Genomic DNA, 285,463 nt, shown 5'->3' with positions numbered 1-285,463 from the left:
AGACCAAGTTTCAGTGTTAGGACATCTGTTCCCTGAAGATGCTGCGTAACAAGAGAATAAGGTAGGAAGTCTGAGTAGGGAGTAAGGTCAGAACAGGAGGAGGGTCTAAGAGTGTCTCCTACCCAGATTCTGTACTGAACATACAAGTAGAACCATGATTAATTAGCCAATGCCAGAGCTCTATACGAGTCAGACTATTCTGATTGCTGCTTTCCCTCTGGTGTCCATTATGGTGGCTATGCCCACCTTGCCTTTGATGGTTGAGTGCTGCCACTTGACCCTTGCCACCTCAGGACCCAATTATTTCCATTGTATTTAAATTTCATAGTTGAGTGACTGTGATTCCCACCATTAGACCTGACATACAGAGAAGGGAAATTACAGGGCTCTTCAAAAATGCAGGTGCTGCCCTCACAAATCTATTTCACAAGTCATAGTTTACAGGTATATCTTCTGGACCCTCTCAGCTGGGATGAGTAGGTATCAAATAACTAATCCACTCCACCATCCCAATCTCCCTAAGCCTTTGGATCCCTTCCTCTACATTAAACCACGGGAGATCAGGCATTTCCAGCTCACTCACAGGGGGCCATCTTTTAACCCATATTTCAGCAAACCAAGCAAATATATTATTAAAACCTTCTTTAACTTCCTGAGCTGCAACATTAAATGCAGAGTCCCTACTTCGTTGGCCTAAATCAATAAATTCAGCCTGATCCAACTCTATGTTCCTTCCACCATTATACTGTACCCTTAATATCCATTCCCATGCCTGTTCTCCAGATTGCTGTTTATGTAAATTAGAGAACTCAAACAGTTGTTTTTGAGTGTAGCACACCTCCTCATGGATCACACTCTCAACTTCACCGCTAGGGGCCACCAGGACTTCAGTCTAAAGTCTAGAAGCAAACAGAGGTGTTGGGGGCAGCTTCTGAGGAGAATCAACATTATCTTGCCTGGCAACTGCCTCAGGGGAGGCCATCACTGTTTCCTCAGGCAGCACAGGGTTTATCTCCTCAGACAAAGGTGGAAAGGCTGATGGCAGCATGGGTCCAGGAGGGGATGTTGCCACTACTGGGGATGAGGAGGCTGTTCCTTCTGGAAAGAAAGGTTCATCAGAGTTTACAAACTCTGTGTTCCCAACTTCATCAGGGTCCTCCCATACATCCCCATTCCAAGTTGTAGGGTCCCATTCTTTTCCAGTCAATATCCTCACTTTAACAGTAGACACCTGGTGAGGCTGTGCATGCATCTTTTGTTGCAGGTCAGCCACTCACAGGATAAGAGCTTGTGTCTGTTTTTCCACAATTTTAGCACTTTCTCTACAGGAAATAAGATTCTCATTCAGGGCAATTTTAGTCGATTTAAGACTCAGTATCGGCTTCTGAAGCTGGGAGACAGAATCCCTTAGCTCATCATTTTCTTTCATCACTTTTTCCACTGAACTTAGGAGTAACCAACCAGCCTCATTATGTTCTTTGGTCCTCCACAAATGGTCAAAGATACTATGTACAGAATCACTAATCCCCTTGCCTCTCACAAATGGTGAATCAGGAGTGTCAAATGCATTTATTTTGCATAACTCTCTAAACAGTTTCCGCCAAGGACTGTCAGTGTTCTCCATAGTATTAGAAGTAGAGTCTTTGGCATTTTGGGGTCTAATCATATTAGGCATCCAACTCCAGAAACCTAAAACAAACAAAGAACTCCATCCTTAATATTCTGTTCCTCTAGAACCACTTCTAGAGTGCAATCACTTGCACCGGAGAGGCGGTGGTTGCAGTACCAAAATCTGTATTAGTAAGTGTTCTCTAGAGGGATAGAACTAACAGGGTGTGTGTGTGTATGATTTTATTAACTTACACAATCACAATGTCCCACAACAGGCTGTCTGCAAGCTGAGGAGCAAGGAGAGCCAGCCCAAGTCCCAAAACTGAAGAACTTGGAGTCTGATGTTTGAGGGCAGGAAGCATCCAGCTCAGGAGAAAGATGTAGGCTGGGAGGCTAGGCTTGTCTCTCCTTTTCATTTTCTGCCTGCTTTATATTTGCTCGAAGCTGATTAGATTTTGCCCACAAGATTAGGGGTGTATCTGCCTTCCCCAGCCCTCTGACTCAAATGTTAATCTCTTTTGGCAACACCTACACAGACACATACAGGATTAATACTTTTGTACCCTTCAATCCAATCAAGTTGACACTCAATATTAACCATCAAAATCTCTTTTAGGACTTTGTAGGAACTTAAATCTGGTAACAACTTTGTACCTGAGTGCCTGAAGAGCAGTATGGGAAGCACTTGCATTTAAACACATTCTTCAAAAGTGGCATATTTTCAATGATTTTTAAAAAGATAGTAACTTGATAGTTGCCAAAACTATGGCTAAAAAGGCCACAGAGGGCCGGGCGCTGTGGCTCACGCCTGTAATCCCAGCACTTTGGGAGATGAGGTGGGTGGATCGTCTGAGGTCAGGGGTTCAAAACAAGCCTGGCCAATATGGTGAAACCCAGTCTCTACTAAAAATACAAAAATTAGCCAGGTGTGGTGGCATGCGCCTGTAATCCCACCTACTGGGAGGCTGAGGCAGGAGAATCGCTTGCACTGGGGAGGCGGTGGTTGCAGTGAGCCGAGATCATGCCACTGCACTTCAGCCTGGGGGAGACTCCATCTCAAAAAAAAAAAAAAACCGCAGAGAAAGCAGTGTGAAACACTTAACACCAGCCAACATTCTGTTATAAGTCAACTAGAAACATAGCCTAGAAAATTGAGGCTGAAATGGAATTTATTGGAAGCGTTTTGGGTAACCAGAAATACAGGGAGGCTGGAGGAAGCTAGGACGATGGAGCCAGCTTCAAGGGTCCGGAGAGAGAGCCACTGCCACCACTTCCGGAATGGTTGCTATGCTGGCCCTACCGGATTCAGGATCCGGCAGAGGCGGGGCAGGGGTGGGGGTGGGGGAGAAGGCGGGGCTTGTGCCGGTCTCGCTCCACGCCTCTCTCTGGTGGTTAACCAGGGCTTTAGGAACCGAGCAGCACGGAAGGAGGCTTGGAGGCCGGCTAGGGGAGGCCTTTGCTTATGTCTGACGTCACCATCCATTCTGGTAGAGGTGAGGACGCCAACAGTCGCGGAGAAACACCCTTCTCGTTCCTTTCAGCTTGCGCGCACCATGGCGGCCCCGGCCCAGCAGCCTACTCAGCCTGGCGGCGAGAAGAGAAAGGCAAGCTCAGTATGTGCTGGCCAAGCGAACTCCGCCGCGACTCTGGTGGGCCTCGGCAGCTGGAGCACGGGCTACAGGGCATCCTCATCATCTGCAGAATGAATGAGTGCAAGTGCGTGGAGGCCTACAGCCTGCTCAGCGACTAAGACGACAACATGTAGGGGCCAGAAAAGGTACCGGTCTTGGGTGGGCGGGCGGCGGGCAGACCTTGGGGTAGGGGCGGAGGGAAGGCTGGAGGGCCGGCTGCGGGCGAAGGCTTACGCGCCTTGTGTCTCTGGCCTGAAGCTTGTAGGGGCGCGGCCTCGCCTGCGTTTCCACACCTACCCCTGGCGCTCGCAGACTCCGGGGGGATCGGTTTTGTGCTTGAAGTACTTTAACATTTTCTTTCCATCATTAATCACAGTAGCTCCCACTTACTTTTTAAATTTAATTTCATTTATTTTATTTCATTTTATTTTATTTATTTTATTTTTGAGACAGAGTCTCGCTCTGTTGCCCAGGCCGGAGGATATCATAGCTCAGGGCAACCTTGACTTCCCGGGCTCAAGCGATCCTCCTCCCTCACCCTCCATAGTAGCTGGGACCACAGGTGTGCGCCACCACTCTTGCCTGATTTTTGTATTTTTGTAGATAGGTGGTCTCACTATGTTGCCCAGGCTGGTCTCAAATCCTAGACTCAGGCGATCCTCCCGCTTCTGCCTCCCAAAGTGCTGGCATTACAGGCGTGAGCCGCTCTCCCGGCCTAGCTCCTGCTTCTTGATTGTTCATTGAGTGCCAGGCGGTGTGCTGAAGCTCCTTTAGAAACACACTTCTCACGACAGCTTTGTGAAGTTGCCAGTAATAATGTGTTTGCCTGCAGCAATAATATCTCTGAAATAATACGTTTAGTACTAATGCTAGTTATTGCACTTAAGATACATTTTAGGCCGGACACAGTGGCTCACACCTGTAATCCCAGCGCTTTGGGAGGCCGAGGCGGGTGGATCATTTGAGGTCAGGCGTTCAAGACCAACCTGGCCAACATGGTGAAACCCCGTCCCTACCAAAAATACAAAAATTAGCTGGCTAGTTTATAGGCGCGCACCTGTAATCCCAGCTATTAGGGAGGCTGAGGCAGGAGAATCACTTGAGCCTGGCGGGGCGGAGATTGCAGTGAGCCGAGATTGCATCATTGCACTCCAGCCTGGGCCACAAGAGCGAGACTCTGTCTCAAAGAAAAAAGAAAGTAAAAACTTGTTTACCAATAACACCTAAAGTCTCATTGTTATTAAGACTTTAATTGGGCCGGTCTCAATGGAAATCAGATTATTGGCTTATCTGACCACTACACACATGCACAGTGAGGGACTAAATGAAGAAGGGTAATACAGAGGGAATTTGAATTCAAGGCTTATCCTTTACTAGCTCGGGAACTCGAACATGGGCACATTACTTGATGCTGCTGAGCTTGATAAAAAAGAATACTTTTAAGATTGGCTAGAGAGTTCCTTATATACATAAAGTGCATAGTGGTATAAAGTTTCTGTAAATGTGTATAATTATTACTGTGCCTGATGGGGAATCCCACTGGGCACGGGGGGACAGAAAACTGAGCAACAGGTACATGTCCTGTCTACACTGATACTTTGAGCAAATTCTGTTGTTTTGTTTTGTTTTGTTTTTGGAAACATGTTGGGAGCAAGCCCCCAAAAATCCGGCCATAAACTGGCCCCAAAACTGGCCATAAATAAAATCTCTGCAGCACTGTAACATGTCCATAATGGCCCTAACGCCCAAGCTGGAAGGTTGTGGGTTTACGGGAATGAGGGCAAGGACCTGGTCCACCAAGGGTGGAAAACCACTTAAAGGCATTCTTAAGCCACAACAAAAGCATGAGCGATCTGTGTCTTAAGGGCATGTTCCTGTTGCAATTAATTCAGCCCATCCCTTCGTTTCCCATAAGGGATACTTTTAGTTAATATCTATAGAAACAATGCTAATGACTGGTTTGCTGTTAATAAATATGTGGGTAAATCTCTGTTCAGGGCTCCCCACTTCACACCTCTATATTTCTGTGTGTGAGTCTTTAATTCCTCTAGCGCCGCTGGGTTAGGGTCTCCCCAGCCGAGCTGGTCTTGGCAGAAATGGTCTTGCTCTGTCATCCAAGCTGGGGGCTGGAGTGCAGTGGCTTGATTTTGCAACCTTCACCTCCTGGGCTGAAGCCGTCCTTCTGCCTCAGCCCCCGAGTAGCTGCAACTACAGCGTGTGCCACCACACGCTCAGCTAATTCTTTGTAGAGACAGGTTCTCAGGCCATGTTGCACAGGATGGTCTCAAATTCCTAGGCTCAAGAGATCCGCCCACCTCTGCCTCCCAAAGTACTGGGATTACAGGCCTGAGCCACCATGCCTGGCCAAAATTATTGAACAATATATTTCTGTGCCTTGTTCCTAAGTAGAACAAGAGTAAGAGTTTTTAATTCCACAAGTATTTGGTCTAATCTCACTAAAAGGACAGTGTCGTGTCAGGCACAGAGATATCTGGTGAAGGCGTTACTCTTAGTTAGAAAAATGAGTAGGTAGATTCATTTAAAATGTATTATGAGAATTTCTTCTTCTGTCAACTTATGTCATTGCCAGTAAATATTCATTTTAGAGTTCAAGCTTTTTTTTTGCGGGGGGGACGCAGTCTCACTCTGTGGCCCAGTCTGGAGTGCTGTGACGTGATCTCAGCTCACTGCAACCTCCGCCTCCTGGGTTCAAGCAATTCTCCTGCCTCAGCCTCCCAGGTAGCTGGGATTACAGGCGCCTGCCCTCACACCTGGCTAATTTTGTGAGAAAGTGGTGCATCATATTCCCCAGGATATGTACAAAACCAAGAAGAAGAAGACTTCAGTTATTCTATGAATGTTAACCCATCTCAGGCACTTTATTAGAAGATATGAAAACATGTGCAGAAACATGGCTGGAACCCTGGTTTAAAGCTCCAAACAAAGGGACATTTCAGATTGTGTACAAATCTCAAAATAACAGTCACATGAATAGAGAAGATGTTATCAAAGAATTGGCAGGTATGGTTTTCCGTAGGCGTTTAGTGATTTTCCATAGACGTTCAATGGTAAACACTTGTTCTTGGGTTTTTTTTGTTTTTTTTTTTTTTGAGACAGAGTCTCGCTCTGTCCCCCAGGCTGGAGTGCAGTGGCGCGATTTCGACTCACTGCAAGCTCCACCTCCCGGGTTCACGCCATTCTCCTGCCTCAGCCTCCCGAGTAGCTGGTTCTACAGGCGCCCACCACCACACCTGGCTAATTTTTTTTTTGCATTTTTAGTGGAGACGGGGTTTCACTGTGTTAGCCAGGATGGTCTCGATCTCCTGACCTCATGATCTGCTTGCCTTGGCCTCCCAAAGTGCTGGGATTACAGGTGTGAGCCACCACACCTGGCCACTTGTTCTTGTTTTTAAGGACTTTTTCTTTTTAAACATTTAAGGCTTACATTTTTGAGTGTAGGACAAATATATTAAAATGTTCTTAAAATAATATTAAATCTAACTGATTTCAATTTGTTGGATATGAGATTTGCTGGTAGTTGGATAAAATCTTTAACTGAGAATTGAATTTTCTTTGGAGAAAAGTACTTTATTAAATGTCTTAGGGTTTCATTTGTATTTATTTATTGCAAGGGTTCAGAGTATTTGAAGTCCACTTAGAAGAATGGATTAGTATATATCTTGTTTTAATGAGAAACAGGGATGAAAGATTTTTTGTATCTATCAAACTTAATGGTATCCTCCTCAGCTACATGGTTTTCTGTTCTTATTACAGGAATAGCGGGCACCCTTAACTCAGAAAATAAAGTACATCTCACCAATCCACAGTACACAGTGGTAGTAGAAATCATCAAAGCTGTGTGTTGCCCGAGTGTTCTGAAAGATTACATGTTTGGAAAATACAATCTCCAGGAGGTGGTGAAGAGCCCTAAGGATCCATCAAAATTTAACCCAAAGCAGGGAAATGGGAAAGAAGCTAAATCAGAATCTGTTGACAAATCAGATCAAAAGAACCCAGCAGAAGGAAAAAACAACCAGCAGGTCATACCAGAGAATAACGAGGAGCTGGGGCAGACAAAACCGATGTCTGATCCACAGCTGGTAAATGAGGGCGGAGCCAAACCTGAACTTGCAAGTCAAGTCACAGAAGGACCCAAATCAAATGGAAATGACCTCTCCTAGGAAGTCATTTGGTGTTGGAGGTGGGTTTCTCAACTGGGGTTCTACAAGATGTTGCTGGGGTTCCACCTAAAATTGTGACTAAAAATACTGGTTTTTATTTGTGTGCTGCATAATGCTGTTCTCACAGTAGCGAACAATGATTTTGTAGCCTATTAACAGTTGTGTGAGGGATCTTTCCGCCCCATATGGTAGTATGTATAGTCAGACCCATATGCTACTTTTGCACAGAGAGGAGGATGGGAGGAGGGGGACGTTGGCCTCTCCTAGGCTCCTCTTCTGCGGTGCCAGCTGACTTCTGGGAGTAAACTGACTGTGAAGTAGAAAATCAGAGGGAAATTTTCATTCTAAGGAAGGAGTTTTTACATGCCACAGCTCAGCTTTCCTCCTGCCACTTTGTTGTAAACATTGCAAAAATGTGGATCATGTAAGTTAGAAGTGAATTGTTTAGTGAAGTTTGTGAACTATTGTGATTTTCTTGTTTGGTTATGTCTGTTTTTATATTTTATTAACATTTGTGTGTAACAAGCTGACAGTCCATTGCTACAATTTTGGAAGGCAAGATGTGAGAAAGAAGAGGCCTGTTTTAGGTGTTTTAGGCATAGAGCTACAGACATTTCTGATAAGGTTGGTGATGAAGAATTTCAGTCTTCTGAGGATACTTCAGTATACGAGTGCAACAAGGGACACAAAGAAATTCTCTTTATTATGTCTTTATAAAGAAAGCTACTTCTCAAGCGTTCTATATGGACGTGGTCCAAGCTGTCCTATCCCATTGTGCATTTTCTGTGGCATGAATCTTACAAAACTGCAGTTGTAACTATAAATCACAGCCACTTGACCAGAAAGAGTATTTATTATTTTAAATGGCTTTTGGAACATCAAAACAGTAAGGCTTTTGTTCAAAAATCACATTCAGTCAAAAGGTTTAGGAAGCAAATTATTTTGTAGCAGAACTTAGAAAAGAAAAATTTGCATGGTTGGTGAGAATCTAATAATAAAATTAAAATGCTGGGGCATGATGTAGTACAAAATTGAAAAGACTTTATTCTCAATAAGTTGAATTACTGAAGATATCTCATATGATGCTAAAAAGGTTTTGTGTCATTAACTGAAAAGCAGCAGCTTCTCTATCCAGGTTGATGAGTCAACGGGTTTCACTAGTATTTGTCATGTTGTAGCATTTGTAAGATTTATAAATGATGAAATTCAAAGAAAACTTTCTCTATTGCTAGGAGCCTCCCGAGACAAAGGCCAATCTATAATGTTGTGTCATCCTATCTTATAACCAGAGTCTGTCATCGGTACTCCTGGTGCCCCGTTGGTGATTGTCTCCATGATAAGTTTGCCTCATTAACAATGACAAAAAAATCCTGACGTTGACGTTATAACACTGCTTTCTTCACAGAGATGCTGTTATCAAAAACTTGGAGATACAGCGAAGTTCTGAATAATACTTACCTGTATCAACGACCCATTTATTTAAAAATATTTTTTTAAAAACCCAAAACAAAAACCTGGACAAACAGCACACAAATCTGCACCATACACATCCAGTGGCTTTATTAGAGGAAGAGCTCTGTACAGGATATTTGAGTTCAAAGGTGAATTGCCAGAGTACTTACAAGAAAACAGTAAGCCAGCTTTTGCTGAGTGCTGTGCTTTAAAAATGAAGAATGGCTATAGAAACTAGCCCGTGTAGCAGATATTTTTCGTCACATGAACAAATGAACAAGTTTTTAAAAGGTTCTGGAGAAAAAAACTTTTTTCCTCCTCAAGTGACAAGAGTCTTAGTTCTAAAAGGAAACTGACTTGCCACCTTGCCAGAGGAACTCTTGAAATGTTTTTGCAGCCACTTGGACTTCAGAATGAAGGGTACAACTCTCAAATCTTGCTGTATAACCCACCTGGAGGAACCACAAAATCAAATTAAATAGAATTTTCTCTCCTTTTCCCAGCGCTAGTGTATGACCGGATGAGGAAAGCTTTGTCTAAATTTGCTCAGCCTGAAATTTTGTCTCTGAAGGAAGAGAGTGAACTCAGCCCTAGTCAGACAGTTCTAGGTTTCTGTGAAATAGGAGTTTCTTCAACTTAAAGCTAACACTCACATACCATGAGGGTTCCCTGCAGGGGTTTCCTGAATTTGAAAGCTTTTTCAAGGACTATTCCGGTAACACAATTGAAAAAGGCTAGAAGAGACAGACACCAACAGAGTCTGTGAAGTAAACTGTCCAGATTAAGAATATTGAGGGGCTGTAAAGTTAGCTTATGGAAATGGACTTATTCTTAAATTTTAAAAAGTAGCAAAAAAGGTTAGGCTTCCCACACAGGTGGCTATGTTTATTTAATGGCTAGTGAACATAGGAATAAATTTGTACCCTCCTAGCTAGTGCTTTTGCTTGGTAAACCAGACTAGAAAGATTTGAGAGGGGCAAAGAGAATAGGCAGGACCTTCCTTCCATAGCTTTAGATTTTTAGAGTGTTAACTCTTAATAATGTTGTAGTTACCTTGAAAGGATTGATAAGAGGATTATTAAAAGTGTTTAGGTAAATAGGGAGGATAGGATTTTGGTGCCTTCTTCAGTAGACTTGCTCTAAGACAAAGATTCTTTTGATAGTACAAGACCAAAGGACTCAGAATAAAATTGGCCGTTTGCCTACAGAACATACAGCTCTGTGGAACTGAGTTGTTTTCACTTTGTGAAAGCTGCTACTCTGTGAAAAGATTTTGATTTTATAGTTTATTTTTAATTGGCTTTTATATTTATTTGTATTTGGTAAGGCTCGGTTGTTATACAAGCTGTTCTTTCCCAGCTATAAAATCCTCATTGAAAGACTTGTTTTCAGGTTTATCAACTATTTATTTTTACTGACATTTGAGCATGTTATTTGGTAAATGATGAGATTCCAGGGTAGGAATCGAGTGCCTTTTTGCCCCCCTTTAGTTTTTTCTTTCAAAAAATTATGTCAGTTTAAAAAAAAAAACTGTAGTCTTGTGGTTTAGAAAATTTGCTTTGCTTTATAGAGGAAAGAATGTTAAGCTTTGTATTTTAATATGTGTTTCTCTAAGGTTAAACATAGTTTTCAAATGTTATTTTTACTTGTATTTTGCTTTTGGTATGGCCAAATATCAAGCTTGTTTTTCATAGTTTCTGATATTTTTAGAAAAATAAAAGTAAATTTGTTCCCTAAAGATTAGTATTCTGTACTTTTTCTTTCTTTCAGCCTCTTAGTAAATCTCTTGCTTTGTGTATATATATACACACATACACATTCAGATGTATATATATGTATATAGATGTACATATGTGTATATATACATTCAGATATATATATACAGATATAGCTCAGTATTGCAGTTAATGCAGATATATCTATATATAATATACATAGGTATATATACACACGTATATATATGTCTATATATACAGTATACGTGTATATATACAGATACATGTGTACTGTATATGTATATGTATCTGTATACACATGTATACTGTATACACAGTACATATATACTGTATATATAGATATATATACATTCAGATATTTTACAGTTAATTTGCTTCAAAATGAGGCACAAAAATACAGTACTTAATTTCATTAAGCTCACTAATTTTTTAATTATTTATACTCCTTATTTTAATGTCTTGAAGTTTGGTCTCATAAAGATGTTAAGCAGAAGAAATTGTCTTGAACATTTCTCTCAGGATATATCTTTATTTTGAATCAATCAGGCACAAGGTGAATGAAATACAGATTCATTGTGTACTTTCTTGTTCTAAGCAATCATTTGATTCCTGATATTTTCAACACTACAAATCATCATCATTACCTTTGTCAGTTTGGTCATTATAACAATTTGCATCCATATATTTTTTAGGCTTTTATTTACTTTTAAATTTAAAAAGCTAAGTAAAAACCAAAAACTCAACAGTTCAGTTTTCAAGCAGGAAAGATCTTAAACATTTTAAGAGAGTAGTCACTGAATTATCAGGAACAAATACTAAAAGAAAGCAACCATATTACTACTTAACCTTTCAGTTTTCTTATCAAGCTATCTTCGTCCCCATTCTTGGTCTCTTAAAACGTTGCGTTTGATTTTCCCAGTGATTGTCTTTGGGAGTTCTTCAACAAATTCCACCTAATTGACAGAAAAAAACGTTATGAGACACTTATCCTTCCAATTGTCAGTGCAATGGGAAAGAGCTTGCATGAAACTCTGACTGAATTTTAAAGTCGAGATTATCTTAGCCTAAGCTCATTGAATTTCATGGACACCAGAAACTGGTCTGTTTATATAGGAAGGGTGACAGTGTAGCTCCATCTGATGGATTTTTAGTGCAAATTCACTGAAATGCTTTGCCAGTAGAAAGTCATAGTCCCTTTACCCCATTTCTTTCCCCTAGTTCAAATAAGTCCTAGGCCTCCACTCTTCCCAAGAAACAGAGATCACAGCTAAACACAAAAAGAACAGTTCTTGTCTTTTCAGAGCTGGATCCTGGAGGTTTTGAGGAAGAGTTTTAGGGGTAATTTGGAGTATATAATTTGGAGTATATACAGTTTTCCCTTCTGCCCTGATTTGACCACAAAAATCCTCCTTTTGTTCTCTTTTCTCAAAATAAGACTACTGTATTTTAAAATGCCCCCAAATAGTCTTTCTGAAAGTCAACGATTACTGATTTAGTGAATTTAATGGAGGAAATGTGAGTAGTTTTTAGGTTTAACTGCTTTTTGACTGAAATGATGCCAAATGAAATAGAAATCTCATGCAGCGGATCAGTAATTATCAACCAATTCCACAGTTAGAAGGAAACTACAGGGCCATCTTCATGTATTTACATAGTGTTGTTCTTAAATCATTCTTTGAAGAAGGTTTCAGGAAAGATTCCATAGTTTCTTTGGATACCATCTTCTGAACATTAACTGAGGTTACTTGATACTTCAAGGCATGTACTTTGAATTTATAGGGGTATTAGGGATAAGAGTAGTGAGATAGATGAATCAAGGGCTGTCCCTAAAAACAAGGCACTTGGCAATTCTTTGCCACTGTGGTGTTCTCATACAGAATGGGACTAATTAGTCCTAGAAAGACTCTTAGTAGTGATTCAGTATTGCAGAGTTGATTAAAGGTTCTGGTTTATAATTCACTTATACCGTTCTAATATAAAACATTTTAAAGCAAAATTCTTATGGTTAAACAAATTGAAAAGCGTCATCTACCTATATAATGAGCTACTATAAAGTCAAAATCCAGTAAAATCTAATTCTAGCTTAGACCCTAGTTTGGTAACATCCAAACTTAACTTTTGGGCAAAGTACTTGCCTTTCTTGGATATTTATAAGGTGCAGTTGATTTTTTCACATGATCCTGAAGCTCAAGAGTTAATTTCTCTGGGTTGTAGGACTTAAAGGGTGCAGCTAAGACAACAAAAGCTTTCACCACCTGCAACAGAAAAGTTAATTTATCTTGCTCATCTGTTTTTCAGACATGTCAAGGATTTGCAGCCAATGCTGAATGCAGTTGCTTACTACTTGTTAACAACAGTTCGTGTGATGACTACAAATGCCAGAGGTTACCTCTGAACAAAGCTTGGATACAATTGCAAAGTGATGTTTTTCAGAATATTTTCAGGTAAATGGTGCATGAGTATGAGGAGTGCAGTGGTTCAAGAAAGTTAAGTTCTATTTACAGATCACGCATGTATTTAACATTGCAATCAGACTGATCCTATTGATTATACGGGCAGTCCTTGGTTTATGGATGACCACTTACTCCATTAAACCGGTACCATTAGAAGCATGTAGGAGGGGGACAAATGGAGCTCCTAGAGAACATGTGGTTTCAAAGGAGTTTGGAGGGTCCCAGTGGAGGAAGGGCTGTGTATCCTGGGAGATCAAACCTCAGGAAGGGGCTGAGCATGGTGGCTTACACCTATAACCCCCAAGACTTTGGGAGGCCGAGGTAGAAGGATAGCTTCAGCCCCGCAGTTTGAAACCAGCCTGGTCAACATGGTGAGACCCCCATCTCTACAAAGACTTTAAAAAAAAAAATTAGCCAGGGTGCAGCGGTGCACACCTGTAGTACTAGCAACTCAAGAGCCTGAGGCAGGAGGATCGAATGAGCCCAGCAGATTGAGAGGTTACAGTGAGCTATAACTGTACCACGGCACGCCAGCTTGGGTGACAGAGCAAGTCTCCATCTCCAAAAAACAAAACAAAGCCAAAAATCAAAACCTCTCAGGAAGGATCGATCTATCTCTGTGAGGTCTTTTTTGACTCATATTGTTTGCTTCTCTTTGAAATACTGTTTAAAACCCACCAATTAGATAATTACTGAGGTTAGTAAGCATAATTTATATTATTTATTGTTCATACATTGATTCTAATTCGTGGTTACTTCGGTTCAGCTGAAATCATTTATATTGAGAGAATAAGAACATGGTGGCAGGAAGAAACTGTTTTTGAGAATGGAATAGATGGAGAGTAGAGTGGGTACAGGAGGTAAGAGTATGGGATCCACAGTGTCACTACAGAGGCTAACTGGTGTGTGAGAGGGAGGTACAGATGTGGATTGATGCTGACAAACTGTTTTGAAATTTTGTCACTTGCTATGTCCGTAGGAAATTTCCATGAGGAAAACAAATTATGAAAATAAGGCTTCCTCCTAGAATTAAGGCTATTACTGTCATTGCCAGAGTTCCATTTCCTTAGGTCCTAAATAGGCTCATGAGATTGTCTGGGAACCTGGCCACAATTTTCTTTTTCTTTCTTTCTGTTTTTTTCGAGACGGAGTCTCTCTCTGTTGCCCAGGCTAGAGTACAGTGGTGCAATCGTGGCTCACTGCAACTATTGCCTCCCAGGTTCAAGCAGTTCTCCTGCCTCGGCCTCCTATGTAGCTGAGATTACAGGTACCCGCCACCACACCTGGCTAATTTTTGTATTTTTAGTAGAGACAGGGTTTCACCATGTTGGTCAGGCTGGTCTCGAACTCCTGACCTCAAGTGATCCACCCACCTCGGCCTCCCAAAGTGCTGGGATTACAGGCATGAGCCACCGTGCCCACAGTTTTCTATTTGTCTTGTTTCTGTGAGAAAATATATTCTGAATTCCATGACAGCTTTCCATTCAGTGAAATCTGTGGCTTTTGCTTATGCAGTATCTGTTCCTCCTTTTTAGTGACTAATTTTCCTATGGAGTGTTACCCTAACTTCTGTCTGGTGGGACTGACACCAACACCTACTTCCAAGGATAGACATATGATCCAAGGCTGACCAATTAGCATATACCAGTCTCTGAACCACATTGGTTAGAGATATGATCTAAGGTAGGCAAATGAAGTCTTAAGTGTTACTTGAAACAACTGAAAGCAGAGCTGTATCCTTCCCTGAAGGGGTGGAGGGTTGCTAAGGTGTATACGTCTGGAGTTGGTTGATATCAAGTAGGAAGAATCTGATCAAATGGAGCCATAATAAAGAACAGCAGAGTCAAAAGTGAAGAGAAGCTAAATCTTGCCAACCTCACGTGAACCCTTGGATGTGGCTGTACTTAAGTACTTGTCACTTATATGAGCCAAATGCCTTTTTTTTTTTTTAAGGCAGTTTGATTTGTGTTTCTGTCACTTGCCATCAAAAGAATTCTAATACCGCCTCTTTGGGACACAACTTATTGTAAAGTTGGTTGCCTGATTTATATTTTGGCCAAATGCATGCTTCATAATGAGAATTAATAGATTGACCACTCTTGGTTCAGCCTTTACAGTGGTCAAATGGACAGAACTTGAAAACATGAAGTTGCTTCTTTAATGAATGACATTCATCTACCTCTCTTCGGATTTGATCTGGACTACTGACAACAGCCGATTCAACAACTGCTGGGTGCTCAATGAGTGCACTCTCCACTTCAAATGGCCCAATACGGTACCTGAAGAGGAAAAGAAGTTTTTGACCACCACATCCTCCAAGTAAGTGATCTCCCTCCCTGTCAAATTGTTACCTCTTCAGAGTGGAAAAGGTACAAACCCAGAGGATATAATGACATCATCAGCTCTGCCGACAAACCAGAAATACCCATCACTGTCCATCACTCCTCTGTCTCCAGTAACATAAAAATCTCCTCTTATCGTGGCAGCAGTTTTCTGTGGATTGTCCTAGGAACCAAGGATGACATTTGGGGATTAGTCTGGTCAGAACAGAGATGGGTATGGCACTCATTAAGTTACTAGTACATTACACATCCTACTTCTAAAGGAATTTTTTTTTTTTTTGAGACAGAGTCTCTCTCCATTGCCTAGGCTGGAGTGCAGTGGCTTACTGCAGCCTCGACCTCCTGGGCTCTAGTGATCCTCTCACCTCAGCCTCCTGAGTAGCTGGGGCCACAGGCATGTGCCACAACACCTGACTAATTGTATTATGTTTTTGTAGAGATGGGGTCTCACTATGTTGCCCAGGCTGGTCTTGAACTCTTGGGCTCAAGCCACCCTCCCACCTTGGCCTCCTAAAGTTCTGAAATTATAGCCATGAGCCACTGTGCCTGGCTGGAAATTAAATTTTTTTAAAAGATAGTTCCTAGTGTAAAATACAAAAGGTCCTAAAGAGTATAATAAAAAGCCCCTCTTCTACCTCTAGCACCCCCCAACTGCATCCTTATTCCAGCCTGTCCAGTTTTCCTTTCTGAGGATAACCACTGCAACCAGTTTCTTACATTTGGAATTTCATCTTTACAGTACTCTTGGGTGATAGATGATAGCCTCCCCATTTTACGGTGGATGAAAGATTTTGTTGCTTGCCCAAGGTTACATAGCAAGACATGGTGGAAATGAAATTTGAACCCAAGTCTGTATTTAAGGCATGACCAGCACTTTCTGTCCTCATACCACATATTCAGAGAAGAAACAGAAGGGCCGTGTAGACTTCAGTCTGAGGGCAATTTCCCCTTCTTTGCCAGGTGGTAGAACATTGCCGTTTTCGTCTATAATCTGGAATGAAATAAACAAGTGATGTTCTTAAAATTTTCTTTTCACAAAATGAAAGCAGCTTGTGAATAGTTGTACAATGAATAGCAGAAAAGGAACACGTTCTCTCTCCTTTATTGAACCAGTCAGATATTTTCTCAACCTACCTGGACATCATAGGGCAGCATTCCTTTCCCCATTGAACCTGGTTTGATTTCTTGGCCTTTCTGATTGGCACAAATTATTCCCTATTGAGAGGACAAGCTTTGTATAAGTATACAAAAGTTCCTTTTCTGAAACTATATCATGGCAATGAAAATTAAGATTTGATTTTGACTGATTTTCCTGGCATGCAGGCACACCTTCCGAAATATATTATTTGAGACCAGTAGTTCTCAAACTTGGGTGTGCATTAGAATCAAATTTGAGATTCTGGAGCATTGTTGAAACACAGATTGATGGGCCTTATCCCAGAGTTTCTGATTCATTAGGTGTGGAGTGGGGTCTAAGAATTTGGCATTTCTACCAGATCTACCCAGATGATGTTGATGTTGCTTGGTTTGATGGCCACACTTTGAAAACCACTCCTTAGACTCCATCAAGTGCACCTTAGAATCAGCTTCCCATGGACGCTCTCAGAGGATTATTCCCAGCACAATGGAAAGATGAGCTGCTCAATTCTGAACCTCACCCACCCCCAATGCCTCTGAGGTTTCTCCTGCAAAAGGGGGAGGCAGGAATGATGGAATAATCATCGTTCCCCTTCAGCAAAACCTAATTGAGCAATCTGCAAGTTTTGGTAACTGCTGGCAAGGTGAGGTATCCTGGGAAACTCCATACAAATTTAGAGTGGGAGGGAGGCACTTCAGGGGCTCAGCTGACACACCTGGGGCAGAAAGGCCCCCTCATATGCTAAACATAGATGCCTGCTAGATATACCACTTCCGTCTGTCCATAGCCCTCATATAGCTCCAGCCCAGTTTGCGCCCTCCACTGCTCCAGCACTTCTGGGTTGAGTGGCTCCCCTCCCGTCAAGCAGTGCCGCAGACTCTTGAATTTATACCTGGAGAGAGAGAGTTGCATGGGTCTTTTCAAGAGGAACCTGAGTGCTTTCACTGCAAGACAATGAGGACATTCAAGCAGCAAGCATAGCAGCTGGGAGAGGCTAGTCTTAGGAAAGTTCATTCAATAAATACTTGTTAACACCTGCCATATTGCCAGACATTGTTCTAGGTATATGGGGGCACATTAGTGATTATAACAAAAATTCCTGAGAGCTTTCATTTTAGCAGATGGAGGAGAACTTAGCTACTAAAGATGTAAAATGGCAGGAGAAAATGCTATTAATGATACTAAGTGTTTATTATGAGCCACATGATATAACAGCTAATATTGATTGAGTAGTCGCTATGTCGTAAGGGCTTTAGAAGCATTCTTAGACTTCTCTCAACCCCTATTTACGCATGAGGACATTGAGGCTCAGAGAGGTTAAAGAACTTGCCCAAAGCCTCCCATGTAATAAAGGACTGAGTTGATACTCATGAAACTCTACCAGGCACCTTCCACTTCTCAGGGTGATCTCACCAAGCATGTCACATTAAATTCTCACCACTACCTTATGAGGGGGCTCTTAATCCTCTCTTAAAGATGGAGTTGATGGAGGCTTAGCAAGGTTATCTTGAGTGTCCAAGGCCACATGATTAGTAAGTAGCAGGGCCCTGCCTCTTTGACTTTGCTGCTTAGCTTTTAACCACTAGCCTTACTGGACTCAAGTGAGAAAGCCTGGAACAGCCTGCTTCTCATACGCTGAGGCCCCAAATGGGCCAGAGAGTGTGGGTAGAATACAAATCATATGCATTCAAAATAATCATTGAATAGTCCCTGAATTACTCCTGAAACGTGAACAAGATGCTCATGTTTCAAAGGCCGTGACATAGGAGCAAAGGAGTTGACACTGATTAGGAAAAGAGAAGATTCATATTTGCTTTATTCTGTCTCGCATAGCACTTTCCCTCTTGGGCCACCACACTTTGGTGGCAAAGGAGGATGGACAAGCCTATGCTACTGAGTTTGCTCCTCTCTTCCTTTCTCTCCTCATGTATTGAGTTTGAATTAAACAAATCTACATTGCAACTCTGCTGGGTGTTCATATGGTTTGGCTAAATTTAATATGACCTTCAAGTCATAAACTTTGTTAGCTTTTCTTCAAAGCAATATAAATGCACTTTTCTTTCTTTCTTTTTTGAGGGCCGATTCTAAATCACAGTGTTTCTAAAAGAGTAGAACTAGAGGATAATTTTTTTTGAGTGGGAGTTCTGGGACTATAGAGGTCTGATTGTCCCTGGAAAAATGTCCAGTTGTCCTAGAAGATATTCCAGTGGTTCTTAGACTAGGGGACAGTTTTGCCCCCCAGGAGACATTAGGCGGTGTCTAGGGACATTTTTGATTTTCACAAATGGGGAGGACGAGGTGCTACTGGCATCAAATAGAGTCTTGGGATGCTGCTCAATATTCTGTAATGCATATGACAGTCTCCCAACAATAGAATTATTCGGTTCACAATGTCAGTGGTGGTAAGACTGACAAAGCCTCAGCTATCCTAAGCTGAAAAAGGGAGATCTGTGATCCTGGATGGTAGCTATTGGTTGTGGTTCAAAGGGAGATTTCTGCCCAAGTACCTCTTAAGGTCTTTTCGCACAAGCATCCGGTACACAGTGGGAGGACTGCACAGGGTTGTGATGGGATAAGTGGTAAGCGTCTGGATGATGGAGAAAGACACAGATGTCAGAAGTGGTCAATCAAAGGCCATGACTAGAGCTGTTATTCTACACCCTGTTATTTTCCTCCATTAATATGTGCCCATCCCATGGTCACTACTAGGAATAAGAAAACAAATATTTATTACTTGTCACTAGTGAGTGTATATCTGTTGGGAATTTCCAATTACTGAAAAGAATGTATATATATTAATATTACAGTAACAGACATACACAATCTAATTCAACAAGTGAATTACTGAATTTGAGAACAACCCAAAGTATGAACTGGTTTATTCTTCCTCAGGGCTGCAAGTTACCTTTTATAGTGTAATCTTGTAACCTCCTGCCCATATATTCATAGATAGTATTGACTATGGATGTATAAGCAAACCTACTGGGACCTTTCCAGCTCCATTCCTATAAAATATATTAGTCTTTTTGAGTAAGTTGAATAAATGTAGAAACAAGCATTTTTTTAGGCCTTTTCTTAATTTTTAAAAATTTGCTGAGTTCATTATGCCTCTGGTTTCTTAAATAAGATATGGCCTAGGCGTCTTAAATCTAGGGAAATACTGTTTTAGAGCTCCTTCTTCTAGAGAAGTTCCACTGTGTCCCTCAATGTATTGACAATTTGCATTAAACTTAAGTATTTGGGAGAAGGCTCTCAAAATGTATATCTGGGCTACCTGGATTGTCACAGATAAAGTATAACGTTTGATCAGTAAGTAAACATTTCTACTGTGTTTATCTGCTCCGTAGATTCTAATTATTTTTATAAAGTATAATATATACACCTAAAAATAGCATACATCTATAAAGGTTTTTATAGCACTTAAAATACACACATGATTTTTGTAAAATAAAAATATTCTTATTTTAAAAACATAGGTTTTGAAACTGCAAAGTTAACTTACCAACTTTAGGGCACTTTGTAAACCTGATGTAGAGATCCCAGTTCTTATGTTAGCATACATTTATGTTAAGACCTTTTAACCAGGGATCCCCAACCCACAGGACAGACTGGTTTCTGTTTGTGGCCTATCAGGAACTGGGCCACACAGCAGGAGGTGAGTGGTAGGGCAACAGAGCGAAGCTTCATCTGTATTTTTTTTTTCTTTTCTTTTCCTTTGAGACTGAATCTTGCTCTGTCACCCAGTCTGGAGTGCAGTAGTATGATCTCAACTCACTGCAACCTCTGCCTCCCGGGTTCAAGCAATTCTCTGCCTCAGCCTCCCGAGTAGCTGGGATTACAGGCGCCCACCACCACACCTGGCTAATTATTTGTGTTTTTAGTAGAGAAGGGGTTTCACTATCTTGGCCAGGCTGGTCTTGAACTCCTGACCTCGTGATCCACCCCCCCCCCCCCAGCCTCCCAAAGTGCTGGAATTACGCCTGCTTCATCTGTATTTATAGCCACTCCCCATTGCCCACATTAGCGCCTGAGCTCCACCTCCTGTCAGGTCAGTAGTGGCATTAGATTCTCATAGGAGTCTGAACCCTATTGTGAACTGTGCACGTGAGGGATCTAAGTTGTGTGCTCCTTAAGAGAAACTAATGCCTGATGATCTGTCACTATCTCCAATCACCCCCAGATGGGACTGTCTAGTTGCAGGAAAACAATCTAAGGGCTTCCACTCATTCTACATTATGGTGACTTGTATAATTATTTCATTATACATTACAATTTAATAATAATAAAAATAAAGCACACAATAAATGTAATGCACTTGAATCATCCTGAAATTATCTCCCCACTCCCCCCAGTCTCCATGGAAAAATTGTCTTCCACGAAACCAGTCCCTGCTACCAAAAAGGTTGCAGACTGCTGCCTTAAACCATCTTGTCAGACCAGTTAGCAAAATAACAGGTGAAGAGCTTTTATTCACACACAAGTATAGTTTGTATGTAATAATATGTATTTTGTTAAACTTAATAAATTTGTTATGGTTGAAAAATAATTGGCCCTAATCACATTTTTCTAAAGTCTAAAGAAATTGGAGTTATCTGATATCTCAATCTAGCTGTGCCCGGTTGAGAAGGCAGGGTATGCATGCCCGGTTTCCAACAGAGTACTGGGTTCTGAGAACTAACAAAGTGGGAAGTATAGGCTGGGGGAGAATAAGAAGAGCTGCTCTGGGAGAAAGGCACCCCCACTTTTAATGTCCACTCCACACAAGAGTTCCGGTTTATCAGCTATTATCTTTATTTCACTGAATCAGAAATGAAGTATTTGTTTGGACTTCAGACTCCTAATCTGTTATTTAGAACCAGTTTCTTAAGTAGCTACAGATTGAGCAACAGTAATCCTAAACTATTTGAAGCAGCAGTCCGGATTTCCTGCCTAAGAGTGCTGCAGTTATTCCCCCTCCATTCTGTCAAATACATTTCAAAAGCCAAGACCCTTGAGACTTTGCTTTGTATAAAGAAATGATTTCCAGAAGCCCAAGAAGCCTCGTATTCTGAGGAATAATTTCTTCGTGATTTTATGGGAAACAAGGAGGAACTCTAAAGATCTATCTAGCTGAAGGACTTGACTTACGTCTAGGAAGATGTCAGTGTCAAACTGTGCCATTTGATGCACAAAAACACAGGCTCCACACAGCCAGGAAGAAAACACACTGCCAATGGCGGCCTTGACCCAGCCCGTGTCAGACATATTCCATATGATATCTGAGGACTTCAAGTCCAGCCAATACCTAAACGATATGAAGAAGCAACAAAACAGACCAAAAGTAAAGAAACAAAAATTACAAACTGGTATCTTTCAGGGGTGACTTTGCCCCAGAATCTTAAGGGCTATAGAGAAGGGTCAAAAGAAGCCCCAGGCAAGGTGATAGATTCTACTTCTACTCTTCTTAAGGGCATTTTCAGAATCCCAGGTGGTCTGAGAGTACAGTGAGAGGCTGGGTGTGGCATGATTTTTTGAGTTTGTCCATTGATGCAACAAATACTTGTTAAGCTGGAATGTTCTAGGCGCTGTTCTACAGCAGTGAGCAAGGTAGACCAAATCTCTGCTCTTATTTTAGGGTGACAGATAGTGAATAAATATACAATAAAGTGAGTTAAGTGTATTAATAAATATCATTATTTCAAGTAGTATAAATGCTATGAGGAAAATAAAATGGGATAATGTGACAATTGTAGGACAGCCTCTCTTTTAGGAAGGCCTTTCTGGGTAGCCCTTCCTGGCAATGAGAAAAGGGAGCCAGACATGCTGTTAAAGGATTAATTGCGGTCGATTCTTAAGTTCTTGCTTGATCAGCTGGTTAGATGCTGCCATTTACTGAGCTAGGTTGGGCAGGGCCAGCAAGAGATCTGTTGTGTAGCTATTATATTGGCAATATCTTACAGCAATTCAAGGAGAAGTATCAGTTAGTTGGATACACATATTGGCAGCTTTGGGGAGTTCACCAAAAACAAACTGAATTTTCTTCCCTACCTTCCACAGAGGGTTAACCCAATGCCGAGGCTGCTCTGAGAGTGCTGGGCCATTTTAGGAGAGCCTGTGGTCCCACTGGTGAAATAAATGGTCATTGGTTCTTGACTTCGTGTTTCCACACAGCTGTGCTCTTCAGAGGCAAATCTGCAAAATATGGACCCCAAGATGGTGGTGGAAGATGGCAGACCAGCTTAACTCTGATATTTCTTCTGCTCAACTACTTATGCCCTCTTGCTACCAGAAGATAGTTAACAGAACTGAACCTAATCCAAAGCTTTCCTGAGAGGAATTCCTCAAGAAATCTTAGCGGGATTTTGAATATCAGTGCTAAGATTTAACAGCCCAGTTCTTTTTTTAAGGTTCATCTCCCTATAGGGTAAAGAAGTAGCCAACATAACTTTCAATATTAATAACAAAAGACATGCATTTTATGGATCGTAACTTTTTTTTCCAAGTGTGTTTTTAAAAAGTCTGTGAGTTTTTAAAAATCAGCATTGAATCTTCATACATTGCTATTAATGTTTCAGGGGGTTTTATTATTTAAAGGAAGATCTTTTGGCATTTGGATCAAACTTTTAAATAATTTTTTTTCAGTATCTTTGATATCTGTGGCAGATGCAGCTAGTTGCTTACCAAATAGCTGTCTCCTTCTTCCTTGCACTCATAGAACTGATTCTGTTCAAGTATCAGGCAATTAAGTGCTTCAGGGGAGACTGTCCCTGTATAGCTCCTACAGGCAAATCTTGATGAATCTAAGCCAGTCACAGTCATTCCTTTGGTTGAAGATTGGACACATGATGCAGTTATGGACAATGAGATGTAAGGCTTTAATGGCATATGTTTTCTTGTTCTAAAAAGAGTCATGAGGAAAAGATGCAGCCTTCTTCCCCAGCCCATCCTGTTTTATGGCCTTTGGGTATTGTTGTGCAAGTACAGGATGTCTGGAGCTACCCTGGCCATCTTGGATTTATACTGAGAGTGGCATGATAGGAAGATGAATAAATCTGTGTCCATGTTAATTTCATTGACCCACTGAATTCACCAAACTGATAACAATCTCTGTGTAAGATTGTCTGCAAAGATAGCTCCATGATTCCTTCCATCCCTGTAGACAAATTCTTAGATATTGTATTAGTTATCCATCACTGAGTAACAAATCATCCTTGTATGTCATTCCCTCATTGTAGGGCAGAGCTTATGTCCTCTCTCTTTGAATCTGGGGTGGTCTCATGACGTTTTTTCATTAATACACTGTGGCACAGGTTCTGGGACTTCTCAGCTTAGGCCTCAAGAAGATTCATAGTTTTCATTTTCCCTGTGGGGTACCTTAGCCACCATATAAAGATGTTTAGACTGTCCTGCTGGAGGGAGAGGCTATGTGCAGGAAAACTGAAGTGCTTCAGCTGGCAGCCAGCCTGACTTAAAGGTGAACCCACTTTGGATACTCGAGTCCCAGTCAGGCTGATTTGGAGCAGAGACCAGCTGCCTCTGCTGAGCCGTATGTGAATTTCTGACCCATGGACTCATGAGCAAATAAAATAACTACTGTTTACACCACTAAGTGCTGGGATGATTTGTTACTCAGTGATGGATAACTGGTACAGTATCCGAGAATTTTTGAGACTGGTGCATCATATTTTTATTTTATTTGTTTATTTATATTTTGAAATGGAGTTTCACTCTGTCGCCCAGGCTGGAGTGCAGTGTCATGATCTCGCCTCACTACAACCTCCACCTCCCAGATTCAAGCAATTCTCCTGCCTCAGCCTCCCAAGTAGCTGAGACTACAGACAATGCACCACCACACCCAGCCAATTTTTATATTTTTAGTACAGATGGGGTGTCACCATGTTGGCCAGACTGGTCTCAAACTCCTGATCTCAGGTGATCCACCCGCCTCAGCCTCTCAAAATGCTGGGATTACAGGCGAGAGCCACCACATCTGGCTGGTGTATCATATTTTTAATTTCTCTGGTTGAAGGGAACAGGGTTAAGGATGCTGTTTTAGTTCATCTTGATGGTGAATAAGTGACATTGTCATTGAAACAGTAAAAATAGTGAGGATTTTTTTTTTTTGAGACAGAGTTTTACTCTGTCACGCAAGCTGGAGTGCAGTGGCATAATCTCGGCTCACTGCAGCCTCCACCTCCCAGGTTCAAGCAATCTTCCCACCTCAGTCTCCTATTAGCTGAGACTACAGGCATGTGCCACCATGCCCAGCTATATTTTTGTATTTTTAGTAGAGATGAGGTTTCACCGTGTTGGCCAGACTGGTCTCGAACTCCTGACCTTATGTGATCTGCCTGCCTTGGGATCCCAAAGTGCTGGGATTACAGGCATGAGCCACCGTCCCCAGCCAACAGTGAGGATTATTTAAAAATAGTTTCATAAAATATTAACATGGTTTTCTTGGTAACTTGCTTCCTCCCCTTAAAATAGAAAAAGATCATTCATTCAACTATATTGATTTTCTTTTCAGTGTATGTATAGAGTGAAGTTGATATGTGTTGGCCTAGAGAGGGGCATTACTTCACAGAATCTAATACCTATGGGGAGACCTCTTATGTTTAAACATTTCTCAATCCATAAGGGAACAGATGAATGGACATGATAATTCAGATGGTGATAATTCAGATGGACAGTATGGAACCTTTTGATAGAAGGCATCTATCTATCTTATCTATCTATCGTCTATCTATCTCTGTCTATCATCTATCTACCTACCTATCTTTCATCTATCTATTCTTCCATCCATCTGTCTACCTACCTATCTACCTACCTACCTATCTACTTATCCATCTTTCATCTATCTATCTATCTATCTATCTATCTATCTATCTATCTATCTATCTATCTATCTGTCTATCAGAAAAAGCATCACAACCTGTGAGTGACAGGAAGATTTTCAAGCAGTGATTTCATTATCTGACTTCCTTTCCTTGAATACCTGAGTTCTGAGTTATGCCTTTCCAGATTTCAGAGCTAATTATATACTAATAACTTCTTGCTTTGTATCTTTGCCTCTTGTCCCTGAGACTCATGTATCTACTACCTGCTAGACATTTGAATGTTCACAGACCCTTCAATCTTGTATGTCCAACTCTAAACTTGTTATGTTAACCTCATCTACTGGCTCTTTCTCCAACTCATGGTACCTACCCACCAATCACCTAAGTCAAAAAGCAGCTCAGCCTTTACTCCTTCTTCCTTCATCTTCCACATCCAATACTCTTCAAGTCCTGCTAGTTGTTTAGTTTGTTTCCTTTCCTCCATCCTATTCATCAGAGCTCAGATTTAGATATTTTATTATCTCTGCCCTAGATGAGGCTCCAGAATGGCCTCTCTGATTCCAGTTTGTTCCTCCTCAAACTAATCCTCTACATATCTGCCAGATAAATCTATTTAAAATCCATACCTGACCGTGGCACTTCCCTTCTTAAAACCCATCAATGGCTTCCCTTGTTTACAGGGTCAAGTTTAAGATTTAGTATGGCATGTGAGATCTCCCATAATCTGGCCTGTTTGCTCTTCCAGGCTTCACTCAGACTCCATATTTTATTCTCTAGCTAAACCAAACTGCTTGTAGTCCATTCCCTGCACAACTTAGGGTATTTTTTGGTTTTTTGCTTCCATATCTTTGGTCATGCTGTTCCCATGCTTGGAACACCATCTTGACCCTGTCATGGTCAGAATCCAGAGTCCTGGACCCCACAGGACAGGGTCCTTTGTACTAGGACAGAAAAAGAGACATATCAATCTGGCTTATAATTTTGACCTTTTCCCTTATCCCATTATGAATATTCTGGAAAGTGTTAATGGACTTCTATACTTGGGAGGCAGAAGGATGGCAAGAAGGCTTAAAATGTACTTATTGAATAAAAGATCAACTCTAGCAATGTAAAATTAGCCCACATTATTGCTATGTGTAGTCTTCTGAAAAACCAGCCAACTGTTGGCAATGAGACGGCTATCCCTTCCCTAGTTTTTAGAGAAACAATCCATGGCCATTTGGAGGTATGACACTCCAAAGTCATTTGTTTAAAATGAGGATTTTTTCCGTCTTGAAAACCACTCCCAAAGTGTGCAGATTTCAATTTGAAATCCACATGAATTTAAAGTCCTTTATCTGTTGTAAATTTTGTGGCATCTTTAAGGTTTCTTGGGGACTCAACAGATTATTGCAAAGATTCTTAGGACAGAAGTCTCCGAAGTGGAAGTGCTTGCTGCTCAAAGAGTGTGCAAGGCAACTGGGGTAGAGAAGAAAAAAGAAGAATTGCAAATTATATGGTTTTTGTTTTTTAGACAGAGTCTCACTCTGTCACTCAGGCTAGAGTGCAGTGGCACAATAGTACTGTTTTACTCATCCTCTAAAATTTTTATTTTTGCTATTTGTATAATGCATAAAAGTACATGTATATAATTTATAAATAAATACATGTATTAGAGGTATGTTAAAAAAAGTATGTTACCTATGGAGATGCATATTCAAATAATATAAATACCATTACCTTAGGAATCACTACACTGTTGAATGACTTTGTTAACTTGAAAATAAGAATGATAGCTGTTATAATTACTATGATATTTATGGAATAATTACTCTGTGCCAGGCATTCAGCTAAGAATTTTACATGTTTTATCACATTTGGTCCATCTACAACCCCATGAGGTAGATACTATCATAGTCTCCACTTTATGGATAAGATAAAGAGTTTCAGCAATATTACTTGACTTAGACTTATCCAAGGTTACACAGCTTATAAAGACACAAGTAGTATTCACTGGTGTGGCCCTTGGGAAAGAATTTTGGGATTGGCCAATAGTATTTGGTTTATATTAATTAGTAAGATAAAATTTCATTCTAACAAAAAAAACTGTGCTATTATTCAGCAGGGTTTACATGTCTTCTCTTTCTATAAACTTCTCTGGAAGAATTATTTTTAAACATAAGCTATTCAACACCTCTTTGAAGGATAATACCATTAATTAACATTTTACACATTTTTTGCAGCTTAAAAAACACTTTCTCACATATTCATTTAATTTATCCTCAAAACAACACTTGAGATAAGTACAGTATAATTATTGCCATTTTACTTATGAGGAAAACTGCAGTTGTGATCTCTTTTGTTCATTCGCTTATAAATATTAAGCACGATTTATGCATTAGAAACTAGAGATAGAAAGATGAACCAAACAAAGTCTCTGCTTTCTTACAACTTATGGTTTAGGGCAGGGGTTGCCAGACTTTTTCTGTAAAGGAGCAGACAGCAAGTATCTCAGGCGTTGTGGGCCATGCAGTTTCTGTTGTAACTGCTCCACTGTGCTGTTGTTACATAGACAATATGTAAATAAATGAGCATGGATGCAGTCCAATAAAACTTTATTTACAAAAACAGAGCCGGGCATAGTGGCTCATACCTGTAATCCCAGCACTTTAGGAGGCTGAGGCAGGTGGATCACTTTGAGGTCAGAAGTTTGAAACCAGTCTGACAAACATGGTGAAACTCCCTCTCTACTAAAAATACAAAAATGAGCCAGGCATGGTGGCCGGTGCCTGTAATCCCAGCTACTCAGGAGGCTGAGGTGGGAGGATCACTTGAACCCAGAGGTGGAGGTTGCAATGAGCCGAGATCACACCACTGTACTCCAGCCTGGGTGACAAAGTGAGACCCTGTCTCAAAAAAAAAAAAAAAACGGAAACAAGCAAACAACACCAACAAAAAGGGTGGCAGGCCAGATTTGGCCTTTGGGCCTGAGTTTACCAAACCCTACTCTAGAGGAGCAAAAAGACTACATAAAGGAACAGAGAAATGGACATGATAATTCAGATGATGATGAGTGATATGAAGAGAACAGGAGGACGATGTGACAGAGTGGCTTGTAGTTCTATTCTAGGTAGTGTGGTCAAGGGAAGCTTCTTAGGATAAAATATTGAGTCAAAATATGACAAGAAGGAGCCACTCATGAAAAGGGATAAGAAGAGCCCTCCAGGCAGAAGAAATAATAGGAGCTGAGGTAGGGCATGTTTGAGGAAGAAAAGGGAGAGTAGTAGGAGATGTGGTCCAGCTTTAAGCAAGGGCCAAATCACACAAGATTCTCATCATAGACCACAGTAGAAAGCAGGAGGGTGGAGGCAGAGCTATGTCCCTTTCTTCTGCCCTTAAATCCATTTATTAGGTAATATTTTTCTTTTTCTTTTTTTTTTTTTTTTTTTTTTGAGACGAAGATTCACTCTGTTGCCTAGGCTGGAGTGCAGTGGCATAAACTCGGCTTACTACAACCTCCACCTCCCAGGTTGAAGTGATTCTCATGCCTCAGCCCCCTGAGTAATTAGGCTTATAGGCGGGCACCACCACGCCCAGCTAATTTTTGCATTTTTAATAGAGACAGGGTTTCACCATGTTGGCCAGGCTGGTCTTGAACTCCTGACCTCAAGTGATTCGCCCACCTCAGCCTCCCAAAGTGCTGGGATTACAGGTGTGAACCACCATACCCAGCTATTAGGTAACTCTTTTCTAAGTAAGAGCCCAGATCAATTCACAGTGTTCCTGAGTCCTTAGAGGCAAAGAGATTCCCCAATGTAGCTATAATTTGTGGTGTTGCCAGCAGAGTAGATTGGCTGGGAAAAATACTCACTGAAATAACTCCTGGAAGCTGAGCCACCCAGTCCGGCTTTGTGGAGACACCAGGAGTTTTGTCTTAAGGTCAGGACACTCCAATGCAATGGACTCCACCACTGGTGCCACCTCTTCACTGGCCACAATGCACTTGGCCTTGGATGCTCGCAGCCGGTAGAGGATGTCTTTTGCTGTCAGCTGGATTGTTCCCGGCATGAAGACGATCCCTGGGAAGGACAGAGGGCCCTGCACTGAACGGAACTGCTGTCCATTGTGGAAGACTTGGGCTTTGTGCCTCGGTGAGGAGAAGCATCACAATCCATTCTTCAGTTACCTCGGCTACCTCTGCCTGGATCCCCAAGGATATTGCACAGGACCCTGATCCCTGAGAGATCCCTTAGAGCACTAGCTTCAGAGTTTGACAGACCATGGGTCTAATCCTGACCTTGCAATTTACAAGCTTTGTGACCTTGATGTCTCTGTGCCTTTCTTTCCTTATCTGTAAAATGGGAATAACAACAATAAGTGTCTGGAATATACTAGACATTATAATGGAGGGCCATTACAATGTAACATTTTAACGTCCATTTGAATCATTATTATGTATCACTTAATTAGCACTTTACAGCTTATAACACATTTCACGAGCACTCTCTCATTCAAATCTCTAAACCGATGGTCTCCTGCCAGGTGCGGTGGCTCACACCTGTAGTCCCAGCATTTTGGGAGGCAAGGCCGGTAGATTGCTTAATCAAGCTCAGGAGTTCGAGACCACCCCAGGCAACATGGCAAAACCCTGTCTGTACTAAAAATACACAAATTAGCCAGATGTGGTGGCGCACACCTATAGTCCCAGCAACACAGGAGGCCTAGAGAATCACTTGAACCCTGGAGATGGAAGTTGCAGTGAGCTGAGATCACACCACTGTACTGTAGCCTTAGTGATAGAGTGAGACTCTGTCTCAAACAAACAAACAAAAGAAAGAAAAAAAACAGTGGTCTCCAAAGTGAGTTTTTCAACAATCCATTGGGACTACGAAATGAAAATAGAAATCTGAAAAATTATTGGCTGGGCATGGTGGCTTACACCTGTAATCCCAGTGCATTGGGTGGCCAAGGCAGGGCCACTTGAGCCCAGGAGTTTGAGACCAGCCTGGGCAACATAATGAGATTCCATTCCTGTTTAATTTTTAAAATTAAAAATTTTAAAGAATTAGAAATTATTGAGAAACTACAATTCTTTTAATGCTTTTATCTCATTTTTATATGTTTTATAATATGCATAGTCTATTAGTGCAGTAGAAGCAAATAAATAGCTATACCCAGATGGGAAGATGTATATCCTAAATATTTTTATTGATAGATTATACAATCAAAAATGCCTAGAGACTACTGTTTTAAGCAACCCTAGTAGGTCCATGTGGTTGTGCCCATTGATGGAATATGAGATTTGGTCGTAACTGGTGAGTGGCAGAGCCAGCCCTCAACTCTATGGATTCCAGTGGTCTGGCATCATCAAGGTTTGCCTAGACTACTTTAGCAATGCTTAGTTTATCTCACCTCTTCATTTCATCCTAAACACTGGCTGGAGACGTCTGATTTTAAAGTACCAGTTCATTCTGGGAAGAACATACATGGACAAATTAGATGAAAGAGAAAAGTTTGTACTTTCTAAAGTGAATTATTGGGAAGAAGAAGTGGAGTGTATATAAATAAAGTATTACAGATAATCACTACTGTTTATTGAGCACTTATTACGTGCCCAGTATCTCACTTAAAATTAATCCCAGTATATAAATAATAACTTGCACAAGGATCACAAAGTCAGTAAGTGGCAAAGGATAGAAAAGATTCAAAGATACATTTCCCAAACTCCCAAGACCTGTGCTATAAGCCAAACTACTTATTTCTTGGTGAGTTCCCTGAAGTTTGCTAAATACAAAAATGTGGAGTTGAATTGCTAGAAAGATTTTATTTTATAAATATATTTTAAAAGCTTTTAAATATCATCCCTTCGGCCGGGCGCGGTGGCTCAAGCCTGTAATCCCAGTACTTTGGGAGGCCGAGGCGGGTGGATCACGAAGTCAGGAGATCGAGACCATCCTGGCTAACATGGTGAAACCCCGTCTCTACTAAAAATACAAAAAACTAGCCGGGCGTGGTGGCGGGCGCCTGTAGTCCCAGCTACTCGGAGGCTGAGGCAGGAGAATGGCGTAAACCCGGGAGGCGGAGCCTGCAGTGAGCCGAGATCGCGCCACTGCACTCCAGCCTGGGTGACACAGCGAGACTCCGTCTCAAAAAAAAAAAAAAAAAAAAAAAATCCCTTCTTGAGAAAGTGAATAAATGCAAAAGGATAAGGAAGTTGATTAAGAAAACACCTTAGAATATTCGCTCAATGTAAAAATTTAAGATTATTTATTTTAGAAACCACTTGTTCTTAATGACTCACAAATAATTAGTACCCTTGGTAGACTGGTGATGTGAATGTGCTCAATGTGTAGACCGCTAAATTCAGGGTTGGGAGAAGTTTTCTTCTAGTGGATTTCAGATAGCAAATATCTTAGGCATTACTGGATACACTTTACAGCAAAAATCCAAAATATTTTGCTGTGTGGTATAGTACAATTTCAATATTCTCACTGAAGATTTAATAATTCTGAGTTAGAAAATATAATCTCACCTCCTTGCTTTTTTTTTTTTTTTTTTTTTTTGAGACGGAGTCTCGCTCTGCCGCCCAGGCTGGAGTGCAGTGGCCGGATCTCGGCTCACTGCAAGCTCCGCCTCCCGGGTTCACGCCATTCTCCTGCCTCAGCCTCCCGAGTAGCTGGGACTACAGGCGCCCGCCACCGCGCCTGGCTAGTTTTTTGTATTTTTTTAGTAGAGACGGGGTTTCACTGTGTTAGCCAGGATGGTCTCGATCTCCTGACCTCGTGATCCGCCCGTCTCGGCCTCCCAAAGTGCTGGGATTACAGGCTTGAGCCACCGCGCCCGGCCTCACCTCCTTGCTTTGCATTCAAATTAGTGTTTTATGTTAGCCATTCAACCTATGTGTTTAGTTTTCATTATTATTTTATACATTTCATAACTTACGTTAAGCAATATTACATTTTTTTATAACAAATCACCTTCAATCTACTCTCAACACACAATTGGTTTAACATTTGCAGGTTGTTTTTGGTGAATGCAAAAAGAATTTTATATAAACAAATTTTATATAATGCTGTTTTTATTTAATATTGACAGAAAGATCATTTTCAACAGTATTATGAAATCTTTGTAATTATCATTTTAGGAGTATTTCAAGTTGAGTTACCATAATTTTAATCACTTATGCACACACACCTCAACTAAACTTAGTCTCACCTATTATAATTCAGTCATTTCTATTCAGTTGTTTCCAAATTTTTATTATTAATAGCATTGCAACAAACATCTTTGTGTTCTTTACAGTATTCTATCCTTTGATATTCTTATTTATTTTTAATTGACTTATAAACATTTATGTCATGTTTTAGAGCAGGAATTGGAAAACTTTTTCAATAAAGGCCCAGATAGCAAATATTTTAGGCTTTGGGGGCCGTAGTATCTCCATCTCAATGAGGATTTCTGCTGTTGTGAAACAAAGGGAACCATAGACAGTATATAAATAAATAAGCATGGCTGTATTCCATTAAAATCACTTATGTAAATAGGTGCCCGACCAACAGGCCATGGCTTGTCAACTCCTGTCCTAGAGTGGAAAAAATCCTGTCGGAATTTTTATTTGGGGTAAATTATAAATTACTACTTTGGGAGAAAGTGTGTCATTGAATACATTAGTTAGTCTGAAAAAAAGGTAGAGATTTTTCAACTGGGAAGTGCCAATCATATTCTTACAAGTCCTGATGTATAAATACTTTTTCTTCTTCTTGTAATTTTTTTGCTAGGGAGAATCCAAATATATCCAGAGAAGTAAATTTTGGATGATCTGGATGAACATGTCCTAGACAATCCAGCACTGCAAAGAGATGTTGGTACCCAAATTTGCTTTTATAGAGCTTTTGTTTTTAAATTCCGATTGCATAGCTTTCTAGCTGTGACTGACTAGAATGGCTTTCTAATTGTGACTTTTGGCAAGCTTTTGTTTGTTTGTTTTTGAGACAAAGTCCTGCACTGTTGCCCAGGCTGGAGTGCAATGGCAAGATCTCGGCTCACTGCAACCTCCACCTCCCAGGTTCACGCAATTCTCCTGCCTCAGCCTCCTGAGTAGCTGGGATTACAGGCGCACACCACCACACCTGGGTAATTTTTTGTGTTTTTAGTAGAGATGGGGTTTCACCATGTTGGCCGTACTGGTCTCGAACTCCTGACCTCGTAATCCACCCGCCTTGTCCTCCCAAAGTGCTGAACTTACAGGCGTGAGCCACCATGCCCAGCTGACCTTGGCAGTCTTCTTAACCTGAGCCTTGGTTTCCTCTTCTGCAAAATGGTTATCACACTAATACCTCCCTCTTAGTGTTATTGTTATTATCATTATATCATGATTACCTTAACTCCTTTTTTTTTTTTTGGTCTTCTGTACACATAGCTTTAATCAGAGCTAACATTTCAGAAAACCCTTGAGTTTCAGTTTTTCTATGTTTCTGTGTGATTTAGAATGTTAAATATTGGCACTGACCTGTTCGTATGCAAGCCACATTGACCAGCCACCACTCAGGGATTCGCGGCAGAATCACGGCCACATGGTCTCCCCTCTGCAGGCCACAGGGCTTGGTGAGCACGTTGGCAGCTTTTCGGGACAAGGAGCCCAGTTCTCTGAAGCTCCATTTTACCTCATCCCCTTTGCCATTCACCCACCACAGGGCTGGGTTAGCTGGTCTCTCCCCTGTCTGACCGGGGACACATAGGAAAGAGAGGAGTAGGTTTACATGACTGATTACTCTTACATGGGGCATCTGCTGTTTTCCCCCTTTGGCACCGGCTCTGGTGCATTCTGCTAACGGCACCCTGAGTTCGACTTTGAGGGCACTGCTCCTCTCCTATTGAACACAGCCTTGAAAAGAGAATCCCTCGGAGTGCTTTTACCCTTCCCTGAGCAGTGGGTGGGCATTTGACCAAAGTTGAGCCAATCAGACCTTCTCTCTCTGGACTTTTTGGTTTTCTGAGAGGAATCAAAAGATAGAAAATGGTTGGTACAAAACTTGTCTATGGGTTGTTGGTGCTTATGCATCCTCAGAGAACTGTCCTGGTTCCTGTCCTCATCGAGATGGGCTCTCCAGTGTCCAGCCTAATTTTGTGATCTCTCCCATAGTACTTGAATAAATTTCTTTCTTGCTTAAATTAGATTCTGTCCCATCCAAATAACCTGAATGAATCTGCTAAGTTTAATTGAGAACCAAACATCTCTTTGTACCCTAAGGCTGAGGTGTGGTTTTCACAAGTCACAAGAAGCAGGGTCGAGGGAGGCATCAATTGATTGACTTCTAGAGGAAACTTCTTCCCCTTCATTCTACAAAGTGAGTCATCTGTACTGCAAAACCTGTTTGCCTTATGTATTACTTGGAAAGAAAAAATTCCTCCCCCTTCTTTCCCGTATCTGGAGAACTTATTTTATCTTTTCTGGCTGGCAAATCCTTAAAAGCCCTGTTGACAGGTCAATTAGTCTAGGAGCTTTTCTTAGACTTCTCTTTGTTTCTCCACTGACTTCTCCGTGTTCCTTCATCGTTGTGCTCATACTCCAGACAACTCCAATTCATTATATGACAGATGTGTCTCTTTCCTATGGATGTAACCTCTGTAAAGATCAGGGACTCGGTTTATGTTCTTTTGTGTGGCCTTGGATAAGTAGCTTAGTTTCTATGAGGTCAAGTTCCTCATCTGCAAACCTCCCAGGTTGTTATGGGGATTTGGTGAAATAATATAGGTCAGTATTTCTCAATCTTTAGTCATTTAAGTATCACTGTTTCTGTCAGCTCTGTCTGCACCTGCACTATTCTTTATTTTGTATACTTCTCTACGTTGACTCACTTTTTAGGTGTATACATTTACCTAAGAAGGAATCTACATTTAATCAGCACCATTATTGGACAGTTATTACCACTTGCTAAAAAATAGGTTATTGAGAAACAAATATGCTAAGAAAAAAACTATGCCATTAAATTTTATCTAGAGATGATTAGCTTCTACCTGTGGTCTTTATTCAAGAGACTGTTTAGCAAGTGTTAGGTGCTAAAGACACAATGGTTTTCAAGGAAGGCTTTCTCCATGTATTCAACAGGAAGAATTGATTCAATGTTATTTAATACCTTGTCTGTCTAGTACCTAACATCATGTTCCCATCCATGGGGCCTGCAGTGCATTTTGATAAGCACTGCTAGGTTAAGTGTTTAGCTCAGTGCCTGGCAGGGGGTGAGGATCAGTACACAGAGAACTCATCCTGAGGCTGCACTGTAAACATTGCATAAGGGCTGCTTGCTTTATTCTTGTCAACCTCCAATTCTCTCCTAATGACTCCAATGATAACTGTATTCATAAAACCAAAACTCAATTTACTACTTTTTGGATAAGCCTGTGACCAACTTAAAAACAAAGCACTGTTGCGTGGGGCTTGGAGAAGAGAAGGAAAAGAGGCCTAACTCTGTGAGGAACCACCCTGGGGATGGGGGACAGAGAAGGCTCCAGGGCCACCCAGCCATTTGTAGCTGAGGATCTAAGATCTTCCCTGGGGAGAGGGGAGGACAATTGGAAAACAAACAATGGAAACCAAGAGGGTGAAAGAGTGCATTGGAATTAAGTGGTAGACCACAGAACAAGGAAATGGAAGACTGAGAGATAAGGGGACACCAAGCATCTACTGGAAGCCCATCATCGTATACCTTCTCCTTTTGGGCCCACTGGTCCAGCACATCCGCAGCAAAGTTAAAGTTTTCAGGCAATGGCCTGTTACAGCGATTTATGGCTTCAAAGTCAGCAAGAGTCAGAGGCGTCCAAAGCTGGCGATCTTTGTGAAAGTGCCGGCCAGGTGGCTTGGTGAGCCAGATGAATCTAAATGTCTGGTAGCGGAAAAAAATCTTCATGATTCCCAAAGGACTTTGTCTACTGCTGTGGACACAGAGTACTACAGCCTGTAGGGAGAGATGGATAGACAGTATCAGTTTCTCGATGCTCTGTGGTGAGACTGGGAGGTGGATTTGTGGCTGTGTGTCCCTGGCAAGTTGGGGAACACCTGAAAAACACCTCATCCTTCCTCAGAGCTGCTGCTGTTAGCCAATGACTGGTCTCCCTCCCACTGGACTCTTCCTCTTCACTCTGTCTGTAACCAGATGAGTCTAAAAAAACCCCTTAACTACAGAATTGTCAGACTCCCGTCTTCTGTTCCTGTCTTCTCCCCAACCAAACAACAGACAAAGAGAAACTCTGCTGTCTGGATTGGCATTCAGAGCCTTCTTTCATCTGCTTTATACACTGTTCTGTGTCTGCTAACTCCTCTACTTGAACTTTCTCTTCCAGTAGAGGTGGCCCGTTAACTTGCCATGAATGTCTGTTTCCCCTACTAAGAGTTGGCCTGTCATTTCCCTGGCTCCTGCTTACGCTGTTCTCCTCTCCCCTTCAACGTTCCATTGTGATTGCTTGAAAACCTGGGTTTAAGTCCTTGTTCAGCCTCTTTCTGGCCGTAGGACTTTGGGCAAGTTACTTATCTTCCTGTACCTCAATTTTCTCTTCTGTAAAATAGGGAAAAATACAGTACTTCCCTCCTGGGGTTAATTTGAGGATTTAATAAGATAATGTGTATAAAATGCCTGGCTCATAAAAGGTGACTTCCAAGTGTTAATTACTACTGCTGTTTTTTTTGTTTGTTTGTTTCTTTGTTTGTTTGTTGGTTCTTATTAAGAAACAAGGTCTTGCTCTTTCACCCAGGCTGGTGCAATCATAGCTTACTGAAGCCTCACACTCCTGGGCTTAAGCAATCCCCCTGACTAAGCGTCCTGAGCAGCTAGGACTACAGTGCCACACCACCATGCTTAGCTAATTTTTTTTTTCTGTAGAGATATGGCCTCACTATGTCCCCCAGGCTGGCTTGTTTCCAACTCCTAGCCTCAAGTAATCTTCCTGCCTTTGCCTCCCAAAGTGCTGGGATTATAGGTATGAGCCACTGCACTCAGCCAACTACTGCTGTTGTTAAGATTATTTTCCTTAATATTATTGTGGCACAGTTTTATTTTTAAAAATTCTACAATATGTACCAGAAGACTTGGATTTTATTTCTTTTTCAAAAATTGCTTTTAGTATTGGTAAAATTACCTGCTCTTTCTGGACTGCCATCTGTAATCTAATTACTTTTTTTTATAATTTGGTGTTTATTTCTTCCTTGGATTTTCTATGCATTTATGCTATTTGTGTGACAGTTGTCTACCTTGTATTATCAATGATAGTTTTTCATATATGTGCCCTGTCTCCCTACCCAGCTGGTATGGGTTGAGGCGACGTAATACGTTCTTAGCACTAAGCATGACTCAAAGAAGATCTGCAATAATAAAAGGCAGCTTTTAGGTTCTTGATGTAGGCAGGCACTTTGCATTTCTAATGTCATTCAATATTCATGACAAGCTTGTGAGGTTGGTGCTATTATTATCTCCATCTTACAGATGAAGACACTGAGGCTTATGTACACTCAAGGAACTTATCCACGGTCATTCAGCTCAAGACAAACCATGTCTTGCCTCTACCACCATGAGCTCAATGACACAACCAGACAGAGGCAAGGTTTGAACCTCTCTGGTTTGACTTCAAAGCTTACCTACTCAGCTTCTCTGCTACTTATTCTCCTTTGTGCTGCCTTCTTCAATAAAGGTTTCTTGTTGATGGTGAAGGCCTTCACCCTTTTGCCCTTCAGGCTTGTGTAGTTGTTATGAACGGAGTGGAAGAATCTGCAAATGTAAAGAGTACCTGAGTCTGCAGCATGGTGATAACAAATAAACAATAGAAAGGAGGGTGCAGGGTGTGCCGTCCATCATTGTTATTGCCAAGTCCTCTGTGCTGCTCAGAGTGACTTCTGGATAAGTGGCAGGTCCATTTGGTGCAAACACAATTTGCTGTATTTCAGGAAAAGCTATTTCTGGCAATACTGTTGGTGTTAAACTCTCTGTTATGGCAAGGTAAAAACGAAGAGGGATAGTGCCTTACCTGGCAATTTTCTGGAAGTATAGTGCAATTATCAAGAGTAAAGAAGAGGGAGAAAAGAGAAGCAGAGTGGACCATGTTCATGGTTTAGCATTCTGCCAAAAGTGAGACTCCCATCCCTCTCCTAAAACCCAGATGTGCACGCACACACACACACACACACACACACACACACCACTTGCACCACACTTGCATCCAAACTTGCTTCTCTGGATGACCTTTGCCAAGTTGCTTAACATCTCCATGTCTCATTTTCATCTGTACAATGACAGTAATAATACCTTCTTAACTAGGTAGTTGCAAGGTTTTAGTGAGTACCTTAACACAGTGCATGGTTCGTGGCTAGGAATGAATAAATGCTACATATTAAAAATAAAACCTCAGAAGCATTTGTGGCAGAAGACTTCAGCTCTTGATATATAAAGGAACCTAGAAAAGCTATTGGTTTGGAAGGCCGGGTGTAGTGGCTCACGCCTGTTGGGGTCCCCATGTTTCCTAAACAAAGGAATGAACACACAAGACAACACAAGATAAGACAAACGTGGCGGCTGCCTCAAATGGCGTGCTCTGCTTTGTTTTATACAGTCGTTTGTGGAATGTTGCCAAGTCACAAGATACATCGTTGTTTTTCTGACCTTTCCCTGACTTTCTGGATTTTCAAGATGTTTACACATAAACAAGCCCCCAGGGTCTGCTGTTTGCAGCTGGCTCCTTTGTCCTCCCTGTTTACAGGGAAGGAACGCCCTGCTTGGTTTGCAAGAGCAGGACTTATCGGGACTTATCGGAACGTTTGCAAGCATGTAGTCCTCTACATTTCCCCTTTCCTTATTTACAAGTATGAATTTCTTTTAAAACCATCATTACATGTTGGGCTCACTGGGATTCGGTGTTTGCCCTTTGGCACCATCTCCAACAGACTGTGAAAATGACAAAGGCAAGAACAACAATCAATACATTACTAGAAACAGAGGTCAGCAAAGCTTTTACAGGACTCATAGGGTTCAAAGACGTCAAACTTTGTGCAATACGTTCCCCTGCCTCTAGGCGCATAAATTGTGAGACTTGTACCATAATAAGGATTTCATCAGTAAAATCAGAATCAATAATTCCTGGGACCACCATTGACCCCCGCATAGCGCTGCTGCTTCAACCTAGTAAAAGTCCTACATGTCCCTTTGGCAAAGGACCACACATTCTGGTCACCAACTTATATATGCCTCCATTAGGAGATAAAGTATAAGGTTGGACAGTAGCTAGGTCAGCAGTGGCACTCTGCTTAGTGGCAGCATAAAGCTGAGAAACTGGGGTAGGGTAAGATGTCTTTAAGGAGGACTCGAGGTCATTCCTTGATGTTGTAAGCCACTGCTCACTGGGTACTGGGGTAGGCCTGCATTGTAGTTGTTGGGGCCCCAAGCCTGCGGGCCCCGGCTCCCGTTTCCTGAGAGGGGTGACAATACATTCCCACTTTTATCAGTTTTTGAACGGCATTCATTGGTCCAGTGTCGACCCTTGCCACATCGTTTACACATACCAGATGGTAACCTTTTTTCTTTTAGAGCAGAAGAGCCTAATTTTTTTGGCATTCCTTTTTAAAATGACCGGGTTTCCCACATTGATAGCATATACCTTGTTTAGAATTGCCTTTTAAAGCCTTAGAAAGTGCCCCAGCAAACAATTGAGCATTGTAAATAGCTCCTCCAACACCTGCACAAGCCCAAATGTATTCAGCTAAATCAGCTCCACTAGCTTTTAGAGGACGCAGCAATTTTTGGCACTCGGGATTAGCACTCTCAAAAGCCAGAGTATCCAAAAGAATTTTAGCAGCAGGGCCTAAACCTACAGTCTTTAATACAGCATCTTGAAGACGGGCTACAAAATCTGGATACAGCTCAGTGGCTCCTTGTAGGATCTTTACAAAAGATAAAGAAGTTTTACCCGCTATTTCAACCTTAGTCCACGCTTTTATAAACAAGGCTTTAATCTGAGTGAGAGCAATATCATCTAGGCCTGCCTGAGCATTAAGAGTGGCGTATTGTCCTGAACCCGTAAGCTGCTCTTCAGTAGGTCCTGGGGGATTTCGGGTAGCATTTTTTTTAGCTTGTACTCTTGCTTCCTCCCACCACCAACTTTTTAATTGAAGCCATTGTGAACGATCAAGGACAGCCTGTCCCAACGTTTCCCAGTCAATAGGAATCATCATATGTTCTAAAGAGAAGGAATCGAGAAGGCCAAGAACAAATAGTGACTGAGGTCCATAATTAGAAATTGCAGCTTTCATTTCTTTCAAAAATTTAAATTGTAGGGCTGTAAAAGTCACATTCTGGCCACCGTTTGGGAGCTGAGCATTGGGGCCGAAAGCAGCCCGTGTTATTGGGAATAAATCTAATTCCTCAAAGTCATCCTTCTCCTTTGATTCCTTCTTTGCTCCTACAGGAGGAAGAGGCACAGAGAAAACCTGACCTGACATAGGCAAAGAGGTTGGAGGTGGAGGCAAAGGGAAATCCTTTTCCAAAGGAACAGAAGGGAAGGTAACAGGGAAGGCTCATGGCAGAGAGAGAGGAGAAACAGGAGCAGCGGTACCTTGCAATTTTAACAACTGTTGTAACATCTCTAAAATGCGCTGCAAATCAGAATTTCCTTCAGATGAAGGAGGCATTAGCTCTTTTTCCAATTCCTTGTCCTCAACAACCGGGGAGTAAATATGTTCCCCTCTAGGATCATTCCTCTCTAAAGCTTCAGATGCCTCACCTCCTGTGGCAGTATCGCCATGCTCTGAGTCAGTTTCAAGTAACTCTAATGCCTGAGTAATGGAACTACACAAAATCCACAAAGTCAGAGGCATCGTTTGCCCTCGCTGATGAGCTCGATGCAGGACTTTAACCACTTGTAACCATTCCTTTCTATTTAACTGCACTTTGGTTTGATATTGAAACCAATAACAATATTGTTCAACATGGGCAAACAATCGCTTCCAAGTCTTATATTCTTTAACTAACTTCTACTCCTATAGACATCAACAGTCCCTGGAGTAACCGCAAATATGCAGAGGCCAGAGAGGTGGAATTCCCCATAATTTTCCCGTGGGTCCCCCTTTCTTTATTTACCTGCCCGGGGTGTTCCCCCTCTGGTTCCTTGCTCTCATGGAGCCATGGACCCTGCTCACTGTGCCAGATGTTGGGGTCCGCGTGTTTCCTAAACAAAGGAATGAACACACAAGACAACACAAGATAAGACAAACATGGCGGCCGCCTCGAATGGTACGCTCTGCTTTATTTTATACAGTCGTTTGTGGAATGTTGCCAAGTCACAAGATACATAGTTGTTTTTCTGACCTTTCCCTGACTTTCTGGATTTTCAAGATGTTTACACATAAACAAGCCTCCAGGGTCTGCTGTTTGCAGCTGGCTCCTTTGTCCTCCCTGTTTACAGGGAAGGAATGCCCTGCTTGGTTTGCAAGAGCAGGACTTATCGGGAACGTCTTGTTTGCGAGCACGTAGTCCTCTACACATGCCTATAATCCCAGCACTTTGGCAGGCCAAGGTGGGCAGATCACTTGAGGTCAGGAGTTTGAGACCAGCTTCGCCAACATGGTGAAACCCCATTTCTACTAAAAATACAAAAATTAGCTGGGCATGGTGGCTCCTGCCTTTAATCCCAGCTACTCAGAAAGCAGAAGCAGGACACTCACTTGAACGTGGGAGGCAGAGGTTGCAATGAACCAAGATTGCACCAATGCACTCCAGCCTGGGTGACAGAGTGAGACTCCATCTCAAACAACAACAACAACAACAAAGAAAAGCTATTGGATTGGAGCTGCTAAGTTATCTTGTTTCTGCCTCTTATAATGCACACTCTCACTGTGCTCCAAGCTCTTGGGACTGAGCTGAGCCTCCATCAGTCTGAAGCAGTTTAACTTTCACTTCCATTATCTTGTCCTTTCTTGGTCTGTTTAATGATGAAGTGGAAAAACTTCCAAGATGGGGGAAGCTGGAACATTCTTGCTTCCTAAAGAAAATAGTGCAGGCCGGGCGCGGTGGCTCAAGCCTGTAATCCCAGCACTTTGGGAGGCTGAGGCGGGCGGATCACAAGGTCAGGAGATCGAGACCACAGTGAAACCCCGTCTCTACTAAAAATACAAAAAATTAGCCGGGCGCGGTGGCGGGCGCCTGTAGTCCTAGCTACTCAGGAGGCTGAGGCAGGAGAATGGCGTGAATCCAGGAGGCGGAGCTTGCAGTGAGCCGAGATCGCGCCACTGCACTCCAGCCTGGGCAACAGCGTGAGACTCCATCTCAAAAAAAAAAAAATAAAGAAAGAAAATAGTGCAGAGAATATAGTGGATAGTTTTTAATGCAAATCTCTTCTCCATCCCCTCTAAATTGAAAAATGATTTTTTATGAATTGCTCTTTTATTCCTTGCTTCTATGGACAAATTTTCTAAATCGTAAGAAAACACCCAATTAACATACCAACAAATCTAAAACTAAATGTCAACAGATCAGCTCTGAATATACATTTCAGCATTTCCTGTGTTGTATATATATAGAGTGAAATAGATATTGCATATGCAAACATAATTATTAGTCATAAAATATAAATTAAGATATTATAAAGTAGAATTTTTCAATTAAACTTTAAAATCTTTTTGCCAACAACATTACTTCTTTTTTATCTCTTTGATCTGCTTTTGATTTCCAGATTAGGTTTGGTGTGAATAGACCTTTAAGGAGATCACAAAACTCTGAAAAGCTGCCATTTTGCATTGAACAGAACCATTTCTTGACTTAGGGTTTTGTAGAAAGCTCATATGATTCCAGGGTCAAATATGACAATCACTGACTATTTTAGCTCAAAACATTATCTTCGTTGAAATTTGTATATAAATTAATGTAACAAAGTACCTCCAGAAAATATCTGTAAAATTAAGGCTCAAACTAGAGGATTTTTAAAGTTTTAGTGATTTCCAGAGTGTTAAGGGAAACATTAACAGTGAAAAAAAATGATCGACCAATTGGTGTGTGGTCGTATTAAATACTTCAACAGCACTAGGAGGCAGGCATTTTATTTTCTGTATATGCAATTTATTATTTCATGCATAAGGTCACTGAGGTACTGAGAAGTGAGCAACTTATCAAAAAGCCATCCATCTAGCAAGCAACAAAAATTCCAGCCCACCTTTGTTGTCTCCAAAGCTGTGCAAGGAAATACTACCAGGTTTTTGCTACATTTCTATCAGCCTTAATGAAGTAGGAAAACATTTTATTTTCCTGTCAGAGGACAGTTTTTTAGGGTTGGGTCTGCAGTTATCCAATTACGGCAAGACAATATGCCTCTTTCTCTCTCTTTTTTTTTTTTTTTTTTGGTGGGGGACAGGGTCTCACTCTGTCACCCAGGCTGGAGTACAGTGATGATCATAGCTCACTGCAGCCTGGACCTCCCAGGCTCAAGTGGTCCTCTCGCCTCCACCTCCTGAATAGCTGGGACCACAGGCATGTGCCATCATGCCTGGCCAATTTTTAAATTTTTTGTCTCACCATGTTGCCCAGGCTGGTCTCAAGCTCCCGGGCTCAAGCAATCTTCCCACCTCGGCCTCCCAAAGTGCTGGGATTATAGGCATGAGCCAGTGCACCCAGCCAACGTGCCTTTTCTCTTACTACTGTGGTACTTTCCCAACTTCTCATTTACTAGAGTCACCTCCATGTTACCAAATGCATTGTTTCCTTACCAGAAAATGATATTATTGATCCAGAAAGGCTGTTAACTCCTTCACAGAGACTCAGTTCTATATCTGCCAGAAAGTCAGTTCCTTCCTCCTTTTCTTTTGTGGCATCTATGCCATTGTAGCCCTAAGTCTCTGGCGTGTAGGTGGAAGGATCATAATCCCCTGGGAGGAGAGTTTTCGTTTCTCTGGACAACCTGTGGTTAAGGTGACAGCAGCTTATAAGACACAGCTGGGAGGAGAGAAAGGCAGTGCAGGGGCAACCTCCTCTCATAGGTCAGTGCCAAACAATGGCTAAGCCCCAGTGCATTAGCAGATTATTTTCATTCACAGAGCTGAAGATAAAGAGATTGACCCTTGTCCAGTGGTCTTTATCAGAGCCTCTCAACGTTGTTGTCCAGCAGCCTAAGCATTGGCATGCTTGATTATTGTGACATAACTGGATCTGGCCTGGCAAACCTACCAAAGTAGTACAGCCAAAAAGCATATCAGAACCCTCAACTCACTGATTAATGAAGATTATGAGAAAACCTCCAAACTCCTGGCTTTTGTTGAGCATCTACTGTGTGCCTGGCTGCTCCTGGATATCCGTTCTGATGTTATCTCATTTGGAAATTATCTTAAGACAATGTTGCTGAAGGGTTTGAACATAAACTTTGCCTATCTATGCCCTTGTGGATGTCAGTTGCTGGCAACAGGAATTGGGTTTCACAAAGTCTATGCTTGTTGGTGACAGTGATGGTGACAGTGGTCAGATGGTGGCACTTTTCACTTTAAGAGTTTATCGGTACCCCTTATAATATCCAGAGAAGAGTATCTCTTATAGGCTCATATGAAGAGAGCTTCCTGGTCTTTTAATAAATGAAGCTAAGCCCAGGATGGTAGACTGAATAAAGGCTCTCCCTGCTAAAGATATCTACGTACTAAACTTCAGAACCTACGGCTATATTTCTTTAAATAGGAAAAAGGACATTACAGATTTGATTACCTTAAGGGCCTTGAAATAGGGTGATTATCCTAGTATATCTGAGTGGGTCTAATATAATCACAAGGGTCTTTATAAGAGAAAGGCAGGAAGGTTCATCAGTGAAGGTGACATGATGACTCTGTGCTGCTAGTTTGAAGGTGCAGGGAAAGCCCACCAGCCAAGGTATGCAGATGACTTCTAGAAGTTTGAAAAGGCAAAGAAATACATTCTCCTCTTGAGCCTTCAGAATAAACACAAGTTTGCTGGCACCTTGATTTTAGCTTAGTGAAACTGATGGCAGGATCCTGACCTTCAGAACTGTAAGATGATAAACTATGTGGTTTTAAACGATTAAGTTTGTGGTAATTTATTACAGCAGCAATAGGAAACTAATACCCTCAGAGACTGCACACATCCTGACCACTGCTGGATGTCTGCCATGCACACAGTAGGAGCTCAACAGCTATTAAAGTAATGGCCTGTTTAAAAGCAGGTACTCCCTCTTCCCAGGTATGAAACCTGCAGACTGTTAGATTGTTGAGGCTGGATGAGTCTTTGAAAGTACACAGACCAATCTTTTCATTTTACTAATAGGAAGGCCCCAAGAGGAGAGGTGATTTGATGGGATACACAGAAGGTTGCTGGCAGAACTGGAACTCAGGTCTTTTGACTCCAGATCTGTGGAAGGAAAACAAAAACTTGGGACCTCAATTAATTATGCCGAAAGAAAAAAAATTAAGCTGAAGGCCGAGTCATACAAGAAGCTGATTTTCTTTTTGCTCCTACTGATAAAATGTTACCTATCTGCACAGCTAGCTACTTAGGTAAAGTGCCAATTTACTGAGCATGAGATGAATATATAATTGACTATTCACCTACCTGCTCCTTTTCTCTTGCAATATGTGGGTTCTGTAGTGTGACCATACCCTCTCCTTTCCCCCTCCAGCCTGCTTTTCCCCTTAAATATTGAAGCCCTCAAAATTATCTTCAGAGAAAGGCACAGACCACAGACTGTTTCTGTGATTCTGTGCTTTTTTTCTCCTAGGCATTGCCCTTAACCTTGGCAAAATAAACTTCTAAATTGATTGAGACCTGTCTCAGATACTTTTTGGTTTACAAATTGGCGACCAGTGGAAGGGAATCTAAGTGGAGGTGATCCTGACTGACAAATGTCCTATTGGTTCTTGGTGCCAGCTTGAACGATCTTTATTGCTCCAACTAATAGGACAATCTGCTCAGGTCTGGGGAGCTCCCTACTCCAGAAAATCGCTGATCTCCCAAAATTTGGTTGATATCTAAGATTTCTTTTGCTGTACAACTCCTTTTCTGGGGTTTTACTCACTTCCAACAAGGAAGGTGAGTTTTCCAGCTTCCATAATGATGGAAAGCAGGTGACTCTTTTCTGGAGTTTCAGCTCACTTCCAACAAGGAAGGCAAGTTTGAGGTTTTTTCCTATAGAATTAAAATAAAATTATTACTTATGATATTGGCTGTGGGTTTGTCATAAATAGCTCTTATTATTTTGAAGTACATTCCATCAATACCTAGTTTACTGAGAGTTTTTAGCATGAATTTTATCGAAGGCCTTTTCTGCATCTTTTGAGACAATCGTGTGGTTTTTGTCATTGATTCTGTTTATGTGATGGATTACATTTTTTGATTTGCATATGTTGAACCAGCCTTGCATTCCAGTGATGAAGCTGACATGATCATGGTGGATAAGCTTTTTGACATGCTGCTGGATTTGATTTGGCAGTATTGAGGATTTTTGCATCAATATTCATCAGGAATATTGGACTGAAATTTTCCTTTTTTGTTGCATCTCTGCCAGGTTTTGGTGTCAGTATGATGCTGGCCTCATAAAATGAGTTAGGGAGGATTCCTTCTTTTTCTATTGTTTGGAATAGTTTCAGAAGGAATAGTACCAAGTCCTCTTTGTACCTCTGATAGAATTTGACTGTGAATCTGTCTGGTCCTGGCTTTTTTTGGTTGGTATGCTATTAATTATTGTCTCCATTTCAGAACTTGTTATTGCTCTATTCAAGGATTCAACTTCTTCCTGGTTTAGACTTGGGAGGGTGTATGTATCCAGGAATTTATCCGTTTCTTCTAGATTTTCTAGTTTATTTGCATAGAGGTGTTTATAGTATTCTCTGATAGTAGTTTGTGTTTCTGTGAGATTAGTGGTAATATTGCCTTTATCATTTTTTACTGCATCTATTTGATTCTTCTCTCTTTTCTTCTATGTTAGTCTGGCTAGTGGTCTATCTATTTGGTTGATCTTTTCAAAAAACCAGCTCCTGGATTCATTGATTTTTTTGAAGGGTTTTTTGTGTCTTTATCTCCTTCAGTTCTGCTCTGATCTTAGCTATTTCTTGCCTTCTGCTAGCTTTTGAATTTATTTGCTCTTGCTTCTCTAGGTTTTTAAATTGTGATGTTTGGGTGTTGATTTTAGATCTTTCCTGCTTTCTTTTGTGGGGATTTTTGTACTATAAATTTCCCTCTAAACACTGCTTTAGCTGTGTCCAAGAGATTCTGATACATTGTGTCCTTGTTCTCATTGGTTTCAAAGAACATCTTTATTTCTGCTTTAATTTCGTTATTTACCCAGTAGTTATTCAGGAGCAGGTTGTTCAGTTTCCATGTAGTTGTGTGGTTTTCAGTGAGTTTCTTAATCCTGAGTTCTAATTTGATTGCACTGTGGTCTGAGAACTGTTTGTTATGATTTCTGTTGTTTTGCATTTGCTGAGGAGTGTTTTACTTCCAATTATGTGGTTGATTTTAGAATAAGTCTGATAAGGTGCTGAAAAGAATGTATATTCTGTTGATTTGGGGTGGAGAGTTCTGTAGATGTCTATTAGGTCCTCTTGGTCCAGAGCTGAGTTCAAGTCCTGAATGTCCTTATTAGTTGTCTGTCTCATTGATCTGTCTAATATTGAGTGTGGAGTGTTAACATCTCCCACTATTATTGTGTGGGAGTCTAGGTCTTTTTGTAGATCTCTAAGAACTTGCTTTATGAATCTGGGTGCTTCTGTATTGGGTGCATATATATTTAGGATAGTTAGCTCTTCTTATTACATTGATCCCTTTACCATTATGTAATGCCTTTGTCTTTTTGGTCTTTGTTTGTTTAAAGTTTGTTTTATCAGAGATTAGGATTGCAACCCCCTGCTTTTTATTTTTTCTTTCTTTCCATTTGCTTGGTAAATATTCTTCTATCCCTTCATTTTGAGCCTATGTGTGTCTTTGCACATGAGATGGGTCTCCTGAATAAAGCACACTGATGGGTCTTGACTCTTTATCCAATTTGCCAGTCTGTGTCTTTTCATTGGGGCTTTTAGCCCATTTACATTTAAGGTTAATATTGTTATGTGTGAATTTGATCCTGTCGTTATGATGCTAGCTGGTATTATGTGCGTTAGTTGATGCAGTTTCTTCATAGTATCAATGGTCTTTACAATTTGGCATGTTTTTGCAGTTGCTAGTACCGGTTGTTTCTTTCCATGTTTAGTGCTTCCTTCAGGAACTCTTGTAAGGCAGATCTGATGGTGAGAAAATCTCTCAGCGTTTGCTTGTCTGTAAAGGATTTTATTTCTCCTTCACTTTTGAAGCTTAGTTTGGCTGGATATGAAACTGTGGGTTGAAAATTCTTCTCTTTAAGAATGTTGAATATTGGCCCCCACTCTCTTCTGGCTTGTAGGGTTTCTGCAGAGAGATCCACTGTTAGTCTGATGGGCTTTCCTTTGTGGGTAACCTGACCTTTCTCTCTGGCTACCCTTAACATTTTTTCCTTCAGTTAAACCTTGGTGAATCTGACAATTATGTGTCTTGGCATTGCTGTTCTCAAGGAGTATCTTTGTGGTGTTCTCTGTATTTCCTGAATTTGAATGTTGGCCTGCCTTACTAGGTTGGGGAAGTTCTCCTGGATGATATCCTGAAGAGTGTTTTCCAACTCGGTTCCATCCTCCCCATCACTTTCAGGTACACCAATCAAATGTAGGTTTGGTCTTTTCACATAGTCCCATATTTCTTGGAGGCTTTTTCCATTCATTTTAATTCTTTTTTCTCTAATCTTGTCTTCATGCTTTATTTCATTAAGTTCATCTTCAGTCACTGATATCCTTTCTTCTGCTTGATCGATTCGGCTATTGAAACTTGTGTATGCTTCACGAAGTTCTCGTGCTGTATTTTTCAGCTCCATCAGGTCATTTATGTTCTTCTCTAAACTGGTTGTTCTAGTTAGCCATTGTCTAACCTTTTTTCAATGTTCTTAGCTTGTTTACATTGGGTTAGAACATGCTCCTTTAGCTCAGAGGCGTTTGTTATTACCCACCTTTTGAAGCCTCTTTCTGTCAATTTGTCAAACTCATTCTTCGTCCAGTTTTGTTCCCTTGCTGGCGAGGAGTTGTGATCCTTTGGAGGAGAAAAGGCTTTTAGGTTTTTGCAATTTTCAGCCTTTTTGTGCTGGTTTCTCCTCATGGATTTATTGACTTGTGGTCTTTGATTTTGGTGACCTCCAGATGGGGTTTTGGTGTGTATGTCCTTTTTGTTGATGTTGATGTTATTCCTTTCTTTAGTTTTCCTTCTAACAGTCAGGCCTCTCTGCTTCAGGTCTGCTGGAGTTTGCTGGAGGTCCACTCCAGACCCTGTTTGCCTGGGTATCACCAGCAGAGGTTGCAGAACAGCAAAGTTTGCCACCTGTTCCTTCCTCTGGAAGCTTTGTCCCGGAGGGGCACCTGCCAGATGCCAGCCAGATCTCTCTTGTATGAGATGTCTGTCAACTTCTGCTGGAACGTTTCTCCCAGCCAGGAGGCACAGGGGTCAGGAACCCACTTGAGGAGGCAGTCTGTCCTTTAGCAGAGCTCAAGCACAGTGCTGGGAGATCCATCATTCACTTCAGAGCTGGCAGGCAGGAACATTTAAGTCTGCTGAAGCTGCACCCACAGTCATCCCTCCCCCAGATGCTTTGTCCCAGGGAGATGGGAGTTTTATCTGTAAGCCCCTGACTGGGGATGCTGCCTTTTTTTTCTTTTTTTTCAGAGATGTCCTGCCCAGAGAAGAGGAATCTAGAGAGGCAGTCTGGCTACAGTGACTTTGCTGAGCTGTGGTGGGCTCTGCCCAGTTTGAACTTCCTGGTGGCTTTGTTTACACTGTGAGGATAAAACCACCTACTGAAGCCCCAGCAATGGCGAATGCCCCTTTCCTCATCAAGCAGGAGTGTCCCAGGTTGACTTCAGACTGCTGTGCTGGCACCGAGAATTTCAAGCCAGTAGATCTTAGTTTGCTGGGCTCTCTGGGGTGGGATCCACTGAACTAGACCACTTGACTCCCTGGCTTCAACCCCCTTCCCAGGGGAGTGAACAGTTGTGTCTTGCTGACTTTCCAGGTGCCACTGGGCTATGAAAGGGAACTCCTACAGCTAGCTCAGTTTCTGCCCAAATGGCCACCCAGAAATAGAAACACATCTCATGCTCACGGATGGGTATAATCAAGATTGTGAAAATGACCATACTCCCAAAAGTAATCTACAAATTCAATACAGTTTCCATCAAAATACCACCATCCTTCTTCACAAAATTAGAAAAAAAAATCTAAATTTCATATGAAATCAAAAAAGAGCTACACTGCCACAGCAAGACTAAGCAAAAAGAACAAATCTGGAGGCATTACATTACATTATTTAAAACTATAATATAAGGCCATAGTCCCCCAAAGATTATGGTACTGGTATAAAAATAGGCACATAGACCAATGGAACAGAATAGACAACCCAAAAAATAAACTCAAATACTTAGAGCCAATAGATCTTTGACAAAGCAAACAAAAACATAAAGTGGGGAAAGGACACCCTTACCCCCAGGTGCTGGGATAATTGGCTAGTAACATGTAGGACAATGAAACTGGATCCTCACCTATCACCTTATACCAAAATCAACTCAAGATGGTTTAAGGAGTTAAATCTAAGATCTGAAACTATAAAAATTCTAGAAGATAACATTGGAGAAAACCCTTCGAGACACTGGCTTAGGCAAGGATTTCATGACCAATAACCCAAAAGCAAATGCAATAAAAACAAAGATAAATAGCTGGGACTTAATTAAACTAAAGAGCTTTTGCGTGGCAAAAAGAACAGCCAGCAGAGTAAACAGACAACCCACAGAGTAGGAGAAAATCTTCACAATCTATACACCTGACAAAGGTCTAATATCCAGAATATCCAAAGAACTCAGACAAATGAGGAAGAAAAAACCAATCCCATCAAAAAGTGGGCTAAGGACATGCATAGACAGTTCCCAGAAGAAGATATACAAATGGCCAAAAAACATATGAAAAAATGCTCAACATCGCTAATAATCAGGGAAATGCAAATCAAAACCACAATGCGATACCAACTTACTCCTGCAAGAATGGCCATAATCAAAAAGTCAAAAAATAGTAGATGTTGGTGTGGATGCAGGGAATACTTCTACACTGCTGGTGGGAATGTAAACTAGTACAGCCACTATGGAAAACAGTGTGGAGATTCCTTAAAGAACTAAAAGTAGAACTACCTTTTGATCTAGCAATCCCCCTACTGGGTATCTACCCAGAGGAAAAGAAGCCATTATTCGAAGAAGATACTTGCACACAAGTGTTTTTAGCAGCACAATTTGCAATTGCAAAAATGTGGAACCAATCCACATGCTCATCAATCAATGAGTGGATAAGGAAAATGTGATTATATTATGATCAACATGTGAATAGGTTTATGAAGGGAGTACTGGATTATACCTTGATGGTGGTGAGGAAAGAAATGTGGAAGCCAGGAAATGTTTTATAAAGAAGAGGTATTTTAGGCTGGGCACAGTGGCTCATGCCTCTAAATCCAGTGCTTTGGAAGGCCGAAGCAGGAGGATTGCTTGTGTCCGGGAGTTTGAGACCAGCCTGAGCGACATAGGGAGACCCCATCTCTACAAAAAATTAGCCGGATGTAGTGGTATGAGTCTGTAGTCCCAGCTACTCAGGAGACCAAGGTGGGAGGATTGTTTGAGCCTGGGACGTTGAGGCTGTAGTGAGCCATGATCATACCACTGCACTCAGCCTGGGTGACAGAGTAAGAACCCATCTCAAAAAAAAAAAAAAAGAAGAGGTATTTTAGGATGGTCACTCTGGCAATGATCTGGAGCATGTGTAGTAAATGAAGATTCCAGAGGCAGAGAAGAGTTGGGCGATGATCCATAGAAAGGTCAGTTGGTTACTGAATTCTGTTTCTATCCCACCGTGAAAGTGGGAGGAACCAATACTATATTGGTCAGGACCTTTTTGGTTGTAGTGACAGAATTCCAATCAATACAACTTGTGGAGAATTGGGAGGGAATTTATTGGCTTGCTGAATCAAGAATGTATTGATCAGTCAAACCATATGAAGAACAAGGTACAGCTGGACCTTAGAAAAATCAGGGGCTCAAACATCATCAGGAGTCTGTCTTTCCATTTCTTGTCTGTTTCTCTATGTGGGTTGATTGCATTTCTTTTTCCGAAGATTGACTTTCTCCACATGGAGGTAAACACGGGACTTTGTCAATTCTTATATTTTTCATCTTAAGCAGCCTGCCACTCAAGAGATTGGCTATTTTATTTATACTTTGAGAAATTCTGGAGAAGAGCTTTGGATAGGGTTAATTGCCAACCACAGGATCAATCCACAGAAGCCAGGGTGAGGATGGGGTCAAGAAATAGCATGGGAGCAGTCATGTTGGCCATATAGTTGAGAGGATTGGCTCTTCCAAGAAATTGATTGCTGGGCATACAATCCTAGCTCTCTGCCCCACTAAGTTAATGCTGATTTTATACGATGTTCAGCTCCAGCAGTTGGGGATGTGAGGCAGTGCCCCATCTTCTTTGAGAAGTCATGAAAAAAACAATCACTAATTCCTGGACAACTTTCTCCTGAATTCACCTTCTCAGTTGCTTTCATCTAGTATTTGGGGCTGAAGTCATTCAACCCTTTCATTTGGGATCCATTTGGCTCTTTGAGAATCTCTGAAGTTTTTGAATGCTGCAAAAGGATTGTAAGAGCTGGATTCTCCCTTCTACAAGGAGCAGGAGGTATTTCATGCTTTCTTTCTTGGTTATACAGGCGTCCTGTGGGACTCACTTGCTTAAATGAGGAAGGCCAGGTAACAAGCCACCATTGGATTGCCACCAGCCCTTTAATGGTTCTTCTGGAAGAACTAAGATTTCTTCCAGTTGTAATAAGCACCAGGGACCTTGTGATGCAGGAGAGCCCAGGGAGCATATGTACATGCAGCTTAATCATCAGCTGGGCCTTTAGGGAGTATACTCCATCCCTGGCAAGTGAGGAACTAAAGTAATTCTAGCCCCGCATGGATTTCAAAGGGAAAATGGCAAATCATACAGAACAGAGAATCTACCCCTTAGGTAAGCTCTTTGAACCAGAGGCTGAGAATGTTGAATTGCTCAAGGTCTTATAATCACATCAATCCAAAACCAGGTGCCTATAAATCATCAGAGATCTGTTTCACTTGAAAACTGTCCACATAATAATAGCAGGTATTCTTTACATGTGTATAGTACATTGTAATTTCCTGGGATCTCATATGTTATTATTTTATCTAATCCTCACAAAAATCCTGTGAAGTAGGCACTACCAGTACTATTATTTCATAAATGAGGAAACAAGCTCTGAGAGGTTAAGTAAACTGTCTAGGACCAAGCCTTATTTTCATGCTTGATTCTTTGTCTTTATTATTATTACCAACTTTCAGCATAATAGGTTGGTACCCTAGCAACCTGCAATGGTGACTGGTGAGTTTTTAAAGAATGATTGTGAACTCATAAATACGCAATTATATATAGTTATATACATATGCATATACACACAAAGTGTTTCTACCCAATGCAGTCATTTTTTTTTTTTTTAATGCTCAAATTGTCCCAAAGTGACTCAGGAGGGACCCCCTTCAGGCTGGCTTCTGTGTCCTTTTTTGACATGACTTAGTTGTCTTTGAAAGCTTTCTTACTTTCTGGCACAAAAAAGATGTCCCAGGTTCATCTTGTACATTTCCTGTCAGGGTTCTGAAGTCAGCCATTTCACCAAAGAGTTCTGGTTTCCTTTAGTGAGAAATAGTATTTGACAATCAGTAAATCAACCATTATTTGCTGTTGAGCTTTACTAATACAAGAATGACTAACCACGTTAGGCCTTGTAGTATAGTCTTAGACTAGTAACTAACATTATTGGCCTGCAGGGCACAGTATCAGAAAGGAGCCATGAGGCAAGACAGGAAGCTGAACAGACCCCCTCTTTTGTGACTTAGCATTATGTGTCTGCATCAGTCTATATTTGGTTGAAACCCAGGATTATTTACTCCTCAAATATTTACTAGTTAATGTACTTTGTATCACACTCAGTGGAGAGTTTAGAGGTACACAAGGTGCAGATACACAACAGCACAGTTATTGGAATAAAGGAAATGGGAAAGTGTTGGAGGCCAAAAGAATGAGGGTCATGACCACCTCAGTATACCACTGGAGGCTATATGAGCCAACAGCAAACTGTTCTCACAAAAGCAGGATGATGGCAAACTAACAAACTGCATCTGCCGCCAGAAGGAATGCTGAGGGCAGTCACGTCCCAAACGCAATGTTCCTTGTGATTATCTATAGGAACACCTGACGCCCATGGTATAAAGAAAGCAATTAGGTGAACCTGTGATAAATCAAGCAGCTGACCAACCGTTACCTTTCCTCCCTGTTGATTCTATGTTACTAATACAAAGGGCTGTAGAAGCTCAGGGCCCTTGCTCACTAGAAACAAGGAGCCCCCAATCCCTTCTTTTAAGACAGATCGTTGTCTTTGTCTTCATTTCTGTGTTCATCCTCCTTCGTTCAGTCCCATAGTAACTGTCACTGGAAGGGGATGTCACTCTGTCTTTGTCCTCTTAGGAGCTGATGGCACATACATTAGACAATAACTAAACATGAGCTGCAGTATTTTCTTTTTTTTTTTTTTTTTTTTTTTTTTTTTTTTTTTTTTTTTGAGACGGAGTCTCGCTCTGTCGCCCGGGCTGGAGTGCAGTGGCGGGATCTCAGCTCACTGCAAGCTCCGCCTCCCGGGTTCCCGCCATTCTCCTGCCTCAGCCTCCCGAGTAGCTGGGACTACAGGCGCCCGCCACCGCGCCCCGCTAGTTTTTTTTTTTTTTGTATTTTTTAGTAGAGACGGGGTTTCACCGTGTTAACCAGGATGGTCTCGATCTCCTGACCTCGTGATCCGCCCGTCTCGGCCTCCCAAAGTGCTGGGATTACAGGCTTGAGCCACCGCGCCCGGCCGAGCTGCAGTATTTTCTATGCAGACAGACCAGTTAGTCAGAGATGGTGCTACCATAGACTCCAACCTCTATCTCCTGAGACTTCTGGCCTGAGAAGATAATTGCCCTAGGGAGTCTTCTCTTAAACAGTACTCAGATCTTCAGAGGTTTTCAAGTGGATGAAGGGATTCTGGTGCCAGATGTAGTGATCAAAACATGAATTTCATTTCTTCCTCTAGGCCAGTGGGCAGAACCCCAGGTGCAGGCAGAAGAAGAAAGAGCTGTTGTTTCCTATGAATGGAAATCAGAAACCAGTATTTAAGAGTTTAAGCCAAATTAATGATCTGCATTTCAGGGCCCCAGATGGTGTAGGTTGGATTACCCCACCATATATTGCTTCAGACTTTACCCTGTCAGTTAGTGGGGGGTGATGGGCTTGTCACATTTCTCATTTATTCAGCTGGATGAGCAGATCATGAGAAATGGGGAAGGTCTATACTAGAACAATTAAATGCTTTTAGAGCCATGTCATTATCTTCCCTCACTCCACTGGAATATAAACTCTATAAAAAGGGAGATTTTTGTCTGTTCTGTTCACTGTTCTATTTTTATCACTTTGGACAATGCCTGGCACATAGTAGCTTTTTTTATTTGTTAAATAAATTAATACATTTCTCCCAGAGCAACATCATTGTGTGGGCTCTTTAGGGACCTTTCTTTTGCCCTTGCTTGGCCCACGTATGCATCTTTCTCCAAGGGAAGTATTTGTGGACTGCATGTGGGTATTCTTGAGTTTCTCATTCATTAATTGCCTTGTCAGATTGAACAGCTGACAGTACAGTCCTTTGTACTGAAGAAATATCTACAGGAATGTTTTCTGCTGATGGACTTAGAGTTTTCCACTTCTGATAGATTTATTAGCAACAAAATAAAGCACACACACATACACAAAACACACACACACATACACTTTTTGGGCATGTGTGATGCATAAGTAGAGCTTGTAATTTGTCATCTCTAGACAAACTCAGAGAGAAAGGATGCAGTTTGTATCAGTCAGGGTGAACTAGGCTATGCTACCTAATAAATAATCCTCCAAATCTAGGTGATCTATAACACCACAATCTTTTGCTCTCACTACTTGTCCAGCATGGGTCAGCTGAGAGATCGTCTATGACCCGGCTGATGGAACTACCCATTATAAGTGTGGGATTGCCCATTATAAGTGTGGGAAAGGAAGCAATTATGTGCTCCAGCCTAGACATGGTGTACATCATTCCAGCTCATAATTCATTGGCCAGAGCTTGTCACATGGTCCAAGTGGAAATTGTAGTACTATCTAGGGGGTTGATATGCTTTGGATCTGTGTCCTCACCAAATTCCATGTCGTATTATAATTCTCAGTGTTGGAAATGGGGCCTGATAGGGCCTGTTGGGAGGTGATTGGATCATGGGGGCAGAGTTCTCATGAATGGGTTAGTACCATCCCATCGGTGCTGATAGTGAGTTATGAGATCTGGTTATTTAAAAGTGTGTAAAGTATGTAGCACCTTCCCCCATCTCTCTTCCTCCTGCTCCAGCCACGTGAAGTGCTGGCTGCCCCTTTGCCTTCTGCCATGACTGTAAGTTTCCTGAGGTCCCTCAAGCAGCAAGAAGTTGCTATGCTTCCTGTACAGCCTGCAGAACCATGAGCCAATTAAACCTCTTTTCTCTATAAATTACCCAGTTGCCCAGTCTCAGGTATTCCTCTTTTTTTTCTTTTTTTTTTAATCAGGTATTTCTTTATAGCAATAACAGAATAGACTAATACAGGGGTGGATAACTGGGTAATAACTACCACAGTTGTTTTACCACAGTGTTCTAGATTGATTTTATTTCTGCCAAGTTCCTTCCTTCCTTCCTTCCTTCCTTCCTTCCTTTCTTTCTTTCTTTCTTTCTTTCTTTCTTTCTTTCTTTCCTTCTTTCTTTCTTTCTTTCTTTCTTTCTTTCTCTCTCTCTCTCTCTCTCTCTTTCTCTCTTTCTCTCTTTCTCTCTTTCTCTCTTTCTTTCTTCTTTCTTTCCCAATCTCTGGCAAATAACTATTTTTTCTGAGACGGAGTCTCACACTATTGCCCAGGCTGGAGTGTAGTGGTGCTATTGTGGTTCACTGCAGCCTCGACCTCCAGAGCTCAAGTGATCCTCTCACATTGTCCTCCCAAGTGTCTGGGACTAAGGACATGTGCCTCCATGGCCGGCTGGTGTAGTTTTTCCTAACAGAACCCGAGAGCACTTTCCTAGAGAGCAGTAGTTGAAAAATTAGACTGGCCATTTTGTAACCTCAGCAAACTAGGTCTTGCAGCAGTAATGATCATAGACTTCAAGTCAGGGAGATGCACCTCTGCTACTTAATAGTTGTGTGCCATTACATAAGACACTACATCTCTCCAAGATGAGTACTGTCCTCTCTAAATCGGGTCTTACTCACAGATAACATGAAATTGTTGTGAAGATACTAGATCATCTAGTGAATTGCTTAGTATACAATATCTGGTACGTATTACCAATTCAGTACATGTGAGTTAGCTTGGAAGATAAAAAGTCTTACATTTTATTAGTTGGTGCTTCTTGAGCCAAGTTTTCTTGGCAGGTAAAGCTTTTACGTTCTCAGGAGGTCTGGCAATTAAGATTGCTCAAATTTCTCCATGGGGGAATGTTCTTTGAAATGATTCTTCGGCTTACCAGTTTCAACTTATATTAATTCTCTTCTTCCACACACACTCTTTCACTGATATTCTCTTTACTACAGAATCTCTGGAAGTCTCTTCTTTTTAAAAAATTTTCTGATACACACACACACACACACACACACACACACATACACATATATATATATATATATATATATATATAATTTTTTTTTCAGACAGAGTCTCACTCTGTTGGCTAGGCCGAAGTGCAGTGGTGAAATCTCAGCTCAATGCAACCTCCGCCTCCCTGGTTCAAGCAATTTTCATGCCTCAGCCTCCTGAGTAGCTGGGATTGCAGGTGTGCCCAATCATGCCTGGATAATTTTTGTATTTTTAGTAGAGATGGGGTTTCACCATGTTGGCCAGACTGGTCTCAAACTCCTGGCCTCAACTGATTTGCCTGCCATGACCTCCCAAAGTGCTGGAAGTCTCAATATTAGTCTCAACCTTGGCTATCCATCAGAATCAGGGCATTTTTCAAAAGACCTATGCCTGAGTCCCACCTCAGACCCATTAAATCAGCTTCTCTGGGAGTGGGGACCCAGTCATCTATATTTTTAAGGCTCCTCTGGGGATTCTGGTGAGCAGTGAGGATTGAGAACTGCTGCTCTACGTGTCTGCTTTTGCCCACATCTCCAGCCTCATCTCCTGCCACTGTCCTCCCCTTGCTCACCACGCTTTTTTTGTGTTCATTGAACATGCCAAGGTGGTTCCTACTTCAGGACTTTGGCATTCACTGTTCCCTCAACCTAAGTGTGTTGCTTCAGATTTCCATATAACTGATTCTTGTTCATGAGGTCTCAACCCAAATGTCATGTCTTCAGAATTTCATTCCACTGCCCATTCTAAAGTAGCACTCCTCATCTGGTTTTACATGAGCTATTTGCTGATTAATTTGCTTATTTCCTGCCTGTCTCCTCATTAGAATGTGGACTCCAAAAAAGCAGAGCTCTTGTCTGATTTATTCACTATTATATGTCCAGGGTTTAGAACAATATCTGGCACATAGTAGATACTCAATAAGTATTTGTTGAATAAATCATTCTTGTCTGCCGTTAACTAATATAATTACAAAATGTCATTTTAATGATGAGTCCTTACGATATATTTACAAAACAATCATTTCCTTAGAAGCAAGTCTTGCAGTTTCTATTTTCTCATGCCCCTTTACATAGTTTATATTGTTTAACTATTTTTTATAGGGAGAAAAAAGAGATAACGCTATAGATAAATACCTATTTTTATTATGATTATTGTACCTATGGCCTTTGCTCTATCCTGTTTTCCTGTCCATTTTGTTCTTTTCTCTCACTGGTTACCATCATTCTGAAGGTTTGGGTTTGAAGGCATTGATGTTTCTTTTCCTTAAACTTCTCTCTCTAGCGATCATTAAGAAAAAGAAAGACTAGGGAACTTGAAATGAAATGTCTGGGTTTGAATTCTGACCCTGCAATTTCCAAGAGCAGGTCATTTAACCTTTTTGAACTTCAGTTTCCTCATTAATGAAGTGAGGACACTAATAGTTTCTCACAAAACTATTTTTTTGAGTTCCTGTCTCAAAAACCTGTAGTAAAAGAAAATGAGAAAATATAGGTAAAATTATCTCCTCCTTGCAGAAGCCGTCAGCAACAAGTTCCTCAACTTGCAATCTTTCCCTTCCACTCAGTTTTTCTCTCTACATCCCATCTTCCCTGCGCAGGGTCAGGAGGAGGGTGCTCTGGATCCCTCCTCTTTGTCTCTGCAGTGGCCTCACCCATTTTTCCCTCTCTTTTCTCCTCCAGCTTCTCTCTTACTGACCCTTTCTCACAAGCAGTCAAACATGCTGACATTGTTCCTCTATCTTAAAAGCCAATACCTCACTCTAGGCCTGTTGCTATATTAATGTTTCTCTCCAGGTTAAGTTCTTTTTTGTCGTTGTTGTTGTTTTGAGACAGGGTCTTGCTCTGTCACCTACGCCGGAGTGCAGTAGCCTGATAACAGCTCACTGCAGCCTCAAACTCTGGAGCTCAAACAATCCTCCTGCCTTGGCCTCCAGAGTAGCTGGAACACAGGTGCGTGTCACCATGCCTGGCTAATTTTTTATTTTTTGTAAAGATGACGTATCACTATGTTGCCCCTGCTGGCGGGCTAAGTTCTCAACAGAAAAGTTCACTTTAATTGAGGCTTTTACAGCCTTTTCTTCTAGACACCCCTCCACACACTACATTGGCCTCCTGCCCCAACTTCTCTCCTGAAACTGCTTTTGCCATAATCATAGGGACCCTCTGGGTGCCACATTCAGTTTTTCATTATACATATTGATCTCTTAGCAGCATTTGAAACTATTAACCAATTCTTCTTACAACTTTCTCTTTCCTTGGTTTTTATCATATCATTCTCTTCTGCGTTTCCTTTTACCTGTCTAACTCTTCCTTCTTCATCTCTTTCCTGGACTCTTCTTAAATATTGGCATTGCGGGGGCTTCACCTTTAGCCTGCTGTTCTTCTGGAACTATATTCTATGCCTGGGTGACCTCATTCATGTTCATAAATTCAATCACCATTTATATACTGAAGATTCCCCAAGTTCATCTCTCATTTAAGCAACTCTTTTGAGATTTAAACCCATTTCTCCAACTATTTCCTGGTATTTGCTGGACATCTTCACCCAAATGTTCAATGAGCACCTCAGAAAATCAAGAACATAACAATTCTTGAACATATTCTCTTGTTCCTAGAATATAAGTTCAGGAAGATAGGAATTCTTACCAATATTGTTTATTGCTGTATCCCTAGAGCTTATAATATTGTCAGACACATATTAAGTGCTCAGTTAATATTGGTTAAATGAGTGGACATTTTCCCCACCAACCTATTCTTCCCTCTGTATGGCAGTAACATTTGCCCAATTATAGCAACACAGTTTCTTGTCATCTCTTTTTTCCTTAATCCTTATATCCCATTGGTTTCCTATGTCCTGCATATTTAACCTGCTCAATCTAAAGTTCATTCCTTCTCCTACATTCTCACTGATATTTTTCAGGCCTTTATAATCTCTCCTTCATTTGTATCATCATTTTTCTTATTCATAAGATGGGGATAATAATAGGCGCTATCTCATAGGACAGTGATAAGCTTCAGTGAGGTAGTATACCCAAACTCTTAGTATGGTGCTGTGATGACTCAGTAAATTTGGCAAGACAGCTGTATTTCTTATGTATCTATATGGATCTCTACAAATACATCTACGTGCATTGAGAGGACAGTCTCATTCATCTCCATATTTTAGTGTTAAGTCCTAACCCAGGAGAGAGACTCTTGAACAGATAAATACATTTGCTTTGTAATGTCAATAAAGTCATGTCCTTGTTGAACCTCAGATTGTTCATTTGTTAATTTGAATTTGTGCTATAATGTCAATCAAGTCATGTCTTTGTTGGACTTCAGGTTATTCATTTATTAATTCAGTTAGCTAGACTAGCTAGGATCATTTTATAGCCATTTCATAATACAAAGCACGTTGATAGCCATTAACTCATTTCCATGGTTATTCTTCATTTTATTTTCATAGCTATTATTATCATTAGCCCCCCAGTTTTACAGGTGAAATGACTGAGACTTAACAGGGTGTGAGTTTGTCCATAACCCGTCCAATACTTGTTAAAAGCAGAATCAGGATCTGAACCCAGTCTTCTAATGCTAAGTCCTATTGTTCTAAATATTCAGGTGAAAATATATGCATTTTATTTTCATGTTTCAGGACGTTGTTTGTGGTCTCTTATTGCACAGTTTTTTCTTGAGTCAGTTGGTGGTAAAGGATGAAACTTAGTGGTAGAAGCCACCCTAGGGCCCTAGTTCCTTTAGCTTACAGAAGAAAAAGAAACAATAAAAATCCATTTGCTTGAGAGGTTGTGAAATCAGAGGAAAAAGCCACCTCGTCCCACACCCCAATTGTAGTCAAGAGCCAGACTTTGCTGCGGCATTTTTGGCAGATTGAACCCTTTGTCTGTGTTGACATAGATGCTGAGGGGAGCTTTCTTTATTCTGAGATAAAGAGACAGGATCTGAGATTATAAAAGCTTTCACATGTCAGAAAAAGAACCGGTGGGAACAAATTCATTCATGAAACTGCCTTAAGGAACTCCAGGTGTTGAGGCACTGGGAGAGACATACACAAATGGATAGATGTCAGGTTTCCAGGAGCTCCACCCAGCCACCATCATAAGTACTCATTTGGGGAATCCAGATTGTTCATTGCGTAGCCCAGTGGCTTTTCAAGTATGTTTTGTGGACCTTCGGAGTCAGAAGAATTGGGGGTATTTTCACTTTTTGCCCTATTTACATGATTTTTCTAAACCATTTGAAAGTAAGTTGCAGACATTATTTTCTTTTTTAAATTCTTCAGCATTCATCTTTAAAACATGAGGACATCCTCCCACATAGCCATAATAGGAGAATATTATGACCTTAGATATTTTCACATCGAAGACATTCATAATTCCTAAATATCATTTATAACCATTCCACACTAAAAATGTCAATTGTCCCAAAATGTCTTTTATAGCTTTTTTAAAAATCCAGGATTCAAGTAGGTCTCCTGCAATGTAGAAAAATTCTCTTGCTTTTATTCCCCATTGTCTTTGAGAAGAATCCAGGTCAGTTGTCTTGATGAGGATCTCACATATTGCATGTGTATTTTTTTGTCCTCGTGGTCTCAATTAACTTGTTCAGGGAAACTGGCAGTCTACTACTTTGCTGAGAGTGCAAATTGAGGTCATCTTTCTGGAGGGAAATGGGTAATATATTTTAAAACTTTCACAGACTTAGGTTTAAATTAAGCTGGAGCCAGATTAGATTCAGGCTAAACACTTTTAGCAGGACTTTTCATAAATAATCCATGTATAATGCATTGCACCATCTTACTAGGCACATGATGTCAGATTGTCCCACTATTGATGATGTTAAATTTGTTCAGTTGGTTCAGATGGTGTCAGCCACATTTTACAAGTGTAACTTTCACCTAGAGGACATAGCATCCAATTATGATCCTTACCTGAATCAATCATTGGAAACTGCAAAATGTTGATTTCTAAATTCTATTACTCCTTCTACTTTTACTAACCAGAGTTTTCCTCTAAAAATAATTTTTCTCCCTCCACCCTTTCATCCCCCAGTCCACCCTGAGTATCACTGTAGACTCGGAATGTTAAAGATTCTATGTTGTTTTTTTTAACCAATTGCCTTGATTATTCTTTTTGATACATAAATTGTCTCAAATTTGGCCAGTGAGAGCTCTCTCTAGTTGATTTTTGTATCCTTTTGACATATCAATATCATTTTTTGATCACTTGTTTACTTTCTGATGCAGAAAGAAGTCCCAGTTTCGCCTGGTATTTTGTTTGTTTGTTTGTTTGTTTGAACTTTAAAGATCAGATTTATTTGGAGAAAACAAAAAACCCACAACCCAAAGGATGGGATTTTACATCAAGACATCTCCCAGGTAATAAGTCTACAGATTACAAATCATTTTCATAGAAGATATTTTTGTACAAATTTTACATGTATTCAGGAGCGGGACATTAATCCCCATTTCTATTTTAATAGGGGGGACAAGGCAGGGGAGAGGGAAAAACAGTTTTGGATATAACTATTTGGAAGGAGAGTAGACATGAAGAGGGCAAACCCTAGCTTTTCATTATCTACAATCAATGGTTTTTCCTTTTTAAAAAAAAATTTTAAAAATAAATAAATAAATAAATAAACCTTTCAATCTTCAACACTCTTTAAAAGCCCACTTCTTAGCTACTGGCCAATCCACACCAATTATTTAAATTCACTTGGTACACACCTTTGTCAACTGGGTAAATTATATTATGCCCACTGCTGCAGCACGCATAAACCAACACCCCTGCATGGATGAACAGGGCCTAATCTAGGACTGATGGGAGACGGGCTTGCAAACCAAGATCAAGGTGTCGTTTCTCTGCTAATACTGTCTACCAAGCCGATCCCTACAAAAATGCACATACAAGCAGGCAAGTTTAGCTACTGTGTTGCAAGAGAAACCAGGACCTTGTTAAATAGTTCTCTCCATTACCATTTATTCTCTCAAGGGAAGCTTTAAAAAAAATAATAAAGAAAAACAACACATTGTTCTGGCTACCTCATGAATCCAACAAGCATTGGTGTAGCATTTCAGTGGAGAAGGAAACGTGGGGGGGAAAAACTCATCAAGGTTGTAAAAAAGGCTCCCAATTTAACTGTCCCTGTCCCTATTTATCCACCATCCAAGACCATCCATTATTCTAGAGCACTCTGATCTATAAAAGGGGTCAAAGCATCAGGAGCAGGCAAGGAGTGAGAACCAAAAGACGTCAAGAAACCGATTTGCTTGAGAAAAGCAGCGATTCTTCCTTTCACAGCTCTCCATGGCTGAGAGAGAAAATGCCCAAGACATCATCTATGTGACTTAAGAGACTGCTTTTTGGGAGGTTAAGAGCAGCACGAAGAACTTAAGATGACCACAAGAGTCTAAGTTTTTAGTTTCAAGGTTTCAACAGAATGTGGATATATTCAAACTTTCAAAAAGGACAGTGTTTAGAAAGGGTAAAACTATGACACAGAAAACACTGGGAATTACCACGACCCCCAAGTGCTTCCGGCTCCAGGAAATAACCGTTCATGTGTTTGCTAGAGGTCACACAATTTTCCCCTATTACCTGGTACAAAATGACTCATCACTTCCCAAAAGCTTCTTTTCAAACCACGATTTTCCCATTTATTTTGGTCCAATGCAGTCCTATTCTTTATGACTTATAGTCTCACTCCCAGCTACCCCCCTGGGGGGTTAAAAAAAATTCCCCCTAGGCTGGCCCCCAAAACTCAGAATTAAATAAGAGGAGGGGCTGGCAGCCTCCTGGAGACTAAAACAACTTGAGGCTAAATCTACCTTTCCAAGAGTGGAAAATTTATTCAGATAATATTTTGAGAATTCATATATGCCACAATAGGATAAAAACTAAAAGGTAGAAATCTCACAATTTTCCTTCTACCTCCCTCCCCTACTGCCCAACCAGGTTCCAGACGTTATTATCACTGTCATTACCATTTCTGCTAAATGGAGGCCCCTAGGCACTAATCACACTGGCAACTGTGTGGTGACATAATGCACCACAACTCTTCCTCTAAAAAGCTGTAGTCCCTTTCTCTCTGGCTATATTGGCGATTCTCCAGTTACTTCAATACTTTAAAGGCTGCAGCAGCATGCAAAATAATTTCATTTTTTGTTTTTAAAAAAAGGTAAGAAAGGTCTTCAGGAGATGGTGAGTTTTATTTTGTCTTGTCTGGATAGAGGTTTTGATTTGCTCTGGAATGTTCCAGGGTGGAGAGAAACTAGGAGAAAGCACAGGATGTAGAGGTCTATTCGGCATAATCTCCCTCGTTTTCATCTTCACCATCAACAGAGAGAGCAGCATACTTGCTTGCAGAACTGAACTTCGAAGCTGGATTTTCCTCAGGTTTCTTTGGCTCAGGTGCAGATCTGGAGTCTTGATCCTTTTTGCCATCTTTCCTATCTGACTCCTTCCAAGTCTTTGTTCCCTCCCTCTCCTGGTCCACGGCTAGAGGTCTCAGTTTGGCCTTTTGGGACATTCATCCCATCTACTTTATTTTCATCTTTCCTTGCTGGTCCTTCCTCAGATGGTTGAGCTGGAGCTACTTTTCCCCCACCACTTGTAGGGGATTGCTGCTCTGCGTCTGAGCTCTGAGATCGAGCTGGAGGGTTAGAACTTCGCTTCACCCAAGCATTCTCCTTTGGTGGAGGGGCTGGCATTACCTTTAGGGGCTGATCAGGTTTGGGAGGTTTAGAAATTGGAGAGTGACAATCTTCCTCCTTATTGAGTGTTTCATTTTCTAGAGACTTCTCACTCTCTCTCCTTCGTGCATTTCTGCCAGATGTGGCGGAGGTCCCAGTCTGTGATGACTCACTTCCTGTCCTCGACCGTCCCTTCCTGAGTTTCTTCACTTCGCCAGCTTGGGTGTCTCTCCCGAGGCCGTCGTTCTAGTTTTGGCTCATCCAGCTGATGCTGCAACTTCTCTTGTTCCTTCTGTAGCAGTTCTTCTACTTCTCTTTCTCTAGCAGCTGTGTCAACAGGCTTTGCCCCTCCAAAGATAGAAGCAGCTCGACTGGACTGGGAGGTACTAGCAGAGGAATCATCTTCCTTAGGAGTACTCCGAGGCTTTAGATTCAGTTTGGGTCTTTGAGGGGGACCTCTGTCATCGCGCCTATAATCATCCCGAGAGTAATCATCTCTGGAGCTCCACGACCGATCATCCCGTCTGTCGTATCCGTCTTCATAGCGGTCCCCGCCTCCTCTGTAGTCATCATCCCTGCGACACCCACTGCCGAATGCTCTTCTGCCACTGCCTATCCGGGAATCATAGCCTCTGTCATAGTCTCTGCTGCCTCGGTCATCATAGCGATCCTGGCCACCATATCGATCCATATCCCGGCGTGGGCCATCCCGATACCCATCCCGCTACCGGTCTGAATCATAACGATCTCGATACGTGTCTCCAAAGCTATCATCACCTCTTCTAGGTGGGTAGCCATCAAAGCGGTCTGTAGCAGGACGAGCCCTCCAGTCTGTATCTGTTTTGTCAGAATCCCGATTTCTATCACGGCCAAAAGAAGGATCATCCCTGTCTTTATCCTGTGCTTGATCAGCAACGTCCACTCGAATTCTCCTGTTACCTAGAGACTCTTCATTGAGACTCAGGGGACTGAGCAGGGAATCCAGGTCCTCAAATTCAGCATAACCAAAACCTTTCAACCTCTCTGGATTGCTGGGTTCACGTGGTAAACGCACTGCACTGATATTTAATCCTCTAAAGAATTCCTTAATTGACTCTTCTGTCACATCATAGGGTAGCTTCCCTAGAAAAGCAGTGTAGGGTGGTGATTTGGGAAGACGGCTCCGGTCGATATTGGGTTCCCGAGCAGCCCGTGGAGCAGTGGGAAGGATGGAACGGTCAATTGGAGGCGCCCTGTACACATCGTCGTCATTACTGTGCCACGTTGTTGAAACATCTCCTTCCAGATCATCCGTTTCATCAGCCCAGCTGACTGGTTTGGAAACATAGGTGCTTCCTCCACCAGTACCCCCATCCTCAGCCAGAAAGTCTGTTAGGGAGATAGTCTTCCCCTTCTTATTCTTCTTTTTTGCTGAGGCTGCCATGTTGGGAGAGGGAAAGAGAAGGCAAAAAAAAAGCTCGCCTGGTATTTTTTGTGCTCCACCTGTGGAGATATTTTTACCAAGGAGCCCCTTATATCAAGAATGATGTTTAGAAATCAAGATTTGGGCTCCAGAAGCAATGGCATCTTACTATTAGATGCCACTGCTTCCAGGACTTCTGGTACACAGAGCTAGGAAATATAATTTTTTAAAAATTGAGTTTATAATGATATTTCCAAATAAAATTTAATTTTAAAATTTTAACATTTTATTTTTAAATATTTTTTAATATTTAAGGAGCATTTATTTTTTCCTGTGAACTATTCATTCATGTATTTTGCCTACTTTCCTACCAGATTTGGCTTTTTCTTCTTTAAGAACTCCTTACATATTAGGGATATTAACTCTTTGCCTGTTAAATAAATTGCAAATATTTTTTCACCCAGTTTTTTATTTGTAATATCTGGCCCAGGTTCAGCTGCCTGGAGCTAACTTTTGAAAAAGGGCTCCTTATTCACATAGGCAAAACTACAAGGAGAGGAAAATGAAGCTCCTGTTTTCCAGGTGTCAGGCACTGTTCTGGATGCTTCGTGAACATTCTTTACTTGTACCTTGTGACAAATCTTTGAACATTATTCCTTATCTAAACCCCACATGGTTAAAATGTTTTAGAAGTCAGAATTTTTCAGTTTTTAGAAAGGTCATATGGTACATAGAACCATCTCTACTCCCCTAGCAGGACCTGGGGCAGCATCCTGAAATCATATACATAAATATTTCTATAGTAAAATATATTAGTCTTCCCATTATTTAAGATAAATAAAGGCTATAGTTAGTTTCACCTCCTGTCAGGTCAGGCTTTGCTGCCAAATGAGATATGAAAAACGCTTTTGATTGTCAGAGCTTTTCAGCTCTGAAAATCAAATGGAATTGTGGATAAGAGATAGTGGGCTTCTATTAACCTTGCTTTATAAGCAAGGAAAGGAATATGTTTTTAACCAAATAAACCTTCTGACTTTTACCCTTCTTTTCTTTTTTTCTTTCTTTTGTAAGGAAAGAAGGAGGGAGCAAACTTGAGCATTAAAGTGAGCCCCATGAAAACTACAGTATTTCTCTACTTCCCATCCCACCACCTCCCTGGAGCCAGGGTGAGATTGAGAGAGGTAGCCCCTCCAGTAGCCTTTCAAACAATATTTTTTATACACTTCTTCAAAATTTATTTGAACAAAAGACTGTTTGCTGCCTAGGGGATGTTCTGTGTGGGAAATGTGTGAGGGGGAAAGAAAAGACACACACAGATACCTTTAAGGGTAAACAACCTTTATCCCATGTAAATGGCCGTGCAAATATAATAAGCAAATCATATAATAAGCAAATTGCAATAGAAAGGGAAGAAGGGAAAAGATACATACATACATATATATATATATATATATATATATATTTTTTTTTTTTTTTTTTTTTTTTTACACTCACCAGACTATGGAGGATTCATCACCAGACTGGGAAGCAACAGCCTGGGCTCCAGAGTCAGCCATTCATCCATGCACAGACAACTAGAGGTCTCATGAAGCTTCAGTACAGTCTGGGACCCTATCTCTTTCTGTAAGGAGTTGTTTGGCATGGGGCCAAGTCATGAGGGCCCTTCATGACTGGCCTCAAGGAACGCAGAAAGTTTAACTTGTTTTTGCAATTGTTTGTTGTTTTTCAGTAACTAACGTACAGAAACAAATTTCTCCTAAACTGTACTGGACGAATGCCTCAAGGGGCTCATGCAACCTGCTCCGGGACTTGGTGACTATTGTTTGTGTTCATGTTCAACTGAGTTCAAATTTAACATTTAACTTTCCCTCCACAGGGGAGGAATAGAGAGGAAAGACACAGAGGACAGTGCTCAGCCTCTTCCTGACATTTCAAGCAATTCTGCTCAGACCCTAAACTTGCATGCCTCTCTGAGACAGAAGGTAAACTTTGCAGTTGATCTGACTCATCTTCCTTAGTGGGGTGGTCAGAAACTATCTGCTTTTTTAAAATTTTTATTTATTTATTTATTTAGAGATGGACTCTCACTCTGTTGCCTAGGCTGAAGTGCCGTGGTGTGATCATGGCTCACTGCAGCCTTGAATTCCTGGGCTTCAGCAATCCTCCTACCTCAGCCTCCTGAGTAGTTGGGGCTACAGGTGCATGCCACCATACCTGGCTAATTTTTTCTATTTTTTGTAGACACAGGGTCTCACTGTGTTGCCTAGGCTGGTCTCAAATTCCTGGACTCAAGTGATCTGCCTGCCTCAGCCTCCCAAAGTGTTGCAATTACAGGCATGAGCCACAACACTCCAGTTAAACTACCTGCTTTTACTCAAATGTGTCTTTTATGAGGTTCTTACGTAGTATTTTTAATTACTTTCAGCTACATATCACAGTCTGTCAGAGAGGAATTCTTCCTCTTATTATTATTATTATTATTTGAGATAGAGTTTCCCTCTGGTACCCAGGCTGGAGTGCAGCAGCGTGATCTCCGCTCACTGCAACCTCTGCCTCCCAGGTTCAAACAATTCTCCTGCCTCAGCCTCTTGAGTAGCTGGGATTACAGGTGTGTACCACCATGCCCAGCTAGTTTTTCGTATTTTCAGTAGAGATGTGATTTCACTATGTTGGCCAGGCTGGTCTCAAACTCCTGACCTCAAGTGATCCACCTGCCTCAGCCTCCCAAAGTGGTAGGATTACAGGTGTGAGCCATGGCACCCAGTCCCCTCAGAGAGGAATCATAATACTACTTTTTCCTTTGTCTTATTCTATTTCTGGTTCCATTTATAGAGTATGTTCCAGGCAAGTATGCTGTGGGCTCTGGTCTGTAATGGTGAAATAGTTCCTGATTTGAGGATTTATCTTGCTTTATTACCTCCATTTATCTAGCTTCTAGGGCCTCCTTCCCTTCTGTGGGGGTTTTACCATCTTTTTACTTTGGTTCTTTATGCTCTATCTCCTTTTTCCATCAAAACCAACTTATATTTTTCCATGGTGCCTCAGGGCACTACTGAAAATCTAATAAGTGATTTCTTGATAGAGAGGAATGAGTTTTCCTTTAAATATTAAATAATACAAAAAACTGGATTAATGAGACATTTCCCCAGAGTTTTGATCTGTTAAAATAATACACCTTAACTCAAGTTCTCTAATGGGGGGCAGGTGTTTTAATCAACACCAGGTAGATGGAAGGCCTGCATACTGAGAACTTTTTATTGCAGAATTCACACAGCACCCCATGATATTACCTCTTCCCCAAAGAGCTGTCACATGAAATCCACTGTTTTGGGTTTTAAAAAGCAGCTCCTGTTTACAGCTTTTTTTTTTTTTTTTTTTTTTGAGACAGAGTCTCACTCTGTCACCCAGGCTGGAGTGCAGTAGCACAATCTCAGCTCATTGAAACCTCTGCCTCCTGGGTTCAAGCGATTCTCCTGCCTCAGCCTCCTGAGTATCTGGGATTACAGGTGCCTGCTAGCACACCCAGCTAATTTTTATTTTGTATTTTTAGTAGAGATAGGATTTAGCCATGTTGGCCAGGCTGGTCTTGAACTCCTGGCTTTAAGTGATCCACCCGCCTCAGCCTCCCAGAGTGCTGGGATTACAGGCGTGAGCCACTGCACCTGGACAGTTTTCAGCATATTTGATAGCTAAAAGAATAATATCTTTACTTTGTACCAAGCTCTTAAAAATCAATGAAAAATAATACAAAAATCTAACACAAAATACAAAAATAGAGAAAGACAAACATTCAGATTTTAAAATGGGAAAAGGACCAATAAACATAAGGAGAAAGTCAATCTTACTAGTAACCAATATTGTGAAAATGGCCATACTGGGCAAGGTAATTTATAGATTCAATGCCATCCCCATCAAACTACTAATGACTTTCTTCACAGAATTGGAAAAAACTACTTTAAAGTTCATATGGAATCAAAAAAGAGCCCACATTGCCAAGACGATCCTAAGCCAAAAGAACAAAGCTGGAGGCATCATGCTACTTGACTTCAAACTATACTACAAGGCTACAGTTACCAAAACAGCATGGTACTGGGACCAAAACAGAGATATAGACCAATGGAACAGAATAGAGCCCTCAGAAATAATACCACACATCTACAACCATCAGATCTTTGACAAACCTGATAAAAACAAGAAATGGGGAAAGGATTCCCTATTTAATAAATGTTGCTGGGAAAACTGGCTAGCCATATGTAGAAAGCTGAAACTGGATCCTTTCCTTACACCTTATACAAAAATTAATTCAAGATGGATTAGAGACTTAAATGTTAGACCTAAAACCATAAAAACCCTAGAAGAAAGCCTAGGCAATACCATTCAGGACATAGGCATGGGCAAGCACTTCATGACTAAAACACCAAAAGCAATGGCAACAAAAGCCAAAATTGACAAATGGGATCTAATTAAACTAAAAAGCTTCTGCACAGCAAAAGAAACTACCATCAGAGTGAACAGGCAATCTACGGAATGGGAGAAAATTTTTACAATCTACCCATCTGACAAAGGGCTAATATCCAGAATCTACAAAGAACTTAAACAAATTTACAAGAAAAAATCAAACAACCCCATCAAAAAGTGGGCAAAGGATATGAACAGACACTTCTCAAAAGAAGACATTTATGCAGCCAACAGACACGTGAAAAAATGCTCAGCATCACTGGCCATCAGAGGAATGCAAATCAAAACCACAATGAGATACCATCTCACACCAGTTAGAATGGCGATCATTAAAAAGTCAGGAAATAACAGGTGCTGGAGAGGATGTGGAGAAATAGGAACACTTTTACACTGTTGGTGGGACTGTAAACTGGTTCAACCATTGCGGAAGACAGTGTGGCAATTCCTCAAGGATCTAGAACTAGAAATACCATTTGACCCAGCCATCCCATTACTGGACATATACCCAAAGGATTATAAATCATGCTGCTATAAAGACACATGCACATGTGTGTTTACTGTGGCACTATTCACAATTGCAAAGACTTGGAACCAACCTAAATGTCCATCAATGATAGACTGGATTAAGAAAATGTGGCACATATACACCATGGAATACTATGCACCCATAAAAAAGGATGAGTTCATGTCCTTTGTAGAGACATGGATGAAGCTGGAAACCATCATTCTGAGCAAACTATCGAAAGGACAGAAAACCAAACACCACATGTTCTCACTCATAGTTGGGAATTGAGCAATGAGAACACTTGGACACAGGGTGGGGAACATCACACACCGGGGCCTGTTGTAGGGTGGGGAAGTGGGAAGGGATAGCATTAGGGGAAATATCTAATGTAAATGACAAATTAACCGGTGCAGCACACCAACATGGCACATGTATACATATGTAACAAACCTGCACGTTGTGCACATGTACCCTAGAGCTTAAAGTATACTACTAATAATAAAATAATAATAAAAAAATAAAAGACTCCTAAAAACTAAGATCCATAGATTGGAAACTACTTTAGAATAACTAAACTCATAAAAATCATAAGTAATTAAATCATCTGACCATTTTGAATGTGTGCCAAATTAATGGCAGAAATCTGAAAACAGACCAAATTAAGTATTCCCCTACTTTTTTAAGATCAAGTATATTTGAATACAAATAGTATAAAGAAACTGAAAACTAAATACTTGACTGGCATTGCAACAAAAGAGATTTCACATTTAACACAGGAGAGGATGTCATTAAAAATTAATCCTTGCCTGAAAAAATTGTTTTTTCCCCCCACTTTTTCTCTTTTATTCTGGAAAAAAAGGAAAAGATAGGAACATATAGATGATTAGGTAGCAGAATCATGTGGTGGCTAAGAGCCCAGTTTTCAGAGCCATACAAAGTTGGGTTGGGTTTAAAACCAGGTCTCAACTAAACCAATATATAGGAAGGATCTTGACAAGTTTCTTCACACCTCTGAGTCTTTTTCAAATGTAAAATAAAAATATCTATATACAAAAAAAAAGAAAGAAAAAAAGTAGAGAACACCACATTTATGCATATCTGGGTTCTTGTGTATACATTTTTAAGCCTCCTACAGATTATAAATTCCTAAATCTCCCCAAGTTTATAAATACACTGAGCTGTCACCTACATGGAGTCCTTCCTGATCCTTCCAGCTAGAAATTGCTGCCATGTCTAGTCTATGTCATCTGTATTAACTTGCTTACTGTCTCCAAAGTGGGAGCTTCTTGAGAATAAGAACTGTGTTTTAGTCTTCATTGAATCTGCAGGGCCAAGTAAAGCCATAACATACAGTAAGAAGTTAATAAATGTTGAATAAATAAAGAAATGAATGCATGAACATAGAATGAAAATAATTCTAAAGTTAATGACCCTCAGGGGGCACTGGAGGTAGGGAAGAGGGGAGACACAAAATTCAAGTAATCATCCTCAGCACAGACTAAACTGGAGACCCTACCGGTCAAAGCAATCAAATACAAAATGTTTTCAAATCCCACTCTGGGGAGGCTCAGACTGCATCCAATTTCTGCACGAAACTGCACCTCAGAAGCCTCTCCAAGGCAAGAAAAAACTGACAGCACCACTATCAAGATTCAGACAGGATGCAGCATACACAGAAATACTCATTAAATATTTATTTTCCAAATCCCCAATGACTAGTTCTGGCCAATGAAATGTGAATGGATGCCACGTGTGTCAATTCCAAGTGGAGGCAGTGAAAAGTCCAAGTAAGATGCTCCAGCCTCTCTATTCCGCTGCCCTAGCAACTACATGTTCCAGATGGTGCATCTACAAGACGGTGGAGCCTAGGTCAACCTGGGTCCCTGAGTTACTATGTGGAACCAAGCCCTCCACCAACCACAGCAGGTTTATAGCATGGTGATAAATAAATGGTGTTTGTGTGACCTATGGAGATTTGGGGGTTAACTTATTCCAGCAGCATGACCTAGCCTATTCTGATGAATATAATACAGAAAGAATACTTGAAAAGAAGATGGAATCTTTTCCATTAAGGTGCTTCTCAGTAGTTTCCTGGATCCAGGCTTCCTTCTTCATATTCTTTCCAAGCAGCTCTCTTAGATCTCTCCTTGCTTCTTCTGTTGGACTTTGTTGGCTTCCAGTCACAATTTATTTCTGATTTACTGGCATCTAGATTTAAAACTCTTTTTAAAAGCAGCTGGACCTAGGCGCATTCATCTCCTTTTTCTTTTTATATCTGTCTACTGACAGCCATCTTCCCATTTCTTCCCTTCTGTCCCTGATCCATGACCCTTAATATCAATCATCTCTCCTTTCCTCCTGGTTAATCAATCCATCATCTTTGATTTTATTTTTATTCTTCCACCATTCCTATACTAATGGAAAAGCAATATATGCCTTTTAAACCTCTTCAGTTTCTTCTTGACTTTTTTTGGCAAATCTGATCCCCAGATTTAGTGCTCCATACACAAGCTCCTTTAATTGCCTTCTTTGGGTAAGAAGTAATTTCACTGGACCCGGCACAGTGGCTCAAGCCTGTAATCCCAGCATTCTGGGAGGCCGAGGCGGGTGGATCACCTGAAGTCAGGAGTTCGTAGACCAGCCTAGTCAAGATAGCAAAACCCCATCTCTACCACAAATACAAAAATTAGCCAGGCATGGTGGCATGTGCCTGTAGTCCCAGCTACGGGGGGCGCTGAAGCAGGAGAATTGCTTGAGCCTGGCAGGGTGGAGGTTGCAATGAGTCGAGATCGCGCCACTGCACTCCGGCCTGGGTGACAGAGCAAGACTCTATCTCAAAAATAATAATAATAATAATTTCACTGAATTGCTTCTTTTCTTAAAAAATACAGTACATACTTTTAATAATAAGGACTGTTGTATCTCATTTTATTATTAATACAATCTAAACATTGACTTGGGTGAAATCATAGGATCAGAACCAGGGATGGATCCAGGGAGGAGACTGAAGCTTGTGCAGTTCAAGGAACCCTCTATAAGTAAAAGAATACAAAATTACCAATATGAAATTCCATGGTCCTACTTCAGCCCTCTCCAGTGCAAGGAGAAGTATGGCAGAGAGGGGGTTGGAGTGGAAAGAGGGAGCCATCTTAACTAACTGCATTAAAAATAGTTTACTTTTGCGAAGTTTACAAAAGCATGTACCCTTGCAAACACAGTGTCAGGGCCCCTCCCAGAACCTTGGAGGTAGCTGGTGCAGTGAAATTTAGGTCCTGAAGCTTAAACTTCATTAGCTCACGATTAATCCACCTCTGTTCAAAAACTACTGTAATTAACAACTCCAAAGCAATTTGAGTTCTTGTGAGTGGAGATTCTTAAGGTAATTGAATCCAAGGTTAGTGACACCACAGTTCTCTCTCTAGGCCAGAAGACAGAAGAGGAACAGAATTTCGGGAGCCGATCCAAGATTGTCCATCCATGGCTGGTACTCAGAGTTCAAAGCCACATGCTCCCACACAGGTGATCTGTCCTACACATGAAGCTTCGGTGCAGTTTAAAGTCCTGCCTGTGGCCAGGCGTGGTGGCTCACACCTATAACCTCAGCACTTTGGGGAGCCTAGGCAAGCAAATCACTTGAGGTCAGGAGTTGGAGACCAGCCTGGCCAACATGGTGAAACCCCATCTCTGCTAAAAATACAAAAATTAGCCGGGCATGGTGGCACGCACCTGCAATCCCAGCTACTCGGAAGGCTGAGGCAGGAGAATTGCTTGAACCTGGGAGGCGGAGATTGCAGCAAGCTGAGATTAAGCCACTGCACTCCAGCCTGGGCAAAAAGAGTGAGATTCCAAGTCTGCAAACAGATTCTTTCTTTCCTTATCATTGAATCCTTCCTCATCTGGGCATGCTAAGGCCTCTGCAGGCCACAGGCATCTGCTGAGGCTCTGATAGGGCCCAAGATTGGGGAAAAGCCTGTACCTACTTACCTCCCTTATGCCCCTATTTTACCTCTCAGCTACTGCTGCCCTAGTGCCTGAAATTAACTTATGTGTTTATGGCCACTTACTCTTCTAGGCTAGATTTTGAGGGGAGTGACTCTGTATTTCCAATGTCTGTAACTTAAACGATACTCAACTAATGTTTATTGAATGCTTGAATGGCACTGTGCTAGACATTTAAGAGAAATTACCTTATGTAAGAATTGGTTTTGAGAACATTACTTAGGCAATTTATATTTTCACTTCAAAGGCATAAGTTTTCAGCAATAAATAAAGCAAATTCCTATTTTCAAAAACAGAAGCAGTTTATTTCCAACAAACATATACAGGCCGCAGATCTCTCCCGTCTCCAAAGATACAAGACAAACCACAACGTACTAACAGGTGGAGACCCTGAGGCCTCTTACTAAATCTTAATCAGACACAACAGAGGAGGCAGGATGTTTATATATGTATTTATCATTTGGCTGTTTTTCAATTAAAACCACATAGAAGTAAAACAGGAAGAAAAAATTGCTATGAAAAAAAGAACTGCAGCACTGTCTACATGACATAAGGATAGCAATGGGGTGTGAAAAGAGTTGTGTTGCTTGGGAAAACAGCTTAATTAGCCTTTCACCATTGAGAAAGGAGAGTACTCCTGAGCTGACCTTGAAGGATGCTGTAGAGACAACAGAGTAAACAAGAAGCCCAAAATAATCAGGTGATGTCTCAACTTCCAGTTCAACGGAATCATAATTATATACCCTGGTAGACGTATTCATCCCTTGAGAACTAAGCATCTAAATCAAAGTTTCCAAAGTTGCAGGAACAAGAAGCACAAATTTTGTGTGTGGATAACAGATAACAATGAGGAAGGCCACTTCTCCTTCCAGCCCTCCGTTCCTAGACCTATATTTTCTGACTATGGGAGAGAAATTACCATATATTGGTCATTGATTCTGATCAGACACTACATCTTATAGGACAGAACCCTAACCCCTCATGGCATTGTCACTCAGCTGATGCCATAATTGAGTTGTCAACAAACTATTTTATAATTCTATCAGACCAGTTACTTCTGAGTGATGAAATGATAGTGGTAAGACTGGTGAATAATATGGGTATGAACATATTGCCTGGGTTTTTTGCTGTACAATGAATTCCTAGTACAGAAGCAGTATTACATAGGATATCATCATGGTGGATAAGAATTCAATACATCCAAGAATCATAGTGCCAGCAGAAATATCATGTACAGGAAAGACAAATCCGTATCAAGTAAGTATCTATTCCAGTGAGGAAAATAATCATGTCCTTATCCATGATGGAAGAGATCTGATATAATCACCCTGTTCATTGGTCCAATGAGCAGCACTGAAGTGGCTTGGGAAATCAGTTGGTTGTCATTCACACAAAAAGTCATCTTGTCAAGATGACTTTTGAGCACCACCTCTGTAACAGATGACATTTAGTGAGTATTCACATGGAACACGAATATCTCCACACCTGTGCCCTTACAAAAGATTGATCTACATGCCTCTTCTCTAACTCATTGTCAGTCCTCCCTAAGTCCCTGAACATAGAGCCAAACCATCCGCCACTACCCATGAATCAGTATAGATCTGTAACTTCTGGCCTTTCTCTTTCCAGGTAAAATGGACAACTAAGTGCACTGCTCAAAGTTCTGACAAGAAGATATTTCTTCCTAACCGCCTTTCAGGATCACCCTTGGGGAATTCTATAATGCTGTGGTCATCCACTTTGAGGAGGTAGCAGCATATCATCAGAATCATCTGTAAATCAGACCTGAATTTTTTTCCTAGTCAATTTGTCATAGGAAGTTCCCCATGGAGCCTAGGCGTGGATTAAAGGAGAGGTGGCAATGCAACAGGATTAGATGCCACTGAAGATGTTAAAATATAAAAAGTAATGCGTTTCAGCAAGTAATAGCTAACATTTTTTAAACTTATGTGGCAGGAACTATTGCTTATGATGATAAGTAATAATTATTCTAACCTTACCAATAACCCTGGGAAGTAGGGTTTTTCTTAACATTCCTATTCTGCAAAGAGGAAAACCAAGTTAAGTCAGTCATCTAAGGTTACCCAAGTAGCAAACATGGTACTGTGAAGCTGGGCAGTCAGACTCCCGAGCCTATGCTGTTAACCCACACCCTGAGGCCTAGCAATCTTGGGTAGATGGAGGAGAAAGCAGAAAGTAAGGGAGAAGGCAGCAAATCTGTTGCTTGCTATTAAGGTCCTTTGGCTCCATCTGCTGTTTAGTGCCAGAGTTGGCAATTCCAAATAGTTTGGACTCCTATAATTGATGTTTTTTTCCTTCTCTTACTGGAACACATATGCCTATCATGTTTTCTTCTTCCACTGTTAGGTCGTCTATTCAAACAAAAAGATTATAGATCTCATTTTAACTTCCTAAGTGAGCCCAATATGGACCAGAAGACTGTTGGTGTCCATCTGTTTGAATGTTGAAGGCTGTTTGACTTTGTGCCTGCTTCTAGTATGGTCCAAACAATTGAAGATATTTTGGCTTTGAGAACACCATAAAGAAGAATGAGATCCTGTCATTTGCAACAACATGGTTGGAACTACAGGTCATTACGTTAAGTGAAATAAACTAGGCAAAGAAAGACGAACATCATATGTTCTCACTTATTTGAGGGAGCTAAAAATTAAAACAATTGAACTCATGGAGATAGAATAGAAGGATGGTTACCAGAGGTTAGGAAGAGTAGCGGGGTGGGTGGGGGGAGTGGGGATGGTTAATGAGTACAAAAGAATAATTAGAAAGAATGAATAATATCTAGTATTCTCTAACACAACAGGGTGACTATAGTCAAAAATAATTATACATTTTAAATAACTAAAAGAATATCATTGGAGTGTCTGTAACACAAAGGATAAATGCTTGAGATGATGGATACCCCATTTACTCTGTGTTTCTTACAAATTGCATTCCTGTATCAAAATATCTCACTTAGCCCATAAATATATATATACCTACTATGTACCTACAAAAATTAAAAATAATTTTTTTTCAAGAAAAAAAAACAAAAAGTAAGAGAACTGCAAATATATAATAGTGGTAGTCATGGTAGATTTTGCTGCCTAGTAGCAGCTGCCAGATATTGCTAATGGAGTCAGCACAAGAATCTTTTTAAACTGATGAAGCCTTTGAAAATTGTGTCAAGTTAGAAAAATTTTTTAACCCAAGTTAAGACATGAAGTTTCCTTCTTTGTGACCTGTTAGATTAAGCCATTTTGCAGGGATTGGGGGATAAGGGTTCCCGGATTTTTAGAAAACTTCAACTAGACTAGAGTTCAGAGGAGAACAAAAGATATGACCCTGAGTGGCAGTCGCATCTCCAGACAAGGGACCCATTGCCTTAGCAGATTAAATACGCAGTTTGCTAGAAGACAAGCTATGTAAGCTTCTTAGCCTAAGGTTGTGAGTGGGTTGTTTTACCCTGATTCAACTATCTCTTTCCTTTTCTTTGAAACACAAGGCTGCCATGTAATGTGTGTTCAAACTTTAATAATTTTCATCTATTGTTTGAACAAATGAGGATTTGTTTTCCTACATGAATTGTCCAAGATGGTAGGTAGCGAATCCAATATGAGTTCCGGATCCCAAGGAAACTGCAGCCCGCTCATTCAGAAGCAGGGTCTCCAGAGGCTGTACATTTCTAAAGAAAAACAAATGAGTAAATTGAATAAAACCCAGTTGTACAGTTTGCACTTGAGGAAACTTTGACCTAGAATAGTTTGCCCGTCTCTAGAATATTCTTAAATTTGAAGACCAGAAAGTGTCTCAATTGCAATGAATTCCTATTTTCGTTGATATGAGAAAGACCATTAAGCATCTATATGAATCCTGGAAGGACTCTTAAAGGCCACTGGGATAATCACTATCATAATAGTCCAATAAATCATACCTCCCTGTATCCACATCTCTTGGCAGTGTGTCATTTCTTCTCTCCCCATCAAGAGATGGAGTCTATTTCTTCACACCCTTGATTCAAGGTTGAACTTACAAGTTTGTAAAATAGTGTCTGATATTCGAGTAACTAACTCCCCTCCCTAAAGTTGCCATCCCACTCCACATCGAACTGAAACTGCACGTTTCTTGCTGACCACCACAAAGGGACAACAACCAGGGACTGACCAAGAAGGGACTTAGGGTAAAGGCACAGTGCACCCCATACAACTCGGGGAGAGGAGGAATGTACAGGTGCACACGCAGGGCACTCGCTATGCAGCAGGGCCTGTCATGTCCCTGTTGGCCCCCTAAGTCATTTCCAGCTTGGGTGTATGGGTAGAGGCTGCAAAGCCCCTGCAGCCAGCCCGGGCTGCCAAGGGTCATTCTCCACAGGGACAGGCAGCCCCAGTTATGCCTGCCTGACGCAGCAGTCTGACCTCCTGCCTGTGGGACCAAAGGCAGAGCCTTGTAAAATCAGTAATTTGCTTTGACCAATGAAAGGTGGCAGGAGTGAGATTGTGTGAGATCCGGAGACTTGGTCTTGAGAGCCTTGCAGTTCCTGCTGTGTCACTTTGACACCCTGAGACCACCATGCTGTGATGAGGCCGTCTAGCCTACTGAGGAATTCTCCTCCACCTTGGAACATTCCAGCCCTAGTTGAGGCATCAGATGACGGCAAGTGGCCCCATGAATGTTACCCGGCAAGTACAGCAAAGAAACGCCCTGATTGCCAATCCACAGAATAGTCAGAAATAATTATTGTTGTTTTAAGCCACTAAATTTTGGAGTGGTTTTTATGCAGCAAGATATAACTAATACACTTCCCAAGAAAATGTAAATCCCAAAGCAAACTCTGAACGCTTTAGGCGCACTTCACTTGCCCTTTACGAAAAACTTTCCTGCTTGGAAAATGAGAACACAGAGTCTTAATCGTCACCACCTTAATTTACCCAAAGCTACTAAATATGTTAATATTCCCCATGGGCTGATAGTTCATAGAACTAAATCTTAAAATGAAGATTTTCTACCTGGGAAAGGTTTTTTCAAATGAAACATTGGATTACTTTGAATTATAAATTCATGGTTAAAAGTAACTACTACACTGATGTGAAGAAAGAAAAAATAAATACATAAGAATTAGTGTGTATAAAGTAATAATTTATTAACAAAAGATTAAACATTCTTATTCTCTAACACAAACACTTTATCTCCTTTAAAAAGTTGTTGGATGGAAATAAAGGAAATCTTACTTTGGTTTAATGACTTCAGGGTCCTTGCTGTATTACAAGAAAAAATACAAAAGAAATACAAATGGGCAATAGGCTAAAGATTAACCATCACGTAAAGACTAAAGAGAAAATAAAAATAATACAAAAAGTTCTGGGTCTAAGTTTCTAAAATTTGTTTTCTTTTTGACTTTTATTGCAGGTTCTGGGTCTAAATTTCATTCAAATATATTGTTACAGATTGAAAGATATTTTACTTACAAACCTTTTTGTCCTAAGATCTTAAAACCAAAAACTAGAAGTTATGATGGTAAAATAAATATAATTCAGATCGAGACCATCCTGGCTAACACGGTGAAACCCTGTCTCTACTAAAAAAAACTACAGAAAACTAGCCGGGCGAGGTGGCGGGCGCCTGTAGTCCCAGCTACTCGGGAGGCTGAGGCAGAAGAATGGCGTGAACCCAGGAGGTGGAGCTTGCAGTGAGCTGAGATCCGGCCACTGCACTCCAGCCTGGGCGACAGAGCGAGACTCCATCTCAAAAAAATATATATATATATATATTTTTTTTTATATATATATATACATTTTATATATATATATAATTCAATTTTACTCCAAAGTAAATTAATTTGTGAATTTTGGACATACAATATTTCTATATAAATATTCTCTCCCATCTTTCCCACAGTGTAAAATAAAAATGCAAACATGGTATTACAGCTTATGCAAGAGTTTGGATTTTCCTTTCTAAAACACTAGATTAAATGAAACCTAAATCACTTACACTTGCCCTGGAGATAAAGTAAGTTGTTATTTCCTTTGTCATTATTTAAGAGTAGGTAATGTATATATGGGTGTGAGTGTTTAAGGAATTTGGGCCAGGCACGGTGGCTCACGCCTGTAATCCCAGCACATTGGGAGGCCGAGGCAGGTGGATCACCTGACATCAGGAGTTCAAGACCAGCCTGGCCAATGTGGTGAAAACCTGTCTCTACTAAAAATACAAAAATTAGCCAGGCGTGGTGGCGGACACCTGTAATCCCAGCTACTCGAGAGGCTGAGGCAGGAGAATCGCTTGAACCCGGGAAGCGGAGGTTGCAGTGAGCCAAGAGCGTGCCATTGCACTCCAGCCTGGGCAACAAGAGTGAAACTCCGTCTCAAAAAAAAAAAAAAAAGAATTTGATTTAATTAATATTTAAATTGATTACAAATAATTTAAATAGTATCTTTGTAAAACGGGGTTTTTTTGTTTTGTTTTTGACTTTTATTCCGGGTTCTGGAAGTACACATGCAGGTTTGTTACATGGAAAAACTGCATGTCGCTGAGGTTTGGTGTACAAATTATGCCATCACCCAGAGGAGTGAGCATAGTACCCATTCGTTTTTCAAACCTTAATCCCGCTCCCACCTCTCTGGTAGGCTGCAGTGTCTATTGTTCTTATCTTTATGTTCATGTGTACTACATGTTTAGCTCCCACTTATAAGTGAGAATCTGTGGTATTGGGTTTTCTGTTCCTGTGTTAATTTGCTTAGGATAATGGCCTCTAGCTGCAACCATGTTGCTGCAAAGGACATGATTTTGTTCTTTTTTGTGGATGCATGGTGTTCTATATTGCATATGTATCACATTTTCTTTATCCGGTCCACCATTGATGGGCATCCAGGTTGATTCCACGTCATTGTTATCATGAATACTGCTGCAATGAACATATGAGTGCATGTGTCTTTTGGGTAGAGTGATTTATTTTCCTTTGGGTATATACCCTGTAATGGGACTACTGGGTCAAATGGTAGTTTTAAGTTCTTTGAGAAACCTCCAAACTGCTTTCCACAGTGTCTGAACTAATTTACATTCCCACCAACAGAGTGTAAGTCCCCTTCTCTCTGCAACCTCACTAACATGTTACTTTTCTGACTTTTTAACAATAGCCATTCTGACTGGTGTTAAGATGGTATCTCATTGTGGTTTTGATTTGCATTTCATTAGTAATGTTGAGCATTTTTTCATATATTTGTTGACCAAATGAATGTCTTATTTTGAAAAGTGTCTGTTCATGTCCTTTGCCCATTTACAAAATGGTTTTCTTAACCTTAGCTGTGACTGCAAATTTTGCAGACTACAAAGTCACCCAAATGCATTATCTGAGTAAAATTTTAAGATGCCGCATATCTCTGATAAATTTGGGTTATCAACAGTAATTGTATGAATCATTGATGCTAGCTTCAATATAATTTCTAAAATCCCAAGATGAATTTAGAAATTTTGACTAATATAATACCACCACAGATACTGATAATGATATCATTATCAGTATTATATTAATAGGTAATAGTCTATATCTGAAGATTTCTAAAGTAATTTCAAAATCTATTCATGTTTTTAATGCAAAAGCATGAATAATATAACATTCACAATTTTTTAAGAGAATAATTCTTACCAAATAAGGAAAATAGAAGTTTCTGTAAACTAATGAATTGTTTTACCATTAGTGCTTCTTGATATACAGCCAAAAATCTCTTGCACGTGTGCACTAGGAAATAACTACAAGAATATTCATAGCAACAATTTGTTCATTACAGTCAAAAGTGAAAACAACCTAAATGTTAACTGACAGAAGAATGAGCAAATTATTTGTGATGTATTTGCGAACTGCAGTTATATACTAAAATACAAATGAGTCTTTGAAATATAATGAATAAAAGTAAATCCCAGGAAACTATAATAGAATGATACCATTTTTAGAAGACTCAAAAGTCATTCTTATTGGTGAAAACTTAGAAGCATTGTATACACAAGAAAGAATAAACTCTTTTATTCAATTTTGTGTTGGAGAGTCTAGATAGTGCAGTATAATTTTTTTAAAGATACAATAGTTATAATGATTGGAGAGGAATAAATAAAAAGGTCATCATTTCTATATGGTATGATTGTGTATGATTATAGAAAATCCAAAAGAATCTATTGTCAGATTGATTAAACCTACTGAATCTGTAAGAGAATCTGGCAATTGGATATATCATTACACAAAAAGAATTGCATTTTCATATTCAAAAAGGATTGCCAGAAATAAACTATTTTTACATATAATTTAATAAAGACATAATTTATAATATTAAGTACCTAGAAATAAATTTAATAATTATAAAACATCGCACTAAGTGCTTGCTCTGGCAGCACATATACTAAACTTTATATTTAAAAAATAGCAAACATTTAAGTATATTAAAAGATATTTAGGCCAGGCATGGTGGCTCATGCCTATAATCCTAGCACTTTGGGAGGTCAAGGCAGGCAGATCACCTGAGGTCAGGAGTTCAAGACCAGCCTGACCAACACGGCAAAACCCCGTCTCTACCAAACATACAAAATTCTACAAGAAAATACGAAAATACAAGAATTCTACCTGTTGGTATATACCCAAACAATAGCTGGGCGTGGTGGCGCACGCTTGTAGTCCTAGTTACTCGGGTGGCTGAGGCAGGAGAATTGCTTGAACCCTGGAGGCGGAGGGAGCAGTGAGCAGAGATTGTGTCACTGCACTCCAGCCTGGACAATAAGAGCAAGACTCTGTCTCAAAAAAAAAAAAAAAAATATATATATATATATATACACACACACACACACACACACACACGTATATATATATATATATATATATATATATATTTATTTATTTATTTATTTATACAAATTTCGTGGAAAAAAAATAATTGTAAATATATCAGCTCTTTCCAAATTGATCTACAGATTAAATGTAATCCCAACTAAAATCCCAATAGGCTTTTTTGTAGAAATTTATAAACTCCTTACATAATATATATGAAAGAGCAAAGACTCAAGAATATTTTTCAAAAAACACAAAAGTGAATAACTGGGGAAGGAAACTTTCTCTGGAAGACACAAAGGCTATGACAAAAGTTAGATCACTAAGACAGAGTGGTATCAGCACAGGGACAGACAAAAAAATTAATGAAACCAAATAGAAATGAAAGAGATGGCACTGTAGATCACTGGAGAAAGGAGAAGTCATTCCGTGAATGTTTCTGGAGTAATTAACTATCCATATGAAAAACAGTATTAAGTTGGATTCTTACCTCATACCATATATAAAAATCAATTTCGGATGGATTAAAGTCTTAAATGTGAAAGTCAATGCTTTAAAATTTATAGAGCAATATAGAGAATAATATTTTTATGATTTTGAAGTAGGCAAGGACTTTTGAACTACACACAAAAAGCAATAATCATATTTTTTAAAGTGAGAAATGTAACTACAACAAACTTTTGTTAGTCAAAAAAAAAAAAAAAAAAGCCAGTACATGAAAAGACAAGCCACAAACTGACAGAACTTATTTGTAATACATATGGATTAGTATCCAAAATACATGAGGATCTTCTAAAAATCAGTAATATAAAAACAACCCAATAGAAAAATGGACAATAGACATAAATTAGGCAATTCACAGTAATTCACAATAAAAACATTGAGCATCCTTTCATATTTATTGGCTATTCATATAAATAGCCAATAAATATGAATAGCCAATAAATATGAAAGGATGCTCAATGTTTCTATTATGTTTTTATTAATCAGAAATGCAGGCCAGGTGCGGTGGCTCATGCCTGTAACCCCAGCACTTTGGGAGGCCAAGGTGTGTGGATCACCTGAGGTCAGTTCAAGACCAGCCTGGCCAACATGGTGAAACCCCGTATCTACTAAAAATACAAAAATTAGCCGGGCATGATGGCAGGCTCCTGTAATCCCAGCTACTCGGGAGACTGAGGCAGGAGAATCGCTTGAACCTGGGAGGTAGAGGCTGCAGTGAACTGAGATCACGCCACTGCACTCCAGCCTGGGCGACAGAGCGAGACTCCATCTCAAAAAATAAGAAGAAGAAGAAAAGAAATGCAAAGAAAAATCACAACGGAATACCATTTTAAAGTCACTAGAAGGGAAAAATTAATGTCTAACAATTCCAAAGTATAGAACAAGTTGGAGTTCAACAGTACTAAGCACAGGAAAGATATAGAGCAGTGGGAATTCTTATACATTTATGATGGGGATGGAAAGTGGCGCTCACTTTAAAAACAGTTCAACATTACCCTGTATTAAATAGTGTACCTACCCTAAATTATTCACAAGAATTCTACCCATTGGCATATACCTAACAATTGGTATGCACCCGACTCAACAATTCTACTCCTTGGTATATACCCCAAAATGCTTGCATATGTGCACTAGGAGACAATTACATGAATATTCCCAATTTGTTCTTTACAGAGAACAGTGGAAACAACCTAAATGTTAACAGAAGAATGAACAAATTATTTGTGGTATCTTAGTGGACAGCAGTTGTACACTAAAATATGAATGAGTCTTTGAAATGTAATGCTAGATGAATAAAAGCAAGTCCCAAGAATGTAAAACAAAAAGTTACCATTTTGAGAAAGCTCAAAAACAAATGCATTATTGTTATAGGGAAGCATACGCTGAAAGAACCTCATTTTTGTGCTTTATAAATTACATGTTAAGTGTATTCTCAGTATTATTAAATGTTACATAGTTTTAAACAATGAATAAAAAGACTTAGTTATAATTCAGTGACTGATGGGATATGGGAGTGAAGAAAAATTTCAGAACTAGAGTTTCCAGGCTGGGAAATGGAAAAAGGGTGCTGCCATTAGTAATAATAACGAATTGTATTAGGAAAGGCTAAATATGGAGAGAAACGACCACATTAGACCTACTATGAGAAACCCCTGGGCCTGGACTCCATTCACTCTGCACTATGTCAAGCTAGGTCATAGTTATGACCGAGGGTCATTAGATGCCTTGAAGATCTGGGTATTCTCCCTTCCCTAGTACATGATAATTCTAGTATTTGGCGGTAGGTCCTTTGAGAGATTTGGAGAATATGTATTGAATATACTTGTATGTGGTATCACATGGTTCTTTTTGAAAGAGACTTGCCCTTCTCTTCAATTAATAACTAATTCAGATCTGGAACCTGGGCAAAGGTGATTCCATTGTAGGGGCTGACATTAGCCTTTTGCCATGCCTTCATTGGCTGTCCATCTCTCTTGCTCTGAGGAAGAACAGGGTTGATTAGCCATGACAAATACGTTCACGTGGATGAAGGGCCCCTCGTTCCTATTCCAACCTTACCATCTACTATAGTAATAATGCTCCTCTTGCTCTGAGGATTAACTGCCTCTACACAGCCTCTACAATTCCAGAACCCTATCATCCCAACTGACACAAGGGAGCCCTCTTTCTCTTATTAGTCTATATGGGATTCAGTACAGGTTTTCAATGGAGGCTTGAGCTCAGGAGCATTTTCTGGGTTTTTGTCTTGTTTTGTTTTTTTGAGACAGAGTCTTGCCCTGTCCCCCAGGCTGGAGTGCAATGGCACGATCTCAGCTCACTGCAACCGCCGCCTCCTGGGTTCAAGTAATTCTCCTGCCTCAGCCTCCCGAGTAGCTGGGATTACAGACACGCGCTAACACGTCCAGCTAATTTTTGTTTTTTTAATAGAGACGGGTTTTCACCACGTTGGTCAGGCTGGTCTCGAACTCCTGATCTCAGGTGATCCACCCACCTCGGTCTCCCAAAGTGCTGGGATTACAGGTATGAGCCACCGCTCCCAACCTCGTTCATTTGGTTCTCAAGAGTGATCATTCTCTTTTTCTACTTACTTATTGCATTTTTAATTAGAAAATCCTATTTATTCATTCTAAGAAGTCATTTGTGCTCTACTGGCATTTTCTTGAGAATTCCTCTGTGTGTGTGTGTGTGTGTGTGTGTGTGTGTGTGTGGTGGTGGTGGTGTGTGCTGAAATTCTCTTCTGATTCTCTTAATTGGCCATGGGCCATAGTTGAGTTCTGCTCCAATACTCTCCTTCTTCCCAGTCTGTGCAAATGAAAGCAGGACCAACAAAGGTGTGGCACCTCAGACACCAGAGAGCAGCTCATCCAGATGTCTGTGGCCTCTGCAATGCCAGTGTGGTCAAGGCAATCACTAATCAGTCATACCCAAGGTGGTCCCTCCCACCATCACTCTCATTATGCTGCTCTCTCCTGACACTAGTATGAGTCTTCTTAGTAAGGACTCAGAAGCTCTGATACAAGCTGCATAGCCTTAGTCTCCAAAGCCACAGCTTCCTTGCAAAGAGCTCCTTCCCACTCCACATAACTGCTGAACCCCAGGCCCTGGGCACTGAGGAGCCTCTGGGCAGGACGCACACCCCCACCCCTGCAGAAGTCCCTCTCCAGGAGCAGCGTTCTCCCTTCCATACCAAGAGCAGTTGAATGGGGTTCCTGGCTCATTCCTTGGCTTTGTTCTGAAGGGGAGCACCCCCTTAACTGTGCCCTCTCTAGGCAGAGCCCTCCAGAAAAGTATCCACCTGTACCTTTGTCTCAGGGCACTTCCCCTTGGGGAGGCACGGTGATCAAGAATTTCAATTCATCTTCTCCAACTAGGAGAGAATCAAAACATCTCCACACACGGATCAGCTCCCTTGGCATTTCCTGATTCTTCCACCCACAGTTCTAGAATGCATTCAGTTCACTCAGCAGCACTGATTAAACTTTTACCTGTCATGCACGATAGTGAGACGTCAGAGGTAAGAGATAACACGTCATGTCTAAGAACATTATTTTCAGTGATGAGGAATGGATGGCAAATGAAATGAGAAAAAAAAAAAAAAGAAGCTATCACAGCAAACCAAGAAAGAGGATGAACCCCTGAACAAAAGTACTAACAAAGGCGCAGAGATGGGAGGACCTCTGTGACCTATACCGAGGAGGTAGACCCTGCAGGACTGGGGACTAAGGGAGTATTACGGGAGAACAAGGAGTCCAGATCCACTCACTACTTTCTCCTCATGTGCCTGCAAGTCTACAAAACAAGGCGCAGATTTTTGGAAGAAAATTCCTATTTTGAATTTGTTGAATTTAAGGTACCTAGGGAACATCCAAGTGGAGAAGACAGAACATAGGAGCTGTGCCACGTTTGTAAGGCCTGGGGTGAGATCTAGGTGAGACTGTCATCAACATTTACATGGTAGTTATGCCACAGGTGTGGACGAGGGCACCACAGGATCCTGCAAAGCAAGGAAAGCAAGGCAAGAACAGCCCTGAGGAAGATCAACATTAAGCAGCAGATAGAGACACATAAGGGAGACTGAGAAGAAGAAGAACCATGAGACAAGAAATAACAGAAGCAGGGGAGAAGACTTAAAGCAGGGTGTTCATCAATGCGGAACCAGAGTACAGCCATATAGATTGTGAACTGTACAACACTGCAGATCGGCAGATGGATATTAACGGCATAGTAATACGCATTGCACGACCTGCCTAACCAGGTGTGGCAGAGCTCACAGTACGGTCAAGATCAGAGATCAATGTGTCCATCTGCTTTGGCTATCTGTGAAGTCAGGTGACCTTGGCAAAGCAGTTGCATTGGTGAGTGCAGGGAACGGTACCGTGGGAGAAGACGTGAATGAAATGGCCTTGAGTGGAGGCAGTGTGCACGGCCCACTTGCTGAAGCGGCTTGGCTGTGAGCGGGAGGGTGGGGTGGGGGAGTGTTCAGGTCTGCTGCAGCTTCTGTGCTTTCTGTTGGAATGTACAGATCAGAGCCTTTGCTCCCAGGACCTGGACTCCTTTTCCATCGAAACTCTCCAGGGCTGGCTCCTACCAATCACGCAGATAACCTCATGTGAAAGGCCTTTCCTCACCACCCTAATGTTGCCACCACTAACCCTCCCCTTCACTCTCTAGTACACAGTGACATTTTTGTTTCTTCAGAGCACTTAGAACTGAAATTGTCTTACTTGTGTACTGTCTCTTCTCCAACAAGTATGTTAGCCCCAAGAGCAGGGATCTCATCTGCTTTGTGAATCATAGCCCTGGTGCCTGGAACTGGTGCTTGGCATATGGTAGGGGGTCAGCAAATGTTAGCTAAATTTTACTGGATTCAAAAGATGTACCTGGCACAAGCCATGCAAGAAAAGCATCCTCTTGGACACATTAATGCTACCAAAATCAGGTGAAGCAGACAAACCTGGAGACTTGGCTTAAACCAAGTGTTAGCTTAATTCTTAAGTCATTTACACAGCCAGACTTTGTCATGTCCTGCACCTGTGTAGGGTGGAAACTGCTCCTCCACCTGCCCAGCCCACATCCCGCCTGGGTCTTTGCACCACCACCCTGCAGAGCCCAAGACACCAGCTGCCTCATGATCACCCAGGTGGCTACAGGTGCCATCACAGCTTCCTGCTCCCCTCCCCCAGGTGTTTAATTTTCTCCTCTAGAAAAGTACCACATGCACCAAGAAAATTTGAGAATTACAGAGAAGTATGATCTCCCCACTTTTAGCACATTGAGATAGTTCCCTATTGTCTTTTCAATGCATTTTTTTCTTGAGACGATCTGTAAATAATTGACTAACCATTTTTCTCACTATATTGTTAGCATCTATTTGTCACTGGAAATTATTCCATAAATGATTAAATAGCAATAGCTATATTTCACTGTCTGGACAATTTACTTACCCAGTTGTGTTTTAGACCTGTTTTCTTTTGTTTTTGGGTTTTTGGGTTTTTTTTTTTTTGGCAGCTTTTGAGCCAACTGGAAAAAAAAAATTAGACTTTGGTCAAGTATGGTGCTCATCCCTGTGATCCCAGAACTTTGGGAGGCTGAGGCAGGAGGATTCCTTGAGGCCAGGAGTTCAAGACCAGCCTGTTCAACACAGTGAGATCTAGTCTCTATTTGAAAAACTTTTGAAATAAATTTAAAAGTTAGACCTTTTTTGGCCAGGCGCGGTGGCTCACGTCTGTAATCCCAGCACTTTGGGAGGCCAAGGTGGGTGGATTGCCTGAGGACAGGCGTTCGAGACCAGCCTGACCAACATGATGAAACCCCGTCTCTACTAAAAATACAAAATTAGCTGGGCGTGGTGGTGCATGCCTGTAATCCCATCTACTTAGGAGGCTGAGGTAGGAGAATTGCTTGAACCTGGGAGGCAGAGGCTGCAGTGAGCCGAGATCACGCCACTGCACTCCAGCTCGGGCAAAAAGAGTGAAACTCCATCTCAAAAAAAAAAAAAAAAACTTTTTTCCATGTCTAATGTGGCCATAGACATCTATCTCCAAGTATAAATATTTGTATATATTTTAAAATTTTTCCTCAGGATAAATACCCATCTTGATATGGCACTTGATACAGTTCCCGATAAAGGCAGGCAGAGCCAGATGAAAACCTTTAGAAACCCGAAGCGTTGAAAAACTACTATCAAAATCCTTCCATGTAATTCATCATACAGAATGACCTGACAATCATATGGCACTGCACACTTTCCTTTGTAGTAGTAACAGGAGTAAAAATTCATGATTATCGACATCTCTTTCTCCTGCTAGCCGACAGAACAGGAGCCTGTCCCTGTGCTCTATCACTTTTAGAGGGATGAGCGGGTAACCAATATACCAATGAGAATTTCAAAGACAAAAACCATTGAATCCCAGTCCTCCAAACGCCAGCTCACCTCCTGCCACCCCACTTCATGGCCAGCAGAACTCATACCCACATCAGTTCCATTTATTCTTCGTACAAATATTTTACAGTTTTATTTTTAAATCATTTACACATATTCATACAAAGAAAAATAAATTTCAGGATGGAATCTTGGGACCATGGTAGTTTTAAAAAAAAAAATCTCTCTGATCATTAGCTACTGAAGACAAGGCAAGAGGCTTAGCAGTCATTTCCGGGGGTTAGTGTATCTCCCCATGCAGGGGACAATTGAGAAGAATCCAAGCTGCTCCCTCATCTTCCTTCAATCTTCACCTTCCGGAGATAAGATGGGGGAAGGGGATTTTCCAATGCTCTCCCCTAGAAACATTTCAAGAAGTACAGCAAAGGCTTATGGTAACACTGAACCTTTTTGCTAGAAATCTGGCAAGATCGCAATTTCTGAACCAACTTTCTAGAAGAGTTAGCTCAATTCCCATTCACAGGTACTTCTAAGAGGAGGAGGGACTGCCGCACTCACCACACCCCCTTCCCACTGGCTCTGTCCTCCCACCAACGTTCCAGAACAGAGCTCTTGATCTCTTCTGATCTAGTCCCTCCCTGCTCCCACCCAGCCTCATTTCACAAGGGAACCTTCCTCCTACACCACACACTCAGACACTCTGTAGCAACTGGCCCTGGCAGCTCCTGAGGACCGCAGCAGTGATGACACAGGACTATTGCATCAGCACCGTGCTCACAGGGAATCAGGGCTCAGCCAGGAGAGGTCCCAGAATGACAGAACTATGAGCACTCCCACCAAAACTCAGCTCTGCTCAACCAAATCAACAATTCAACCAAACAGGCCAACTCCTAACACATCCCATCCAGACAGACATTAGAGGCGCACAGCAGATGAACCTCCTACTTCCACTGCCCAAGGAAGCTGGACTACTACCAATTCCCAGTAAAAGTGGGGGAAAGGACAGACATTACAAATGTGGTAGACCCTATTAGAAATGGCAGCTGATGATAACAGTTACCCTAAATCGTTGGGTCCTACCCAAAAAGCAGCACCAAGAAATGGCATGATGAGCAGAGAGATCTGTAGCTGGATGTACAGCCCTTGAATTACCAAGGGACTCAGAGATAACACAGCTCATTTCCCTACAATTATGTAGGAACTAGAACACAGACTACCCACCCCTACGTTGAGGCAGCTCCTGAAAGGCCGTACCGCTTATGGTCATCAGCCCACCCCCTTGGTAGGCCCATTTGGGGAGAGGGAATCACATCCAAAGCAGGGATCCCTCCAGGTGGACACTCACAGGGCAGCCCATCCCACTGTCACTGGGGCAGGCCAAACATAGTTAGGAGGGTGGACAGATCCCGTGCGTCAGCTGCCCCATAGGCATCGCTCTGGCCTAACATAGACAATGCCAAACGCAGGGTGCTCCAGATGTTCTCCGACATGGCGCCTCCTTCACCCCGGGGGCCGCGGCTTTTCCTCTGCATGTTCAGGGCCTCCAGAAAGTGCTCCACAGCCTCCCTGTAAGGAAGAAGAGGAATGAGAGCTATTAAGCTGAACAACAATGGAAGGAAGCAGGTCACCTAGCAGCTAGGGCTGGTTAGTCAAACAGGATCTGAGAATAAGGAGCTAGGGCCAAAGGCAGGGAGAAAAAGCTCATTCATTCATTTCTCAATAGATACTCTCACCGGTGAGCCCCGAGATTGATGCAGCTGATGCCCAGGTTATAGCGGGACCGGATATAGCCAGGCTGGAGCTCAAGGGCCCGGCGGTAAGCAGCAACTGCTTCTTCACTCTGGTTTCCATTGGCCAGGGTGGCCCCTAGCTTATTCCACAGCAAATAGTCCTGGGAATAGAGAGGCAGAAGGGATGGGAACAGCTTGACTCAGATCAAATTCTGCCCTTCACTCCACCTGTTTCACTATTCTGTTTAGCTAACATGTTTCATCCCATTCCATTCTGAACAGTTCACTGTGTGGCTACAATGTAGCCCCTCTCACCCTATGCAGACTCTCTTATGTCCAGATGACTCTACACTCCCACCCTTCTTTTCCCAACCCTCCGAAGGCAGTCAGTACATAGAACACTGGAATGAAATACCCCAAGACTCCAAAAGTCTGAACAAATTATTCTTTTTTTGTGGGGGTGGGCAGGGCCTTGATTCTCCCACTTCGGCTCCCAAGTAGCTGGGACTACAGGCATGCGCCATCACACTCAGCTTCCCAACAAATGGCTCTTCAATAAGGTACAGAATCATGTCCCATTTCCATTCCTCCCCGGGCTCACATTGGGACGAACGCTGAGGGCAGCTGTGAAGCAGTCCACGGCCTTGTCATACTCCCCACTCAGGTTGAAAAGGACTCCCAAGCCACACTGCACATCAGGGTCAATGGAGGTAGGGTCCAGCCGCACAGCTGCCAGGAAGAGCTCTTTCACTTCAAGAAACAGGGAGCTGGATGAAAAGGAAAAGAAGCACAAAAAAAGTAGGTAGATGAATGTCTCTATTCCCATCCCCCCAAATTAATTCCTTCATTGATCAATCATATCCCCAACATTCATCAATCTATCAGTCATCCCTTCTACTCTCAAAGTCCAATATAGAAGCCTGTTTTTCTATTTCATCCTAGCACTGAACTGTAGAATTCAGACCTCCTTCAAGGTGATCCTTCAGTCTCAATCTATCCAAACTTCCAAAATCAAGGTCACCCTCCACCCTCCTACTGGGACTTAGGTTACTGTAATTCCTCATCCTAGGAACCCCTCATACTCACTCAGACAACAGAGACCCCAGGATACGCTTGCTGGGGCCCAGTCCTGCCCCACCAGCCCCTTCTTCTGCAGGTGTCACCAGATGGGCATAGGCTGGTGTGTACCGCAGCCAGTCTCGTAGGGTTTCACAGGCCTGTCGCTGCAGGGACTCATTGGTGAAGCTCACGGCCAGAGCCATCAGTGCTGTCTGGTTATCTGGCTTTAGCTCCAGACACCTGTTTGATCAGGGATGGGCAGACTTGATATCCGCAATGACACTGGCACACGTGAGCACCCTGGGATCCAAGCCAAGCTTTGAACTGCAGAGTCACAATGGCCTCCCTCACCTGTGACTCCTCTGACATGAGTTAATAAAAAAGTTACAGATCTAAGGGGAAAGTTTTAGCAGCCAAGGAACCAACCAGAGCCCTTCAAATAAAGTCAAAAGCCGATGAAGGAATGGAATTCACTCCAACCCTCAGTTTCAGCATGAGAAAACACTCTCGATAGCACCCAGAAAGCAGACAAGGATCCAGGTCTGCACTTCTGTCATTCAAAAGGTTATATGCAGAGACTTGGAAGCACCTCACCCACACCTTTCGGTGTACTCACCTCCGCAACGCACTGATGGCTAATAGTTCTTGCTCATTCTCTGCCTGGGTGGTACCCAGATACTGCCAAGCCTAGAGGGAAGTTGACAGATTCCATCACCCCATATTCACCTCTCCATTCGCCCTTCCCCCTGGCTTCTCCCACTCACCATCTCGCTCTCAAGCCCTTATCCTAGGCCACCACCCAGGCCCTAACCCATCTGCACTACCCTCCTTGGGGCCTTTCTCAAGATGGAGGAAGCAGTCTCTAGTCAGAAATCAGAATATGGAGTCACTCACTTCCATGTGCTTAGGATCCTGCTGCACAGCTGCCTCAAAAAGCAGCACAGCATTTGGCAGGTCCCCCTCCTGAAGGCGCCGCAGCCCTTCTTCAAAAGGCTGAGGGTGATCACGCAAGGGGTTCTCCTCCTCAAACTGGTACCCCTACAAGAAAAGCACGTGAGAGACGGACTGAGAGTCGGCACAGTCAGAACAGCAGGGTTGCGAGGATGACAACCAACAGGCGGAGAAGCTGAGGGCCTCCAAACAGGTTCCTGAATTAATTGCTGGCAAATTCTCCATATTATAAAGATCATGTATGACAAAGTAAAATCATTTGGTATCAGGCTCATGCTGCCATCTCCTGTTCATGACACCTGGGAAGCTAGTCAAGTCTACAAACTCATCCACACTGGAAATAAGTTTATTTTAGGAAGTCATCACAGGCTTGCATTCCCACACCTTGATTTCTCACCATCAGGCAGAACATCTCAACAGGATCTGCTTATAGTAATGAGATAAAGTGTCTCTAGCTATTCAAAGTGCGTTTCTTGTTATCCTTCAATAATTAGTGTATAAAGGAAATGTTGTTTGGAGCCCTGCCATTCAAATATAACTCCTCCTTAGCTCACAGTCGTTCCACATGTCCACTAGATGAAACATGTTCAAGCATTTTGAAATTGTTAATTTACTCCCCAATTTCATTCTTAATAATTATGAATATTAATCTGTGTCTGACAGTAAGCAAAACCTGGATCCCAAAATCTAGATGGCAGAGAATACTTCAGAAAGACACCGTTCTCCTCCAGCTGAGGATTTCTCACTTTAGAGAAGAGCTCCAATACTAGCTGCAAAGCTTTGTCAACTAGCATTTTACACTAGGCAGAGAAGAAATAAGGTAAAGGGGAGGTCACTAGTAAGTTGCAAAATTTGGGACATGCAAATAAAAAGTCCCTTTTTGGAGAGTAAATGGTTACCATCACAGAATAATACACCAGAATGAAAACAAGATGCAAAATGCCAGGTGGAGGTCTTTCTAAATGCAGTTAAGAATACATTCAGATAAAACAGTACAAAATAAAGACATGAGGCCCTTTTTCATTGTTATTGTGAAAATGATAAAGAATGAAAAACACTTAAATCTTACCAGCAAAGTTCTAAGTCATGATCAGGTGCAAATTATTTGTCACAAAATTATTTATCCTGTGTTTAAGAAGAGAGATATGCTACAGTCGATTTGAGATAAATGTATAGAAAGTAATTTATATTGAAAACAAGTGTGTTTTTGGACATCTCTGTAAAATATAAAAACTCAGAAGGCAGAAAATGACCCTAGTTCAGTGATCAGCAAACTTTTTCTGCGAAGGGCCAGATAATAAATATTTCAGGCTTTGTGGATCTGCTGCAACTACTCAACTCTACTGTTGTTGTGTGAAAGCAGCCAGACATAAGTAAACAAATGAGCACGGCTGTCTTCCAATAACATTTTATTTATGGACACTAAAATTTGAATTTTATGTAATTTTCACTTGTCACAAAGTATTACTCTTCTTTTGATTTTCTCCAACCATTTAAAAATGTTAAAACCATCCTCAGCTAGTGAATCATTAAAAACATAAAGATTTATTCCAGAAGCCAGTTTGCTGGCCCCTGCCCTAGACTGTTACAGTTCAATAAAACAAATCCTTCCGCATTCAATCTCAACTATTGTTCATCATTACTATGTGTGTTTTAAGCCACTCTACAGAAAACAGAGATTACTGTCATCTATAATGCAATTTCCTAATAAAAGTAATTCCTGCCTCTCAGAGCTACAGAGGACACCAAATGAGAATCTTCACCAATGCCTTACCAAAAAGATTAAGCTCCTATGTGTAAATAGCTATTATCCTCATTGCTCTGGCTACCTCCTTAAGATATAATGGCCTGTATATGACAGCCAGGAGTGATGTGAATGCTCTTCAGGTGTCTTCATTAGATAACACAACAACCCAAAGACACCATCTTGCAACCACAGGATTCTCTAAGTTTCCTCTCATCCATATTATCTATCCTCGTTGAAGTCTCATCAATTGCTGATCAAAGAGGAATTTTCCAAAATTAGAATATTTGCAGAGATGATGGAAAAAGAGTACTCTGGAGGATACATCAAAAACCCACAGAACACAGGATAAGCTTGGCTTCACTGTTACATCCTGAAAAGCCAAACCCACGTCATTAATTTTATCTGATACATGGTCTGGTCTGCTCCAAAATATCATAGGATCAAACTGCACAAATGATCACTACAAAGAGTTTGTCCCATCACATACTTCTCTTTTCTCATAATAGTATATTAGTATCTGCCTGGGCTGCAATGTCAATTGCCTCTGAAAATTTAAGGGCTATCAATAAACAAACAGTACATTCAAAGAGACCCATGAATTTATCTAACAATCAAGAGTCAAATTCATTTTGTTTTTAAAAAGTGCTATTGACAAGGAATTTAATATTAGCTTAAAGCCAGATACTGTCGGAATTGCTTACTACATCACTTTTTTGAGGAACATTGACGCAAGTGTTTTTGTCCTAATTTTGCAATATCCCAAAGTATCAATGATATCAAGTAGGGCTCAAGAATCCACAAACATACTTTTAAAGTTTTTAATTACAAAATGTATTCTCGCCAGCATGTCATAAATATGAGAGTAATAAATGATAAAAGAAAATGCTGCTCATACAAAACTAGTATTACGTCTATATGTATCAAAAGCATGGACATTTTTACATAAATATATAAATTTCCATTTATAAGTTGATGGGGCCTACATGACTTATCAAATTGTTTTTTTTGTTTGTTTGTTTGTTTGTTTGTTTTTTTTGTTGAGACAGAGTCTCGCTTTGTCGCCCAGACTGGAGTGCAGTGGCCGGATCTCAGCTCACTGCAAGCTCACGCCATTCTCCTGCCTCAGCCTCCCGAGTAGCTGGGACTACAGACGCCCGCCACCTCGCCCGGCTAGGTTTTTGTATTTTTTAGTAGAGACGGGGTTTCACCGTGTTAGCCAGGATGGTCTCGATCTCCTGACCTTGTGATCCGCCCGTCTCGGCCTCCCAAAGTGCTGGGATTACAGGCTTGAGCCACCGCGCCCGGCCCGACTTATCAAATTGTTAATACAAAATAATAACAAAAGTGTTATCTACATTTCCTTCAGTTCTTCCTTATCAAAATTATATACAATTAACTCATAGATTGGTGAAATATATGGTAAGGTCCCAGCTATCTTTTCCCTTATATCACACAGGATAGTTAGAAAAATCCAGATCAGACTGGAATAATAAACACAATCATATTTTTCCTAATACTGTTCTTCACTGGCTCTCAAACCCTAGCCTTTTTCTGAACTGCATCTTCCCGTCTTTGCATAGCTCCCTTATTACATCAAGATCCATCTCCAGCACCCTAGTTTGCATCTCAGGCCCTGGTTCCAGCCCCAGAATACTTTCCCAGCCATATCTGAACTGAGAAAAAGACATCACTACTCACCTCCCCAGTTCCTGTTTTGCCTTTTTTTAAAACCGAGGGATTCTTTCCCCTCTTCATGCTTTAACTCAGGAGTTCAGTTATTAAACACATCCCCAAATATCCTACAACCCACAGGTAGATTTGTTTTTTTAGCAAGACCCCAGAAGTAACATATGCTTCTAAGTCAACAGCACCATATGCAAAATGCAATCATCTTTCATACTAGTAGGAAATTTCCCTAATATTTAAGTTATTTAATATAAATTATTTGAAAACCCTAAATTAGGGCAAGTGGCTAGTACCTATAAAAGATAAGAACTTAAAATGAACGTGTGAGTTTAAAAAGTAAACAGATAGTAAGATGTGGAGGCAAAGGGATAGTCTGCCCACTAACACTCCCCACCAAAGGAGTCAGCAGTCTTCTCAAAAAGCTCCCAATCTGACCTCCAAGCACAGCTACTTCCTCTGTGCTCTTAATGCAGCAAGCAAGTGCAAACCTCCTTCACAGGTGTTGTGTACTGGATCGTCGTTATTGACAAAGGTAGTCTCAATAACATCTATAGCCCAAGAATAAAGTATATACTCAATCACTGAAGAGGAAGGGCAAGGGAATGATTCAGACTTCTTTTCATGGAAAGGGACTCAAGAAAATACTTAAAAGCACCCTTCAAATTCAGGATTAAAGGAAACATATTAAAAAGAAGGAAGTTCTGGAACCTGAAAAACTAAGAGTTTTTACCTTACCTTATCATAGGTAGCTGACGTGAGGTCATCATAGTCAGAAAGCCAGGGGTGAGCCTCAGCATCCCGTTTTGCCATCTCCTCCAACTCTGCCTGCAACTTGTCCCAGAAATCGACATCAGACTGTAAGGAAGGGAAGGCGGATAGAAAAAGGAGATCCATCATGACCACCCCACCCCACTCTCAGCTCTGCTGGGACTGATTCCCTAAGGCAGCAGTTCTTGAATTTCAACATGGTTAAGAATCATGTGAATAACTTTTTAAAAATGCAGATGGCCGGATCCTATCCCCAGATACTTATTTAGTAGTCTGGGGTGATGGCCAGAAATCTGTAGTTTAGTTTTGTTTTGTTTTGTTTACTTTTTTGTTTGAGACAGAGTTTTGCTCTTGTTGCCCAGGCTAGAGTGCAACGGCATGATCTCATCTCATTGCAACCTCCAACTCCCAGGTTCAAGCGATTATCCTGCCTCAGCCTCCCAAGTAGCTGGGATTACAGGCATGCGCCACCACACCACGCAAATTTTGTATTTTTAGTAGAGACATGGGGTTTCTCCATGTTGTTGAGGCTGGTCTCAAACTCCTAACCTCAGGTCATCCACCCACCTCGGGCTCCCAAAGTGCTGAGATTATAGGCATGAGCCACCATGTGTGGCCCAGAAATCTGCATTTTTGAACAGCACCCACCCCATCCCCAAGCAACTCTGACACAGATGATCCAGGACAGTTTGCACCATCTTTGATGTTCATACACCCACTCACTCCAAGGCACCCACTCACTCCAAGGCACCCACTCACTCCAAGACACCCACTCACTCCAAGGAGTGTTTTCTTTCGGGTTGCCTCCTCCTGCACTATCTGCTCTCACCTCTATAGCTGACTTGGCTCGTTCAAACTCCATATCAAGGGCAGATGTGTTTACTGGTCTTGTGAACTGGTCAACCCAGGCATCTGATGTGCCCTGTGACAAAAAAGGATGGTCAGTACCACTACCACCAACTTTCCACCCTTCAGACACACACTAAATACCCACTAAACACCACCAACCTGGGTACTTCTGAGAAAACCATTCTCAGAATCTCTTTCCCACCCACTTGGGACCTGGGTGCTATCAAGACAAGCTGGCCTCATCCTTCCCCATCGGGGACCACTGACCACTGAACCCATGGCCTGGGCCATCAGCTGGCTCTGAAGTGGGACTGGAAAGTGACAATGTCCTACCTGCTGCTGTATAAACTCTGCTGCCCACTGTTCTGCCTGAGCTCGGCCCGACCCTGCACCGGACTCCAGGGACACCTGCCCTTCGCCAATCTGCCGCACGAATTTCAGGAACTGGGGCACAGAGACACACACAGGCCACTTGGGAAAGGACTTCCAGGTGTGCACTCTCAATCATGCCCAAGAGGAGCCTGTACTCACCCCTCCCCTGACCATCTCTAGCTGCTAAAAGAAGTAGAGAGCAAAAAGAAAGGGATTCTGGCTCTAAAGACGTGAAAAGGCATCAGAAACAAGAGTTAGGAGGCAAGGAGTTGAGGGAATGAACACTAGCAGGAAGAGGCAGGATCTTAAGTCTCTGTTCTACAGACAGGAAGGAAGAGACCCAGGATCTCTTCTCCTTCTCTTTAAACTGGGGTAAGGGAAGCAAGATTCTTGCCTTCCAAAACCAGCTCTGCTGGGCAAAGCAGCAGAGGGATGTGGCTCACCTCAGAATTAGCCAATTTGGGGTCATCCACTTTGGCCACAAAGTCACTGGCCGTGTGCTGCAGATCCTCCTCAGAATGATATTCATCATACCTGGAACGGGTAAGAACTAATTTTACACATTAGTCTGCCATCACCTTCCCCATGCGACTCCCCACTCCTAGCCCATGACAATGACAGTTCCTATGGGGGAACTCCATTCTTCTGTTGAGAACCTACAAACTCCAATTTGCATTATAGAAGGACATTTGGGCAGGAGTGTGAAAGTACTAGCTACATCCTTTTACCTCTCCCTTTCCCAAACATAGCTTTGCATATAGATGGGATAGTAGCAGGCTCAAAATTAAGAAGGGAACAAGGTAAAATTATGAGCTTTAAGATGTAGTTATGAACTTCATATAGGATAGTTAGGATTCTTGAAAAATATATATATTTACATATATACATATATTTTAAAATGACCTGAAAACTCCCTTCCTCCCAAATACAGCTGATATGTATATATGTATATATACGTGTGTATACATATGTGCATGTATGTATATACATGTATGTGTATGCATGTATATGTGTATGTGCAGGCATATATACATGTGTATGTATCTACATGTGTATATATGTATACATGTATGTGTATACATGTATGTGTATATATACACATGTACATATACATGTATATATGTATGCATGTATACATATGTGTATGTGTGTGTGGCTCTGTGTGTGCACATGCATGTGCTTTTTTTTTTTTTTTAAAGACAAAGTCTTACTATGTTGCTCGGGCTAGACTTGACCTCCTGGGCCCAAGTAATCCTCCTACCTCAGTTTCCCGAGTACAGGCACACAACCACCCAGTCCTTGACTACATTTGAACCATAAATTCACAGGAGTAATAATCCAACGGGAAATCTTAAGTAATAAAGTAAGTTGGTTTGAAAACGTGGATGGAGGAGGTTAGAGGAGGCTGGAAAACTCTCCATACTCCTTTCACAGGATTTGGAAAGGGGCAGCTGAACTCACCAGCGATCGGTGGCTGTTCCCTCAGGTTCTCCCAGCCACAGCTTCTCCTCTGATTGCTCCAAATATTCCTCAGCCCAGCGGGCGGGGGACACAGACAAGGGGTCTGCAAGGAGCAGAGAGGTGGGGAAATCACACGGGTTCATTCAGTGTGGGCTCAGGGAAAGGGAAAGAGATGTCCACATTCAACTGACCCTCTTAGCCACACCAAAGCAGACAAAGCTCTGTTGACTCCCTCAGAAACCCCTGGTCAAAAGAATATACTACTAAATTTTCAACAAACTCAATATCCAACCCATTCTCAAGGAGCCTGGGGCAGAAATTTACCGAGAGTTGGGAACGGGAGATCAAATAAGGAAGCTCAGGAAAGGATTAAGAACCAAACTCTTTTGCTTGAAGTACAAGATATTTCAGTAAGAAATAGGAAGCAGAAGGGCCTTCACTTTCCTCAAAAGTACAGCAGAGAGCCAGTAAGGAGTGAAGGGAGCACAGAAGGGCTCCTGTTCCTTAACCAACCCTCTGGTTTGTTCTCCCTCTACCCAGAGTTCACATAATCCCGGCCAAAGGAGCCTTATTTCATTGTAATTTGCCTACCAAGAGAACCAGAGAAGTGGAATGCTAGGCTAGAATGAAAGATACATGGATCTGCTCTTCCCTATGGATGTCTGGTGGGTTTTTTCATTTTTTAATTGAAATGTAACATACAAATATGAAACCATACAATATCTACCAAACGTAAGTGTACAGCTAAACTAACGTCCACATATGAATACACTCACATAACCACCACCCGGATCAAGACACAGAATGTTTACAGTTCCCTCACAGGCTACCTCAGTCTCCCAGCCCGCAGAAGTAAACACTATTCTGACTTTTCTCACTTTTGATTATCTTTGAGTAGCTATGTTTTTTCAGTCTAAATCTAGAAACTGTCTCAGAAGCTCTAGTGACGAAGGGGACTGCTGCAACATCAGAATAAACCTATCAAGGCAACAAACTCAATGAGGGTGCTGAACTGTTTTTCAACCTCCAGGACTTTGCCCTTAATATCCTGAGGCCAGAAAAAAAACAAGGAGACTGAATGCGGGCCCTAAAGAACAAGGAAACAAAGAGAAGCTACAAGCCTGCAGTGTTCTTTCCTTCTGCCCTGTGTCCAGAACTAATCTTACTCGTGAATCTGCCACCATCTTCCCCAGCTATTCCCCCCTCCTGGCCCATGACAAGGACAGTTCCCAAGGGGGAACTCCATTCTCTTGTTGAGAACCTACTAACTCCAATTTGCATTAAAGAGGGACATTTGGGCAGGGCTGTGAAAGTATTAGCTGATACTAGCAGTCTGTCCCTAGTTTCAAGATCTGACTGCCCTTGCTTTTAACAGTGAGAAAGTCAACTTACCCCTTTGGTATTAAAGTATAAAAACTTTTACTCCATTTTAACTGAGACTTTGCCTGAATAATGTCAACAAAGTAGTCTCAAAATCTGAGCATGAAATGTCAAATGTGAAAAACAAAGGATCAAGATTCTCAGAATACCCCTAATTATAAAAAATAATTACTACTTATTACATTATATATTATAATGTATATAAGACATTATACACATACATCATTATACATTATACATATACCTTATATATAATATATAATGTATAATGTAATAAGAAATATGGTTGGCAATCGTTTTTTGACCATAGATCTGGTCTCTTAATTTCAAGGACTCTCAAAAATTCAATGCAGATTCTGCTCACTAGCTCTTACAGGAAGCATTTCTCTTCCATTTGCCCCAATGAGACTGTTGCCTCAAGTGTGGAGACAGAAAGGAGATGCTTAATACTCAAAGAGACTTTAAGATCTCCTAGTTCCTTAGTTCCATTCTTAGTTGAAATTCTTAGTTCCATTCTGTTGAAAAATAACTACTCCCTCCTCAACTCTCCAATCGCTCCTAACTCTCAACTACAGTATTTTACAAAAGCATATTCTGGTCCTAAGTGCTCCTCAAATTCACAGAAAATATTTCAAATTGCTATGAAATGGTCCTCTCAAGGACAAAAAAAAAAAACAAACAGAAAAAATACAAAGCACCTTTGAATTTTTACAACAGACATGAGGACTTAACAATAGATATGAGGCAGTTTAGGGAAAAAAATCCCAGAGCTGAGAAAAGCCATCCTCAAATTTTGGTATTTGGCCATATTAGCCACAAGACCCAGAATTTCTTGGCATTGGGAACCTACTCCAACAAAAGAGTCAAATAACCAAAAGAATCAGAAGAGTAACACATTGCCTTCACAACCTTTGAGAAATTTCTACAGAAAATCAGATCCACGTGGATACATCTGAGATCAAGGCAACTAAGGTCTAAAGAGGGGACGCCCCTGCCTGAGGTCATAGATTAGCAGAGTGAGAACAACCTAGATACCAAATATCCCACTCAAAATGTGCGCCTCATATAATTTCTCATTGTTTACTCATTCCTTCTAGGCACATCTTTCCCAAGCTCAAAATTCAAAAACTCAGAACTTGCTACTACTCTTACTCATGAAAGTTTCTGTGTCTGCTAAATAGCAGCACTGTGGAGAAGAATACAGGTTCTAGGGTCAGCCTACCCACATTTAAATCCTAACTCCATCATTTATTCACTGTGCATCTTCAGACGAGTTACTCAACCTTCTTAAGTTTCCATGTCCTTATCGTTAAAGCAGAGATAACAGTAGGGGCTGCTGTGAAGACCAACGCACACAGTAACAAATGTTAGCTATTATCATTAGTCTGCTCATGGCAAACTTGTACCAAAAACAGAAAACATCACAATGAGACTGTTATTCCAAAGCCTCTCCTCCACCATCCAGAAAAGATCTGTTGCCAGTTATCTTCTGCTACTGCTATCTGTGGCTTTTCCCATGAAAGTGCAGGTTTATCTCTCACAATTATCCTATGAACCTCATATACCATGTCAACCGAAGCTGTCTAAATTTAAGAACCCTGAAAGATGTGTTTTATCTCCAGATCTGAGCAAACACAAGATTTTTTGGCCCAGAAGACTTAAGACAGGGGAATTCCATCACAAAATAAGGTAAGCTAAAAAAATGAGCTTCATGTGGTGAGAGAATAGTTCTGTATCTCGATCGTGATGGTGCTTACACAAATCTACACATTTAATAAAATTGCATAAAACACACACACAAATAAGGGCATGTGAAACTGGTAAAACCTAAAGAACTCTGATGATTGAAACAAGGGCAATTTCTTGATTTTGATCTCTGCATAACTGTTACGTAAAATGTTACCACTGGAGGAGATTGGGTAAAGGGTACACAGAACCTTCCTATACTTTTTTTTTTTTTTGCAACTTCCAGGGAAACTAAGTACTTCCAAATAAAAAATTTAAATTTAAATAACTGAGCTGCAAAGTTCTTTTTAAAGTTGATTTTTACTCTTAACAACGAAGATTTTAAAATAAGAACTTAAAAAGTATAGCCTTCTTTCATCTCAAAATCTACTTATCTATAAAACCACAGTTAACCTACACAATTGATGTATCAGCCACAAATGCTGTAATTAAAAATGAAGGATAATAAAAAAAAGTCAGTTATGACAAAACCAACTCCTTTCCTTTAGCTTTTTCTCCCAGACCTCCATTCATTCATTCAATACCAGAGGCCTGCTACATGCAAAGCAATATATTGCTGCAAGAAGACATTTTTATGAAGGCAGACTTCAAACAGCTCAATTCCAGTTCTAAGGTGTGCATGCCTCTGCCTCTGTGAAACAGGCACAATTCCCAAAGAATATACAAAATACTAGAAGAGCTCTACTAAGAGCATTTAATAGTGAGACAGATCCAACATGTTTTTCTAAAGTTGTTTTGCATTTCAAGTTAAGGAAGATTTTACCGGCTGCACGCAATTCAGGCAATTATAACAAAAATTTCATCCATCTCAATGCTCATAGTAGCAATGATTTTTTTGAGTTATCAAAAATGACTAATGCCCACATTACAACAGAAGCCCCTCTGTGATAAGAGATAGCACTTAAGTCTATGGTTTATGTGAAAAACTGAGTTTCTGTCTAGGAGAGGTTCAGATTTTTAACTTGTGGCAATTTCACAAAGAATCTCAACTTGAGGGAGGGTGCAGTGGTTCACGCTTGTAATCCCAGCACTTTGGGAGGCTGAGGTGGATTACTTAAGGTCAGGAGTTCAAGACTAGCCTGGCCAACATGGTGAAACCCTGTCTCTACTAAAAATACCAAAATTAGCCAGGCATAGTGAAACACACTTGTAGTCCCAGCTACTCAGGAGGCTGAGATGGGAGAATTCCTTGAACCCAGGAAGCAGAGGTTGCAGTGAGTAGAGATCACACCACTGCACTCCACCCTGGGTGACAGAGCCAAGACCCTGTCTCAACAAAAAAAAAAAAAAAAAAAAAAAAAAAAGAATCTCAAGAGTCACACAGACATGAGTTTGAGTATCATCTCTATTATTCAATGATTTTGCACAAAGTATTTAACTTTTTCCAAATCTCAGTCTCCTCATCTATAAAATGAGCGGAAAATATCCACCTTGTAAGTGTTACTGTGAAGTTCTAATGAGCTTAAGAAGATAAAATGCTCAGCACTATTAACAAAGCCAAGAGCACCTACTGTTCTACCTTACCTCCAACTTATGGGTGGGAAAGAGACACATGATAAAACAGACCCACAGATCTTATTAAAGATGAGTTTTAGTTTTTAGATTTGGGGTTTTTCTCTTGTGTGCGGAGAAGCCCATCCTAAACATGGGCCTCCTTCACACACATTTGTCCCTGATCAGATAGGCTTAAGGTAAGAAGAATCAATCCTAAAGGATGCAAGGAGCAATGGATGCTCTCAAGGAAAATTAGGCTGAGACCTTGAAATCTGTAGCAAAGCAAGACAGAACATAAATTAAAATGGTGGGGGTAGAAACCAATCCAGTCCCTTTAATCACCTCAGAAAAATTCAGGAACCATGATGATGGGACTCCCCGAGATCCTGGAACTTTGTAACTTTCTCCATGTGTATCTCTTGTTATTCTTGATTTCTTAAACTGGAAAAAGGCTAACTTTTGAGAGCAAGCAGGAAGAGGAAAGCTGAAGAGACTGCCCTTCCCACCATGTCCCTGATTAGATAGGCTTAGGGCAAGAAGAATCAATCATAAAAGATGCAGGGAGCAATGGATGCTTTCAAAGAGGAAAAATTAGGCTGCGACCTTTAAATCTGTAGCAAAGCAAGAAGAGCATAAATTGCAGGCCTGGCAGTATAGCATCACAGTTAAGGCCGCAGGGTCAGGAATCTTTCAAATCCAGGATCAAATCCCAACTCTACCACTGACAAAGCTGTGTAACCTTGGGCACACTTCACCTCTAAGCCTCAATTCTCTTATCTTTAAACTAGGTCTAAAAACAGTAACTACTCTCAAGGAGAGTAAGGAGACAATGCATTCAAAGCATGTAACACAAGGCCTAGAACATAACTATCATTATTATTTTTTATTATGATCATCATGGTATGGTCTTTACCTTCTAAAACCACATATTTCAGGCACTTGAACGTCACAATACTCTGAAGGCCCCAGTTCTGTTCAAAATAACTTAATGCCAGAATCCCAGGTGCCGCAGTGAATACTCTCCTCTTCAGCAACACTGCCATCCATCCAATCTGCAGATCCTCTCCACCAAACCACAGTGATAAAGCTCCAGGTAACAAAAAGGACAACCTACCTCTTCGTTCTCTCTATCCAAAAGCTCTTATCTAGTACAAACCCAGTCCTCTGTTTAATATACATTTCATTCTGTTATCACCTAAGGGAAATTGAGTTCAGTACCCTAACCCTCTAGAAATGAGTCATGAGGCCAGAAAAATCATAATCACGCTACACCCTGAACAGGGGAAGGGCATAGAATTCTGCCCCATAGAAGCCAGTATAGATTTTCCCATAACAAGCTTCACCTGTAACTTCAGAGATGAATTCTTGGGACCAGTCAGTCTCATTATAATCCTGAGTTACATCCACAGCATCTCCAGCTGCAAGAAACTCCTGGGCCCAGTTCTCAGACAAGGCCAAGTCTGCCACACCAGGGGCTTAAAAGAGAAAGAGAGAAAGAAAACTAAGACAGAAGCAATACATACCATTCCATCATGCCTAAAGAACCCTGAGTACACGTGAAAACACTCTGTGACTTTTTCTGTCTCCTTCTGCATCTCAGTTCCCCAATGCCAGCAGCATCCAATGGAACCCCCTTCCTTGGCCCTGGCTACATGGAAAACAATCTCCCCTCCCACTAGACTCCAGACTCACCTCTCTGGGGAGCCTGGCGGAAGTTTGACTGTTCAATCTGCTGCATCTCAGCCAGGAGGTCATCCATCTTGAAGGTCTGAGGGGCACGGGACACAAGGGGTGCATTCTGGTCCTGCAGGAATTCAGCCACCAACTGCCAGAAGAGAAATGATGAAATGAACCCATAGGGTCAGGAGGCCCCAGCAAAAGACAGGACCTACTGGAGGGGGATCCCAATGTCAGATACAAGGAAAGGAAAACACAGAAACTGGAGACACACAAACAGAAATTGTCTTTGCATAGATTTAGAAGCACAAAAAAATACATTTAAAAACAAGCAGGCATTCTCATTTGGTCAGGAAAGCCCAAAAACTGAAATATGGGTGAACTAAGTTTAAAGGTAAAAACACAATGGGCAAGAGAAAAATGGGACAGAAAAGAGACTGGTCTATTTACCTCATCTTCAGAAGCTACTCCCAAAGGCTTGGAGGCCTAAGAGAGAAAGACAGAGACGCAAAATGGTGCAGTTCCTTTAAAATGAGGGGTTGATGAAGACCACAGGCATCTGAGCCTCGGTTTGTCCATCCATAAAATGGTTGCCTTTATTTAAAGGTGCACAAGGTTTTCTAGTGTTTAGTAAACGCTCATTAAGTGGTAACTACTATGATTTGCAACACAATAGAGAAAGCAGTTATACCAACATGTACAAACAGCCCCTCCACCTCAGACCACCACCTGGACTTTCCACCTCAAGAACACTCACTGCCTCAGAGGCTGGGGCTCCAGGGGGCCAGGGGCCAGGCCTCAATCCCTCCTGCCGAAGGGCCTTGTCCTGGGTGAAGTGCCCGGCTAGCTTCATGAGCGGGTTGGCACCCCCGCATTCGGCCTCCACCAGCTCCCGCATTGCCATGGTGACCGCCAGCTCTCTGATGGACACAGGAGGTTTGGAACTGAAGTACCGAAGCCAGACTCTTCCCAGACCCACAACTCTGCCCGCACCTGAGGAAGGCACACAGGCGTCTGCCCCGCACTGGCCGCCCTCCACCCCAGTGCCTTTTGCTGTGACCCCCACCTCTGCCAGGAGTTCGAGGGAGGTCGGTACTCTCTCCTGCCGCCCCCCTCAAAGGCCACCGCTTCCAGCCTGTGCCTTTGCAGCGGCCTCCACGACTACGGTCTCATGGGCTGGGGGCCAGCAGCCGCCCCCACAAAGGGGCCTGGAACCCGGGGGACTACGGGGACGCTTCAACAACCGGGCTGGACGGGTACACTGCCCGGGCAAGGGAGAGTGGGAAAACAGCCCGACCATACCCAGGCCCCCGCAGCCCCAGCATACGGTGAGCACCGCAGAGGGGCATTCCCTCCCCCTAAGTCACCGGAGCCCTTCCCCCGGCTCCGCCCGGTCCCTCCCGGCTCCCCACCGCCCATCTCCCCAGCCCTGCTGCCGCTCCAGCCCCGCCCCTGGGATCCGCGAGACCACCGCAAGGGTGGGGAGGGCCCAGGGACGCTGTCCCGCGCCCCCTCCGGGTCATGCGCTCACCGCCGAGCGCCGCGCCGCACGACCCGCCGGGCCACCAGGTGCGGGCTTGGGGGAGGGGAGAAGGGGGGGCGGGGAGTCAGGGGGCGGGGCTCAAACTTAAAGGGGCCGTGACCGCCCTGCTGCGGCCCAGGCCCAGCGGAAGCTGTCTGAAGAGGCGGGGCCTTAAGACTGCGTTGCAGCCTGACGGGAAGAGCCGTGAGTCTTAAAGGGGAAGAGCACCTTAGAGAGCAGGTCTTGGAGAGTCGACTCTAGGAGGGCTCAAAAAGGCCACGGGCCCTAGGATTTGTTTGACGGTAAGCTCAAAGAAGAATGGAGCTAAGAAGGGCTTCCCACGTTCTGGGGGAAAGCCTAAGACGCGAGATCTTAGGCTCAGTTGATCCTGCCTCTTCCCTTGGGCGCATTGTGACCCAAGGGGATTCGCTGCCCCTTCTGAGCCTCAGTTCTCCCCTCTAAAATGGAGCTGGCTAATGTTCCCAAGCACAAGAAAGAGAAAGGCCCTAACACCAGGGACTGGGGAGTTCAGTCCGAGGCCTTCTTCAGCCTCCTAGTTCTGCCCCACTTCCAAATAACCCCTAGCGGGGCAGCGTCACTGTCTCCATGGAGACAGGGGCCCGCCCCCGCCTCAATCCCTCTCCACCTCTGCATAATGGGGAAAATAGCACTGAATGATGACAAATTCCGGAGACCAAAATAGGGTCCAACGCATCCTGAGATCTCGAGCTGGTAACGTACAGGGAAGGTGTACAGTGAGTCAGCCCTTCCTTCCACTAAGTCAACATAGCGGCCTTATTCCCACCACTCCAGGCTGGGAAAGCACAAACATACAAGAAATGCTTTTAATCACGGAATAAGACTAAGCCTCAGGCCCCCTCATCTGCCAGAGAATGTGCTCTGCTGTCAAACCTCAAAGTCATTGGGAAACAAACCCCGATAATCTCACCCGGCTTCAAGAGCAAGGGAGTCCTAGTGTCACGGAGAAGAGCAAGGAGGGGCCCAGGGCTGCCGGTAAATGAGCAAGGGCAGTAGTGCCAGACGAACAGAAGTTCCATCCCAGCTCAGGGTGCACGAGCAGAGAGCCAGGCAGGCAGCAGGTGGCGCCATGGGCCGGGCTTGTTCCCTGGCTGCTCTGCAGATTTCAAAGGTGGAGGCCTCGGGGCGGCGGGGCCCACAGGGAATGTCTGTGTAAACTCATCCCTGGGAAGACAGAGAAGCTGTTCTGACACCTCAGGGGAACAGAATGGCAGGGGAGAGACCATAAGACTGTGCAACATTTCTCCTTTTCCTTGCCTTTTTGCCCTCTTTCAGACGCCCCAATCCTATGCCCCGTTTTCTTCTGGAGAATACAAATCCCAGCCCTTGGGTGTCCCCTGTTCTCAGGCTGCCATCGTGAGGAAAATACCTAGTACCTGATAAACTAAACCACACAAGGCTGAAGAGATGCCCTCCAGAAGGTGCATGCTTTTGAAAACAGGACCCGTAGAGAGAGCAATGTTTAGAGGAACCCATCTGATACAGTAGAATTTCAGAACATCACAGCAACCAGAGTTTCCCAGTACTACTTAAACATCACGACACACATAACCTGCTCTGCTAGGAGTTTATCGACGGATTAGCAGTAAGTTACTTTGTGTGCAGATCTTGGAAGAATGCTAATAATAATAACTGATGTTTACTAAAATCCAGGCGTTGTGTAAAACACTTTGTGTATCTCAATGCTTTTAATCTTCTTAATACCCCTATTAAATAGATACTACTAGACCCACTTTACAGATAAGACTTGTGCAAAATCAGACGGCTAGGAAGTCAAAATTTAATCCAGGCATAACTCCAGGCACCCACTTCCCAGGCTTAGAGAAGACTTACTGATAAACCCTAGAGATCTTTGATCTCCTGGGCCATAGAATCATTCACAGAACTTGGTCCACAGTCCCAGAGGTGCTGGGAAAGGGCTAACAGGGTGACTTTGTAGTTTAATATTTAATTTACTGAAGCTCTGGATTTGAAACCCTAGATTTTGTTAATCCAGGTTCAATTTTAAATTCTTATTCTAGTCATAAAAGTAGTAATTTTTAAAAAAATAAAAATAATAATTTTTACTTATTCCTTAATTAATGTTTGACAATTCAAGTTCAATAGGTTAAATCTTACCATGTTTAGACACATATTGCATTGATTGTGTGCCAGGCATTGTTTCAAGCACTTTTCAACTACTGATTTATTTAATCCTCCTAATAGTTATTAATAATAACTATTATCCCCCATTTTACAAAAGAGGAAACTGAGGCACAGAGAAGTTGAGTGACTTGCCCAAGGTCATACTAATAAATAGCAGAGCTGAGGTTTGAACCCAGACCAGGGTCACCAAACTTTGTAAAGGGCTCAAAGGTCAGTATTTTTGGCTTTGTAGTCCATATAGTCTCTGTCACAGTGACTCAACCCCGCTGTTGGAGCACGAAAGCAGTCATAGGCCACACCTAAACAAATGAGCATGGCTGTATTCCAGTAATGCTTTTTATGACCACTGAAATATGAATTTTATGTAATTTTCATGTTACAAAATATTATTCTTCTTTTGATGTTTTTCCAACCATTTAAAAATGTCAAATACTTTTTTTTTTTTTTTTTTTGAGACAGAGTCTTGTTCTGTCACCCAGGCCAGCATGCAGTGGTGTGATCTCGGCTCACTGCAACTTCCACCTCCTAGGTTCAAGCGATTCTCCTGCCTCAGCCTCCCGAGTAGCTGGGACTACAGGCGCATGCCGCCAAGCCCAGCTAATTTTTGTATTTTTAGTAGAATGGGGTTTCACTATGTTGGTCAGGCTGGTCTCAAACACCTGACTTCAGATGATCCACCCGCGTTGGCCTCCCAAAGTGCTGGGATTACAGGTGTGACTCACCGTGCCCAGCCAAAAAATGTCAAATACTTCTTAGCTTGCAGACTATGCAAAAACAGGGACCAGGCCATAGTTTGTGGATCTTTGACCTGCACAGTCTTGTTCCAGAGTCCATGCTCTTAAACACTGCACTGTACTTTTGCTTTTTAGAAATAAAAGTCAAATTTCCTAATATTTTTAACTATGTGACATTTAATATTCATATTTTAAATACCTGACAGGGCAAACAACACTACTAGGCAAAACCTTTCTAAATTTTTATTCAATCCTTTAAATCTAATAAATCAAACTTATACACATTTATTCAATTTTCTTAATCCTCTTAAAGTCATAAATCTAAAACTTTTTTTCTTTTTTGCAGTTGCAAGATTTAATAGAATGAAAACAGCTCCCATACAATGGGAGGGGACCCAAAGAGGGTTGCCACTGCCAGCTCGAATGCCTGGGTTTATATCCCAATCCTTGTCCCTCCCCCTGTGCTCTCAGGCAATAGATGATTGACTATTTCTTTACCTCCTGCTTTTAGCCTAATTGGTATTTTAGTGAGCTCTTTACTACCTGATTGGTCAGGTGTGAGCTGAGTGACAAGCCCCATGTTTAAAGGTGGGTGCAGTCACCTTCCCCAGCTAGGCTTAGGAATTCTTAGTCGGCCTAGGAAATCCAGCTAGTCCTGTCTCTCAGTCCCCGCTCTGAACAGGAAAACCAAGTGCTGTTGGGGATGTTGGCCAACGACCGCTCTAACTGCTTCCTGCCGAATTGGGGCATAGTAGGTCATGCCGTTGAAATTTCCTCAGGAGCGGTGCCTTTGATGTCATCAACATAGGAGCATGGGCTAGCAGACCAGTCCAGGGGTCTGCAGTAGATCTTCGTCATGGACTGCATCTGGGCTCCATTAGAAAAACCATTTGTAGTTTTACAGCTTCGATTCTGGAAGAGACAAACTTAACAAGGAGGTTAAAGATACAGGCATTGAAATGTATGGCCTGACATGCAGGGGGAGGCACATCCAACAGTTAGTAGTGTTTTGGGATGAGGATAAGCCAGTATTGGCTGGATACGTTCCTCACTGAGGGCCCTGGTGCCTTTGGATAATTCTAGCCCTAAGTATTTAACCTGCTGTAAGCAGAGCTGAGCCTTTGGTTTGAAAACCTTGTAGCCACAGGTGGCAAGGAAGTTTAAGAGCACTTGGGTGACTTGATGGCCCAAGGTTTCTGAACGGGCTGCTAAAAGTAAAGCGTCCACATACCAAAGGACAAGAGTGTCCAAGTATGAGAACTGGCTCAAGTCTTGGGCTGATGCCTGGCCAAATAGATGGGGGCTATCCCTGAACCCTTGGGTGAGCTGAGACATTGGGTTCAAAGGATCTTCAAAGGCAAACAAGAATTGAGAGTCAGGATGTACAGGGATACAGAAAAAGGCATCCTTAAGATCCAGGACTGTAAACCACTCTGCTTCCTCTGGTATTTGGGAAAGAAGAGTGTAAGAGTTAGGTACAGCTGGGTATAGAGGGACAACGGCCTCATTGATAATCCTGAGATCTTGCACTAACCTCCATGTCCACTGGGTTTCTGTACTCCTAAAATTGGAGTATTGCAGGGACTATTGCATGGTTTTACTAGGCTTTGGGCTTTTAGGTCCTTAACAATCCTTCGGAGTCCTTGTTGGGCCTCGGGTCTAAGGGGGTACTGCCTTTGGTAGGGGAAGGAGGGAGAATCCTTTGGTTTAACTTGAACAGGACGGGCATTCTTGTGGCCCAGACTTCAGGATTAATTCCTTCCTCAAGTAGGGGACAACAAACGGGTGTTCCTTGTCCTATGTTCAAGTGTATAAAGGCCCCTGCTTTTGCTAGTATGTCTCCCTAACAAAGGAGTGGGGCTTTCAGGCATAATGAGAAAGGCATGTGAAAAGAGTAAAGTTGCCCAGTCACAACTCAGTGGGTGGGAGAAGTACCCAGTGACTGCCTCTCCTAGGACCCCTCGGATAGTGACAGATCTGGAAGACAGTTGTCCGGGACAGGAGAGTAAGACTGAGAAGGCTGCTCCAGGAGAAAGTTAACCTGCTGGCCATCAATAATCAAGCATACCCAGGGCTCTGAGAGGGTGATGGCATGGGCTGGTGCTTGCCCTGGGCACCCAGTCCTGTTGCTGGATCATCTGGTTAGTGGCTTCTGACTCAGAGGACCTTCATCCCCTGGGGCAGTGGGCCTTCCAGTGATTATCTTGACATAAGGGGCATGGACAAGGGGGTGGCTTATTTCTATTCGGACAATCTTTTTTAAAGTGCCCTTGTAGACCGCACTGGAAGCAGGCATTCAACTTGCCCAGCTTTTCCCTTTTCCAGAGCTTCCAAAGCCCGCTTGCCTGAGGGCCATGACTAAAGTGGTAACCTTTTTTTTTATCCCGTTTATCCCATTCTGCCTGCTCCTCCTGATCTCTATTATAAAAAACCAAGGTTGCCAAGTTCAATAGGGTTTCTAAGTTTTGCTCTGGGCCTAAGGTGGACTTTTGAAGTTTTTTCCTAATGTCTGCAGCTGACAGAGTGATAAACTTATCCTTTAAGATTAGTTTGCCTTCAATAGAGTCAGGTGACAGCAAGGTGTGCTTCCTCAATGCCTCCCTTAGTCTCTCCAGAAAGGCAATAGGATTTTCTTCCTTTCCCTGTGTTATACCAGACATCATTGAATAATTCATAGGCTTCTTCCTAGTTTTCATTGGTCCTTCTAGCACACAAGTTAGCAAATGTCTGTGGCACCAATCTCCATGTTCTGATTCTGCGTCCCAGTGAGGGTCTACACTGGGAACTGCCTGCTGGCCTGTGGGGAATTATTCTTTCCTCTGTTGTCGTCCTATCATTGACCTGACTGAGATACCAGAGATCGCCAAACTCTCAGGCTGCAGTTACGGCGGCACTTCTCTCGTTTGGGGTTAGTGTCTGATTTAGCAGTAACATTATATCTCACCATGTCAGATCAAAGGATTGTCCTAACCCTTGTCAAACATCAACATAGCCATCAGGGTTATCTGAGAATTTACCTAGGTCTATTTTAATTTGCTTCAAATCTGAGAGGGAAAAAGGTACATGCACTCTGACTGGGCCAAATTATCCTCCTCCCACCGCCTGGAGGGGGCATAATCGGGGAATATTGGCCCCTTTGGTTCATTGTTTACCCCTGTGTCTATCTCCTTTTGAACCATATGGGTTGAAGGGAGGTCCTTATTAGTTGGGGAAGGAGTTGGGGGGAGCTGGGGTAGGGAGGTAGACTCTCAGGGCTTCCTATAGGGCATAAATTACACTTTTTATATAACTGCAACTTGTCTCTTAATGAAAAGAAAGTTTGCACATATGGCACTTCACTCCTTTTGCCCTCTTTTCTACAAAAGAGGTCTAGCTATAAGATGGTGTAATAATTTATACTTCCCTCGGGAGGCCAGGTTTCTCCCGCTTGAAGAGGATATCGTGGCCAGGCGGTAGAAGAATATGTCATTTCTTTCTTAGCATTTGAAGATCAAATTGGTCCCAATTCTCCAGAATACATCTTAGGGGTGTTTTTGCCTTGGGGGGAAAGCTTCCCATCTGAAAAAAGAACATAGGGATGCCAGCACCCCTAGTCATTTTCCAATGAGCATTAGTTTTAGAGCATCCTCTATGATCTTAAGGCTTATTCCTTTCCAGAGTGCACTACCACCCATGGACCTCTGCTTATCGGATTATTTACGCTCAGCGATGTAGCAGTCCTGCACCTCTTTTCCCACTTTTCTTGACCATAAAGAAAGGGGTCGGGGCTGCTGGATTCTAGTGGTCCTTTACCAGCGTGCCCAACATTGCCTTTGCACTCAGGGGTGAGTTCTAGAGCTAGGCTAGGTTCCTGACTAATTTCATAACAACCCAGTTGCCCCATCTTGATGGGTTCCTATGCAAATTCATTTCAGAGAGGGTGTAGGTAACCTTTTGAGTATTGAGTTTTTGCCTACTAGGAACTTTGTCCTTCTTTTACTTTGTAGGAATATGCCCTAATTATCAATGTTAAACTTTTTGTTGCCCTGGATTAAGTCCTTTTGGGTATGAAATATGAGAAATGGATCCTGTTTATCCTATGTGCCTCTTTCCTATGAAAAGGGGAGCGAGGAGAAAAGGATGGGCTTGCTGGTTTTATGTGCTAAAGTCCAGTTAATAAACTTCTGGGTGCTATGTTGTCCTTCCCATAGTATTGACTTACATAGGATCACTAGGCGAAGCTGTGAGAGAGATAATTTCTCTCTTGGTAGATGGATTTTAGGAACACAGAGGAAGGATGTTCGCTCGTTGCCCCCATTTGCCACTAAAGGAATATGCGCCTTCCTTTAATTTACTCAATTCGTTTTCATCCTGATCTATTATGTTGTCATAGACCCAGTTCCAATTGTTAAAGTACTGGGTCATCAGTTTTAAGGCCCTGGAAAGGGTGGTGGGGAACGGGTCCCACATAACTGCCCATGTCGAGAGCTGTATACCTAAACTGGGAGGGACACCAGGGGCAAGACTGCCAGGGTTCATAGCCTAGGTGCCTAAGGATGCAGCATAGAGCTTCCTTAGATCTCTTTGGAGATACAACTTGCTCTAATACTTGGGAAAGGAAGTAAAAGTCTGAAGCATTAGTACCTAGGAGGCAGGGATCGGAAGAAGTAGATTCATGGGTAAGGAGAATTTTGGGGCTACACTTACAAGAAAGTCATGGTCAGGACCCAGGATGTATGGATCAGAAGGAAAGGTAGAGGCACATGCATGGGCAACTGTTGAGTAGAGACTTCTGGCTATGCCATGATCTCAACTGGCCAATGCCCGGAGTTCAGGATGATACCTTTCTGCCTCTATTCAGCCCTCGGCTTCCCCCAGGAATATTGTGAAAGTGGAAGCTGGTTCCAAGCAGACCAACACTCCCAACCCAAAAGGGTTGGGAGTTGTTAGAAAGCCTTTTCGCAGAAAGTCTGACACCTGAGTCTTAAGTCCGGCAGCCACGCTAATTGTTTTTAACCAACAGGTGCCTGGTATTTTCCTCCAATTCTAAGGAAGGATAGAACAGAATAGCAAGCGAAAGTGGTCCAATATTACTCCCCTCTTTGGAGAATCCCTGTATGGGCCACCAAATGTTACCAGCGGGTCTTTGTTCTTAGACCTCCCAAGATGGTGGTGGACTACTCTCCAGATGGTGGCAAGCCTTTGTTTTCTGACCTGGGATTCTTGACCTCACAGACTCCAAGGAATTGAAACTTGGGCCATGCAGTGAGTGTTATAGCTCTATTAGAAGCCATGGGTCATGGAAGAGAACCGTGGAACCCAGCGACTAGTGTTTGGCTTGATTAGGACGAACCTGGGAACTTAACCATGCAGGAACAATGGTGAGCCTCTAGCCCAATCAGGAGCAGCAATGGGTGCCTCACTGGATCAAAGCACCAGAGACACCCTCCCAGGTCTGGAGGGGTGGAAGTCAGAAGCGGGTCTGCAACGGTGGCGATCAGCAATGGTGGACAGCAGACGAAAGCTCAGCTCGCGCTGGAACAAACACGGACTGGAAGAGTGTACAGTTGCAAGATTTAACAGAGTGAAAATAGAGCTCCCATACAATGGGAGGGGACCCAAAGGGGGTTGCCCAAGTCTAAAACATTACTTTCCAAATCAAAGGCTAATCCATCAGATTCTCTAAAACATCAAACATTTTAACTTATAATGTCACTTACACATCTCTGCAAGGCAAATTTACTGACTCAGGTAAGTCAAGTTTACTGGGTTAAATTTAGAACTACAGTGTAGATACTTAAAAGTCAGAGATTTGAGACTAAGACTCAAGACATAGACATATCCCCAAGACAAGGCTGAGTCACAAATGAATACTCTCAGCCCTGTTTTAGAGCTGAGCTCTGCCTGCTGTGTCATGGATCCCTAAGGAAATTTCCTCCACTTGGTAATGATATCCAAGTCATGAGTTACAACTCCTTTTTTTTTTTTTTTTTTTGAGACAGAGCCTCACTTCATCTCCCAGGCTGGAGTGCAATGGCAGGATCTCAGCTCACTGCAACCTCCAGCTCCTTGGTTCAAGCAGTTCTAGTGCCTCAGCCTCCCAAGTAACTGGGATTACAGGCATGCGCACCACACCAGGCTAATTTTTGTAGTTTTTTTTTTTAAAAGAATGGGGTTTTACCACGTTGGCCAGGCTGATCTTGAACTCCTGGCCTCAAGTGATCCACCCACTTCAGCCTCCCAAAGTACTGGGATTACAGGTGTAAACCACCGTGCCCGGTCATGAGTTTCAAGTTAACCTAGTTATTATCATCTCATTTAGGTACAGCTACTTTCTTTCACAACTTCATTTGGATAAATGAATTTCTTTATTTTTTATTTATCTATTTATTTTGAGACAGAGTTTTGCTCTTGTTGCCCAGGCTGGAGTGCAATGGCACGATCTCGGCTCACCACAACCTCCACCTCCCAGGTTCAAGCGATTCTCCTGCTTCAGCCTCCCAAGTAGCTGGGATTACAGGCATGCACCACCACGCCCCACTAATTTTTGTATTTTTATTACAGATGGGGTTTCTCCATGTTGGTCAGGCTGGTCTCGAACGCCCGACCTCAGGTGATCCACCTGCCTTGGCCTCGCAAAGTGCTGGGATTACCACTGCGCCCAGCCTAATTTCTTTATTTTCTAAGTGTTCAAGTCTACATTCCTTTTGTTTGGAGGAGGGGTAATACTATGGTTTGAATGTGCCCCCAAAATATTAATGTGTTAGAAAGTTAACCCCTCTGCCCTCGTGAGTGGATTAATGTGATTAATGTCGCTATCATGGGAGTGGGCTTGTTATAAAAGCAAGCTCTCTCTGGCTTGCTTGCCCTTGCCCTCTCACCATGTGATGCCCTCCACCATGTTATGATGTAGCAAGAAGGCCCTCATTAGATAGTGGCACCATACTCTTGAACCATGAACTAAATCAACCTCTATTCCTTATAAATTATCCAGCCTCCATAACTATGACCTAAATAAACCTCTATTTTTCATAAATTACTCAGTCTGTGATATTCAGTTATAGCAACAGAAAACAAACTAAGACAGGTAGGAAATGGGGGATGACCCCATCTGATTTGATTCTTTAGTTTTTGAATGACATCAGATGCAGAGTAATAGAAGTTTCCATGCTCTGGAAATTGCAAATCAAGTTACAATCTTTACACATGTACATTTGGAAGGGCTTGTTTGTTATGATTACCTATCCCTCCTTGCAGCCCTCATAGTCATCATTGGCAGAGACAACTTGGCAAAGGATGAAAGCAGTATATGTGATGAAATGCAGCAAATCCCAAAGCCAGGACCATCTAAATAGACCTGAAGAAATCTTAATTTGCTTTAAAAGTGTTCAAAGTAGTGATATCTAGATACCCAGGTATACCAAGCACTACGCACCTAGGTTTGGGTACAAATCATCTTAACTCCACCCCAGGCCACCCAGTAGAGAATGCTGCCAGATAGCAGCAAGGACTGTAGTACACACTGTCTTTACCCCTATGTCTTAGTCTGTTCTGGCTGCGATAATAAAATACCTTAGACTGAGGGCCGGGGCACAGTGGCTTATGCCTGTAATCCCAGCACATTGGGAGGCTGAGGTGGGTGGATCACCTGAGGTAAGGAGTTTGAGACCAGCCTGACCAAGATGGTAAAACCCCGTCTCTAAAAATACAAAAATTAGCCAGGCATGGTGGCAAGCACCTGTAATCCCAGCTACTTGGGAGGCTGAGGCAGGAGAATCGCTTGAACCCCAGAAGTGGAAGTTGCAGTGAGCCAAGATCATGCCATTGCATTCCAGCCTGGGTGTCAGAGCAAGACTCCATCTAAAAAAAAAAAACACCTTAGACTGGATGGCTTATAAACAATAAACATTTACTTCTCGCAGTTCTGCAGGCTGAGAAGTCCCATCAAAGCACCCGCAGATTCAGTGTCTGGTGAGGTTCTTGCTTCCTCATAGATGGTGCCTTCTTGCTGCATCTTCACATGGTGGAAGGGCTAGCCACCTCTCTGGGATCTAGACACTAATCCCATTCATGAGGCAGAGCCCTCATGACAGAATCATCTCCCAAAAGCCTCCTAACCACCTCCTAATACCATCACACTGGGGGTTAGGATTTCAACATATGAACTATGGGGCAGACACAAACATTTGGACCATAGCATCCTGCTTCTAGTAGAATCTCACCACTTTTGAAATCCAGAGAAGTTTCAGAATATGTCACCCTTGCCAAATCCAGCTGGGAACCCTTTGATTGTCCCCACACAGAAAAGGAAGGAAGGAAAAAAGAAAGCAAGATTTTTTTACTTGGGAATATTTCCCCAAATGAGTGGTTTTGCTCCCTTTTCAGGATTTTTTCACCAAATATCTATAGCATACACAGATAAGCTGTGTGCATGTCTGTGTGTTTGTGTGTGTGTGTGTGTGTGTGTGTGTGCACGCATGTGTGTGTGTTTGGAGAAAGACCCTGCTTTGGGAAAAAATGGAGTAGACACACTTTTCTCTATTCCCCCCATTCAGTACAACTTAAAACCCTGAGCATTATATGTAAACCAAACGTAAGAAGACTCTAAAAGGTGTAGAAAAGAAGGCAGACTGGCTAGGGACCACAGGACCCAAGAAACAACATGGTAATGAGTCCCATTGGTTTCCTTTTTGCCTCACATATCTCATACTGAGTGCTTCAAAGGCCAGCAACCCAGAAACACCAACATACCCAGACAAAATAAATTCCAATAAAAGCCTGCTCTTTCTAACCAAAGGGTAAGAAGGGGGGCAGCCTACCAAGACAGAAACTTCTAGACAATAACCACTCCATTCTAGCTAAACACCAAATTTAAAACTGTGCCCCTAACCACACACCCAGCAAAGGCCAAGAGGGAAGTCTAGACTTCCTCCCTCATGAGGCTGTAACAAGACACCCCAATAGCCAGGTGGGTACCCCTAAAACCGAGGTGTCGGCAGAGGTATGTTCCTTCTGGAGATGGTAGGGAGAAATCTGTTTTCTTGTCTTTTCCAGCTTCTAGAGCCCACCTGATTCTTTGGTTCATGGCACCTACCTCTGTCTTCAGTCAGCAATGTCTGGCCAAGCCCCTCTACTACTGTCATCCGTCTGGTTCTCTCCCTGCTGCCTCCTTCTCTCACATATAAGGACCTCAGTGATCATATTGGGCCCACTTGGATAATCCAGAATCATCTCTACATTCTCTCTCCATATCCTGGAGGATAATCTCCAGGACCTCTACTACCAAGAGAATGCAGTGATAACTTTTTTTTTTTTTTTTTTTGAGTTGGAGTCTCACTGGAGTGCAGTGGTGCCATCTCGGCTCACTGCAAGCTCCGCCTCCCAAGTTCACACTATTCTCCTGCCTCAGCCTCCCGAGTAGCTGGGACTACAGGCGCTTGCCACCACACCCAGCTAATTTTTTTGTATTTTCAGTGGAGACGCAGTTTCACCGTGTTAGCCAGGATGGTCTCAATCTCCTGACCTTGTGATCTGCCTGCCTTGGCCTCCCAAAGTGCAGGGATTACAGGTGTGAGCCATGGCACCCGGCCAGTAATAACTTTTCTTAAGCCACTTAGTTTGTGAAAAATTTTTATAACAGCAATGAGAAGACAAGCCACTGACTTGGAGAAAATATTTGCAAAACTCCTATGTGATAAAGAACTGTTACCCAAAATATAAAAAGAACTCTTAAAACTCAACAATAAGAACATAAGGTGGGCCAATTAATCACTTCCACCTTCAACTGTAATTTCTCTTTGCCATGTGGCCTAACATATTCACAGGTTCCAGACAGTAGGACATGAACATCTTTGGGAGGGACATTATTTTGCACCACACCCACTGAAAATATCCTTCAGGAATGGAGAGAAAATCAAGACTTTCTCAGTTAAGGAAAATGAAAAGAATTTGTCCCCATCAGACCTATCCTGAGTGAATAGCTAAAGGAAGTTCTTAAAGCAGAAAGGAAACAATAAAAGAAGGAACTTTGAAACAACATGAAATAAGGAAAAATGCAGTAAGCAAAAATATGGGTCAATACAATAGGCTTAAGTTTTCTAACATGTTTGACGATTGAAGAAACATCATATCGTTGTTTTTTGGAATAAGCATTAGCTAAACAAATGAAACCTGAGTTGCCCAACCAGTTACTTATATTCACCATCTATGAGTTTCCGTAACTTCACCTTGACATTCACCACATTTTCTCATCTACAATCTGAAGGGACTGCACAACAGATATCTAAAAGTCCCTGTCTCTAAAATCTATGACTGTCCATGTATACATATGTAACAAACCTGCACATTGTGCACATGTACCCTAGAACTTAAAATACAATTTAAAAAGAGAGAGAGAGAGAGAAAAGTGGGTTTCAGGAAAAAAAAAAAAAAGGTGGTGCCTTTGCACTCAGTGGCAAGTTTTTGTTACAGATTAATTTTTCCATAAATTGAATCAATCAGTAATTTTAAGGTTTTGTTTTTTCTAAGTGGAAGAGTTCAGGATTACACTCTATTAAAATTTTGCCCTAAAATAAAAAAATAAAATAAAATCCGTGACTGTCATGTAGTAAGTAGTGTCAAATGCCCTCTATAAAAGCCAGTCTCGTTGTCCATTTTAATTCAATAATTCAACAAGTGTGTATTAGGCACCTATTGAGCACAAGTCCTCATGCTAATTCCTTAATTTCTTATTATTTGTAATTCCTTATTATTTAGGTATTTACTCTGATGTTTGTATTATCTTTAAATCCCCTCCCAGGGCTTAACCTTACCAGTCCCACCACCACCACACACACATACTTACTGTCCACGGGAGCCTTTTCAAGCAGGCTGCTCCCACCCAGCTGCCTAAGATGGCTTCCTGTGAGACCTCCACCACATTCATTGATTCTAAAAAGTATCACTTTAAGAGAATGAGAAGACGAGCTACTAACTTGGAGAAAATATTTGAAAAACTCTTATGTGATAAAGGACTGTTATCCAAAATTTTAAAAGAACTTAAAACTCAGTAATAAAACAAACAGCTCAATTTGAAAGTGGACAAAACATCTGAATAGACAAAAGAAGATATACAGATGACAAATAAGCATATGAAAAGATGTTTAGCATCATATGTCATTAAGAATTGCAAGTTAAAACAACAATGAGAGACCACTACACACCTATTGGAATGGCCAAAATCCAAAACTGTGGCAACATCAAAGTTTGACAAGGGTGTGGAGCAACAGAAACCCTTTTTTCTTGCTGGTGGGAATGTAAAATGGTACAGCCACTTTGGAAGACAGTTTGGCAGATTCTTACAAAACTAACCATACTCTTATCCTATGTTCCAGCAATCACACTCTTTGGTATTTAACCAAATGAGTTGAAAACTTATATCCATACAAACCTTTGCACAATATTATTCATAAACACCAAAAGTTGAAGAAGGGAACCAAGATGTCCTTCAGTAGAGGAACAGATAAGCTGTGGTTCATTCATAAAATGGAATATTATTCAGCAATAAAAAGAAATGAGCTATCAAGCCATTAAAAGGCATGGAGGAATCTTAAATGCATATTACAAAGTGAAAGAAGCCAATCTGAAAAGGCTTTGTAATATATGATTCCTACTGTATGACATTCTGGAAAAGGCAAAGCTATGGAGACAGCAAAAAGATCAGTAGTTGCCAAGGGGTGGAGGTCAGGGAGGAAGGATAAGTAGATGGAAGACAGAGCATTTTTAGGGCAGTGAAGCCACCTTGTAATGGTGAACACAATCATTTGTCAAAACCCATAGAACTTACAACACAATGAGTGAAGTCTACTGAAAACTATGGACTGTGGGTGACCATGATGGGTCAATGTAGGTTCATAATTGTAACAAATGTACTTCTCTGGTAAGGGATATTGAGAGTAGGGAAGTCTGGGGGTGGGGACAGGAGGTATATGGGAACTCTCTGTGCTTTCTGCTCAGTTTTTCTGTGAACCCCAAACAGCTCTAAAAAATAAAGTCTATTTTTTAAAAAAAGTATTACTGGACTTCTTCAGATGAAAGTAGAGTATGTTTCCTACTGCCTGTTGCTGCAGAATTTAGCCAGCTCAGTACCCTTCCTCCCACATTTCTATAACACAGAGGAGATAGTACACACCATTGGTTACACACAGCCTGTATTCTGCAGACCTTGGCTGATGACAGGGTGAGCAAGATACATTACGTGTCTCGGGGTAGCACCTATTAGCACCTGCTAAAAATTTTCGGCTAAAATTAAAGAGGGATGGTATCAGTAGATGGTATGTCATGATATAGTCATATAAGTCATAATTCCATGCATGAGTCCTGGAAGCATGGGTCTCCTTCCTCCTCACATCCTTATTCTTGGGTGTAGGTGCCCCCTTCTGCACAGTATTGTAGAAAAAAATGACAATAACTGAAGTTATAGCAGTAACTCACATTTTTAGGTAGTACTCCTGTTCCAGGAACTGTGCTAAACACATTCTCAAGCATTCTCAGTAACTTTAAGAATGTGGGAGACAAGCAGGATTGTCTGGTGAATTACCTGGGGCGCTCCTTCCAGTCGCCTGGCAAGAGGCTAGCTTGGAGGGATGCGAAGATCATCATCGTCTTTCTCCCAGCAGGACATGCCACTCCAGACAGAACTCAACTTCCCTAGTGACCAACGGCTTTCCAACCTCTCCTCCAAGTAAGAAAAGTAATGCCTGATCTCAGTATATTCCAAGGTCTCTAAATGCTGGGCTTCATGCTTTCCTAGCTACTGCGGTAAATGATTAGCACTCAAACTCAGACTGTCAAGGCCACAAAGCCACCTATACTTGCCGCCTAAAAGTCACAGCAATAGGAAGAGGGAGCCTTCTACAACCCCTCTTCAAGATGCTGAGAGAACAGGGAACCTATTCACCTGCTGACTCTTCCACCTGCTTCATCCCACAGCAAATGACCCACTAGAGTTTTCCCTAAGGGCTTTGCAAGAAAAGAATGTAAGCCCCATGACAGCAGGGACTTCAGCCGGCTCAGTGCTGGATCTCCAGGACCTAGAACTGTGCCTGACACACATAATAGATAAGGTTTTAATTGGTTTTATTATTTTTAGGTATGGTAAATCCAACAGATCAGGAAATGATTGCCACTGAAAAGATAGTTTGTTACAATTCCCAGAGAAGTGGGGGGCACACCATAACTACTTTGATATACTTCAGCAGCTTTACCAACTCCAACTATGTCAAATTGAGTGGGTTGAATTGGCCACATGGACAGCCAGTGCTGTAGAGAAATGATTGAAATGTCCGCTCCTGTATCTACCAAACCTTTAAATTTCTTTCCTTGAATAGTTATTTCACAGGTAGGATGTTTATCAGTAATTTGATTTACCCAATAAGCTGCTTTGCCTTGTTTATTTGTGCTTCCAAATCCTCCTGTTCATTTAATTTCACTTTTTCCCTTTCCCACATATGGCACAATCAGGAACTGTCCTATGTGCTCTCCTGGCTCTGCTTTCCAGGGAACAGAAGTAGATACAACAATTTGAATTTCCCCATTATAATCTGAATCAATGACTCCTGTATGTATTAGTACACCTTTTAATCTTACACTAGACCTTCCTAAAAGTAATCCTATTGTCCCTGCCGGCAAGGGTCCACAGACTCCTGTTGGGACCTTTTGCGGGGGTTCCTCAGGCAGAAGGCTCACAGCTTTTGTGCAGCATAAATCTACTGCGGCGCTACCGGCTGTGGCAGGGGACAGACATTGTACAGGGTGAGGGAATGGCCTGAGTTAGAAATGCCCTGGTTTAGAACAGGGCCCAGGACAGGCCCCTCATGGTGCTTCCCAAAATCGGGTTCCCATCTTTATCAAACTTAGAGTGACAATGACTAGCCCAGTGTTTTCCTTTTTCACATTTTGGACATATTTCAGGCTCAACAGTTTTCTTTTTTCCCCTACCTGGTGGCCTGACTCGCTGATTTTTTTCTACATTATTCTTTAGTATGAATAACTTGTCTAAATTCTTGGAGTAATTTAAAAGGAAAAGGCTCAACTGCAGCTATAGTATTTCCCTCTTGATCTGGAGGGTATATTCTAACAATGAACTGCCAAGCTTCTGAATCACCCTCTCGTCTAGCTTGCTGAATTCCTGCCTGAATAGAACTAAGAGCAGTCACTCAAGGCACGGCTCAGTCACTGGGGCAACTACTTTCCGCCCAGTGTCCTCCAGAAAAGAAAGATCTGGGGGGTCATTTTCTTCAAAATAACGAGAGGGTGCAGACACAGGGTAGGGATGAACCTCTCCTTCCTTTGCCACTTTAGCTTCAGCTGTCAAATAAGCATGCTCTGGAACCTCTTCTGTTACCTCACTATACTCTTGTTCCTCCCTGTCATCAGTGTGAAAAAGTTCCAAGGTGGAACGAACCAGACCCCAAACTTGCCCCATTGTTACCTTGATGCTTCCGAGCTCCCCTTCGTACTCACCACAGGGATTGCTTTAAGAGTACTCGGGTGTCCTCCAGCTTGTTTTCCATTCCAACTGTCACTGCAGTGACCCTTCAACCTGGATTCGAGCCCCCACAAATGGACGCCACTTACTGAGACCAGCTCGTTCGAGGAGACCCTAACCCAGCAGCGCTAGAATAATTAAAGACACACACAGAAATATAGAGGTGTGAAGTGGGGAATCAGGGGTCTCACAGCCTTCAGAGCTGAGAGCCCCGAACAGAGATTTACCCACATATTTATTAACAGCAAAGCAGTCATTAGCATTGTTTCTATAGATATTAAATTAACTAAAAGTATGCCTTACGGAAAGCAAGGGGATGGGCCGAATTAATTGCAGCAGGAACACGCCCTTAAGACACAGATCGCTCGGGCTTTTGTTTGTGGCTTAAGAATGCCTTTAAGCGATTTTCCACCCTGGGCGGGCCAGGTGTTCCTTGCCCTCATTCCTATAAACCCACAACCTTCCAGCTTGGGCATTATGGCCATTATGGACATGTTACATTGCTGCAGATATTTTATTTATGGCCAGTTGTGGGGGGGCTTGCTTCCAACAGGGGCAAGTTTATAGCCAGATTTTGGAGGGCCTGCTCCCGACAGAGATATGGAAGAAAAATGTTCAGCCAGCCACTTGTCTACCACCATGGGAAACTGTCCATTGGGTCAGGGTCTAAGATCCCCAGTATACTTATTTGAGAAAGGCCACTAATTGGAACTAATGGAAGGTTAGCTCTGGTATTGACAGGGAGTATTTTCCCCATCTCACCAGGGACAGTTAGGACATTCTCATTGCTAATGGCCCTTTTGCTTATAGTAGACACACTGATTCTGGCCTAGAGGCCAGCAAGTCAGGGGCTCTTGTCTGGGAATCCCAGATGCTGATCTTGTGACACTTTCTTGGGATGAGCAATTTTGAGGTGGCAGGTGACTTTAAGCAACTGTTAACAATTTAACTTTTTGGCTATTTTTTGTGTGTGTTTTTTCCACCTCTTTTGCCCTGGCCCTATTGTTGTAAACTTTATAGGCCATGTTTAAATGTTGACTTATAGAGGTTTAAAGTCCCATTGCTGCTTTTTGTAGCTTCCTCCTAATGTCAGGGGCAGATTGAGTAGTAAAATGTATACCCAGGAGAGCTTGCCCTTCTGAGGAGTCTGGGTCTGCATTGATACATTTCCTGAGTGTCTCAAACAAATGACCCTGAAACAGTGGGATTTTTGTCTTTGAGTTATTTCTCTTGCCTTATCATAATTCACTGGCTTAACCACACACCTTTTCTTCTGCTTTTTTTTCCACAGCACAGCAAGCAGATGACAATACTTGCAAGTCATGATGAGTTGAATTTAAAAACATGGTTTATTTAACAAATTATTTTGTAAATTTTTCTGGATTCTCTGGCCAAATTTTTCCTTGTATAAAGCCAAATCACACATAGAAAATGGCACATGTACTCTGTTTCCTCATTTCTATCAGGCACCTCCCTCAGTGGACACAGGTTTGATTTTAGGGGCTGATATGGAGCCCTACTCCTGGTGGTACTGGTTGGGCTTACTTTCTCAGGCAGCAGGGGTGTATAGGCTGGGGTAGCTGGATAAGGGGAATGGGTACCCAATGACCTTGGGTGGAATTCTTCATTAGAGAACTGGCAGGAACCCCCTCAGAACTGGGGGACTGAGGAGACTCCAGGGAGACCATAGGCCTTCTAGGGGGAGCAGCTAGGAGGGGATCTCTTAGGCACAGCTTTCTGTTACTTAGAAGTAACATGAGCCAGTAAAGGACCATAAAAACCTGTACACAAGGGACCTCCTCTCATTTTCTTTCTTCTTTACAGAATGAGTCTAATGGTAAAATATTATTATAACATATAGAACCATGTTTAGGCCAAATCTATTGGTTTACTAATTTGAATCGAATCCAAGTGGTATTGTATAGAAAATGAGTTGCTTTTTCTTGAGGCCAAATTTGAATTTGCTCTAATAGCCTAAAAGATAACCCTAGTGGCAATTCCTCTGGTATACTTGTCATTGTCCCATGTCCAACAAGGATTTCTACTGGACATAGTTTTTCTAAGTCTAGTGAAAGGGAAAGGAACTGGGCTTTTACTATGTTTCCCTTTTAGATTCTCACTTCCTGCTGAGAAGGTCTAAGTATAAGTAGCAAGGCATTATGAAAGTGGGTTAGAAGCATTTGCCAGTGAATGAACTATGACAAAAGGAGTATTTTTAAAGCAAAATGTAAAAGGAAAAGTGCAAATAAAGTGACAATAAGAAAAGAAGATGCTGTTATGGAAGATGAAAACTTTAGGGCAGGAAACAAGAAAAGGCAAGACCAATATTCCCCCTAGGGTGTGCCTCAAACCCACAATCCTAGAGGGAACACGAATGCTGAAAGCCCTGGAACATTCAGAGTGTGGCCAACAATATCAAATGCCAATAACCCAGAGTACCAGAGTATCAGCCAGTGAGGATCCCTACACCAAATGCCAGAAATTCCAGAGTACCTGGGGCTAACCAATGCCAATAACTTCAGAGCATCTAGGGGAAAGCCAACAGTGAACCCCAAAGGCCTGGTTGGAGCCACAGAACAATGTGACTCTAGCATCCCAGAGTCAACACAATGGGAGGGCTCTCACAACCAGGTGACCTGCTTTAAACAATTGCCCAAATACACTTAACAGAAAGTCAAAGCAAAAAACACTGCAGGCAAAACACATTTAAGAACTGAAAATAAAATGGCTGGTTATTTAAGAAAGAGATAGTAAAGACAAGTCAAAAAGTCCAAGCATGTTGTAAATGGTCTTTGTAAGTTGTGATAAGGTTCATGAAGGGGAATTTATGAAAGGAATTCTGTGTATGATTAAGCTAGCTGTAATTAAAATAAAATTGCTTAAAATAGACTTTCTACTTTGGGAGGTCAAGGTGGGTGGATCACCTGAGGTCAGGAGTTAAAGACCAGCCTGGCCAACATGGTGAAACCCCATCTCTACTAAAAATACAAAAATTAGCTGGACATGGTGGCAGGCACCTGTAATCCCAGCAACTTGGGTGGCTGAGGCAGGAGAATTGCTTGAACCCAGGAGACAGAAGTTGCAGATTGCTGACAAGATCATGCCACTGCACTGCTACCTGGGTGACAGAGGGAGACTCCTCTGTCTCAAAAAAAATTAAAAATTAAAAACAAATAAAATAGACTTTCTAAAAAACGATCTGCATGTTAAAACCAAACTTTCTTGAGGTACTGGTTTGCTAAATTATGGGAAATTTTGCTTTCAATACTATAACCGGTTGTGTTTTTTTCTTTTTTAAGCTTCTCAAATTAGTGTTTCCAGTACTTTCTGGGCCATCTCTTCTCCATCTTTTAGATTTCTTTGGCCTCCATCATTCTTTCTGATCTAATTACTGATACAAATTTCACTCACACACACACAATCGTCATTGTGAATATTTTTAATGTCTAATGTGTGTGAGAAAGACTATTTCCAGGTACTTGGGTTTTTATCAATGTTTACTAAAATTATAATTATAAAACCTGATTTTGCATAAGGCTTTAAATTCAAATTACAAATCTTGAAATTCTGTCTATAAATGCACTAAGTGTTGTTTTTTGAAAGAAATCACTTCCGCTTGTTCTTTGGTTGATGTTTAACTCAAACAGATTTACATTTTGTTAGCAATTAGTCCTATTTACAAAGTTAGTACATTTTTCATAACTGATATAAACCATATTCATGTGCTTAATGTATTGGATTTTTTTTCCTCATGCCTTTTCATTACCTGACAAGGTAGAATCCTTATATGCAAAATCTTTCTCATCACTTAAGCAACTCTTGTAAATCTAATTACCTGATTTGCCATGCTCAGATGTTTGATTTGTCCTAAATGTTCTAATACTGCTTATAAGCTTCAGCAGCATCTTATACCTTTCAACTAAAACTCATCAGTCTAAAATCAACACATATTTCAAGTTGAAAACACAATTTAAATTGAGGTTTAACTTAAATTCACACTGGTTTTTAAAATTTATCTTAAACTTGACATCACAATATTATAATTTACCTCACTGATTCTATACTAAGTTTCACACCTTGTCAGAGTTGTAGAGTCGTTCATCCCACTAAGCAAAGCAATTTGACCTTCTCAGGAAGATTCTGGTTATTAGGTCAAAAACTTAGTACCTATTATGGAATGAATGTTTGTGTCCCCTCCTCCTAAAAAATTTATGTGTTGAAATCCTAACCCCCAATTTGATGGTATTAGGTTGGTGCAAAAGTAACTGTGGTTTTGCCATTTAAAAAAAAAAAATGGCAAAAACCACAATTACTTTTTCACCAACCTAATATTAGAAGGTGGAGCCTTTGGGAGATAATTAAGGCATGAAGGTGGAGTTCCCATGAATGCAATTAGTGTCTTTCCTTATAAAAAGAGATACGAGCACTCATCCTCACTCTCTCTGGTCTCCACCATGTGCAAGAAGATAGATATCTACCAACTAGGAAGACAGCGAGCCCTCATCAGGAACCAAATCTGCTGACACCTGGATCTTGAACTTCCCAGCCAACAGAATTGTGAGGAATAAATGTATTTTTTTCTAAGTCAGTGGTCACCAACCTTTTTGGCACCAGGGACCAGTTTCATGGAGGACAATTTTTCCACAGACTGGAGGGTGCAATGGTTTCGGGATGATTCAAGCACTTTTATTGTGCACTTTATTTCTATTATTATTACATTGCAATACATAGTAAGATAATTATACAACTCACCATAATATAGAATCACTGGGAGCCCTGAACTTGTTTTCCTGCAACTAGACATCCTTTCTGGGGATGATGGGAGATATTGACAAGCCATCAGGCATTAGATTCTCACGAGGAGCACACAACCTAGATCCCTCACATGCGCAGATCATGACAGGGTTCATGCTCCTATGAGAATCTAATGCTGCCTCTGCTCTGACAGGAGGCAAAGCTCAGGCAGTAATGCCAGCAATGGGGAGCAGCTATAAATACAGATGAAGCTTCACTTGCTTACCTAACACTCACCTGCTGTTAGCACAGTTTCTAACAGACCACAGGCTGATACTGATCAGTGACCCAGGGACTGGGGACCCCTGATTTAAGCCACCCAGGCTTAAACCATCTCAAGGTGGCTGTTGAATTATAATCTTTATAATCCTTTGGTTACCTATACAATCCTTGGCCCTGAAGTTGAATTTTGGAGACCAAAACTGTGGCTGTACCCACTAAGAGTATTATATTTTTTCCAGTGTAGATATCAAAAGGAGGAAGAATCCCTCATTATATACCATGGTATTCTGTTACAGCAGCCCAATTGACTAAGACAGTGCTATAAAATAGTTACTTGTCAGATTGAAGAGCAGGACAAGAGAGCTACATGCTGCCAAGGTAATTCTCACCAGTGACCTCATGAGCATTCTCCTGGTAGATTTACCTCTGCTGACCACAGGCCAGGTTTTTGGCTGGACTGTTTCACAGCTCACATCAGCAGGGCATCTTTTGCATTGTGCCTTCTCCCGTCTTAGGTAGATGGAACAGTACTGCTCCCGTACCTGGATCCTTAGCAAGTTTTCCTCACTTAATAAGTTCTGCATTCTGTATTGCATTTTTCTTGTCTCACCAGACCTGTTAATGGCCTTGTCTAACCCTCTAATTGAGGGTCATCAGACCCACATACACCTTTTCTCTTTCATACACATCTGGCCTGGCCTCTAAATCCTCATACTCCTTTAATATTGTCTAGCTTGTCTTCAAAGACCATAAACCTTTCTCCCAATGAAATTTCCCTCTTCCTCCATCTTAATCGCCTTTTATTTTTCTTTTGTTTTTATTTATTTTCACTGCACCTGTTCCAGAAGAAAGACTAAATTCTATGTTGTTTTGTTGTTGCTGCTGCTGTCTTTAACTAGTTCTTCCTTGATTCCTTGAGCAAATCTGATTCTTAGAATGTTTTAAACATAGGCATTTTAATTGCCTTCTTGAGCCTTTGGGTTTGCAGTAAGTTCAGTTATCTCTGTATCTTAACAAGAAAATGGTATATAATGAGGGATTCCTCCTCCTTTTGATATCTACATTGGAAAAAATATAATACTCTTAGTGGGTAAAGTCACAGTTTTGGTCTCCAAAATTCAACTTCATGGCCAAGGATTATATAGGTAACCAAAGCATTATAAAGATTACAATTCAACAGCCACCTTGAGATGGTTGGAAGTAACTCCTCAGAGCTTCTGGACAAGCCTTATGATCTGAGCTCAAGACACCTCCACACTTCACTGTCTCATCTCATGGTACAGCTCCAAGTGACAGTAAGAAACTGACCAGGCATGGCCCACTTAGGCCTGCACAAAGCTCACACACACATGCTTGGGAGAACAACTTAGCTTCTTTTTAGATTTGAAGCTCAGACTGAAAACCTGGCTGAAAAACACAACAGAAAAAAAATCATTGCATCCACTAATGCTTACCTAGAAAGCTTATATTTTTGAGAATCTTTTGAGATTCTGACCATTTTGAGATGATTCCAAAGGACTTTCTATATGGTAAGCTAACCTCCTCTATCTTTGCCTTCCGTGCAGCACTAGGTCACCTTTGCTCATGCAGCTCAAAATCGGCCACAGAAGTTGGAATCCAAAACTCTGTGAGATCTTGCTTACTAAGACCCTAGCAGCTCAGTTCCTGTGTGCTGAAGCCCCCATCTATTAAAAAATAATAACAGGCCAGGTGCAATGGCTCATGCCTGTAATCCCAGCACTTTGGGAGGCCGAGGTGGGTGGACCACCTGAGGTCGGGAATTCGAGACCAGCCTGACCAACATGGAGAAACCTCATCCCTATTAAAAATACAAAAATTAGCCGGGTGTGGTGGCACATGCCTGTAATCCCAGCTACTCGGGAGGCTGAGGCAGGGGAATCGCTTTAACCCAGGAAGCAGAGGTTGCAGTGAGCTGAGATCGCGCCATTGCACTCCAGCCTGGGCAACAAATGCGAAACTCCGTCTCAAATAATAACAATAGTAATAACACTGTGCCTGTTTAAATAATAACACTGTGCCTGTTCAAAACAGCCTGGCAATGATAGTCACACTCCTATGGACATTAGCCACAGTAAGCTTCTGTGAGCTGCCAACGTGAAAAAATCCAGGTGTGTCTGGCTCCAAAGCATGTGTTCAAAACCACAACCCCACGCTGCCTGGGCTTCAGATGGAGAAGCTTGAGGAATTCCGCCATTCCTAAAACCCCATGCTTTTAAAGACCCCAGCATCGCTGGAACTAAGGATGGTTTTGTTACCTCCCGGTAATTAATGACAATGATAGCTAACAAGTAGCATGCACTTTGCAGTATGTCAGCTCTGAGTTATTCAGAAAAGGTTATCTTGTTTAAGCCTCATTCAACCCCTTGAGTAAGTAATTTCCCCATTTAGGTGATGAACCAACCCTTAGAGAAGCTGAAGACCAAGAGTCAACACTAAGTTCCTGGAATATGAACATAGGCAGCACTGACAGCAAAGTCCATGGTCTCAGCTCCCTCCCCACCACCACCGCACCCAGCAACAGGAGCCCTCTGTGCTTTGGGATTTCCTCAAAGCAAAAAGATGGCATAGCAAGAATAGGTCCCTGAGGAAGAGGGGAAGTGGTCCAATGGTCAGGGAGGGGGCTAGACTTTCAGGGGGCAAGTGGCAAGAGCAGCCTGCATCCTCCTTGGGCCTGGTACCCTGGGGCTTTGCGCAGTTGTCTGGAAATTGTGTTTGCCTCGCTTCACTGCTTCATGCCTTTCGACTTACCTTTCCTCTCTGCAGTGCCATGGAAGGAAAACTACTCTCCTTCCAGTGACCTAACTAAAAATCAGAGGTTTTCTCAAATGCTGCTTTTGTCCCCTGGTAATACCGTCTTCCCCCAGAGCCAGCCACACTGCGACTCAAGGAGAAAGGGTAACACAATCCCAACCTTTAAGTGTGGAAGGGAAGAGACCACGTCTGATGGGGGACGTGGGAGAGGGGCGACAGAGCTGGGGTGAGAACTTCTGAAACTGGAGTCAGGTGGCTGAGATTGGATATTGGGACAGAACTTCCCGTATCCTTATGAATTAGAATCCCCAGCCAGGAAATACAGGATTCCTACTCCTTTTCTGACAACGCCAGCTCCCCTCCAACCCGGAGTCTTCATTCCCCCTCTCCTACCCACTGTCGCTAAATTTAGAGCCTCATCTGTCCTCTTCCTGTAGGACGTGAGTATTTTAAGTGCTCCGCAGCGTGGTGCCGCAGCAGAGGCAGTGACGCCAGCACCGTGGAGGTAGGCGCGTCAGCTCCTCCTCGCGGCCTGTCAGACACGCCCACCTGCCCGGGCTCACCCAGCTCTCTCCACACCTGTCTGCCTTCCTCCTGTTCTTCCTTTCTCCCGGGAGGCCGCCAGAGGGAGCACACTGAGAGCCTCCGCAGGTTGCTGGGGAGTTTAGGAAACTGCACAAAGGAACCTAATGGACACACTCATCTCCAATTCACGCTTATGGACATCTCAGGGAAACACCCCAGAGTCTGAAAGGTTCACCGGCTCGACACACAGTCCAGAAGAGCTCCTAGTTGGGGTAGGTCTGGGGCTATAGGGCATCTACTTTGGGGAGTCCCTGACACGGACCTAAAATCTGAAGGGAACATGAACTATCCCACAGTACCTAGAAGGCTAGGAGCACATGTGACCTTCCAGGCCCACCCCAGTGAAGCCCCCAGGGTGAAGGTGCATCAGCCCAAAGGCTGCAGGATGGAGTGCAGACTTTGGAAGTGGGTAGAGCCACACCTCTGCGCACCGCCAGTGCATTTGTGTCCAGCTGCACTGACGGCACAAAAGTGAATTTCCAGGACTCTGGTTTGGTGACAGGAAGAAGGACACACTTTGTTCTTGAACTGGTGGTTAACATAGTTGCCTCTAGAGCATCGCTTTTCCTCAAGGACATGCTTTTCATCATGCACTTTTAGAGAAGCTAATTAATTTTCATTGTGGAGAGTGGACTTGAGAGGAAAACAGCCTTCCATTGCGGAAAGAACGATTCGAGTGATGCCAAGGGAAATGTGTTTGCTGTTTCAAATTAAACTGGGAATAGGTGAATTGGAAACTCTGCCCCGGGCCTGATGTCTCCAGGCTTTGCCAGCTTCTTGGAGGGAGGTTAGGAAACATCTTTCCAGGAGATCTTGAGCAACAAAATAAAAACTCGTGCAGAGTCCTCCCTGCTGCCCTTTCCCTGCGTCACTGGAGCTGGCCTCCTGCCTCAAACCTGATCCCTGCGCAGTGTGTGTGTGAGTGTGCGTGTCAGAGACAGGCAGAGATTGAGAGAGGGAAGGAAGTCAGCAAGTGACAGCAGAGGTTCAGGGCATGTGGTGGCACAAGGAATTCATGGTCTTCTCCAGGCCTCTGGTGCCCATGTATACCCCCACCCCAGGGAACATCTGGATGGGCCCAGTAAACACACAGGGAGATGTGCTAACCATGGGCCAAGACCTGGGCGTCAAACACTGAGGGTGAAGAGGAGGGCCAGGAAAGGTTACACCAGCAGAAATAATCAGTGGTCAGGGCTTCTGATTCTGGAGAGAGTTTCCAGGAATCTCAGGTAGAGTGGATGCATTTAAGAGAAAACCCATGTCCAGCCCCAGAGGCAACCAATCCAGGAAGGCCAAGAGTCAAGCCGAGGCTGGGCAGACACTAAGAGAAGGACATATGCTACTCTGTGGCAGTCTGCAGGGGTGTGTACATCAAGAGGGAAGCAGAGTTCATGGCAAACTTGCCTTCTCACCCGTGGCCACTACCCCTGAGGCTTGAGCTAGAGGTGAATAAGTCTCAATAACAGTGTAGGGGCTCCAAGGACAAACACAAAAATAGTAGAAGCCACTTGGCGTCTGCTCCTCTTCATGGGAAACTGTATCTCTGAGACAGGGTAGGTGAGGACTAAGAGGATGACAAGAAGGAGGAGGGGGCTGAACTTCACCCACTGAAATTCAGGACACCAACTATTAATAAAAACTCTCCTTCAAGCCCCTTTGAGAACCAAAGCTCTCAGATGTCTGAAGTCTGTGATCTTTCGAGCCTCTGGAAGACTCTAGGCAGACAGGCAAGGCGGCCTTCCATGCAGTATTACCACAGACCCCGGAGCATCAGCTTGGTGTCTATCAGACCTGGACTACCGGAGAGGCCACTGCAGGGCGTCTGCTTGGCCATGCTCAGCCCCTGGACCTCCCATGCCGTGGGCCACCAATGGAGGTCTCCTCTCTCTTCCTACCAGTGAGTCTTCCCTGAGTCTGAGAGTCATACACATCACCTCAGTCACCACTGACTGAGCCCCTACTGTGTGCCAGGCCCTATGCAAGTTGCTGGGGATACAAAGAATCTGTGGGGAGACAGACATGTCCCACAGCTTTGTAGTCACTACCATCATGGAGGCATGAACAAGCGGTCCCGAAGCACAGCAGAACTCCTGGAAGAGGCAACTCTTGAACCGGGTCTCCAGTAATAGTAGAAGACTGGCGAGGCACACAATGGGTAAGGGACATGCCAGGGAGAGGGAACAATACCTGCAGACACAGAGGTGAGAAAGAGCAGGGTGCGTGTGGGAAGCATACATGATGTCTGTGACCCCACCGCAGGGGTGCAGGGGTGGTAGCTGCAAAGAGGCCAGAGAAGGAGGAAGGCAGGACCTGCTCCATCTGGGTTAAGGGGCTAAGGCGTCGGGACGCGACCCAGGCCTGTCAAGGAGGTAGGAAAGTTGCTATACCGGAGAGTGGTCCAAACGGAGTTGCACTTGAGAAAGGCCACTGAGATCCAGAGTTGAGGATGGGTTGGAGTGGAGCAAGGCACAGGAGACAAGGGCAGGGGGGAGGCAGGTGGAGGGCAGGGGGGAGGCAGGTGGAGGGCAGAGGGGAGGCAGGTGGAGGGCAGGTGGAGGGCAGGGGGGAGGCAGGTGGAGGGCAGGTGGAGGGCAGGGGGGAGGCAGGTGGAGGGCAGGTGGAGGGCAGGGGGGAGGCAGGTGGAGGGCAGGGGGGAGGCAGGTGGAGGGCAGGGGGGAGGCAGGTGGAGGGCGGGGGGAGGCAGGTGGGAGGCAGGTGGAGGGCGGGGGGAGGCAGGTGGAGGGCAGGGGGGAGGCAGGTGGAGGGCAGGTGGGAGGCAGATGGAGGGCAGGTGGAGGGCAGGTAGGAGGCAGATGGAGGGCAGGTGGAGGGCAGGGGGGAGGCAGGTGGAGGGCAGGGGGGAGGCAGGTGGGAGGCAGGTGGAGGGCAAGGGGGAGGCAGGTGGAGGGCGGGGGGAGGCAGGTGGAGGGCAGGTGGAGGGCACGTGAGAGGGCAGGTGGAGGGCAGGGGGGAGGCAGGTGGAGGGCAGGTGGGAGGCAGATGGAGGGCAGGGGGAGGCAGGTGGAGGGCAGGTGAAGGGCAGGGGGGAGGCAGATGGAGGGCAGGGGGGAGGCAGGTGGGAGGCAGGTGGAGGGCAGGGGGGAGGCAGATGGAGGGCAGGGGGGAGGCAGGTGGGAGGCAGGTGGAGGGCAAGGGGGAGGCAGGTGGAGGGCAGGGGGGAGGCAGGTGGAAGGCAGGGGGGAGGCAGGTGGAGGACAGGTGGGAGGCAGGTGGAGGGCAGGGGTGAGGAAGGTGGAGGGCAGGTGGAGGGCAGGGGGAAGGCAGGTGGAGGGCAGGGGTGAGGCAGGTGGAGGGCAGGTGGAGGGCATGTGAGAGGGCAGGTGGAGGGCAGGGGGGAGGCAGGTGGAGGGCAGGTGGGAGGCAGATGGAGGGCAGGGGGGAGGTAGGTGGAGGGCAGGGGGGAGGTAGTTAGAGGGCAGGGGGGAGGCAGGTGGAGGGCAGGGAGGAGGTAGGTGGAGGGCAGGGGGGAGGCAGGTGCAGGGCAGGTGGAGGGCAGGTGGAGGGCGGGGGGAGGCAGGTGGAGGGCAGGTGGGAGGGCAGGTGGAGGGTATGGGGGAGGCAGGTAGAGGGCAGGTGGTAGGCAGGTGGAGGGCGGGGGGAGGCAGGTGGAGGGCAGGGGGGAGGCAGGTAGAGGGCAGGGGGGAGGCTTTTGCCACAGACCAGGCAAAAACACAGAAGGTGCCGGTCAAGGCAGCGGCAGCGATAGGGGGAATAGAAAGCAAAAGACCTATTGGAGAGATTTTAAGGGGTAAGAACAACAGAATTTCGTCACCATTTGGCCATCGGGTTGAGGGAGAGGGAGGAATCTAGGCTGACTCTCAGATTTCTGGCATAGGCAAATGGGTGAAAGGTGATAGGGATAGGTCACAGAGAAATCGGGGAAAGGTGGAGTCTGAGGCACAGGAAGGGCAGGTGAATATGCCAATAGGTAGTTGCAAATATGAGTTAGGAGAGAGATTCAGGTGGGAGATAAAAATATGGAGGCATCAACACACAGCTGGGAGTTTGCAGCCATGGGCAAGGACAATGGTACCTCGTAGATATCAGAACAGGCGTCAGGTGGAGCACCCACCTCCACCCCAACTGCGCTACAGGCAACCGCAGAGAACCAGGAAGAGCCTAAGGATGCCCTACCCCCTCATGCTGCAGGAAGGAACTAAGACTTGGATCCCTGGTATTTCCTGGGCCAGGACAGCACCGGAGGGATGCTCCCACCAGCAGTTCACTCTTCTGAAATAACCCCTTCGGGTTACCATCCTTTATCACCTGCGGGTTAAGTAAGACCTGGGTCAGAGAACTAGTGGCCCAAAAGGCTGCGGAAGGGCCAGACTCTGCCTGCTGTCAGGCCAGGGGCTGGGCCAGCGTGGAGAGGGCCGAGGCCATTCAGCGGCCATGTGAGGTGGCCACGAGGACATGGGCAAGGAAGGCAGATATCCCCTGGGTCTGAACCTTGGCCAGCAGGGAAGGCTCAGCCTGGGAACAGTCTCTAGATCCCTTTGGTACAAATATCAGGTTGCCTGCCTTCTCCCTGGGGACACCCAGCAGGGAGCCCATGTGCACAGGCAATATGTTCCAAGTTGTGGGGTGGGGTTGGCAGCGCCCCTACAAGACACTGGGCTATAGAAGGTTCCCTGAATTTTCTATACTTTTCCAGGGGGTACTGAAGGAAGGGGGCGTGGGAACCTTCTGCCCCAGCTTACTTTCCAGGTGATCTGGCATCCTGAGGACTTACCCGGTCAGGCCCTCAAGATCACCAGCCCTGCCCACCTCACTTCAGCCCTGCGCAGAGACCAAAACAGCCCCTGAGGCCTCAGAGCCTCCGTCACGCCCACACAGGACCAGGCAGGCAGGAGACACCTCACAGAGCTTTTTTTTTTCTGATTGTTTTATTTGAAAACCCTAGGATATGTCCCTTCCCTCACCACACCCATCCCCCCGCCCCTGCCCCAGGACATGACGATGCCACACACACACACACACACACACACACACACACACACACACAAGGCCGTGAGCTGCACACGGGAACACAGGGGCTGCACTCACGAAAACATTGAAAAAATATACATTATATATATACACCTGGGGCCCCCACATCCCCTCCCGTCCCCGCAACTTGGCCACACCAGGTCACAGAGGAGGGGCCGGGGCTGCAGGACCTCAGGACTGCAAGGGCAGGAAGGGAAACAGGACAAGAAAGGAAGGAAGTTGGAAAGGAGGGAGAAGCGGGGTCCCCAGACTGAAATGGAAACGAGGTGGGGCGATCATAAGAGAAGCAGGGACGACAGCCCAGCTGAGGGAGTCCTGCAGAGGGAGAGAAGCTTCCCATGGACAGCAGAGAGAAGGGAAGGGGAGAGGAGAGGGTTTCCTTCAATCCCACTCCCAGCTCCAGCCCCAGCCATTGCAATCATCACCCTCTCCCCAACACAGTGACTGCTAAGGGGGCAGATGCCATTGGGGGTAGAAAGGCAACTGAAGTCCAGCCCACTTTCCAACCCAGCCAGCCCCAGTGCAAGGGGCACACCAGGAGCATGACAGCCCAGAGGCGAGGGATGGGGGGCTAGGGGAGGGCAGGGCAGACTCCAGAGGGCCCGCTGGGGTTTTGAGATGAAAGGAGGACTGGTTCTGACGCCTCTCTCCCTCTTGGTCTCTGTTCTCCCAGAAGGTCCTTCTCCCACGTCTGGAGTGTCTGTTTCACCAGGGCAGAATTCTCCCTCTGCGTGGGGAGAGGTGTCGGCCTCAGTAGCGGTGTGGGGGGGTCTCGATGATGCGTCTCTCGTCGCTGCTGGGGGAGTCGGCCACCTCCGAGTCACTACTGTCCTCGTCCTCCTGCTGGCCCCCCGCAGCCCCTGCCACACAGGCCTGCCGATTCTGGTAGGACTGGAGGGCGGGAACAGAGAGGAGAAGGGATCAATGGCCTGCACACACCCCAGCCTCTCTTTCAGGGGCCACACTTCCCTCGGTCCCCTTATCCCCTTTGCACCCCCTTCCCTGCCTGAACCTCTCTCCCTCCTGCTCACTGCAGCTCTGCGAACAGCCTCCACCGGGGCCTGCCCCTCCTCAGGAGTTCTCCCAGTGTGTGCTCCACAGTCTTGACCCTACAGAACCCCCTTCCCCAGCCTCTCACCTCCATGGGGTTCACAATGATGGTGAGAGCTGAGTCATCCCAGAAGAGGTCGGGGTCCTTGGGGTCACCGGAGGCCCCTGGAGGCCCGCCAGCCCCTGAGACGCGGCGGTGAAGGGAATGGATGCGCACCAGGCCCAGGACGACCATGAGCACCAGGAAGCCCACGCACACCACAATGATGAGGGTCGCGGCGCTGGGAATCACTGCAGAGAGAGTGCGGGGGGCGGGGGGGTGAGCAGAACGTGACCAGGCACACCTGGGGGCACTCAGACAGGGGGCTGGGTAGGAAAAGAGGCAGCCCAGGCTGAAGGAGTCCCAGGGCAGAACCCACAGTGGCCGAGAAGAGAGGAGCACCTAGAGAAGCCAGAAGAGAAACAGCCCGCCAGGAAGGGCAGGAGACGAGAGGGGAGGAAGGGAGCTGCTGCAAGGTAAAGGGACAAACACAGAGGGTGGCAGGTGTACAGACAGGCAAGGGCAGCAGAGGAAAAAGACTCTCAACCCAACACTGTCGTGACCAGCTCTATTCGCACAGGACAGAGGGCAAGGACTGGAATCTGCCCCTGTCATTCCACCTGTGCCTTCCCCAGAGACCACTCAGCCTAGGAAAGAGGTGCCAGTGCCCAGTGAGGGAGGGGCGGGGCCCCTACATGAGCTTGGCTGTGCAGGAGGAGACGCAGCTCCAAGCCTGGCCTGGCTGCAGGAAGAGGGCACTAGCACCTGAGGCTGGGGACAAGTCCAAGGGGCACAGAGCAACCCCTTCCCTTACCCACCTGGGCTAAGCTCACTCCGTGACACCTCCCTTCTCCTGGTGGGCTTGGGGCTCCTGGACGTCTGGGGTTCCTGCTTCCCCAACATCTCCCCTTGAGGCGTACCTGCCTCCCCCATGGCTCTGCCATGCTTCCGGCCCTGCAGCCCCACTTTGATGCCCAGGTTCAGAGGGGCATGGGCCTTCAAAGGCAGTGAGACACAGAACGGCGCGTGCACTCTCACACGGACCTGAGAGCTGATGGCGGCAAAGCACATGTGCATGCACAGGTACATGCTCAGGAAGACCGTGTGGGCACACAGCTGCACAAAGATCGCCACACCCCACACCGGAGCCAGGCCTCTGCCAGCCTGCGTGCCGGCCCACACCAGCCACCTGGCCGCCTGCTCACACAGCGGGAGTAAAGGTACGCATCTGAGGGTCTCCAGTAAGGCACAGCAGAGCCATATGTGCAGCGTCACCCAGCTCCCCACCAGCTGGGCAGACCAGGCAGCCCCCTGAAGGAAGACGTAGACACTACAGACATGGGCCGTGAGGGCCACAGAGCGAGCCACCGTGAGCACAGCCCTGCCTGCTTCCTGCACACACATACACAGCTCTCGGAGAAGCACAAGGAAGCAAAGCAGGAAAGCCCGCAGCCCCAGGGACAGCAGGTGGAGGTAGAGACCCCACACACGCACCCCCAAGCCCAGGGCCCTTACGGGCAGCTGGGTCACTACTCCCCACATGGGTGCACACCCCTGCCCACCATGCATGCACACGGCTTCTCCCTGGGCAGTCCCAGTCCCGTTGCTGAGGGACTATTCCATGTATGTGTGCCCCAAACACACACAGAGACCGGCAATCACACAAGCAAGCTCCTAGAAACATGCACACATCACATCCCAGCCCCGTCCCCAAATTACCTACAGCCCGAGACTCATGTGTCAATAGACAGAGCAGAGCGTAGGGAAGTACATGGCCCAGAAGCTCCCCTGCGCCCACACACACACCGTGCTGCAGCGCCCCCTCCCCAGCAGCCAGCACACTCCGCTGCCACGCACGCCAGGGCCAAGCAGGTGTGTGGAGAACGCCCTGCCTGGGCAGGCCACACACCTCCCTGAGGCCGCCCTGATGGCTGTCTGCCAAGTTGGTCCCCATCCTGACCCGACCCACAGCCCACTTGAGGCCACTAGCCAATTAGAACGGACTCTGCTGGGGCACACTCCCTCGACACTGGTTCCAAGGTGAAGACAGGACTGGCTGGATCAGTATTTCCCAACTGCCTGGGAACAGGGGATGAGGGAGGAGGGGACAGAGCTGCCTCTTCTGCCCATCGGCAGAAAATAGTGCCTCTCAGGTCTCCATGTCAACAGACCAGACCTAGGGGCAGTGCCTCCACTGGCAGGTGGGCCCGGTGGCTAAGCCTAGGCTCTAGAAAGAGTGGTGACCCCAGCCTCAGAGTGGAGGCCAAAGCAGGTGAACTTGCTGTAAGCACACAATGGTGATGAGCTAAAGCTGGTTTGTGCCTTAATCAACGCAGTGTCCCTCCGAGCTCCTGGCCTAATGAAGGAAATGACAAGTTGATTGCCAGGACAATAAGAAATGACCACAGGAAAGACAAAATGCAGACACTGTATCTACAAGCAGACAAGTCTGGTTAATTAGTTTAAGATGAGTCAGCAGCCCAGGGAGATGGGAGGATTTTTAAATCAGCTACAGATAAAAATCAAGGATTTAAGTAGTACGGTCAACTTTTCTTGCTACCTGAGATGTGAGCAGTTAATTCCAGCCTTGAATGACCTCCAGAGCCAACACAAGGGGTGACTTAGCAAATGGCCCGTGGGATTGCGAGGACACTGTTGGAAGCCCTGCCCACAGCCCCACACGGTGCCCTCTGCGAAGAGCCCCGGGAGAGATTTCTTTCTGCTCACAGTCCCGGGGCTTTTCATGAAATAGCGTTTGGCTCCATCATGGCTTTCAGAACTGCTCAGGTTTCCTTTTGCTTTAGCTTCAAAGAAGCTCAGAGTCAAAATTCTGGCCCATGGTAGCAACTGCGCGGCATCTCATAGTATGCATGTTATGAGCTGACTTTATTCCCTGGCTTCATTTGATCTTTATTTCATCATTACCTGTTCCTCCTTACTTCCTCATTCATTTTCTTTCGGTCCTATTGCTTTCTAACTCTGCAAAGCTTCAGATACTTGTAGGAAACAAAGGAGGAAAATTATTCCCAAACTTTTAAAGATCACATGGGATTTTTAAAAACCACTGATACATGGCTCCCACGCGCTAGACATTCTAGGGTGTGATTTAGGTGCCAAGAGTTTTTAAAGCTCCCCAGGTGATTCTGGCAGGCATCAAAATTTGATATGAGTAGATGCACAATACCCTCATCATCTTGGCTCACTCTTCTTAACCAACCTTATTCTCTCTAACCGTAAACACTCCTAACCACCCATCTACCCCCAGTTCTCAAATTCTCATTCTCTCTCATGCCCATGCAAAACTCCCTTCTACACTTCAGGTCCAAATGCAAACTCTACATGTGCCATAAAATCTCCCCTGACTGTTCCAGTTTACACTGGTTCCAGTTCACATTGGTCTCTCTTTCTCTGGTGCACTTAGGAGATTTAGAGCGATGGGCCTCTGTGCCACTGGAGGAGATGGCGCCTCTCACTGCTTCTGCATATTTAGAACGGTTTGATATTGTGAAACCACAATTCTGCAACACCACTCGGCGCTTGCAGGTGAAAGGGAGGGAGCAGCTTGCGGAGTCAGAAAAGGCATATAGAAGAGGTTTTATGCAATGAACGGCCTGTCAGCTCAGGCATGCCAATCACCAGTGCCCTCAGGGAAGCTATGAACTCTGTGTCCTTCTCAGGCCAAAATAAGAGAAGCAGCAAAGGAAAACTACTGCTCTCAACTGAAATCTGAGGGAAGCTTGATCAGCCTGGACATGAGCTCAGAACAGAGGATGGGGAGACTGGGCTTCACTGTGGGGAGGTGAAAGGGTGCCATGTGCAGACACTGCTCCAGGGGCCGAGGGGTGAGAAGCACTGCCCGCCAGGCCAGCCCATGCAGGGCAGCTGGACACTCAGGGGAGAAGGTGCTGGGCTCTTAGAACAAGAAGTCCCTCACCTCGGGCCTTATACCAAAGAAAGTAAGGATCGAGAGTCTCACCAGGCTGGGCAGCACCCCTATCTACCTTGAGCCTAATCCGAGTAGCAGGACCTAGTATCCAACCCAGAAAAGATTGAGTGGAATGATCCCCAATGAAAGAACTGGAGAAAGTGCTATGGAATCACAAGAAGGAAAAAAAATACATAGCTGGCCTCAAGAGTTTATTTGAAATAAATAGGTTTGGTTTGCTAACATGTCTCTATTGACTAAATACTGTGTGAAACTTCTCTGAATCTTTGCAGCTTGGTTATGCCTTATATTCCCCGCGAATCCTCACTTCCACCTACTTGCTATAGTGAATCACAGTAGAACACTGAAAAAGGCCTCTGCAAGTCCACATGCGGCGGCTCACACCTGTAATCCCAGCACTTCAGAAGCTGAGCCAGGATGAGTGCTTGAGCCCGGGAGTTCAAGACCAGCCTGAACAACAAAGTGAGACCTTGTCTCTATAAAAAAAATCTTAAAAATAGCCAGCATAGTGGCATGCATCTGCTCCTCGGGGGGCTAAGGCAAGAGGATTGCTTGAGCTCAGAAGTTTGAGGCTCCAGTGAGCTGATTACCACTGTTCTCCAGCCTAGGCGACAGAACAAGACCCTGTCTCCCCCTCCCAAAAACCTCTGCAATTGTTTTCAGAGAAAGCAAGCAGAAAAAAGAAAACATAAGAGACAGCGCAGGTGGTGGCCGCTGCAGGAGGAGAGGAAGCCAGACTGAATCCCTGGGGGCATCAGAGGAGCTGGCCTCTGTCAGAAAACCCTGGGAAGCCCCTCAGGGGCTCCCCCTAATTATGTACAACTCTAAAGTTATCAGACTAACCTTTTTTAAAGCATCCAACATCTGGCGAGAGGGGTGAGGGCCATGGTTAGTGCACAGACTGAAATCATGCTTCTTGGATTTAAATCCTGGCTCCACTTACTTTCTAGCTGTGTGAACTTGGGTAAGGCACTTGAACTCTCTGTGCCTCTGTTTCCTTGCCTGTAAAGGGGATAATTCTGGTACCCATTTCATTGGTTGTTTATGATGGCTAAATGAGTTAATATGCGTAATCCCCCAGCACGGTGCCTGGCACATGATGAGAGCACCCTGTGTTTGTTATAACTATTATTACCATCACATACATTGAAATAAGCTCTGTACTTTCACGTAGTATTCACAGACCACGAACTTCTTCCAGGAAAGCACTCGTGGAATCCTTTGAGAATTGCCTTAAGAGCCTGTGGCACAACCTTTTGACTTTTTTCAAAGGTGACCAGTCTACGGCCTTTGAGAGTGGGTTTAATGTTTAAAAACTTAGAACTATATCCAGAGTCAACTTTGGCAAAAGTGGATGATGAAGTTGAGTAACACTGAACAGGGTCAAAAGCAAGTTATGTCCAAAAAATAACAAAAATAAATGCACCTCATAAATGGGCTCTGAAAGCAATTCTAAGAAGGGGTTCCAAAAATCACTTTCAACAACATCAGCATCAGTAGCGATTTTTAATAACGTGGGAGAATACTTGTTTTATAATATGAAGTGTAAATATCAGGTCACAAAATAGGTTAATCCTAACTCTATAAAAAGGAAAAATTAGGCATAGAAAAAAGACTGGAACAGAAAATCTCATATTATCAGTGGTTTCCTCTCTGATGAAATTATGGCTGATTTTTCTTCGTCATCTTCTTTTTTTTTTTTTTTTGGACACAGAGTCTTGCTCTGTCTCCCAGACTGGAATGCAATGGTGTGATCATGGCTCACTGTAGCCTCAGCCTCCCAGGCCCAAGAGATCCTCCTACCTCAGCCTCCCAAGTAGCTAGGACTACAGGCAAGTGCTACCATGCCCAGTTAATTTTTTTAATTTTTTGTAAAGACAGAGTCTCACTATGTTGCCCAGGCTGGTCTCAAACTCCTGGGCTCAAGTGATCCTCCCGCCTCAGCCTCCCAGTGTGTTGGGATTGCAGGCGTGAGCCACTGTGCCTGGCCTGATTTTTCTTCTTTAAAAGAAATATTTGATATTTATTTTCTGGTTTTTCTACAATTATGCAACTCAAAAGTTGAAAATAAAATTGCACCATTGGTAAAGGACCATGACTGGGAACCTTTGGGACCATGGCCAGGTTGCTTTGAAGGGCAGCTTTGAAGGGCAGCACTCCATCTGAATGTAATGCTTTGCATATTTGCATATATTTTTTAGAAATATTCTTGTGACTGCACACATAGCACATAATTTTACATGTAATAGTACCAATTCTCTCCTTGGGGATAGGGACTGTATCTATCCTATAAATCATTTAGATCATCTTAGGACAGTGCTAGTACACAGTAGGTGCTTAGTAAATGCTTGATAGCTTCACCACAGAGGATCCTAGGTCCAGGGCTAATTTGATATTGCTTGGGGCTGGGGAAGGAGGCATCATCAGGAAAAACAAACACTTCTAAACCCACACTGACTTTTATGATTCCAGGAATAAGCACCCCTACAATGACACAAGGCTCATGTTCTTCACAAGGGAAAGTGAGTGATCCAAAGGGAGAGAGGGATTGGTCCGTAGCTGTCAACTAAGGCAGGTATCACAGGGGAACAGAACCCATTGCTCCACCCCCCTTGTCCTCTCCCACAGGTGGAGGGGAGGATACTTGTCCCAACCCACTCACCTGCCACCTTCCCCTCCCTGCCCAGCCCCACCAGGCTTACGTACTGGAGTTTCGGTGGGAGCTGGCCAGGCTGTGTCCAGCCATCTCAGGCGGGGGCTGGTGCCCACGGTGCAGGAACTGCTGGGAGCTGAGCACATGGCTGGGGTGGGCAACCCGATTCATGCTGTGCAGGACATTGACCTGGGCAGAGGGAGGCCTCCATGGGCACACACGCTTCTTCCAGGTCTTCCTCACTTCTCTAGAGCCCGGCCCCATCTCCTAACTACTGCCCCCATCGCCTTCTTCTCCACCCACCGCAGGGTCCAGCAGCCCTCCACACTGCCATGTCCATGCCCACCAGCTAACATTTTGAGTCCATGCCACCTCAGCTCCTTTCTGGGGGTGGGTAACTGCAGAAGGAAGGAGATTCTCTAGGTACCTCCACGATGAATTCATTGCTGGAGTAACGGCCATTCATTTCCGAGCAGGAAAGCCGGAATTTCCTGGCGTAGAGGGCAGCTCCGTGTCGCAGCCGATAACGAGCCTGCCTCAGGATCTCTTCATACACAGTGATGCTCTCCACCCCTGGAGATGAGGAAGCACCTCAGGGCAGGTCCAGTGGAGGCAGGACCTGGGCAGGACCCTCTCTGCTGGACTCCCACCAGCTGACACCACACAAGCTGTAGAGCGGGTCAGCCCCATCTCTGCAGAAGTGCGACCTGAGGTCAAAGGGAGAGATGCTCCCCTCCATCCCTGCCCGCTCTGCCTAACTAGGATGGAGAGATCAAGGCTCCGTTTCCTGCTCTGTAGGTTCTGAGGAGGAATGGAAAGAAGGAGATAAAGACATCCTGAAAGACAGAAAGCGAGATGGCAAGCAGGAGGGAGTCTGAGAAAGAGGAAAACACAGAAGGCCTCAGCGAGCCCTGGAAAGGAGTGGAAATAGAAGGGAACTGGTGATCTCCACCTTCTCCATTCTCCCTCCTGGCTTCCTTTGGAAACTACCAAATCATCTCTCCCACTATTCACTAAGAGATGAGCACTTCTTGTAAAGCTCTGGTGTGCACATGAGATGAGAGAGCTGTACAACAGAGATGACCAGTAACAAACAGCCAGAGGGTTAGAAAGCTGGGCAGAGATGAGCCGAAGGAGGAGAGGAAGGAGAGAAGCCTGAATGGAAACAGGAGTGGGACCAGAAGTGGAGGTGAGCCAGGCTATGCAGAGGAGCAGGAAGAGAGAAGCATTCGGAGCCTAAACCCAGCACACCTCCCCTAGGGACAATCAAAGCCAGAGGATCTTCCAGGCTAGGAAAATGCAAAACGGCACTTGTCCACATCCCCCGACCCGGAGGAAGGACCCTCTGGGCTTCCCAGGCCCTTACTTTTCAGGAGGGGCCCACACACACAGAGGACAGGCCCTCAGGCCCCACTTACCAGCAATGGTGAGGTAGGCAGATGTGTTGGTGAGCTCCAGCCCTCGCTGCTGCACGGAGGTCGTGTCCAGGAGCAGGCTTTCCCGCTCGGGGTCCAGGTCATCCCCCACCAGAGAAATTTCACAGCCATCCAGGTTGTGCACAATCTCATCCGACATGCGTGTGTCTGTCACTGGGTTGGGGAGAGCAGGGTCTGGGTCAGAGCCAAAGGGCCCACAGAGGTTCTGAGCCCCAGCCATCCCCTCACCACCTTTCCAGGATCAGGGAAAGGGAAGGCAGCACCATTTTCAAGAATATCATTATGCAGCAATTCATTTCCACTCATGGGTTTCCCACTTGCTCTCCTTCTTAAAGGGAAGTTGTTTAGTCAGACAAACACAGGGTGGAGTCACTTTCTGCTTCCAGCCCCAGGAGTTCTCCCGCACTCTGGCTTCAGACACTGGCTGGTTCTCTGGATGGTGTTACTCCCCGGAGTCATCCTTACCTGTGCCCTGCCAACTTTCATCCTTTTTGGCCTCCACCTGGTGAGAAATGGAGCAGGTGATTTGAAGATCAGGGAACAAAGGGACGCCCTCCGTTCCCTCAAAGTCCACGGCTGGGCGGGCAAAATGGGCAGTGCCACTCAGCAGGATCTGGGGGGCATCGGGCTGAAGGACCACCACATAGCCCTCCACTTCAGGGATGGACACACAGGACTCTTCACTGAAGCATCTATGTGAGAAAGGAGGAGAAGCAGCATGTGACCCCAACACTTCCTCCCTGAAAACCTACATTCTGTTTCACTCCCTGCCCCAGCTACCTCTATCATAGAGCATCTCATGTCAGGGAGGGGCAAGGGAAGAAAGGGGGTCATGCCTCTGCACCCCAACCCCCATAGCAGTTGAAGGGGGACATATCCTTTCCTGGTAGGATGTCACTAAGGAAAATGTTGAGGACAGAAAGTCAGGTAACCCCAACCTGTGGGTGTGATCACACCATCAATGCCCTACCCCAGGATTATGGAGTACCTATAAATGCTATTTTAATGAAAAATAAAGCAAACTGAACTGACAAACATGTATATATACACACATGGTTCTTTATCCAGGAGTTTAAAAATACATAACAGTATACTATCTAGCACATATGCGCCCAAAATTATTCAACAATAAAAGTAGAGGGTGGACATCTATCAAAGGATGTCCTCCTCTTTCGTGTGTCTTTCATTCCCTTCAATAGCGGGGAAACACACTTTGGTAGGTGAGATCATCTGGCCACCTTGGACCTAGATCCACCGTCTCATGAAGCTTTAGGATCCAGGCACCAGGACAAGCTATCCCTAGAGGACTCCGTTGAGCCAGACCAACCAACAGTACAGCTGCTCAGGAGTGATGCCCTCAGGATCACATTTAGCCCCACCTTTTACCAGTAATACCAACACCTCACAATCAATAGCCCTTGCCAGTTTATGAAGCATTTTTCCCATATTATTTCTTTTGTTTGTTTGTTTGTCTGTTTTTGTTTTTTGGGGTTTCTTTGGGTTTTGGGTTTTTTTTGTTTTTTTTTTTTTTGGTAGAGTTTCACTCCTGTTGCCCAGGCTGGAGTGCAATGGTGCAATCTTGGCTCACTGCAACCTCTGCCTCCTGAGTTCAAGTGATTCTCCTGCCTCAGCCTCCGGAGTAGCTGGGATTATAGGGCACAGGCCACCACGCCTGGCTAACTTTTGTAGTTTTAGTAGAGATGGGATTTCATCATATCGGTCAGGCTGGTCTTGAACTCCTGACCTCAGGTGATCCGCCCGTCTCGGCTTCCCAAAGTGCTGGGATTACAGTCGTGAGCCACCGCACCTGGCCCATATTATTTCATTATAACCTCATTTCTATGCTGTAAAATGCCTAAAGCTTAGGCTGGGCATGGTGGCTCATGCCTGTAATATTGGCACTTTGGGAGGCTGAGGCGGGAGGATCCCTTGAGTTTAGGAGTTCAAGATCAGCCTGGGCAACATAGTGAAACCCTGTCTCTACAAAAAATACAAAAATTATCCAGGTGTGGTGGCAGACACCTGTAGTCCCAGCTACTCAGGAGGCTGAGGTGGAAGGAACACTTGAGCCCAGGAGGCAGAGGTTGCAGTGAGCCAATAAGATCATGCCACTGCACTCCAGCCTGGGCGACAGAGTGAGACCCTATCTCAAAAACAAAAACAAAAACACAAAAAAGAAAAGAAAGACAGAGAAAACAAAAGAGTCAAGGCTTAAACCATTCTTCTCCTTCCAGGTCCACTGATTTTTGTTTTGTTTTGTTTTGCAGAGTCTCACTCTGTTGCCCAGGCTGCAGTGTAGTAGCACCATCTCAGCTCACTGCAACCTCCGCCTCCCGGGTTCAAGCGATTTCGTGCCACAGCCTCCTGAGTAGCTGGGACCACAGGCATGTGCCACCACACATGGCCCAAGTCCACTGATCTTTCCACTAAACCACAGGCACCATTTGGGGCCTGGGTTTGCACCAGGGAAATTTATGTGTAAAGACGTTTCCCCACTTGAACAAGCAGACTTCACAGTGGAGTTAGCGATGCAGGAGCAGGGACTCTGATCCACATGCTGGTGCTAGTGGAAACAATTTTGCAGAGAGAACTGTAATTATTAGTGTTACTGAGCATGCCCAGCTTGAATGCTGGAGCAAAAAGGTAGAAGGCATAATCTCAGCAGGCGTGACGAGCTCAGAGTCCCTGAAGCTGCCAATGCCCACGATGTGCTGAGTTCCTGTGCCACATGGAGCAGGGCCTATTACAATCTGCACTGTCATCCAGATAGGCCTAGGGCAAAGCCCCTTGGGAAACAATCCCAGATGACCCTGAAGGCACAGACTCCAACAGACATCCTCCCTGCAATGAGCAATGCTGTGCTGTGCTGCCGCTCTGGGAATCCCAAGGGGAACAGGAGGCCTGACCCACAGGCACTGCTGGTCTGGTAGAGAGATTAGACATGGCACACAAAAGTTAAAACAAAGGTAAATATAGTCATCGACATATGAGTGGAACAAACAACCAGAAGAGTTCAGAGGAGGGAGAGGTTAGTTCTGGCTAGGATAAGAGGAGGGTGCTTGGAAAAGGAAGGTAGGAATGATCAGAGAAAGTAGCAACTGAGCTAGCCTTTGAAGGAGGGTAGTACTGACCCAGAGTGGATGGCGAGAAGCTTAACTAAGGGGAGTAGAGGAATATGAGGCAGGAATGACCAGGAGCCAGATGGCTGGTGGCTTTAAATGCCATGATAAGATCTGACTTTTTTCCTCTAACTTTTTAGAGACAGGGTCTCGCTCTGTCACTCAGGCTGGAGTGCAGTGGTGCAATCATGACTCACTACAGCCTTGAACTCCTGGGCTCAAGTGATTCTCCCACCTCAGCCTTCTGAGTAGCTGCGACTACAGGCATGCAGCCTGTTGGTTGTCCAGGCTGGTCTCAAACTTCTGGCCTCAAGTGATTCTCTCACCTTGGCCTCCCAAAGTGCTGGGATTACAGGTGTGAGCCACTGCGCCCAGCACATTTGACATTTTTATGCAGTGGACAAGAGGAAGCCACTGACATCTTTTTCATCAGGGAAGTGTGATGATGAAAACGCAAAAGATCACTCACCCAGCCTCAGAGTGGAGGATAAATAAAATTAGAAGACTAGAGATAGGTCAGCTAGTTAGGAGGCAATGGGCCAGACAAGAGGTAATAAGACCTGGGCTAGAATAGTAACAGCGGCAAAAGAAAGAGGAGACAGATTTCAGACACCCAGCACAGAGGCAGGGTCCAGGTGACCTGGCAACCGATGGGCAGTGGAAGATAAGACAGGGAAGAATCAAAGATGACTCAGAGCTTTCCAGCTCTGGGTGACTGCAAGGCCAGAGGCATCATTAGAGAGAGAGTTCAGGGGGAGGGCTGGTTTGGGATTGCACTTGATTATTTCAGCATTAGCTCATTCAGTTGAGGTGCTGGCGGAACTTCTACATAGAGGCTACAGGAAGCAGGTGGAAAGTCAAAAGCTGTGGAAAGAGGACAATACTAGAGAAAAAGATGTGGTATCTATCTGTTTGGGGGTCAATGCCACAAGTAGATGGGCTTTCCAAGAAAATACTAAAAAAAAAAAAAAAAAAATTAAGGAAAACCTGCATTTAGGCATTGACCAAATAGCTGCATAAATCTGGCTTTAAATAGACAGACGTCCAAGAACTGAAAACTGGAAGCTACGAAAGCCACATGAACAGGGGCAAGGAGAAGCATCAGGGAAAGGGAAGTGTTGCTAGGTACCTGTCTGTCTCTGTTGCATGCACACACACACGCACACACACACACACGCACACATATCCCTCTATATTTCCTCCCATCACCTCAGGGAAGTATAAGGATAGCACCAACCATGTAGTAACCTTAGATATGGAGAAATGTAAACTCTGTTTCTTAACCTCATAGAGAAAACATCAAGGCCCCTTTCCTCATAGGCAGGTTCCAAGCCCTTGGATAAACCTCTATCCTGGGCATGAAAAAGATAGGAGGAATTCAGATGAGCCACTCAGCAAAGAAAATGTCAACTCCTCCCCCTGCAGGAACTCCCCTTGCAGAGCTCCACCCTAGGCCAAAAACCAGAGCCCTCCCTTCTGACACGGCTCCTGAGCACTGGAGGGAACGAGGCAATGCCTTGGCCGCTGAGGGATTAAGCCTGTCATAACTGAATGACAGCCCTTTAACAACTGGAGCTCTGACTGGGACATGGTGGGGTGCATACTCAGCAATCAGCTGCACCCACATTAACTCATCTGCCTGTGACCTTCAGCTCCATACCCTGAACCAGCAAATTCCCAAAAGCCACGGCCCGGGCCCTTCCACAGCTCTAACTCTGAGGCCTGATGATCACACCCAGTCACCCTCTAGGGCTCAGAGCGCTCTCCCCTCTAAATCCACCCCTCCCAGGATAGGGGCAAATTTGAGATGTTTATCTTCACAAAGATAGCTCACAGAGAAACTGAGGCAGAATGGGGGATGGGGTAACAAGATTGGAACGCAGAAATCCTGACTCCTAAAGCATATAATTCACCCACTAGATGGCAGTATCTCCTAAAAACAGCCCATAAACCATAATAAGGGTTGAAAACGCCTTCATGTAATAATAGCCAGCATTTAAGCAGCATCAGCTCTCTGCTAGGCATTTGATCCAGATTATATCATGTAGTTATGATAACAATTCCATGAGTTACTCTATTGCTATCACTACTTTATAGCATTTGCCTAGTGCCAAAAAGCTAGCAACAGACCCTATGCTCTTAACTATCATACTTTCATTGCCTCTCAATTGATCTGTATTTTTAAACATGTAGTATATACTCAAACCTTGAAATAATCAATCTACAGTTTTTCTTTTAAAGACACCAAAAGTCATTCACTTAGAATTCAGAGGTCAGCAAACTTTCCTTTTTTCTTTTTTTTTTTTTTTGAGACAGAGTCTCACTTTATAGCCCAGGCTGGAGTGCAGTGGTACAATCTTGACTCACTGCAACCTCCATCTCCCAGGCCCCGGTTCAAGCAATTCTCCTGCCTCAGCCTCCCAAGTAGCTGGGATTACAGGCATGTGCCACCACGCCCAGCTAATTTTTGTATTTTTAGTAGAGACGGGGTTTCACCATGTTGGCCAGGCTGGTCTTGAACTCCTCGTGATCTGTCTGCCTCAGCCTTCCAAAGTGCTGGGATTACAGGTGTGAGCCACCACGGCCGGCCAGCAAACTTTTTCTATGAAGGATTAGATAGTTCTGTTTGCGGGGCCATATGATCTCCGTCCCAACTACCCACAGTTCTGCCATCCCAGTGTGAAAGTAGCCATAGACATATGCAAATGAATGGGCACTGGTGTGTTCCAATACAACTATTTACAAAAACAGGCAGCAGGCCAGATTTGGCCGAGGACTGCCAACCCCTAGACTTATGTCATCGTATGTGACCTTGCAAGAGCTTGGTGAAGCAAGATTAAAACAAGTGAAGCAGCCCGGACTCACCATTTGCCCAAGGTTATCCAAGCAATTCGTATTGAGTCAGAATTAATGTCCAGTCTCCCCACTCCCAATCCTGTGTCCCACTTTACATATCAGCACAGAGGCATAAAGGAGATCAAAGCCCGAAAACCCTAGAAGTGTGACTTGGTAGAAAGAGTAACGTATTGATTGTTGAGAAATCTGAGTGTAGTCCAGACTCTTCTACCAATATTGCTCTGTGACCCTCTCCATTTGAGGGCCCAGTCTCCTCATCCATAAAACAAAAGAGGTATGCCTAGCTCTAAGTGATGCCTTAGGCCAAGGACCTGTGACACAGTCTGGCTCTGCTCAACGATTTGCCCTGCCCCACCCAACACTCACTTGACAGCAGTGGTGAGGCGCAGCGGCCTGACGCCGGGCGTGGCAAAGCGCAGAGTGTTCATGTAAGCCACGTGCTGCAGGGCATGGTTGAAGGTCTCCACATCATCCCCCTCCAGGGTGAGCAGGGACTGTGAGGGGTTCACATGGACCTGGGCCCCAGATACAGATACAGCTGAGAGCAGGGCCAGGGAGAGGAAGGGAGCAGAGCTAGAGGGGTAGGGCAAGGGGGAGGGGCGGGGAGCATGCGGGGAAGAACAGGGCTAGAGGATGGGGCAATACCTTCATGCCTTTGCCCAGGCTCTCGAAATCCCTATAGTCCAGCCCCTCCCGACATGCATAGAGGCACTCGATGACCTCACGGCTCTCCAGGCGACCTGAGCGCACACTGAAACCAGCCAGGTAGCCATGGAAATAGTGGTGGATCGGCAAAGGGTCTCCTAGGGTGGGAACACAGGAGCAGGACAGAAGGTGAGAAGAGAGGAGGATGGAAAAGGATGAAGGCTGAGAGAAAGGGAAAGGAGAGAAAGAGCAGAAGAGTCGAGAAAGAAAACAAAAAGGAGAAATGTGGAAACAAAAAAAAAGGAAAAGAGATGAGAGGTGAAGGAGAAGTGAAGATAAGAGGGGAGGCTGGAGAAGGGAGAAAATGAGACAAAAGAAGACAGAATAAAGCCAGGGGAGAAGAAAAAGGGTGAAAAGTAGAAGCAACAAAGATGAGAGGGAGGAAGAAAAGGAAACAGGACCAACAGGAGGAAAGAGTCAAAACAAGGAGGAAGCGGGAGGTGGCAGGAGAGGACGCCTTTCCAGACATGCAGGGAGACCAGGATGGATGTGAGCGAGCTTCACAGATGCCCAGACCTGACTCCTGACTCCTGCCACCTCCCTTCTGCCATATGGAAAGCCACCAAGAGAGCCCCATTCTTCATTCTGTGGGCTGGACAGGACACCCAGAACCCAGCCGAGCTGCCTCTGGCCTTACCACTCCAGGAGCCTCCGCCCTGCTGTATTTCCTGGAGGCTCTGCCACCTGGTGGCCTAGGAGGCTGCCACAGGCTGGATAGGATGTGGGGTGGAAAAGGGATCTTAGAAGAGAAAGTGAGGATGAGAACTCTCTAGTCTCCAGTTCTTACACACAGAGTACCTTGGGTGATGTCTGTACTGTTGTCTCCCTTTTCCTTCTCTTTGTTCTTCTCCTCTGGGGATAAAAAAAAAAAACAAAAAACCAGTGGTGATGAGTTCAGGGATGTGGAGAGATTGACAGGGAGGAATGAGACGTCTTCCTCTCATCCCCATGAGTGCTCTCATGTTCACGTGGGACTCTGACCCTCCCGTGTATAACCTGCAACCTCTAAGCTCAACCCCAACCCTTCTTTTGTCATGTCCCAAACTCTCCAGCCTCTGTTAGAGACAAACCCCCAAATACGATACACTGCTGAGGAAACACGTGGGCTCTGGTAAGACAGGCAGGCACATGTGCACACACACACTCCCAAGAGGAGAAAAGTTTTTTAATGGCTTAAAAGTTGAAAGACTGAGGACACTCTAAGGGGTTACTCTCCTTAAGCAGGGGAACAGGCTATGGAAGTCATCATCGCTTTGATGGAACAAAGTGGAAACGGGCTGGAGTTACAGAGAGTCTGGGGATGCCTGAGAAATTAATTCCTCCGAGTCAGAGGTGATGACCCATTGGATTAGTGCGAGATATGGGAGGGAGGCTGTGGTCCCTTCCATGGAGATCTTCAGAGTCACCCTGCCCAGCTGCAGAGAGATGCATGAGGTGGCCTCAGCCGCCGCGTCAGACTGCCCTCGCTCCTCACCAGCCTACCTCCCTTCCCAAATCCTAACCCACTGGAGTCTTCACTGAGAAGACTCAGAGGGACTTACCAGTCCAGCAAGCCCCAATCATGAGAGCAGGCTCCCTTCGGGGCGGGTGGATGAGGCCATTGTCATGGATGAGGGCAGGGTCGAAGGAGATGCCATCGGTGTAGAGTGTGACTGTGGGGAACTCGAGGTTCAGAGCGTAGTGGTGCCACTCATCATCACAGACCTAGGCGAGTAGGGTAGGGGCAAGAGCCTCTCAGGTAATTCCTCTTCAGAGAGCTAACCCCAGGCACTGCCCCGTCTCCTGGGAGACAGGGGACGGTCCCTTTATTCCCAGTTCTACCAATAGGGCTTACTAGTGCTTTGCTGCCTAACCAGCTCAAGGAATAACATCCTTGTCCAAAATCTATCAGGTAATCAGCCTAGTAGCAAAGATTCCACTCTTCAGGGAAAATTAAAGCTATAAATATTCCTAAGAGGCGTAACACACTGTCATGAATAAATTTCCCCCAAAAACTTATGTTTTACGTATGTATGTAAGGCACTGGAAACTCTAGAGATGGGGTTTCCTTCTGTCCCCCAGGCTGGAGTACAGTGATGCAATCATAGCTCACTGAAGCCTCAAACTCCTGGGCTCAAGCAATCCTCCCACCTCAGCCTCTGGGGTAGCTGGGACTACAGGTATGTGCCACCACATCCAGCTAATTTTTTTATTTTTTAGAGATGAGCTCTCACTATGTTGCCTAGGCTGGTCTCAAACTCCTGGCCTCCAGTGATCCTCTCAGCCTCCCAAGTAGCTGGGATTACAGTTTATCTCTAGGGTAGCTTCTAACCCACCATTAAGCACTAAAATAAATATTGCTTCCCTTTGCAGTCTCTCCTAGGGCCAGCCAAGATGGAACGGGGGATGGTCAGAGGAAAAAGAGGCACAGAGTACTCTGCCTCATCCAGTTCCAAATATTGGGGTTCCTCAAGGCTCAGACCTAGGCCCTCTTCTCTTTCCTCTCTACACTCTCTTCCTAGAAGTCACCTCATCTGTTGCCATGGGTTTGGGTACCATAGTTATACACTGGTAACTCCAAAATCTGCATCTCCAGCCCAGAATTCTCCTCTGAATGCCAGGTTCTCTGCTTGGATGTCCACAAGTATCTCACATTTAACACATGTAAGATGCAAGTCCATGCCCTTTCCCAACTCCCTCAGTTTCTCCCCAGGCAGTATAAATGCTCCATCATCCATCCAGCTGCTCAAGTGGCTGACACAGGAAACAACTTTGATCTTCCCTTTCCCTCAGCCTCCACATCCAGTCCATCAGCAGGTGCTATTGATCCCAGGTCCAAACAGAGTTACAAGCTGCAGGTTTCTGTGCAGGACTCTCTGTCTCCATTGCCACACATCAGTCATGTCCCCAACCCCTTTCATGAAGACTGTTGCAACAGTCCTGTTTACTGTCTCCATTAGATCTCTTCAATACATCCATCCCACAGTTGCCAAGGGGATCTTGTTAAAATGTAAATCTGGCCAGGCGCGGTGACTCACGCCTGTAATCCCAGCACTTTAAGAGGCCGAGGCAGGCGGATCACAAGGTCAAGAGATCAAGACCATCCTGGCCAACATGGTGAAACCCCGTCTCTATTAAAAATACAAAAATTAGTTGTGCCTATAGTCCCAGCTACTAGGGAGGCTGAGGCAGGAGAATTGCTTGAACCCGGGAGGCAGAGGTTGCAGTGAGCCAAGATCACACCACTGCACTCCAGCCTAGTGACAGAGTGAGACTCCGTCTCAAAAAAGAAAAAAAAAAAATATATATATATATATATATATGTAAAAATCTGATCAGGTCATGCATGCCTCTGCTTTAAATCCTTCAAAAAACACTTCCCATCTCTCATATGACAAAAATTGAGACTAACTCTGCTGAAAAAGTCCACTGTACAACCTGATCACTGCCCATTTCTGCAACTTATCTCCAGCCTTGTTCACTGTACTCCAACCTCACTGGCCCTGTTTCCATGCTTGGGACATGCTGAGCTCTTTCTTGCCTCAGGGCCTTTGCATCTGCTCTTCCCTCTTCCTGGAACCTTCCCACTCTCTTCCCACAGGCAGCTGTTTCTCATCCTTTAGCGCTAGGCTTAAATTCCGCCTCAGTCAGGTCCCCCAGGAGCATCCAATCCAAGGTGACTTCTCCTCTCCTTGCCTCCCTCCATGCTCTGCCCCAGTCCCTTGCTTGCTACTTTCAGAGCATTTATCACAATTTATCGTTTTTACATGTCTATTTACTTTTTAAAAATTTATCTCCCCAACTAAAATGTAAGTTCAATGATGGCAAAGATTTTGTTTCATTCATTGTACCCCCAGAACCTAGCTGAATGACAGAGACTTAGTTGTATTTAATAGATACTGGTTGATTAAATGAGGTTGAATTAAAGAAAGATAGCAAGGGTGACATTATCAATATTTGCAACGTGTGGGGGGGGGAGCGGAAATCAAGAAGCAGCAAATGGCAGACTGTCTCTTTAAAAGAGTGCCACAGACAGCAAAGCTTTTGTAGATAGCCCTAAATTATCTAGTTTATAAATTATCTGGGCACTTCTCTTTCTCTGTTCTGCTTTTTTTCTTTTGCCATTTGCTTACTCAGCCACTCCACTAGGACTTACAAGAGAAACAGAAGGAGTGAAAACTCAAATTAGTCCTCACTGGTCCTTGCGGTCAGCCTGGAGAATAAATAATAAAGAGGCTGCAACTCTTGGCTCAAGAGAGGATTTTAAATATTTTATCCATTTTTATTTATCCCTCCATAATCAGGGCTGATAATAGTGAGAATTAACATATACAGAGGGAGTGCTTTTCAGTCTACAAGGGTCTATTACATCATTTAATCCTAACGACTCTGGGATACAGAATTCTTTTTATCCCTATTTAACAGGGTTTTTTTTAACCCTGAAGTTTACACATATTAACAAAGATTTCATAGCCAGCAAATTCCCTTGGCAAGACTCAAACCCAATCTGTGTACCTCAGAATGACTTATCTTGATTACAACAGGCTAACTGCCTGAAAGTCAGGGACATATACTGTTAAAGTCCTATTTAAGAGAGAGATGGAATAAAACAGGGAGGAAATAGATGGTTGGTCGAGTTTGCTGTTAGTAGTCATTTGTTCTTTTTTTTTTTTTTTTTTTTTTTTTAATCCAGAAGTGCTTTCTGCAGGGAACAAGCCTTGGGAAAAGGGAACAAGAGGACCTGGGAGTAGAATGGTCAGGGGCTGAAAGTGGAGAAGCAAAGAGAGCGCAAGGGGAACCCAGAAAATGCTGACCCTGCCCAGAGAAGGTCCTTTCCTAAAAGTGAGTCACATCTACTCAGCCCTCGCAGGAGCCTGGCTCTGGCCTCACCTGCTCCAGCTTCCAGAGGAACTTGACTGGGCGGGCACTCTCAAGCAGGGGCCAGTAGAGGAAGGCAATCCTACAGCCGTGGACAGTCAGCGAGTAATGAGAGAAGCCATCCTCTGAGGGCACAGGAAGGGGACGGGGTCAAGTACAGAGGCTGAGGCCAGAACAAGTTCAAAGCAGCAGGAAGGAGAGGACGCTGGATTCTCTTAATCCTCTCTCATTCCCTCATTCTCTAGCGTTTCTCTCTCTCTCTCTCTCTCTCTCTCTCTCTCACACACACACACACACATACACACACACACACACACACACACACACACACACACACACTCCAGTCCAAGTGATAACTTGGGCTTCTGAGGCACCCTGGCTGGCTGAGGGGGGAGCGTCAGCGGGCTCACTCCCTCACCAGCTCTTCATCAGTCCTTTGGTTAATACATACATCATGGGTGACAACCCTTTTCAAAAGAGTTGTCAAGGTCAAGAGAAATGAGGTTGGAGAAGTGGCTAGAAATGAAAGAGCAGGTCAAGACTGAGCCCTCTCCAGTGGAGTAAGCCCTGCAGTTGAGGGAAGAACAGGGCTCGGAGATGGGGCCAACCAGTCCCAAAATGGGAAGATGAAAGAATGGGGCACACCATTACCCAGGCTTTCCCATTGCAATGGAGGGGTTTTAATGGGAGTGGAGATAGGGGGTGGGGGCAGCCTACCACATGGTGGGACACAGGGAAGTTGATTGGGCAACTGAAAATGAGAGTAGCAGCAAGGAATCCCATTGCACTCTGACGCAGTAGGATCCAACATGTCATGTTCGGGATAAAGCACAGAATCAAGGCATATCACACCTGGCACTTGCACCTCACAAATGAAGACAAGGGAAGTGACCTGTTCACAGTCACACAATGGGCAGTGACAGAGGCAGGAAAAGAAGCCAGTTTCCCTCTCTGGCTAGTGCCTGGAGGCGAGGCTCACCATTCTGGACAGTGTTACATACGATGGTTTCCTCTTCCTTCTTGCCCTTGTTGGGAGTTACGCCATGCTTCATCCAGAAGGACAGGGTGAAGTGGTCACTGAGGCTGTCCTGGGGCCCAGAACCCAGTCCACTGGGGCCACCCAGGGGCACCTGCACAGCCTGGGTGCCATTGAACCAGTAGATCAGGCTGCTGTCCTGGCTGTAGTGTACCGAGAGTCCTGCTGTCCAGTTGGCATTGGGGCCGGGCATGGGCAACAGATCCACCTCCCCAGTGGCAGCACCTGTGGGAGCCCCAGGAGGCATAAGTGTCAGAGCCAAGAAGCAGCAGATGGTGAAATGGGCAGGAGGCAGGGAAAGAGGGACTGATGGGAAAAGATTTCCTGCAGCATATCTCGCCACCTCTTGTGGCCTTTCAAAGACAAGAGAGGGATGAACTCTCTTCTAAGAGTATCTCTGCAGTGAACCCATTCTCCAGCTCTTCTCTCCCCACCATCGTTCCACCATGCATCTCATGACTGTCTGGTGCAACGACTATGCATTTTTGCCAAAGACATATGTACCTGCCTTTTGGGCCACAGAAGCTAACCATGTGTCACAACCTCTATGGATAAACACCTGAGGATGGCCAAAGGTGACATAAAGCAGAGTCTTGGAGAAGTTTGGACAGAGGTTAGATGGGAAGGGATGGGCCTGAGGCAGTGTTGGGAGCACACCTACCGCAGAGTTTCCGTAGCGCCCGCTCTGAATAGTTGTCACGGTCGCAGCCCTTGGCCACATGGCTGGTCTGCAGCTCTATGGTGGCCTGAATGTTCCAGAGTGGTTCATCACAGGTCTCCAGACGGATACCAGGGAACAAAGCCAAGCTCCCAGCGCCTGGTGCATATTCGATCCTTTTGTTCCAGCCTGCATGGGTGAGACAGAGAGGGCGATGGGGAGAGAGAAGGGTAAAGCAGCCTCCCCTCTCCATGCTCCTCTTGCCATGTCCATGGACAGTTTGGGACTCCTGGCAGGATGGCCCGGCTAGAGGAGATAGCTGCAAACCTGCCCCAATATCCTCCAAGCCCTAGCCTAGCCCCCATGATTGTCAGAAGGGACAGAAAGAGAGACGAAGAAAAAAGAGGATTCACAAGATGGGGCCCGGCGCTGAGCTCTCACCTTGCCAGCTGGGTTTACAGGTGGGCTTCACCTGAATCTCCACCTCGGCGTCATCTGCCGCCCGCTTCTTCCCACAGTCATAAGCCGTCACTGTAAACTTATAGAGCCTCTCACCACTGTACTGCAGCTTCTCTGTGTTCTCAATGTTCCCTGGGGTGGGGTCAGGAGGACAGAGCGTTAGAGCACTGGAGAAAGCCCAGGGCAGAGAGGGGAGGATGTGCGAGTTCATCGGGCAGCAGGCAGGTTAGGCAGCAAGACGCTGGGAAAAGGCGTCTGGGAAGGGAAGGCTCCATTTGGGAAGAAGGGTGAGGCAAGGGTCTGAGGAGTGAAAGTGGAGACTGGAACCCCGGGTTGTCCTGAGGGAGGTGGGTGCACAAGGGGAATTGGGTGGCCAGGGAAGCCAGGGGCGGACTCACCGTCGTTGTCAATGAGGAAAGGGGTGTTGGGTGTGAGAATCTCGTAGTAGCAGATCTGGCTGTACTGGGGGGAGCAGTCACCATCAATGGCTTCCACCCGCAGGATACGATCATACAGCTTTCCCTCTGTCACAGCCGCACGGTACAGCCGCTCCACAAACACTGGGGCAAACTCGTTCACATCGTTGACCCGCACGTGCACAGTGGCCCTGCACATACCAGAGGGGAGGAGGGATGGGGACACGTCAGCCAGCCTCGATATTATACATCGAGATACAGCCTTGATACAGCACACCAAGGTACAGCCTCGATACGGTACATCAAGATACAGCCTTGATATGACACACGGAGGGACAGATTCGATACAGTACACCGACATACAGCTTCAATACTGTACACCAACGAACAGCCTCAATATAGGCACAACGAGATACAGCCTCAACACTGTACACCAAGGTACAGCCTCAACACGGTACACCCATATGCAGAAAGGAGCAAGCAGGAATCCCGACCGGGAGCCACAGCAGGAGGCAGCCTGCCCGTCTATCCCTGAGACTGAGGCAGCCAGCACGCTCCTCACCACCCCACAGAGCACCAAGCTGCATCAGAGCCATGCCAGTGAGAGGACAACACCAGGGGGAGGGCCCGAAGAAAGGGGACTGAGGTAGGGGATAAGGAACAAGCCCCGGGGTACTCAGGAGCTGATTTTGATGACTTCTGTGCAGAATGCTATGGGTAAGGATGCCAAGAGGCGGGCTAAGGCATAAAATCCAGCAGGGCCTTCCTTCACAACAGTCAGCTCCAGGGGGATAACCGAGGAAGATGCAGAGTAAAAGCCAAATTAAAACCAGCCATAAGAAGGGAAATGGCATTTATACAAAGGTCACAAGTCATCTGACACATCTGAAGAGCACGTGTGGGCAGCGTTGCCTCCCGTGCATGTGGCCCCTCCGTAGTCATGCGCCAGGGCAAGCAGAGCTGGGTCAAGGCCCTTCATACTGAGCCCTGCCCCCAGCCAAGACGCCGGCTCCCAGGCCCCAGAGGCAAGGGTCCTATCTTCAAATGGGAAACTGAGTCACAAAGAGCATTTTTATCTCTAGTGTCTCTTAGTGGCTCAGGCATCCTGACTGAAGATCTTTCTCTTATTCTCAAACAAGAAGTTAGCTGGCAACAGGCGTAGGTGTCCCAGACCCGAGCCTCTTTCTTGCTACAACCATCCCCTGCCCACCCTCACCTAAAGCTATATGTATATGTTAGGGATCGTGTGTGTGGTATACACTGCAAATAGACTGGAGGGGGCAGTGGAAAGGAATCTGGATGCGTGCTGAGTGTATTCATCCTCTTCCTTCTTGCTCTCCTCCTCGTCATTACGCCCATGTACTGAGCCCTTCACTGTGTATCAGGCACTGTGGTGCATGCTTTCAACACAAACCATCTCCTGGAATCTTCACAGCAACCTTATGAAGTAAGTGTCATCACAATCTCCATTTTACAGATAAGGAAAAGCAAGTCCAGAGAGGCTAGGCTGCCCAAGGTCACGAGAGGCAAAACCAAGATTAGATCCACTGAAGTCTACTGTACGTTTCTGTCACCTTGCCTGAAGGTCCCTAAATCCTAGGAACAGCAGGGGATGGGGTTCCCTAAGTCCTAGGAACAGCAGCGGATGGGGGTGGACATTCGATGACCGCACTGACAGAGGATGGTGGGCTTGGGAGAAGGGAGGAGGACCCCGCAACACATGGGGCAGGAGATAAGGACTTGCTCACTTGTGGGACTTCTTGGTGTTGGCCCCGTCGGGGCCCTCGCCACAGTCATAGGCCTGGATGGTGAAGGTGTGCTCCTTCTGGGCCTCGCAGTCCACAGGCTCCTTGGCCCGGATCAGCCCCTCTCCTGTCGCCTTGTCAAGGATCACGGCCTCAAAGGGCACCCCAGACCCATGGAGCCGGAAGCCACAGATCTCACCTGGCAAAGGGGAGAAGGGGAGGAGTGAGGCTGCTATGTCTCCTTCCCCACCCTCAGCCTCCCCACCTGGGGTCCAGCTCCACCTCTCCTCCCGAAGCCCTGTCCCTTCTCCTGTAGGCATAAAAGCATTAATGATCAAACACACAACTCCAAGCCCAGCTTCCCTGAGCAGCAACCTCCCAGAGCCTCCAGGCCTGAGATCTGACAAAATCATGATGTGTTTAACCCTTGCCTGGCCATGTCCTTTTCTGGCACCCCTGACTCAATCTCCATTCTTCAATGGAGCCCATTTCCCTCCTTGAGCCCACCTTTATTTTCCCAAGGCCTCTTCCCTTACTTTCTCATTGCTCCCAGGACCTTCCCTCCCTCCCTTGATTTTGGCCCTCCCACCCACTTTTCTCTGTCCTATCCTGCCTTGCCATCCCCCAATCCCAATTACCTGCATAGCGCAGCGGGGCATCCTTGTCCAAGGCAAAGAGTGGTGGGTTCAGCAGGACCGTGTTGTCATTCTCCATGACGATGCCCTGGTACTCTGCCTCAATCCATGGCTTGTGCTTGTTGGCTGGCCCCAACCCAGGGAGAGGAGAGGAAGCACCTGTGAGCAGGGCCTCTACTCCCACAACAACCCTTGTTGACCCAGACAACTCACACCTCAGCACCCTCACCCTTTCCACCCCCTATACGAGCACCTTACAGGAGGCGGGTGGTTGAGGACAAGAAATCAGCTACTAAAGGAGTCAGGGGGTCTGCGGAAGGTCATAGCCTTCTCCTATAGTAGGGTAGACAGTTCCCATGGAAACTACCTGCCCTGGGGGTGAGAAGGAGGGGATCACTATCTCCCTGGGAACCATGGTCAGGATGTGGAGAATGTTCTTTAGGGATTTCACATGCTAGAGAATGGAGACTGGGAACTTCAGGGAGCAGTGGTGGGCTGTGAGAAGGCCCTGGAAAGGGAAGGGATAGATTAAGGACAGAATTGAAACTAGAAAAAGAGGTAGAAGTTTCCTGAGATCCTGATTGCTTATCCTCCTCCTAACTCATTTCAATCCTGATTCCTTCACTCTGCACTTCTCCCAGCCAAGCCCCAACTTGAGGCCATTCTCCCAGAACACAGGATGGGGAGAAAGGAGAGAAGTGAAGATATATAGGACAGAGGGAGGGGGCAGAGAGGGGCAGGAATGGAGCAGAGGAATCAATGCCGAGCAACTGGACCCAGCAGAGCCGTCATCCTAAGGGATTATCGGGCTGGCCTAGAAACATGACAAATCCTGTCCCTGCTTCCCACCCCCACACCCAGGAGAACACATTCGAAACCGGCACATTTCTATGTCCTCCACCAGACCATCAAACCACACTCCCTGAAACCCACTTTTTATACAGAACTCAATCCCAGTTCTTATCTACCCCACCCCTCTGCCCTTCAACCACTAGCCAATTCAGAATGGATGCGGGACTCATCAGACTCCCAATCTCCCCATCTTCTACCAGATTCAGGCTGGTGAGGGACTGTGGGGAAGCATATTTCCTCCTCTTCCACATCACCCCCCAACCCAGCCTCCACACTTGCTCTATCTAATCCCATCAAGCCAACACCCAGGCTCCCAAAGCACACCCATGAGGCAGAAGGAAACTGAGTCACCAAAAGGAACCTCATTCCCTGTATCTCATGGTGAGCAAGAAACCCTGATTTCCATTCCCTCCTTCAACCACACCCCAGCAAGCCTGTGGCATGGGAAGGCTTTCTTACTGATGACCACCATAACCCCTTCCTGAATGCTGAGGAGAAAGCCACAAGATGGTGCACAGGAGGCGGTACAGGAAGTGGCAGGAGGCTAAGAGGGGAGGCTGAGGTCAGAGATGCAGGAGAGGAACAGAGCGCCATGGAAGGGCAGGGCTGGGCGCCTTCTGCGCAGCTCCCGCTCCCACCCTGCTTGTCTCCCCAGGTCTCTGAGCCTCTGTCTCCTCTCCTCCTGGCCCCCTGCGGTCTCTGCATTTGCTCCCTTTCACTCCTAGGCTCCTGGGCTCCTCCTTGACTCACTCTTTTCCTGACTTTCCTCTCATTCTTCCCTCTTTTTTCTGCCTCCACCTTTACCCTTTTCCATCCCCTCCTCACCCCCTCCCACGCCTCATCTCCGGTCTTCTCCTTCTCAGCTTTCCCTCTCACTACTCATTTAGCGCCCCCCACACACCCACTTCTGCCCTTTCCTGCCAGTCTCCATCCGTTTCCACCTACCTGAGCCCTCTGCCCGCAAGGCCCCCCACCCCCCACGTCCTCCCTCTCCGTCCATCCGACAGCCCCGCCCAGCTGAATGTATCCGCTGTCTGCCAGAGAGGGCAGCTCTGGTAACCCACAGCCCAGCTGATGCAGGCATAAGGGTATGAATGCAGAGGCACACGCAAAAACATACGTGCTCCGAATTGCTGAACTGCAGCAAATACTTTCTCCCCAGGATGGGATGGAGGCGAAGCAGATGGATCTGCCACACACCCTTAGCATGCGCCAGTGAAAGGGAGAGCCGCTGGGAGACGTTTGTCACCCGCTCGGGGGCAATCCTTCCCAGACCCGAGGTAGCCACCGGCGCGTAGAAATTGGGGGAGGGGGAGAATAGAGACCACAGGACGGCAATGGAGACCAAATGGGAGCAAGATGACCAGCAAGAGAAACGCATGGGTAGAGATGGACCGGAAAGGAAGGTGTAGCTGGGAGGAAGAGAGGGAGAGGAGACGGAGCAGGTCTGAGAACATGGATGGGAAGGCGGGTGATCAGAAGAGGACCAGACACTTGTCAGGTGCCAGGGAGCCTCGACACCTTCCCACCCCTACCGCGCACGGCGCTGCCCGACACCCCTCTTTCAGGACCCCCACCCCCACCTCACTCACCTTTGTTACAGGAGCAGGACGCGAGCAGAGAGGCCAGCAGAAGGGGCAGCAGCAGGAGGGTCATGGTGCGGCGTGGGGCAGGGCAGGGCCAGGCGTTTGCCTCCCCTGGGAGCCTCCAGCCTGCGGATTCCACCTTGCGGGAGGGATACAGGGGGTCTCTAAGGAGCGGGGGACAGCAGGGCAGGGACCTAAAGGAGCCTACCGCCCACACGAGTCCATAAAGCGGGCCTGGGCAGATCCCAATCTGGGTAGCTGAGGCGGGGGACTTGCAGTGGCTTCCAGTTTCCCCCAGCCCAGCGTCCTCACTCTCTCACTCCCACCCCAACCCCGCTACTGCAGGATGACGTCAGCACAGCCGGGCAACGATTGATGGCGCCGCCGGCCAATCAGGTGACTGGGGGGTACCAGGTGCTGCAGCGGGGGAGGGAGCCAATGGGACTGGGGCGTCGGGGCTGGAGAGCTTCAGGGCTCCTTCCCCTGGCTGCAATTTGGGGGAGCCGAGGAACTGCGGGGGCTGGGGAGGAAGCTGGAGAGCCACGGAGGGGGTGGGAAAGAAGAGGGACGTGGGGAGAAAGAAGCCAGAAGCCAGGGGGTGGAGAAGAGAGACGTCAGCGGGACCTGAGGGCGGCCAGGAGGGGTGGCGCCGCGTCACCCCGCCCCCCAAACTCTGCATTAACCTCTTTCCACAGCCCCTTCCATCCACAGATCCCTGCTGCGTGCCCTCTGGGAACAGTGAAGTAAAACCCTCAGTCTGAGTCTGAGAAATCCTGGCATTTGTAGCCAAGGTCTGCGAGGAAATCGCAGGGCGGTAACGAGGCTCTGGGACCCGAGGAGGGATAGGACGTCGTGCACCCCTCGCGCGCGCACCTGTAGGGACCGGTCGCCTCCTCCCGCCTACCTGCCTCCCTCCTTCGCCCCGAATTTCACCTTAAACCGTGATGAACCAAGCCCAGGGGATTCTGAAGCCCGGGACGATGGCAGGTTCGAGACAGAACTGGGCAGCTGGGGGCGGGGCACAATATTATTTAGGCGCCTCCACCCCACCTTCACAGAAATACATCTGGAAAGCATGGGCTGTCCTAGGGCTGGAGACTGGGGGTTATGGTCTCATCGATGACTCAGAAGGAGAGAAAACCCTCAGGGTCCCAAGCCAAAGAGAATAAAATTCTCCAGAATAGCCAACAAACTCCTCTCTGGCTGTCTGTTCCGGACTTTGAACTCAGCAGCCCTCGGGCTCTGCCTCCCTCCTAAAGGCTCGTTAGGACCAAGAGTCTGGAAAGCCACTTTGGGGTCCCAGTTGAGCACATTGCCTGAGGGAGCTTTGGGGGCCAGGCCTACAGGGTGCTCTTCATGGTGGCTTCTGGGCAGCTGGCTGTCCTCACCCCTCCCCTCACATCTTCCAACATCACTTAGTCCCAGGATCTCAGGATATTGCTGGAACTCATCTCCACCTCACACAGCCAGACCAGCCTCAGGTGCCTCCCAGGAAAGACTGACCCTCAGGCCCTGGGAGGGTTCCCAAGCCTGCCAAAAATGAGGTGGAGGCCAAAACTGGCCTTTGGATGGTTCGAGTTTTGGATGACTGACAGCCCCAGATCCTGCTCCAGGTTCTTTCCTCAGGAAAAGCCAAGGTCAGACACAACTTTGCCAAATCCCTGCCCCTTCTTCAGGCTGGAGACACCACCCCCAAACTCACCATAGAGGGAGGGAGAAAGTCTGATAGGGACTCTTATTGCAACAGGGCCCCAGCCTTATAAAAAGCCCTGGTAACCAGGCCGTTACACATCCTGTCTCTGTGTGTGCCGGCTGGCCTGAGTCTCTCAGCCTCACCTGCTAGACAACGCCCCCTCCTTCCTCACCCTGTCTCCTGTATTCTCCTAAAACCTTGATCCACACAATGCCTCCCAACCTCACTGGCTACTACTGCTTTGTCTCACAGAAGAACATGGAGGACTACCTGCAAGCCTTAAGTAATGTCTTCGCCCTCCCAGACCCCTGTCACTCCCTTTCTCCCCTCTTTCTTCCTGCCTCTTGGTCCCATGGAGAAGAGGGAATGCCCGGGGTTGGACACTGTGGAAAGGCTCAGGAGGCTGGCGCCTGACCTGGGATCCATTTCTAACCAGGCATTGGTAGGAGGGGGTGAATCCATAGTCCCAGACCCAAGGAAGGGAAACTCACAGCCCTGAGGGGCTGCTGCTGGCAGAGGAGCTCCTGGCTGGCTAGCAGCACCCCTACTAAGAGGCAGCTCCCACAGACATCAGCTTGGCTGTGCGGAAGATCGCGCTGCTACTGAAGCCCGACAAGGAGATCGACCACCAGGGCAACCACATGACGGTGAGGACACTCAGCACCTTCCGAAACTACACTGTGCAGTTCGATGTGGGAGTGGAGTTTGAGGAGGACCTCAGGAGTGTGGACGGACGGAAATGCCAGGTACGTTTCCCCTGGCTGGGCGGTGGCCAGAAGGAGGCATCACAGGAGACTCCTAACAACATGGGGCAAAACAAAGTGACCTTCCCCAGCCAGAGCAGGGGGGAGGAGGGGAATGGTCACCACAGCAGGGAACGCAGTCCCCAGGATACCAGTCTCCAGAACTAACAGGTCCTGGTGCTCCCCGTCTCTCTCCCACTTCTTCCCTGCCCTCTCTTCTCACCAGCCCAAAGGGCAAAGAACAGGGACACCCAGACCGAAGAGCAAACATTTGCCCACTCTCTAGCCTGTGACACTGTTGGTCACCCAGAGTCTCTTTTACTTTAGCATCAATAACTTCACTCTCCTGCATTTCTTTCTACTTCTTACATATTCCTTCTTGGCCTCTTTGCAGATCCTAATCCTCCTATTAATTCTTTAAACTGGAGTTTTCTCCCCAGAGTTTTGTTCTTAATGTTTTCTCCCTTTTGTCTGCCCACTATCCATAGGCTAAATCATCTACACCCATGCCTTCTGCTTCCATCTATAGGCTGCCCTTGGCATGAATTCTCCAGCCAGAGCCATCTCCTGAGCTCCAGGGCAATGTTTTCAACTGCCTACAAAATACAGTTGGCCCTCCATATTCATGGGTTCTGCATCCACAGCTTCAGCAAACTGCAAATGGCAAATATTTGGGAAAAATAAAAATAAAAAAAATACAAAATGATACAAATAAAAAATAACACAGTATAGCAACTTTTACAGAGCATTTGCATTGCATTAGGTATTGCAAGTAATCCAGAGATTATTTAAAGCATATGGGAAAAGGCTGGGCGTGGTGTCCACCCATAATTCCACCAAAAGTCCACCCATAATTCCAGGACTTTGGGAGGCTGAGGCAGGCAGATCATTTGAGGCCAGGAGTTCAAGACCAGCCTGGCCAACATGGTGAAACCTCGTCTGTACTAAAAATACATAAATTAGGCCGGGCGCAGTGGCTCACGCCTGTAATCCCAGCACTTTAGGAGGCCAAGGCAGGCAGATCACCTGAGGTTGGGAGTTCGACACCAGCCTGACCAACATGGAGAAACCCTATCTCTACTAAAAATACAAAAAATTAGCCAGGCATGGTGGCACATGCCTGTAATTCCAGCTACTCAGGAGGCTGAGGCAGGATAATCACTTGAACCTGGGAGACGGAGGTTGTGGTGAGCCAAGATCACGCCACTGCACTCCAGCCTGGGCAACAAGAGCAAAACTCTGTCTCAAAAAAAACAAAAAAACAAAAATACAACAATTAGCTGGGCATGGTGGCTCATGCCTGTAATCCCAGCTACTTGGGAGGCTGAGGCAGGAGAATTCGACGTACTTGAACCCGGGAGCCAGAGGTTGCAGTGAGCCAAGATCACGCCATTGCACTCTAGCCTGGGTGACAGAGCAAGACTCTGTATCAAAATAATAATAATAAAGTATACAGGGGAATATACGTAGGTTCTCTACAGATACTAAGCCATTTTATTCAGCAGATTTGGTGGGGTGGGGGTCCTGGAACCAATTTCCATTTGAAGGCCCAAGGTCAAACTCAAATTCACCATCTTCCTATCCAAATCTACCCCACTTTTATATCTACTGTCTCCACTAATGGCAATAATCAGCCAGGCCAGAGACCTGGGAGTCATAATCAATATCTCTTGTTTCCTTACCTCTAGGCTCCTAGCACACACACACACACACACACACACACACCCCACCACCACCACATCTAATTGGCCAAGAAACCTTTGTAACTTTTCTGCATTACCCAGTATAGCAGCTGCTAACTTCAGATGGCCATTGAATACTTGAAATATAACTAGTCCAAATCTAGATGCTGTAAGTGGACTTTCAGACAATGCCAAATAAAAAACAAGCATTTTGGAAATGTTTATATTGGTTGCATGCTGAAACAATAATATTTTGAATATTTTTGGTTAACTAAAATATATTATTTAAATTAATTTCCCCTATTTATCTTTACTTGTCTAATATGGCTCCTGACCCATTTTATTTCTGTTGAGCATCACTCTTCTAAATGGCTCTCCTGTGTTCCCTCCTAACCTTTCTCTATCACCACCCTAATTCAGGCCTTCATTTCTCACCTGGTGCCTGAAATTGGTTTTTTGCTTGTTTGTTTGTTTGTTTGTTTTTGTTAAAGTTGGGTTCTCACTGTGTTGCCCAGGCTGGTCTCAAACTCTTGACTTCAAGTGATTCTCCTGCCTCAGCCTCCCAAATGCTGGGATTAAGGGTGTAAGCCACTGCACCCAGCTGGTTCTCCGTCTTAACCCTCCTCTAATCTGCATGCTGAAGCCACAGGGTCTACCTAAAATATAAATGTGACCATGTCACTCTCTGACTTACACCCTTTCGGTGATGATCTATTACATTACATCATCTATTACACTTAACTCAGCATACAAGGGGTTTCTGTGAATCAGCTCTTCAATTGCCTGCACCACATATACTCTAGGTTAGAGCCCTTCGGAACTAATTGCCTTTCTCTTTTACCGCTATTTCTAGCTGTTTCTTTCCTTGCTAGAAATTTCCCATTCTCTCCAATCTAATTAACTCCCAACTTCCTTAAAGATTTCACTCTGCCTGCCCCACTGCCTGGTGTCACAGTTACCTATTTACTGCTCCTCTATCCGTTCAAGACTCTGAGCTCCTTGTTTGGGGCCTCTCCTATGGGAAAACTCAGTAAGGTTGATTGAATGCTCAGGCCCAGAGGGGTTGACTCTTTATTTCTAAGGATACTTCAGCTGTTCTTGAAACCGAGAAAGAGGAGAAATGAGATTACCTGGTAGGATTTCCAACCAATCTCTCTTTTTTCTCAAAAGTCCCTCTAGGTCAGCCAGAAGTATCCAGAGAAAAAAGTCTCCATTCTTCATAAATGCCCTCCCCAATTTCACCTCTACTTATTCTGCTACCACCCCTGCTCTCACCCAAAGGTCACTGTAGACAACTTTGGGCCCCCCTCGGTGACCTTTAGGAGTGGGAAGCTGGGTGTGATGGTTCATGCCTATAGTCACAACACGTTAGGAAGCCATGGCGGGCAAATCACTTGGGCTCAAGAGTTTGAGTCCAGCCTGGCCAACGTGGAGAAATCCTGTCTCTACTAAAAATATAAAAATTAGCCGGACATGTTGGTGCATGCCTGTAATCCCAGCTGCTTGGGTAGGTGAGGCATGAGACTCACTTGAACCCAGGAGGCAGAGTTTGCAGTGAGCCGAGATCCTGCCACTACACTCCAGCCTGGGTGATGGAGCAAGACCTTGTCTCACCAAAAAAAAAAAAAAAAAACCGAAGGGGAAAAGGGAGTCCTGCTGAATCAGAGCAGCTCCCTCGCTCAGTGGAGGGGCTGGAGCAGACAGTATCTGCTGCGGAGTAAAAGGGGAGCCCACTCAGAGTGAGTTGGGAAGCATTTTGAGCGTCCTGCCTCCCAATGTCTTTATTCCCTCTTTCCCTATAGACCATAGTAACCTGGGAGGAGGAGCAGCTGGTGTGTGTGCAGAAAGGGGAGGTCCCTAACCGGGGCTGGAGACACTGGCTGGAGGGAGAGATGCTGTATCTGGTAAATGGGGTAGGGGCTGGGTGTCTGGGAGAAGGGCCTCCAGCTATGAGGCATTCCCTTGTCCAAACCAGATAGGTCCACCACTCTTCCCCCAGCCCAGCCCCACTCCCTGTCCAAGGAATTGACCAGGGAGGGAAAGCAAAAGCACTGGGAGGAGTGGGGAGAGGAAGAAACAGAGTGGCCAAGGTGGGCCCTGGCTACGAGTCATATGAATGCCCATAAATCATCACTGGAGCAATGGAGGCTTCAGCCATTTCACATCCCCTGACCCAGCCACCTTCCTTCCTGAGGGGTGGAAAGTTGAGGATGTGGAATAATGATACAATTGCCCATACATCAAACACTGAAGCTGCTGTATCCGGAAGGAGTAAATGGAGGTCAAGGACCTTGAGGAAGGGGCTCTGGCTGGCAAAAGCCCTCTTTCTCGCTCCCCCTTACTTCCCCTCTCTCCCCAGGAACTGACTGCAAGGGATGCAGTGTGCGAGCAGGTCTTCAGGAAGGTCAGATAGCCAGAGAGGAACTGAGGCCCCTCCAGACAGCACCAGCCCACAGACCCTCCTGCCGTGCCCCCTTCAAGCCCAGATTGTGCCAGGTCAGCTGTCCCTGCCTCTGGCCACCTACCCTCCCTCTGGGTCCCTCCTCACCCCTCCCCTTGTTAATTTGTAACTTGCAGCCCCCAGGCCAAAGTCCTTTCTCACACACCACTGCCCAATAGTGACCTCACTTCCAGGTCAAGGTCTGGCCTCCCAGATGAAAGAAGCAGGCAAAGGGAAGGAACCCCTGAGAACAACCAATGTCCCCTCCCTCCTGTCCATTTGACCTCTTCTTTTCCTTCTAAGAAAGAACTAAGCTATAGGCATTTGGCGATTAGTGAAAATTCTATCCTGATGGACTTCTGGAAAACTGTGACTGGGGTTCAAGAGTTTAAACGAGGGCTACCGGCAGAGACTTTTTGTCCATTTCTTTGTCCTTATTCTCAAGAAAGCCTCATGTACTCAACAAAACCAGGCCCAAGACACAGCCCCACCCACACAGGGTTCAACGGACCCCACAGTTCTGACATCTGAAGGCATCTGGCTATTTGATACTTCCATCCTATGTGTTGGGAAAGAGGGATGGGATGGGGTAAGACCTTTTTCCAATGCTGGGGGAGGCGGGGAGCTTCTGAACGGTGACCTGTCTGCTTTGGGAAGAGCAAGCAGCAAGAAAGCCAGAAAAAGCAGAAAAAGGAAGTAGACGGAGAATGCGAGGTCAAGGAATAAAAGACAGGAATACAGGGGTCTGAGGGCATAGGAGGGAGAAGCCCAGCAGTCCTGGCTATAGGGACCCTCTGCTGAAAGGCCAGAAAGGCTGGAGACCAGAGATAAAGAGGAGAGCTGAGGACAGCAAGGGTCCCAGAGTCTCTGCCTTGGAAAACAGCCCAGAAGGGTGGAGCTGGCTCAGGGACAAGGCCAGCTCCAGACTCGGGCCTCCTCTCCACCTCCAGGGGCCTTAGCTCTTTCAGAATAAAAGTCCTAGGGGGGCAAGTGTCAGAGAGAAGAGGGCTCAATGTGAGGGTGGGAACAGAGCCCGGGGGAAGGGTTGAGGGAGTTGGAAAGTCCCTGGCCCTCATCAGATGAAGACTCTTGCCCCATCTTCCTACCATGGCTGGGCCCCCCATGCACACAAGACAGTCACTAGGGCTCTGGCCAAGAACTGGGCGTGCGATACTGATCCTACCACACACTCTGGAATGAATTTGGAATAGAAAAAAAAAAAAAAAAGGAACTCGGGGTTGAATGGAATATCCTATTCCCTGCCCAACCTCTCTGCAGATGTCCCCAGTAGAGTGGAAAGCCCCTTCTTCGCAAAGCCAACCAGCAGAAGCTCTGAGGGCTGCTGGAATCCACCTTGTCCCATTCCAAGGCACAGGAGGATGCTCCGTGTGTACTCACCCATCGCCCACATCTCCAGATCAACAGTGTCCTCGCTCTTGAGTTTACGGCGCGCGTCCAAGCCTCTTCCCACAGGACGGTCCTCCATGCCCTTCAGTGACCATGCTGGTCAGTGGAGTCTTGGCAGAGGCCTTGACTCAGGAGCTTGTAGGCCCCCATGGTGGGTTTTTCTAAGTATTCTTATACATTTTAATTTTCCCCCCAAAGTTTGACACTTCTTACCATGGTGGTTTTAAGACCCAAGCTAAAGTGGGTTCAGTCCCTCAAAACTCCCAGTGATGTAGGCGTCCAGATCATGACCACTGCAGGTCCCCATCCTCCACTCGACCACACTCCTCCAGGGGCCAGACCCCACCAAGAGGCCTGGAGACCCCCTAACGGAACACAAGCATCAGGAGTGGACTACGCAGCTTCAGAGGCATCTCCAAGAGGGTGGCAGAGGGGAGGGGACCGCTGTGGGAGGCTGGAGCTGCTGTTTCCCCTGCGGGCAGCAGGGGGCGCTATGCACCGCAGCAGAAGCCAGGGATCCTCCGAATTCAATCCTCCCTCCTCCACCACCTTCTTGGATATTCCATTCCCACCACACACACACACACACACACACACACACACACACACACACACACCCAACCCATGTCCTCGTCCTCACAAGACCCTTACCCCTCATTCAAATCAGGTTCCACCCATCCTCGGAAGGAAGAGATAGTCTCCAGTGGGAACAAGATGTGAGTGGAGAAAGGGCAGGGGAGGGGACAAGGGCCACAGACAGGTGGGTTGCACACCAGACCCTCCCAGGGACACACAAAGTTGTGGAGTTGACTTGGTTTGCCAGAGTCTTAAACCCCAGGGATATGATCAGGAATCCAAAATGTTTATTTCCATATGAGATGGAATAACTGTGCTCTCTAAGTCAGCCCAATGCAGGCCCCTGCCCCACTCCCACTCCGCCAGGCCCAGATTCTGGCTGGAACTCCAGATGGTCCTTGAGAGTCTGTAAAGACCAAAGGTCAATTCAGAGCCCTCTCCCCAAAATAAACTGAGCGAAAGTGGATGGGGAGGGTGGGTACAGGTGTGTGTCCTGTGAAACAGAGGACCATGTGCTGCCCAGGACTTGGGCTCCATCCCACTGGGGATCCCAAGAGGAGGGAGAGCAACAACGTCTAGCCGTGTACCGCTCCCAACTGCCCACCTCTCCCCTCGGCCACCACCTCCCACATGACCCTGACTCCTACGTGCCCAGGCCTGTATGTTGAAAACGAGCTCAGGGGCCGGGCGCGGTGGCTCACGCCTGTAATCCCAGTACTTTGGGAGGCCGAGGCGGGCGGATCACGAGGTCAGGAGATCGAGACCAGCCTGGCTAACATGGTGAAACCCCGTCTCTACTTTAAAAATACAAAAAACTAGCCGGGCGAGGTGGCGGCGCCTGTAGTCCCAGCTACTAGGGAGGCTGAGGCAGGAGAATGGCGTGAACCCGGGAGGCGGAGCTTGCAGTGAGCTGAGATCTCACCACTGCACTCCAGCCTGGGTGACAGAGCGAGACTCCATCTCAAAAAAAAAAGAAAAAAAAAAAAAAGAAAACGAGCTCAGGTAGAAGCAGGAAGTGCCTCAACTCTAAAGCACAAAGGCCATCCCAGCCAGGGGTCCAATCCTGTAACATGGTTGGACCACTTATTGGCAGCAGGGAACCCCTAGAGGCCACCACAGATCCCAAGATCCCAAGAGACAGCAGAGGCATGGCCATTTTGGTCCCTTTCCCCCACCCTAATGTCACTCCCTAAGATGCAGGAATCACATCTGGTCTAGTCTTAAGTACCCCAAGTAAGAGGCCTGGTATCCCTAGCATGCAGAGGACGGAGATGAGGGTGGGGGCTGCCCCTTCCCTCGCCCTCACCCCCTCCAGCGGCTCCCTGCTCTTCCACAGGATGCAATTCCTCCCCTAGAGCCTGCTGCTCCCACCTGGCCTGGGACCAGGACCACTTTTTCTTTTTCTTTTTCTTCCTTTCTTTTCTTTTTTTTTTTTTTTTTTTTTTTTGAGACAGAATCTTTTTCTGTCACCCAGGCTGGAGTGCAATGGTGCAATCTCGACTCACTGCAGCCTCCACCTCCCAGGTTCAAGGGATTCTTGTGCCTCAGCCTCCTGAGTAGCTGGGACTACAGGCACATGCCACCACGCCCACGTAATTTTTCTGTATTTTTAGTAGAGACTCGGTTTCACCATGCTGGCCAGGCTGATCTCGAACTCCTGACCTCAAGCAGTCTGCCCACCTCAGCCTCCCAAAGTGCTGGGATCACAGGTGTGAGCCACCGCATCAGCCATGAGGCCACTTTCATAACCCCCAACCAGCTGTCTGGGAAATCTCCCCCAGCTCCCTCTCCCTGGGGTAACGCCCTCAGTCATCAGAGTATCCATGCTGTCAGGGTCCCTGGGGGCTCACCCTGCACATCCTGGGGCTGAGTCCATGATTATGGGCAAGTGGGAATCAGGGAGACCTTGTAGGTACAGCAGGAGGTGAAGGGCAAGAGGTGAGGAGACCTAGTGGGCAAATCCAGGCACCCTGTGAAGGACTCTGATATAACTGACCCGAGTTTGCATGGAGGACAGAAAGAAAGAAACAACAGTGGTAGCCAAGGCCTCTGAGGCCAGGGTGCAAGCAGTACCCAGAGAACCCTGCCTGCCCAGGGGCCAGAATCAGCAATCTCCAGGCCCTCACCCTCTCCCCAGGCCTCAGCCAACAGGATGGCATTGCTCTGTGGGAACCTGTGCTCCATGCTGAATACGCACTCCCACTAGAGGCCACTTAGGTACCAGGGGGATAAAATGTAGCTGACCTTCCACACTCACCTTTCCAGCAAAAACAAGAAGGACCTCCATCTTTCTCAAGGGCTTCCTGAGCCACCATCTAGCTGGGGGTGAGCCTCCTGCCTCCCCCTACCCCACCCTTTCCCAAGCTGCCTTCCCTCTGCCCTCATTTTACTCTGGCCGCCAGGGAGAGGAGGCAGCTCTCAGAGCCTCTGTTCTGTTCCCCATGGGCAGTGAGTGCCCAAGCAGAGGGTCACCAGCATAGCCAGGCCATTGAGTTCATGGACAAATCACTTGCCTCAGAGGCTCTAGAGGAACCTAAAATGCCACCCAAAATTGGGAGGCAGTGCTGCATAGTGGCCAGGCATGAAATGCCACCTATCAGTAGCTGCAGGAGTATATACAAATCGCCAGCCTTCAGCAAATGAGCCACATCGACCAGCCCACAAGGCAACACCAAGAGCATTTCCCTCCTGCTGGGAATTCTGTGAAGATTGCACGCACGCTCAGCAGAGGACCTGGAGTGGAGTGCGCCCTGACAGATGCTGGCTATCATTACTTGCACTACTCCCTGCCTCTTCACCTGATGATTGAAATTCTCTTAACTAGAAGCAAAGCCTTGTATTCTTCAGTTAAGGACAAGGCAGCAAGTGCCACTACCCTTGGGGTTACACAGTGACATATTTACACCAAAGTGTAAGTGACGCATACCAGAGAATGGGGGCTAGTGTAGCCATCATCTTGCTGTCCAGGCAGGTAAACCATCTGGGGGTGACAAGGATGAAGGGGAGCTGCCTCCCCAAGGGATCCATATCCAGAGTCTCTCATTGCACCCCACTCCCCATCCCCAGAGAAGGATGCATGGGCTCCCCAGGACAGCACTGCCCTCCAGAGCTCCTGCTGCAACAGCCACTCTAGCCTTCCCATCCATGGAGAGAAGGCTTCAATGCAGGAGAAAAGGGATGTGCAGGGTCAGCTGTCCAGCCCAGTACTACTGCAGTGATGGCTGCACAGTCATCAGCTCCAACAACCCCAACCCCCCAGCCCTTGGGACTCCCCCATCCCCCACAGTACGTACTGAAGCTATCTCATTCAAGGTGCTAGGCACCAGCAGCAGAGGCCACATCCCAGGCCTGGACTCCCCCAGTCACCAGCTGCAGGTACTGCCACTCTCCCTTGACCCTCCCAGCTGCTCCCCTTATCCCTATGACAGCTGAATACAGGAACCAGCGCCCTCACCCTACGCTGGAGATTCCTCATGCTTCCCTCTTCTTGAGAGACCTCCACCCTCCTGCCCCTGGTCTCCTGCAGGATATCTCGCCATCTTTCTTCTTCTTCCTCTTCCTCCTCCTCCTCCTCCTCTTCTTCTTCTTCTTTTAAAATTTTTTTTAAAACACTTCATGAATTTGCATGTCATCCTTGCACAGGGGCCATGCTAATCTTTTCTGTATCCTTCCAATTTGAGTATATGTGCTGCTGAAGCGAGCACATCCCATTATCTTTCTACACTAGCAGAGCTCCAGTTTCCCCTCCATTCACGCCTCAGTTTGTACCCACACCCCCGCCCTACAGACGAGTCATAGATGGAGGGTCTACCTCAGTGTGAATGGAACAGTTTTTCTTCCACGCAAGTGTGCATATCCCACACGATTCTGCTTGCATGCACTTCTTCAATGTACGGTGTGTGTGCCTATTGTCATGTGGCCTCTCCATGTTCTGTTCTATAGAATTGCTGAGAGCCAGCATCTTCCTTTCCCTCTTTGTGCACAGAACTACAGCTGTGGCATCTTCCTTGACCCAGGCAGGTGGCACAACGCAAAGCTAAAGACACCGCTCGAGGAGTCGTGTAACCTCAGGTGAACTCTTTCACTTCTGTGTGCCTGTTCCCCCTCCCAGGCCTGGTCCTGATCCACCTTCTGTCTTGTCTTCCACACCTGCTCCTCCCCTTGGATTCCTCTCCCTTCCTGGCTGTTTTCAGAAGAGGCTCGCTCATATCCTTGACCCAGCTGTAAGGAAACTATTGTCACCCTTAATGCAACTAAAGCTTATCCTGCTGGGTCCTCACTGGAGCAAGAACCCACAGGGGAAAGGGCAGCCAGGTGGCAAAACCCCACCCCAGCCTGTCTCCCACCACTCCGTCTTTTCTGAGAAGCACAGGTGGGACAAGGTGGGCCTCTTGCATGAGGGTTTATTAAAGTCTTGAAGGAAACAAAAGGGAAATAGAACAGAGAGTAATACGCACCTTGGTTATCTGAGACACAAATGCAGCCTCAGCCATAAACGTATTGAAGGAAGGGATAGTCCAGTGTATAACAGAAACGCCCTGCTATTGGCAAGCAAAGCACAGATGGAGTGAATTTAAAGAGTCCTTTACTAAAGGACTTTGTTTCAGGACGAAAGACCCCACAGAGCCCACAGGGTGTGGGAGATCTGGAACTGGGATCTCCAGGCTCTGAACTTGTTCTGTTGGGCAATCCGCTGGTGGAGACCTTGCCTTCGAGTGTCGGGATGCACACTGTGGTCTGCCTCCCCTAGGTTGCAAAGGGCATTCTATCTGGGACTTGTCTTCCCTGCCCATCTGCTCTTCTTTTCAACAGCTTCTTGATTCTTTTGAAACCTATGCTGTCTTCCCAAAGCTCTACCCGCTATTGTGTTGGCCTCCTGTAAGGAGGATCATGCTTTGATCCGTCCAGTCCTGCTCTTGGGTGGGATGAACGAGAGGACTCTACAGATCTCAAGGTGGAGGAGGAGAGGGTCAGAGCCCCCAAAGGCACTCTGGATTCGGGTCAATGCACCTGAAATACAAGCACACCCAGCAAAAATAATATCCTGCCAGCTGATCGTCTGCATGTATTGTACTAAAATAATACATCTACTTCTATGAGAACCAGCGTCCGAGACAGCCACCAACAATACCCGCTTCCCAGTATTCCTGTCCTTGTGATGTCTCCTTCCACATCGTACCAGGATTGTCTGTGTGACCAATGGAATAAGGCAGAAATGATGCTATGTCACTTCCAAGGCTGGCTTATAAAAGACACTGCAGCCTCTGCCTTGCTCTTTCCATCTTGGGTCACTCTGGGGAAAGCCAGCTGCTATGCCACGAGGACACTCAAGTGTCCTTATAAGGAGGGCCACGTGGCAGGGAACTGAGGCCTCCTGCCCACAGCCATGTGAGTGACCGTCTGGAAGCAGACCTCCAGCGCCAGTCCTGCCTCCGGAGGACTGCAACCTGCACCTGGACCAAAGCCTTGTGAGAGACCCTGATCCTAAACTACCCAACTCAGCCACTTCTGGATTCCTGACCCACAGAAACTGTGTGAAATAGTACATACTCGCTGTTTTAAACAAAATGTGGGGGTGATTTTTTACAAGCAGACAGATAACTGAAACATAGTCTTAACCTTGATTTTCATTGCAATGACCCCATCCTGATTATAGCCTCAATATTCACTAAGTGGGCAGAAGAATGGGGTTGGGGTGTGGGGGCAATAGATGACTTCGGGCAGTAAAAACGTATCCAGCCACAAAAAGCTATGACTCCACCCTCAGTGCTCGCAGCCCTCCCATCCTAGCTCTAAGCCCACACCACTCAGCACCCACAGCTCAGCGTCTGCCCTTCCACGGGTCTAGAGTGTGAAGTTCAGAGGCGGGCAGCTGCCCCCTTCTCTTCCTCTTTGAGGGACCTGAGTCCTGTCTGAGGACTGCCTCTCCCCTAGGTAATTGTTAAAAGGAATGTCCAGCATCTTCAGATGGTACCCTGCTCCTTTCACAGTTGTGTGACCTTACTCTGTGGCTTCAAAAGGACAGAGACATCAGAATACAACTCAATGTGCCTTGCGCCATTAGACGGCATGAGTGACCAGACGTAGGGAGGATATATCAGACAGCACCGGATCTTAGCTGGTAGGAAGTTGATTGACAAGTTCTGTGGAGGACAGAGCAGCAGGGCCCTGAAGTCCACAGCGAGAAGGGGAAGATGGTGTTCTAGACACACCAGCAGGGAAGAGCCAAACCTGGATGGTCAGTTTGACCTCCCAGGGTAAGGAGCCTCTGGGTCTTCCCTACCCCTCTCAGGACCACCCCAGTGAAACTAGATCTAGAGGGTTCTTTGCTGAAAAGAGGGTGAGTGAGACGGAGAGATGCAGATGAAAGGAGGCTTTGTGCAGATGCCATCAGGTTTTGCCAAATCTAAAGCCTGGAAAAAGGAGGACACCCGCTGATAGGATTTGGCTCTATGTCCCCACCCAAATCTCATGTGTAATTGTAATCCTCAAGTGTTGGAGGAGGGGCCTGGTGGGAGGTGATTGGATCATGGGGGCAGTGTCTAATGGTTTAGTGCCATCCCCCTAGTGCTGTCTCCCGATGGAATTCTCATGAGATCTGGTTGTTTAAAAGCGTGTAGCACTTCCGCCTTCTCTCTTTCTCCTGCTGCCATGTGAAGAAGGTCCTTGCTTCCCCTTCGCCTTCCGCCATGATTGTAAGCTTCCTGAGGCCTCCCAGTCATGCTTCCTGTTAAGCCTGCAGAACTGTGAGTCAATTAAACTTCTTTTCTTCATGAATTACCCAGTCTCAGGTAACTCTGTATAGCAGTGTGAGAATGGACGAATACACCAGCGAAGGTGGTATAAGGGCCTTCTGTTCCACTGTGCTCTTCCTAAGAGTCAGAGCCTTTGGGCAGTCCCCAGTCTGCCAGCTAGAGACTTCTGCTGCCACCCAGGAGAAGCAAAATGCCCACCAGGCCCAGATCTGCTACCACTTCCAGAAGCCCTGTTACCAAATGATAGACCCCAGGTGAGGACCAGCCAGGCCCTCTCCAGGGCAGGATCCTTCTCCTTCCACTCACAGAGCTGCTCTCTACAACCAGGTACCAACAGTGAGCAAGCAGTCACATGGCAATGATTAGGCTTCTCACTAGAGAATAGTAAATGGGGAAGGGCCGTGTTCAGACCCTCAATCTCTACTCAATCCCAGCTCCCAGACGCACCTGTCTACCACCCGCTTCTCTTCCTCCCTGTACACCTTGAAAACTCCAAAACCTGGTGCATACTCCCCACCCTGCCCCATCGCAAGAACTCACCCACAGACACAGGTGGACACCTAGATGTGCTCAGTCCTAGGGCTGCCACAACCTGCAGGACCAAATTCCTCCCTCAAGGAGCCCACAGCCCTGTGGGAAAGACAGACACACGGGCAGGAGGTTATCATGCATCAAGAGTCCACGAGCACAGGGAAAGTCATTTTCTCTGAGTCAAAGAAGGCTTCGCAGGAGAGAGGACACGGGGAGAGAGGTGAGTAAAAATGGCCGGCATCCCAGGTATGATTACCACATGCCGGGCACTGACCCTTCTCAAGAACCCAAGCACATGTCATTGTCACCATTCTACAGGTAAGAACACTAAGGAACAGAGAATTTTAAGTAATTTGCCAAAGGTTATACATCAAATTAAAGACAGAGATGGGATTTGGACCCAAACAGATTGGAGCCTGACCACCCAACCCTCAGTTTCTCAATCTCGCCGCTATTGACATTCAGGGTCAGATAACATTTTGTTGTGGGAGTCACTGCCTTGTGCATTGTAGGATGCTTAGTAGCATCTCTGGCCTCTACCCACTAAATGCTAGTAATGGGAAAAAAAATCTCTAGATGCATCAAATATCCCCTAGGGAGCAAAACTGCTCCTGGTTAGAACCACTGATCTAACCATTTTGCTATTACATTCTGCCTAATTATATTTATTGTTCGCCAAATGACAGGCACTGCCCTAAGCAATTCTGGTTGTTAACTCGTTTAACCCTCATAACAACCCTGGGTGTGGGTACCGTTGTCCTCATCCTTGTTCTTCAGATGAGGATGTTTAGAGGCACAGAGAAATTATGTAAGCTGGCCTTGGTCACCAAACTTTTAAATGGTAGAGCCTGAGTTTAAATGTGGTGAGTGTGGCACACAAGCCCAACCCTTTAACCAGCATGTTATGCTGATGACTAAAGAACATGGCATTGGTCAGGAGTCACACATGCAAATGCAACCGTGTTTGCGAAGCCATAGCATCATGACTGTGCCTGGAACACACATGCGAGGTGGGAGCAGTGGAGAGCGGGGCCAGAAAGTCATGTAGAGCCCGATTATGAAGGAAGAACCTGCCGAGACAAAACGAGTGGCTGGGGCTTCATCTCATGGATCAGGAGGCGCAGTCATTGAAAAGTTTTAACCTGGGAAGGGGCATGGTTGATTGAGATTTTAGATACTGGCAGAGTAGGGAGGATGGGCTTAAGGGCTAAACCTAGTTGCTGACACTTCACTGGGGTTGAACTAGCCACTGCCCAGGTGTCCATAAGGCATGGAAGTTAAGGCCCTGACTTGTAAGCCTGAGATAACTTGGGGGTGGAGGAGTGTGACCCATCAGGGTCACCCCTCTGCCCTGGGCTGTCCACATCTCCACTGGCCATGCCAGACAGAAGCACGGCGTCCCAGCCTGGCTGACTCAGCCGCCTCATCACCCCTGCTGCTCTTCACCTGGCTCCTGTATCTCCCTTCTCACCTGGCGCTGGGCACAAAAGCCCCCACGTGTCCCAGCCCACGGCAAGGTATCTAGAGATAAGACAGGGAAGCTGTGGACAGGAGTGACTCGTGCTGCCCCAGCCTCCTCTGCCTGGGCTCTCCTGTGGCTGTTTGGATTCCAAGAGAGGGCAAGCTCCTCTCTAAATGCTGGGGGCTGATGAAGGCTGCAGAGAAACTCCCTGGCCAGGAAGCCCCAAGGCACTTTCTGTTGTCCTGCCCTTCCCCTTTCAGGACAGTAGGGGGCAGCACCAACATGATTTTAAAAAATAAAACCAAAACGTCACTGGAGCACCCCAATCTTGTTCGCCCAGCTACCATTGGAAAGACCCATGCGTGGCCTAAGTTTATATCTAAGGACAAAAACTTCTTCATTAATCATGTGGATCAGAGATGTCGATTAAAGGATCCATCCCGTCATTCTCTAGTCCTGTCTGGCTCAGAAAGGACCATCTGGTCACAATTATAATTTCAGATACATTTATTTTGTAACTATTAAAGTTATTAAATAATATTACAGAAGTTTTACTAAACAGAGCAACATGGTTTAAATCATCCGCAACCCCATACTCTAATAGGAAGCACTTATTTTAGATTTTTCTCACAGGTGCTTTCTGCATTTGTAAACATGGTATCCTTACAATTTGGTAGCTACCTTTACTTAGCATGCCAGGAATCCCAGCTCCCTTACCTACATCTGGGGGCCTTAACATAGAGCAGAAGTGGCCTATGTTCTTTAGGGACTCACACTTGGGTAAGGAAAAGGGAACCGAAGTAAATGATTGAAGTGTTAGAAAAAAGGTGACCGACTGTCCTGGTGTGTGCCAGGGAACTTAACTGGTTTTAGTGTTGAAAACCTCATGTCCTAGGAAACCCTCAGTCCTAGACAGACCAGGATGATTTCTAATAAGTTACCCTATTAGAAACAAGTCCCCCCAAATTCAGACATCCATTTTCATTTCTACATCGGCCTTTTAGCTATACTTCTTTGCCTTTTTTCTACTAGTGGTCCCCCTAGGGCAACTGTTCTCAAACTTTATACCCTTAAAAAATTATTGAGAACCCCAGAGAGCTTTGGCTTATGTAGGGTTTATCTATTCATAGTCACTGTACTAGAAATAAAAATTGAGAAAATTTTAAAACACAAAGATACACAAGCATGCATCCCGCTCGTTACCACGGATTGCACATCATGTGGCCTCTGTAAATCCACCGTATACCATGACAGAATGAGGGAAAAAAGCAAACAACATCTGAGTATTTTTATGAAAGTCATTTTGTTACCTCACAGACCCCGTGAAAGGATCTTAGGAACTGTGTGTCTTCCCAGACCACAGGTGGAGACCCGCTGCTCTGGGAATTCGTCTGCATCCTGAACTCTTCAGTTTTCTCAGTTCCTATTGTACCACTTCGTGTGAAATGAAGGAAACTTGTAACCATGAGTCCACCCCCTTGTCCTCTATACCAGCAGTCCCCACCCTTTTCGGCACAAGGGACTGGTTTCATGGAAGACAATTTTTCCACAAACCAGGGATGGGGGCCAGAGGGAGATGGTTTCAGGATGATTCAAGCACATTACATTTATCACATGTTTTCTTGCTATTATTATTGTTATTGTAATATATAATGAAATATTAATAATTATACAACTTACCGTAATGTGGAATCATTGGGAGCCCTGAGCTTGCTTTCTTGCAACTAGACAGTCCCATCTAGGGGTGATGGGAGACAGTGACAGATCATTAGGCATTAGATTCTCATAAGCAGCACGCAACCTAGATCCCTCACATGCATAGTTCACAATAGGGTTCATGCTTCTATGAGAATCTAATGCCGCCAATGCTCTGACAGAAGACGGAGCTCAGGTGGTAATGGGAGTGATGGGAAGCAGCTGTAAATACAAATGAAGCTTCCTTGCTCACCCGCCACTCACCTCCAATACCGGTCCGTGGCCCAGGGGTTGGGGACTCCTTTATACTATAGCCTTCATATATGTTACAGCTACCTATGTTATAAACCTCACAATACAATGTTATCATTTTTGCCTGGAACAGTTTTACATATTTTAAAGACATTAAAAATAAAATTGTATTTTGTATTTACCTTCAAATTTACCATTCTTTTTATTCCAGCATGCAGCTCTGCTCTTCCATCTGGTTTCATTTTCCTTCGCTCTAAGGAACTCTTTTCTTGAGACAGGATCTCATTCTGTCACCCAAGCTGGAGTGCAGTGGCACCATCATGGCTCACTACAGCCTCCATTTTCCAAGCTTAAGCAATCCTCCCACCTTGGCCTCCCAAAATGCTGGGATTATAGGCATGAGCTATCGTGCCCGTCCTAAAGAACTTTCTTTAGCGCTTCTCATAGTGGAGGTCTGCTGGTGACAAGAATCTCTGTTTTCTTTTATCTGAAAATAGCTTTATTTCATCTTCATTCTGGAAGAATACTTCCACTAGAAAAATAATTCTGAGTTGACATTTTTTTTTCTTCAACATTTTAGAGCTATTCCACTGTCTTCTGGTCTATATTGCTTTTGATGAGAAAACAGTGATATTGAAAATATTGTTGTGTATAGTCTTTAGGATGAGATTGAAATAAAGAAAAGATTTTCTCTTTGTCTTCGGCTTTTAGCAGTTTGACCATGACGTGCCATGGCATGCCCTTTTTTTAATTGACTACTCTGCCAGTTAGAGACGAGGTCCCATGTAGGGGAGGTGGTGCTGAAAACCCAGCAGGGCACAGCTCAACCCTGGCCCACAGCAGCCTGCAGTGACCAGCTATGTACAGAGCCATCAGCTCCTTCTCCAGTCCCACATCACCGGCCATTCGTCCCCTTGTCCTTGACCCTAACTCACACTGCAGCCACACACACCACCTAGGTGAGACCAAGGTGGGCCCTCATATTCAGAGTGCTGGATTACCCCAAACAGGGACCACATCCAGGCCCTGGACTGCCCAGTCACCTGGGGCTGCCAGTGCGTCACTGCCTCTCCACCCTCTTGGCTCTCTGTCCTCTTTCCCACCCAGCCTCACTCTAGCACTTTTGCCCCTATCCATTTAGGGTGACCACCAGTCCTGGCTTGCCCAGAACTTCTCTCATTTTAAAACTGAAAGCCTCATGTCCTGGGAAACCCGTTAGTCCCATGCAAATCAAAACAGTCAGTCATCCTACCTGTCCTGGAGTTTCCTTCCAAGGCCTTACTCCTCCTTCCTCCAGCTCATCTCCAAGAAAGTCTTCTCAGATGGGCTAGCTGGGGTTTTCAGCTCCTGCCCCTCTTAGCAAACAAGGAAATAATGCTCTGAAGGGAGACGAGAGGTAGATTCCCCAGTCCTGATCTGAGTCTTGGCTGGTTTCTTCCTAACACATGGGTCTTGGGATTGGTACCATTGTTCACTCTTTGGCTGCATCTCTGGCTCCCAAGGTGCTCCAGGTGACCCTAAGAGTTCTATGAGAGAGCAGGTTTCAGTGATCTCACGGGAGGAAAGAAGTCCTAGTCAGAGGGGCCCACTCCTCAAAAGACGGGCATAGGAGATCATCCCCAGGTGTGTTTGGGGTTGGGATGTGGCAGACAGGCAGGCTTGAGCTCAAGGCTGTACCTGAGAAATTGTATCAGTCATGGCCATCACTCTCTTATCATCTCCTTGTAGCCATGGACTGTGGCTCTCCTAAATCTCTCTAGCCTAGAAAAACCAAAGATGCAGAGCATATCCTGTTTAGGTCTGTAACTTGCTGCCATATTACTATATGCAAAATGGAGGAAGCAATAGATTCTTCTCTGAGAGGGGTGTGTGTGTGTGTGTGTGTGTGTGTGTGTGCATGTGTGTGTGTACAGTGTAAGGCCTTCCACACACCTGCCTTCTCTGAGGACAGGACCATCCACCTCCACAAGGGCCTTCTGGCCTTCTACCAAGTTGTGGGTGAATGTCCTTCCTCGGGGAGCGGTGAGAGCAGCCACGGGCTCTAGTGACTGCCTAAAGAAGCTTGAGTGACGGCTTGAGTGATGACTGGGACTAGGGACTGAGGGACACCTGGGCTCGACCCCAGCCCTGACCATGCTGGACGAGCAGCCTGCAGAGGTTGTGGGTAGGATTCAAAAGGCCACCTAAGCGCATGTCCCACACCCCTGCTTGGTGAGGAGGGAAAGGAAGAGAAAGCTCAAGTTCAAGGATCACAAACTTCAATTCCACAAGAGGGAGGCTCCCCAGGTATGTCGGTGAAGGGAAAGGTGGGGAAGGAAGAGACATGGCTGAGTGAAGGCAGCAGCCATAACTCACAAGGAGTCATCCTACACACGTGGCAAAAATCAGTGTTAAATAGTACAAAAGGGTTGAGTCAGTGTCCTGTCACCCTGACCTCTGAGGGCCAGCGAGGTTTTGGGACTTTTCCCCTAAGCTGCGGCCGGCCCGCTGTTCCTGAGTCCGACGGCAGGTGGCGCTCCGCCCGGAGAATTGGAGAAGGGGAACTGAGGAGTTGCTCAACACTTCCAGGAACTTCCTCCTCCCCCACCGGCCTTCACCTTTTGTTCCCTAGCCTGGGCCAGTTCTCTCGCAGGTCCCAGATGTCCAGTTCCAGATGCCTGGACCCAGAGTGTGGGGGAAATATCTCTGGAGAAGGCCTCACTCCACAGGCTGTCCAGGCGCAATGTGAGTGTGTTCCCGGCAGACGAGGAGGGAAGAGGACGGGAGGGAGAGGGATGGGAGGGTGTGTGGCCGCAAACCCTCCCCTCCCCCCACCCTACCACCCACCCACCCACACACACACACATACACACACACCCCACACACACACACCCCCCACACACACACCCCACACACACACACCCCACACACACACACCACCAGCAGCAGCAGCAGCAGCACAGCACATATTCCATGGGGAAACTGAAATTTGCCTGCGGCCTGTAGCACCTTCCGTGGGGGTGGTCGGTGGGTGTTTGCGGCAGACCCTCACTCGCCCCACCATTGCTCCCTCGGATCCCAGGATGGGGTGGGATCTGCTGAAGCAGAAAGCACCCCCTCCTTTGGATGAGACTCTCCTGGGAGATGAGCAAAGGTGATGTCTTCGGAGGAGGGAAAACCGACAATCCTAGAGCTCAGGCTGCACGGGAGGCTGTAGGGATGCGGTGAGGAAGGGGAGGAAGGGAGGAGACGGGAAGTGCCCGGGCCTCAAGGGTGAGGCCACCGCTTCTGACCCGGCCTTGCCAGGCCTCTCAGTCCTAGCGCGGCTCCCCCGCTCCTCCCACACCCACAGGCTTCCGGCCACAGCTGCGCGGTCCCACCTTGCCCTCCCCCCTACTCACAGGTGGTGGCTGCTCCTCTGGGGAGTCCTCCAGGCTTGCCCCACCGGGGGCTCCATCCTCTTGGCCCAAGAGCTACCCCAGCAGCTGACATCCCCCGGGTACCCAGATCCGTATCGCAAAGGCCACGAGAGCAGCGCGGACATCAAGGCTCCAGAGGGCTTTGCTGTGAGGCTCGTCTTCCAGGACTTCGACCTGGAGCCGTCCCAGGACTGTGCAGGGGACTCTGTCACAGTGAGCTGGGCATGGGGGGGTCCCGCCAGGACTGTGGCCAGGGAGACTCCCGGGGTCGTGGGAAGTGGCGGTGCCCTGAATCACCCATCTGGAGGAGGAATTTTCCATGTAGGGACAGTCGGGCTTGGCTTACCGGGCAGCAGTGGTGGACCCCAGGACACAACCCCCCAGCAGCGCCTCCAGGGCTGCCGTCTGGGCCCCAGCGAGCAAAGAGGGCAGCAAGCAGGCCCTGCATTTGGAAGACTTATGAAGGGACACACAAATCTTGCAAATCTATGGAGCCAGGGTGAGGCACGCACACATTGGTTGTTAAAAATATATCATCATGTATTTGTTGAGTGCCTGCTCTATCAGGTGAGGAAGCTGGGCACAAATAATAACAAAAGATTAAGTCACCGTTCACACTTACCTTAGAAGAGCTGTCACAAAACTTCTAACACCAAAGCCTTACTGAGAATAAGGACATTTTAGAAACAGTGCTTGATGGAGTGATGCAGGCCTGTAGTCCCAGCAGTATACTCAGGAGACAGGCTGGAGGATCAGAGGGCTGGAGCCCAGGAGTTCAAAGCCAGCCTAAGCAATATAGCAAGACCCCATCTCAAAAATAAATAATAAATAAAAATAAAAAGAGCACATTATCTTTTGATTTAAATTTTATTTATATCAAAATGACACACATATAAACTTTTGAACTTTATTTTTTAATTTTAAAATTTTTAATTATTATAGATACATAATAGTTGTAACACTTTTTTTTTTTAATTAAAGTTTTCTAGGCCTGGGCGCAGTAGCTCATGTCTGTAGTCCCAGCACTTTGGGAGGCTGAGGCGAAAGGATCACTTGAGCCCAGGAATTTGAGACCAGCCTGGGCAACATAGCAAGACCCCATCTCTACAAAAACATTTAAAAATTAGCCAAGTGTGGTGGCACGCACCTGTGGTCCCAGCTACAAAAGATGCTGAAGTGAGAGGGTCACTTGTGCCTGGGAGGTAGAGGCTGCAGTGAGCTCTGATCATGACACTGTACTCCAGCCTGGGTGACAGAGTGAGACCCTGTCTCCAAAAAAAATAAAAGTTTTTTAAAAAGGCTTATGCATAGCAACAGTCTCCAAGCTGTTCCTCCCCACCCCTGAGAGCTGCTCCTTGGGAGCAGTCATTTTCCAATTCATGTAGCTGTTTCATCTGGTCTTTAACTTCATATGATAAATAACATGCTTATTTATCTTTCATTTTTACGTATTTTCTATTAACATTCAACTACAGTATAGAAGATAAGGACTAGCTTTATCTGTCTTCAGTCTTCACCACCCACATTTCCCCTCCCCATTCTGCCAGTTTACATATATTATCATTTTTAGTTAACTCTTTATTCATTATTTACATTATTATGACTATAAAATATTTGCATCTGAGCACATGGCATAAAATAATTTAGGAGTCGATAGTTACATGGAGGTTTTTTGTTTTGTTTTGTTTTGTTTTGTTTTTTGGTGGGGGGTGTTTGTTTTTGTTTTGCTTTTTAGTTTGCTTAGTTGTCTCTGTAACTAATCTCACCAGACTCTTAGCCAGGAGTGTAAATCTTCTTCTGAAATACTCAAGCACAAATTTCAGTCTATTGGTCCTCCTTTTAATTGGTGACATCCCTCCTGAAGATCTCTCGATGGTTTATTTTCACAGCCTGAGTTCTTTGCTCTTTAAGCCATCACACATTCTGGGAGTTCCCTTCTCCCTCTTCCTGGGGATTTCCTTTACCTGTCCTGTGCTGAACCTGAATCCCATACCTTTCTCGTTTTTGGTTTACTCTCCCATTTTGGAGGAGCACCTTCACCAGTGGCTTCCTTAGAAAGAGTATTTTAGAATGAATTTTAGAGGATCTTATATGTATCTAAATGTCTCAGTTCTATGCTCACAGTGGATGGATAGTTGATCTGGGTATAGCATTCTAGATTGGACACCTTTTTTTCTAGAATGTTGATGATATTGTCTTCTAGGTCTAGACTTTGTTAAAAAGTTTGATGCCCTTATCATTCCTAATCCTTTGTTTTCTCTCTCTAGAACTTTTGGAATATTTTCCTTATTACCAGTATTCTGGACTTTCATTATGATGTCCCTTGATACACGTGGTTTTTCACGCATTGTACAGGTTTCTTTTAATATAGAGCCGCTTTTAATCTAGTCCTTCAATTCTAGGAATGTTCTTGTGCTATTTTTTAAATAATTTCTAGACATCTCATTTCTTTATTTTCTCTTTCTCCTGTAATTCAGCTGTCGTATGTTCTAGATTGATTCTCTAGCTTTGTTATCTGTTTTGTTCTATTTACCATCTCTTTAGTTCCACTTTCTGGGAAATTTCCTCATCTTTAAATCCCAACCTTTTAGTTAATGGTTTCTTTCCACTGACATACTATTTCATTTCTAAGGATTCATTCTAATTTTCTACATGTGCCTTTTTATAGAGTATTGTTCTTGTTTCATTGATGCAATATCAACTCCTTTCCCTCCTTTGGGATTATTTTTAAATGTTTCTTCTGTTATCTATAGTAGGTCTGTTTCATCCAAGTTCCTTTTTGCCATTTGTTTGTTTTGGTCTCTGCTTTTTGTGTTAGAGACTTTCCTACAATGTCTGATAGTACTTGGCTGTCCATTCATATTTAAGGCCCGGCGTGGTGATTCACATCTGTAATCCCAGCACTTTGGCAGGCCAAGGCAGGCAGATCACCTGAGGCCAGGAGTTTGAGACCAGCCTGGCCAACATGATGAAACCCCGTCTCTACTAAAAACACAAAAATTTGCCAGGCATGGTGGTGTACGCCTGTAATCCCAGCTACTTGGGAGGCTGAGGAGTAAGAATCACTTGAACCCGGGAGGCAGAGGTTGTAGTAAGCCGAGATCAGGCCACTGCACTACAGCCTGGGGGGCAGAGTGAGTCTCTGTCTCAAGGAAAAAAAAAAAAAAAAGAGTGGAGCACTAAAATACTAATTGGAAGTTCTGTGTAGATAGCTAAAAATTTGTCAAATGATAGGTTTGAAAATAGGGTTATCAACAGGGTGACCTAGATGTGCCATTGGGGGCCTCCCAACTGTCAGGATGTAAAAGCATTTTATTTGGGGACAGCCATTTTCCCCTGAGAGAACTCCTGCAGTCTCCAGCTCAGGGACCCTAGCATTCTGGTCAACAAGCTGAGAGAAGGGCCTGGTGGAGGGAGCTGCAGCTCACTGTTTGGCAGGTAGACTTTCACTTAATCCTTCTGTTTTTGGTTCAGTGAGTCCTCACTTAATATCATCCATAGGTTCTTGGCAAGTATGACTTTAAGAGAAACAACATAGAATGAAACCAATTTGGCCATTGATATAGACAAGAGTGAAGTACCTGCAGCAATCACTGATCACAGAAACATCACCAAACACCTAAATAAAGACCCCAAACACTTCTAATATTAAATATTGAAATACATGTGAACTATGCCTACATGTAAGAAAGCTTAATAAAAATGAGTAAGATTATTTACCCAGTTATTCCAGTTTGGGGTCACGGGTGGCCACCGCCTGGTCCAGCAGTTCAGGATGCAAGGCAGGAATCAGTGCTGGACAGGACAGCATCCTGTTTCAGGACGCACTCACACACATTCATACTCACTCACACTGGGGCCGTGGGGACATGCCAGGTCACCCAACAGGCACAGCTTGGGATGTGGGAGGAAACCAGAGGACCTGAAGAAAACCACTGAAGACCTGGGAAGAATGTGCAAACTTCACCCAGACAGTGGCCCCAGACAGGAGCCGATATTTTTTCTCATCAGTGTCATAATGAAACAACAATGTTATTCATGGACCTGCTGCACTGACCTTCGCCCCCTCTGTCAAGTGTGCCATGGGGCCTCAAGTCCAGGGTTTCTCGTTAAGCTCATGCCCTGTTCCAGGGTGGGCCCGAGGGAGTTGCCTGGGTGCACAGAGATTCTAGGATTCTGTAGTCTCCCTCACAGGTTTCCCGTCTGCCATCCCTGTGCCAGTCCTTCCCTCATCCCTATCTTGATTGCCCCAATTTTTAAAACTTACCCTGGTTCTGTGATGAGAACCTGCTTGCTTTATGTTGGCTCCCATCGTTGCAAACTCAAGTTATCACTTGCGTCTCCACTCCATCTTCCAAAGTGTGTTCATCTGCTGTCATCCTCTCTCTCCCTTTTTTGTCCTTGGTTATATGTACCATTTTATCCCTTTGCTGTCATATGACTGGGGTTTGAGGTGGGAGAGGAGATACGTGCGTGCATTTATTGCTTCAGACTTAACCAGAAGGGATGATACTTTGCTCAATTCAGCCTGTGTCTGTTGAGCACCTACCATGAGTCCCGTTCCTCTTAAATCACAGAGATTTTTAATCCTGGCCTCTTTTCTTGTCATTGAGAAACTTCAAGATCAGAAATAGGATTCCTCCCAGAGTAAGTCACACACACACACCCCTCAAATGCAGAATTCAGCACACTATAATCTAGTTTATTTTTTACTTGTCAGTGTCCTCAGCCACTGCTCCTCAGGAGCAGAACTGTGCCTTTGTCATATCTGTGTCCCCAGCACCTAGCACAGTGTATTACACATAGTACACAGTCAGTGCATGTGTTAAAGGAATAAGTGAAAGAGTGAATCAAATGCAAGCTTATGTGTGTGCGGGACACACAGCAGAATGAATTTTGAAGGAGCAGGTATTGAGTATCCATCCTCACCACTGCTCTTAGTGTGGACTCGAAGATGCCATAGAACATGCTGGAAGAGGCCACACAGACCATTACATAGGAGAGGAAACTGAGATCTTGGGTGCTTCAGAAACTCCCCATTTCGCACATGGAGTTAGTAGCAAAGTCTAGAATTTAAGGGTGTTAGGACTCCGTCCTGTGTCCACTCTACTTTCCCAGTTAGAATCCTAAGCAATTGTATTTAGCTAACAATTCAGGGAAAAGGGCAAAAGGAAAACTGGAGGGTTTTACAACCAAGTAGAGCAGTTGAGCACCATTTCCTATATCAAATTGCTTCTTCCCCAAAAGGCAGGCCTCTTAAATGCCAGGAGTTACATTTGTTGATATTCTAAGCAAAAGACCAGTACTGAGATTTGTCTGAGCAAGGTATTTGGGGCGATTTGGAGATTTTCTTCATCGCAACTTTTACCCAGTTACTCTGATCATAATGACATGGTCTGGATGAAGTCTTGAATGAATTTGGGACTTGTGGAGAATGAGGGAATGGAGAGCTAGCAAAAACCTGGGATATATGGATCAGTATGAAAACCAGAACTAAAATGAGCCAAGCAGTGAGCTGTGTACCTGGAACAGAGATGAAGCAGGAAGCATGGCCCAGGAACTCCCTCCAAGCCGCCCTTTCCTTGAGTTGAGGAACCCACAGGAAGGGATTTGAGCAGAGGTGAGACAGTCAAAGGGCATTGAAACAGAGACAACCTGCCAGGTGAAGCAATACCATCCAGTGCACCTGGACTGTGGACACCTGTGTCCTTAGGCTTTCATACATTGTGAGAGCTTCGTTTACAAAGTGCATGGGGTAAGAGGAGGGGCACCCCAAAAGAAGGAAAGCAGGAAAAGGCAGGGACCCCAGAGGCTCAGTCTCTGCAGAGGGTCTTACTGCTTCACAGATGTTGGCCAGAGAAAGTTACTCAGAGAAGTGGAAGGTGATGGGATGGGGCTTGGGGATGGAGGAGAAGCTGGATGGCAGGGGCTTATGCCTATGTTCATTTGAGTCAAAGCTGTGGTGCTATAGGTACCACGTTGAGCACCAGGAACTCAGTGGTGAAAAAGACAGAACTAGTCCTTGACTTCTTAGAGTTTATAATCCAGCGACTCTTATGGGAACCCTGGGGTTCCCAAGGAACTTCTTAAAAGAAGGAAAATATAATGGGTTGTATGAAATAATTATGGTAGGCTAAAGAAACATTATAGTATGCGGTCATGTCTGGAAGAAACTCAGGAGTCAATAATGGAACCAGAAGCTAGTTGAGGAAGCCTCTGTGAGGTGCCTTCTGAGCCCCAGAGGGGCACGGCCCGTCTAGATGGGGCTGGAGTCACACCGAGGATGTGCCCCTGTGATGGCAGCAGCACAGGTTCACCCCACACCTATCTGCAGCCTCACTCCTCCTCCTGCTTTCAGATCTCAGCCAGCGGGTCGGATCCAAGCCAGTTCTGTGGTCAGCAAGACGCCCCTCTGGGCAGGCCCCCCGGTCAGAGGGAGTTTGTATCCTCAGGGAGGAGTTTGCGGCTGACCTTCCGCACACAGCCTTCCTCGGAGAACAAGACCGTCCACCTCCACAAGGGCTTCCTGGCCCTCTACCAAACCGTGGGTGAGTGTCCCTCCTGGGGGTGCAGGGAGGGAGCCTCTGTCCCCAGCCATGACTCTGGTATCTTCAAGCCTTAATTGGAAGCTTGAGTGACAGCTGAGGTGACTCAGGGACACCTGGGCTGGACCCCAGCCCTGCCCCTGCTGGCAAGCAACCCTATTAAGAGACAGCCATTGCCCAGCCCCAGTGGTGGTTTCCGCACAGATTTATAGGCCCGGTGTTTGCAGATCATCTCATTTTTAAAGAGATGCCAAAAATCCGGGTTTTTAAGTAAAATTATAAATTTTCAAATGATGACTCAGATTGGTTTTGAAAGATAAATACTGGCTGGAGGCAGTGGTTCATGCCTGTAATCCCAGCACTTTGGAAGGCCAAGGCTGGAAGATTGCTTGAGGTCAGTAGTTGGAGACCAGCCTGGGCAACATAGTGAGACCCCGTTTCCACAAAAAAATTAAGAATTAGCCAGGCGTGGTGGTGCACACCTGTAATACCAGCTACTCGGGGACAGAGGGGGAGGATTGCTTGAGCCAGGGAGTTTGAGGCTGCAGTCAGCCATAATCATGCCACTGCACTCCAGCCTGGGAGACATAGTGAGACAGGAAGGAAGAAAGAGAGAAAGAGAGGGAGAAATAAAGGGAGGGAGGGAGGGAGGGAGGAAGGAAAGAGGAAGGGAAGGAAAGGAGGCTGGGAAGGAGGGAGGGAGGAAGGGAGGGAAGGAAGGGTGCACATGATAAAATATCATTTTTTTAAGTATGCTAAAAAGTAAGTCTTCCTCTATCTCTGGCTCTTAACTCCTAGCTGCCCTCCCCAGAAACAGCTGTGTTCTCCATTTCCTAGATATTCTTCCTAGGAAGAGGATAAATTGTGTGTTTCTGTGTTGTAAGTGTTCTGAACTTGGCATTTTCCCACTGAATAATATATCTTAAAGATCATCCCATTCCATATGGTCAGCATTAACTCATTTATTTTTTGTTTATTTATTTATTTATTTATTTGGGACAGAGTCTCGCTCTGTCACCCAGGCTGGAGTGCAGTGGCACAATCTCTGCTCATTGCAACCTCCGCCTCCTAGGTTCAAGTGATTCTCCTGCCTCAGCCTCCTGAGTAGCTGGGATTATAGGTATGCCACTATACCCAGCTAATTTTTGCATTTTTAGTAATGGTTTCACCATGTTGGCCAGGTGTCAAACTCCTGACCTCAGGTGATCTGCCTGCCTCAGGCTCCCAAAGTGCTAGGATTACAGGCGTGAGCCACCGCACCGGCGAACTCATGATTTTTATTGACCACATAAAATCCCCTTGACTGATGTGTCATAACGTATTTGATCAGCCCTCCTGATAGATACTTTGCTGCCACACACGGTGCTACTGTGCATATCCTTGCATTTATGTCTTTGAGCGCATGTGTGAGAATATCTTTAGACTAAATTTTTAGAAATGGAGTAGTAGGTTAAAAAAAATTTGCATTTTAAATTTTGATATTGCTAAAATTTTCTCCAAAAATGTTTTGCTAATTTACATACCTACCAAACATATATGGAGTGCCTGTTTCGCCCACCCTGCTTGTCACACTTACCTTCAAACTCTTTGAGTGTTGACAGTCTGATCAGGGAAAACTAACTCAAATGTTTTTAAAAAACTAAAAGTAAAAATAAAAAATAAATCACTGTGCAAGTCAAACCAAGTATAGCCATGGGCCAGAATCAGCCCCTGGGTTGCCAGTTGGCAAATCTGTGCTAGGTGCTGTTTTCCTATAGCTGTGAACTATAGTCAGCCCATCAGCGAGGCCAGCAGGGGCTCTGAGGCCATCAGCGCACCTGGAGACAACCCCGCCAAGGTCCAGAACCACTGCCAGGAGCCCTATTATCAGGCCGCGGTGGCAGGTGAGTCCCCACCTGCTCAGGGGTGGCTTCCATCCGCCTCACTCCCACCCAAACGCCTGACAGCCTCTGAGCGCCTGGTTTGTTCGCCAGCAGCTTCAACTCTGAGCCTATTTCTTTGCCTCTCCTCATTTTGCGCCTCAGGGACACTCACCGGCACAAACCCAGGGACCTGGAAGGACAGACAGGATGGGGAGGAGGTTCTTCAGTGTATGCCTGGTGAGTAGCCACCTGCCAGCACCATTCCCCCAACAAGTCGCAGCTGCAACTGGGACCTACGGGACACAGGGGTTAAAGGAAAGCCTTAGAATAGAAAGGAAGATAAGAAGCAGGAGGTGAGGAAGAACAGGGCAATCAACAAGGCCCAGAAAAGAAGAGGCTTGTTCCTCATTCTTCAGAGGTCAAGATATATCTGAGGAAAAGCATGAAGGAAGTTAATAAGATGGACTAGAAAAGGAGGAAGAGAAACCAACAAGCTGAAGTAAGAGAAAACCCTTTTTGTGCCATATGTTTTAAGGATCTACTGACAGGCTCTCTATTCCTAAAACATCTCCCTACCTAGATGCCACACAGTGCCAGAAAGTCAACCATTTTTTAAAAAATTTATTGAGATAAAATTCACAGCTGGGTGCAGTGGCTCATGCCTGTTATCCCAGCCTTTGGGAGGCCGAGGCGGGTGAATCACCTGAGATCAGGAGTTCCAGACCAGCCTGGCCAACATGGCAAGAATCCGTTTCTACTAAAAAAAATACAAAAAATTAGCATGATGGTGTGTGCCTATAATCCCAGCTACTTAGGAGGCTGAGGCATGAGAATCGCTTGAACCCAGAAGGTGGAGGTTGCAGTGAGCTGAGATCGTGCCGCTGCATTTCAGCCTGGGCAACAGAGCAAGACTCCGTCTCAAAAAAAAAAAAAAAAATTACAGAACTTCTCAAAATCTGTAGTTGCCAAGAAAAAATTAAAAGTTAATTTTTAAAATTCACATTGCACAAAATTTACCATTTTAACCACTTTTTTTTTTTTTTTTTTTGAGATGGAGTTTCCCTCTTGTTGCCCAGGCTGCAGTGCAGTGGCGCAATCTTGGCTCACTGCAACCTCCACCTCCTGGGTTCAAGCGATTCTCCTGCCTCAGCCTCCTGAGTAGCTGGGATTACAGGCATCTGCCACTATGCCCAGCTCATTTTTTTTTTTTTTTTTTTTTGTATTTTTAGTAGAGACGGGGTTTCACCATGTTGGCCAGGATGGTCTACAACTCCTGACCTCAGGTGAGCGACCCGCCTCAGCCTCCCAAAGTGCTGGGATTACAGGGGTGAGCCACCGCGCCCAGCCTTAACCACTTTAAACAGTACAATACAGTAATGTTTAGTGTGTTCACAATGTAGTGAAACCACTACCACTAATTCCAGAACATTTCCATCACCCTCCTCAAAAAAGCCCTGTACCTCCAACGCTCCCCTGCCCCACCCCTGGCAACCACTAATCTATCTTCTGTCTCTATGGATTTGCCTCTGTGGATTTTGTATCAGTGGAATCATATAATATGTGGCTGTTTCTGTCTGGCTTCTTTCACTTAGCGTAATGTTTTCAAGGTTCATTCCTGTTATAGCATCCATCAGTATTTCATTTTTATGGCCAAATAATACTCCCTTCTATGGATACACCATTTTGTTTATTCATTCAACTGATGGACATTTGGGTTGTCTCTATTTCTTGCCTTTTATGAATGACGCTTCTATGAGCATTTGTGTACAAGTTTTTGTATCAACATATATTTCCAAATCTCTTGGGTATATACCTAGGAGTAGACTTGCTGGATTGCATAATAATTCTATTTAACTTTTTGAGGAACCACCAAACTGTCTTCAGCAGTTTCCACCATTTTACATCTCACCAGCTATACATGAGGGTTCAAGTCCACCATTTTTGAGATCCACACTTTTGAATGAAAGCATTGCCTTCTTAACCCAATCTGATCCACAGAACACTCTAGGGGTAGCCTGAAGGCTCATGGTGCTTTGGGGATGGGTTGGAGGGCAGGTGGTAGTGGGAGATGTTACAAATGAGGAAGTGACACAAAACTGAGGCAGGAAGCACTGAAACAGACTCTGCCTGTAGCATGGGGGTCCAGGATGATCCAAAGGAATGGCTTTAATGCCTCTGAGGAGGCAGGAAGGAGAGCCCTGCAGAACCAGCCCCAAACATGTGCTCATCTCTGCTCTCTACCCTCAGTCCACTGTCCTGAGTCCCATGCAGGATGGGTGCCCCGTACACTTGGCGTTGATTACCTGCCCGTGTCTGCCCACATGGTCTACACTGTGGGTCTGCATCAGTATAAGACTCCTGATCCCGGCCGGGCACGGTGGCTCATGCCTGTAATCCCTACACTTTGGGAGGCCGAGGCAGGTGGATCACTTGAGTTCAGGAGTTCCAGACCAGTCTGGCCCACATGATGAAACCCCATCTCTAATAAAAATACACAAAAATTAGCCAGGTGTGGTGGTCAGTGCCGGTAATCCCAGCTACTCGGGAGACTGAGGCAGGAGAATTGCTTGAGCCTGGGAGGCGGAGGTTGCAGTGAGCTGAGATCGCGCAACTGCACTCCAGTCTGGGCAACAAGAGCAAAACTCGGTCTCAAAAAAAAAAAAAGAGTCCTTATCCCAGAGCCTCTTCACGCATCCCCTACCACAGCACTTCAGAGAAGTAGGTCTTCAATCAATGTGCCTAGATGCAGCTGCTGACTGTCACCCCTACCCCTCCTCTCTCCCAGTCTGCGGACGGCCAGTCACCCCCATTGCCCAGAATCAGACGACCCTCCGTTCTTCCAGAGCTAAGCTGGGCAACTTCCCCTGGCAAGCCTTCACCAGTATCCATGGCCGTGGGGGCGGGGCCCTGCTGGGTGACAGATGGATCCTCACTGCTGCCCACACCATCTACCCCAAGGACAGTGTTTCTCTCAGGAAGAACCGGAGTGTGAATGTGTTCCTGGGCCACACAGCCATAGATGAGATGCTGAAACTGGGGAACCACCCTGTCCGCCGTGTCATTGTGCACCCCGACTACCGTCAGAATGAGTCCCACAACTTCAGCGGGGACATCGCCCTCCTGGAGCTGCAGCACAGCATCCCGCTGGGCCCCAACATCCTCCCGGTCTGTCTGCCCGATAATGAGACCCTCTACCGCAGCGGCTTGCTGGGCTACGTCAGTGGGTTTGGCGTGGAGATGGGCTGGCTAACTACTGAGTTGAAATACTCCAGGCTGCCTGTAGCTCCCAGGGAGGCCTGTGAGGCCTGGCTCCAAAAGAGACAGAGGCCCGAGGTGTTTTCTGATGATATGTTCTGTGTTGGGGACGAGACGCAGCGGCACAGTGTCTGCCAGGGGGACAGTGGCAGCGTCTACGTGGTATGGGACGATCGTGCCCATCACTGGGTGGCCACGGGCATTGTGTCCTGGGGCATAGGGTGTGGCGAAGGGTATGACTTCTACACCAAAGTGCTCAGCTACGTGGACTGGATCAAGGGAGTGATGAACGGCAAGAACTGACCCTGGGGTGCTTGGACAGTGACTGACCAGCACAGGGCAGGCCCCAGCCAAGAGAGGGCTGGGAGTGAGACTGAACCCTGGGGCAGTGGTGGTGGGGGGGCAGTGGTGGGGGGTGGGCGTGGGGGAGTCGGGGAAATCCTATTCACATCACTGTTGCACCAAGCCACTGCAGGAGAAACCCCCACCCGGCAAGCCTGCACCGTCCCAGACAGGAAGCAGGTCCCAAAGACCGCTGCTTCTCGCCCTCCACCTCCCTGTGCGCGTGCACCATGCCCAGAGAAGCCTGTACATCTCAGCAACTTTCACCTTGAATTCCTTAGAATCCCCAACCCCTACTTCATGTGTTGACACAGCTTTGATACTCACCTGTGGAAGAGCCACCTTCTCACCCACTATGAGAGTGTGGAGGAAGGGGTTTTCATTGCATTGCATTTCTGAAACGTTCCTAAGACCCTTTAGTTGACCTTCAAATTCAAGCTATTCTACAGCTCCAAGATGCAATTATGGAAATAGCTCCTTTTTTATTTTAGGTCCTCTATATGCCAGGTGCTTCACCTGTTATTTCACTGAATCCTCATAGCATATTTGCAAAGGATGTGTTATCCATGTATGACAAATGAGGAAACTGAGGCTCACGGGATAGAGGACTTGCCCAAATCCCTCAGCTGGTATGTGACTGTAGAGACTGTGCTCTTCCCAGTGTGCCACCATACTTCTCAACTCTCCTCTGACCTGCTGTGTCACTCAGTCCCCACATCCTGACCATTGTCCCTCCCTGGGAATTCCTGCTTCTGTGAAAATGGCGTCCTCTGGCTCACACTTTCCTGATGGCCCCATCTCCTGCAGAAGCCAGGTGAGCCCAGCACTGGACTGAAGTTCCCGCGGACACCCCACCTGTGCCTCCATCATCAAGGGAACTGCTCCACCTGAGAGGACCAACGCTTTAATTTTTAGTAAAGACTGGAGGTGATGGGCCAGGCGCGGTGGCTCACGCCTGTAATCCCAGCACTTTCAGAGGCCGAGGTGGGCAGATCACAAGGTGAGGAGCTCCAGACCATCCTGGCCAACACAGTGAAACCCCATCTCTACTAAAAATGCAAAAATTAGCTGGGTGTGGTGGTGGGCGCCTGTAGTCCCAGCTACTTGGGAGGCTGAGGCAGGAGAATGGCGTGAATTCAGAAGGTGGAGGTTGAAGTGAGCCGAGATCGTGCGACTGCACTCCAGCCTGGCGACAGAGCAAGACTCTGTCTAAAACAAATAAAAGTAAAAATAAATAAATAAATAAATAATTGGAGGTGATTTACAGTGAAAGACACAAAATACAACTATTCAATGGAAATAGAAAATAAACACAATAAAAGACAGATAATTTGTTAGCATCAAGAGTCACGTTGCTACTATGATCAAAGGTTAAATGTATCTCTAAAAAAAATGGCAGGATTCGAAGTTGTACATACATGTGGTTACTTCTGTTTTTAACACCCACACACAGTACAAGAGATTATTTAAAATATTCCCAAAAGGACGATGCACACCTATCGTCCCCCCCACTTAGTAGGCTGATACAAGAGGATCACTTGAGCCCAGGAGTTCAAGGTCAGCCTAAGCAACATAGTGAAACCCCATCTCCAAAAATATAATAATAATTCTCTCAAAATACCAAACAAAGGTGGTTTTATTGATAAGATTTTTGCTGTTTGGTTTTCCACTATTCTCTATTTGCTGAATTTTGTTTAATTAGCATAAAACATTTTTATTTTACTAATTTTTTATGATTGAAAAAATGATATGCGTTTCTCCGTACCAAGGCAAAAAAATATATATATACACCTATATTTACATATGTACGTCTAGATCTATATCTACACCTCCATCACTGTCTCTAGGTCTAGAGATAGAGATATAGACAATGAGATAGAGAGAGAGAGAGTGAAGTTAGAGAGAGATGATGGAGATGGATGAACTAGCGATAGAGACATGTCCACAGAGGAAAACCTACCACCACTTTAAGAGAGAAATCTTTTTCCCAAGAATCAAATCCTTAGAGGAACAAACACTGTAACAGACAAGGTCCTCAATACTTCTTTTAAAACAGATGCAGCAACATTCATATGCATTTTTTTCCTTCTTGGTATAAGTCAAGGACATAACAAAAATGTGTGAGTAAATGTTATTTTGAATGGTTGGACAGAGTGGAGATAGGGCTGGGACTGAGCTAATGACGTCCAGGTTTGCCGCTCTCCAAGCATGTTGCACAATGCCAAGGCAGAACTGAGAATCCCTAGGATGGATGGAAGAGCTTCAGCTAAGACTTACCTCCTTACCCGTTCCCTCTGCCTCCATTATCAACATATACTGCATACACACACACACACACACACACACACACACACACACACACACACGCAACACTGCTGCTGCCAGGATATTAATGTGCAGTTTGTTAGACAAGATTCCCCTTCCTTCTCGTCCTCTGATCTAGTCCTTTTCCTTCTCCCCTATCTTTTGTCTTTCCTGACCTAACAAGGCTGTGGTTCATATCCTGATCGCATCACAGACCAGCCCTCCATTAGGTTCAGTCCTCAGCTCTGACACACAGGCCTGCTGGAGAAACCCTCCAAGTGTTGGTGGATCTTGCACCTTCTGTGTGCCTGCTGTCTAACTACTGATGACTTGGTCACTGCCTGATGGGGAACTGCATCAGCTCTGTGAATTCTTGCAATCTATTGCCTGGGAAAGTGCCTTGCCATTAAACAGGTAGCCCAAAAATGGATGAACGGGGTTGGGGGCAGAAGGGTGGAGGTTGGAGGGATTAATCTAATAAGGGAAACAAGCAGAACAGCCTACAAAGGCTTAAGAACACAGAAGCCTGATCTGCAGCCCAAGCCCCTCTATGGGGTAAAGTCCCATCAGATATTTGGTGCCACGGAGAGTTGATGAAGAAAGCCTTCCAAAAACAGTGAAATTGTTTTTTATTTGTTTTAACTTTTAGAGATAAGGTCTCACTATGTTGCCCAGGCTGGTCTCGAACTCCTGGGCTCAAGAGATCTTCCCACCCTGGCCTCACAAAGTGCCAGGATCACAGGCATGAGCCACCACACGTGGCCAAGAGCAAAATTTTTAAAGCAGGACACTATGGCCTCATGGACAAGAGAGTCTATGGTCCGTCCTCCCTCCCAGGGGCCTGGCTCCATCTCAGAAACACCAAGAGCCTCTTGCTCCACACCCGCACCCTCGGCTTCAGCCCTGGCACTTGTGTTGAGCAGATGCTGAGGAGATGGGGACATTTTACCCCCTCCGCAGCCGCCCCAGAAGGTCTCAAACCCAGGGCTGATTTAGGGCTGCCCTGACATGGCCATCCCTATTCTATGTCCACGTGTCATTCACGGCTAAAGCAGGCCAGGGCCCCAAGGCAACCAAGCTCCTCTCTCTTCTGCCCACTCCCACATGCCCTCCTCTGCCCCAGTGTTCCTATCATTACATCCTGGGCATGGAAACCCGGGCCATTCTTGAACCAGGGCTGTGGGCTGAATGACGGCAAGAAGAACGGGGTCATGGGAAAGGACAGCCCAGAAAAGAGAATTCACAACCTGTGGTCTCCCACTGCTTTGGTAGGAACCTTGTAAACACAGCAGCAGCCCCCCAGGAAAGTCTTGGAAGGAAGGAGAAGCTGATCAGATTCAGAGACTGAGGCATCTGGGCCTCCAACCAAAGGCTCCCCTGGCCCTAAAAAGTCAGACTCCCGTCTCCTTAGCCCTTTCCCTCATAGACCAGCAGGTGGCACCACCGACAGGGATTTCAAAACCAAAACTAAATTAAAGTGGAAACTCAGATCTTTTGTTTATGCAAATAGTTCATTCCCTCCAACATTCCTCCGGGAATGGTCCCCCCTCCACTCCACAGAAAACCCTCCCCCCCCGATGTGCGTGACGCGGCCTCCCTCTGCACACAGTGCACGAAGACGCTGTCAGGAGAGCCCAGGATTCAACACGGGCCTTGCAAGGGTGATGGGCACCCAGGCGGGAGGGAGAAGCCAGGGGAGAAGCCAGGACATAGGAGGCAATTCAGGGAGACAGGAACACCCTTCTCTCTTCACACACTCTTCTCTCATCAATCCCACTGTGCACACACATGGACACACACAACACGCACCCCATCCCTCCTCCTAAGGACCAGAGGAGACCTTATACATAGAAGCCCATGTCATGGTCCTTTCTTCCCTCTGGGCTCACGGCAGGAAGCAGCGAGAGGAGGGGACACTCTGCCTGTGTCTCACATGCCACAGATGGTCTCTCCCAGACGCTCTTACTGAACCTGTGGGAGCCCTTTCAGAGACCCATGGGTGGAAACCCTCACCCTCCATTAACTGGTCCCAAGCCAGTCCTATTCCTGGAAGGGGAGGGGAGGGATGGGGCCGGCAGGGGAGGAGGCTGGAAAGGGAGTGTGAGGGGAGCATCGTGGCCTCTGGACTGGACACTGCACTGGGGAGTGACCCAATGCAGCAGCTGCAAAGGCCGCCCTCCCCACCCAGGCACCCCTGCTGAGAACATGTCGGTGAGGTCCAGAGTGGGCAGAGAGAAGGAGGATGCCCAGCAGTATGGCCATCTCATCCCCTGCCATGGCCACTGCCCACGTGGCAAGAGTGCTGAACCCCTCCAGCTCCAGACACTCTTTTGTTTTGGCAGGTGGCTCTTGTACCTCCTAGCCTCAACCCTATTCCAAAGGCCAAGAAATCCCATTCTCATCCCTCAGAGGTTATTTGGGGAGGTGACTTCCCCTCTGTTCCCCAAGCCTTACCCCAACAGCTTTGAAACAACCACTATGATCACAGTCCCCACAGGATACGGGGTGAAGCTCGTCTTCCAGCACTTTGACCTGGAGCCTTCTGAAGGCTGCTCCTATGACTATGTTGAGGTAGGGGCAGGATGGGCAGGCAGAGGGGAGACAAAACGGGACCCTCTGGGATCTGGGATCTGTATGGCATGCACACCCCCAGACACAGCCCAGCCCCACAAGATCTGATGGCCGACTGCATCTCTTAGAGCCAAGGGTTGCCCTGGAGGGGGCACTCACTGGTGAAGAGGCCCTCAGTGAGCACTGAGGGGAGAAGCACAGAGAAGGGGACAGGACCCACTCAGGAAATTCACTGTCCACTGAGACAAGAAAACCTTCCCCATCTGCTGTCTAGCTGAGAGCCTTTGGGAAACCACTGTGCCTCAGCTTCCCTGTCTCCAAGGAGAAGACTGGCATGGCTGCCTGCCTCAACAGGAACACAGGGACATGAGGAGGAGAAATGTGTGCTCTGGCAGCACGGGAATAGTCTTCAGCAAGGACAGTAGGCTCAGAACCCTCACCTCTGTGACAACCAAGGGTACCTTCCCTGGCCCATCTTTATCCAGTAAAAATGAGATTCCGGGCTCAAGCAGAGCCTGCGAAGGTCCAATAACTACCATTCCCAGGAGACCCCCGGAGGTAGGAGGTATGCAGGAATAAGATTGTGGCTGACTGCCACAGTTACTACTTGAGAGAGTTACTACTTGAGACAGTCACTACAACAGTTACTGATGTTACTACTTGAGACCATCATTATGAGACTGAACAAAGGAGGACAAACATAGAAATGAAAATTTAAGACAAAAGAAACTGTTTTAAAGAAAGAGACCAAGGGAAGAAGAAGAGAGCTCCCTGCTTCTAGTGAACAAAGGCCACAGACCCCGAGCTTCCACAGCCCTTCGTATTTATTGGGTAGAATGAGCAGGGAGGAGGAGATAAAGATTGGTCAGCTGCTTGATTGATTACAGGTTCATATTCTTTTTTTTTTTTTTTTGAGACGGAGTCTTGCACTGTTGCGGCTCACTGCAAGCTCCGCCTCCCGGGTTCACACCATTCTCCTGCCTCAGCCTCCCCAGCAGCTGGGACTACAGGTGCCCGCCACCACACGTGGCTCATTTTTTGTATTTTTTAGTAGAGACGGGGTTTCACCATGTTAGCCAGGATGGTCTCAATCTCCTGACCTCGTGATCCACCCGCCTCGGCCTCCCAAAGTGCTGGGATTGCAGGAGTGAGCCACCGCACCTGGCTGGTTCACATTATTTCTAACAGGCTTCAGATATGCCCTGTAGATAATCACAAGAAACGCTTGGGGCATGACTGCCCTCAGCATTCCTTCTGGGCAGCAGATGCAGTGTGTCAGTTTGCCAACATCCTGCATTTATGAGAAGAGTTTGCTGTTTACTCATGTAGCCTCCAGTGGTATACTGAGTTGATCACCACCCTCACTCTTTCAGCCTCCAACATCTCTCCCTTTTTGTTTTTGAATTAATTTAGTAAAGGCAATTCCAGGCTGTGCAGCCTTCAATTGCCGTTGGTGGTTTGTTCCATCTTCACATTCAGATTCAACCGGCTCATGGCTCGCACTGCAGGAGCCAGGCCCACAGCTGGGATCCATGGGTCTCTCCAGTCTCTGGTTCCATGGTCTCACACACCTTGGGGCACCCACACGGTTTGTTCATTTCCTGTGAAAACACAAGCATACCCTCATCCGCAGTTAGTAAATCAACCGAAACAAAAGCAAAGGCTTTTGTGGCTGGAGCCAGGAGGCATGCTGTTGCTGAAGCATCTGCTCCACAAGCTGTAACTCAGCTTCTGCCTCTTTGGTTAATTACTGCGGGGTAAAACGTTCCACTGATAATGAGACAGGCTCTTTCCAATCAACAGAAGGCACAGAGAAAGCAAATCAAGGCTTATCCTTCTTGTGCAATAGCACAGCAAAGAAAACAATCTTCAAGATCTATTACCACAAGAGACCAATCTCTTGCTCCCATATCCATAAGCCCACAAAACTTTCTTCAATTTACACTGAATAAGTGGGTCTATTAGATGCCATGGGTTGTGATAGATAAATTTCCTGTGTAGTTGTACTTCCAAATCCCCGATTCCCTTGTTTCTCCTTTCGTGGAGAAGGGTGCAATTTACAGGGAATAAGCAACAAGTGAGAAAGTGTTATAAGTGTAGAAAAATTGGATGTTTTAAAGGAGAATGCCGTCAGACCTCTGGGCAGAAGCGATCTGATAACATAGTTCTCCTCTCAACAGAAAAAAACGCTAGGCCTTTGCTCTCATTGCAATAAAGGAAATCATTGGGCTAATCAATACCACTCAAAGTTTCATCAAAATGGCACCCCCCCCCCACCCCTGTTGGGAAATGAGAAGGGGGCCTGGACCTGGGCACCTCAAACAATGAGGGCATTCCCTGTCTGGGTTGCAACTCCCTTTTCAGGGGTGGGTTTCTGGAGACTCATTGATTCCAGCTCCCTCCAGTAGCAGAAACACCTGTAAGCGCAGGATTCGATCTCCCAGTCAGAGAACGAGTTACATTAGTTGGAGGAGACAAACACACGAAGATTCCCACTGGTTTTGGGGACCTTCGCCAGCAGGACACATGGGATTAATTTTAGGCAAAAGTCATCTTAACTTACAGGGCATTGCTGTGGTTCCGGGAGTTATTGATTTGGATTACAAACCAGAAACTCAGGTAGTGGTAATGGCATAAGATCTTTGGGTTTTTGAACCAGGGAGAACATATTGCTCATGGGGCTTAACCCTTGGCTTCCTTTAGATCTGTCAGCTACCAAATTAGCCATTGCCTGAGTCAACACTGCAGAGCAAGGAAGCTCGGTTCCCACATCTTGACAAGCTGAGAAAACCTCCCAAGTCCTCTGCACATCTCACAGGTGCCAGCACATGTCCACAATCCATGAAAGCCAAAGCCAAATTTAGCCTTTCTGTAGTCACAAAAGCAGACGGTTCAAGCCAGTTTTTATCCTCCCTCTCCTGTTCACCACCCTCAATAGGTGCTGTAGGTGTGGCAAAAAATTAGCTCAAACCCTGAAATAATAACAAAAAGATGGTACTTACCAAACTCCAAACAAAAGAGAAAAGAAATAACCAAATTCTTCCCTATGTTACCCTGATTCAAAAACTTCCTGTTCTCTGTACCACTTTAGAGCACTGATCTTATATTGCTGCTGGCAGACTTGTAATGGGGTTTCTCATTCGTCTGGTAGGTTTTAGGTTTTAGGTTTTTCTGGGCTTTAGTTTTTCTGCTCCAGCAGACTGTCCTCACTCAAGTCCCTATAGGACCCTATCTGTCTCTGTCTGTCCCTGCAAGTTTCTGCCAGTCTTTTCTAGTCTTTCTTTATCCCTATCTGTCCCTGTCTGTCCCTATGGTCCCTGTTAGTTCCTACAAGTTCCTGCAAGTCCCTACCTATCTCCATTTGTCTCTATTTATCTCTATTCATTTCTATTTATCCCTACTAATCTCTATTTGTCCCTGCAGGCCTCTTCAGGTCCCTGTTTGTCCTTGATTGTCCCTGTTTGGGCGCCACTTCTAACTGACTGCCACAATTACTACTTGAGACCATCACTACAACAGTTACTAATGTTACTACTTGAGTCCATCATTACAAGACTGAACAAAGGAGGACAAATGTAGAAATGAAAACTTAAGACAAAACAAACTGTTTTAAAGAAAGAGGCCAGGGGAAGAAGAAGAGAGCTCCCTGCTCTAGTGAGCAACAGCAGCAGACCCCAAGCTTCCACAGCCCTTCACATTTATTGGGTAGAATGAGCAGGGAGGAGGAGGTAACAATTGGTTGGCTGCTTGACTGATCACAGGTTTATATTATTACTAACAGGCTTCAGATGCGCCCTGTAGATAATCACAAGAAACACTACACTTGGGGCGTGGCTGCCCTCAGCATTCCTTCTGGGCAGCAGATGCAGTGTGTCAGTTTGCCAACATCCTGCATTTATGAGAAGAGTTTGCTGTTTACTCATGTAGCCTCCAGTGGTATACTGAGTTGATCACCACCCTCACTCTTTTGGCCTCCAACATAACGTGAAAACGGAACATCTTCCCCACCCAGAGGAATTGGTGAGTGTGCAGTGCTGGGGGAGGGTGTTTGCTGGCAGGGGCAAAAAGAGGTTGAGGAGGCTTTGAGGAGGAAGGAAGAGGGACAAGGCCATGCCTCCTGACACTGAGACTGGTGGGCTTCAGGGCTCATGTTCAGCCAAGGGCATAAGGAGGCACTCAAGGTGTGAATGGTTTCATTAAGCCTAGGTGGAATCGGAAGGCAGAAAATAAAGTAGACATGTCTGGGCTCAGGGAATGAGGGGAGGGGAAAGGCTGGGTACAGACAACCAGGACCCCAGGGGAATAGGCCGCAGGAGGTGGGGATGGAGAATGACCTGAAACCTGCCAGAGGAGCAGAAAACAGGGAAGGGGTGAGGTACCCAGTGCAGGACAACACGCAAAGAGTGAGTCAGTGGGAGACTTGGGGAACAGTTGAAGGTCACATGGGGAAGTTTGCAGTAGCCGAACCCAGCAGGTAGTGACCAGCAGAGCCGATGTGGTGCATGATTCACTCTCGGCGAGACCAGGAGGACCATCACTGAGCCACCACGTGTGCCACTCCACAACAGGTCTTCTTCCTACTCCTTGTCCTTCTTCCACCAGATCTCTGCTGATACGAAAAACCTGGGGAGGTTCTGTGGGCAACTGGGTTCTCCACTGGGCAACCCCCCAGGAAAAAAGGAATTTTTGTCTCAAGGGAACAAGATGCTGCTGACCTTCTACACAGACTTCTCCAACGAGGAGAATGGGACCATCATGTTCTACAAGGGCTTCCTGGCCTACTACCAAGCTGTGGGTGAGTAGCCCCCCAGGGATCCCTTTTCTCGGACCTCAGCCACATTGAATGGAGGCCAAGAAAGGGAATCTTGAATCCAAAGAAGTGGAAAGCCTGGCTTTCCTTGTTCCTCCCCTCAAGAGAGCTTTTCCTAACGAGGCCTGTCAACCTGGGATCTGTCCCCATGGAGCAGTCCCTAGAGAGCATTGGAGAGGCCTGGCCTGGAGATTCAGGTGGCCTAAAGATGCCTTTGTCTTTAGGCCTCTGGTGAGTGACCTCCCTAAGGTCAGAGCCCCTACTCTGGTCTCCCAGCAGGAGCTTAACCCTCCTTCCTGAATGCCTTCCAGACCTTGATGAATGTGCTTCCCAGAGCAAATCAGGGGAGAGGGACCCCCAGCCCCAGTGCCAGCACCTGTGTAACAACTACGTTGGAGGCTACTTCTTTTTTTTTTTTTTTTTTTTTTTTTGAGATGGAGTCTCGCTCTGTAGCCCAGGCTGGAGTGCAGTGGCCGGATCTCAGCTCACTGCAAGCTCCGCCTCCTGGGTTTACGCCATTCTCCTGCCTAAGCCTCCTGAGTAGCTGGGACTACAGGCGCCCGCCACCTCGCCTGGCTAGTTTTTTGTATTTTTTAGTAGAGACGGGGTTTCACCATGTTAGCCAGGATGGTCTCGATCTCCTGACCTCATGATCCGCCCGTCTCGGCCTCCCAAAGTGCTGGGATTACAGGCTTGAGCCACCGCGCCCAGCCTGGAGGCTACTTCTGTTCCTGCCGTCCAGGCTATGAGCTTCAGAAGGACAGGTATTCCTGCCAGGGTGAGCCAGAGTGGTGTAGCAGGGAGGCAGGGGTTGAGCCAGCCAGAGTGGCCCCATGATGCCCTGCGTCTCTGTTCTCACAGCTGAGTGCAGCAGCGAGCTGTACACGGAGGCATCGGGCTACATCTCCAGCCTGGAGTACCCCCGGTCCTACCCCGCTGACCTGCACTGCAACTACAGCATCCGGGTAGAGCGGGGCCTCACCCCGCACCTCAAGTTCGTGGAGCCTTTTGAAATTGATGACCACCAGCAAGTACACTGCCCCTATGACCAGCTACAGGTACAGCCGTCCTACCCCTGAAAGACCCCTTCCTCCTCTTCTGTCTGCACTTAGCTCCTCTTGTCTCAACTTCTTCCTGGATCCCCTGGCCAGCTGGGGCAGGAGTTGGCCAACATCACCCATGGGCTGGGCAAGTTCCCACATAACTGGAATTGGGTTGTGGGGATCCCTTTCCACCTTCCCCTGAAAACACACATAAGGCAGGATTTCATCACCACCACCACCCTGGCCACCAGGCTACTACACAGTTGGCCCTGTGTAAAAATGTCCAAGCTGGAAAACAAACAAACAAACAAACAAAAAAAACCCTCCTCCCCTACCAGATCTATGCCAACGGGAAGAACATTGGCGAGTTCTGTGGGAAGCAAAGACCCCCTGAATTTGACACCAGCAGCAATGCTGTGGATCTGCTGTTCTTCACAGATGAGTCGGGGAACAGCCGGGGCTGGAGGCTGCCCTACACCACCGAGAGTAAAGGCTCCCTGGGGGCCTCCCTCGATGGCCAGCAATGGAGAAAAAGTGGGAAGAAGGAAGGGCAGGTGGCTCTGAAATAAATACGCCCTCTGGTCTCCCCAATAGTCATCAAGTGTCCCCAGCCCAAGACCCTAGACGAGTTCACTGTCATCCAGAACCTGCAGCCTCAGTACCAATTCAGTGACTACTTCATTGCTACCTGCAAGCTAGGCTACCAGCTCATAGAGGTAAGAGCCCAGGGCTGAGGGGAGAGAGCCGGCCCAGCATCCCAGGGGGAATTCAGATGGTGGGTTCACAGAGGATTTAGTCTCACCCCAGCTAGAGTCATAGGCATTTCAGCTGGAAGAGTCTCCTGGTCCACCAGCTCTCCAACTTGCTGCACACTTAAAACAGAGAGTTTACAATCCTGGAAGATTGCTTGAGCCCAATCATACAAGACCCCTGTGAATAGCCACTGCATTCCAGCTTGAGCAATATAGCCAGACTCTGTCTCTAAAAAATAAAAATCAATCAATCAATCAATACTGAAGTCAAGGTCCCCCAGCAGAGACTCTCATTCCATTGATCTGGAGTAGAGCCTGAGCAACAAGACTATTTAAAGCTACCCGGTGATTCTAACGTGCAGCCAAGTTTAAGAACTATTGCCCTCATCCAATAATCAAGAAAGCTGAAGGAGGCCGGGCGCGGTGGCTCAAGCCTGTAATCCCAGCACTTTGGGAGGCCGAGGCAGACGGATCACGAGGTCAGGAGATCGAGACCATCCTGGCTAACACAGTGAAACCCCGTCTCCACTAAAAATACAAAAAAATTAGCCGGGCTTGGTGGCGGTGCCTGTAGTCCCAGCTACTCGGGAGGCTGAGGCAGGAGAATGGCGGGAACCCGGGAGGCGGAGCTTGCAGTGAGCCGAGATCGCGCCACTGCACTCCAGCCTGGGCGACAGAGCGAGACTCCGCCTCAAAAAAAAAAAAAAAAAAAAGAAAGCTGAAGGAACTGGAAAGGCAGGGTAGAAATGTAGTGACTCATCAACACCACGTAGTGATTGTCTACGGCAGGGACTAGGACCCCAATCTCCTGCCTACTGCTCCAGGGCTCTTTTACACATGTGAGTGGTCTCACCCTGGGCCCACCGTCGTGTCCTCAGATCTGAAGATTCAGGAAGGAATATGGTTTTATCCATGGATCAATCTCACAAAAGCTGGTAAACTAAAAATTATCTGTCTCTCTGGACAGAGACCCAAGACTGAACATCCCTTCGTTGCTCAATAGGTCCACACGGAAGACAATCAGAATCAAAGACGAGACCTATGACATGTCCTTAAGTCATAGTTAATTCATTTAATGCACATTGTAAGGGTCTACTGTCAGGCACTGTCCTAGATGTGGGAGGTTCAGTAAAAAGAAACCCACATAGTCACACAGCCTTTGTGGAGTTCACATTTGAATGTTGCATCAAGTCGAGTTCATCTGATGCATTGTTCTTTACTCCAAGGTGCTTCCATCTCCATCAGGAGAATTAGGTGGGTGTCCTGGGTCCAGAGGACTGGAGACCAACAACCTCTTTGCTCATATTACAACCCTCCCTTGCCTACACCACCCACTGCCCTTACTTTTGCACATGTCATTCACAACATAGAATTTAAAGCAAGTCACACCGTTTCTCACATTACCTACATTTTACTCAGACGGTCTAGTTCTCACACACATTCTTTTGCAACCAGAGCTAACTCTATGGGATGATTTTTGGTCTTTTTGGGTTTATTTTGTTTTTGAGACAGAGTCTTGCTCTGTCACCCAGGCAGTGGCATGATCTCAGCTCACTGTGAAGTCCGCCTCCCAGGTTCAAGCGATGCTCCTGGATTCAAGATACTCAGGTACCTCAGCCACCGGAGTTGCTGGAATTATAGGCAAGTGCCACCGTGCCCAGCTAATTTTTGTATTTTTGGTAGAGATAGGGTTTCTCAATTTTCCCAGACTTGACTCAAACTCCTGGCGTAAAGTGATCCACCTGCCTCAGCCCCCTAGAGTGCTGGGATTACAGGCGTAAGCCACCGCACTTGGCCAATTTTTGGTCTTAGTAAAACTCATTCATATTGTCCAGTAACTTTTCATTTCAAAGACTGCCATTTCCTAGTCTTGTCCCTGCTCAACAGCAACAGCACTTCACATACATCAACGTCTCCAGCACCTTTCAACGGGGTGAGGTGGCTCTAGGATTTCAGGGAAGGCCTCTGTCCTTAGGAAAACTGCAACCCAGGAGAGAGAAAGTGCTACAGGCCTGGAGGCAGGGGACTCCTGCCAGAGAAACATGGTTCTGCCCTGGAGCACAGGCTTTTGTTTTGATACAAAAAGCACTCAAACGTGGCTTGTGATTTTTTAAATTACAAATTGTGGGATTCAATTGGACCTCAGTGGGAACGGGCCACAGTCTAGAGAGAGGATGATCGGGTCTATCAATTAGTCCTGCTCTGACTTGCTACAGTGTAGCTCAGTGCTCCTGTCTGTAACAGGCTGGGGAGAAGGAAGAAGGAGCCACATCCACGGGGGAGCTGAGAGATGTCTTTGTATTGCCTCCCACTCCTGTGTGGGAAGGGCAGGAAAGGGACCTGCATTGCCTCTTGGCACTGATGGCGCCTGTTCCTCTGCTCAACAGGGGAACCAGGTGCCACACTCCTTCACAGCTGTCTGCCAGGATGATGGCACATGGCATCGTGCCATGCCCAGATGCAACAGTAAGTCACAATTCAGGGATATGATCCTGGGGACTTCCCACCTCCAACCTTGAGGACCTGGGCCAAGAAAGAAGGAGGGGTCCAGACTAAGCCTCTTTCCAACAGACCCTCACCCTTGGATGAGGGTCAAAGAGACTTGTCCTTTGATGTCTATGGCCCATCTCAGGAATCAGTGAGCCCTCATCTCAGGAATCAGTGAGTCCTCATCTCAATGGGATGGATGGGCTCTACCCAGAACTGAATTTCACACCACCCAACTCCTGTCCGTTGTAAGGGCCCTCGCCACTGACTATTTTTTCTAAGCCTCTCAATGTGCTCTCAGGTAGACAACTCACACTCTCACCACTAAAGTTCCAGCACAGTCTTTCTCAGCTCTCACCCTGCCCTGTGTTCTCTCCAAGTCAAGGACTGTGGGCAGCCCCGAAATCTGCCTTCCATTACACCACCACAATGGGGGTGAGTACCTACAAGGCCTGTATCCAGTACTACTGCCACGAGCCATATTACAAGATGCAGACCAGGGCTGGCAGCAGGGAGTCTGAGCAAAGTAGGGACTAACACAAACGGAAATTTTCTCCCTTCCATCCCCTTGGGGTATCCTCTGAGATTTCTCCCAGTAGAATCCCTAGGGAATGCATATTAAGGTATCTGCCAGGGCACTGGCTTCAGGGGCCTGAATTGTAGCGCAAAGAGGAAGCAGGTAGGTTTGAAGAAGGAGGAGCTGATGCAAAGAAAAGATTCAAATCACATAAACAGCTCACTGTCACCACATCATCCCCACTACCACCACTGCCTCCACCACATCCCCACTGCTACCATCATTGCCATCACCACCACTACCAGTAACAACACAAGCAACACTACCAATAGCATCAATGCCAGCACAATCACCACTATCACTGCCATCACCACAATCGATACCATTACCATTACCAACACCACCATCACCACTACCATTATTACCACCATTACCAACACCACTATCACCACCATTACTAACACCAGTGCCACCATCAACACTACCAACACCATCATCACCACCATTACCAACATCGTCATCACCACCAACACTAACACCACCATCACCACCATCACCACTATCATCATAACCAACACCATTGTCAACACTACCATGATCACCACCACCATTACAACACCACTATCACCACCACCACCATTGCCAACACCAACACTACCATCACCACCACCATTACCACCATCACCATTACCAACACCATCATCACCACCAATACCACCACCACCATTAACACCATTAACAATACCACCATTAACAACACCACTGTCATCATCAACATCGACATCACAATTGCCACCATCATTACCAACATCAACACCACCATCACCACCAACACTGACACCACAGTCTTTGCCACCATCATGACCACTACAGCTAACTCAGTGAAACTCCCCTCTCCATTCTCCCCTCTCAACCTGGTTGTGATTTTTGCACTTAGTTTTACTAAATGACTCTCACTTATTAGTGGGTATTTTTCAAACTTTTTTTAAATATTAGAAATCACATGCATTATAGGTTTGAAACAGAAAAAAGGGAAAAAATCTGGATTATAAATGGTATTCATTAAGAGCTGAACTTTGGAGTCAGAAAACCTCTTGCACCTTGGTTCTGGCACTTAGAAGTTATGTGACCCTGTGCAAATTATTTAAGCTCAGCCTGCTCATCCACAATGAGGATAATAACACACACCTGCAAGTGTCACTATAGTGTTTAAATGAGATCATGCAGATAAAGTAAGAAGCATGGGACATTTTCAGCAATCAGAAGACGTAGCTACAATTATCATCTATGATTCCACGACTAAGACGCAATCACTGATAAGATTTTGATACATTCCTTCTGGTTTTTATGTCTACTTTCACAAACAGGGATCACAGCAAACATATATTAATGGTTAAGCATTCCGATTTTTTTACTTGACATTAAAACAAAATATAGGTCTAGAGCCTCTGAACACTTGACATTTTTTCCTTCTAGAGTTGAGCCTTTGACCTTTGGCCCTTGCCATGTTGTTCCTCCCTACCCCTCTCCCCGTCGAGCACACTCCGTACTTGCTGGCCTCTGCAACCTAATTTTCTTACCCATCACCTCCCAACTTGATTCTTGCCTCCTCTGCCCTCGGGGGTGTACACCTGCACAGCACAGGGCATTTGGAAGAATGAAAAGAAGGAAGGGAAGATTCCTCGGTGCTTGCCAGGTGAGTGGAAACCCTCTGGGACCATCCTCAGGATCGTTAGCAGCCTGAAAGTCCTCAGAAGCAGCATGGCCCAGAAAAAGGAGACAGAGGAGAGGAGAGGGGAACATACCAGGAGAAAGAGAGAGAGGGGAAGAGTGCTGAATTCAGTCCCGAAATGCCGGTATTTTCACTAAGCAGATGGGAAATCAGAGAATAAAAACAACGGAAGACACCCCGGGAAGAAATAAACAAGAACAAGGGGCAAGACGTGGTGGCTCACACCTGTAATCCCAGCACTTTGGGAGGCCGAGGCAGGCAGATCACCTGAGGTTAGGAGTTCGAGACCAGCCTGGCCAACATGGTGAAACCCAGCCTCTATTGAAAATACAAAAATTAGCCAAGCATGGTGGCACATACCTGTAGTCCCAGCTACTAGAGTGGCTGAGGGACAAGAATTGCTTGAACTCGGCAGGCAAAGGTTGCAGTGAGCAGATATCACGACACTGCACCCCAGCCTGGGCCACAGAGCAAGGAGTCTCAAAAAACAAAAATAAAAACAAAAACAAGGAGAAGAGCCTGTCAATAGGCCAATGAAGGAAGTGTGGAGATGGGAGGAAAAAGAGAAAAGAGACAAGTCAAAAAGAGAGGGCAAACGGGGAGCTGGCTGGCCGCAGAAGGAAGAGGTGGGAGACCCGGAGCTGACTTGCCCTTGTCTTCCCTCTCTCTCCCTCAGTGTGTGGGAAGCCCATGAACCCCGTGGAACAGAGGCAGCGCATCATCGGAGGGCAAAAAGCCAAGATGGGCAACTTCCCCTGGCAGGTGTTCACCAACATCCACGGGCACAGGGGCGGGACCCTGCTGGGCGACCGCTGGATCCTCACGGCTGCCCACACCCTGTATCCCAAGGAACACGATGCACAAAGCAATGTCCCCTTGGATGTGTTCCTGGGCCATACAAATGTAGAAGAGCTCATGAAGCTGGCAAGTCACCCCATCCGCAGGGTCAGCATCCACCCGGACTACCGTCAGGATGAGTCCCACAATTTTGAGGGGGACATCGCCCTCCTGGAGCTGGAAAATAGTGTCACCCTGGGTCCCAACCTCCTCCCCATCTGCCTCCCTGACAACGAGACTTTCTATGACCTGGGCTTGATGGGCTACGTCAGTGGCTTTGGGGTCATGGAGGAGAAGATTGCTCATGACCTCAGGTTTGTCCGTCTGCCCGTAGCTAATCGAGAGGACTGTGAGACCTGGCTCCGGGGAAAGAATAGGATGGATGTGTTCTCTCAAAACATGTTCTGTGCTGGGCACCCATCTCTAAAGCAGGATGCCTGCCAGGGGGATAATGGGGGCGTTTTTGCAATAAGGGACCGGAACACTGATCCCGGGATCCCTTCTAGCCCCTTCTGGGCTGGTCCAATTTGAAGTAGGTTCCTTCGCTTCAACTCCTCTTGACCACTGGACATTGTCTTTCCTCCCTGGCATGAGCTGCTGACCCACCAGCCCATTTTCTTCCGACCAAAGAAAAGTGACAATTCACCTTCTTTAAAAAGCTAACTATTTTCCTGAGTTTCAGAAGAAGCGGACGTATGTTCTCAAGTAACTTGCAAGGTACTATGATGGATACCCTTTAAACACAACGAATGACTTTCTAGCCCCTCTAGGACCTGGTGACGAGCTCTTCCCAGCTCTGAAGTCTCTGATGGTGATTCATTTAGATCTTCCCCCTGCCATTCACCCAGAGAAATGACCTTGCAGCACAGTCAACGATCCAAAACCCATACCCGTCACGCTGTACAAGGCGGCAGCAAAGAGGGAAATTCTTCACCAATACCTCAGCCCATCAGCAAGGGCAGAACCCAAACAGACTGGTGAGTCTCCGAGAGGGAGGAACTTCCTTTTCTGTTATTTATCAGATTCCAGGTTAATGTTTTGCTATTACCCCAAGTATAAAAAAAAGAAGAAAAATAACTCTATCACAGATCATGTTTCTAAATCTTAATATTTCTCCAATGCCTTTTTATCTCTAGAAGAATCCTCCTGTCACCGAAACACTCTCGCCCAGGCCACACTGTCAATTCCATTGCCCCTGCAATGACAGGAAGTGTCAGGAGGTGGCTACGATGCATACAGTTCAGGGGTGACACAGTGACTTTATGCTGCTTGGTTGACGATATAATCCTCCCAGAGGCTCCCAGTTGTAATTCCCTTCAATTCTTCAGGCCCTTCAATTAGAGTTCCTCTGGTTACCACATCGTGTTTACCCTCCAGTCTAAGGTCAACTGTTGAATTTAGCCCTCTTGGTCTATGGAATATCAAAGTCCATTCTTGATGGGCCCAAACAAACCCTTTTTGACTTCTGGTAAAAACTGCCCTCCTGAAAGCCACGTGTCACATCGAATAGGTCAGATTTCCCCTCAACTCTTCTTCTCAGACCTCTGCTTTCCTAAGACACCTTGTTAGGGCAACCGCCATCCTGAGAGAGTTCTCCTGTCCTCAGTTTGTAAAATGCTAAGTCCCTATTCTGTAGTCATTTCTCATCACTAATCATTCTTTGGGAGGAGGAATATTTTCTTTTCCTTCCCCTAGAAAATAGAAGGGAGATTTTCTGCTATGTCATCTTGGTACAGAGTTCAATCTAATGAAAACATTGTCACAAATTGATCAAAACCACCAGGAAAGCAGACAAGAGCATGCTCAATTTCTGTAGTTTTTCTTTTTTGTTGTCATAATATTGCGTGATACAAGTGAGTATTAAAGGAAAATTAACTTTCAGTTGACATATTGAAAAGCATTATACTTAAAGAAGATCTTAAACAGCCAACTCAAACTATTGTACATGGACTTCTGAATAAGTTGGGGTTTTTTTGTTTTGTTTTGTTCAAGACAATGTCTCACTCTGGTTACCAGACTGGAGTACAGTGGCATGATCACAGCTCACTGCAGCCTTGACCGCCTGGGCTCCAGCGATCTTCCCACCTCAGCCTCCTAAGTAGCTGGGACTAAGGCAAGCACCACCATGCCTAGCTAATTTTTACTTTTTATTTTTGTAGAGACAGGGTCTCCCTATGTTGCTCACACTGATCTTGAACCCCTGGGTCAGTGTTCCTCCCACCCCAGCCTCCCAGTGTTGGGATCACAGGTGTGAGCCATGCACCCAATGAGATTTAATGAGTTTCTTTTTTTCCTTATTTTTCCTTTTTTTTTTTTTTTTTTTTTTTTTGGCCAGGTAAGTATTAATGAATTTCAAAACTAGAATATGATGCCTTACACTTGTGATCTTCATACTAATCCACAATATTCAGTAAATCTCAGTTGGAAGAGAGAAGAAAAGCTGAATTCTCTGTTTTCATGACAATTAAATTAAATATAAGTTGCTAGATGCCCAATTTCAGTGACATAACAGCCTTCTCATCCCACTCCCCTTCTATAATTCTGAGGGTTTGGTGTGGAATGAGGTAAGTCAGCCAAAATTTGCTTATAAACATACTTTATTGTACATATAGAGTGGATACTGAGAATGATCAAGTAAATGGAATTTTGAACAGGTAAAGAGGAAACAAAGAATTAAAGTGTCCCTGTGGAATAGTGCAAGATAGGAGTGCCCCACCCATAGTGTTATCTACAATAGGTACTCAGGGGAAAGGACCCCAAGGAGTCAGACCATGAATGAATGACCAGCACAATTCTATGATCAAACTCTACCTCTCTACTTCCAGCCAGGCATCTCAACAATCAAGTTCTATTTAAATCATTCACTCGTGTCTTCCTTTAGTCATGATGAAATAATGAGAATATCATAAGGAACAGAAGGCAATGCATTGGTCACGCCCCTTGGAGAGGCTGGTGGGATGTATCTGGATTAATCCTTACTGGGGGGTGCTATTTTCCTGCATAGTCTTCATTATCCAGTCAACATAGTTCTGTACCCGTGTGTAGAGCCCATAGGTCCCACACTGGGGCCCCCAGGACACCAGGCCAGCTACGTAGAATTTGGCCTTGTCATTGGGATCCTGTACAGCAAAGGCCCCACCACTGTCCCCTTTACAGCTATCCATGCCCTTCTCTCCTCCAGCACAGATCATGTTAGGAGTGAAAACATAGGCCCCTGCATCTGCTTTGGGGTTTTCCACTTTCACTTCTCTACACTTTCTTAAAGGAGCTACAGGTAACCTTGCCGCTTTGAGGCGAAGAGCGCGATCTCTCTTCTCTGTTCGGCCCCAGCCTGCGATCAGTCCCAGGTCCCCATCCATGAGGTTGTAGTCAGAAGAGGTGCCTGGTAGGCAGATGGGGGCGACGTTGGGTCCCATTTTCACTGAGTCTTTCAGCTGCACCAGTGCAATGTCATTATCAAAATTTGTTTGTGCTTCTGGGACTTCCAGCAGCTTCCATCCCGGATGAATAAATACATGCTCAGAAGTCAGCATCTTGGATTTTGCCAGCCGTGAGGTCTGCACTGAGGTGGACCCAACATACATTGTTGGCTCCTGGTTTCCCTCCACAACATGAGCTGCCGTCAGCACCCAGTACTCATCAATGAGCGCTCCACCAGCCCACGGGTTGTCAAAGAAGACTTGCCAGGGGAAGTTTTTAATATCTGCATCAGATCCGCCAATTATCCTCTGTTTTTCTTCAAAGGATTCTCTGGGGACTCCACAGACTAGGAAGGAATTAAAAAAAACACGGGGAAGGAGCAAGAAATGATACTGGCTTCCTGCAAATCCTCCAACCACTCAAAGAATTTTACCTGCTAGGTTGCAGGGTTCTCTAGTACAAAATGGTCAATCCTATTTGGTCAACAAGCTCAATACCTGACCCACCCTGGTCTTACCTAAACACCCCGCTTTGCCGATGTCATAGCAGGCTCATGGCAGAGCTCAGTTAACCAGAGGCAGTGTGTGAATCACTGAGTCCAGATGCACTAGTGCCTCACGCTATCCACAGTGTGACTCACAGCCCCTCTGGAGGCAGGGGTCCACCTTGCACCTCCCAACTCGGCATGTGAGGCCAGTGCCCAACCAAGAGCCAGTGCTGGAAACCCTTTTCTCATACAGATGGTGGAGGAGGGAAGCTTTCTGCCTTCTTCAGATGCCCAGATCAAACTTTAATCGCCTTCTTTACTGGAGTCCTCCTTGCACCTGAGTCCCTCCTAGTAAACCATAGGTCAGCCTAGGAAGTAGAGAGGGGTCCCTTCTTTGGCCTTGACCTCTCACTCCCAGTGACTGGTGCCATTACCATTCAGTTATACTAATAACTGAATTCAAGTGAAGCTGCTTCCCTAAATCCCTTGCTAGACAGCCTGGAGGGACTCCAAGTTGAGCACAACAGGCTTTGGACTTAGACACACCTGGGCTCAAAGCCTGCCTTCGCAACTTGCTAACTCTGCAAACTTGTACCCACCCATTGACCGGTCAAATGAGACTAATGACACCTAGCTTACAGGGCTGTTACAAGGATGTGAATGAGATAATAAACACAACAAATCAGCTGGGTCTTCAGCTCTCAGTTACATCCAGGATGGTTATTATCCTACTGGATTTTCCCCAGCCTTCTGCTACCAAACCTTGATCTCGCTCGTTCCCTGAATCTTGAATTCCTCTATATCTTATTGCCATGTAATTTTTTTTTTTTTTTTTTTTTTTTTTTTGAGACAGCGTCTCCCACTGTCTTCAAGGCTGCAGTGCAGTGGCATGATCTCGGCTCACTGAAACCTCCGCCTCCTGAGTTCAAGCTATTCTCCTGCCTCACCCTCCCAAGTAGATGGGATTACAGGTGCCCGCCACTACACCCAGCTAATTTTTTATATTTTTAGTAGAGATGGAGTTTCACCATTTTGGCCAGGCTGGCCTCAAACTCCTGACCTCATGATTCACCTGCCTTGGCCTCCCAAAGTGCTGGGATTACAGGCATGAGCCACCATGACCAGCCATAAACTTTTAATATAATAACTAGGTTATTTAACTAGTCTTGTTTCCGAATGTTGATTACTCACTCTCAGCTTTCAGGCCCTGTTTTTAGCAGTTCTGTATCTTCTCGCTGCAGCTACATTACCAGACACCAACTGTCGCTGGCTGACGCTTATATTTCCTTGCAGTCGACCTGGCTTCAGTGTAGCTGAGGAGGTTCCCCACAACCCCGACAGCCCACGGCACAGTGCTACTGCCACCTCACTGAGCTGGACTCTGGCAGGCCACTGTTCAGTCCTTTCCCAAGAGGGTTACAGCTGCTTTCAGAAGGTGACTCCCATTCACCCATGCCTATCATCTCTACCCAAGCCTCGGCCCTCCTTACCTGGAACACATTTCGGCAGCTCTGGGATCAGCGCCTCATTCACCCAGCTCCCATTACCAGCACACTGATACTGCCCTGGAATAGCACAGAGAACACAGGTCACACTCACCACCACATCTTCCCTCTTCCATCCACCCCACAGCCCGCTCTGTTCCTTCAGAGCCTCAGCTCCTCTGGGATTCAAGTAGTAAATCAGATTAAATCAGCCAGAAAAAAATATCTTCCTCCAAACAATCCCTCAGGCCTCTAGCCCGCCAGGGGAGACAAAGGGAACATCTCCAAAGCAGAAGGAAAGAAGGCATTGAGAAAGTGGGAAAATAAAATACAAAGTAATACAGCCAGGCTCGGTGCCTTACACCTGTAATCCCAGCACTTTGGGAGGCTGGGGCAGGTGGATCACGAGGTCAGGAATTTAAGACCAGCCTGACCAACATGGTAAAAACCCTGTCTCTACTAAAAATACAAGAATTAGCTGGGCGTGGTGGCATACACCTGTAATCCCAGCTACTCAGGAGGCTGAGGCAAAAGAATCACTTGAACCCAGGAAGCAGAAGTTGCAGTGAGCCGAGATCACACCACTACACTCCAGCCTGGACAACAGAGTGAGACTCTGTCTAAAATAAGTAAATAAATAAATAAAGGCAATGCAGAGAACGTATTAGTGTCTCATTCAGCCCTTCTACGTCAAGAAAGCCAGTCAGTGTAGCTTGCTGGCTTAAAGAGGGAGGCATTGCTCCTATGGGCTGTACATGAAATAACTGGTCCAAAGGTGGGTAATCCCATGGAATGGATGTTATAGGGGAATTCCTACAGCAGCTGTGAAGCTGAGCTGGTGACCTCTATGATTCCCTGTGACTGGTGCTGCCCTGAGCGTGCCCTGCTCCATATGAAAAGTGTATCTTTAGATGAAGTCAAGGGGATGAACACTGTCTGTCCTACCGCCTTCATTTGTCTGCAGACTCTCTCCGGCACAGACAGATTATGCTATTTACCCTCCAACACCTTCTCACTCTCTCTCTTCTCCAGTAGAAGAAACCTACCATTTCCTCCATTTTCCATGTAGTAATACGGCTCCTCACAAGTGCAGCGGGTGACAGAACCAAACAAAGTGCTCTCTGGGTCTTCAACTTTACCATTCTCAATGGATTCAGGAATGCCACAGTCCACAGCTACCAGACGAAGGAAGGAGAGCGATGGTCAGGACAGCCACTTCCTCCAAGGAGGAGTCATGGGGCCAGTTTCATCCTCACTGCTTCCCCACCCCATATCCACAGGCACACCTGGGATGAACCTCCCCATACCAGCCTCTCTGTGGCCATCCTCCCCAACTGGCAATTCTCAGGTCTCTGGCCCACTGAGATGCCAACTCAGATGGCCCCGTGAAAGCCGTAGTGAAGAGCCTGGTTCTCAGCGATTGGTGATGGCCCAGTGGAAGCCACAAATGCACCCACATGGGGCTATTAACTCGACCTATCCCATAGCCCCTTTCTTGGAAAGAAACTTGCCGATCTAGTTGGCCTGGGAACAGATTCGGGGCTGGACTAGAAAAGCCTCCATGACTGGCTTCCCTTCAAAAACCCAACCCACTCCCTCCATGCCTAAGAGGAAACCATGCATCTGAATTTGGATGTGCTGATCTTTCCATTCTCTCTGAGAGTAAAAGAAAGACTTCCACTTTGAAGAGACACGTACGTTGACATTTCAGTTTGGAATTACTCCACTTTCCATTGCTTTGACAAGTCGAATAGAAAGATGTTGCACCAACACGTCCCTGGAGAATAATAAACATCACCACTTATTTCTGAAGAGAGATATGGGAAACCAAAATCAAAACTGGAATTGATCTCTGGCCTTGGATCAATGAGGAGTCCTCACCACAAGAAGCTTGGGAACATCTTAGTAGACTGACCCAAAGCACCCAGGAGACGAGGATGACAGACAGCTCTGCCCCAACGTGTCAACTCCCTTTCCCCAAGAAGACTGAAGGCAGAGAGAGAATGCCAAGCTGGCCAGGGAGCTCCATGACTCACAAGGGAGAACTACAGATCTTAAGCTGTCGTGTTTATGGGAAAGGCGTTATACCTTGATCACACACTTACGTTGGTAAACAACTGGACAATTTCAGTCTGCTCATCCTGATCTGGGGCCAGGGATTGGGGAGAAGCCAAGATGGTACTTTATCTCCACAACCTTCAAACCCATCCAGACAGGTTATCCACACCACATCTCTAAACACATATTTTGCCTTTGCAGGCTCCCAAACAGAAGTGGGAGTTTCTTCTTTAGGACAGGGCATTGCTTGAAAGAACAGAAGCTGGGACAGGAAAAAAGAATTACTAAATAGTTGAAGACTCTCATTCTATTTACATCATTCTCACACTTTCTAAAATCATCCAGTTGTCCTCATTCCTGATGCTTAACATTCCAATATAGCAGATGTCTAAAATCATATGGCATTACCAACTAACCACCCCCAAACTGTCTGCACTCTCAGGTCTAGTTAAAGGATTACTAGGGGTTGAGGCATTCCTAGCAACCATTGACTGGTTTAGATTTTCCTGAGGAAGTGAAGTATCTCAGGATACTATCAGAACAACAATCTATCTGTTTTTTGAATTATTGTTGTTTTGTTTTTGTTTTGTTTTAGAGACAAAGTTTTGCTCTGTTGTCCAGAGTGGACTCAGACTCCTACTTCCTGGGCTCAAGGGATCCTCCTGCCTCAGCCTCCCCTGGTAGCTGAGATCACAGGTACTTCCATTGTGCCTGGATCAACCTGCTTTGATCCCACATTGTTTGGGGACTTTGGTATCACCAACCAAAGAGGTACTTCTAGGTTACTCACGATCTCCATGGTAGCGAAGTTTCCAGCCCTTGTTTTGCCCTGTTAGATCCGTTTGGAAGATGATATCAAGAGCATTACTCTTGGTTTCAATATTTAGTGGCCCAGGGAATCCACGACCGCAGTAAGGACCAAATTGCTGATCTCCTGCAACAAACTGAACGAAATGATGAAATCAGAAGAGGGAAAGAACTAAAGGAAAGAGGTAAAATTGGAAGATGGGAGATAAAAATAAGAGAGGCATTGAATGTCACATAAAATAAGAAGAAGGAAAATAAGGGTCAGGAGAAAAGATAATTTTATCTTCAGGCTGAGTGCAGTGGCTCACGCCTATAATCCCAGCACTTTGGGAGGCCGAGGTGGGAGCATTGCTTGAGGCCAGGAGTTTCAGGCCAACCTGAGCAACATAGCAAAACCCCATCTCTGTAAAAAATAATAATAATAATCACAATAAAAATGTTAGCTGGGTATGGTGGCGCACGCCTGTGGGCCTAGCTACTCAGGAGGCTGAGGTGGGAGGCTTGCTTGAGTCCAAGAGGTCAAGGCTACAGTGAGCCGTGCTTGCACCACTGCACTCCAGCTTGAGCAAAAGAGCAAGACTCTGTCTCAAAAAAAATTTTTCTTTGTCTTCAGGGAGAGATCTCTTTGTGTAAGTTGAGGGTGGGGGTATTAATCAACCGTCACGCACAACTAAACTGTCAAGGCAGTTTCCCTCTGAGTCAGCTGGTTCCACATCAAAATCTTCTCTCCGCACAGTCACCACCACTTGGAACCCTTTCTCCAGCCGGATCTGGTATTCACACCTTGAGTTCTCTGGATACGGTTTGGGATAATTGGGACTTGCAATCTCCCCAATCAGTGCAGTGAATACATCCCCACTGCAATTAACTAAGAGAGAAAAAGTGAAAGGGAGAATCAAATACAGCATCAAACAAAGGAATTCCTGCACTATTCTATGATTCCTTCTCTCAGAAACTGACAGTTCTCCATTCAAACTAACCAGAGATCCCCGCCCTAACTGGAGGGATGCAGCAATTACACATGCAGTAGATATCAGCAGGAACACCCAAGTCCTATTAGGTTTCCATCACTCTGCTTAGGATGGAGCCTTTCCTGGTTATGAACAGCCCCCAGTAGACTCTTTACAGACATCTATCTCTTTTCTCCAATTAACTAACTTTACCCTGTAGTCTTATCTTCCTCCCTTCTTGTGGCTTCATCTCAGCTTATGAGTAACTAAGAATAGATGCCAATACTGAGTGATATAATGGACTCTGTGGACTCAGCGGACTCAGCATTGGGGGAGGTTGGAAGCGGGACGAGAAAACTGCACATTGGGTATAGTGTACACTGCTCGGGTAACAGGTGCAGTAAAATCTCAGAATTGACCACTAAAGAACTCATCCATGTAACCAAAAACCACCAGTACCCCCAAAACTATTGAAATTCTTAAAAATAATACATAAATAAATAAGTAAATTTAAAAATAAAAAAGAAGAAGAAATGCCAAATGAAGGCTGGGCCTAATCGAAGTTGGAAGGGTGGACAAAGCCCTTTCTGGGGTCTCAGTCATTCCAAATCCCAGGGAACATGCAACCCTCTTAACACCAAGCTCACCTCCACAATTCTTCATGTCATCATGGAGGAAGTATTCCAGGGGGCAGGAGCAGAAGTAACCACCAGTGAAATTGTTGCTGAAATGTCTACAAGGGGCATCTACAAAATCTGTGCATTCATTTATGTCTACAAAGAGTAGAGAGAGGCTGAGGTCAAGAACAAACACCAAGAAGACAGAATGAGGTTAAACCCAAAACCATAAGGATAAGAAAAAGTAGAAAAGGCCTATTGCTTAAAGATCTCTCAAGGGATCACATTTCAGGCTGGTATTATTCTATATTACTCTCCTGACATATGGTTCCAGAGTCGAGCCCTACCACTACACAGGTATAAGGGAGCTCGTGTGTGTGTGTGTGTGTGTGTGTGTGTGTGTGTGTGTGTGTGTGACATAGCCTCACTCTGTCACCGAGGCTGGAGTGCTCTGTGTGTGTGTGTGTGTGTGTGTGTGTGTGACATAGCCTCACTCTGTCACTGAGGCTGGAGTGCTCTGTGTGTGTGTGTGTGTGTGTGTGTGTGGTGTGTGACATAGCCTTACTCTGTCACTGAGGCTGGAGGGCAGTATGTGTGCGTGTGACAGAGAGAGAGAGACTCACTCTGTCAACCAGGCTGGAGTACAGTGATGTGATCTCAGCTCACTGCAACCCCCGCCTCCCAGGTTCAAGCAAGTCTCATGCCTCCACCTCCCGAGGATCTGGGAACACAAGCACCGCCACCATGCCTGGTTAATTTTTCGTATTTTTAGTAGAGACAGGATTTCATCACGTTGGTGAGGCTGGTCTTTAACTCTTGGCCTCCAGTAATCCACCCGCCTCAGCCTCCCAAAGTGCTGGGATTACAGGCATGAGCCACCACGCCTGGCCTAGGGAGCTCTTAATGTCAGAGATCCTTCACTTTTCTCATGTACAGAGCGTTTCAGCTCCAGGGATGACGCTCTGCAAGGTAAACATCATGATGATGCCTTCTGCAGGGAGGAATCAGTACATTCATTGCTTTATATGATGTTGGTCCTTCTATCAAATCTAAACAATAGTTTGGCTTTATGAGATGTCCTAGCTTCATTTTAACCTGGAGAGAGATACAGAATTACCCAGAATTTGAAGGTTTGAATGCCATATATTGAATGGGTTTAAATACTACACATTCCTCGTGTGATTCTTGCCAAGTTATTAACTTTCCTAGTCTATATTTTCTTCATCTTTATATGGAGCAAATAACACCTACCTTGAAGGGTGAAAGTGATGATTGTGTTAAAATAGGAAAAATCCCCAGCACATACCCAGTTTATAGTGGCTCTGAATAAATTACTGTGTATTACATAATATGTGTTATTACCATTATCATCATCACCACTAAGATGTGATCATGCATTTGAATTTCATAAAAGTGATTTATGGAGGGACCCAGGCCAAGTCAACACTTTTTGTATGAATTACAAACAGAATCCTCATTCAACGTGTTGCTCAGTGGATTTCTCACTTCTAATCTTTTAGCTGGGTCAATAAGGCACATGCAGAAGGGTGAGCCTTACCTGTGGCGACATAGTATGCAGCAAACCCCGTAAAACGCTCTTCATTGGAAAAGTCTGACTTAAAGATCACCTGGAGTTTGTTGTATGGGACTTGGAACTCTTCCACAATTGGAGAGTGGGGATTGTTACTGGTCCTCTGTCCACAGAGCCTCCCTTCTTCAATGTCTCCTGACATTATCTAAGAGAAGAGTCAACAGCAACAATAAAAAAGCTAGGAAAGGGTAATATTTTGGTATGGAGGTAAGAGAAGGGACAGAGAGAGTAGAACATTTATGCCCCTAGGACTTGACTTCAGTTCACTGTGAGTACAGGTGGCTCTCCCTCCCACATCCTTATTCCACTACCTCAGCCCTGGTCTTCTCTCTCTATTCTTTTTGTGCTTATAACATACCTGCACCGAGTCATATGCACAGTTCTCTGACAGCTCTATGTCCAGATGGGTGAAGTAGAGGTGAATCCCATACCCTTCAGGAACTTCTATGTCCCAAGATTTCTCTACCTCACTGGGGTATGCCTGAGGATAGTTAGGGGACAGAATCTCCCCATACATAGTAGGCTCAGCATAAACCCATGCCAAAAGGGAAAACAGGACAATGCACCTGAAAAAAAAAAAAAAAAAAAGAGGTATAGATTGGTGTGTGGCCCAGGCACTAGTAGCCTAGGACAGAAAGTGCTATTTCTCAGAGGCGGAAGAAAGGGGGAAGAAGAGAGGCAGTCAGTCGGCCACTGGGGAGAATCTTAGGTGCATTTTGGGAGGCCGAGGCAGGCAGATCATGAAGTCAGGAGATCGAGACCATCCTGACCAACATGGTGAAACCCCATCTCTAAGAAAAATATGTGGGAGTTCAGTTAGGGTGGTGGGAAAGATTTTAGAGGAAATAAACATAAGCCTTCTTGGAAAGCCAAGAAGTTTGCCCAGCTTTTGTAAAAGTCTTGGCTGAAGGCAGCTGAGTTCTCTTAAAAGCTCAGGACATAGATACATAGGAGCATACAGGACTTTATCTAAAGAGCTTATTTACTCATGTAGTCCTAAAACTAATCCTTGATCAGTGGCGGGCAGGATTGCTCTCCCAGGGTGAGGGCGACCAGATTAATTACCCACAGGCGTGTTGACTCAAGTCTTTGCTGTTAAAACTGTGCTAATAAATGTCTGCAGGGCCAGCTAGTTGGGGCTGTGGTGGCTACTCTTTACAGCACCTTCCTTGGTGTCTCTGAGGGGCCAGGACCCCTAGCTGCTGTTCCACTGAGTATCCGTGTGTCTGGGTACGTTATTCATCTGTCTGTGGGTCAGGGTCTGCGGGACGGACCCCAGAAGCTGGTGCCCTGTGTGAGGAGCATCTCTGCTGATGCTCCCAACGCCCACAGGTGGAGGCAGGAGCTTCTTTCACTAGGGGACGGCAGGGACCCTGGGACAAGCGGTCTGAGAAGGAAGTGCTGCCCCACTGAGACAGGGTTGTCTGGGGAAGGAGAAAAGGGACAGCCAAATGACAAGGAACATAAAAACATCCTACATTCGTTTTCCAGAGTTCGTTTGGGGTTGTTTATGTTCCCCCGATTACTGAAAATCCAAGCTATCTCCCCACAGTTCCTAAAATCTTGCTAAAATTGCTTTAACCCTGAAAACAGTGGTAGGTAAGGGGGTGAAGTAGGGGTGGATGGGGTGAGCCTAAGAGAAATAGGCTGTCTATATTCTGCCTTTTTTTTAGGGTGTCTTTGTCAGCCCTCTATCACTGCCCCAAGCCCTCCCACGTGAAGCTTTCTGCCTTTCTTATTTCCTCCATCAAAGCTCTGCTCCTCGTTTGTAAGGATTTTACCTTCAGAAGCAGGTAGGAGCAAGTGGATCAGTCCCCTGTCTCCGGCCAGTGGGCATGCTGGGCAACCCCTCCGGCCCCCGGGGACAGCAGCACAGGGCCTTGACGCTCCCTCTGCAGGAACCTCCTTGTTAACCAACAGCTACCACTCTGAGCCTATTTCTTTGCCTCTCCTTATTTTGCGCCTCAGGGGCACTCACCTGCACAACCCCAGGGACCTGGAAGCACAGACAGGATGGGGAAGAGGTTCTTCAGTGTATGTCTGGTGAGTAGCCACCTGCCAGCACCATTCCCCCAACAAGCCTCAGCTGCGACTGGGACCTACGGGACACAGGGGTTAAAGGAAAGCCTTAGAATAGAAAGGAAGATAAGAAGCAGAAGGTGGGGAAGAACACGGCAATCAAGAAGGCCCAGAAAAGAAGAGGCAGGGAGCTTGTTCCTCATTCTTCAGGGGTCAAGACATATCTGAGGAAAAGCATGAAGGAAGTTAATGAGATGGACTAGAAAAGGAGGAAAAGGCTGGAAGCGGTGGCTCACACCTGTAATCCCAGCACTTTGGGAGGCTGAGGCAGGCAGATCACCTGAGGTCAGGAGTTCAAGACCACCCTGGCCAACATGGTGAAACCCCATCTCTACTAAAACACAAAAATTAGCCAGGCTTGATGGCAGGTGCCTATAATCTCAGCTACTCAGGAGGCTGAGAGGGGAGAATCCATTGAACCTAGTAGATGGAGGTTGCAGTACCCAGGATGGCGCCACTGCACCCAGCCTGGGTGGCTGAGCAAGACTCCATCTCAAAAAAAAAAAAAAGGAAAAAAAGGAAAAGAAAAGGAGGAAGAGAGACCGACAAGCTGAAGTAAGAGGAAACTCTCTTTTTGTGCCATATGTTTTAAGGATATACAGACAGGCTCTCTATTCCTAAAATATCTCCCTACCTAGATGCCACACATGCCAGAAAAATCAACCATTTGAAAAATTAGTATTGAGATAAAATTCATGGCTGGGCGCGGTGGCTCACGCCACTCTCCAAGCATGTTGCACAATGCCAAGGCAGAACCGAGACTCCCTAGGATGGATGGAAGAGCTTCAGCTAACACTTACCTCCTTACCCGTTCCCTCTGCCTCCATTATGAACATACAGTGCATACACACACACACACACACACACACACACACACACACACACACCACTGCTGCTGCCAGGATATTAATGTGCAGTTTGTTACACGAGATTCCTCTTCCTTCTCGTCCTCTGATCTAGTGCTTTTCCTTCTCCCCTATCTTTTGTCTTTCCTGACCTAACAAGGCTGTGGTTCATATCCTGATCCCAGTACAGACCAGCCCTCCATTAGGTTCAGTCCTCAGCTCTGACACACAGGCCTGCTGGAGAAACCCTCGAAGCGTTGGTGGATCTTGCTCCTACTGTGTGCCTGCTGTCTAACTACTGATGACTTGGTCACTGCCTGATGGGGAACTGCATCAGCTCTGTGAATTCTTGCAATCTATTGCCTGGGAAAGTGCCTTGCCATTAAACAGGTAGCCCAAAAATGGATGAACGGGGTTGGGGGCAAAAGGGTGGAGGTTGGAGGGATTAATCTAATAAGGGAAACAAGCAGAACAGCCTACAAAGGCTTAAGAACACAGAGGCCTGCTCTGCAGCCCAAGCCCCTCTATGGGGTAAAGTGCCATCAGATATTTGGTGCCATGGAGAGTTGATGAAGAAAGCCTTCCAAAAACAGTGAAATTGTTTTTTATTTGTTTTAACTTTTAGAGATAAGGTCTCACTATGTTGCCCAGGCTGGTCTCGAACTCCTGGGCTCAAGAGATCTTCCCACCCTGGCCTCACAAAGTGCCAGGATCACAGGCATGAGCCACCACACGTGGCCAAGAGCAAAATTTTTAAAGCAGGACACTATGGCCTCATGGACAAGAGAGTCTAGGGTCCCTCCTCCCTCCCAGGGGCCTGGCTCCATCTCAGAAACACCAAGAGCCTCTTGCTCCACACCCGCACCCTCGGCTTCAGCCCTGGCACTTGTGTTGAGCAGATGCTGAGGAGATGGGGACATTTTACCCCCTCCGCAGCCGCCCCAGAGGGTCTCAAACCCAGGGCTGATTTAGGGCTGCCCTGACATGGCCATCCCTATTCTATGTCCACGTGTCATTCACGGCTAAAGCAGGCCAGGGCCCCAAGGCAACCAAGCTCCTCTCTCTTCTGCCCACTCCCACGTGCCCTCCTCTGCCCCAGTGTTCCTATCATTACATCCTGGGCATGGAAACCCGGGCCATTCTTGAACCAGGGCTGTGGGCTGAATGACGGCAAGAAGAACGGGGTCATGGGAAAGGACAGCCCAGAAAAGAGAATTCACAACCTGTGGTCTCCCACTGCTTTGGTAGGAACCTTGTAAACACAGCAGCAGCCCCCCAGGAAAGTCTTGGAAGGAAGGAGAAGCTGATCAGATTCAGAGACTGAGGCATCTGGGCCTCCAACCAAAGGCTCCCCTGGCCCTAAAAAGTCAGACTCCCGTCTCCTTAGCCCTTTCCCTCATAGACCAGCAGGTGGCACCACCGACAGGGATTTCAAAACCAAAACTAAATTAAAGTGGAAACTCAGATCTTTTGTTTATGCAAATAGTTCATTCCCTCCAACATTCCTCCGGGAATGGTCCCCCCTCCACTCCACAGAAAACCCTCCCCTCCCTGCTGTGCGTGACGCGGCCTCCCTCTGCACACAGTGCACGAAGACGCTGTCAGGAGAGCCCAGGATTCAACACGGGCCTTGAGAAATGTGAGTAAGGGTGATGGGCACCCAGGAGGGAGGGAGAAGCCAGGGGAGAAGCCAGGACATAGGAGGCAATTCAGGGAGACAGGGACACCCTTCTCTCTTCACACACTCTTCTCTCATCAATCCCACTGTGCACACACATGGACACACACAACACGCGCCCCATCCCTCCTCCTAAGGACCAGAGGAGACCTTATACATAGAAGCCCATGCCATGGTCCTTTCTTCCCTCTGGGCTCACAGCAGGAAGCAGCGAGAGGAGGGGACCCCCTGCCCAGGAGGGGACACTCTGCCTGTGTCTCACACTCCACAGATGGTCTCTCCCAGACGCTCTTACTGAACCTGTGGGAGCCCTTTCAGAGACCCACGGGTGGAAACCCTCACCCTCCATTAACTGGTCCCAAGCCAGTCCTATTCCTGGAAGGGGAGGGGAGGGATGGGGCCGGGCAGGGGAGGAGGCTGGAAGGGGAGTGTGAGGGGAGTATGGTGGCCTCTGGACTGGACACTGCCCTGGGGAGTGACCCAATGCAGCAGCTGCAAAGGCCGCCCTCCCCACCCAGGCACCCCTGCTGAGAACATGTCGGTGAGGTCCAGAGTGGGCAGAGAGGAGGATGCCCAGCGGTATGGCCATCTCATCCCCTGCCATGGCCACTGCCCACATGGCAAGAGTGCTGAACCCCTCCAACTCCAGACACTCTCTTTTGTTTTGGCAGGTGGCTCTTGTACCTCCTGGTGCCGGCCCTGTTCTGCAGGGCAGGAGGCTCCATTCCCATCCCTCAGAAGTTATTTGGGGAGGTGACTTCCCCTCTGTTCCCCAAGCCTTACCCCAACAGCTTTGAAACAACCACTGTGATCACAGTCCCCACAGGATACAGGGTGAAGCTCATCTTCCAGCATTTTGACCTGGAGCCTTCTGAAGGCTGCTTCTATGATTATGTCAAGGTAGGGGCAGGATGGGCGGCAGAGGGGAGACAAAACAGGACCCTCTGGGATCTGGGATCTGTATGGCATGCACACCCCCAGACACAGCCCAGCCCCACAAGATCTGATGGCCGACTGCATCTCTTAGAGCCAAGGGTTGCCCTGGATGGAGCACTCACTGGTGTAGAGACCCTCAGTGAGCACTGAGGGGAGAAGCACAGAGAAGGAAGGGGACAGGACCCACTCAGGAAATTCACTGTGCACTGAGTCAGGAAAACCTTCCCCATCTGCTGTCTAGCTGAGAGCCTTTGGGAAACCACCGTGCCTCAGCTTCCCTGTCTCCAAGGAGAAGATTGGCATGGCTGCCTGCCTCAACAGGAACACAGGGACATGAGGAGGAGAAATGTGTGCTCTGGCAGCACGGGAATAGTCTTCAGCAAGGACAGTAGGCTCAGAACCCTCACCTCTGTGACAACCTTCCCTGGCCCATCTTTCTCTATCCAGTAAAAATGAGATTCAGGGCTCAAGCAGAGCCTGCGAAGGTCCAATAACTACCATTCCCAGGAGACCCCTGGAGGTTATGCGTGAATTACATGCAAATGGCACTTCTTCCCCACCCAGAAGACTTCGCGAGTGTGCAGTGTTGGGGGAGGGCATTTGGTGGCAGGGGCAAGGAGAGGTTGAAGAGCTGTGAGTAGGAAGGATGAGGGATGAGACAATGCCTGCTGAGGCTGAGACTGGTGGGATTCAGGGCTCATGTTCACCCGAGGGCGTCAGGAGGCACTCCAGGTGTGAATGGTTTGATTAGGCTGAGGTGGAATCTGAAGACAAAAATAAGGCAGAGCTGTCCAAGCTCTGGGAATGAGGGGCGGGTAAAGGCTGGGTACAGACAACCAGGACCCCAGGGGAACAGGCCATAGGAGGTGGTGGGGTTGGAAATGACCTGAAACCTGTCAGTGGAGCAGAAAACAGGGAAAGGTGAGGTACCCAGTGCAGGACAACATGTAAGAGTGAGTCAGTGGGAGACTCGGGGAACAGTTGAAAGTCACATGGGGTAGTTTGCAGCAGCCGAGCCCAGCAGGTAGGGACCAGCGGAGCCAATGTGGTGCATGATTCACTCTGGGCGGGACAAGGAGGACCGTCACTGAGCCACCACGTGTGCCACTCCACAACAGGTCTTCTTCCTACTCCTTGTCCTTCTTCCACCAGATCTCTGCTGATAAGAAAAACCTGGGGAGGTTCTGTGGGCAACTGGGTTCTCCACTGGGCAACCCCCCAGGAAAGAAGGAATTTTTGTCTCAAGGGAACAAGATGCTGCTGACCTTCCACACGGACTTCTCCAACGAGGAGAATGGGACTATCATGTTCTACAAGGGCTTCCTGGCCTACTACCAAGCTGTGGGTGAGTAGCCCCCCAGGGATCCCTTTTCTCTGACCTCAGCCACATTGAATGGGGGCCAAGAAAGGGAATCTTGAATCCAAAGAAGCCAAAAGCCTGGCTTTCCTTGTTCCTCCCCTCAAGAGAACTTTCCCTAATGAGGCCTGTCAACCTGGGCTCTGTCCCCATGGAGCAGTCCCCAGAGAGCTTTGGAGAGGCCTGGAGGGCCAGGTGGCCTAAAGATGCCTTTGTCTTTAGGCCTCTGGTGAGTGACCTCCCTAAGGTCAGAGCCACTACTCAGGTCTCCCAGCAGGAGCTTAACCCTCCTTTCTGAATGCCTTCCAGACCTTGATGAATGTGCTTCCCAGAGTGAATCAGGGGAGAAGGACCCCCAGCCCCAGTGCCAGCACCTGTGTCACAACTACGTTGGAGGCTACTTCTGTTCCTGCCGTCCAGGCTATGAACTTCAGGAGGACAGGCATTCCTGCCAGGGTGAGCCAGAGTGGTGAAGCAGGGAGGCGGGGGTTCAGCCAGGGCTTGCTGGGCCAGCCAGAGCGCCCCCGTGATGCCCTGCGGCTCTGTTCTCACAGCTGAGTGCAGCAGCGAGCTGTACACGGAGGCATCGGGCTACATATCCAGCCTGGAGTACCCCCGGTCCTACCCCCCTGACCTGCGCTGCAACTACAGCATCCGGGTGGAGCGGGGCCTCACCTTGCACCTCAAGTTCCTAGAGCCTTTTGAAATTGATGACCACCAGCAAGTACACTGCCCCTATGACCAGCTACAGGTACAGCCGTCCTACCCCTGAAAGACCCCTTCTCCTCCCTTCCGTCTGCACTTGGCTCCTCTTGTCCCAACTTCCTCCTGGATCCCCTGGCCTGCTGGGGCAGGAATGGCCAACATCAACCACGGGCTGGGCAAGTTCCCATACAACTAGAATTGGGTCGTGGGGCTCCCTTTCCACCTTCCCCTGAAAACACGCATAAGGCAGGATTTCATCACCACCACCACCCTGGCCACCAGGCTACTACACAGTTCGCCCTGTGTAAAAATGTCCAAGCTGGAAAAAAACAAAAACAAAAACAAAATCCTCCTCCCCTACCAGATCTATGCCAACGGGAAGAACATTGGCGAGTTCTGTGGGAAGCAGAGGCCCCCCGACTTTGACACCAGCAGCAATGCTGTGGATCTGCTGTTCTTCACAGATGAGTCGGGGGACAGCCGGGGCTGGAAGCTGCGCTACACCACCGAGAGTAAGGCTCCCTGGGGGCCTCCCTCGATGGCCAGCAATGGGGAAAAAGTAGGAAGAAGGAAGGGCAGGTGGCTCTCAAATAAATACGCCCTCTGGTCTTCCCAATAGTCATCAAGTGTCCCCAGCCCAAGACCCTAGATGAGTTCACCGTCATCCAGAACCTGCAGCCTCAGTACCAATTCCGTGACTACTTCATTGCTACCTGCAAGCTAGGCTACCAGCTCATAGAGGTAAGAGCCCAGGGCTGAGGGGAGAGAGCCGGCCCAGCATCCCAGGGGGAATTCAGATGGTGTGTTCACAGAGGATTTAGTCTCACCCCAGCTGGAGTCATAGACGTTTCAGCTGGAAGAGACTCCTGGTCCACCAGCTCTCAAACTTGCTGCACACTTAAAACAGAGAGTTTACGATCCTGGAAGATTGCTTGAGCCCAATCATTCAAGGCTCCTGTGAATAGCCACTGCACTCCAGCTTGAGCAATATAGCCAGACTCTGTCTCTAAAAAATAAAAATCAATCAATCAATCAATACTGAAGTCAAGGGCCCCCAGCAGAGACTCTCATTCCATTGATCTGGAGTAGAGCCTGAGCAACAAGACTATTTAAAGCTACCCAGGTGATTCTAACGTGCAGCCAAGTTTAAGAACTATTGCCCTCGTCCAATAATCAAGAAAGCTGAAGGAACTGGAAAGGCAGGGTGGAGATGTAGTGACTCATCAACATCACATAGTGATTGTTTACGGCAGGGACTAGGACCCCAATCTCCCGCCTCCTGCTCCAGGGCTCTTTTACACATGTTGGTGGTCTCACCCCGGGCCCACCGTCGTGTCCTCAGATCTGAAGATTCAGGAAGGAATATGGTTTTATCCATGGATCAATCTCACAAATTTGGTAAACTAAAAATTATCTGTCTCTCTGGACAGAGACCCAAGACTGAACATCCCATCGTTGCTCAATAGGTCCACACGGAAGACTTAATCAGAATCAAAGAAGAGACCTATGACATGTCCTTAAGTCATAGTTAATTCATAATGCACATTGTAAGGGTCTACTGTCAGGCACTGTCCTAGATGTGGGAGGTTCAGTAAAAAGAAACCCACAAAGTCACACAGCCTTTGTGGAGCTCACATTTGAATGTTGCATCAAGTCGAGTTCACCTGATGCATTGTTCTTTATTCCAAGGTGCTTCCATCTCCATCAGGAGGATTGGGTGGGTCTCCTGGGTCCAAAAGACTGGAGACCAACAACCTCTTTGCTCATATTACAACCCTCCCTTGCCTGCACCACCCACTGCCCTTACTTTTGCATTTGTCATTCACATCATAGAATTTAAAGCAAGTCACACCGTTTCTCACATTACCTACATTTTACTCAGACGGTCTAGTTCGCATACACATTCTCTTGCAATCTTTCCCAGGGCTAACTCTATGGAATGATTTTTGGTCTTTTTGTTTTGGTTTTGAGAGACAGTCTTGCTCTGTCACCCAGGCAGTGGCATGATCTCAGCTCACTGTAAACTCCGCCTCCCAATTTCAAGTGGTTCTCTTGGATTCAAGCTATTCAAATGCCTCAGCCACCTGAGTTGTTGGAATTACAGGCGTGTGCCACCATGCCCGGCTAATTTTTGTATTTTTACTAGAGACAGGGTTTCTCCATGTTGCCCAGGCTTGTCTCGAACTCCTGGCCTCAAGTGATCCGCCCATCTCGGCCCCCGGAACTGCTGGGATTACAGGCGTGAGCCACTGCACCTGGCTGATTTTTGGTCTTAGTAAAACTCATTCATATTGTCCAGTAACTTTTCATTTCAAAGACTGCCATTTCCTAGTCTTGTCCCTGCTCAACAGCAACAGCACTTCACATACATCAACGTCTCCAGCACCGTTCAAAGGAGTGAGGTGGCTCTAGGATTTCAGGGAAGGCCTCTGTCCTTAGGAAAACTGCAACCCAGGAGAGAGAAAGTGCTACAGGCCTGGAGGCGGGGACTCCAGCCAGAGAAACATGGTTCTGCCCTGGAGCACAGGCTTTTGTTTTGATACAAAAAACACTCAAACGTGGCTTGTGATGTTTTTAATTACAAATTGTGGGATTCAATTGGACCTCAGTGGGAACAGGCCACAGTCTAGAGAGAGGATGATCAGGTCTATCAATTAGTCCCGCTCTGACTTGCTGCAGGGTGGCTCCGCGCTCGTCTGCAATGGGCTGGGGAGAAGGAAGAAGCCACATCCATGGGGGAGCCACAGTCATCGGGGAGCTGAGAGATGTCTTTGTATTGCCTTCTACTCCTATGTGGGAAGGGCAGCAAGGGGACCTGCATTGCCTCTTGGCACTGATGACACCTCTGTCCTCTACTCAACAGGGGAACCAGGTGCTGCACTCCTTCACAGCTGTCTGCCAGGATGATGGCACATGGCATCGTGCCATGCCCAGATGCAAGAGTAAGTCATAATTCAGGGATATGACCCTGGGGACTTCCCACCTCCAGCCTTGAGGACCTGGGCCAAGAAAGAAAGAGGCATCCAGAGTAAGCCTCTTTCCAAGAGACCCTCACCCTGACTTGTCCTTTGATGCCTATGGCCCATCTCAGGAATCAGTGAGCCCTCATCTCAGCAGGATGGATGGGCTCTACCCAGAACTGAATTTCACACCACCAAACTCCTGTCCATTGCAAGGGCCCTCTCCACGGACTATCTTTTCTAAGCTTCTCAGCCTGCTCTGCGGGTGGACAACTCACACTCCCCGCACTGAAGTTCCAGCATAGTCATTCTCAGCTCTCACCCTGCCCTGTGTTCTCTCCAAGTCAAGGACTGTGGGCAGCCCCGAAACCTGCCTAATGGTGCCTTCCGTTACACCACCACAATGGGGGTGAACACCTACAAGGCACGTATCCAGTACTACTGCCACGAGCCATATTACAAGATGCAGACCAGAGCTGGCAGCAAGGAGTCTGAGCAAGGTAGGAACCAATGCAAATGGAAATTTCCTCCCTTCCATCCCCTTGGGGTATCCTCTAAGATTTCTCCCAGTAGAATCCCTAGGGAATGCATATTAAGGTATCTGCCAGGACACTGGCTACAGGGGCCTAAATTATAGTGCTAACAGGAACCTTGTAAGTTTGAAGAATAAGGCATCTGAGCTGATGCGAAGAAAAGATTCAAATCGCATAAACAGCTCACTGTCACCACATCGTCCCCACTACCACCATTGCCTCCACCACACTCCCACTGCTACCATCACTGCCATCGCCACTACTACTAGTAACAACACCAGCAACACTACCAGTAGCATCAATGCCAGCACAATCACCACCATCATCGCCATCACCACAATCGATACCATTATCATTACCAATGCCACCATCACCACTACCATTATCACCACCACCATTACCAACACCACTATCACCATGACCATTACCAACACCAACACCACCACCAACACCATCATCACCACCATCACCATTACCAACATCCTCATCACCACCAACACTAACACCACCATCACCACCATCATCATAATCAACACCATTGTCAACACTACCATGATCACCACCACCATTACCAACACCACTATCACCACCACCACCATTGCCACCACCAACACTACCATCACCATTACCAACAGCACTATCACCACCACACTAACACCACCACCATCATCACTATCACCATTACGAATACCACCATCACAACTACCATTATAACCACCACCATTACTAACACCATTACCAACACCACTATCAGCACCACCACCATTACCAACACCAACACCACCATTACCAACATCATCACCACCATCACCACCACCACCATTACAACCATCACCATTACCAACACTATCATCATTACCACCAGTACCAACACCATCATCACCACCAATACCACCATCACCACTGTCACCATTAACAATACCACCATTAACAACACCACTGTCACCACCAACACCAACACCACAATCACCACCACCATTACTAACATCAACACCACAATCACCACCACCATTACCAACATCAACACCACAGTCACCACCAACACCAACACCAACACCACAATCTTCATCACCATCATAAGCCCTACAGCTAACTCAGTGAAATTCCCCTTTCCATTCTCCCCTCTAAACCTGGTTGTGATTTTTGCACCTAGTTTTACTAAATGACTCTCACTCATTATTGGGTATTTTTCAAACTTTTTTGAAATATTAGAAATCACATGCATTATAGGTTTGAAACACAGAAAAAAGGAAAAAAATCTGGATTATAAATGGTATTCATTAAGAGCTGGGCTTTGGAGTCAGAAAACTTCTTGCACCTTGGTTCTGGCACTCAGAAGTTATGTGACCCTGTGCAAAATATTTAAGCTCAGCTTCCTCATCCACAGTGAGGGTAATAACACACACCTGCAAGTGTCACTGTAGTGGTTATATGAGATCATGCAGATAAAGTGCTTCGCAACAAGCATGGCACATTTTCAGCAATCAGAAGACGTAGCTACAATTATCATCTATGATTCCACGACTAAGACGCAATCACTGATAAGATTTTGATATATTCCTTCTGGTTTTTATGTCTACTTTCACAAACAGGGATTAGAGCAAACATATATTAATGGTTAAGCATTCTGAGTTTTTTACTTGACATTAAAACAAAATATAGGTCTAGAGCCTCTGAACACTCGACATTTTTTCCTTCTAGAGTTGAGCCTTTGACCTTTGGCCCTTGCCATGTTGTTCCTCCCTACCCCTCTCCCTATCGAGCACACTCAGTACTTGCTGGCCTCTGCAACCTAGTTTTCTTACCCATCACCTCCCAACTTGATTCTTGCCTCCTCTGCCTTCAGGGCTGTACACCTGCACAGCACAGGGTATTTGGAAGAATGAACAAAAGGGAGAGAAGATTCCTCGGTGCTTGCCAGGTGAGTGGAAACCCTCTGGGGCAACCCTCAGGGCCTTTAGCAGCCTGCAGGGCCTCAAAAGCAGTGTGGCCCAGAAAAAGGAGACAGAGGAGAAGAGAGGGGAACATACCAGGAGAAAGCGAGAGAGGGGAAGAGTGCTGAATTCAATCCCGAAATGCCAGCATTTTCACTAAGCAGATGGGAAATCAGAGAATAAAAACAATGGGAGACATCCTAGGAGGAAATAAACAAGAACAAGGAGTGAGACGTGGTGGCTCACACCTGTAATCCCAGCACTTTGGGAGGCCAAGGTAGGCGGATCACCTGAGGTCAGGAGTTCGAGACCAGTCTGGCCAACAATGGTGAAACCCAGCCTCTACTAAAAATAGAAAAATTAGCCAAGCATGGTGGCACATGCCTGTAGTCCTAGCTACTTGAGTGGCTGAGGCACAAGAATCACTCGAACCCAGGAGGCGGAGGTTGCAGGGAGCTGAAATTGCGCCACTGCACTCCAGCCTGGGCGACAAAGCAAGGAGTCTCAAAAAATAAAAGTAATAATTAAAAAAAAAAAAAAAAAAGAACAAGGAGAGGAGCCTGTCAATAGGCCAATGACGGAGGTGTGGGGATGGGAGGAGAAAGAGAAAAGAGACAGAAGCCAAAAAGAGAGGGCGAATACGGAGCTGGCTGGCCACAGAGGGAAGAGGTATGGGACCTGGAGCTGACTTGCCCTTGTCTTCCCTCTCTCTCCCTCAGTGTGTGGGAAGCCCGTGAACCCCGTGGAACAGAGGCAGCGCATCATCGGAGGGCAAAAAGCCAAGATGGGCAACTTCCCCTGGCAGGTGTTCACCAACATCCATGGGCGAGGGGGTGGAGCCCTGCTGGGCGACCGCTGGATTCTTACGGCTGCCCACACCCTGTATCCCAAGGAACATGAGGCACAAAGCAACGCCTCCTTGGATGTGTTCCTGGGCCACACAAATGTGGAAGAGCTCATGAAGCTGGCCAATCACCCCATCCGCAGGGTCAGCATCCACCCGGACTACCGTCAGGATGAGTCCCACAATTTTGAGGGGGACATCGCCCTGCTGGAGCTGGAAAATAGTGTCACCCTGGGTCCCAACCTCCTCCCCATCTGCCTCCCTGACAACGAGACTTTCTATGACCTGGGCTTGATGGGCTACGTCAGTGGCTTTGGGGTCATGGAGGAGAAGATTGCTCATGACCTCAGGTTTGTCCGTCTGCCCGTAGCTAATCGAAAGGACTGTGAGACCTGGCTCCGGGGAAAGAATAGGCTGGATGTGTTCTCTCAAAACATGTTCTGTGCTGGGCACCCGTCTCTAAAGCAGGATGCCTGCCAGGGGGATAGTGGGGGCGTTTTTGCAGTAAGGGACCCGAACACTGATCGCTGGATAGCAACGGGCATCGTGTCCTGGGGCATCGGGTGCAGCAAGGGCTATGGCTTCTACACCAAAGTGCTCAACTACGTGGATTGGATCAAGAAAGAGATGGAGGAAGAGGACTGAGCCCAGAATTCGCTAGGTCCAAATCCAGAGAGCAGTGCGAAAAAAAAAAAAACTGACCAGTTGTTGATAACCACTAAGAGTGTCTATTAAAATCACTGATGCAGAAAGACAGTGTGGAAATTCTCTTTCCTATAGTCCCATTGACGTACTTTACCTGAAAAAACCCAAAAAGGCCCTTCCTTTCTTCCGAGGATTGCAGAGGATGTAGTTATCAATCTCTAGCTGTCACTTTCCTTTTCCACTTTTATACCATTGGGTCATTGAATATAACTTTTTCCAAATAAAATTTTAGGAGAAATGCCAGCGTGCAAAACGAGTCAAAAGTTGTATTTATTTTATATAAAAATATTTTGTAGGCCGGGCACGGTGGCTCAAGCCTGTAATCCCAGCACTTTGGGAGGCCGAGACGGGTGGATCACGAGGTCAGGAGATCGAGACCATCCTGGCTAACACGGTGAAACCCCATCTCTACTAAAAATACAAAAAACTAGCCGGGCGAGGTGGCGGGCGCCTGTGGTCCCAGCTACTTGGGAGGCTGAGGCAGGAGAATGGCGTAAACCCAGGAGGCGGAGCTTGCAGTGAGCTGAGATTCAGCCACTGCACTCCAGCCCAGGCGACACAGCAAGACTCCATCTCAAAAAAAAAAAAAAAAAAAAAATTTTGTAAGAAAGGTCATTTTTAAAATATTTACTTAGGAAGGCAACAAGAACAATTAAGGTCATGCACACACTTACAATTAGGGTTATGGATAACAATAAATGTCCGTGTTTTGTTTTGATTGTACAATAAAAAGAAAATGCTGATTTTCCCACATGCGTAGTTGTAAATATAACAGCTTTTTTAAATTTTTCAAGACACACTCTCACTCTGTCGCCCAGGCTGGAGTGTAGTGGCGCAATCTTGGCTATCTGCAACCTCTGCCTTAGGGTTCAAGGGACTCTCGTGCCTCAGCCACCTGAGTAGCTGGAATTACAGGCACCTGTCACCGCTGCCAGGCTAATAGTAGAGACAGAGTTTTGCCATGTTGGCCAGGCTAGTCTCGAACTCCTGACCTCAAGTGATCCACCTGCCTCGGCCTCCAAAGTGCTGAGATTACAGGTGTGAACCACCGCGCCCAGCCTACAACAGCTTTTTTAACAGCTCATCTTCCAATCTCTAAATATTCCTTAGGAGAGGAGTGCTATGAAATTTTTGTTTCCAAGTTGAATCGCTAACAATATTGTTAAATCACTTGTATTCTTTAAGACATCTTTAAAGATCAGAAAAGGACCCAGAACTTGGATTAAGCATTATAAGTATTTGTAGTAGAACACTATCATGATGTTATTGCACAATTGACTGTTCCAGACTTGTTTAAACAACTTTACATGACCCAGCACACACAGGCCTGAGCTTAAGAAGACCAGCAGAGTTAAACCATTCCCAAGGGATGAGGGGTTTTTTAAACTTTTTTTTAAACTTTTTTTAATTTTTTTTTTTTTTTTTTTTTTTTTTTTGAGACAGAGTCTCATTCTATCACCCAGGCTGGAGTGCAGTGGCGCAATCTCAGCTCACTGCAGCCTCTGCCTCCCAGGTTCAAGGGATTCTCATGCCTCAGCCTCCCAAGTAGCTGGGACTACAGGCGTGTGCCACCATGCCCAGCCGAAGTGATGAGTTTATAAGCCCAAATGCAGGTCCACAGTCCAATATGTGACACTCTCAGGGCCAAGTGCTGTTCAATATTCAAGATTCTATAGATTTCACAATGTAATACACTCTGTATTATGGGATGTCGCCAGCATGGTCCAGAGCAGCACCCTATAATAAAATAGATTAATAATTCTTTACAAAAATATTTAAATATTCATAATAAGTGAGATTAATTTTTTAAAAAAATTCTAAATAGCTACCCATCCATTCAGGTCAGATTTTGCCATTAAATAAGTTTTAGTGCCCAACTTACAAAAGCACTTTCCATTTTTAGATCATTTTGGATTTCAGGAATGTGGCCCTGTATGGGCAGAAATGACATAAGAAACTTTTTCCCACAATCTACACAGAAGCATACAGCAACTTTGTGTAATACACTTGAGGAGTATACATTTATTCCAGGTTTTTAATGATTAGAAATGTTTTCAGAAGTGAAGCACCTTCAGCATTCTACCGGGGACTGGAGTGGAGTGGAGATGAGGGTAGTAGAAACAAAACAAATAAACAAAAAGCCACTGAACCATATTATTTATTTATTTATTTATTTATTTATTTTTTCTGAGATGGAGTCTTGCTCTGCTGCCCAGGCTGGAGTGTAGTGGCAAGATCTCAGCTCACTGCAACCTCTGCCTCCTGAGTTCAAGCGATTCCTGCTTCAGCCTCCCGAGTAGCTAGGCATACAGGCATGCACCACCATGCCTGGCTGATTTTTGTATTTTTAGCAGAGACAGAGTTTTGCCATGTTGGCCTGGCTGGTCTTGAACTCCTGATCTCAGATGACCCACCCGCCTCAGCCTCCCAAAGTGCTGGGATTACAGGTGTGAGCCACCACACCTGGCCTGAACCGTATTATCTCTAACACTCCTGGGAAACTAAGAATCTGGTTCCCTTATCCTTTTATCTTTTTTTTTTTTTTTTTTTTTTTTTTTTTGAGACAGAGTCTCACTCTGTCATTCAGGCTGGAGTGCAATGGCCTGATCTCAGCTCACTGCAACCTCCACCTCCCAGGTTCCAGAGATTCTCCTGCCTCAGCCTCCCAAGTAGCCGGGATTACAGGCGCCTGCCACTATGCCCAGTTAATTTTTGTACTTTTGGTAGAGATGGCGTTTCACCATGTTGACAAGGCTGGTCTTGAACTCCTGACTTCAAGTGATCTGCCCACCTCGGCCTCCCAAAGGGCTGGGATTACAGGCACGAGCCACAGCGCCCAGCCCTCTTATTCTTATTTTAATAATCGGAGGAGTTCCCAGGAGAGACAAATGACTCCTCTGACCTTCTAATTCCCACTCCCCTGCCCCAAACTCATGTGTGTCTTATTCTGAAAGCACACTGGAATTGGAAAATACAGACAAAACCAATGATCTGTGAATAGATGGTTCACAGAAAAGAAAACATAAATTGCTTTGAGGCTTTGGGGCTTAACTTCACTCATAATAAGGAAAATATTTAAATAAAATGCCATCTTTTTACCTGTAAGATTGGCAAAAATAATATATTATGTTGCTGAAAACGTAAGAGAAAGAATCACTCTGACACATTGCTTTTTGGAAGGTATATTGGTACAAATCCTACGGAGAGCAATTCGGTGACAGGTAACCAAAATTACCAAAGCATATGCCTTTTCACTCACCAATTCAACTTCTAGGAATTTAGCTCACATTTTCTCACATATGAAATAAATGGCACATGTAGGTTAGTCATTGCAGCATTGTTTATAATAACAAAATATTGGAATCCTGCATTCTGAAAGGTATCTGGTACCAAAGTTTCAGGTAAATTACGGAATATCCAAATGATGAAATACAACGTAACCACTCAATCCTTACTACAGACAGCATGCTAAGTGAAAACAAGTAAGATGCAGAATGTATAAAATGTTATGTATAAAATGCTACCATTTCCATTTGCAGCCGGGTGTGGTGGCACAAGCCTGTAGTCCCAGCTACTTGAGAGACTGAGGTGGGAGGATGGCTTGAGCCTGGGAGGTCGAAGCTGCAATGAACTATGATCACACCACTGTACTCCAGCCTGAGTGACACAGCAAGGCTCTGCCACAAAAATGAAAGAAATAAAATAAACTAAAATAAAATGCTACTATTTGTATACATAACAGGAGTAGGTATATATCACTTACGTGTGTATAAAAGATCACTGGAAAGATATACAAGAAATATTGGTGGTCTCTGGTGGGGACATAGGAGTAGAAGGAAAAGTTATCATTGTATGTTGTTTTGATCTTTCAAATGTTTAACCATGTAGGTGTTTTATCTATTCAAAAAATAGATAGTGCTCTTTAAATTTAAAAAAAATTTAGGTCCAAAGCAGTGGCTCATGCCTGTAATCCTAGCACTTTGGGAGGCCGAGGCTGGAGAATCGTCTGAGCCCAGGAGTTCAAGACCAATCTGGTCAGAACCAATTGGTAACAGATGGCAAAAAAAAAAAAAAAAAAAAAAAAAAACTTGAAAGAAGACTAACCCGGGCAACATAGTGAGATTCCATCATTACAAAAAAATTAAAAATTAGCTGGACATGATGATGTGTGCCCGTGGTCCCAGCTACTCAGGAGGCTGAAACAGGAGGAATGCTTGAGCCCAGGAATTCGAGGCTGCCGTGAGCAATGATAGCGCCACTGCACTCCAGCCCGTGACCACTGAGGTAGGAGGAAAACCTGGGGAGTTCAGTACTCAGAAGCCAAGGAAAGAAAGTGCATCGAGGTGGAGATAAAGACTGAGGATCCATCCTTCCATGGAGCAGTGTCAGAGTCATTGGTGACCCAGAAAAGCACAGTATGGTGGAATGACAGTGGGAAAAGCCAGAGCAGAGCTGGAGAGAGACTGGGAGAATAGGAACTGGAGACAGGGTACAATCAATTATTTTAAGGAATTTGCTGCAAACAGAAACAAATAAATAGGGAAAGCTGTTGGAGGAATTGTGGTCAAGAGAAGTCTATTTAAATTTGGAGGAATTACAACGTGTTTACATACTGATGGGAACTACACAATAGGGAGGGAAATGGTGATGGTGGGTGGGGGTGGGTAGAGATGGAATCGAGTTGGAAGCATGGATAAGTCACCAATGGGTAAGTTAACACACAGGCCAGCTGAGTGTAAGGGAACAGATGCCAGTATTCCAGTAGATGTAGTGGTGGTAAAAGCTTTCTTCTAGGCTTCATGTGTCTTGGTGAGGTAGAAAATAAGGTCATCAGCTGAGAATGAGGACGGAGAATTTCAGGGGTGTGAGAAGAGAGAAGAAATGAAATAGTCCTCTGGGACAGTGGGATTGAGAATGGATTAGGGAATTTTGATTGCCTGGGAGCATGAAGGGTTCATTTGAGACTCATGGCCAACAATTAAAAGGGAGACAGTTGTTCTTTTGTGAGACACTCTCACCTTTTTTGAGACAGTTGTGAGAGCTTGTGTGTTTTCCCCCAGCCACTAGCAGCCATACCAGTTCAGGCATAGAGGAGGCAGGGTTTTATTATGTCAAGTGAGCATATTGAAACCAAAGAAGAGCCAGATGTGGTGGCGCATCCCTACAATCCCAGCACTTTGGGAGGCCAAGTAGAGAGGATTGCTTGAGGCCAAGAGTTCAAGACCAGCCTGGGCAACATAGCAAGACCCTGTCTCTACAAACAAATTAAAAAGTAGCCAGGTGTGGTGGTGCATGCCTGCAGTCTCGGGGTCTCGGGAGGCTGAGGTGTGAGGACCCCTTGAGTCCAGGAGTTTGGGGTGGCAGTGAGCTGTCATTATACCACTGTACTCCAGCCTGGACAACAGAGTGAGAAAAGAAAGAAAGAAAGAAAGAAAGAAAGAAAGAAAGAAAGAAAGAAAGAAAGAAAGAAAGAAAGAAAGAAAGAAAGAAAGAAAGAAAGAAAGAAAGAAGGAAAGAAGGAAAGAAGGAAAGAAGGAAAGAAGGAAAGAAGGAAAGAAAGAAAGAAAGAAAGAAAGAAAGAAAGAAAGAAAGAAGGAAGGAAGGAAGGAAGGAAGGAAGGAAGGAAGGAAGGAAGGAAGGAAGGAGAGAGAGAGGGAGGGAGGGAGGGAGGGAGGGAAGGAAGGAAGGAAGGAAGGAAGGAAGGAAGGAAGGAGAAAGAAAGAAAGAAAGAAAGAAAGAAAGAAAGAAAGAAAGAAAGAAAGAAAGAAAGAAAGAAAGAAAGGAAGGAAGGAAGGAAGGAGAAAGGAAGGAAGGAAAGAAAGAAAAAGGAAAGAAGGAAAGAAAAAAGAAAAGAAAGGGAAGAAAGAAAGAAAGAGAAAGAAATAAAGAAAGAAAGAGAGAGAAAGAAAGAAAAAGAAAGAAAGAAAGAAGAAGAAAAGAGAGAGAGAGGGAGGGAGGGAAGAAGGAAGGGAGGAAGGGGAAGGGAAGAGAGGGAAGGAAAATTGTTGTAACAGACATGCAGGAAAAAAGTCATATTTTCAGAGGATAGATGATGGCAGTGAGGACAGCACAGGACACCAAAAGGAGGGCAAGCCACCAAGGACCGGGTAAAGAGACCTGAAAGGCTTCGGGCCACTTAAGGCAAACTCAGACAACTTCATAAATTGCTGGAAAAAAATTCTACATAAATTGTACCACAATTATGTGACAGAGCAGGTAAATGTCTCACGTGACTGTGTAAAGAGACCACCAAACAGGCTTTGTGGGAGCAACAAGGCTGTTTATTTCACCTGGGTGCAGGCGGGCTGAGTCCAAAAAGAGAGTCAGCAAAGAGTGGTGGGATTATCATTAGTTCTTATAGGTTTTGGGATAGGCGATGGAATTAGGAGCAATGTTTTGTGGGCAGGGGGTGGATCTCGCAAAGTACATTCTCAAGGGTGGGGAGAATTACAAAGAAACTTCTTACGGGTGGGGAGAGATTACAAAGTACATCGATCAGTTAGAGCGGGGCAGAAACAAATCACAGTGGTGGAATGTCATCAGTTAAGCCTCTTTTCACTTCTCCTGTGGATATTTAGTTGCTTCAGGCCATCTGGATGTACACGTGCAGGTCACAGGGGATATGATGGCTTAGCCTGGGCTCAGAGACCTGACAGTAAAGTTCATCTAGGTCCAACCTAGGTGGTCAATGTTTTCCAAAATCTCTCCTCAGGGAGTCTCTGTCAAGCCTTTTGGGTTCAGCCCTGCCCCACGCAACCGGCCTCTGCTTGTCCCTGTGAGCAGATCAAATTCTCCCTTGGGGTCTTCTTCAGTTCTGCTCAGGTTTCACAGCACTCACCTGCAGTGGCCCCAGGCTTCTCTGCTGTCCTGACTTCTCCCCCAACTAGTGCTCAGGTGCTTTTTTTGCTTTCATCCCTGCTTCCGTGCATTTTTATTCCGTGAATTTTTATTTCTGTCATTTTTGTTTGTTTGTTTTTGAGATGGAGTCTAGCTCTGTCACCCAGGCTGGAGTGCAGTGGCCTGATCTAGGCTCACTGCAACCTCCGCCTCCCAGGTTCAAACGATAATCCTGCCTCAGCTTGCTGAATAGCTGAAACTACAGGTGCCGCCATGACGCCTGGCTAATTTTGTACTTTTAGTAGAGACGGGGTTTCACCGTGTTAGCCAGGATGGTCTCGATCTCCTGACCTCGTGATCTGCCCGCCTCGGCCTCCCAAAGTGCTGGGATTACAGGTGTGAGCCACCACGCCTGGCTCTATTTCTGTGAATAAAAGAGAATTCTAGCCATCCTCTTTTATTTTTTCTGTTAAAAACCTTAAGTTCTTCTTGCTTTCTGTCTAAGAGAGATCAAGAAACATTTTCATTTTATCCATGAATAGGCAGATACCCAGAAAAACCTGAGCATATTATACCAAAAATATTTCACACTCAGTCCTTAAGCAATGAAGACAAAAGAAATAATTTGTTTCCACATTAAACCTAAAGGGAGATAGATACACAATGCAAACAGCCCATTTGGAGATGAGGCAGAATGCAATGGTTACAATCAGAATGAGCTCCTTCCTGGCAGCTGCAGGTCTTTTGCGTCCTTTGTAGTGCCTTGTAGAGGAAGAGAGATTTTTTAAAAACAGATGCTCCCAAGGGCCGGGCGCGGTGGCTCAAGCCTGTAATCCCAGCACTTTGGGAGGCCGAGATGGGTGGATCACGAGGTCAGGAGATCGAGACCATCCTGGCTAACACGTTGAAACCCCGTCTCTACTAAAAAAAATACCAAAAAAACTAGCCGGCGACGTGGCGGGCTCCTGCAGTCCCAGCTACTCCGAAGGCTGAGGCAGGAGAATGGCGTAAGCCCGGGAGGCGGAGCTTGCAGTGAGCTGAAATCCGGCCACTGCACTCCAGCCTGGGCGACAGAGCCAGACTCCGTCTCAAAAAAAAAAAAAACAAACAGATGCTTCCATTCAGAGACTTTCCCTGTAGGTTTGCTTTGGGGGGTTCCCCCATTGTGGTTCTTGTTACCACAACTTCATGTCCCTCAATATGTCCAGTCTCTGGTTCAAGGATGGACATACCCAAAATCAATTTCCTCTTAGGACAACTGAGAGAAGCTGGATCTTTCCAATGTGTCTTTTTACGATCGTAAGAGAAAATTAAAAAGAAAAGGGTGGACTACAAAAATTTGGAAAGAAGGGAATCTTTGTAGTGATGGAATTGTTTCATATCTTGACTGCAGAGGTGCTTACATGACTCTCCAATGTAGTAAAATAACACACAACTACCCGTGCACATTGTACCAGCATAAGTTTCCTGGTTTAGATATTGTACTGTAGTTACCTAAGACGTAGCCATTAGGAGAAACAGCACCTCTCTGTACTAACTTTGCAACTTCTTGTGAATATGTCAAAAGAAAAGGAGTTTTGTTAAATCATTATTTTAATAACCATGGCAGAGTTTGTGGATTTGATCAAGATTAAATAAAGTTGTGTCGTGTGTGTGTGTGTGTGTGTCTGTCTGTCTGTCTGAGATGGAATCTCACTCTGTTGCCCAGGCTGGAGTGCAGTGGTGCCATCTTGGCTCACTGCAATCCCAGGTTCAAGCGATTTTCCTGCCTCAGCCTCCCGAGTAACTGGGATTACAGGCACATGTTGCCACACCTGGCTAATTTTTGTATTTTTAGTAGACAGGGTTTCACCATGTGTGTTAGGCTGGTCTTGAACTCCTGACCTCAGGTGATCCACCCATCTTGGTCTCCCAAAGTGCTGAGATTACAGGCGTGAGTCACCACACCCAGCTTCATATTTTCAATTTTTAAAATAATAACCAATATGCAGGAAAAAAGTTACATTTCCACAGTGTATGTTTCTGATTCTAGCAGTCACCGTAAAGGAAATTTTAGAGTCCCAGGATCCCTTCTAGCCCTTTCTGGGCTGGTCCAGTTTCAAGTAAGTTCCTTTGCTTCAAGTCCTCTTGACCACTGGACATTGTCTTTCCTCCCTGGCATGAGCTGCTGACCCACCAGTCCATTTTCTTCTGACCAAAGAAAAATGACAATTCACCTTCTTTAAAAAGCTAACTATTTTCTCTGGGAGCGGTGGCTCACACCTATAATCCCAGCACTTTGGGAGGCCAAGGCAGGCGGATCATCTGAGGTCAGGAGTTCGAGATCAGCCTGGCCAACACGGTGAAACCCCGTCTCTACTAAAAATACAAAATTAGCTGGGCGTGGTGGCACATGCCTGTAATCCCAGCTACTTGGGAGGCTGAGGCAGGAGAATCGCTTGAACCTGAGAGGCGGAGGATGCGGTGAGCCGAGATCACACCATTGCACTCCAGCCTGGGCAACAAGAGTAAATCTCTGTTGCACCACCAAAAAAAAAAAAAAAAAAAAAAAAACACTGTTTTCCTGAGTTTCAGAAGAAGCAGACATACGTTCCCAACTAACTTGTAAGGTACTATGATGGATACCCTTTAAACACAATGAATGACTTTGTAGCCCCTCTAGGACCTGGTGACGAGCTCTTCCCAGCTCTGAAGTCTCTGATGATGATTCATTTAGATCATCTCCCTGAGCCTCTGATGATGATTCATTTAACTCTTCTCCCTGCCACTCACCAAGAGAAATGACCTTGCAGCACAGTCAATGATGCAAAACCCATACCCGTCACGCTGTACAAGGCGGCAGCAAAGAGGGAAATTCTTTACCAATACCTCAGCCCATCGGCAAGGGCAGAACCCAAATAGACTGGTGATTCTCTGAGAGGGAGGAACTTCCTTTTCTGTTACTTGTCAGATTCCAGGTTAATGTTTTGCTGTTACCCCAAGTATAAAAAAATAAGAAAAATATCTCTATCACAGATCATGTTTCTAAATCTTAATATTTCTCCAATGCCTTTTTATCTCTAGAAGAATCCTCCTCTCACCGAAACACTCTCGCCCAGGCCACACTGTCAATTCCATTGCCCCTGCAATGACAGGAAGTGTGAGGAGGCGGCTACGATGCATACAGTTCAGGGGTGACACAGTGACTTTATGCTGCTTGGTTGACGATATAATCCTCCCAGAGGCTTCCTGTTGTAATTCCCTTCAATTCTTCAGGCCCTTCAATTAGAGTTCCTCTGGTTACCACATCGTGTTTACCCTCTGGTCTAAGGTCAGCTTTTGAATTTAGCCCTCTTGGTCTATGGAATATCAAAGTCCATTCTTGATGGGCCCAAACAAACCGTTTTTTGGCTTCTGGTAAAAACTGCCCTCCTGAAAGCCACGTGTCACATCGAACAGGTCAGAGTCCCCCCCTCAGCTCTTCTCAGACCTCTGCTTTCCTAAGACACCCTGTTAGGGCAACTGCCATCCTGAGAGAGTTCTCCTGTCCTCAGTTTGTAAAATGCTAAGTCTCTATTCTGTAGTCATTTCTCATCAGTAATCATTCTTTGGGAGGAGGAATATTTTCTTTTCCTTCCCCTAGAAAATAGAAGGGAGAGGCCGGGCGCGGTGGCTCAAGCCTGTAATCCCAGCACTTTGGGAGGCCGAGACGGGTGGATCACAAGGTCAGGAGATCGAGACCATCCTGGCTAACATGGTGAAACCCCATCTCTACTAAAAAATACAAAAAACTAGCTGGGCGAGGTGACGGGCGCCTGTAGTCCCAGCTACTCGGGAGGCTGAGGCAGGAGAATGGCATGAACCCGGGAGGCGGAGCTTGCAGTGAGCTGAGATCCGGCCACTGCACTTCAGCCTGGGCGACAGAGCAAGACTCCGTCTCAAAAAAAAAAAAAGAAAGAAAATAGAAGGGAGAGTTTAGGAGTCCATCCTCACCGAGATTTTCTGCTATGTCATCTTGGTACAGAGTTCAATCTAATGAAAACATTGTCACAAATTGATCAAAACCACCAGGAAAGCAGACAAGAGCATGCTCAATTTCTATAGTTTTTCTTTTTTGTTGTCATAATATTGCATGATACAAGTGAGTATTAAAGGAAAATTAACTTTCAGTTGACATATTGAAAAACATTATACTTAAAGAAGATCTTAAACAGCCAACTCAAACTATTGTACATGGACTTCTGAATAAGTTGGGAGTTTTCTGTTTTGTTTTGTTCGAGACAGTGTCTTATTCTGGTTGCCCAGGCTGGAGTACAGTGGCATGATCACAGCTCACTGCAGCCTTGACCTGGGCTCAAGCGATCTTCCCACCTCAGCCTCCTGAGCAGCTGGGACTAAGGCATGCACCACCATGCCTAGCTAATTTTTACTTTTTATTTTTGTAGAGACAAGGTCTCCCTGTGTTGCTCACCCTGGTCTTGAACTCCTGGGCTCAAGTGATCCTCCCACCCCAGCCTCCCAAAGTGTTGGGATCACAGGTGTGAGCCATGCACCCGATGGGATTTAATGAGTTTCTTTTTTTTTTTTTTTCAGGTAAATATTAATGAGTTTCAAAAGCAGAATATGATGCCTAACACTGGCGATCTTCGTACTAATCCACAATATTCAGTAAATCTCAGTTGGAAGAGAGAAGAAAACCTGAATTCTCTGTTTTCATGACAATTAAATTAAATATAAATTACTAGATGCCCAATTTCAGTGACATAACACCCTTCTCATCCCACTCCCCTTCTATAATTCTGAAGATTTGGTGTGGAATGAGGTAAGTCAGCCAAAATTTGCTTATAAACATACTTTATTCTATATAGACAGTGGATACTGAGAATGATCAAGTAAATGGAATTTTGAACAGGTAAAGAAAGAAACAAAGAATTAAGGTATCCCTGTGGAATAGTGCAAGATAGGAGTGCCCCACCCATAGTGTTATCTACAATAGGTACTCAAGGGAAAGGACCCCAAGGAGTTAGACTAAAAATGTATGACCAGCACAATTCTATGATCAAACTCTACCTCTCTACTTCCAGCCAGGCATCTCAACAATCAAGTTCTATTTAAATCATTCACTCGTGTCTTCCTTTAGTCATGATGAAATAATGAGAATATCATAAGGAACAGAAGGCAATGCATTGGTCACACCCCTTGGAGAGGCTGGTGGGATGTATCCGGATTAATCCTTACTGGGGGTGCTATTTTCCTGCATAGTCTTCTTTATCCAGTCAACATAGTTCTGTACCCGTGTGTAGAGCCCATAGGTCCCACACTGGGGCCCCCAGGACACCAGGCCAGCTACATAGAATTTGGTCTTGTCATTGGGATCCTGTACAGCAAAGGCCCCACCACTGTCCCCTTTACAGCTATCCATGCCCTTCTCTCCTCCAGCACAGATCATGTTAGGAGTGAAAACATAGGCCCCTGCATCTGCTTTGGGGTTTTCCACTTTCACTTCTCTACACTTTCTTAAAGGAGCTACAGGTAACATTGCCGCTTTGAGGCGAAGAGCGCGATCTCTCTTCTCTGTTCGGCCCCAGCCTGCGATCAGTCCCAGGTCCCCATCCATGAGGTTGTAGTCAGAAGAGGTGCCTGGTAGGCAGATGGGGGCGACGGTGGGTCCCATTTTCACTGGGTCTTTCAGCTGCACCAGTGCAATGTCATTATCAAAATTTGTTCGTGCTTCTGGGACTTCCAGCAGCTTCCATCCCGGATGAATAAACACACGCTCAGAAGTCAGCATCTTGGATTTTGCCAGCCGTGAGGTCTGCACTGAGGTGGACCCAACATACATTGTTGGCTCCTGGTTTCCCTCCACAACATGAGCTGCCGTCAGCACCCAGTACTCATCAATGAGCGCTCCACCAGCCCATGGGTTGTCAAAGAAGACTTGCCAGGGGAAGTTTTTAATATCTGCATCGGATCCGCCAATTATCCTCTGTTTTCCTTCAAAAGGTTCTCTGGGGACTCCACAGACTAGGAAGGAATAAAAAGAACACGGGGAAGGAGCAAGAAATGATACTGGCTTCCTGCAAATCCTCCAACCACTCAAAGAATTTTACCTGCTAGGTTGCAGGGTTCTCTAGTACAAAATGGTCAATCCTATTTGGTCAACAAGCTCAATACCTGACCCACCCTGGTCTTACCTAAACACCCCGCTTTGCCGATGTCATAGCAGGCTCATGGCAGAGCTCAGTTAACCAGAGGCAGTGTGTGAATCACTGAGTCCAGATGCACTGGTGCCTCACGCTATCCACAGTGTGACTCACAGCCCCTCTGGAGGCAGGGGTCCCCCTTGCACCTCCCAACTCGGCATGTGAGGCCAGCGCCCAAACAAGAGCCAGTGCTGGAAACCCTTTTCTCACACAGATGGTGGAGGAGGGAAGCTTTCTGCCTTCTTCAGATGCCCAGATCAAACTTTAATCGCCTTCTTTACTGGAGTTCTAGTTGCACCTGAGTCCCTCCTAGTAAACCACAGGTCAGCCTAGGAAGTAGAGAGGGGATCCTTCTTTGGCCTCGACCTGTCACTCCCAGTGACTGGTGCCATTACCATTCAGTTATACTAATAACTGAATTCAAGTGAAGCTGCTTACCTAAATCCCTTGCTAGACAGCCTGGAGGGACTCCAAGTTGAGCACAACAGGCTTTGGACTTAGACAAACCTGGGCTCAAAGCCGGCCTTCACAACTTGCTAACTCTGCAAACTTGCACCCACCCATTGACTGGTCAAATAAGACTAATGACACCTAGCTCACGGGGCTGTTACAAGGACATGAATGAGATAATAAACACAACAAATAAACTTGGTCTTTCGTTCTCAGTAACAACCAGGATGGTCTTCATCCTACTGGATTTGCCCCAGCCTTCTGCTACCCAACTTTGATCTTCCTCGTTACTTGAATTCCTTGATATTTTGCTGCCATATAAACTTTTAATATAATAACTAGGTTATTTAACTAGTCTTGTTTCCGAATGTTGATTACTCACTCTCAGTTTTCAGGCCCTGTTTTTAGCAGTTCTGTATCTTCTTGTTGCAGCTACATTACCAGACACCAACTGTCGCTGGCTGACGCTTATATTTCCTTGCAGTCGGCCTGGCTTCAGTGTAGCTGAGGAGGTTCCCCACAGCCCCGACAGCCCACGGCACAGTGCTACTGCCACCTCACTGAGCTGGACTCTGGCAGGCCACTGTTCAGTCCTTTCCCAAGAGGGTTACAGCTGCTTTCAGAAGGTGACTCCCATTCACCCATGCCTATCATCTCTCCCCAAGCCTCGGCCCTCCTTACCTGGAACGCATTTCGGCAGCTCTGGGCTCAGCGCCTCATTCACCCAGCTCCCATTACTAGCACAGTGATACTGCCCTGGAATAGCACAGAGAACACAGGCCACACTCACTACCGCATCTTCCCTCCCTCTTCCATTCCCCCACAGCCCGCCCCATCCCTTCAGAGCCTCAGCTCCTCTGGGATTCAAGTAGTAAATCAGATTAAATCAGCCAGAAAAAAAATATCTTCCTCCAAACAATCCCTCAGGCCTCTAGCCCGCCAGGGGAGACAAAGGGAACATCTCCAAAGCAGAAGGAAAGAAGGCATTGAGAAACTGGGAAAATAAATACAAAGCAATGCAGAGAATGTATAGTGTCTCATCCAGCCCTTCATCTAGCACGACCAAAGCCTCTACATCAAGAAAGCCAGTCAGTGTAGCTTGCTGTCTTGAAGCGGGAGGCATTGCTCCTGTGGGTTTTACATGAAATAACTGGTCCAAAGGTGGGTAATCCCATGAAATGGATGTTGTAGGGGAATTCCTGCAGCAGCTGTGAAGCTGAGCTGGTGACCTCTATGATTCCCTGTGACTGGTGCTGCCCTGCGCGTGCCCTGCTCCATATGAAAACTGTATCTTTGGATGAAGCCAAGGGGATGAACACTGTCTGTCCTATCGCCTTCATTTGTCTCCAAACTCTCTCCGGCACAGACAGATTATGCTATTCACCCTCCAACACCTTCTCACTCTCTCTCTTCTCCAGTAGAAGAAACCTACCATTTCCTCCATTTTCCATGTAGTAATAGGGCTCCTCACAAGTGTAGCGGGTGACAGAACCAAACAAAGTACTCTCTGGGTCTTCAAATTTACCATTCTCAATGGATTCAGGAATGCCACAGTCCACAGCTACCAGACGAAGGAAGGAGAGCGATGGTCAGGACAGCCACTTCCTCCAAGGAGGAGTCATGGGGCCAGTTTCATCCTCACTGCTTTCCCACCCCATATCCACAGGCACACCTGGGATGAACCTCCCCACACCAGCCTCTCTGTGGCCATCCTCCCCAACTGGCAATTCTCAGGTCTCTGGCCCACTGAGATGCCAACTCAGATGGCCCCGTGAAAGCCGTAGTGAAGAGCCTGGTTCTCAGCGATTGGTAAAGGCCCAGTGGAAGCCACAAATGCACCCACATGGGACTATTAACTCGACCTATCCCATAGCCCCTTTCTTGGAAAGAAACTTGCCGATCTAGTTGGCCTGGGAACAGATTCGGGGCTGGACTAGAAAAGCCTCCATGACTGGCTTCCCTTCAAAAACCCAACCCACTCCCTCCATGCCTAAGAGGAAACCATGCATCTGAATTTGGATGTGCTGATCTTTCCATTCTCTCTGAGAGAAAAAGAAAGACTTCCACTTTGAAGAGACACGTACGTTGACATTTCAGTTTGGAATTACTCCACTTTCCATTGCTTTGACAAGTCGAATGGAAAGATGTTGCACCAACACGTCCCTGGAGAATAACAAACATCACCACTTATTTCTGAAGAGAAATATGGGAAACCAAAATCAAAACTGGAATTGATCTCTGGCCTTGGATCAATGAGGAGTCCTCACCACAAGAAGCTTGGGAACGTCTTAGCAGACTGACCCAAAGCACCCAGGAGATGAGGCTGACAGACAGCTCTGCCCCAACGTGTCAACTCCCCTTCCCCAAGAAGACTGAAGGCAGAGAGAGAATGCCAAGCTGGCCAGGGAGCTCCATGACTCACAAGGGAGAACTACAGATCTTAAGCTGTCGTGTTTATGGGAAAGGCGTTATACCTTGATCACACACTTACGTTGGTAAACAACTGGACAATTTCAGTCTGCTCATCCTGAACTGGGGTCAGGGATTGGGGAGAAGCCAAGATGGTACTTTACCTCCACAACTTCAAACCCATCCAGACAGGTTATCCGCACCACATCTTTAAACACATATTTTGCCTTTGCAGGCTCCCAAACAGAAGTGGGAGTTTCTTCTTTAGGACAGGGCATTGCTTGAAAGAACAGAAGTTGGGGCAAGAAAAAAACGTTACTAAATAGTTGAAGACTCTCATTCTATTTACATCATTCTCACACTTTCTAAAATCATCCAGTTGTCCTCATTCCTGATGCTTAACATTCCAATACAGCAGATGTCTAAAATCATATGGCATTACCAACTAACCACCCCCAAGCTGTCTGCACTCTCAGGTCTAGTTAAAGGATTACTAGAGGTTGAGGCATTCCTAGCAACCATTGACTGGTTTAGATTTTCCTGAGGAAGTGAAGAATCTCAGGATACTATCAGAACAACAATCTATCTGTTTTTTAAATTATTGTTGCTTTGTTTTTGTTTTGTTTTAGAGACAAGGTTTTGCTCTGTTGCCCAGAGTGGACTCAGACTCCTACTTCCTGGGATCAAGGGATCCTCCTACCTCAGCCTCCCCTAGTAGCTGAGATCACAGGTACTTCCATTGTGCCTGGATCATCTACCTGCTTTGATCCCACATTGTTTGGGGACTTTGGTATCACCAACCAAAGAGGGTCTTCTAGGTTACTCACGATCTCCATGGTAGCGAAGTTTCCAGCCCTTGTTTTGCCCTGTTAGATCCGTTTGGAAGATGATATCAAGAGCATTACTCTTGGTTTCAATATTTAGTGGCCCAGGGAATCCACGACCGCAGTAAGGACCAAATTGCTGATCTCCTGCAACAAACTGAACGAAATGATGAAATCAGAAGAGGGAAAGAACTAAAGGAAAGAGGTAAAATTGGAAGATGGGAGATAAAAATAAGAGAGGCATTGAATGTCACATAAAATAAGAAGAAGGAAAATAAGGGTCAGGAGAAAAGATAATTTTATCTTTAGGCTGAGTGCAGTGGCTCACACCTATAATCCCAGCACTTTGTGAGGCCGAGGTGGGAGCATTGCTTGAGGTCGGGAGTTTCAGGCCAACCTGAGCAACATAGCAAAACCCCATCTCTGTAAATAAATAAATAAATAAATAACAATAAAAATATTAGCTGGGTATGGTGGCTCATGCCTGTGGGCCTAGCTACTCAGGAGGCTGAGGTGGGAGGCTTGCTTGAGTCCAAGAGGTCAAGGCTACAGTGAGCCGTGCTTGCACCACTGCACTCCAGCTTGAGCAATAGAGCAAGACCCTGTCTCAAAAAAAATTTTTCTTTGTCTTCAGGGAGAGATCTCTTTGTGTAAGTTGAGGGTGGGGGTATTAATCAACCGTCACGCACAACTAAACTGTCAAGGCAGTTTCCCTCTGAGTCAGCTGGTTCCACATCAAAATCTTCTCTCCGCACAGTCACCACCACTTGGAACCCTTTCTCCAGCCGGATCTGGTATTCACACCTTGAGTTCTCTGGATATGGTTTGGGATAATTGGGACTTGCAATCTCCCCAATCAGTGCAGTGAATACATCCCCACTGCAATTAACTAAGAGAGAAAAAGTGAAAGGGAGAATCAAATACGGCGTCAAGCAAAGGAATTCCTGCACTATTCTATGATTCCTTCTCTCAGAAACTGACAGTTCTCCATTCAAACTAACCTGAGATCCCCGCCCTAACTGGAGGGATGCAGCAATTACACATGCAGTAGATATCAGCAGGAACACCCAAGTCCTATTAGGTTTCCATCACTTTGCTTAGGATGGAGCCTTTCCTGGTTATGAACAGCCCCCAGTAGACTCTTTACAGACATCTATCTCTTTTCTCCAATTAACTAACTTTACCCTGTAGTCTTATCTTCCTCCCTTCTTGTGGCTTCATCTCAGCTTATGAGTAACTAAGAATAGATGCCAATACTGAGTGATATAATGGACTCTGTGGACTCAGTGTGGGGGAGGTTGAAACGGGGGCGAGAAAACTGCACATTGGGTGTAGTGTACACTGCTCGGGTAACAGGTACAATAAAATCTCAGAATTGACCACTAAAGAACTCATCCATGTAACCAAGAATCACCAGTACCCCCAAAACTACTGAAATTCTTAAAAATAATAAATAAATAAATAAATAAATAAACAAACAAACAAATAAGTAAATTTTAAAATAAAAAAGGAATAAATGCCAAATGAAGGCTGGGCCTAACAGAAGTTGGAAGGGTGGACAAAGCCCTTTCTAGGGCCTCAGCCATTCCAAATCCCAGGGAACATGCAACCCTCTTAACACCAAGCTCACCTCCACAATTCTTCATGTCATCATGGAGGAAATATTCCGGGGGGCAGGAGCAGAAGTAACCACCAATGAAATTGTTGCAGAAGTGGCTACAAGGGGCATCTACAAAATCTGTGCATTCATTTATGTCTACAAAGAGTAGAGAGAGGCTGAGGTCAAGAACAAACACCAAGAAGGCAGAATGAGGTTAAACCTAAAACCATAAGGGTAAGAAAAAGTAGGAAAGGCCTGTTGCTTAAAGATCCCTCAAGGGATCGCATGTCAGGCCGGTATTATTCTATATTACTCCCCTGACATATGGTTCCAGAGTTGAACCCTACCACTACACAGCTATAAGGGAGCTCGTGTGTGCGTGTGTGTGTGTGTGTGTGTGTGTGTGTGTGTGTGTGTGTGTGTGTATGTGACATAGCCTCACTCTCTCACCCAGGCTGGAGTGCAGTGGTGCGATCTCGGCTCACTGCAACCTCCACCTCCCAGGTTCAAGCAAGTCTCATGCCTCCACCTCCTGAGGAGCTGGGAACACAAGCACGCACCACAAACCTGGTTAATATTTTGTATTTTTAATAGATACAGGATTTCACCATGTTGGCGAGGCTGGTCTTTAACTCTTGGCCTCCAGTAATCCACCCGCCTCAGCCTCCCAAAGTGCTGGGATTACAGGCATGAGCCACCACGCCTGGCCTAGGGAGCTCTTAATGTCAGAGGTCCTTGACTTTTCTCATGTACAGAGCGTTTCAGCTCCAGGGATGACGCTCTGCAAGGTAAACATCATGATGATGCCTTCTGCAGGGAGGAATCAGTACATTCATTGCTTTATATGATGTTGGTCCTTCTATCAAATCTAAACAATAGTTTGGCTTTATGAGATGTCCTAGCTTCATTTTAACCTGGAGAGAGATACAGAAGTACCCAGAATTTGAAGGTTTGAATGCCATATATTGAATGGGTTTAAATACTACACATTCCTCGTGTGATTCTTGGCAAGTTATTAACTTTCCTAGTCCTTATTTTCTTCATCTTTATATGGAGCGAATAATACCTACCTTGAAGGGTGAAAGTGATGATTGTGTTAAAATAGGAAAAATCCCCGGCACATACCCAGTTTACAGTGGCTCTCAATAAATTACTGTGTATTATGTAATATGTGTTATTACCATTATCATCGTCACCACTAAGATGTGATCATGCATTTGAATTTCATAAAAGTGATTTATGGAGGGACCCAGGCCAAGTCAACACTTTTTGTATTAATTACAAACAGAATCCTCATTTAACGTGTTGCTCAGTGGATTTCTCACTTCTAATCTTTTAGCTGGGTCAATAAGGCACATGCAGAAGGGTGAGCCTTACCTGTGGCGACATAGTATGCAGCAAACCCCGTAAAACGCTCTTCATTGGAAAAGTCTGACTTAAAGATCACCTGGAGTTTGTTGTATGGGACTTGGAACTCTTCCACAATTGGAGAGTGGGGATTGTTACTGGTCCTCTGTCCACAGAGCCTCCCTTCTTCAGTGTCTCCTGACATTATCTAAGAGAAGAGTCAACAGCAACAATAAAAAAGCTAGGAAAGGGTAATATTTTGGTATGGAGGTAAGAGAAGGGACAGAGAGAGTAGAACATTTATGCCCCTAGGACTTGACTTCAGTTCACTGTGAGTACAGGTGGCTCTCCCTCCCACATCCTTATTCCACTACCTCAGCCCTGGTCTTCTCTCTCTATTCTTTTTGTGCTTATAACATACCTGCACTGAGTCATACGCACAGTTCTCTGACAGCTCTATGTCCAGATGGGTGAAGTAGAGGTGAATCCCATACCCTTCAGGAACTTCTATGTCCCAAGATTTCTCTACCTCACTGGGGTATGCCTGAGGATAGTTAGGGGACAGGATCTCCCCATACATGGTAGGCTCAGCATAAACCCATGCCAAAAGGCAAAACAGGATAATGCACCTGAAAAAAAAGAGGCATAGATTGGCGGGTGACCCAGGCACTAGTAGCCTAGGACAGAAAGCGCTATTTGTCAGAGGCAGAAGCGGGAAGAAGATAGAGGTAGTCAGTCGGTCGGCCATGGGGGAGAATCTTAGGTCGGAATAAAGAAAAGTCCCAGGTCAAACCAAAACCCAGGCTTCAGATAAGAGCCCCCCTTTTTTTTTTTTCTTTTCAGACAGGGTCTCACTCTGTCGCCCAGGCTGGAGTGCAGTGGTGCGATCTCAGCTCACTGCAGCCTTGACCTCCTGCGCTCAAGTGATTTTACTACCTCAGCCTTTTGAGTAGCTGGGACCACAGATGACACCCACCACACTGGGCTCATTTTTTTTTTTTTTTTTTTTTAAATAGAGACAGGGTCTCCTTATGTTGCCCAGGCTGGTCTCAAAGTCCTGGGCTCAAGCAATGCTCCTGCCTCAGTCTCCTAAAGTGCTGGGATTATAGGTGTGAGCCATCATGCCTGGCCCATGAGCACTTTTCTTGAGAAGATGAAGGGAATAGAGTCTGTGTAACCTCTGGAGACCCTTGATGACTTACCACATCTCTGGCGATTCGTCCGCCCTGGTGAGCTGCCTGTCTCTTGGTCCTGGCTTTCTGGACCTCGGCACTTTGGAGCCTAAGGGGTGGCAGGCCTGGCTGTATTTGTCTGACAAACACAGGCACCTTCTTTGGTGGTGTGGCGTCACCTGGGGCTCAGTGTCACCTTCAAAGGGATAACACACAGGTTAAACAGAGCCATATCACCAACATCGCCACATGGCACCGGGCCCCTCACACCCTCCTTAGTTCAACTTCAACTAACTTTCTAGACTATAACTAAATTGTATCCTTTCTCCTTGCTTCTCTGGACTTTCTCCTAATTTTTCTCCAAAGGGATCGAGTACTTTCTCCCAGTTTTCTTCTTCCTCTGTTGTCCTCCACCAGCCCCACCCCGACGGTATCAGTCTCTCTCCTGCCCTCAAGAACAATGCTCCCATTTCCACTCGGGTTTTCAGCAGTCTTCGCGCATCATGACCATCCATCTAGGACAGCCCCTCTTCTTTAACCATGATCTCCTTATCTCCTCAAGCAGCCCTGTCTGCTGTTTATCATTGCGTGCATCTCCGTTGATGCTCCCAACGCCCACGGATGGACGCAGGAGCTTCTTTCACTAGGGGAAGTCAGGGGCCTTGGAACAAGCAGTCTGGGAAGGAAGTGCTGCCCCACTGAGACAGGGTTGCGTGAGGAAGGAGAAAAGGGACAGCCAAATGACAAGGAACATAAACACTTCCTACATTCGTTTTCCAGAGTTTCTTTGGGGTTTGTCCCTGCTGCCACCCCCACTCCCCTGCCAACTTACTGAAAATATAAGCTATCTCCCCACAGTTCCTAGTAAAGTCTTGCTAAAATTGCTTTAACCCTGAAAACAGTGGTAGGTAAGGGGGTGAAGTAGGGGTGGATGGGGTGAGCCTAAGAGAAATAGGTTGCCTATATTCTGCTTTTTTCTTTATGCTGCCTTTGTGAGCCCTCTATCACTGCCCCAAGCCCTCCTACGTGAAGTTCTCTGCCTTTCTTTCTTCCTGCATCAAAGCTCTGCTCGTCGTTTGTAAGGATTTTACCTTCAGAAGCTGGTAGGAGCAAGTGGGTCAGTCCCCTGTCTCCTGCCAGTGGGCATGCTGGGCAACCCCTCCGGCCCCCGGGGACAGCGGCACAGGGCCTTGACGCTCCCTCTGCAGGAACCTCCGGTCAGCCTCCCTGTCCAGGTTCTGTTCCTAAGAGTGTGCATGTCTGAAATTCCCTGATCTAAACAGAGGGGGCTGGGAGACCATGACATAGGGAAAGAGTAACTCAGCCATGATCTTGGAGCTCCCTCTGCTTTTGAAACAAGGATAGCATCCTCCTCCCAGGCCTGAGAGGCCTCTATCCAGGGCTCCAAGCGGGAAAGGAGGAATGGGGAATTTCACCGATTGCTTAATGCTATTTTTCAGCCAAAGGGCGTGTTTCTGAGTTTTCGGGGAAGTCAGGTGATTTGTGGGAAAAGGCGGGGATTGGTACCAGGGGAAAAAACCAAACCCAGAAAGCCCAGCCCTCCAAATGTGTGTGAATCATGAATTAAGGGAAAGCAGTTATCAGAAATGCAAGTCATCTCTGCTTTAAAGCAAATGTAATGGTTGATAATGACTTACACCAAGACCCAAGGTGGTATGGCGTGAGGCTTCCTCTTCATAACATCCCTCCACATCCCTTCCAAACATCAAAATTCTACCCTCCAACTGAACCCCTTTTCAGATCCAATCCAGAGTCCCTTATCTATAACCCTTGGAGCCAGCTGTGTTTTGAAATTTTATAGATTTTTTTAAGGCTATGTAGTCCATGGACCCAGTATTAGGTAATATCTCCCCCTCTCCCTCCCTTTATGGACCAGGATAACCCCCTATTAACAAACATTAAGATTTCTGCAGCTAAACAGATTGATCTGATGGCAAGTGGATAACTAAAGATGACAAATTCCATCAGTTCGGGTCAGGTTTTGCGGCCAAATTGAGTTTTAGTCCCAAACTTGGAAACAAACAAACAAAAAACAATAGCCAGGTGTTGTGACACACACCTGTAGTCCCAGCTACTCTGGAGGCTGAGGCACGAGGATCACTTGTGTCAGGGAGGTCGAGGCTGCAGAGGGCACCATTGTACTCCAGCCTGGGCAACAGAATGAGATCCCATTACAAAAAAAAAAAAAAAGAGAGAGAGAGAGACTTTGTTTTCAGAGTCCTTTGGATTTTTTTTTTTTTTTTTTTTTTTTTTTTTGAGATGGAATCTCACTCTGTCGCCCAGGCTGGAGTGCAGTGGCAGGATCTCGGCTCACTGCAAGCTCCGCCTCCCGGGTTCACGCCATTCTCCTGCCTCAGCCTCCCAAGTAGCTGGGACTACAGGCGCCCGCCACCTCGCCCAGCTAGTTTTTTTGTATTTTTTTAGTAGAGACGGGGTTTCACCGCTTTAGCCAGGATGGTCTCGATCTCCTGACCTCGTGATCCGCCCGCCTCGGCCTCCCAAAGTGCTGGGATTACAGGCGTGAGCCACTGCGCCCGGCGCCTTTGGATTTTAGAATTGCAGACAAGGGAATGAGGGGCAGTGCCACTCCACAGAGCCTTCCCTGATCTCAGCTCCCCTTTATGCCCCTTTAGTTGGCTCAGCACTGGGCCAGGAGCCAAAACACAGGCTCATGTCCTAGCTCTGCTCCTCACCAGAGGTAAGGCCTTAGGCTCATCACCTAACTTCCTGATTTCTTTTTTTTTTTTTTTTTAACCTGGCTCACTATTGACAGACCTAGTTTCTTCAACTATAAAACAAATCATATCAGTCCTGCCCACCCTACATGACTATCAGGTGGACCTAATGAAATAATTCGAGCAAACAAGCTTTGTACACTATGGTACCTAATAAATATACATGTTAAAAGGAAGAGAATCATGAGCCCATAAGGTCTCGGAAGGCAGGTGCTGGCTCTGATTCATCTTGGTATTGTCCACCATGTCTAGCAGCGTCATGCAGACCACAGATGTGCATGCAACCATCTGTGGCTCCCCTGGCTGCCCCGCATTCAAACCGCTTGGCCGTATTTGAGGAGCTCCCCATCATATCAGTCTGGGGAACAGAGCCGACCTCCCAAGAAAGAAGACGCAGGCACAAGAAGGTGTCACCCCCACCCCCAGCAGCTCTGGAGCAGGCTAATTTGTAATCGCCTGAAGAGTTCTTCCTGCCTGCTGCGTAGAGAAAACCAGTTCACTGAGACCGTGGTATTGCAGTAGAGAAAGAGTTTAACAACACAGAGCTAGCCAAGTGAAAGGATGGCAGTTTATTAATCAGATCAGTTTCCCCAAGAACTCACAGGCTAGGGTTCTTATGGATATTTTGGTGGGCAGTAGGAGCAGAAAATGGGTGCTACTGATTCATTGCAGATAAAATGATACGAGTGGAGAAAACAGACCTTGTGCACTAAGCTCACCTCTAGGTGGGGGCCACAGGACTAGTTGAGTCATGAATCATTTCAGAATGCAAAAGTCTGAAAAACATCTCAAAAGACTAATATTTGGTTTTACAATAGTGATGTTATCTATAGGAGCAATTGGGGAAGTCACAGATCTTGTGACCTCTGGCCGCATGACTCCTGAGCAGTAAGGGATTATAGAAAGGCAAGCTAGGGGTCAATGGCTGGTCCTCAGTTAGCTACACCCACATCTTAGCAAAATTCAAGCCCCTCCCATAATCCTAAATCTTGTGGCCTTTCATTTGTTTTACAAAGGCAGGTCCCTGAGCAAGGAGAGGGTTCGTTTTAGGGAGCGACTAGTATCACCTTTCCTTCAGAGTTAAACTGTAAACTAAATTTCTCCCATGGTTAGCTTGGCCTATGCCCAGGAATGATTGAGGACAGCCAGCCTGTGAGAGTAGAGGCAAGATGGAGTCACCCATGCTAGACTTCCCTTACGGTCATCATCTTTGCAAAGGCAGTTTCACATGCACACACGTTCCATTTGTCAGAGGCCCAGGCTTTGAATCCAGAGGCAGTAATGCCAGGAAGCAGGGACCCTGGAGCCTGTGGGGACAGTGGTGGCCACAGCAAGATCACAGAGAAGGTAGAGTTTTCAGCAGCACCCAGCATCCAGTCCCAGTGGGTAAGCATCACAAGCTGAAGCATCCAGGGCACGGCCAAAGAAGTGGCAGCAGAAGCAGCCAGGTCCTGACCGTTGTCCAGGCTGGAAAGCTTTCACACATAGCTCTGCAGCTCCCCTGGCATTTCCATGAGCAATCCAGGATCCCTTTAATAAATTCATCTTCTGCTAAACTCAGCCAGAGTTGGTTTCTGCTGCTTGCAACTAAAAATAATGGCTGATACAACATGCTCAGTGAGTACCTGAGGATTGGCTGATTGAATGAATGTGCCAAAGTGAATTCAAACCATTCACCACCTTTTGTTTTAGCCGTGTGACCTTGAAAAAGTTACTTTGCCTCTCTGAGTTCCAGCTTCATCAGGTGTAAAATGGGGATAATAGCACCTATTTCAGACATAGCTATCACTGTCAGGGCCCATTGTGGCCAAGATTAAACAAAATAACGTATGCTAAGCATTCAGCGTATACCTGGTACTCAGTAAGCTTTTAACAAATAACAAAACATATTAACTTCTCCAAACACCAAACATGGCAGCAGTAGCAGCAGCTGCCTCCCCATCAAGAGCATGCTTCAGTTAGTAGCAAGGAAAAGAGGACGCCTTATCAATGTGTCCAGGGTTCCTTCTCCTTTTCCTTGTAACTCAATGCTGCCTGATCTTGCAAGAAAAGTTAGACTCTTCCCTACCCTCACCTGTGTTTTATGTTCACTTCTGCTATTTTGCCACGAAATTGAAATATATTGCCAGGAGCAGTGGCTCACACCTGTAATCCCAGCAACTCAGAAGGCTGAGGCAGGAGGATTGCTTGAGGCTAGGAGTTCAAGACCAGCCTGGGCAACATAGGGAGACCCTATCTCTCCAAAAAGTGTTAAAATTAGCCAGCCTGTGGTCCCAGCTACTCAGGAGGCTGAGAGGCGGGAGGATTGCTTGAGCCCAGGAGTTCAAGGCTGCAGTGAGCTATGACCACAGCACTGTACTTCAGCCTGGGTGCCCCCTTTCCCACTCAAATTTCATCGGTCAGGCATGGTGGCTCATGCCAAAGTGCTATAATCCCAGCACTTTGGTAGACCAAAAAGAGAGGATCACTTGACATCTGGAGTTCGAGACCAGCTTGGGGAACATAGCGAGATTTCATCTCTACAGAAAGTCAAAAAATTAGTCAGGCATAGTGGCATGCACTTGTAGTCCCAGTTACTCAGGAGGCCAAGGGAGGAGGATCACCTGAGCCCAGGATTTTGAGGCTGCAATGAGCTATGATCACACCACTGAACTCCAGCCTGGGCAACAGAGTGAGATCCTGTCTCAGAAATAAATAAAATAAAATTTCATCCGGCCATGATATCTAAGCAGCTATCAGAGATCCGCGATGAGATTAAACAATGGTATTAAGAAGCTCCAACAATGAAATACCAACAATAAAGTTTTTGAACAACAAATAACCCTCCCAGTTTCAAATTTGAACAACAATTAACCCTCTCATTTATCAAACTCCAAAATTAAAGTTCAAATCCCGTTGCAAACTAAAACTATGACATTAAAGTCAAAAGTAATTGAAGCCCAAAGTTTCTATGTTAAAGCCACAAAACCATCAGTTCCAATTTGTGTTCTGTTTCATCTCAGCTAGTAGGTTTCCAATCCCTGGGCAGTTGTGGTCCCTTCAGAAGCTGCAGCCGGGGCTGGAACAGGTTAGTTCCTCCACAGCTTCAAAGACTGAGTTTGGAGGCAAGCCTTCCATGAGCCTCAGTTTTTAAAATTCCAAAAAGTAATGAGACACAAGAATATTGCAACACCAGCCCCACAACCACAAAATTTAGAAAACAAGCTATCCCCAGACCCCAAGACAATCATCCCAGGCAAAATTAAAATTATATTTCCAGAAACCAGCACTTAATGTCACCAAAATCCGAAGAAGAAATTCAATGGTATCTGAGGGCAACAGAAAAGATTAAGCTTAGTTTAAAACCTTACCTTGAGGCCAGTCAATTTATGCCAATTGTTCAGAATCCATGTCCTGTGGGCCAGGTGTGGTAGCTCATGCCTGTCATCCCAATGCTTTGGGAGGCCAGAGCAGGAGGGTTGCTTGAGTCCAGGAGTTTGAGACCAGCCTGGGCAACATGGTAAGATCTGGTCTCCACAAAAAAAAAAAAGAAAAAAAAAAAGTGCCAGGCAGGCTAGTGCATGCCTGTAGTCCCAGCTACTCAGGAGGCTGAGGTGGGAGGATCACTTGAGCCCTGGAGGTCAAGGCCACAATGAGCTGTGATCACACCACTGCACTCCAGCCTGGGCAATAGTGAGACCCTGTCTAAAAAAAAAAAAAAAAGTCTATGTCCTGTGAACTTAAACACCATTGGAAGAAATCATGTAGAAAAAGGTTAATTGGGCATTTTGTACTTGCCATATCGGGATCCTCATAGGTGGAAGTTTTAAATTCGCATCCCCTCCCAACACCATCTCCCAACCTTGTCCCCATGAGCCCCAAGCTGTGGGCTCCTCAGTGCCTTGTTAGTTGGTGAACTCTCCCTAGTTGGAACTCTAGCAGCCTCCATGATATTAAAAATAACAGACATTTCCATCGTATGCCTCTTTTATGACTTCTGCCACTCCGCTCTTTTGGACTCACTAAGACCTAAAAAGTCTTCTTCCTAAGGACGGCTTTCCCCACACCCTCATGTTCATTTCAGCTGAAAGCAGCATCCTCAGCAGATTTTCGAACTAAGGTTGTCACTGAAGCTTTGAAGCCTGAGCCCCAAGGTAAAGACCAACACCTCTACCAGATGCCCTAACACTAGTTTTTCTTCCTCCCCGTTTTTATTCTTTTTTTTTTTTTTTTTTAAAGACAGGGTCTCACTATATTGCACAGGCTGGTCTTGAACTCCTGGGCTCAAGTGATTCTCCCTCCTCAGCCTCCCAAAGTGCTAGGATTACGGGCGTGAGCCACCATGCCCAGCCTTTCTTTCCCCTTTTAATTTCAGTAACAAATTAGGGTGACCTTAAGGGTACAGGCAATACTAGCAAACCTATCTATAATAAGTATATCACCTCGAAACTCACTGATATGATTAGGCTTCGTGTCCCCATCCAAATCTCATCTTGAATTGTAATCCCCACGTGTGGAAGGTGGGAGGTGATTGGATCAGGGAGGCAGTTTCCCCCATGCTGTTCTCGTGATAGTGAGTGAGTTCTCATGAGATCTGATGGTTTTATAAAGCAGTTTTCCCTGCTCTTGTTCACTCCTCTCTCCCGTTGCCATGTGAAGAAGGTCCTTGCTTCCTCTTCCCCTTCTGCCATGATTGTAAGTCTCCTGAGCGCCCCCGCCCCCAAGCCCCTGCCGACTCCGAGCCATGTGGAACTGTGAGTCAATTTAACGTTTTTCTTTTATAAATTACCCAGTCTCAGGTAGTATCTTCATAGCAGTGTGAGAATGGACTAATATACCCACCCAGTAATTTGGGGGGAATTTTCCATTCTCAAGTCTGTGAACAAGCCACCCGAGTTCAAGGTCAGTCTTTCCACAATTTCTTCCTTGGTCCTGAACATAAAATGGAATTTGCCAATCTAGTATTCCCTACCTAAGCAGGGCACTCACAAATTAAAGCTAGAATCTTCCTAGTGCTCTAGAGCACAAACAGAACTCAGCTTCCTTGCAGAAGGCATTTCTACAAGGAAACATTATGGGTAAGGAAGAGAATACCACCCTACAACATACAGGGAATCTGGACTATTGTCAAGGGCTGTAGATATAAACAATGTTTGCCAAAGTATCAAAGCATTTAGTATCCAATAAAACGAAAAAGAAATAGTTGATTGATACAACTTTTTTAACCTACAAAAATTATACAAACGAAAACAAGGATCTATCAAAAGAAATAAAGTGAATGCAGGGGAAAATAAAAGAGAATAAGTATGGAAAAGGAGCAGTAACAAGGTAAAGCCAAGGTAGGGGAGCTGCTCTGCTCCACCCTCCACTTGCACTTTTGTATTACAAAGCACAAGAAGACTGTATTAAGTGCCTCGTAGCTTAAAAAGATGATAGGGTCAGAGTCACAGCGCTAGGTAGAGGAAGGTAAGCAATATGAAAGAAGTGTGACAAAGGGCTTCATGGCTAAAAGGAAAAAGATACTGCATCTGGTTAAGGAGACATCAGAAAGAAAAGGCACCATGCATGCGTTGAGATTTCAAATGGGACTGAATGGCTGGCATTTCAATGGGGATCTTACGCTTCCCCTTCCCTTTTTCTGTTTTTTGTTTGTTTGTGTGTTTTTGAGATGGAGTCTCACTCAGTCTCCCAGGCTGGAGTGCAGTGGCGCGATATCGGCTCACTGCAAGCTCCGCTCCCCGGGTTCACGCCATTCTCCTGCCTCAGCCTCCCGAGTAGCTGGGACTACAGGCGTTTGCCACCACGCCCGGCTAATTTTTTGTATCTTTTAGTAGAGACGGGGTTTCACCGTGTTAGCCAGGATGGTCTCGATCTCCTGACCTCGTGATCCGCCCGCCTCGGCCTCCCAAAGTGCTGGGATTACAGGCGTGAGCCACCGCTCCCGGCTCCCTTTTTCTGTTAATGACTCTACCAATTTCCCAGCCATCTAGGTTCAAAGCTTAGTTGTCTGTAATCCTCCCTCTCCTCTGCCCCCAAATCCTTGCCGAGACCTGCTGATTCTGTCTTTTCCATGTCTTTCACATCCTCTGCCCTACTCTAAGTCAGATCCTCATTTCATCTCATCTGAATAGATGCCTTGGAAGTATACCCCCTTTCCTCCTTTCTCAGGTCCCCAGTCATAACCTACACAAACTGAAAACTTAATCCTTCCTAATGACAACTCTAAGTACAGTTTTAAAACCTAGTGGCTCCTTTTGTCTTCAAAATTAGATTACAAAAGGTAGTTCCTCCAGATATTTTACTACTTCCAAACAGAGCATCTGTTCTCTAATGACAGCTTATTGAAACTTCCAATGTTCTTATGCTAATTCATTCATTTACCCAACAAACATGTATTGAATGCTCACTGTGTAGGGGAAATCCAAACACAAACCAGAATCCCCAGTGCCCTCAAAGAACTTACTTTCTAATAGGGAAGAAAGGCAAAAAAAAAAAACAACAACAACAACAACAAAAACCATGTAGAAGTCCAAGGATAGCAGGTGCAGTGGTTTTTAAACATGTCTCGAGGTAGCTAGCCAAGATGGCAGACTAGAAGCAGCTTTTGTGTGCCGCTCTCATTCAGAGAAATAGAAGGGGCAAGTAAATACAGCACCTTCAACTGAAACATTTAGGTACATGCATTGGGATTCAGCAAGAAAACAACTCGACCCACAGAGAACAGAGAAAACAAGGCAAGATGACCACCCACCCGGGAGCGACACGGAGCCAGGGGAGTCTGCCCTGCCGAGGGAAGCAGTGAGTGAGTGAGCAACCCTGGGGACCCACGCTTCTTCCACAGATTTTTTGCAACCCTCAGGTTAGGAGATCCCCTCATGAACCCAGTCCACAGGGCCTGCAGTCTGACACGGAGCTCTGTGGAGTCTTGGCAGAGCAGCAACCCAGACACACATAGAGCCCCAGGAGTTTTAGATACTTGGGCTTCCTGGCAAACGCAGCTGTAACTCCAGCAAAGTGTGAGGTTAGACCCCGTGCATACTCCTAAAAAAGGGTTTGAATCCACGGGGCTGAGCAGCAATGGTCTACAAGCCCCGCTTCTACAGCTCCTCGCAGGGTAAGACCCACTGGCTTGGAACACCAGCCAGCCACCAATAGCAGTGTTACTCCTCCCTGAGATGGAGTGCCCAGCGGGAGGAGTGGGCCTGCCGCCATCTTTGCCGTTTTGCAGCCTTAGCCGTTGTTGCCTTCAGTGCTGCTATTCTACAAAAAAGTGGCCAGACTGCCTTTTTATGCAGGTCCCTGACCTGCTTCTCCTCACTGGGTGGGACCTCCCAACCGAGGTCATCAGCCAACCTCACCAGTATTTTCCAGCTGGCAGTGGTCTGAGCCTTTCTGGGATGGAGCTCCCAGCGGGAGGGACAGGCTGTCATCTCTGCTGTTTCACAGCCTCAGCTGTTGTTGCCTTTGAGCTCTAGGGAGCAGGAGGCCACTAGAGACTGGAGCAGTCCCCTGACACAGTGCAGCAGCTCTTCGGAGAAGTGACCAGACTACTTTTTCACGTGGGTCCCAGATCCCATTCCTCCTCACTGGGCAGGACCTCCCAACCAACCGAGGTAGCCAGCCACCCCCACAGGTATTTTCTGGCTAGCAGCAGTTCCAAACCTCCCTGGGACGAAGCTCCCAGAGGGAGGCAGGCTACTATCTTTGCTGTTTAGCAGCCTTAGCCATTGTTGCCTTAAGGCTTTAGAGAGTACACAAAGCACAGCTGCCTATGGAAAAGTGGCCAGACTGCTTTTCTATGCAGTTCCCCAATCCCATTCCTCCTCACTGAGTAGAATATCCCAAATGGGGTCTCCAGCCACCTCCTGCTGGTGTGTTCAGGTCAAAGGTCCTCACCTTCCTGGGATGGAGCTCCCAGAAGGAAGGGCAGGCCGCCATCTTTGCTGTTTTGCAGCCTTCAGTATTGATGCTTCAGGTGCTGGAAAATCCAAGGTGACTAGGGACTGAAGCAGATTCCCAGCATACTGCAGCAGCCCTACGGAAAGGTGGTCAAACTGTTTGTTATGTGGGCCCCCAAGCTCTGTATCTCCTCACCGGTTGGGTCTTCCCAGTCTGGGTCTCCAGCCACCCCGAACCGGGGCTATGGAGCCAGTAGCAGCTCTGCAACTCCCTGGGACAGAGCCCCCAGTGCGAGGGGCAGGTTGCCATTTTTGCTGTCTTGCAGCCCTCGCCCTTGCTGTCTCCAGCTGTAGAGAGTCCAAGAGGACCAGGGGCTGGTCCAGACCTCCAGCAGAGAGCACCCATTTCACAGAAAGGTGGCCAGACTCTTCTCCACACAAGTTGAGGTCCTCACTTCTGCTCACTGGGAAGGGCTGTCTGACCTGGGATTTCAGCACAACCACCATGCCCTTACCTGGCCCCTTCAATCAGAGGCAGCCCAACAGTTAAAGGAGCACCTACACACAGAGAAGAGAAAGAACCAATGCAAGAACTCCAGCAACTCAAATGGCCAGACTGCCCTACATCCTCCAAACAACCTCATTAGTTCTCCAACAAGGGTTCTTAATGAGGCTGAGTTGGCTGAAATGACAGAAATAGAATTCAGAATACGGAGAGCAATGAAGATCGTTGAGATTCAGGAGAATGGCAAAACCCAGTCCAAGGAAACTAAGAATCACAATAAAATGATGCAGGACCTGACAGATGAAATAACCAGTATAAAAGAGAACCAAACTGATCTGATAGAGCTGAAAAACACACTACAAGAATTATACAATGCAGCCGGGCACAGTGGCTCATGCCTGTAATCTCAGCACTTTGGGAGGCTGACACAGGTAGATCGCTTGAGGCCAGAAGTTCAAGACCAGCCTGGCCAAATAGTGAAACCCTTTTTCCACTAAAAATGCAAAAATTAGCTGGGCATGGTGGCATACACCTGTAATCCGAGCTACTCAAGTGGCTGAGACATGACAATCATTTGAACCTGGGAGGTAGAGGCTGCAGTGAGCCAAGATCATGACATTGCACTCCAGTCTGGGCAACAGAGTGAGACAGTATCTCAAAAATAAAATAAAAAATAAAAGACTTTCACAATGCAATCACAAGTATTAACAGCAGGATAGACCAAGCTGAGGAAAGAATCACAGAACTTGAAAATTAGCACTCTGAAATTAGATAGCCAGACAAAAATAAAGAAAAAAGAATGAAAAGAAATGACGAAACTCCTGAGAATTATGGGATTATGTAAAGAGGCAAAATCTACAAATCACTGGCATCCCAGAAAGGGATGGGGAGAAAGCAAACAACTTGGAAAACATATTTCAGGATATTATCCATGAAAACTTTCCCAACCTCACAAGAGAGGTCAGCAGTCAAATTCAGGAAATACAGAGAACCCCTGCAATATTCTGCACAAGAAGATCAACCCCAAGACATATAATCATCAGATTTTCCAAGGTCAAAATGAAAGAATGTTAAAGGAAGCTGGAGATAAAGGGCAGGTCACCTACAGAGGGAGCCCCATCAAGCTAATAGCAGATCTCTCAGCAGAAACCCTACAAGCCAGGAGAGATTGGAGACCTATATTCAACATTCTTAAAGAAAAAAATCTTCAACCAAGAATTTCATATCCAGCCAAACTAAGCAAAGGAGAAATAAGATCCTTTTCAGATCAGCAAATGCTGAGTTTGTTACCACCAGACCTGCCTTACAAGAGGTCCCGAAGGGAGCACTAAATATGCAAAGGAAAGGCCATTACCAGCCAATACAAAAATACACTTACGTATACAGACACTATAAAGCAACCACACAAATAAACCAGCATAATAACCAGCTAACAACACAGGATCAAATCCACACATATCAATACTTAAATGTAAACGGGCTAAATACCCCCATTTAAAAGGCAAAAACTGACAAGCTGGATGAAAAAGCAAGATCTTATGCTGTCTGCAAGAGATCCATCTCACACACAATGACACATGTAGGCTTGAAATAAAGGGATGGAGAAAAATCTATCAAGCAAATGGAAATCAGAAAAAAAAAAATCAGCGGTTGCAATCATAATTTCAGACAAAATATACTTTAAACCAACAACAAAAAGACCAGGGTATTACATAATGGTAAAGTGTTAAATTCAATCAGAAGACATAACTATCCTAAATATAAGTGCACCCAAAACAGGAGCACTCAGATTCATAAAGCGAGTTCTTAGAGACCTACAAAGAGACTCAGACTCCCACACAATAATAGTTGGAGGCTTCAACACTCCACTGACAATATTAGACAGATCATCAAAGCAGGAAATTAACAAAGATACTCAGGACCTGAACTCAGCATTGGACCAAATGGATGTGATAGAGCTCTACAGAACTCTCCACCTAAAAACAACAGACTATATATTCTTCTCATTGCCATATAGCCCATACTCTAAAATTGACCACACAATCAGACATAAAACAATTCTCAGCAAATGGCAAAAAACTGAAATCATAACAAATGCACTCTCAGACCACAATGCAATAAAAATAGAAACGAAGACTTTTAAAAATCACTCAAAACCATGGAATTAAACAACCTGCTCCTGAATGACTTTTGGGTAAATAAATAATAAAATTAAGGGAGATATTAAGAAGTTCTTTAAAACAAATGAGAACAAAGATACCACATACTAGAATCTCTGGCACACAGGTAAGGCAGTGTTAAGAGAGAAGCTTATAACACTAAATGCCCACAACAGAAAGTTAGAAAGATCTCAAATTAATAACCTAGCATCACAACTAAAAGAACTAGAGAAGCAAGAGCAAACCAACCCCAAAGCTAGCAGAGGACAAGAAATAACCAAAATCAGAGCTTAATTGAAGGAGATAGAGATACAAAAAACCATTCAAAGATCAACAAATCCAGCAGGGTTTTGTTTGTTTGTTTGTTTTTGTTTTTTGTTTTTTTAAGTTAGTAAGATAGGCTACTAATAAAGAAGAAAAGAGAGAAGATTCAAATAAACACAATTAGAAATAACAAAGGGGATGTTACCACTGACACCACAAATATACAAACAACCAGCAAAAATCTACTACAAACATCTCTATACACACAAACTAGAAAACCTAGAAGAGATTAATAAATTCCTGGACACATACACCCTCCCAAGACTAAACCAGGAAGAAACTGATTGCCTGAACAGGCCAATAATGAGCTCCAAAATTGAATCAGTAATAAATAGCCTACCAACTACAAAAAAGCTCAGTTCCAGATGGATTTATAGCCAAATCATACCAGATGTATGAAGAAAAGCTAGCACCATTCCTACTGAAACTAACTCAAAAAACTGAGGAGGAGGGACTCCTCCCTAACTTATTCTATGCAATCATCATCATCCTGATACCAAAACCTGACAGAGACACAAGAAAAAAAGAAAAACTTCAGGCCAATATCCTTGATGAACATCAGTGTAAAATCCTCAACAAAATACTTGCAAACTGAATCCAGCAGCACATCAAAAAGCTTATCCACCATGATTAAGTGGGCTTTATCCCCGGGATGCAAGGTTGGTTCAACATACACAAATCAATAAATGTGATTCATCACATAAATAGAGCTAAAGACAAAAACCACACGATTACCTCAAAAGATGTAGAAAAGGCTTTTGATAGAATTCAACATCACCTCATGTTTAAAAAAATCTCTCAGTAAACTAGGTATTGAAGGAACATACCTCAAAATAATTAGTCATCTATGACAAACCTACAACCAACATCATATTGAGTGGGCAAAAGTTGGAAGCATTCCTCTTAAAAACCGACGTAAGACAAGGATGATCTCTCACCACTCCTATTCAACATAGTATGGGAAGTCCTGGCCAGAGCAATCAGGGAAGAGAAAGAAATAAAGCCCATCCAAATAGGAAGAGAGGAAGTCAAACTATCCCTGTTTGCAGATGATATGATTCTATATCTAGAAAATCCCTTAGTCTTAGTCCAAAACCCCTCAAGCTTATAAATAACTTCAGCAAAGTTTCAGGATACAAAATCAACATACAAAAATCACCAGCATTCCTATACAAAAACAACAGCCCAGCTGAGAACCAAATCAGGAATGCAATCCCATTCATAATTGCCACAAAAAGAACATAATACCTAGGAATATATACAACTAACCAGGAAGGTGAAAGATCTCTTCAATGAGAATTATAAAACACTGCTCTAAAAAAATCAGAGATGACACAAACAAATTGGAAATCATTCAATTCTTATGGATAGAAAGAATCAATATCGTTAAAATGGCCATACCGCCCAAACCAATTTACAGATTCAATGCTATTCCTACCAAACTACCAATGACTTTCTTCACAGAATTAGAACAAACTATTTTAAAATTCATATGGACCTAAAAACTAGCCCAAATAGCCAAGGCAATTCTAAGCAAAAAGAACAAAGTTGGAGGCACCATGTTACCCAGCTTCAAATTATACTACACAGGGCTACAGTAACCAAAACAGCATGGTACTGGTACAAAAACAGATACACACACCAATGGAACAGAATAGAGAGTCCAGAAAAAAAGCCACAAACCTACAACCATTTGATCTTGGACACAGCTGACAAACATAAGAATGGGAAAATAACTCCCTATTCAATAAATGATGCTGGGATAACTAGCTAGCCATATGAAGAAGATTAAAACTGGACCCCTTCCTCACACCATTTATGAAAATCAACGCAAGATGGATTAAAGACTTAAATGTAAAACCCAAAACTATACAAACCCTGGAAGACAACCTAGGCAATACCATTCTGGACACATGAACTGGCAAAACTTTCATGACAAAGATGCCAAAAGCAATCACAATAAAAGCAAAAATTGACAAATGGGATCTAATTAAACTTAAGAGCTTCTATACAGTAAAAGACAATATCACTAGAGTAAACACATAATCTAAAGAATGGGAGAAAAATTTTGCAAACCATGCATTTGATATCCAACATCTATAAGGAACTTAAATTTACAAGCAATAAACTCAACCCCATTAAAAAGTGGGCAAAGGGACATGAACAGACACTTTTCAAAAGAAGACATACAAACAGCCAAAGACATGGAAAAAAAGCTCAAAATCACTGATTTTTAGAGAAATGCAAATCAAAACCACAATAAGATACCATCTCACACCAGTCAGATGGCTATTATTAAAAAGTATGCCAGGCACAGTGGCTCACATCTGTAATCCCAGCACTTCGGGAGGTCAAGGCAGGCGGATCACTTGAGGCCAGGAGTTTAAGATCAGCCTGGCCCACATGGTGAAACCCCATCTCTACTAAAAAAAAAAAAAAAAAAAAAATTGCCAGGTGTGGTGGCAAGGCCTGTAATCCCAGCTACTCGGGAGGCTGAGGCAAGAGAGTCACTTGAACCCACGAGGCGGAGGTTGCAGTGAGCCGAGATTGCGCCACTGCACTCCAGCCGGGGCAACAGAGCAAGACTCTGTCTCAAAAAAAATAAAAGGCAAAAAAATAACAGAAGCTGGCAAGTTTGCAGAAAAAAGGGAAGACTTATACACTATCGGTAGGAGTGTAAATTAGTTCAACCATTGTGGAAAGCAGTGTGGCAATTCTTCAAAGAGGTAAAACAAGAACTACCAGCTGGGTGCAGTGGCTCACGCCTGTAATCCCAGCACTTTGGGGGGCCAAGGCGGGTGGATCACCTGAGGTCAGGAATTCGAGACCAGCCTGGCCAACATGGCAAAACCCCCATCTCTACTGAAAATACAAAATTAGCCGGGCGTGGTGATGCGCACCTGTAATCCCAGCTACTCCAGAGGCTGAGGCAGGAGAATCTCTTAGAATCTGGGAGGCAGAAGTTGCAGTGAGCCAAGATCCCACCACTGCACTCCAGCCTGGGCAACAGAGGGAAATTCTGTCTCAAATAAAAGAGAACTACCATTCAACCCAGGAATCATTACTGGGTATATACCCAGAGGAATATAAATAGTTCTACCATAAAGAGACAAGCACACATATGTTCACTGCAGCACTCTTCACAATAGCAAAGACATAGAATCAACCTAAATTGATGTAGCCATAAAAAAGAATGAGATCATGTCCTTTGCAGGAAAATGGATAGAGCTAGAGACCATTATCCTTAGCAAACTAACACAGGATCAGAAAATCAAATACCACATATAAGTGGGAGCTAAATGAAGAGAACACACGGACTCCAAGAGGGGGACAACAGACACTGGGGCCTACTTGAGGGTGGAGGTGGGAGGAGGGAGAGCAGCAGAAAAAATAACTATTGGGTACTAGGCCTAGTACCTCGGTGATGAAATAATCTGTACAGCAAACCCTCGTGACACAAGTTTACCTATATAACAAACCTGCACATGTACCCTTGAACCTAAACTAAAAGTTTTTTAAAAAATAAACATGTCCCAAAATTCTTTGACCCTCCTCCCAATGAGAGGTGGAGTCTACCTCACCTCTTCCCTTGAATGTGGCTTGGGAATTTGTGATTGCTACAACCAATACAGAATACAATGGAGTCTGTTTGACTTCCAAAGTTAGATTGGAAAAGGCAATCCTTAGACTTCCTAGCTTGATAGGTAAAAAGAGAAGAGAAAAGGAAGAGAAGAGAAGAGGAGGAAAGAAAAAAAGAAAAGGAAAGGAAAGGAAAAAAAGAAAAGGCAATCCTGGGCAGGCACAGTGGTTCATGCCTGTAATCCCAGCACTTTGGGAGACTGAGGCAGGTGGATCACCTGAGGTCAGGAGTTCAAGACCAGCCTGGCCAACATGGTGAAACCCTGTCTCTACCAAAAATATAAAAAATTAGCTGGGTGCGGTGGTGGGTGCCTGAAATCCCAGCTACTCGGTAGGCAGAGGTAGGAGAATGGCTTGAACCCAGGAGGCACAGATTGCAGTGAGCCGAGATCACACAGCTGCACTTCAGCCTGGGCGACAGAGCGAGACTCTGTCAAGAAAGAGAGAAAGAGAGAAAGAGGGAGGGAGGGAGGAAGGAAGAAAG

General features: G+C 45.5%; 11 protein-coding genes, 3 long non-coding RNA genes, 1 other non-coding gene and 2 pseudogenes across 50 annotated transcripts; 7 read left to right on the top strand and 10 right to left on the bottom strand.

The window, feature by feature from the left end:
- Positions 1 to 2,975: 2,975 nt before the first annotated feature.
- On the top strand, positions 2,976 to 78,129 carry LOC141408018 (uncharacterized). Its single transcript, XR_012419951.1, has 4 exons — positions 2,976 to 3,388; positions 12,910 to 13,055; positions 15,173 to 15,383; positions 77,854 to 78,129. It is a non-coding gene; the product is annotated as an uncharacterized lncRNA (long non-coding RNA).
- LOC135964409 (THUMP domain-containing protein 1-like) lies at positions 6,031 to 7,643 on the top strand (annotated as a pseudogene).
- ACSM4 (acyl-CoA synthetase medium chain family member 4) lies at positions 11,326 to 36,246 on the bottom strand. Its single transcript, XM_005570012.5, has 13 exons — positions 36,046 to 36,246; positions 33,849 to 34,059; positions 29,211 to 29,418; positions 22,572 to 22,715; positions 21,672 to 21,828; positions 19,052 to 19,131; positions 17,313 to 17,436; positions 16,541 to 16,621; positions 16,296 to 16,397; positions 15,442 to 15,569; positions 15,244 to 15,343; positions 12,747 to 12,866; positions 11,326 to 11,564 (listed from the first exon to the last, which is right to left on the bottom strand). The coding sequence occupies exons 1-13, from the start codon at positions 36,244 to 36,246 to the stop codon at positions 11,478 to 11,480; spliced, it is 1,743 nt and encodes a 580-aa protein (XP_005570069.3). The 3' UTR covers positions 11,326 to 11,477.
- Positions 65,322 to 67,313, bottom strand: LOC102141676 (eukaryotic translation initiation factor 4B pseudogene; annotated as a pseudogene).
- Positions 76,508 to 111,448, bottom strand: PEX5 (peroxisomal biogenesis factor 5). 30 transcript variants are annotated; one of them, XR_012419949.1, is made up of 18 exons: positions 110,371 to 110,418; positions 109,597 to 109,759; positions 109,290 to 109,325; positions 108,855 to 108,987; positions 108,506 to 108,637; positions 102,543 to 102,645; positions 101,525 to 101,615; positions 101,043 to 101,153; positions 100,690 to 100,782; positions 99,828 to 99,947; positions 95,603 to 95,746; positions 95,325 to 95,395; positions 94,736 to 94,948; positions 94,251 to 94,416; positions 93,653 to 93,810; positions 93,265 to 93,485; positions 79,802 to 79,906; positions 76,508 to 77,655 (listed from the first exon to the last, which is right to left on the bottom strand). XR_012419949.1 is itself a non-coding variant. In XM_065523670.1 (17 exons), exons 2-16 carry the CDS (start codon positions 109,741 to 109,743, stop codon positions 93,284 to 93,286), a joined length of 1,920 nt encoding a protein of 639 aa, XP_065379742.1. In that variant the 5' UTR covers positions 109,744 to 109,759; positions 109,906 to 110,406; the 3' UTR covers positions 79,736 to 79,906; positions 93,265 to 93,283. The 30 variants fall into 30 exon arrangements, 28 of the variants coding, with proteins under 28 accessions (XP_065379742.1, XP_065379743.1, XP_073862325.1 ...); XR_012419950.1 differs by having other exon boundaries at positions 99,828 to 99,923; positions 109,906 to 110,406; XM_065523670.1 differs by lacking the exon at positions 76,508 to 77,655 and having other exon boundaries at positions 79,736 to 79,906; positions 109,906 to 110,406.
- A 29,598-nt stretch (positions 111,449 to 141,046) lies between these two features.
- Positions 141,047 to 169,565, bottom strand: CLSTN3 (calsyntenin 3). Its single transcript, XM_005570004.4, has 18 exons — positions 169,224 to 169,565; positions 166,783 to 166,905; positions 166,148 to 166,343; positions 164,382 to 164,590; positions 163,966 to 164,115; positions 163,528 to 163,713; positions 162,810 to 163,091; positions 161,843 to 161,955; positions 158,515 to 158,677; positions 157,772 to 157,825; positions 156,914 to 157,071; positions 156,635 to 156,783; positions 150,759 to 150,985; positions 150,276 to 150,446; positions 149,285 to 149,430; positions 148,911 to 149,046; positions 142,307 to 142,509; positions 141,047 to 142,059 (listed from the first exon to the last, which is right to left on the bottom strand). The coding sequence occupies exons 1-18, from the start codon at positions 169,285 to 169,287 to the stop codon at positions 141,919 to 141,921; spliced, it is 2,871 nt and encodes a 956-aa protein (XP_005570061.3). The 5' UTR covers positions 169,288 to 169,565; the 3' UTR covers positions 141,047 to 141,918.
- LOC123567637 (uncharacterized) lies at positions 142,924 to 144,136 on the bottom strand. The gene has a single exon (XM_045366441.3). The coding sequence runs from the start codon at positions 143,825 to 143,827 to the stop codon at positions 143,069 to 143,071; it is 759 nt and encodes a 252-aa protein (XP_045222376.2). The 5' UTR covers positions 143,828 to 144,136; the 3' UTR covers positions 142,924 to 143,068.
- Positions 169,040 to 170,854, top strand: LOC141408017 (uncharacterized). 2 transcript variants are annotated; one of them, XR_012419948.1, is made up of 4 exons: positions 169,040 to 169,132; positions 169,563 to 169,631; positions 169,913 to 170,204; positions 170,637 to 170,854. It is a non-coding gene; the product is annotated as an uncharacterized lncRNA (long non-coding RNA). The 2 variants fall into 2 exon arrangements; XR_012419947.1 differs by lacking the exon at positions 169,040 to 169,132 and having other exon boundaries at positions 169,470 to 169,631.
- A 151-nt stretch (positions 170,855 to 171,005) lies between these two features.
- RBP5 (retinol binding protein 5) lies at positions 171,006 to 176,183 on the top strand. 3 transcript variants are annotated; one of them, XM_005570005.5, is made up of 4 exons: positions 171,006 to 171,193; positions 171,478 to 171,656; positions 175,138 to 175,239; positions 175,695 to 176,183. In XM_005570005.5, the coding sequence occupies exons 1-4, from the start codon at positions 171,121 to 171,123 to the stop codon at positions 175,746 to 175,748; spliced, it is 408 nt and encodes a 135-aa protein (XP_005570062.1). In that variant the 5' UTR covers positions 171,006 to 171,120; the 3' UTR covers positions 175,749 to 176,183. The 3 variants fall into 3 exon arrangements, with proteins under 3 accessions (XP_005570062.1, XP_073862323.1, XP_073862322.1); XM_074006222.1 differs by lacking the exons at positions 175,138 to 175,239; positions 175,695 to 176,183 and adding an exon at positions 172,183 to 172,390; XM_074006221.1 differs by lacking the exons at positions 175,138 to 175,239; positions 175,695 to 176,183 and adding an exon at positions 172,142 to 172,390.
- A 5,168-nt stretch (positions 176,184 to 181,351) lies between these two features.
- On the bottom strand, positions 181,352 to 181,462 carry LOC123567855 (U6 spliceosomal RNA). Its single transcript, XR_006690946.2, has one exon. It is a non-coding gene; the product is annotated as a U6 spliceosomal RNA (small nuclear RNA).
- A 681-nt stretch (positions 181,463 to 182,143) lies between these two features.
- LOC123567639 (uncharacterized) lies at positions 182,144 to 191,985 on the bottom strand. 2 transcript variants are annotated; one of them, XR_012419945.1, is made up of 4 exons: positions 190,131 to 191,647; positions 189,706 to 189,979; positions 185,054 to 185,143; positions 182,144 to 184,494 (listed from the first exon to the last, which is right to left on the bottom strand). It is a non-coding gene; the product is annotated as an uncharacterized lncRNA (long non-coding RNA). The 2 variants fall into 2 exon arrangements; XR_012419946.1 differs by lacking the exons at positions 182,144 to 184,494; positions 185,054 to 185,143 and having other exon boundaries at positions 188,930 to 189,979; positions 190,131 to 191,985.
- On the top strand, positions 191,082 to 205,102 carry C1RL (complement C1r subcomponent like). Of its 3 annotated transcripts, none has more exons than XM_045366439.3 (6): positions 191,082 to 191,177; positions 191,836 to 192,064; positions 198,210 to 198,399; positions 200,154 to 200,279; positions 200,421 to 200,495; positions 203,044 to 205,102. In XM_045366439.3, the coding sequence occupies exons 1-6, from the start codon at positions 191,107 to 191,109 to the stop codon at positions 203,814 to 203,816; spliced, it is 1,464 nt and encodes a 487-aa protein (XP_045222374.2). In that variant the 5' UTR covers positions 191,082 to 191,106; the 3' UTR covers positions 203,817 to 205,102. The 3 variants fall into 3 exon arrangements, with proteins under 3 accessions (XP_045222374.2, XP_073862321.1, XP_045222375.2); XM_074006220.1 differs by lacking the exon at positions 203,044 to 205,102 and adding an exon at positions 201,488 to 201,932; XM_045366440.3 differs by lacking the exon at positions 200,154 to 200,279.
- Positions 205,103 to 208,364: 3,262 nt separating this feature from the next.
- Positions 208,365 to 221,544, top strand: LOC102135038 (complement C1r subcomponent-like). The gene is given in 13 exon segments (XM_065525141.2): positions 208,365 to 208,370; positions 208,608 to 208,730; positions 213,333 to 213,525; positions 213,852 to 213,938; positions 214,259 to 214,318; positions 214,402 to 214,598; positions 214,922 to 215,069; positions 215,178 to 215,299; positions 217,723 to 217,801; positions 218,203 to 218,235; positions 218,238 to 218,346; positions 219,959 to 220,035; positions 220,748 to 221,544. Coding segments are annotated over 13 exon segments (1,926 nt in total). The 3' UTR covers positions 221,440 to 221,544.
- A 1,943-nt stretch (positions 221,545 to 223,487) lies between these two features.
- LOC135966149 (complement C1s subcomponent-like) lies at positions 223,488 to 228,550 on the bottom strand. Its single transcript, XM_065523669.2, has 4 exons — positions 227,998 to 228,550; positions 227,346 to 227,474; positions 226,306 to 226,380; positions 223,488 to 224,674 (listed from the first exon to the last, which is right to left on the bottom strand). Exons 1-4 carry the CDS (start codon positions 228,092 to 228,094, stop codon positions 223,884 to 223,886), a joined length of 1,092 nt encoding a protein of 363 aa, XP_065379741.1. The 5' UTR covers positions 228,095 to 228,550; the 3' UTR covers positions 223,488 to 223,883.
- On the bottom strand, positions 228,401 to 235,228 carry LOC102134687 (complement C1s subcomponent-like). Its single transcript, XM_074005951.1, is given in 9 exon segments — positions 228,401 to 228,603; positions 229,148 to 229,301; positions 229,833 to 230,032; positions 230,762 to 230,887; positions 232,290 to 232,467; positions 232,681 to 232,824; positions 232,827 to 232,888; positions 234,301 to 234,421; positions 235,202 to 235,228. Coding segments are annotated over 9 exon segments (1,215 nt in total).
- Positions 235,229 to 236,735: 1,507 nt separating this feature from the next.
- LOC101866354 (complement C1r subcomponent-like) lies at positions 236,736 to 247,151 on the top strand. Its single transcript, XM_015430314.4, has 11 exons — positions 236,736 to 236,885; positions 237,596 to 237,824; positions 239,013 to 239,205; positions 239,527 to 239,673; positions 239,772 to 239,968; positions 240,287 to 240,434; positions 240,542 to 240,663; positions 242,786 to 242,864; positions 243,227 to 243,382; positions 245,262 to 245,336; positions 246,069 to 247,151. Coding segments are annotated over exons 1-11 (2,118 nt in total). The 5' UTR covers positions 236,736 to 236,883; the 3' UTR covers positions 246,839 to 247,151.
- Positions 247,152 to 258,551: 11,400 nt separating this feature from the next.
- On the bottom strand, positions 258,552 to 268,965 carry C1S (complement C1s). The gene is made up of 12 exons (XM_005570001.4): positions 268,811 to 268,965; positions 267,750 to 267,915; positions 266,969 to 267,176; positions 266,578 to 266,755; positions 265,231 to 265,356; positions 264,290 to 264,489; positions 263,604 to 263,757; positions 262,941 to 263,056; positions 262,452 to 262,530; positions 261,800 to 261,928; positions 261,049 to 261,123; positions 258,552 to 259,738 (listed from the first exon to the last, which is right to left on the bottom strand). Exons 2-12 carry the CDS (start codon positions 267,752 to 267,754, stop codon positions 258,942 to 258,944), a joined length of 2,067 nt encoding a protein of 688 aa, XP_005570058.3. The 5' UTR covers positions 267,755 to 267,915; positions 268,811 to 268,965; the 3' UTR covers positions 258,552 to 258,941.
- Positions 268,966 to 285,463: the final 16,498 nt, after the last annotated feature.

Source organism: Macaca fascicularis, chromosome 11 (genome assembly GCF_037993035.2).
Source record: "Macaca fascicularis isolate 582-1 chromosome 11, T2T-MFA8v1.1".
NCBI classification, from domain to species: Eukaryota; Metazoa; Chordata; class Mammalia; order Primates; family Cercopithecidae; genus Macaca; species Macaca fascicularis.
Note: the sequence above shows the minus strand (reverse complement) of the source record. Positions and strands in the feature narration are given on the sequence as shown.

Coding starts and splice junctions, on each gene's coding strand:
- ACSM4 (XM_005570012.5), bottom strand. CDS start 36,246: ATGAAGATTTTTTTCCGCTACCAGACATTTAGATTCATCTGGCTCACC. Junction 29,419..33,848: donor TGTGGCTTGCATACGAACAG/GTCAGTGCCAAT, acceptor TGTCCTTCCCAG/GGATCGTCTTCATGCCGGGA. Junction 11,565..12,746: donor CTTATAAATATCCAAGAAAG/GCAAGTACTTTG, acceptor TCTGTCAATTAG/GTGGAATTTGTTGAAGAACT.
- PEX5 (XM_015430316.4), bottom strand. CDS start 109,743: ATGGCAATGCGGGAGCTGGTGGAGGCCGAATGCGGGGGTGCCAACCCG. Junction 99,948..100,689: donor GAGCCAAGTCAGCTATAGAG/GTGAGAGCAGAT, acceptor CCTTCCTTACAG/TCTGATGTCGATTTCTGGGA. Junction 93,486..93,652: donor ATCAATCTCGGGGCTCACCG/GTGAGAGTATCT, acceptor TCTTCCTTACAG/GGAGGCTGTGGAGCACTTTC.
- LOC123567637 (XM_045366441.3), bottom strand. CDS start 143,827: ATGCATGGTGGGCAGGGGTGTGCACCCATGTGGGGAGTAGTGACCCAG.
- CLSTN3 (XM_005570004.4), bottom strand. CDS start 169,287: ATGACCCTCCTGCTGCTGCCCCTTCTGCTGGCCTCTCTGCTCGCGTCC. Junction 157,072..157,771: donor CAGTACAGACATCACCCAAG/GTACTCTGTGTG, acceptor TTCCCACCCTAG/GAGACCCTTTGCCGATCCAC. Junction 149,047..149,284: donor GCAATGAATTCATCGTGGAG/GTACCTAGAGAA, acceptor CCCTCTGCCCAG/GTCAATGTCCTGCACAGCAT.
- RBP5 (XM_005570005.5), top strand. CDS start 171,121: ATGCCTCCCAACCTCACTGGCTACTACTGCTTTGTCTCACAGAAGAAC. Junction 171,194..171,477: donor GGACTACCTGCAAGCCTTAA/GTAATGTCTTCG, acceptor CAGCTCCCACAG/ACATCAGCTTGGCTGTGCGG. Junction 175,240..175,694: donor AGGGAGAGATGCTGTATCTG/GTAAATGGGGTA, acceptor CTCTCTCCCCAG/GAACTGACTGCAAGGGATGC.
- C1RL (XM_045366439.3), top strand. CDS start 191,107: ATGCCTGGACCCAGAGTGTGGGGGAAATATCTCTGGAGAAGGCCTCAC. Junction 198,400..200,153: donor GGCCCTCTACCAAACCGTGG/GTGAGTGTCCCT, acceptor GTTTTCCTATAG/CTGTGAACTATAGTCAGCCC. Junction 200,496..203,043: donor GGTTCTTCAGTGTATGCCTG/GTGAGTAGCCAC, acceptor CCTCTCTCCCAG/TCTGCGGACGGCCAGTCACC.
- LOC135966149 (XM_065523669.2), bottom strand. CDS start 228,094: ATGTTTATTATTCTCCAGGGACGTGTTGGTGCAACATCTTTCTATTCG. Junction 226,381..227,345: donor CATGGAAAATGGAGGAAATG/GTAGGTTTCTTC, acceptor GTGCTATTCCAG/GGCAGTATCAGTGTGCTGGT. Junction 224,675..226,305: donor GCTGCCGAAATGTGTTCCAG/GTAAGGAGGGCC, acceptor ATTCCTTCCTAG/TCTGTGGAGTCCCCAGAGAA.
- LOC101866354 (XM_015430314.4), top strand. Junction 239,206..239,526: donor GGCCTACTACCAAGCTGTGG/GTGAGTAGCCCC, acceptor AATGCCTTCCAG/ACCTTGATGAATGTGCTTCC. Junction 240,435..240,541: donor GCTGCGCTACACCACCGAGA/GTAAGGCTCCCT, acceptor TCTTCCCAATAG/TCATCAAGTGTCCCCAGCCC.
- C1S (XM_005570001.4), bottom strand. Junction 263,758..264,289: donor ACTGCCTTGACAGTTTAGTT/GTGCGTGACGGT, acceptor CATTTCGTTCAG/TTTGTTGCAGGAGATCAGCA. Junction 262,531..262,940: donor ATGGGTTTGAAGTTGTGGAG/GTAAAGTACCAT, acceptor GTTATTCTCCAG/GGACGTGTTGGTGCAACATC.